The following is a 288,358-nucleotide window of genomic DNA, read 5'->3' as shown; positions in this document are numbered from 1 at the left end:
GGGGCTTGGGAGCTGGTGGAGGAGCCCCAGCAGAGCTGTGTCAGGGAACAGCTCAACATCTGCCCTGGTGTGGAATGTGTTATTTATGTTCCCCTTGTCAAAAAAAAAGAAAAAAAAAATCTGCAATCAGGGGTGGTAAGAAAAGGTGTTCCCTAACAAAAACAGCCATGGAGTTTGGTAGGGCTGCCTGCAGTCTTTACAACCAAATTCCTTTTTGTGCTTCCACCATCCTGCAGTGCCCTTGGCTGCTGTCACAGCAGGTGCTGGAGGGCAGGTTTTACCTGCAGACAGGCAGCTTCGCCATGAGGACCCTGGCACACCTCCGTGGTGAGGGCAGAGAGAGCTCAGACCTTGCAGCTGGTGTGGTCAAACCTCAGGCAGCTGCTCGGTCCAGAGGGAAGAGGGGGGCTGAGGACATGTTTGGTGGTCTCCCAAACCTTGTTCATCCATCTATACAAAACAATTCCAAAACAGAAGTTGCAGAACTGAACATTTTTCCTGTCTCACCAAGCAGGTAAATGCAACATCAAGAACAGTAATTTTGTTCACATAGAATCATAGTAATTTAGGTTGGAAAAGGCCCCTAAGTTCGAGTCCAACCATTAACCCAGCACTGCCACATTCACTGCTAACCCATGTCCCCAAGTGCCACATCTTCATGGCTTTTAAATATCTCCAAGCTATGGTGACTCCACCACTGCCCTGAGCAGCCTGTGTCAATGCTTGAAAACCTTTTTAGTGAAGAAATTTTCCTGTTCAGATTTTCAATCTAAACTTCCCCATACACAACTTCAGGCTATTCCCTCTTGTCCTGTCACTTGGGAGAAAAGACTGAGCCCCACTTGGCCACAGCCTCAGGAACCTGAGGAGACCTCCTCCATGAGTAGCTCCTTCTGAAAATGCTGGCTTACGTCCCCCATCAAGTCTTAATTTCGTTTTCCTCTCTCTTGTCAGAATGAATTGATTTCCTAACCAGAACAACACAGGTAGCTGAGGACCTCCTATCCTGATACTGCCCTCTCCTTGTCCAACATTTACAGAGAGAAAGAAGGGAGGAGCAGCAGAAACTGGGTCCATTTTATCCAGCCCCAAGTCCAAACTGTGAACTTCCAAACCAAAGTCTCTTCTACGCTGTTGCTCAGTTTCCAAGATATGCGGGTGATAGAAGGATTTGCAGCGTCTGCAGTCCACATTCATGACTGCAGAGCTCCCATCCAGAGAGCTTTATTAGCTGGTAACTGTAGAACAAGGGTCATAAATAAAAAGTTATTTCAACTTTTAACCTAGTAATATGTAGCTTCCAGAATTACAAAGATTTTATTGTACACAACAGAATCCATCAGTTTACTTGATCACTTGTTCCAGTATTTCATTTTCCTCATCCTTAAACATTTATGCCTTATTTCTCTTTTGAATAGTTCTAACTTTAATTAGAAGGCATTTGCTCTTGCTGGTAAATTAAACAGTCCTCTTGTCTTTGATGTGGTACATACTGCACCACATTTCCTCTGCTAAACTAAAGATTTTCAAACCTCTCAGAATGAAGTGTCTGAGGTTTCCTATGATTTCTGTATCCACTGTCAATACATAGGTCAATAGACCACCAATAGAAAGTGCAGCACATGGAGTTAACAGCTGGATCTGTAAATGGGGAGAGATGGATCCAAAAGCAGAAAGACAAAGGGACCAATAGATAAACAGATAAATTGCAACTCTCCAGGTTGCAATGAGTCCTTCACATTAGTGAACACCTTTTCTTATCTGAAAATTTTGAGCTGGTTCACATAATCCATCACTCCAGTGATGAAGACATTTGCTTCCTTAATTTCCCTTGGAAATCACCTCCCCTCACAGATCACACAGGAAGCTGCTTCCCTTTTCACTCCCCAGATCCCTGACACCGTTATTATTGTATTTAACGATCACTTCTTCCCATCCTTCACCAAAAGCACTCCATATCCAACACATCCAATTTCACATTACCAACTTGCCAACTGGCAGTTGGCAGGAGCAAAACCAACTTCTTTTCTTTTTCTTTCTGGTCTTTAGTTGCCTCTGGCCCCTGGCCAGTGGTGTCTTCATTTATTGTAATGAATTTGTGTCATTAATATGTTGGATTTGCACAGCAATTGCAAAGTAGTACATTAGTACAAAAGCTATTGCTCTGGATGCCAGCGTTTTATTGCCACAGCTGATTTACAGGCTGATAAGCAGCTTTGCAGTGTCCTTGATGGCGGGAGAAGGACAGGTATTGTGGCAGTGGTGAGGCAGGCACAGCACTGTGGCTGTTCGGGGACAGTGTGAGGTTTCCCAGGCCTCGCACAGCTGGGGGTGGTTTGACGAGTTCATCTTTTCTCTGTAAAATGTCTTTGCCTTGGTGTGAGTGCTCAGCGATCCCAGAGAAACGCCGAGTGCAAAGCCTGTGTGAAAATCTCGGGCACTTGGAAGGGAGATTAAATGCCATTACAATACTGTAGGTTTGGGAGCTTCTGTGTGAGTAGCTCATAATAGAGCCATGTCATCACTTTATTGCAAAGATACGATAAAGACAGGCATTATACGGTGTTAACATTTAACAGCCATAACTTAACATTCAAAAGACTTTGCAGGCCAAGTCACAGTGAATTGTTTCTTTCTGTGCATTTAATCCTTGGCTCACATGCTAGAGAGCAAGGGTGTTTACAGAAAAGATAGAGTGCTAAGCAGACAGACTGACAGACCTGTCTGCCTGTCAGCTCTGGTGGGTAATCCCTTGAAATGCCACCTTAACAATAGTATTTAAAAGGAAAGCATGAAACAGGACCAGCACAGGCAGCACATCTGACTGTCAAAAAGAAACACGAAGCATCCCCCTCCTGGGATTGATCCTGTGCCCAGAGAAGTCAGTCACGAGCCCCTGGACATGAGGCTCTGGGCAGTTTTAGTGAGGCAGAATCAGGCAGGAGGGTGAGAAACACAAGAGATTTGGGCAAGGGCAGGGCATCAGCTTAGATCCACCTTTGGCACCTGCAAACTCTGCCTGTGGACAGGAAGGGATCTGGCCAAGATGTTTCATACCCAGGTGTAACTCTCCAGAGCTCATCCCAGCACAGAGGGGATCAAGAGTCTGAATTTGAAGAGTGAACTGTTAGTCAAACAGTTTCCCAGGAAATATTTTCTCTGTGGTACTCTCTGCTACAAGGTACGACCAACGCACTGTGAAACAAATCGTATGGACCTTCAGAAGAGTAACTGGAGCAGCCAGAGTTAAAGAGGGATGATTCAACAACCCCTTTGGTGCTGGATGCTCTTGCTTTGGGCCATGAATCAAAGTTTCACCCATGGGGAGGAAGGAGGAAAATTCCCTGTAGATGGAGCAGGGGAAGGAGGATGTTATTGCTATAACCACCCAGGCCTGCCTCTCCTTCCTCTGCTTCATGGAGCAACTGCTGCAGGGCATGGCTGGGATGAACTATTGATCTGGGGTAGCCCTGTCCTCTCCCATCTGGCCACCTGGAAGGCAGGAGGGATGACATCTCCATATTTCACAAGCCCTGAGAAAATGGAGCGGGCAGTCCAGGGACCTCCAGACTGCCAGTCCCCATCTTAATTAGGATCTTTCAGCTTGCCTCACATTTTAGGGAATTAATTATGCTGCTGCATAGCTGCATTTCTGGTTAACACCAGCTCCTGCTGATGGGCTGGGGTGTGGGTTTCCCCAGCTCCCTGCCACCTCTGTTTGTTCGTACTTGGAGTCAAGACTCAGGAAGGGTCCAGTGAGTGCTCAGGAGAATAATCAACAGTGTTATCTGAGTGCCATATCAAATAGATTTGGGCCAGAAATAGACTCAGCTGCTGAAAACCTATTAGCAGCATCTCAGATTTCCTGTGTACCAGCAAGTTACGGGGCAAGCACTTTAACACTGCCCACAGCTTGTGGTTAATTACTGTTTGTAGAGTTACCGCCTGCAGTTCTGCTTGACAAAGTGCCCATAAAGACAAAAATGAAATGCTTGCCCATTTTGGATGGATGCCACCTGGTCCCCCTGCCCTTCCTCCCCCACTGGGTGACAAAAAACTTGCCAAGATAAAGCAGATTTGTTGCAGGGTAGAATTTGTGCTGAGTGGAAGCAGCCGTGCCGAGGGGGACTCCAATCCCGCTGTGACCCATAACTCCACATGGCACTGCCCGTGTCCCTGCCTGCACTCCAGGGTGGCTGATGGGATGGATCTGGATCTGCCTGCTGAGAGAAATTCAGAGTCAATGCAGCAGGAAACAGGTGTCTCCTAGCCCTGAATATTTTCCCCTCTTAAGGTCTGCGGTGCATCATCCAGCTGAGAATGTTGCCTGTGGTTGGGAAGCACACACCAATGCAGGAAACAAGCAGGGCGTGAGCTGGTGGGGGCTGGAGGTGTGAGATGGGCTGTGCAGGGAGCTGGGGGTTCTTCAGCCCATGGCTGGAGGGGGAATATGAGCAGTGCATAGCTGTTTGCTGAATGCTCTAATGACAAAATCTATGGGGAACACCAAATAACTTGCTCCAGGGCTGGATTCAGAGCAGAAGAATGGGAAAAAGCAACAGGGAAGAAGGAAAGTAGTAGGAGGAAGAAAGAGCCTGGTGGCAGGTATCTGTTGTCTCTCTGTGTTTATCTGAATTCCCATTTTTTCTGGGACATTGCAGGGTGGCCATGAGAGTGGGAGACATGATTTTGGTGAAGGTGGACAGACCAATTTCTCTGTACCCATCCCTCAGACTCTGCTCAGATCTGCAATGGCAGACTCCCAGGATCCCAGCCATGACAGGGAAAATCTAAAAAGCTCCAGCAGAGTAATGTGCAAGGAAAAGCTGGAAATGGGTGTAAAGGGGGCAGCCAGCCCCAGTACTTGCCCCCAGCCCACCTCTGCAGCCCCAGCTAAATGGGAGAGGTAATGGGTTGAGGGCCATGACCTGGGCTGGGTATTCACTGCTGACCTCTCCCAGGGGTTGTGACCTGAAGGCTGAGAGTGACTAATGCAGAGATTTATGTCTTGTTAATAACAGAATTGAGCAATCAATGTAATGAAATCCATGCTCCGCATTAATGAGGGGTTGAGGCAGCAGGGGCTCATCCCAGGATGAGCAAAAGGGGTGAAATCGAGATGAGTTTGTCATTCCCTCCAGAAAATGGGGCCATACCCAGGCCAGGTGCCCAGTGGCCACCTGAGGTTTGGGTTTGTTATACCCCATAAATTCCTGGTTTCTTTTCTTTAAACATCAGGGTGAAGCACGAAGGGTGTGGAGTTATGCCTACAGCTTCCCTGGTAGACATTAGTTGTGTGGAGACCTCAGAGCACCTTCCAGTATTTGAAGAGACCCACAAGGAAGCTGGAAAGGGACTGTAGTGACAGGACAAGGAGCAATGGGTTCACACTGAGAGAGTGGAAATTTAGGTTAGGTATACAGAAGAAATTGTTCCCTGTGAGGGTGGGCAGGCCCTGGCACAGGGTGCCCAGCAGCAGCTGTGGCTGCCCCTGGATCCCTGGCAGTGCCCAAGGCCGGGCTGGACACTGGGGCTTGGAGCAGCCTGGGACAGTGGGAGGTGTCCCTGCCATGGCAGGGGTGGGAATGGATGGGCTCTAAGGTCCCTTCCAACCCAAACCATCCTGGGAATCTGTAATTCTATGCTATTGAGAAAGGTCTTTGCATGAAAAAAGGCGCAGGAGAAAGATGCTAAAGTGACTCAAAGTTTTCCTAATCACAGCCTCTGTAACCAATTTTAAATTCTGGCATTGTGACACAGCTAAAATTAGACCATGGCTCTGCAAGTCACTTGATTTTTGCTTCAGGAGAATTCTGTGACTTAGGCAAAGCTCTCATGCTACAGCACAAGATGTATCTCCAATAGCTCTCAAGTACCAGCTTTGCAGCCCCATCTCTTGCTGGAATATGGCCTTACTATGATAATATCCCCTTCCTAAGGATGCCAGCTCCATTCCGTGTTACCCAGCAGGACTCTGGGCTTGGGGAGTGGAATTTAAAATGCAAGAACACATGCACATGTTTGAAAAAATCAAATTTAAAAATTATTTCTCGATTTCTTAAAAAAGAGGGTCTATTTTAGATTGTTGGGGAAAGTAACATTTAACTAGCAGAATAGGTTAAACTGCTAGGCACTGCTAAGAATCTGTCATCAATTATTTAGAAACACCTTCCAGAAGAAAAGTGGCTGTGATTTAATTTTTTGGGAAAAGAAATTTTGAGGAAACAGCTGAGATGCTCTGGGAGCTTTGTCAGCATCTGCCCTATCCCTTGGGGTTGTCACCCACCTGAACAGAGCACTTTGCCACTTCACCTCTGTCCAGTCTGCTGTCCAGAAGGGAAACTGGAGGAAGAACATGCTGTGAGCTTTGTGTCCAAAGTTCTGCAATGGAGCAACAAAGAACCCTGGGAGTGAATTTTTTTGCTGCGGGGTTTTCCCCGACAGCAGCAGGAGGTGGAGGATGAGCATCCGCAGGGTGACAGGCAGCTGCCAGACTGTCTGTCACAGGGAATGAAGATCTCCAGCAGCCTGCAGAAGCCTCCCTGTAACACATCCTTGGTGAACTCGTGCCAGGGCATTCAGCTGAGGTCCTTCTGTTGCCATCACAGATGAAGAAGTCAAAGCCCAGGGGAGGCCTTGGGAAGGGGAGTGAGCTCTGAAACCTGCACAGCCCTCACTGCTGAAACAGGAAGTATCCCATCAGCATTTCAGTATTTATTTCTCTTTAACCTCCCAGCCCTGCTCACCTCCCTGCACTGGAGGGGCAATTAAGCCAGGTTCCCATGGGAGCAGGGGGAGAGGGGAAGGAGAGGGGCACTGGAAGCAGAAAGCTTCCCTCCCTGTGTCATTAGTATAAATTGTGTTTGTGCAAGGTATATTTTACGGCAGGCGTGTCAATTAGTGTGTGAAATTTAATAACCCAATTGAGCTTCCCTCGCTCAAAGCTAAATTGAAATCTGTTGCCTGTTTGGGAGAGGAAAGGGGCTGCCATGGATGGGAGGCTGAGCTGGTGGGCCAAGCAAGGGCTTTTTTCTTGTAGGTTAAAAAAAGGGAATGGTTTTGTCATACTTTGCCAGGAGATAAATACCAGCTTTGCTTGGAGAGGGCAGCGGATTTGATTTTTTCATTTCTTTTTTAAAGGTGATGACTTTTTGGTAAGAAAATGCTTGGAAGGGATAAAGGGAATAATATTTATTTGATTACATTTGGTTCTGCTTCTAGTGGGGGGATTTTACCTCTAAGGACTGCAACACTGAGGGTAGCTTTGGAGCAATCCCAACTCCCAGCACTTGGATCCTTGCCATGAGGAGAAGGAGGATAAATCCACCTCACCAGCACCCTGTCCCATGGCAAGGCAAGGGGTGTGATGGGCGTCTGCCCAAATCCCACCAGAGCACAAGCACCAAATCTGAAACTTGCAGTGTTTAGAGCAGTAGGAGAGCACAAAGTGATCAGACTCTGCCTGTAAGAGGCTATAAAAACTCCTAAACAGGGAGCTTGAGCAAGTATGTAACTTATGGGCTGGTTTAACTTGCTTCAGGCTTAGGATGGCTTGTGGTAACAACTGGCTTTAGGATGGATGGTGGCATCAGCTGGCCCTGACGTGAACGTGCTCTTTGTCTCCCCCATTGTGATAAAAATACATTCAATACAACCATGAAAATCAGTGCTTTTACCTAAAGGCAAGACTCCAGGAGCTGAAGACTGGAGGAAAACAGCAGAATTCCTACACTTGCATGAGCTCATCTCAGACTTTTATCCTCACTCTAGTAATATTGGGTGTTTTTTTCAACAACCCCCTGTCCCAGAATCACAGTGTTAATCCCTCTCACCATCAAGGGATGGCCTGACAATCAAAGCTTCATTTTGAGGAGCTCCCTGCTCTCCCCTCTTCCCTCACCTCTGCATTACTCCTGCCCAACAGTAATGTAGGAGGTGCTGCACTTCCCCTGTCCATATCCCAAAGGACAACATCTGGCTCTGAAATGATCTGTTTCTGAGATCTTTTCCCCCCTCACTGGCAGACACTCTCCAGCCAGGCTGCACTTCCAGCCTCTCCTGGGCTGCTGGTCTCAAAGCTCTCCAAAGAGACATGTTATCCAAGAGACAGATGTCCAGGACTGCTTGGCTTTCCTGGAGGAAAGAAACACCAAGGTTCATTCCACCAAGGATCTTTCCACCAAGCCCTGCTGCAAATAGGCAGAAAGCTGGAATCAGCAAAGGAATATTTATAAAATTGCTTTCATGGACACTGCACATGTGGTGATATATTTGTAGATCAGGTCATGCCATTCCCTGAAATATATGGGCAGTGCTCAGGATATTTAATGAAATAAAGATGTAATTAGCTTCAGCTTTTTAATGCTTTGGGAAACAGCATTACCCTGGTTTGAAGGGGACTCTTAAATAAGATTGTGTTACTGCACTGAGTAACCCACTGCAAAGATACAATCTGAGGAGGGAACCTGACCCTGCCAGGATTTCCTCTGTAGTGTGTTTGCATTGTATCAGCATCTAATCTGGAGCACATATCTACATTTCCCTGTGTCCCCAGAAAAGCAACCTGAGTATTCATTGAATGCTAAAAGAGAAGAAATTTGCTCCAGGAAGGAAATTTTAAGGCTACACTCTGCAGGGTCCAGTGAGTGTTTTTTTAAAGCATCAGAAATATTAGAGGTCTCTCATGTCTTCCAAAAACCTTAAGAAGAAGGACAAAACACTGCACAGCAAAGGCCTTTAGGAAGGATTGCAACAGGAAAAGAGATTAAACATAAGATTTGGCATGTCAATGACCTGTACACATTTTTCAGTGAACAGCAAAATACCATGAAAGGCCTCAGTGGCCTCCATGCAGTCAGCAACCAGCGGATCCTGATATGCCAAATCCACCGGGATCTTTTAGCTACCCAGCTACTTATTCCAGTTCCTTATCTTCTGACCAACAAGGCTCAATTTCGAGGGGAAGGGGATTAAATATTCCAACAAGATACTGTGGAGGCTGGTTACAATTTAGTGGGAGATTCAGAAGAGACCCCACAGCCTGAGGTCATGTCCCCAGCTGGGTGCTGGCTATAAACTACACAAATTTGTTTTCAGACACCCAAAATCAGCAAACGTTATGCAGCATAGCAATTAGATACAATAACTCATCCCATTGTCCACTTTCCAAACCTTCCACCCTTCCACAAATAAAGCCTAAAATTAAAGAGCTGAAAAACATAAATTTGAAACATAATGAAAGACAGTTTGTGTTTTGTAGGCACAGGGAGGGCAGATTTTTGAGCCTTTCACTGGGCAACCCGAAGTTTGACTCTATTCCAAGATACTCTGAGATACTCATCATTACCTGGTGATCCAAACAGGCATGAGAACCCAGAGGACTTGTAGACCTCCTAGCCAGGTAGGACTCATCTCCATTTAGGAGTTCACAGTATTTTAGAGAACCTTCAGGCTCCTGGTTGCAGAAAGACAATCTAGCACTGTAGGACCAGAGCAGTCTACTATGCAGAGAAATGTATTGGCAAATAATACTGCTTTTGAAAGAATTGTTCCGTTCTTTTTCAGGAGAAAAGGAAACCTGAATTTTTTTCAGACAAAAATAAAAGCATCATAATTTTGCAGTATTTGAAAAGAACTCCCAGGAGTCAAGGAAAATGACAATAAAAATGAGAAATATTGACAACGGAAAGAAGCGGGGAAGGCTGCACGAGAGTCTCGGGGCCTGGGTCCAAGGGAGGGAGAGGCTGATGCACAGCCTTGGGAGAGGCTGCAGTTACTTGTTGGAAAATGAGAAATGAGGGCACTTGTGAATTTTTAGGCTGTTTCATTGAGAGTTCTCCAGTTTGGAGAAGCACTGAACTTCCCCTGAACCCCTGGCCCAAGGTGAACGCAGCTTCCTTAACCTGCAAAGCACAGGTGAAGCACAGGGGCTTCCCAAGAAGCACCATCTCCTTCTCCCCTTCTCCTCTCCATCCACTGAATATCTGTGTTCTCAGATTGCCTGACATGCCATTTACGGCAGAAATAACCTGCCTTGGCACTGACACCTGAAATTCACTTAAGGTTCATTGCATTACTAATGACCAGATCAATAAAACTGAAGCCGCAAGAAGAGCTCTCCCCATTCATCCTCCTCCCACCCCTCCCTTCCCCAGCCACGCTTTCCATACTCCATCTCTTTCCAAGGGTATTCCCCTCAGTCCTGGAAGGAGACTCGCCCGCTGCTGGGACAGTTCATTTCATCCCCGACAGCCCCTGATATATTTCTCCCAAGCCTTGAAAGCTGAGTGATAAAGCTCGGGAGAGGAATCACCCACAGCCTCCCTCTAATCAGCCGTGGCCTTGCTGAACTCTCCCACTACAACGAGGTGATCACACTGCCAGACAAGGCTGATTCACATCGTTTTCCCATCAGCAAATGAAATCCATCACCCCTATGACAGACCTGTTATTGCTGCACGCCACTTCAACCTACCCAGTTAAAAACCCCTTGTAAAAGCTAAAAAGGGACGTGGACATATTTTATGGCAAATTAACTTTTAACATATTCTTTCCCTCCTTGTATTAAGATCACATGCACAGCTGACACGTCCAATAACGTCCAAGCTCCTCACCAGCTGCAAGGACAGTACTGGGTGAGGGCTGGCAGCTCCCCCATGGCATTGGAAGGGATTTAGTGTAATATGGAGAGATTAATTGCCCTCTCTTTTTGCTCATCTGCCTTGATTGACTCCAGAGGAAGCCCAGGAAAGCTCATATTAGTTCCATGAGATGAACCCTACCCCAAGGAGAAGTCTCTGCCCCACAGAAGGCAAAGGCACCCAAACTCACATTGAATTTTTCTCTGGTCTGTTGACCACTGGATCACAGAATGGTTTGGGTTGGAGGGACTTAAAGTTCCACCCCCTGCCATGGGCAGGTACACCTTCCACTATCCCAGGTTACTCCAAGCTCCATCCAGCCTGGCCCTGGACAATTCCAGGGATCCAGGGCAGCCACAGCTTCTGGAGGCACCCTGTGCCAGGGCCTCCCCACCCTCAACTGATACTGAAATCCTTTAGCTCCTGCTAGACCCCTAAAACAAGTCACTGAAGACACTCATCAATTCAAACAAACTTTGGATCAGGCCTACAGGGCACCTTGGAAATAAACCCAGCCCTACCCAGTGCAGGCTCTCAGTCAGAGGTGAGGGATTCACCATGACCTCTAGACTGTAGCAAGTTCTCATCTGCTGCCATCCAACAGATCTTGAAGTTCCATCCTCTAATTCTGTTTTTATTTCTATTCTGGAAATGTTGTCTGGTCCTGCAGACATTTGGTCACTGATGGTTGAAAGGACACGGAGTTGGTTTAAAGTACATGGAGCATTTCAGTGGCTCCACAGACCTCAGCCCTGAGTCTCAACCAGGACTCCTTTGAAGGCGGACAAGGCTCCTCCTCAGCAAAGCACTTCAGTTGTTTTTTCCTGAAGGAATGTCTCACAAACACAAGGCAATGGGAAACTGTATCTTTACCATTCAGGGCCATGCATATTTTTATGAATTTTTTTTAAAAATGATTTTTAAAAAAAAAAAAACATTTCTTCTAGACCTGTACCTTAACAAAGCCAAAATCTGTGGCATCGAAGTGCAGCCAAGCCATTCCGGAAAAATACCTTGACTACAGAACATGAACATCCCATTACAGAGGCTGTGTGTGTGCACTGATTGATCCCCACACCGGCATTTCAATTTGTTTCCCACTGGAGGACTCATTCATTATGGAGAAATAAGATCATTAAATGCATGATAAAGCACAGGCATCAATAGATGAGGCTGGTGGTTACTTTACTGTACCTATCTAAACAATAACTGGTAAATAAATCTATTTGTGATCATGCAGGACTTTTTAAGAGGAATAAGGAAGCAGTAATTATTTAGCAGATATATACACAAAAGAATATTTTGCCAGCATTACCACCCTGTGCACACACACAACTTTTGCTCTTGCAGCTGTGATTGCAGGACAGAGGTGGGTCAGATGCTCAGATTGCAAACAAGCTGCCTCCAAACCTGCACAGAGCCCCTGTGGCCTCTCCCAGGTGTGTGCAGATATGTGTGTGCACATGGGAGCAAGGTCTTATCTCCAGCAGCAGGGAAAGGTGCCCAGAGGACACCATGCAAGATGATTTTTCTCTACTCTTTTTTCCTTTTAACTGATTTTCCACTCGACCAGCCTCTGGGATGAAGCAGGATGATCATGCTCTATTAAAGGTTTCCTTTCTTTAATATATATATTTTTGCCCCACCTGCAGTGCATGAAGAAAAAGAACAAAATGCCTGAGCATGTCCATAGTCGTGAAAGGATCCCTAAATCATGCCTTTCTCACCTGGTCAGTGACACTTTGGCCTCTCCTCACCTTCTCCAGCCAATTTCTCTTCACTGTGATGTCTTGCAGGATCTTCTTCCCAGCCTTTGGCCTCCCAGTCCCACTGGTTTTTATTGCTTCACCTTCTCACTTTCAAGTGGTGCTGGAGGCCACTTTCTCTGGCTTTGACCCACCCTCATGCCCCCATCATGTACCTGTGCGCAAACATCTGCCTTGCCTGGTTTTACCCTTCATCCACACTCACCCAAAGATGAAACAACTTGGAATAAAACCAGTAGCTGGGGTTGGGTTGGGTGCTGGGTGAGGAGGGATGAGGGCGGAGCAGCTGGATGGGAGCACAAGGAGTGTCCTCAGCCCCTGCTGGTGTGGATTGCCTGCTTTCCCATCTGTTTTGGTGAGTAAAGACTTGGCACCAAGGAAACATATCCCACATCTGATATAATGTTACTGCTCCCATTCATTCATTTGGATTTCCTCAAAGTTTAAGAAAATTAAACAAAAACCTGAACACAACCCCAGATTCTGGAGATAAAGAGCTTCCTGAGATTTTCATGAAAGTCCTGGATTTCAGATGAAACTTCTACCACTGAAATAGCTAAAATGTTGTTTTCCACAGGTGACCACACTTCCTTTTACTGATCAGATCTAATTTTACCTTGCTGGACAATCCAGCTATTAGTGCTCATCATTGCGTGACGCTGCAGAACTTGGGAAAACCCATCGTATTTGGGGTGCTTAGCAGTGCAGTTTCTGCTTCAACAGGGACAGAGGAAAGGCAGCAATGGCAGAGACAGGCAAGATGATGAGAAAGGAAGACGAAGTGAAAGAGGGAGAAATGAACATTTCAAAAACCAAGAATTACAAATAAAGGCTCTGAGGTGGAACATAAGAAACACCAGTGGCCAAAGCTTTCTTTGAAACTGTTTACAAATCAAACAAGTCTGGCCCTTTCTGTACCCATTTCCAAGAACATTGAATAATTCCACAATTGGTGGAATAATCCCATAAAAAAGTATGGTCAGAACTTTCGGTTTTTTCTTTTAAATAAAGAAGAGTGTTTAAACCCCCCCGCCAAAATCCCAACCAACAAACACCCAAACAAAATAAGTAGCTCAATTGCCCTTTGGTCATGTCCTTAGACCTCCAAGGAACCAATGTCGAAATAAATAGACGCAACACAACTCAGCTGATTATCCTGAGCTCTAATTGAATTATAAGCCGTGATTTTAGAGCTGCTTGTTCCAAATCCCACATACTCCCTGCCTGGCAGAGGGTGATTTACTGGTGCAGCAGGACACAGTGAGCTCATGGTGGTGTGGGTGGGCAGGGTGGGTTCCAGACCTTCCAGGGACTGTTCCGGGCTGTGGTGGCCAAGTGACATCTCAGATGTGCAAGCTGGTGCTGCTGGTGCCTGAGGACAAATTGCAGAGCCACAGCCAAGTGCCCTCAGGCGCTGAATTAAGCGAAACAGAGGGGGAACTCGTGATACACGAATGGCCACGTTTGCCTCCATCCTCAGACAAATCAGTTCTCTGCTTTTCCTCACTGCAGGCAGAGGCAGTTTGTGCAGCAGCTGCCTGAAAGGAAATTTACTGGACAATTAAAAGTGCTGACTTTCAAGCAGTGCTCTCGAGGTGGAGTTGAAAATTATTGGGTGTGAAATGCAAATAGATTTAACAGTTTTACTGCTATTTATATGACGTTCACCCATTCCCAGCTATATTCCTCCCTTTTTTTTGCTCTGATTTTTAACGGTCCCAACTCTCACAGGTTTTAACAATCTCAGCCACAGGCAGTATAACCTGGAGCACCCTGCAAGGCTCAACAGACCCAGATCAGTGGTGCGTGCTGTGAGGGAGGGTGGGGGAGAGTAAAGTCTATCCCACTCCCTAAAAAAATATTAATTTAAAATTAAGCTGGTAATTGCATTCAGCTTTGGGTCTGCCCCACAGTCCTCTGAGGCAGTTCTTACTCAATCAGCTTTTGGCCAGTACCCAACAAACCTCCTACTTCAATAATCACAAATTGACCAAACTGGTTGATCTCCAGCTCTAGGAAAACCTCCCCTGAGGAGGGATGTGGGAAACCCACAGCGTGGCAGTGGGTCAGGTTCCAGAGAAATTTTGTTCCCATGGGCATTCCCATGGAGCACCCATTTTCCCTGATGTTCCCCTGAGGTTCAGTGTGATCTATCAGAGCTAGGATGGAGTTTTTATGAGGTTTAATTCCCTGCCTGATACATTAAATTAATGACCAAAACAGTCCATGGCTTAATTAAAGATCAACTGTTAAGATCAGTAAAGCAAGATAGTCTCAGGTTGGCCAGGCAGGGCCCTGGAAGAAATGTAAAGGAATGGAAAACAGTAGGAGAAGCAAAGTGAAGCAACCCCTCAGGAGCCTCCAGCACTGAGAATCAGGAGTTTCATGACTTTTGGCTCACATGACTTCTTAATCAAGGGCAAGTATCTATTATTCCTGTCTAACTCCTCCTGGATCTCACTTAATAAAAGGTGCCACTGAAATATTTTCTACAGAGGGGGATTTTCTGTGCTACTTGTAATGAACCTCTTATATCCATAATATCTGGTGCTGTACAATTTACCACTGCTGGGGAGAGATATTTGCTTCTCAGACATTTCAGGTCATTGTGTGAGGTCTGCTGTACCAAAGCAACTCTATCTCGACCTCATTTGGAGCCAAATGTACACATTTGTTGTTTATACTACTGTTTCTGTGCTTGTGACCTTCTTTATCTTCTGCAAAGGGGACCAACCACCTCGCCTACCAGACCCTTCATCCCTATCTCATCTGGGAAATATTGTTACTGCTTGAAAATTCCCATGGCTGAATTCCACTCTCGTGTTTGTGGTGCAGTGTGTGTGATTAGCATGTTCAGGTAGACACCAATATCCATCTGTCCATCCAGCTGTCCACCTGTCATGTCACCACTGCAGCCTCAGTTCTGCACAATGAGCTCTAACAAATAGATTTACCTACATCAGAGTCTGTACAAAACTCACTCATTTGCCTCCCTCTCCATGGAGAACTGTACTCATTTCGCTGGATTTCTGTCTGATCTCTCTTTGAATGTAGCCCTGGTGAGAAAGATTTGGCAGACAAGTGTTTAAGCAGAACCATAAATTTGATTTGTCTTCATTTAGTCTCATCAAAGGCCTCCCATATCACCATACCTCCTGTGCCCTAAATGTCCCCCAGCTATGAGGACATGAAATACTTTCACAGGTATTACAACATACCTGAACCAAAAGCAAGGTGTAAGAAACACACTGTGTCTTTTTCTCTTTGCAATTATGCTGAGGTGCCTCTCTCCTCCTCCTCCCATCCTTCCCCCAGTGATCTGAACCAAAACTCTGTGTTTGCAGCTGCAATTTCAAAGATCTATTCAGGAGTTTCCTCTATTTGTCCTACAGAAATTAAATCTGATGTGGGCAAAACAGAGGAGTGCCTTGAGCGTAAACGCCTTTCCCTCCACCTCCCATTACAGAGCTAATACTCCTGTAACTCACCCATCAAGAAATCCCTCCCCCAAGATCCTTCCCTGCAATCCAATAAATAATAATAATAACCATTCTATCAACTCATATTTCTGCAAGCTGGCACTGATTTATTTTTTTGGCTCTTGCATTTGAAATAACTGAAAATATTCAAAGGGGTAATGAAAAAAAATCTCACTTTTAATTTTGAACTGAAGTTTGCCAACCTGGAAAGCCTTTAATAATGGTTTTCTGATGAACATATACTCACTGGGTCTCCCCTTGGCAGCTACATTTTGATTAAATCTCTTTATATCTGCATATCATATATGCAAATGTAATTATAATCACTTGGGAGGGTGAACAGTACAAATTTGGGGACTCACTCATATAGCTTTGACTTAAAAGAAAATGTGTTCCTGTTACAAACACACAGGACAGGTCAGTGAAAACTGTGCCCATGCCAAGGGGATTTTGCTCCTGGTGCAGAGAAGGGCTGCTCACATGCACTTTTATCATAATGTTATCTGGGATTCCCCAGCTGGAAATGTCTGTGCTTGCACCGTGCAGCTCACAGTCAATGAGTCCAACTGCTCCAAGCAGCAGCACAACCACTGCTCCACCTCCACGCGGATGGGGTGTGCATCCAGCTCTGGGGTTCAGCACAGCAGGGACGTGGAGATGTTGGAGCGAGCCCAGAGGAGGCACCAAGATGACCAGAGGGATGGAGCAGCTCAGCTGTGAGGAAGGGCTGGGAGAATTTTAGGATTGTTCAGCCTGGAAAAGAGAAATTTTGGGGTGACCTCATTGAGGCATTTCAGTACCGAAAGAAGCCTGCCAGAAACATGGAGAGAGACTATTTACAAGGGCCTGGAGTGACAGGAAAAGTGGGAAAGGCTGAGACAGAGAGTAGGTTTAGATGAGATACTGGGAAGAAATTTTTCCCTGTGAGGGTGGTGAGACCCTCACAGGGTTGCCCAGAGAAGCTGTGGCTGCCCCATCTCTGGAAGTGCTCAAGGCAAGCTTGGATGGGGCTTGGAGCAACCTGGGGTAGTGGAAGGTGTCCCTGCCCATGGCAGGGGCTGGAATGAAATGGGTTATAAGGTTCCATCCAACCCCAGCCATTCTGGGATTCTGGGATTCTCTGGGTGTTCATGCTGTGTGGCTCTGTTGCTCAGGAGCTGTCAATCTCAAAAGCCAATGCTCTGAAGGTCTGATGTTCCCAGACAGAGAGAAAAGGCCTGTTCAGGAAACACCGCTGAAGGCAGTGGCCTCTCCATCAAGAAATAAGCATTAAATTTAAGTGCTTTCTGCATGCAGTGGAATACTTGGGCGTACTATCTCCTGCCATGTGTCGGGTGCTATTGGGTGCAGTTCCCAAAGCTCGGGGCTCTCCGAGACTGGTGCAAGCCCTGTGTTCCCAGCCCGGCTTCAGAGATCCCTGAGCAGGATGGCCACAGCTCTGTGCAGACCCAGGAGCTCTGTGCCTGCCCCTCATACTCCATAGGAAAGACTACATCAGTCATTGAGTGCCAGACAGGATGCAATGGACAGTCCAGGGGTCAGTCCAGCTGAGTTGGGATTTGGTGGAAATAAAGTCAACAGGCACTAAGAGAGCAGTGGTGAGAGCAATGCCCTGGTTTGCAAGTGCTCTCTTAGCTGCTATTTGTGTAGGGACAATGGGGGCTCTTTGCTGTAACGTGGAAATGTGATAACCCCAAACCTAATGTGGTATGTCCCAAGCAGGGCTGCAGTTCCCAAATCCCTAAATAAGTGGAGGGAAACCTGAAGAATGGTTGAAATTACAGGATGGGCAGCATAAATAAATGCCAAGGGTTTCTCCTGTACACCATGGTACCTCTGGATTCTTTCCATGGACTCTTGTGGTAGAACAAAACCAGTGCCAAGGAAAAGAGAGTTGGGTTCTTCATAAATACACATAAACATATGTATATAAATATTTCAGGAACTGTATATTATTATTTTGCTGTGAAACAGTGGTCTTTAATTCCTTGCCTATGTTCCTTAGCCTCCTATCCAGCACGACTAGATTGTAACAGATCCCATATTGGCTTCTCAGTGGAAATAAAAAAATAAAGGTCTTTATCTTTTCCTGTTTTGCTTTTCCCAGAAAGAACCATTGGAAAATAACATCCTGTTTGGATTGTATGCAATTCTGTATTAACCAGAACAAATTAATACGAACTTTAGGTCATGGTCCAAATAGGATAGAAAGTAAAAGAAAGGAAAGACAGAGCAGAGCTAAAGGGTTGCCTGGGGTATGGGATTTCACAGCTGCTGAAATTCCAAAGTAGGAATCTGTACCATAGGGTGGGGGCAGACACTGGATGGGCTCATAGGGGATTTCTAGATGGGTTTTCATGGGGAGTGGAGGATATGACTGCACCAACAAACAAGAAGTATTTTAACCAAGAAAATACAAACAGAGTTTTTGAGAAGAAATTGAGGGCACAGGGTGAGGAAAGAAAGGAAATCACGCCCAAAGTTGTGTTTGACTTTTTTGGATCAGCATAGGAAGAAGTTCAGGAACCACCTGCTCTCCTACCTGGGGTATGAGCCAGCTGTGTTTCAATAGAGACAAGCCATGGAAAATCAGGTACCTTGGACCTATTTGTTTAGGAAGTTTAGATCATGGAATTCCAGAATGGTTGGGGTTGGAAGGGACCTTAAATTTCATCCCATTCCACATCCTGTCATGAGCAGGGACACCTTCCACTGTCCCAGGTTGCTCCAAGCCCCGTACAACCTGGCCTGGGACACTTCCAGGGATGGGGCAGCCACAGCTTTTCTGAGCACCCTGTGCCAGGGCCTCCCCACCCTCACAGGGAAGATCAAGTGAGATCAAATTCAAGCAAGAGCAACACAAAGAAAGGGACTTTAATGTGGTCAGCTGACTGTCTTATCAAATGTGGTCATTGGACAAAAAAAGCCTGGCCACCACATCTGGAAAGAAACAGCTGGCAGGAGTGGGAGGAGGAACAGGAGGTGTAAAACCTCTTCTATAAGAGGTTTTTTATTTATTTTTTCCATTTTATTTCAACAGATGGAATTTTCAAAGATTTTGTTTTAAGTGTCATGTTGATTAATTTCATTTTGACTTCTATATTAAAATACTAATTGTATTACATATAAATGTTGACATTCTATTAATATATTAATACATTAATATTGTGGGATAATGTAACAGTCAATGCAAAATGAATGGAAATAGTGCACATACCAGATGTGTGAGTCCAAAAGAAACTGAAACTTCTCGTGGCCTCAGACATTTTCACAATTTGTTTCTGCCTCTTATTTCATCTGCTCCTCCCACATTGAATCAGCTTAAACTACCTCAGAGAGAGCTGCAAGGAATGAAAATCTTGAAGGTTGTACTGGTTCCCACACATCCTCCCATATCATGATTTGTGACAGAATTTGGCTGTAGTGAAATACCCACTAACATTTTTTATGGATATCTAGAGCTGGTTTGAAAGATGGTCCCTTCCATCACATGGAAAACGTTCACATTTTTCCTAAATTTTTAAACAGAACTAAAAAGAAAAAATCTTTTGGCCTCTTGGTTTTTCAAAAACAAAACCCTTTTTTTCATTTGAATCCTTGAAATCTGTTGCCAAACCCCCAAAACTTTTGGATTTTTGTTCACAAAATAATACAATTGAGTTTTGAGGTATTCTTTCGGCACAAAAGCAACATTTTGAGGTCAGCAGATGCTTTCTATTGAAAAATGTCATCCTGTCAAAAGCACAATCTCCATTCTTAAAGGACATTCATGCCAGGAAATATTCCACCAGCTCTGTTAGCATTCCTCATCCCTCTCTGGGAGAGCGACACGGTGACTGCTTTTTAACAAGATGAGCTTACCAAGAATAATTATTGAGGATTCAGGAATTTCTGATCATATCAGAGCTTGGTACATAGGATTACAAAGCGAGCTAGTCTCATATTCCAAACCATGGGATCCACCTCTAATATGGCTCACTCTTAATAAAGTGATTCCACACTCCAGTGCAGTTCCTCTGTTGTATAAATATATATTTCCTTGGCGGGACATTGTGGTTGCTTTAAGAAGCTGGAGACATCAGAGCATCACATTCCAAGCTTGGCGTTGAGCAAGAAGCCACTAGAATTAAATCAAAGTACTTCTTTCTGGCAGGCAAAGCAAGTGTAATGAAAATTCTAGCCTTGATCCTCTGCCAGGGGTAGGCAGCAAATTGAGTGCATGCCTACCACTCCCAAAGCCCAGTCCCTCCGTCTTGCCCGGGATGCCAACTACCAGAAGTACAAAGATGAAAGCAGCCTGCCAGACACAGCAAACCAAAGGGCTCCCTCCATTAAGAGGAGTTTATTACTTTCTTCCAGCTCCACCCATGAGCAAATCCGTCCTCCTCCATCATGTTGGGACTAATGAAGGGAGGTTGACTACTCACGGTGAGCTTGACATTCCAGGAAAGCTTTGGAGATGTCTCCCCTACCCAGGACCTGGCTGGATTACTCCCCCAAAAGGTGCGCCTTCTTTGGAACTGCAAGGTGCAAAGTCTCCACAGTTCTAAAGCCAAAACCCAGTGGGGCTGGATGGAGAACCGAGAAGAGTCATCACCAGGAGGAGACCGAGTTTGGAGAGGAGGCAGGCTCACAAGGCTGCCTTACTTTCTCTCAGTCACAAAGGTCTGAGTAAAATCAGTTATCAAGAGGAAGTTTTTTTCAAGAGGAGTTTTTTTCTCCAAAGAAAAGCAGTTTCAGTGTGGCATTTCCAGCTAAGCTGGAGCTGTGGGGCTGTGTCAGACCATGTGCTGTGCCCACCCAGGAAGCTCCCACTGTGAGAGAGGCAGGGCCCAGCTATTTGGCCAATATGGGGCCTCAAATGTCACCCAACCCCCAAGACAGAGGCATCACACAGTCGCAAACATTAAGTGGGGAATTTGTGTCAGAGAGCAATATTCAGATCAGCTGCCTTTTGATGTTGGCACGCTGAGAATTCCCATCCCACTAGTGAGTCTCCTCCATTCTGTTATCTTCCATCTACATGAAAACCAAACCCTCACACACCTTCATAACAGTGCTTGTCCCACCACCCTCTCCCGCCCCGGCCATCTGAGCCTGACCCAGGCCAGCTGATGGGACAGGGGCGAAAAATCTTTATTTAGATGGAAAAATCACACTTTGCCCTCATACGCTTTGTGCCTCCAGAGCAACTCCTCTGAGGCTACAGAATTGCTCCAAATGAACAGAAATGAGGCTAAAAAGCCAGCCTTTCCTGCTTGCTTACCCCTGATGTAACTGCAGATAAAAGCTTGGGAATATTGCTACAGCGCTGGATTTGGTGGGGGAGAGGAGAGGGTTCTGAAATGGGTCAGCCCTATTTTCTTAGGGACTGTGGTGAGAACAAGGTTAGATCAGCGCTGAGTGCTTTTGAAGGTGTCATCTGGCAATGAACAAGAAAGTGAGGCTTTGAAAATGCTGAAAAAGAAAGGGACCTTTGAGATTTTTATTTGAAAGTTGGAGGAGCAGCATATCCTGATTAGTGAACACCCCCTTTAGAAAACACCAGCAGATGTCTTGATCTATACATTTAATATAAGAAATGTGGCCATTAAATAATTAATGTCTATAAGTGCCTAGCTATGAAAATGCAAAATGAAATATTAAATAGAGCTGGTACCAAATGGAAGGACTTCAGAAAGGGAACAAATGAGAGCCATGTCATTCACTATTCCCAGGAAACAGCCCCAAGGATCTGGAGCAGAATGAATCCAGGAGGACGAATATGAAGTGCTTGGGAGCAGAAGAGAAGGTGGGTCACCGATACAATTGTCAGCAGCCCTGACCCCTCACAAAGTGAGGAGATAGATCCCTCCCTGCAGTGACTGCCTTGCTCCCTGTGCCAAATTCAGCCCAAATTTCATCAAGGCACAGCAGAGCACCTTCTGAGCCGCAAGGTCTGCAGCTGCATATGAATAATAAAGGCTGCAACTCATGGAGATAACAGCACAGACTGAGAGGTGTGTTCAGTCTCCCATCCCTTCAGAAGATCCTGATCCACTTCTGATGGAGAGGATGCTTTGGAGTGACCTAAGAGTAACCAGCCTTTGGTCAGAACCATTTCTCTTATCACTCCTGGCAAGAGCTGGGGTTGTTAATTGTGTCAAGACTAAGGGAACCCAAGTGGGATGCTGATATGGCTATCAGGAGTATTTAGTAGAATAAACAGTTTGGAAGAGAAGTTAAACCTCACACTCCAGAGCTCAAAATAATCGCTATTAGAAACTAACTGTGGGTTACAGATAACCACGTTCTGTCTTCTTCAGGCGTTTCACATCTGTGTCTGGCAGAAGCAGCAGTTTGGGAAGATTAATTTTTTCAGGTTTTCCTGGACATTCCTCCTCTGAGATTTTTTTTGGGGGGGATACAATTGTGTTTGTGGTTTTCCAGGTTTCCTGATTGGAGCAGATGTGCTGTGTTCCCAGCCAGGCTGATGACTAGCAAGACACAAATGCTGTGTCATGTGGTAGATCCAGCAATTCTAGGAAATGCTGGTCTTACCACAAGTGCACATCAGCCTCCAGAAAGGCTGGACAGGAGCCCCAGAGCTCACATCTGTCTGGGAAACCCTCAACAAATGAGTAGCAGTGCTGGGTCCTGGCAGCCAGATGGAAAACACCAGGTTTGACACCTCTGTTCCCATGCCTAAACTCCCCTCTGTGGTCTCACAAAGTGCTGCTTCATGGTACAGCCTGTCTTACCACAGGGACTTTGGTTTCCACCTGTACATTGGGAGACTGCATGGAAAGACTGCCCTGCCATCCTCTGCCCCCAAGAATTGCCACCACCAGCAAATAACTCCGGAGAAAGGTGCTGTGTGTGAAGGGAGAGGAGCAAACGCAGAGATACAGGAGGAGAAGCTTGTAAAACATGGGGATTTTGGCTCTTATGTGGGATAGCTTTTTCTAGCAGGCAGCAAGAGCTGATCAACACATTGGATTTTTAGGGAAAAGTAAAGACATTATGTTGACCATGAGCAGAAGGGATCAGCTCTGGTCCAGGGCAGCTTTCCCTTATTTGAGTTTTATAGTCCAATTCCACACATCAAAAAGTGCTTCCTTGAAAATCAGAAGAGACTCTGATCTGACTCATTTCATAACATGGGACCACATTTATAGCTGGCTGAAATGTCCGCAAGCCCAACCCAGCAAACTCACAACCAGCTCAGATATGTACTGTGCAGCTTGAAAATGGAAATCTCCTTCACATGATGCCCTCCAAATCCTCACTACATACACACAACAAGGAAAGTTGGAATGATCTCAGTCATCCCCAGCCAACTGTATATTCAGTATTTTCTGTATTTATTTCCAGCTCCAGGATTAAGCAAACAACTCCAGTCCTATGACGTCCATACAATTAAATGTATCATTTTCCCATCAACTGCCTGGCGTTGCCAAGCTGAGCAGCTCGGATCCCTTTGCCATATGGAACAAATTTGCCTGCACAAGACTCGAACGTGACAATTAGAAATGGGATGGATTTCCCCCCAGCCCCCATAAGCAGCAAAGATGCCTGGAGGCCTTTAGTAGGGCTGGGAGGACTTTGCTGTATTAGCAGAACTAAAGGTAAACCGGAGCTCAACCAGGAGCTTTAACTGATTGTCCTCATGGGACCCACGTGGAGGCTCTTGCCCAAGTCTTCTTGTCCTAAGCAGGACCAATGGTCTTGTGAGCTCCAGGGTAGCTCCCGGGACCCTACCTAGGGAGCTCCCTCCAGCCACATCCTGGTAGAAAGACTCAAAATTTGAGAAATTACGGAGTGGTCAGTCCCCAAGGCCATTCGGCTGGTGCTTTCCTAGACACGTATTAGAGATGAGATGAATCCTGATCCTTTTAAAGCCATGACAGCTCCAGTTCAAAGGTATCTAATACACAATTCCCAACAGACAATCAAAGGTACCAACCTTTGCTCCCTGTCCCCTTTACTAAAGCAGGAAGTGCTCTCTAAAGCAGCACCATGAAGGTTTGGTTGCAAAGGAAGTGTTTGGCACTCTGCGAAGAGCACAAAGAGACTTCCCTTTTCACAGAGTTACTGCAGGCCCTGCTCATCTCACGCCCATCTTCCAGCTGATGATCTCTGGGGAAAACAGGACACTGATCTGCAGGACAGGCTGTGCTTCCACGGCTGAGCATGGCAGTTCCTTTCACAGCCATGGATGTTACAGAGGAATTGAATCTGAGCCCCTCTGCACTTGCTGAACCACATCTGACCTTCTCTTTCCAACCTCCTGAGATTACCTTGATCTTCTACATGTTCCCACTGCTCCCAAGGTTAGGTTACACCCTTAGTTCTGGACTCTGTTTTAAGTCTCCCATGAATACCGGTGTCAGATCTGCACACAGCTATCTCAGGAATGTGGCCAGGCTGATCTCCATGCTTACTCAAGGTGACATTGATTCATTCTCCCTCTCACTGCCCTGATTATATTTTGAGAATGTGCTTCATAACAACCTTGCTCATCCACCACCACCACCCAGTTCCCACCCCTGACCTCCACCTTTGTCAGCCCCCTGCTCTGGGATTTAGTATTTTCTTGTCAATAGAACACGCAGGCAGAGGCATTTGGGGTTTGGGAACAGGCAGAGAAGTTACATTTAGAGAATTATACAAAGTCAGGTTTTGAATTGAGGTTCTGTCCCTACACTCCAATAATTTCCTGTTCACACACCAAGCAGCTCACACACCGGGCATAGCTCCAGGGAAGGCAAAAGAGCTGGAATGGGAGGACCGTCCCCAGATTCAGAGCCCAAGAACCATCCAAAGGGGAACATATTCATCTGAAGTGATTTGCAAGAAATTGCTTCCTATGCCAGTCCCCTCATATGGGACTACAGGCTGCTCATGGACTGGACCCACATGACCTGGTGAGTGTCTGTGCTCAAGGCAATGCTGAAAAGAGACACCTCTGCTTAACCACTGAGGTGATCTATTTATACTGTGTGGCTGAAAGGTGAAAGATGAAGGTTTATGAAACTTCCAGGTCTCTGTTTTTGCCAAGTTTCTGCTTTGGAAAAACTAAAAACAGCAAGGGAAAAAAATAGACAGATAGACATCTGGAGGGCTGAACAAAGCCCTCTCCTCAGGCTGACCTAGTTACAGTGTTTGGGGAGAGATTTGCAATCCTGTTCAACAGGAGGAGCAAGCAGCTGAGGGCTGAATTCAGCCTCAGAGTAAACAGAGCTCTCATCACAGCAGCCCTGCACTTTTCCACCAGGTCTCCATCTGATCATGGTCACCAAGAGCTGCAAACCCTCAATCCGGCATGGAAATGGCTTGGAGCAAGTTCTCCTGCTCAGTGATGCCAGGAGATCCCAGATAAGGCATGGCTGATGCATACGGCATGTCCAGGGCTGACTGATGTGCTCAAGGCGCACAGAAGGCAGCTCTCCCAGCACAGCCCCGTGGCTCCTTCTGAGGCTCCTGCACACCAGCAATAGAGAGGACAAAGAGCTGGGCAGTGTCTCAGACAAGGGAATCAGCCACAGCAGCCCTGCTTCCTCCTGCTCCACATGTGACCCTGGAGACGCAAGCCCTGTGAAGGTGACACATCACTCCACAGCCGTGGTCAAGTCAAAGAAATTACTTTTTACATAGGCAGATAGTGATAGGACAAGGGAGGATAATTTTAAATGTAAAGAGAAGAGATTCAGATTTTCTCAGAGGGTGGGGAGGCCCTGGCCCAGGTTGCCCAGAGAAGCTGCGACTGCCCCATCCCTAGAAGTGTCTAAGACCAGGTTGGACAGGGCTTGGAGCAACCTGGTCTGGTGGAAGGTGTCCCTGTCCATGGCAGGGGGGTGGAATGAGATGATCTTTAAGGTCCCTCCAACCTAAACCATTCTGGGATTCTGTGATTCCATGAGATCAACTGAAACTCCAATTCACTGCCTGTATTCTCCCAAAGGCTGACAAAAGGAGCACCTTTCACACCTTTGAGAGAAGAAATTGTTGGAATGTTGGCAGGTTTTCTGCAAATCAAAACTATTTTTCAAGTTCAAAATATAGGAACTAAAAGTGATGCCCATGGGATTTTCTTTGCAGGTTGAAGTCCATCCACAGGCTGCCCTGGGAGAGCTGGGACAAAGTGCAGGTTTGATTAGACGCTGCCAAACACAGCTGCTGGGATTTTTTCACACTTAACTTAATCTCTTTCAACTTGCTACTAATAACGTTTTACCAAAACTGATTTCAATTTAAAATCATGTTATTCATAGTAAAAGATGCTATTTATTAATAACAATTATTACAAGGTGTTATTCATGCTGCTTTGAGTAAAACCCTAAATGTTTCCCGAGATCTGGCTTTTGTTCACTTAAGAAAGGCTTCTGAAAGGCAATATTTTGTAAAGCAAGTTGCTCAAGGTATTTTGGCACCAATTCTTCCAGTTGTGCACGGGAGGGCAACACAGGCAAACACAGCAGTGAGATAAACAGAAAGGGTGTTTTGGAAACGTGTGGTTCTAAATCAGTGTTTTGGCTGTCATGCTGATTCAGAGCTGAGCTGTGCAGTTTTTTCCCAATCTAGAACAACAGAGGAAAAATTATCTCTGATAAAACAGGGTCAGAGTTTCTGGATTTCTGAACTGAAAAAATGAAGTCAAAGAGAAGAATTCAGGGTGATGCTGCTGGACCGAGATGAAGGGTCAAAGAGGAGAAAGGCTGTTGGCCACAAACAAAACAAGCCCCAGCGTCCCTATCAGGGAGACCTTGGAGAGATGCCGGGTACTGTAAACGCCACCCTCCAGGTCAGTGTCCTTCAATTCATGACCAGGACAATTTGTGCTGTTAATTTTGCTGCAAGGGATGTGCACTCTGGACTGACAAGAAACCCAGTGTTTGCTGCAACAGCCTCCCCTTCATGATAAGGGCTGTCCTTGGGAGAGTCCCATCGGTCTCCTAAAGAGCCAGACCTCCTGTGAGTCCTCAGCAGCACTCCAAAACCAATTTATTTCCTATTAGGTCTTAAGACAGCTCACAATATGCCAGTAGACTCCAGCATCTTGTGCCAGACCAAACCCATATTTCTGCTAATATCTTCAGTCCCTCCCTCCCCCCCCGCCCAAATCTGCTCAATTTTTCTTCATTATAAGCACAGAAGAGACTGACTTGATAAAGTAAAGGCTGAGGAGGAAAGGCAGGAATTGTCTTCAGATCTGAACACTGAAATATTTAATGGTCTTTCAGGGATCTTGGAGCTCTCCAAACCTTCTCAAGATCTGGTGCTATTTGGGTCTTGCTTTGCAGCAGGTCCCCAGAATATTTCAATTTTAAGCAAACAAAGAAAGAAAACCCCCAAAATCCCAGTTCCTCATCTCCCCAAACCAAAACTGTATTCTTTCTCTTTTAACAAAACCTCATCACTGTAGATGAAAAATGTAAGTTTGGGAAGAAAATGTGTGGCCTGCTGATAAGAAGATTTGTTTGGTTTTTCTGCAATAAAACAAACAACAAGGCTGGATTGAAACTTTCCAGCCTACTTTGTATTTTCCTCTGTTGCTAAATTTCAGATTGCATCCACGCAGTTAGGAACCCTCCATTTGAAAAGCCACAGATTGTTTGCTAAGGGTGGCCTAGAGCTGTGCCCAAGTCGCTCCCCCCATTTTCCCCATCCCATGTACCCTACAGACCTTAAAGATGTCTATTTACAGTCCGTGTCTAAATATGTACATTTATTTTTTAAAAAATTATAATAATTGATATCTAAATACACAATAGACCTGAGGATGAGGCTGACTTTTTCTGCATCCATGGGGTCTGAGGTAGAGGTGCTCTCATCTGTCTCAAGCCCAAGCACATGGAGACAAGAACAAGAAAAGGGACTAGCAGATGTCAAACTTTGCAACAATTTCTGTTGATATTCCAGCCCTTTCTTCTACTGCTTGTGAGCGTGATGTCCACCACCCAAACCTGGAGACCTCACAGCACTTTCCAGCTTCTGAAGGGATTACAAGGAAGATGGAGCTGGACTCCTCATCAGGAACTGGAGTCTCAGGACAAGGGGGAATGGCTCCAAACTGACAGAGAGTAGGTTTAAATTAGATGTGAGGAAGAAATTCTTCTCTGTGAGGGTGGTGAGGTCCTGGCACAGGTTGCTCAGAGAAACTGTGGCTGCCCCATCCCTGGAAGTGTCCAAGGCCAGGTTGGACAGGGCTTGGAGCACCCTGGGATAGTGGAAGGTGTCCCTGCTGGACTTAGATGGACTTTAAAGTCCCTTCCAACCCAAACCATTCAATGGTTCTATTTTTCTATGAACCCAGGGCAGCCCCAGGAAACGCCACCCATGAGGCAGCTGTCCCAGGGTGGAACCGTGTCCCAGCCATGCTTGGCTCTGAGAGTCACTGAGAAAGGAAGATCCTTTTTGTGCTGGTGATGAACAGGCAGCTTGTCCTTGCTCAGCACAGGCCGTGCCTCCTGCTGCCCCAGCAAAGGTGGCCCAGTGTGCCCAGAGCTGATAAAGACACACTGTGCAGTCCAAACAAAGGTAGCTCTGGGGGCAGCAGGTCACAAAAAGCTGGTTTTTTTCCTTTGGGGTGAGCCTGTGTAAAAGAAACGAGCCAGGCTTGGTTCAGGCCAAGTGGGAACTTGTATAAAGATCCTTTCTCCATGCCCACTGGGATGCTAAAAGCTTATAGCAACTTTCCCAAACAAAGAGCAGCAGTGAGAATGGAGTGTTCCGGGCAGTGGAGCACCCACTGCTAGGAAGTGAATCAGCACTGATCAAAGGGAAAGGGTCAGCCTTTAAGGCTGTAGAAGCCAGCCCCAGTTCCTCTCCAGCAGCCAGGACAGGTTACACCAGGAGTCAGCAGGGAATTTTCTACTGGAACTTTTTTTTCTGATAGAAAATTACATTTTTACAAAGTAAAACTATGTAATGAGAAACACTTATTTTTTTACTTTTTTCCCAAAAAAAATTGAATATTTCATTGGGCAAATCAAAATTAAACATTTCCTTTTGGACAAGTTTAAGCCAAGAAGGAATATTTCATTTTGTTGGAGTTACGTGAAATATTCTATTTTAAAATGGCACTCTAAAAATCTCCAGCTCAATTTCCTATTACTTAATGGAAAGTTCTTTCTCCCACATGCTCCTATTTTCAACCCAGGACTGATCCCTTTGAATAACTACTCCCATCAAAAACCTTTCCCAGCACCACCAGTACCATGAACTTGGGGAGCCATTTCACCCCACAATGCTTGAACAAACATCTCCCAAACTCAGCACAGCAAAGCAGTGACCCACACTTGCAATATCTGCCACCCCCTGAAGCAATCTCTTCAGCTATATCTAATGTTGCTTTAAAAAGCCTTTCAGCTCCATTAATAATCTAAACAGATACTGGGGGTCTAATTAGCAGGCTAATTGGAGAGCATGGTTAGGCATGTACTCAGGCAAGACTATTTTATCAGTAGAATGAGAAAAGAAGATTTGTTGTCTGCACCAGTTTTATTGCTGAATTCTACGCAAGATCTCAGCCCCATGCACAGAGCCTTGGCCTAAAGCAGTGTTTGGCCACCGCAAGAAATAGCCAGGCTGAGGAAAACCAAACCCTTCACCTTCACCAACAAGGATTTTCTACACACATGCATTAATTTCAGATCCCACACACTATTTCAACTTTCCAAACAGCTTTCCAGTTTATATGATGTCGAGACTCGGGGTTAATTTTCTAAGAGTTTCCAGAAGTTTCAATTATGTCATATATATGTCACACAAATGTATAGCACAGGAAATAGCTGAATTTCAACACCTAAAATTAAAAATTTTCCAGGGTAACATTTCCCTTAGCAGCCTGAAGGAAAACATCCTCTTGTTTCAGTCCTGGAGGTTGGCATTAGATGAGAAATCCTACCAGAGACATGAGGTCCTTACAGTGAGGATCTCTCACTATAAACTCATGCTCATGCCCATCCCCCCATCTCTGCCTGCATATAATTCCATTTAAACCCAGTTTCTCTCACTGGGAGGTTGAAATTATGACTACTCTGTAAATGTGTTTGTGGCTTTACCAATACCCAAGTCTGCTCAAAAATAAGAATTTCTGTTTCACTGCCTGTTTTGGCCAGTTCAGCCCCAAATTGCACCCAGACAGATAATGATGCCTCCTGCTTGTGTCGTCTTGGAACCAGGTGTCCTGCCCAGGCCATGGGCCAGCTGCTCTCACAGCAGCAAAGCCCAGGCATGTCCTCAGGGACATATTTCAGGTCAGGAGGTGGCTCGCAGGCAGTAAACATGAATTACTCTTGAACTGAAATTTTTCCATTCCATTTGAGAAATGAAACATTTCAGCAAATGCTGAGTGGAAGACACTGGCATGTTTTTCCTGATAGGAATTTGTTTTTTAATCAAAATTCTGGTTTTGTGGGAAGCATGTTTTTTCTACTGAAACCCCTTCGGCAGTAAATCCTTGGCAAGCTTCACTGCTGTTATATCAAGGCCACATTTGACTGATTTTAAAAGATGCCACAGCCTTGGGAACATCACATGGTATTCACAGAACCACCCATTCTCCGGCACTGTGGAAAGGCTGACAAGAGCCTGTGAGCCTGGTGTGAAAATCCATCTTCTTATTAAATGTGTCTGCCAGCCCAAGTCCACTCCTGCTCAGGGATGGCTCTGACTGGCAGTGGACATGGTCAGGGGCTCAAAGGATAAGAGACAGAAGGAGCACAATGCATCTTCATTGTGCGGTCAAGCATATGCCAGCAAATATATCTATTTTACATCAAAGACATGATTTTTTTGCACAAAAAGACTGTTGCAGGCAGTCAAAGTGGTCAAAGGTTCACAACTACCCTGGATGGGCTTTGGCTTTGTGGCTGGGCAGCGTCAGTCTTCACTGAGGTGCAGAAATTCCTACGTGTTTTGACAACCCTTCCACTGGCTCTGTCCCAGCCACAGAGGTTTGGTGGATGTTCCTGTGGGCAGCACAGGCACAGTTGGTCACTAACTCACCCTAGCTCATCATCAGTGCCAGGCACTGACCTCTCCAACCAAGCAAAGACTTTGTGTCACATCAGGCAGTAGATTTGAATTAAAAACCTCCAATTCCTGGAATCACAGAATATCCTGAGGTGGAAGGCCCCCAAAAGGATCATTGAGTCCAGCTCCTGGCACTGCATGTGACACCCCCAAGAATCTCACTATGATGCATGAGAGTTAAGGAACACTGTAACCTGTGATTTTTAATTAGCTCTGTAGCTAATGAACAGTCTCTGAATTTCTCTTTGTGTCACTTTGAGATGAGTTTAATCTGTGTGCATGGTTTACACTACAGCTTCTATCAAGACCAAGCTTGGTGTAATGATTACTTGTCCTCTGCTACCCCTGAGGGTTTCACAAGCCAGGAGGTGGGTTTGGAGTGAATCCCCTGTGCAAAGAAGGCCCCAGTTTTGTCTGTAACTCCTGGAACTGCCTCTAGTTCTTCTGATTTCCAGTAAATATTAAATATGTAGCAGCTCCTGGGATCCTGTAAATATGGTACAAGAAGGAGAACTGTGCAATGACACAAACACATTTCTCATCCACCTGTCAGCTGTTCAATGGCTTTTTGAAACCATTAACTACTACACAGCCCTTCATTTCCCCCAAAGATATTCATCATTTGGAGCTGGGAGCAATGAGGTGAACCAGGAGGCAGCAATTCTGCACCAGCTGGAGGTTCACAGAGACGGCAGAGGAAGCCCATGTGGCTGGCTGGGCAGCAAAACCTCCCAGGACCAAGTTCTTTAAAGGGGTTGGAGTAATGGCCTTGTGCTCAAGTGTGATTTCTGTCTCGGGTTTACACCAGCTCTAATTTACTCTGAGCTGGAGGTTGCATTGGGCCATCAAGTTGCCACCAAGTGGAGGCTGCCAGTCCCCAGCAGAGAATTACAATTTGGAGATGCAAAGAGGGTTTTAAAAACACCAAAGCTGCTGAGGTCTCAGCTGCCTTCCTCGTGCAGGCACTGCTGAAAATCCCACGTAATGTTTAATTAGTGTGTGAGCTGCATGCCAGTGCTCAGCAGGCAGGAAACCTTCATCTGGTATCTCCTGAGATCCTCAGGTAAAACCTCAGCCATCACAATGCCACTGGGAAGTGGTTTATCTTTCTAATTTCAGATTTCAAACTGCCAGTTTACCACTGGCAGCACAGACTATCCTTTACCTGAAACATAAGCTCTGAATTTTGGCTTAAATCAGGGATGGGGAAATGAAGACAGCCTTGTACTCTGCCTGTGGCTATAGATGCCCCCATAGTTCTTTATCCTGGGTGGAAAAGCTGAAGAACAGTAAATCAACACAATTACATGCTGTCTGTATTTAGGGTTGTATTGTAGTATTCAAGCTGTCAACTCTGACTGCATAGAGAGGAAACCAGGAGCATCCAGGCAGAGTGTGGTGCCTCTGGGCTCTCCTCAATCCAGCACCACAGCTCCAGGATGGATTCACAAAACGGGCACCAATTTGGGTCAGTTCAGCCCCAAACCTCCCCCATTTAGCAGCTCCAGTGTCCAGCAGGACACCTGATGTCCCGGCTGGACCACAATGAACCCTGAAGGCACAGACACCAAACACCATCACATCAGACACATGTAACTCCCAGCACCCAGGTTACATTTGCAAACAGCTGATTTGCAGTGGAAAAGGGAGAAATGAAGCCACCAAACTGCTGCTTCCTCTTGCAGCAGCAGATCCCATGGCTGGTGGATGACAGGGTCCGGCCGCGGCGATCCCTCACAGCGAGGGGGGAAACACACGCACTGTTATTCTCAGTAATAAGACGCCTGTCAACATATAAACCAATTAGGTGCAGCTTTTGTGTTCATAATAAGGCTGGGCAAGATGCTTTCTATGAGCGAGTGCTTTCAAGTGAAAAATAGCTTCTGAAAGGATCTGACAGTTTGCACATGAGGTTTCGGTTTGCTCAGGGTTTGGTTGGGGTTTTTTTTCAAATGCAAGTAATGAAAATTCTCACATTGTTTCAAACCAAGAAACTGTGTCTCAGTTTTCAACAATCTTTCTCTCTCACACACTCACACACTGCTGCTTCTAGGTTTCTTCCTCTCTCTTTATTTTTTTAATCACAGTAGAAAGATGAAAAAGAGGGAAGAAATGAAAATCCATGTTTGAGAGAAACACAGTGAAAACAATTATTTTCTTCATTTTAGTCATATGAACTTACTTCAAACCAATGTTTTTGTGTGCTTTCATGTATTACCAAGAAAGATCCACATTTTCGGATGGGAAGTATTTGTCATTAAAGTTTCATTTTTCAAATTGCTGGTTAATGTCTGGCAGCACAGATTAGCCTTTACCTTAAAGACAAACCCTGTATTCTGAGTTAAATCGGGGATTGGGTAATGCAGGCACCCTTGTACTTTGCCTGCAGCTACAGATGTCCCCAAACACTTTTTATCCTAGGTAAAAAAGCTGAAGAACAGCAAATTAGTCCCATATATTACTTCTCAGAGAACATGAGTAACTCCCAGTTAGGGTAAATGGAAGCATCAACCAAGTTTTGGGTTCGGAATCCAAGCACAAAGTGAGGCTGTGTGATTTATATTAAGAAAAAACCCAAAGACATTTCCCAAAATCAGGACCCAGCAGCCCTGGCTGAACTCCTCCTTCCAGGTATAGAAGGTCCTGGAGAGTGGCTGGAGCCTTGTTCCAGCCGTGAGCCGTTTTCTCGTTAGAGAAAACATAGGAATTACAGATCTTGAGAGTCATTCCCATCTCCCTCTAGCGGTTCCCCAGCTCCCCGGGGCCCGGCACGGGATCTGTGCTGCAAACAGACAGCTGTGCCTGTGGAGCAGAATCGTCGTGGAAAGAAGGAGCCAGAGGGGAAGCAGAGTTTGCACCAAGCTGCTTGTCCAGAGCCCCGTTTGCACAGCTTGGAGATTAAAAAAAGCGTTTCTATTTGGCTGGTGAAGCACCGAGACTCTCCTCCTCCCTGGGATGCTGCAGGTGGCCCTAAACCATCACAGAGCATCTCAAAATGACTCCAGAGCATAAATCACTGAGTACATCTGAGCCATCTGCTGCTACAGAGGAGTCAGCAGCATTGCTGGGGTGTAACCACAGCAGCAGCTCTGCCCTGGGCTTTTCCAGGCTGCCCAGATCCCTATGGCTGTTTGTGCGGTGCAGAACCAGCAGGAAAAGAAGACAAGGACGAGGTAGAAAATCACCTTCAGAAAAACGGGTGCTTTTTCCACAGGGATCACAAAGGAGCTATTTTGTAACCAAAGGCAAATCACACCTCTGGCACCTGCAATCCCCTTCCAATAGGTGTGTGAGTTGCAGAGACAGATTTGCTACAGAAATCTGGTTTGGTTTAGAGCCGAATCAGTTTAAGGAGGGAACTGGCAGGAATGCCTTGCACAACCTCACGAGTTCCCTGCAGAGCGACGCCGGCACCCGGCGGAGTCTGTATGTTCCCTCTTGGGCCCACCTGTCACAGCTGAAGAGGTTTCGTTCCACCTTCCAGAACAAAAAACTCGGGGGAGGGAGATATGAAACCTACTCCAGGGTTTAAAGGAAAGGAAAATCCTCCCATCACAAGACATAGCAAAGCTCACCATGTGAAAAAGTGATTTCCAGAAACAAGTGGAATCCAGTTCCCTCTTCATAAAACAACAGTGAGGAAAGAGATGGAATAGTAACAGCACGGGAAAGCAAGAGGAGACAGAGCACCTGGGATCATGCCTGATGTTTGGAGACCAATATGTCTTCAGGCAGAAAGTACTCATAGTCCTGCAGCTCATAGGATTATGAATAATTTTGCAAAGCAGCCCCAGCAGTACCTGTAGCCTTTGCCTCCCATCACAGGAGGAGCCTAACCAGCACCATTCAGGCTGGAAATTCAGAGTATCCCTCTATGCAAGACCAGCAAAGCACAACCAGACACAGCAATTCTTGGTCGGGCTCATCTCAGCAAGATTTTTTCTGTTTTGTGTGAAGAAAGAGGAGGTGGAGGAGGGGGGCAAGGGGCTGAGAACAATATGTACTTATGCATGTGAACAAATAGATTCCAGTTTTTTAAAAAGGATCAGTAAAGGTCTGTACAGTGTGAATGATCTGGGGAATTCCCAAGGGCTACTTTGAAATCCAAAGTGTTGTATTTTGAAATGGACACAGATCTTGGCGGGAAGTGGAGGAGCAGACACTAATGGTTTAATAGACTGTGGAATGGCTATAAAAAAAGAAAGGGGGGGAAGAAAAAGCAGATGGCAGCCCCTTTGCAGGAGCCATAAAATTTCATGGTGTATTTTCTATCCATGGCTTCACTGTAATTCAAGCCTTAGGGGCCAACTTTCTCTGGCAGTGGTTACTGAGGGGCCTTGGAGGGCACAAGTAACAAAGAGTGGACACTGCTTGGGTGCACTGACCAAATGCTCCCTCTTGGGCTAGATCAGGCAATAGAAAACAAATCATTTCAGAGAAACACCTAGGAGACTTCCCAAATGCTGCCTCAAAGTTCCAGGTCAGGGATGTAGAGAGGAAAACCCAAAAAGTTCCAGAAAACAGAAGTGGAAAAGGGGCCCTTTACATCTACAGATAGAAAATAAAGATCAAAGGAGATCTACTATCCCTCGACACAGCCCTCATCTTGCGTGGAAAAATATTTTGATTTCTACAGCTGTGTCCTGCATCTGGGCATTTGGGAAGGGCACACGGTCAGGCCAGGACTGTGTCTGTCTTACAGACAAGCCTCTCAAACCTCCACTCTTCACTAGAACCACGTTTAAGCACTGCGCCCTCAGAGGACGGGTTGGGTTTGAAGGGATCTTAGAGCTTATCTCGTTCCAAACCCCTGCCCTGGGCAGGGACACCTTCTACTAGACCAGGTTGCCCATCCAGACACTTGTCTCTAAATTTAGTCTAACCAAGGCTCAGCTCAAGACCACATTTAGATTTGGCTTTGGTTTATTACCATAAAATCTGAACCAAGATCCCAGACATGAATGCAAATAAAATAGGCTGCAGAGGTTAACACATATCAGTTTTGGTTCCATCCCTCAGTACAAGAGATTATCTTGATCTCAGGAGACCCCATCTGCAGAGCTGCCCCAGCCCTGGGGCCCAGCACAGGAGGCACCTGGAGCTGCTGGAGGGAGCCCAAAGGAGGCACCAGGGTGATCAGAGTGGTGGAGCAGCTCTGCTGGGAGGAAAGGATGAGAGGATTGGGATTGTTCAGCCTGGAGAAGAGAAGCTTTGGGGTGACCTCATTGTGGCCTTCAGTGCCTGAAGGGAACCAAGAGGAAAGATGAAGAGATGAGAGATGAAGTCTCCATTACAAGGGCCTGGAGTGTCAGGACAAGGGGGAATGGCTTCACACTGACGGAGAGTAGGTTTAGATGGGATATTGGGAAGACATTTTTCTCTGTGAGGGTGGTGAGGCCCTGGCACAGGTTGCCCAGAGAAGCTGTGACTGCCCCATCTCTGGAAGTGTTCAAGGCCAGGTTGGACGGGGCTTGGAGCACCCTGGGATAGTGGAAGGCGTCCCTGCCCATGGCAGGGGGCTGGAAGGAGATGATCTTTGAGGTTCCTTCCAACCCAAACCATTCTGTAATTCTGATACCTCGTCAGAGGTAACCTAGCCCGGTGTCACTCAGTCACCATCGCAGGTACAGGGGAGCATCCCCAACCCCAGAGCTGTAACACACCTGCTGCCATTTCATCCTCTCCTAGCCAGGGCACAGTCATTTGGGATACGAATGCAACAAGAGTGATTGTTAATCTGTCCATGATATATAAATAAAACAGAGCAATTACTATGCTGGAAGAAATAAGGAGAGGGATTATTTTAATTTGATCTATCTAGCAAATATGTTTTGATACTTTAGTTCAAAGATTAAGCATTCCACACACATTAGAGATAAAAAGCAATAATTAGAAATGAATGCAATGAAAACTCAATTTTCCTTCCACCTGTTTCCCACTGGAACAATTGCTGTGTGGAGCATAAGGAGAGAAAGGAAGGGAAAAACATCAGCCTTGAGAAACTGCGTTTCAGTTGCATTGATTCCAATTATTCCAAGATCTGTCTCTAACAGCTTTGCTAAAGTATTTGTTTCCAAATTATATCAACACAAGTTGGAAGATGAGAAATATTTTCTCAAGGATTAATGATTTTTTTTAAAAAGAAGCTTCATTTAAAAAATTCACTATTATGAACAGTTCTCTGTCAGAAGTATTTCAGTAACTTCACACAGGTGCTTGGACTCCGTGGTGACTTATGCATATGTGGGGTTTAATTCTTTTTTTGGGGGAGCGGGTAGAGAGCAGGAGTCCTCTGCCTGCATGAGAAACCAGAGCAGCTGGAGATGAAGTGAGTAAAGGAAACTTGTGCTCTCCGTTAGGAGTCCAGCATTTCAAAGCACTCAAGAGTCTAAAATTAGGCAGAAAAAAAAAGAAAAAAAAGCTTTTCTTACCATTTCACTTTTGGAACAGAACAAAATGACCCATTTTCTCACTGAGGTGCAAAGGAAGAAGAACAGGGAGAAGAAAAATAGTTTTTCCCCTCCCTGTGCATCAGTGGGATCCCTTTATGACTAAAGACCTGAACCCAGAGATGCCATCATTCTGCAAATCACTCATTTCAGCTGTTTCTTTTGGAAGATCTCACAGGTGCACTTTATTGGCAGGGCACCAAAGGTCTATTTTTGCCATTTCTAAGCTATCAGCATCCGTAAGAATGGGACAACTGGGATTCCTGCTGCTGGGAGCTGGTGCCATCCCACCTGGATATGGGTTTGGAGAATTCTCTGCCCGTGTTTACAAACCAGCAGCAGCATTTCCCACTAATGAGCAATTCCTCAGGAAGGTTAAAGAAAAGTCAAGGTTTTCATTAAGGGCTCTGGCCACTTAATTGGTCTATTCTGACAAATGCAATAATATTTGCGGGAAGGCCAGGCAGATAAAGAAAGAAGTAAACAAGGTCAGGAGTGTCTGTATGAAGTAAATCCATGGATATATGCCTGGAAAAGCACTGCTGTTGCTGCCAGGAAGGAGTTGTTCACCTCGTCCCACTGGCTGTAGTCTGCACTTGGAGGTAAGTTGACGCTTGATGCTGTTCAGGAATTTGCCTTGGGGATGAGCAGACTTTGTGGAATTAATGACACCTCTCCAGACACTCGGGGGCACAGAATGGACAGGCACTGCTAGACCACACACTGCAGATGGTGCCCCAGAGGTCCTTGACTGGTCCTTGGACAGGAGTAGAAATTACCCAAGAAAATTTGCTTTTCCTCTAAACTTGGATTTGATAAAATAAAAAGATCATAGAATCACAGAACAGTTAGAGGAAAGGATTTTAAAGCTCATCCAGTTCCACCTCCTGCTGTGGGCAGGGACACCTTCCACTAGGCCAGACTGCTCCAAGCCCCATCCAACCTGGCCTTGGACACTTCCAGGGATGGAGCATCCTGATAAAAGGCACTGAAAGTATGTCCAGAAAAAGAAAGAAAACAAAGCCCCCCAAATTAATTTTTCTGCAGTTTTGTGCCCTCCTGCCCCATTTCATTTCCCAGTTCACCTTCTTTAACAAAGTAAATTTTCCCCATAAAGGTGTGAAAAGCTGTGTCTATTATTAGACATTATCAGTAAAATACAAGCTAATACAAAATCTGGCAACAGACCAGATGGCATCATCTTGTCTCCACCTTCCCTGATCCTTACCCCGTTGTCACCAGCATTTTAGGTCTCTCTGAGCTCTTTCCAGGAGGCCTCTCCACGGTAGCACCCCAAAAGAACCCTGCAGCCCCTGGGACCCTTCTCTGACACAGGGCACCCGGGAAGATGAAACGTGAAATGTTCAAAACAGACCAAAGGAAGCATTTCTAATGCGAGTAATTATCCTGTGGCGCTTCCTGCCATGCGATACAGGCGAAGCAAATAATGCAGAATGATTCCTCAAAGACTCAGTTACTGAGTTGAATAACAGCATCAGCTGCAATTTTGCTGCCTGGGTCTCATATTATGAAGGCTCCTGGTCCCTGTGCTTCGAACTAATCCCCTGCTGGGATTAGAAAAGCAAACAATATCTCTGTTTCAGTGACAGTCACAACTTCAGGTAATAAGGAGGGCTCAGGCATAGGCTGGGGAAGGAGATAAAGCATTAGTTTTGTACTCACTTCTCCAATGGACCACTTTAGTTTTCCCAGACTACTTTCCCATGTAGTGGAGGAAGCCTGTCTCTAATGGGGGTGCCTCACCTTTCCTTAAAGCCTTAAACTACTTAAAAATCTAAAGCACCTTACAAGTGTAAGGAACTCGGATTTTTCTGAACAAGCCACCACCCCTGGCTGCAGGGAGGGGCCAGTTCCCACTTAGCATCTGCAGGCAACTCCCAGGCATGGTCAGGTGGCTTCATACCACAGTTTTTTGGATGCTGAGCTCCTCTGTCCCAGCCCGTGCACAGAGCAGGTTTTTGAGAGCCAGACAGCCCCGCTGATGAGGAGCATGCCACGACTGTGCCCTGCCTGAGCTCAGAGGAGCTGCTGTTTGCATGCCCAAGTTGGCACATCCCTCCTCCTGAAGTAGGTGCCGGGGCTACTGCTCTGCAGTGTCATTAAGGAGCAGCTATTTCATGCCCTTACAGAGTAACCTCGATGCTGCTACATGAGTAAATGGGGAAGTTACACAATAGGTCGTAACATTTCAGGCCCTATTAGGAACAAAAATGCCTTTGTGAACATGCGGGTTACTGAATAACCTCCTCCATCCCCATAAAAAACTGTGAGTGGGATTGAGCTTTTTTTTCTTTAAAAAAAAAAAAAAAATCTGGTTTATATGCAAATCAGGATCTTGAGGCTCCTTTTTGTGTCTCCACAGCTTGCTTGCCTTGCTCTCAGCCTATCAGCTATCCTCAGAGCAGGGTTTTGGTAGGACTGAGATCCAAAACAGCTTTTGGGTCCCAAGACAAAGAGGGCTGAGATTGTGCTTTATAGAGCAGGAGCAAAAGTGCCCCTGAAACACCCAAGCCCATCCATCTTTGAGCATGTTAAACCTGCCCCATGCTGCCTGAAAAATGGGAAGACAAGTCAGGGTTGGTTTTGGGTTTTCTCCGAAAAAAAGCAGAACCACCCTGCAGAGAGGGAAGAGGAGAGAGAAGAAGAAAATAACAACCCATGTATACATGTAGTCACGCTGCCACTCATCTGCTGGCACAAGGTATCCCAGTTAACAACCCTGAGGTCAGAGCTTGACCTTCTCCCACCCCACAGTGATTGGATGGATTCAACGATCCAGGTGATAATGGGGCACTCTGCGGTTGCTGACTGGGAGAGCAGCAGGGTGGGAAGGTGTACATAACCTCTCAGCCCATCCCTGCCCTCTGCCATCCCCCAAGTGCATCCCTGTTTAGGGACTGATGTGCCTGTTTATCACAGGAACATTTCTCAATCATTGTGAACCCTCTGGAGATGACCCTGAGCTGCTCTAAGTACCAGACTCTGGACCCTGTCCAGCAGCCCCTCACTGGGCACATCTGAACACTTGCAGACTGCTCCTTCTCCTGCTGCTTTCCCATCTGCTGTCTCCTCCGGGCCACCTCCAGTTTTCTTCCTCTCTGTAATAACCACGGTTTTTATGGATTAGCTGCAGCAGAGACACTGAGGTGCAGCAGGTGCTGGTGCCCTCCACCCCTTTATTGACTGCTGCTTGTTCCCTGCAGCACTTCCTCACACAGATCCAGCCTTAAAACTGACTGAGATGGGGCACCCTGGCACGGCCAGAAGTGACCTGAGCTTGAAGTTGGTCGGGGGGACTGAAATGACACAGCTCCTGCTCTTGTGCTGAACTGTTATCAGGTTCTCCAAACAAGCCCTTGTTTTCACACAGAGCCAGATGGGTCCTCTCTCCCTTCTGCCAAGCTCCTCACTTTCCTCCTGGAAACCTCCCCTGCACAGAGTCCTGGGAACTCCAGAGCAACAGCTCTGTGCTTTTTGACCCTCATTTCCTCTTCTGAGCCAAAGAGAGTGATTCTCTCATAATCAGATTTCTCAGACCTTTTCCTTGAAGGAACACTGACGTTTCTGTAACTCTAATTATGTTACTGGCATTTCCCACTGTCTGCACTGGGGACTGCACTGTGCTGGGTAAGGCTAAGGTGCTCAGGCTGTGAGACCCCAGAAAGACCCACAGGAACATCTGTCATCAAACAGTCACCCAAAATCACAGCAGAGGCAGGAGCAAAGTCAGCCCAAGAGCTCCCATCTCACGATTCCCAAAGTAGCACTCTCACCACTGGATAATGCACTTGAAAGCACATTTATAAATAAACTTGGGCCTTGTGTAAACCAAATTAGAATACACTGGCAAGTTATTCGAGGAGGCTGGCAGACACATTCTTTACCTCAGGTGTCAGCCACAGCAGAGTCTTAGGGGGCTTGCATTACAGGGAACAATTTGTGACTTTGAGTTATATTGCACTTAACCTGTAAGTGAAACAATAACAGCTTGGTCTATGGAGATAACACCCCAGATCAACTCCCTCCAATAAATTAGGGAAACATTCCACTCCCCAGCCCTGCAGTCTCACACCTCTAAATATCAACACAAAATTCAAGGGTTGGATGGAAAAAAGGGTGTTAAGTCTCATGGTGTTTGAGGAATTTCCCAATATGAACTAAATTAACTTTCTGGCTGCACTAACCATAGTGGTTGAAACCAGCCCCATCTGAGACAGATGCAGGGCAAGAGATGCAAGCAGCTGTTTTGCACATGAAATCAGATTGAGATTAACACTTACCCTTGGAGTTCTCACTCTGGGGGTAAAATACAGCTTCAGGGACCTCTCTGTCTAAAAATACCTCTAGTTTCTTCAGTGGACTAGAATGGACAGGCTGTGAGAAGTAAAAAATAAAAATCTCCCTCCAAAAGGAAACCATTGACATACATTCATCCTCTTTGATTCCTCTGGCTTGACATTTTAAGGATATACCTAAACCATGGAAACCAAGTTCATCAAATTCAACTGGAGAAAACCACTCACTGCTGCACTCCACTGCTGCAGGAGGACAAAGGCAGCACAAAACGTGACAGAAGGATAAGGATAATACAAGGATAAAAGCGGAATTTTGTACAGGGAAATCTCTTAGTGAGGAAAAGAAATGGGAGAAAGGGAATGTTTTCATGGATGCAAGCTGATGTAGACTTGTGCACTGGGGACATCAACCATGCTTTTTTCCCATTTATTGGTATTTACATAAATCTAAAATTCTGGAGAAGAGAAGGAATAGTTCAGGTGCTGACCAGACTGGATAAAATGGATCAGAATTCCCTGGACGCTGGTCTCTTTTACCCCTTCCCTGGTTAAAGGCGAGCCTGAGCACTCCAGTAGCCAGCCGGTGCATCCCCCGTGGCCTGGCAACACATCCCAGAGGAATCAGCTCATTTAGGCCACTCAGCAGATAACACGAGTTTGTTTTTGGAAAGGCAAAGCAATCTGTCCATAAGGATTTCTCACGCTTCATGTGCCAGCCCTGGCCAGGGAAATACAACATTAACTACATCAAAAGATATTGTTGAATGAATAAATTATAAAAGCATCCAGGGTACCTATCTGGGGTATTATTTTACACGCTGGTGCCGAGTAGGTTAAAGGAGCATGTTTTGCTGTTATTGCATTCCCGGCTCTCTTTGCAAGGGCTCAGCATCGCTGTGAAAGTGAGACTATGGACATGAGCTCCCTGCCGGCACAGCAGGACCAGGCACAGAATTTGCCAATGTCACCTCTCCTCTAAGCATTACCCTCCAGAGACAGACAGCACACACTGCTCCCGGGCAGGACAAGAGGAAGAAGAGCCCTCCAGACAAAGCTAAACACGAGTCCATTGAAACAAGTCCTCAAATTGCAATTTCACAGCCCCATGCTGCCAGTGAAGCCCTGGCCTCCTCCTGCTCCTCCCTGCAGTCAGCTCAGTATAAACATCCTGCTTAGCCAGCATCCACCTCTCAGAGACACAGCTCTGGTACAGGTACACTGGTACTGGAGCACCCATGGACCAGTCCACATCTGAGGATTTCCAGAAGCTTTGTCAACATTATACAGTTAAGCCTCACAACCCTTGTGTGGATGGGCTGAGCATTATCCATCATGGTTTCTTAGCTGTGGAAAGAGAGGGAGAGAGCCCTCGAGTGCATTATCTAGTATTGCACAGAAATCCTACAAAAGAATTAGGATTATCACCCAGATCTCTGGATTACCAGCCTTTTTATATGCAATATATTCCTGATCGAAACCATACAGTCCACCTCAGGGTTTTGCTCACAGGAAGATTTTTAACCAAGCAGAGTTTAAACAGTTGCATTTTTTATAAGAAGAAAGAAAAAGGAAAAGGAAAAAAAAGAAAAAAGAAAGAATAAAGGAGCCAACTACCATTTCAACTAGCAATAAAGCACAAAGCTTGTGTTTGTGCTAAGAGCAGTTGTTGGGAAACTTTCAAATCAAAGTTTCCTAAATAGTACAAGGAGGAGCACCCAAAAGTCTTACTGCTAATCCCAGAATTACCTCCTTTGCTGAGCCCAAGTTCCATTCATGGAGCAGGAGGGTGAACACCTGACCCCATAAAGCTACAGGATCACAGCCATTCCCATCAGTGGGACGAGGGTCTCACTTGAGGTTGCTTAGTGGGTGAATGCTATTGCCTTTGGCATGATGGACCTCCCTGGGCCACCGTAAACTATTACAAAACTCTATTAATTTTGGCCTTTTACCCAGAGAAATAAAAACCTGTTTGGGACTAAAGCCTACCCACACATAGAAAGGCTACAAAATTCAGTGGTGGTGGGGGGGAAAAGCAGCTCAGAGCCAGAGGCAAAAATGGGGATCTGCTGCTGCCTGGCAGCAAATTCAGACTCCTCATCACAAAAGATTTTAATTTGGCCCCTGCTGTACAAGCACAGCCCCTGATAGGCCTATCTCCCCAGGCAAGGCAGTAAATTACATGTGCCCACATCTGGCCCCACTGGTCCCCTGTCCATATGTCAACCCGCAGTGCTGGTTACCAGGGCTGGGGAGCCCCAGCGCTGAACGTCCCCAGCTCCCCCTAGCCAGCTCTGGGGTTGATTTCAAGGTATATCATCCCAGCCACCTCCCAGAGGTGTTATTTGCCATCTGGAGCTGGGCAAGCATTCCCAATGAATGTATTATCCATCAAAAGCACACTTTTCTGCAAGCTCAAATTGTTTATACTTGAAATATATCTTGCTCGGGAAAGAAAAATCCATAAAATAAAATTGTTGGTGTTCACAAAGCAAAATACTTCCGTTTTCTTCTGAAATGGTGTCCTTGTTTTTGAGGTGAGAACAATCTTTATTTACAGAAAGAAATTAAAAGAATTGAAAACTGCAATACAACAAAATATTTTCTGGATTACTCAAAATCAGATGGTTAAATTAAAAAAAAACAACAAATCAAACTCATTGCAATGATTTCCCTCTTTCCATGCCCAAAAAAGTTCAGATCAATCCAATTCAGCTTTAGCAAGTCTCGCTAAAACCAAAACCCAGATTGGGGGCACAGACAGTGGTGCAATAAAAGAGATATAATTGTCCTTATTCCATTCCCCCCGGAACGATGCGGTCCACAACATATTTGACCCTAAGGTTTTGGGGAACCCAGGATTTCACTCTGAGCTAATTTACACAAAGACTGCACAAACAGGTGACATTCATTCTACAAGCCTTTCTGGCCCATAAATGCTGATGTTGATCCCCCTCTCCCTGCTTTTCCACCTCCCAAAACCAACACTGCAAGGACCTGAACAGATGCCAGCAGCTGGGCTTCCCTAAAAGCCACTGTGGGTACTGCTAAAGCCCAGCCTGTTGAACCAGCACCCTGGGCCAACCTTTACCAGTGCTCAGGGATCACTGCACAGAGGGTGCTCAAGGATGGGGAGTGAAAGTATCACAGCACAGTCTAAGGCTTTTTTCTTCTTTAAATATGTCTACAGAATGAAATCATTTTGACTCCAGGCTGTTTACAGCTGTCACATCTGAAACAGATTTTGCCACTTCGGTGTCAGAAGGCTGGGTCTGCAAAAAGAGACATAACATGAAAACCTTCATGATAAGGAGCCAAATCATTTGTAAATTGAGCCATAGGGTCTCTGGTGGTGTGACATTAATTTAATTCTCTTACTGCCATGCTTAGGCAGAAACACTCCCTACCTAGCTTGTGATCACAGGAAAAAGAGTAATAACCACATAACAAGGATCCCCAGGAAAAAAAGCCAGGCTTTTGAAGGGACTGTGCTTCTGAGTATTTACATTTCAATGGGATGGAAAGCATAGTTTCTCAAGTATGCCTTGCCAAACTCTCTGAAACACCCTTTTCTTTCTGTTTGATTAATCATTTCGGGCTTAGAGTCTTTTAAAATACTGCTACTTCTAGAGAGCAGACAAATGTGTGTCCCCTCAGATAAATGACAAACCTTAAGGCTCTGCTTTGCTCTTTTCCTCTTTTAGCTACTTCAGCTCCTAAATCAGTAAATACACAGCATAGATTTTCTGACTGTGTAAGAAGAGCTGGTGGATTTGAAAGACTAAAGCAATGTTGCAGGTTTCCCTGCTTCAAGTAGGGCTGAGAAATTACAAAATCTAATCTAATAAAAAGGTGTTTCTTTCCAAGTGCTCAGCATGATTAAAAACCAGCCAATTAAAGTTGTGATTCAATATAAAACCTGAATGTTTCCAAATGTATAAAACACTTGACACAAGCCTGACATCTGCCCTTTCCCTCCAGCTTTCCATATGGAAAAGAGATCTACCTGCCATCTCTGGGCTGCTCTGCAGCAAAGGAGTTTGGACTGAGCTAAACTAGATTTGCCAGTGAAATCTTTGCCTTCAGCACACGTCCTAAACACAGATTTGTTTCACTCCTTCACAATTCCTAAAGCTGCTTTATATCACATAAAAATACTCTACTGGCTCAAACTCCCTTGCCCTGGACAGTCATTGGTCTGACAGTGGCAGCAGGAGATGCTGTTTAGAGAATACCTGCGAGCCTGACCGCTCCTGCAGCTCCTTCCCTTTGTACAACAGGCATCCCCAGCTGCTGGATGTGGGATTGTAACACCATATCCCTGCCCAGCCATTTTAGTGTCCATTTATTAAGCTTCTGTGCATGACTTCTCAAAACTCCCCTTTGAATCTGCTGATTTGCCACCTTCACCATCTTGCAAACCTCTCCTATACTGCATTTCAGCATTCTCATCTCCAAACTGAAGTCACAGCCACAGGAAGCAGCTTTTCCATTCCTATTTTACTACAGCACCTTCTCCAGGTACACCTTGGCCTTCACAGGACTAATTTTATTTCATTGCAGAACTAGTTTTAAAAGATGAGTGATCAAAGTATGATTTGGCCACATGTGCTGTCAAGGGGACCACAAGGACTGTGCTGGCACAACCTCAGTGCTGAGTGAGGAGCTCAAGGGGACAAGTTCAGGTCTCAGATGCTGCAAAGTTTCCTAATCCCAATGTCACTTTTTTCTGAGCTGCTTTTCTCAGCACCATGAAGTCCTCCAGACACAGGATGATCCTCTTGCTACCAAGGTATTTCCAATCCCAGAGGCAGTCTGATCCTGCTTATCAATCCCAGCTCCATGCTGGGTTGTACAATGTGGACATGTCCACCCACAAGTGCTGGAGCATCCAGTTCTACTCCCTTCAAAGAGAGTAAAAATGCTGTGTCACAAACAGCTGGCAGCTTTAGAGCTGGTTGACATGTTTTTGAACCCTAAGAGAAGTTGAAACAGTTCAAATTTCATTTCAAGTGATCACTACTCCTCCTGAGGGCTCACATACATCAATCTCATAGGCAGTGGTAATATATCTGTATTCCATGAGTATCTACACACTCAAGAAATATGAAATACTAATTTGTGTTCCACTTACCTATATACAAAACTAATAATCAGCAAAAGGGAAGGTTTCACAGAAAAAAAAATCTAAAGCTTTATTAAATGTGGTGTGCAGAAGTAGTCTTGAAAACAAAGAAAAGAGAATTCAGGTTAAGAGGAGAAAGTGAATAAATACACCAAACTGCAAACCAAAACAAATGTTTTGGCCTGGGAGAAAGGGTGGAACCCAAGCTGCATTTCTGGAGAGCTGAACCCTTCATTCCTGCTGGGTGCTGTTCCAATAACCGCCACACTTTGTGGAAAAGACTCTTCTCCCTTTGCTGTTAACCAGATTAACTCATGATTCTGCACAAATATTCCTTTGTAAAGCCCACAGGAACTGCTGAGGTTTCTCGGGAATCCCTCTGGGATTTCAGACTCTCAGCAGTGTGGACAGCAGCCCGTGAGCAGTGCCACCTCTGCCCGCAAGATACCAGGGAGACATGCTGAGGAAAAATTTCTGTAGGAAGAAGAGGTCTTTTGAGCGAAACACCAGGAAGGAAAGTCCTGTTCCCTCCCATTTCCTCCTCCAGCAAGCACCCTGCAGGTCTCCACCAGGCTGGGAAGGTGAGACGAGGAGAAAATGGATCATTCTCTCATGTAACTCTACTCTGACATTGTTTTAGCATTGACATTGTTTACTCTGACACTGGCCAGGATCCTCTTATCCTTATATTAAGGGATTCTAGATCTATCCTGGCTGAGAAGAACTTCCTGGAGCTCTTGTACCTCCAAGCATAAGGGGCAATTCTTTGACTTTTCTTAGTACAATTGCAAATAGCAATAGCTTCAAAGTCTCAAAGCCTCACAGTAGGAGGAGAACGAGAGAACACACTTGGCAGGCGTTCATCCTACGGCCTAAATCCTGCCCAGAAGGTGCTCAGTCATGGCGATAACTTGGCACTGAGAGCCTCCCCAGGATGGGACCTTGCTGCCTTGCTGAGATGTGAATGTATTCCTCCACCCTGTCCCTGTCCCGTAGCTCATCCTGTGGGAACACATTTATCTCTGACTTCCTCCTCCTTGGAGAATGGAACAGAAGAAGAATCCAGTTTGATGCATTTTGTCTTGGATACCCAAGGATTTGGGACACAAAAGGCATCACACACCTTCCTTGTTTTTAACGAGACCTTTAACTCAACTCCCAAAATAAAAGTGAAGATTTTCTTTTATTTTAAAAAGCATAACTCAAGCCAGAACCATTTCTCCCTTCAACTTTGCTGCTTTGATCTCCGCTGAAATTCTTACGAGAACAATGTCTGATGGAAATGTTAAATCCTGACCCAAAGGGAAGCAGAATGGCTTTCCAAGGCATTGACCACCCCATCTCAAAGCCATCATATTCCTTGTGGGATGGCTGCTGGATCAGTCCTCACTGGCACTTGAGCTGTCAGCTGCAAGGGAGGGAGATAACTGGAGCTGAAACTCTGAATAAAGCAGACCAGACTCCCAGACCAGGCAGACCTGTTATGGCTAAAGAACTGCTGCAATATGTTGTAATCACAACTCAATTGCAGCCCAGTATTATTTTCATCATAAGCCTGTTTTATTGTATTTTTCATCCAGGTAAGCACTGAAGGACTTTCTCACAGAGCAGCTCTATCCCGCTCTCAGGGAAATCTCCTCTGTTTAACATCCACACTGCGGGTTAATAAATACCACGGTGTCATTTCCTCCACTTTCTGGTTTTAGCAATGTCAAAGGGCAACAACACTGCAGCAGAAGCCAAGTGCTGAAAAAGGAAACAGTGGGGACCAATAATATCTGAAATGGTTTTACACCCTCATTCAAATTCTTCTAAGTTTACTTCATATTCATGGCTATTTTGAGGAAAAGCTCTGATTTGGTATCACTGTCCAATCCCGTGAAGTACTGAATACCAGCAAGTGGCAGGTGGAAACATCTACATAGAGATTTTTTTGACATCCCAAACTATCTGACAGCTTCCCCTTTTTCTTGATTTATATGAAAAAAAGAGCACAGAAGAGGATTTGATTTAAAGTTTGTTAGAGAGATTCACAAGTCCTTCTGGTATTTCCTTTAAAAAATTAAAACAAGTAAAAAAAACCCTACTAACAATGACAAAATCCCCCTAAACTAATACTTTAGCTGCATTTAAAAAAGAAAGACTGAAACTCTTCGTTAACTATAATTCTCAGGTTACCATGAGATTTATATTGGAAATACTTGAAAAATCCTTCCTCCTCTGTCCTGCACCTCAGTCAAAATATTATTATTAATTATTATTATTAATTATAATAAATAACAGGCTTTAATGTGTCCAAGTAGTTCACTGTGTTTACCAAAAACCATGAATTCTACCAAATAAGTGCACAATGTGATAATCTTTTGGCAGTGAAAATGAGCAGAGATGTCATTAAAATTATATTTTTCCCTGATGTGTTTTAGGATTAATATATTTGAAAATCACAGCCCCAAACCAGGCCAGTCCTCACACTGCAGGAGTGAGCAGGCACATCCTCAGAACCCAGCTCTCCCCGTAGCCGACCCCACGCAAGCCTCCACCTTTTGTAGGAGGATTCCACATTTATGGAAGTGCTGTTACTTAAGAAAGGCTCTTTTATTCACAGTTTCGAAGCAAAACTGCAAACGGGCAATTTGAGTCACTCAGCTCCACTCCCAAGATGAAGCCCTGGACTGGAGCCACCCCTGTCAAGGACCAAAACCCACCAGCATCAGCTAGAGCTTTTAATGAGGATTTCAGCAGGAGACAAGCAGTGGGTGAATGGCAACTGATTAATCATCAGAGAAGGAAGGCTCCACAGTGACCTGCTGGCCCTGCAGCAGAAGGAATCATCGAATGGCCTGGGTTGGAAGGGACCTTAAACAGCATCCTGTTCTATCCCCTGCTGTGGGCAGGGACACCTTCCACTAGACCAGCTTGCCCCAAGCCCCATCCAACCTGGCCTTGGACACTGCCAGGGATGGGGCAGCCACAGCTTCTCTGGGCAACCTGTTCCAGCACTTCACCACAATTACAGGGAAGAACTTTTTGTAATATCCAATCTAAACCTACTCTCTGTTGGTGTGAATACATTCCCCCTCGTCCTGTCACCACATGAGCCTGTAAAAGCCAGGATAGCCCACGAGTTTGGTCCATCCAATCTATGGGAAAGCAAAGACAATTGGGTGGAACATGATGTTCCACAAGGAATAGTTTTCCACCCATTTGCCATCTCATGACTGCTGTCACAGGCTGTGGATGGACCACGTTCTGAGGAGAGCCCAAGGATGAATGCTGCCCTGACCTAACAGGAGCTAGGCCTCCAGGCAGGTTCCAATTAGCCAAAATTAGTCAGCTGTGGCCAGGGTTTGTCTTCCTTTAAACACAAAAGAGTGTGAAAGCAATAGCCCTTTTCTCCACATTGCCCACTCAACCCTTTGTGGCCTTACCCCCTTCCCCAGGGAGCCTCCTCCAGTTTTGTTTCTCCCCTTCCTGAGCCGTGCCAATCATTAAAGACTCTGAGCAGCCCCATTATCATCCTGGGCAATTCTTAACTCATTAGGCTTTAAAGTTGTTGAAAAAAAACCCCAAACCAAGTAAATGCTTAAGCACGATAAAAGGATGTTAATGTTTTACCCCACCGACAATGACTGAGCCTGTAGGACAATTATTACGGATATTTCCATGGGTTTAGTGTTACTCTTTTCCTGACGTGAGGTCCTTTGCGTGGCATCTAATTAAAAATAGAGGAGTTTAATCTGCAGCCAACCTCAGAGGTTGATTTGAATTCTCCCACTGTGAACTTTCAAACATGGAAGCACGCCTGTTTGCACCGATGGGATCCAATATCCTGCCTTTGCAATGGACTTTTTACATTTTGGCAGGCTGCACGCCCAGGACTGTGCCAGACTGCAGCATTAATAATTCACTACCTGATCTGATCTTTCAGCAGGAAACACAAGTAAAGATGACGTTAAGTGCTGCTTCGCTTCCCCTCCTCTGCCATTCTCCTGTTGTGTCTTCAGATTGTGCTTAATCTGATGGGAATTTAGTATTAAATTAACACAAAAAGTCACATTTTAGGAGGTCAAAACCACATCTACAGCTGAAGAGAGAAACGGGATTTCCTGCTGAGTTTACTTTTAAAACCAGCATTTTAATTTTTGTTCAGATCTCTGTACAAGAAAGAGATTAAATGTGTTTAGAGTAGGATGCAGGATGCAGGATAGCAGAAATTTTAGATTCCTAATGAGCAGCATATTAGCACTTTTCTCCTGGTTGTGTGAAAAAATAAGTTACCTGTGGAGATGAGAGGACATTTTCCTTCTCGAGGGGAAGAACTCCATTTTCCAGCAAGATTTGCAAGTTTTTTCTCTGCATTGCAGCAGAAGAAAAACCTCCTCTAGGAGTAAACTCCAAAACATGTTTATATGGTTGAAAATGGTCTGAGCCATTTCTCCAGTGCCAGGTAACAGCCAGCTGCACACACACCTGCACCTGCTCAGCTAGGGGGTTGTGGACCATGTACTCCCTAAAGCTTTCTTCAGTGACAAAGCTGCTGTCTCAGAGTCCTCAATAGCCAAAGTGACCTAAAGGTTTTAGCAAGTTACAAGTGTTCCCCTTCTCAGAGACCAGATTTTGCTTTAAACAAAAAAACCCAAAACACCAAAAACATGCAAACAAACAAACAAACAAGCAAACCCCCTAGAAATCTGAAGAAGATAACCTCAATTTTGACAAAACAGTTTCAGAGTGTTTTGTAGAAGGTGCAGTTTTTCACGTAGCCCTATGTACTTTCTATTTGATGCCTTAATTATTGCATCTCAAAAGCTATTAGAAGGAAGGGAAAATACTTTGCTTTCTTTTCCAAAATAGACTGTGCTACTATTTAGCACTCATCCACTGCTCTGGTACTGTTATCACATTAACACTTAGAGATCCCAAGCAAGGTCAATGCCTTTGTCTGTCAGCCTTTGTACTGACAAGAGACGGTCCTTGCCCCAAAGACCTTAAAATATAAATAGATAAGACAGACAAAGGGAGAAAGAAAGGGAACATTTCTATCATCGTCACAGATAGGAAACAGGAAGATAAAATGGTTTGCTGGAGGTCAGTGACACAGAGCTGGGGAAAGAACACTCTTAAGTCTCTGTCAAGTGTCTTTAACCATGAAGCTGCCCAAAGAAAGCCTGTATTTCCTCCAGCGTTTCATTTAGGTACCTGCAGAGATGCCCAGAAAAGGAGGCTGTAAGAAATCAGTGCAGACATTCAGAGAGGTTTAGTTTCCAAGAGGAACTTCTGAAAGGGAAATGGCAGAAACAGCAGAAGTTTCACCAAAGCTAAGTCCAAAAGCAGAGACCAAAACTGGCAAGTCTGGACTCTACTGCTAAGAACACACAAGTTGAGAAAAGCAGCCCCAGAGCCACTCCTCAGTGTCCATATTAACAGAAAAAAATGGGATGTGGTGGTCAAGAAGTCACTCTCCAAGAAATAAGAGCAAGAATTTAGGGCAGGATGAGATGATGCAAGAGCTTAAATTGATCTGCCTTTGATGTGCCAATGACAGCAGAACGATATGCCTGGTTTAGTTCCACATTTCTGATAAAGACTGATACATTAAAAAGACAGTGGGACCTATTTTGGGCAGAGTCAAAAGAATTGAAGGACTAAGTTCGTGGCTACCTTTTACACTGCTATACAAAGTCAGGAAAGAAAAAATAAAGGGGGGAAAAGAACCCCACCAGACTTTATGGCATAAGACATTCTGTAGAAGAATTTGCACTTCAGCTCCATTTAGTGACTGGTGTCTGCCTTTGTCACATGAGATTTCCCACCCTTTATTCATTTTTCTTCTTGTGTCATGAAGAACGTCAGAGAAAGAGCTCCCCCTTTCTCCCTCACAAGCTTTACACCCCTGTGCATCTGGGGGCAGCTGGCTCTGTGATTAACTGTGCACAGGGTGGTGGCTCTTATCCCTGGCTGTGACATGCCAAGCAGGTAATGTTAGAAGTCTTATGTTGAAACAGAGTTTAAGAGTCTGTTTAGTTAACCTAGGTTAAGTTCTGCAGTTTCTCTCTGCTTTCTCTGCCTTCCTCCAAACATAACTGGTCAAGGGAATTTGCATTTTTGGGGGTTTTTTGAAGGCTTTGTCTTCCCAGCATTGTTGGTGTTAGACCACAGCAGGGACATCTATAGTGACACATAAACTATACAGCAGTGCAGGAAAAAACAAGTCACATCTATTTCACCAAAATCTTTCAGTATGGGGTTTGTGCTCAGCCTTGTTGCAAGACTCTGCACTGACACAGGTAAAGGAGATTAATTTTGGCACTAGAGTGTAAGAGAGCATCCTGGTCCACGCAACTGCAAGAAGAGCTTGTCCCAGCTCAGCTCTGGATTTTTCCCTGGCCCACAGCAAGCAGTTCTGGGTTTTGTCTCAGCCTGGATGAGTGAAGGAGTAAAGCCACATCTACATCAGGCTGTACCTCTTAGACCACGATTGTCTTGGTTGCTCCATGGCTGTAACTCTGCCAGTTTATGCAGCCCCAGTGGGTTTGTGCTTGGCTTTCTAGGGACACTGCAGAGCCACGGGTATCCTCTGCTTTCTAGACCCTTCCCAACAAGCACAGGACTGCACACAACCAAGTCTGAGAAATAAGAGAGTTTAGAGCAACAAGCACACCACCAAAATGAGAAACACTGCCTGCCTCACACTGCACACTATCGGTTTATCCATTCTTAATGCAACCCTTGGAATATTTTCTTGCCTTTTTTCCCCCTTCCTCACATCTATTGCTCTCCCATCCATACTTCCCCCAAACAGTAATGTCTTCCAACCTCCTCCAATTTTCCTCCCCAAACAAGAGGAGCCTGCTGAGCAGGACGGGGAGCAGAGGCCCTTCCTAATTGGACTGGTCATGGAGATTGTTCATCTCACAAGAGCAGCACCCACAGGGACCTCCCAGTGCCCAAACCTGCCTTCAGACCCACACCTGTCCTTTGTCACAGCTGGGCTGGCCGGATCTGGAACCTAATCCCAGGAGGAGTGGGGAGGGAGGTTATTTTATCTATTTTCTCTTCAGAGAAAGGCAAACAGGATGGGCATTAATGGATCTTGAGAAAGAAACATTACCCAAGTAAAACACACAGCAGGCTCTGAAGAAACCGATGTCCATGATGTTATGCCTGGATTCACCTTGGTATCTCCTTTTATAATAAGGACAGACTTGGGGAGGAAAGGAAGACATGTAAGCACAGGACGAAGAAAATTTTTAAGAAGCATTGACCAAGTCCGTTCTAATTCAATGCAGGCTCCCCACAAGAGAAAGGGAGCTCAGACCTACTGCTGCCAACCATCACCATTAGCCCCAGGAACTTACCACCACCCACCCTGGCGTCCACTCAGCCTTAGTCCCACCTTCACAAGTAATGCCTGGACCAACTCATCCATTCACCAGAACACCCTTGCAGAGAGGTTCTCTTGCCAGAGAACTGTGAAGAACAGAAACATAATTTAAAAACATTGGGGAGGACTTAATGGAAATGGATGATGCCTCCATTTGAGCTGAAAGTCAAAGTTTTGTTTGATCTCATTTACCTGTTAGTAAATAACTAGTTCAGAGAACGACTACTGGCATGGACCTCAAAAGTTTATTTCCTTGGCAGTTTCTGGGGCTTGTATTACCTTCTGTAACAATAACACTGTAAAATTAGACCTGCATTAATGCTGAACTGCAGAGATTTCACAAAAGAGAGCAAACAGACCTGATCTGACCATCCAGGCACTGATTATAATGATCAGTGTAATAAAGATTTGACACTTGCAGGCTTGCCATGAGACACCTGCATTTGTGTACCAATTTTCCTCATTAAGCCCCACACCACGGACCTGCCACCTCCAGTCAGACCCTTCCTGACACTCCAGCAAGTGGGAAGCAACACACATCCCATGGGAGTTTCCCTTGATCCAATCCAATTTCTGGTTAAGATCTTTTAGCAACTACTTTTAATGCCAAAACACAATGTCCTTCAGCTGACAGGAGATGTGCACATTTCCAGTGGGAAATGAGAATATGTTTTAGAGTGCTTCTGCTGGAAGAACACATTCAGTAAGTGGGGGGTCTTCCCATTTCCCACTTCTTCTGAAGAAGCAGTTCATATTTCCTTTGGAAGTTTTCATTCTTCCAGTAAAATACAGTTTGTTTTTAAGCTGGAAACTTCAGTTGTTTTGGCTGAAGTGGCATGTTGTTACCTTTTGGGTTCTAACAGTTTAATTTTACTGTTTTGAAAAAACATTAGAGAGAAACTTACCTAAATGGGAGCTTTTATCACACAAGGCCATTAAAAAAACTTTTTGGAAAACTTTTGCCCAAGTAAAAATTGTTCTTAAATAACACTATAGTCCTGCTCAGATTTAACTTCTCCCTGTTTATTTTATTTAGCTTATGCACCGTGGTCACTGGCAGGAAATTAGAGGCAACCCCAACCTCAGATTTATTAACACACCTTTCTTGAACATGCTACTAGAGATTTATGATTGTCAGCTTTGACTTAGAAAACATTTGAATGACAAACCTTTCAAATGGAAGAGTTTTCAAAAATCTCTGTCCAGGATCAGCACCTTGTAAATTTGCCTGTCACAACTGTTTCTGTTTGAAATGTTCAAGTTTATTCTGATATTCACGTTTGTACTGAAAATGGAAAGTGTATCTAAGCAGTTATTGAGAAATATTATTTTAAAATAATGGAAAAAAAATAAAGCAGGTTAATGGGGGCATTTCTGATTTTTAAATTTAAATAAAACAAGCCAAATTTGGAGGTTTATGGAAGATAAAAAATTTACACAAAAGATTCTCACCACAGATTACCTCATAGTGATTTTCCATTCCAACCCCCTTTCTTTTCCCACTGGCCCTCTGCCCTGTCCTGCAGATGAGTGATCTGTTTTCACCCTCCATTTTCCTCATTTGCCTCTAAAAAGGGGAGATGGGAAGGGAAAATCAGAAAAAAAAAATTTTTTTGAGAGAATATTTGGGCCAGTTTCTTTTTCTTGGTATTATTCTTACCAAAAATATTCAAAGCTTGGGTCTTATCATTATTTTTTCTCTTTCCAAATTAATCTTCAGCTTGCCTGACTTGTCATAGATGTAAGGAAAGAACTAAGGCCATGATTGGTCCAAAAAACAAAAACATTTTTCAAATTTTTAAAAACCTCCATAGGATATTCATTTTCAAAACCAAATATCACCCTCCTCACAAATAAAGACTGCTTTGCAATCTCTTCCCTCTGTTTATTAATTGCATTTCTTTTTCTGTTCGTCTGTCTAAGGATTGTCTTTATTTGGGCTCTGGCAGGGGCAGAGTGGATGTCAAACACACAAACTCCAGCCCACAGCCATCCTGCTGACCACAGCTGGGATCCTATGGATAAGGAGAAACTTGGTCTTCAGGAGAGCTGCAAATATTTCCCTGAGCAGCTCAACTCACCCGCTCCAAGCAAGAGGAGCTGTCGGATTTGTCTTGTTTTATTCTTCTAGAAGAAATACTGTAAAAGGTGGGGCAGGGGAGGATGCAGGAATGGGTGTTTTCATCCCAGGATGCTGCAAAAGAAGCTGGAGAGCTTCTGGGATGCCCATGGAGCACCGGCCCTCAAGTGCTGCCAGTGCTCTAATCCAGGGGTATTTGAAATTTCAATTATTTATGTGTTCATGCTGTGGGTTAATGCTGACTGACACTAAAACACTGCCTAGATTTAGCTTCATAAAATTTTTATCCCCACTACGAACTGCTAGTCTTTCTCCAATTTCATTTAAAGGAAACATAGTATTGAAAAGCCTGTTGAGGAATTCATGAGCAACTAGCTACAACCTCACTTTTCCTCCTAGCCAAATCCTGGGACTTCATTACCATGGCAACATATCATAATTTTAATTCCCTTCCTGATTGCCACTGCAGAGAAACCAATACATCTGCTTGCTTTCCTTGCAGCCTGCCATGCCCTTTGTAGTGGGTGTAAAGGTTCACAGCATTTGCTTCCCAGGGCTCACAATCCAGAAGAGGATGCTGTGTCCTTTTTTTGGGTTAAACACCCAGAAAAGATCAATAAAATTCAGCAAACCTGACTCAGGCAACTCAGGCAATACCTGTGGTGTTCTGACTTCTGGGCATCTCAAACACTCAAGCACAGCCCCGGGCGGTGGAAGCCCCCGGAAAGATCAAGCTTCCTATACATTGTGGGGTTTTCAGTATTATACAAGAAGGAAGAGCAGCTTCCACCACGGAGAGAACCGAAAAAGGGATGAGAGGTCTTTATGAGGACACAGGGTATCCAGCAACCATCATCCCTGGTTTGAGGTTTCACTTACTTTGGAAATTATCACACTCCAAAGCATTTACAGGATTATAATCTCTCTGCTGGAATCTGAAAAGAGGCCTCAAACACCAACAGATGAATGATTATATCAATTATTTATCTAGTTCACATAAAATCACTTGTTTGAGGCTGAAAATCCTCATTCAGACCCAGAGCCTAACAGGCAGCCCTGGCAGGGGGTCACAGACATTTGGTGCTGCCTCACGTACAGAACATCAGTCAGTGAGCCCTGCAAGAAATCAGACAAGATGAGCCAGGGGTGGAGACAGTTGCTCCATTGCTTGAGCATGATCCATTAATGCTCCATTAGCCGACAGAGGTGATTTGCTGCAGCGCCCCATCCCCTTCTCAATCCCACTTCTCCTGGGCTGAGCTCCGGTGTTCCCCTCTCAGTGCACCCCAGCGAGGATGGACACAGTGGGTGTCCCCGTAACAGGCATTCCTGTGGGAATTAGACCTCCCATTGGCAGAAAATTCTGGGGTTTATTCCCCTCAAAACCCCCACAGCAGCAGTCCTGTGCACCAGTAACTTGCCTGTGGTGGAGCAGCCAGAAGCACAGACTCCCCATGGGTAAGCTTTTTCTAGTGCCCATCACACAGAGGTAAAGGCAGAAAGGACCTTCTGGAGTTCGGACCTGCCCTCTAAACCCACTTGAACTGCGTTATGCATGTATATTTATCATGCGTGTGCATATATCTAATATTTATTATATATGTGTATTTATAATGCCCAATTTTGTTGCAGCCATCTGGAGAGTCATAACTCATTTAAGCACAGAAAAGGCATGGGCGATTCACCCTTCTTTAATGGCAGGAATGAAGAAAAGAGCAGATTGAAACAGTGGAATCTATTTAGCTACAAACCAGCCTTTTCCCTCACCTCTGAAAACCCAGCCTTTCTTCTTGCTGAAGGGTTAAAATTTCTGAACAGAAACCACAGTGTTTTCCTTCTTTTTTCCTGAGCTTTTTTTTTAGTTACTCTTTCAATATTGTTTTTCTTCTTCTAAAAAATAATCTAAGTAATTATAATAATAAAATGGATGTGAGCAAAATGGGTACTGAGGGGTTTATAAAACACAAATTTCCCTTTCCTTGGAAATTTGGTCTCTCCTACACTTAAGCCTTTCAAACTCTGCCCAGACTCCTAAGGTGGCATGAACCCCACAAGGCCTGTAAGGCCTGAAGAGGAAATCACTCCAATATCCAGCTCTCCTCAGCAGATGCAGGATTGCTAACACAGCATTGAGCACTTCCAGGGGATGCTGCCCTCACTGCAGTGGGGAAGGATCCTCATTGAGCATAAATTAATAAACATCTAATAAATGAGTTTGGTAATTCTGGACATGCACAGAAACATCTTTGGTGGGGGAGAATCCTGCAGCTGAGCTGGACTTGCTCAAACCTCACCAATTACCATCAGGTTGAGTATCCAACCATACATACACCCAGCAGGAATCAGCTCCTCAGCCAGCAAAGGACCACATTTGGTTTAGGCTTTTTAAATTTTTTTTAAACTGTTTTCTGAAAATAACCCAAGAAAAACCTTCCTTGATGTTCACTAAGCTGTTATTGGCAAAATATCACTGATGTGAAAACAAGGAATCTTTCTTAAAGGTTGAATGTATCCAAATTGCTCTAGCCCTTTCTTTTTTGCTATTCCTTTATTTATTTTTAAACTGATAACTACTCTCTGCAGTTTAATTAATGCAGAAAGGGGGAATTCCACTGTGATTTAGGAACAGAAAACACCAGCTCTCAGCCTGAGAGATCATGTAACCTCCATTAAAAACTAACTTTTATGTCCAAATTACTACAAAATCCTCAGAGTGTGTCAGGTCTGAATGCTGTGTCCCCTGGCTCCAGAGAAGCTTCTTGCCCCCCTGTGCAGTGGCAGGTAAGAATCTGGCTTTATGCTCAAGCCTGGCTTTATGTCAAAATATGACATTACTTCTTCCACAGTATGTTTGTTGCCTCAGCACTGTGGTACAGACTTCATGGGAGATGGCGGCGTGGGCAAATTAGGTATCCCAGGTCCTCTAGTGTCTGAAATGAGCTGCAGTACATCCCAAATAATTCACTTTATGGTTATTCAGGGGTATGGATCAAAATCTTCTCTACAAATCCTTCCAGAGCTGTTATTCTGCCCAGTTAACCAATGAGGATTTTTTTTTGAGAAGACTTTGCTTCATAGCTGCTTCCTGTTCACCAGAGGGTTGGAGCAGCTGTGCTGTGAGGAAAGGCTGAGAGAATTGGGATTGTTCAGCCTGGAGAAGAGAAGACTTTGGAGTAACCTCCTTGTGGTCTTCCAGTGCCTGAAGAACCAACAGGAAAGATGGAGAGAGACTGTTCACAAGGGCCTGGAATGCCAGGACAAGGGGCAATGGCTTCACACTGACAGGGAGTAGGTTTAGATGGGATATTGGGAAGACATTTTTCCCTGTGAGGGTGGTGAGGCCCTGGCACAGGTTGCCCAGAGAAGCTGTGGCTGCCCCATTCCTGGAAGTGCTCAAGGCAAGCTTGGATGGGGCCTGGAGCACCCTGGGGTAGTGGGAGGTGTCCCTGCCCATGGCAGGGGGTAGAACTGGATGAGCTTTAAGGTACCTTTCAACCCAAACCATTCTGGGAATCTGTGAGTCTCTGATCCTCACTGATGCTCAGGACACGAAGATACAACCCTCAGCTGTCACACAGTCTCCCTGCAGTCAGACCAGAGAAACAGCCAGTACCAGAGGATGGTACAGTTCACACTAAAGTAGGTGGCCAATGTAGAGAAATTTTCCTCCTCCAAATATACAGAAAGCAGTGATTTAGAATGTATATTTACACAAAACTTCCACCTACAGCAGCAGGTGAGACAAGTCCCACCTTGACCTCATTCTATCTGAGTCCGTCTGCTGGGAAAACCCTGCAGGGTCTCCAGCATGAGTTGCCTCTGTCCTGGACCAACGGGTGAGGATCAGCATAGTTGGATGCAGGGCAAACAACCCCATCACAGGTGACAGCAGGACCCTCTCAGGAAAATGTGGAGCTCTGTGGAGTACTAGGAAGAACACAAGCCACAGAGAAGTGCTTGAGCTGACTGCAGCATGCCTGACTTCCACCGCAGGTTGATTGATCTTTGCTTAAGGCATCAATGATCTGATTTTCTCCTCAGGTTTTCTTCCCAAATCCATAGCCAAGTGCAGAAGATACAGTCATTTAGACCTCAGTGAAACTCTGGGAAGGCAGAGGTACTATCAATGGCCCTGTGAAACAACGTGCATTTTTACACTAAGTACAGTTTTTTGATGTGCTGATTTTTTGGCAACATGTTAAGCAGCAAAGTCAGTCAGACCTTTCATTTCTCTAACCAGCTTTAAGGGATTTGTAATATTATACTCAGTTATTGGAGAGAAGAAGGAAATTGTTTGTCTGATTACAAATCTGTTATTTATTGTGCATTTAGAGCACAATCACCTAATGCAAGATATCGTATCCCAGTTTTAGGGAGGTGGGAGTGGAAATCAACAGTCCTGTCCTACCAAATGACATAAACCCACTCTGATCTCAGAAGTCACCTCCTGAATACTAAAGAGCTGGAACATAAAGGCTTTTAAAGAATATAGTTTCCAATTAGGTCATTGGTTTCAAACAGAGGGTGTACTAAATTAGTAACATTTGGTGGCAAATTTCTTTGAAGTTCTCATTAATCTTGGTCTTGGATTTGAACTTTTCTTGGCAATGTTCCTTATAGAATTTGGATCCCAGTTATGTCAAAACAACTGATTAGCCCCACAGTTTGAAGGCAGGGGGGATTAGGTAGGGCGGGTGTTAGATTTCATGAAAAGCCTATTTACCTACTCGTTTAGCATGACCAAATGGGAGGGCAGCCAGCAGGGGAGACGTGTTGGAAAGATTCCAGTGCTCCTGTCTAATTAGGGATCTCCACAGCAAAGGGTAGCAATGGATTTGTGAGAGGAGCCACTGTTCACATGCAGCTGCCCTCTGGGTCTGGGCAAGGGCTGAGGGCTTCCCTTGACCTGTGGTGGCTCTTCTGCATAATCAGACTGCCCACTTCCTCAGCTCTTGGGAAATTAGTGGGAAGGAAGAAATACTTTCAGGGAACATCTTTAAGTAGTGTCCTTCCTTCTTCATGAGTGGCCTAAAGCAAACTTCTCCCCAAAATCAATTGAACTCTTTCCATCTGTTCCAACACATTCAACACCAGGCTTCTGAATAGCTCAGAACCACCAAAACCAAGAACTCTTAAGAAACTCAATGGGAAGTTCTCATGTAGCCTCTGTCTAAGGAGCAATAAGTTTACTTAATCACTTAATGAACCATAACCCAGAGGAGAAAACACATGGTGAGTCACAGCAGTGGTGAAGCTTGACAAGTTCTCAATAGGACCTGCTACGGCAAATCAAACCTGGGGCACACTCATGTCTACCATGCACATCTCCTTCCTGAGGGTCCAATTAGCCAAAGAACAAAGACAGACACCGGGAGGCCTTTCCTGGAAATCACAACCCAGCAGCAGAGACCTGATAAGGAGAAAGCTCAAAAGTTGCATGAGAAAAAAGTGCTCTGTCTTACTGAAGCATGAAACGAGTGAGAGACAGGCTACTGTCATCGCCGGGGACATCTGATCCCAGGCCAAGACAGAGATCCAGCCCTGCAGGGTGCAAGGCCAGCGTTACTTACAGGTCAGCTGGATGCACCCAGGCTTGACACAGCTTCAAGCCTCTTGTCACCTCCCGCAGCTACTGCTAACTTTAGGGGTACCAGGATGGGCACGAACAAAATTTCTGGGTGGTAAAGCTGCATGAGGCACGAGCCAGCCTTCCCAGTGCTGCTCCTGCATGTGCTGGGAAACTGCCCCGAAGAAGAAGACGGTCATGAGGAAACTGCAGCTGGTGCAGCAGCAGCAATGCTTGGTAGGGAGGAATGAAGACACCAGTATAGTGCTCAGACACAATAACATGGTATAAAAATGTTAAATTCATCTTTTCCTTGACAGGAAAAAAAATGAACCCTCGGGATTCTGCTTTAACTTGAGGAAATTATTGGTTCAGGTCTTATTTTATGTAAAACTCTTGCTTCCATCTCTAGACAACCAATCTTAAACACTTCAGCAGTGATCAGAAAGTCTTCTCTTACAACAAAATGCAGTGAATATCTGGCCACAGCTTTTGTTCTCACCATCCCTGACAACCTGACAAACACACCCAGTTTTCAGCATGGATACAGCCTCACTGGCTTTAGCAGGAACTCTTAACATCAATAACGACTGTACATATGCAGAGGTGTTTGCAGGATTGTGGCCACAACATTAGCATAGAACTAACTTTAATAAGCCTAATTAGGGTCATTCTGCAATAGTGTGAAAAGTAGCACTGATACTTATTGGCTGGGGAGGGAGAAATCACAAGTACTTTCCCACAAGTTGGTGACCTCAGGGTAGGACTTCAGAAATCTCTCCTATAAAACTGGAGCCACAGAAAACCAAGTTGGCTGCACTTAGAGGAGCCATGGAAATACTTCTTTTTTTTTTTTCCAGCGGAACATTTTGGCTGTGAACCATTTCTTCCACACTTTGGAGCTCAGTAGTGTTCCTCACTTAATAATGTCAAAGCATGGAAAAAAATAACCAAGTGGAGGAGAAAAAGTGTATAAGAGCCATTTTTGTAGGATTAAATTCTAAAGAAGGGAAGATTTTTAGGGTGTCCAATAAAAATCGCACAGGTAAAAAGAGAAGTGTCCTGTGGCACTTTTGTCTTGTCTTCTTCAGAAATATAAGCTGCAGCTGGAGGAAAAATCCAGTTCATTCACCTTCTGGCTTTGAGGCCTTGTTTTGCCACCATTAATGAAGGTTTTCTCAACAGAGCAGAGGCATTTCCTCTATTTTTCCTCATCCCTCTGGCACAGTGAGCCTGCCACACAATCCCAGAAAAGTTTGAGTTTGAAGGGACCTGCAAGAGCACCTTGTTCCAACTCCCTGCCGTGGGTGGGGACACCTCCCACTAGACCAGGTTGCTCAATGCCCCTTCCAGGCTGTCCACAAAACATAACAAGCAACCCAAACCCACAAGGTGCTGTGGCTTTCCAGGACTGCCCTCCTGACCCCATCACATGTCCAAATCTTCAGCAGGTCCAAAGACCATGAGCTGTCCCTGAGCACTCCAAGGAGACACCAGCAGCAATTTGAAAGCTGGATGGTATCTCTGTGTCCTTTCCTGGGGGTGGACCAGAACCTTCCCTGACCCAGGGGATGCTGGCAGTGCTTCCATCAGGTTGAGAGAAAAGCAGGCAGCACGCATGTGCTCTGCAGGAGAGAGAAGGTGGGAGTTTTCCAGGGTAAAGCATTTCCTCTGGTTCATGTTCAATTAAAAATCATTCTGTGGCCGACAACAGCTTCTCATCTGGCATATCGTGAAAACACTATTTCAGCACAATTTACAGCCTTTTGGGGGAAGGAGAACTCGATTATTTAGTAACTTCCCTGCTCGCCCTCAGGAAGGTCAGATCCTTTTGTTCCCTGCCAGAACAGTGAGAGCTATAAACTACAGGAGGAGAGAGTGTTGGGAGCTTGTACTTTCGGCGGTGCACCTGGATAACCCTGCAAACAGCCCTACAGTGCAGGGAGGTCACGCATGCAGGAGTGGAATATTATGGGATTGATTCATCAGAGCAGGGAACATCCAGCAGTGCTGGAGGGCAGCTCAGGAGCTGAGTGCTACAACACAAAGCACAGGGGTTGGATGCACCTTGAAAGATTTAGGTAAATTCTGCAGCTTAAAACCAACAGGTCAGGGGGCACCAGGAGGAGCTGATCCCCATTAATTTCCCCTTGGTTGCATTTTTTTCTGATAGGAGATGGAAAATAGCACAGGAAGGTTCAGGTTTTCTCCGCCACAGGTGCTGGCACCTCTGGAGAATGGTGTGGGACCAGCTTTGCTCCCAGGCTGCTGTCAGCAGCTGCCTCAGCTTGCAGGGCACTGCAAAGCTTGTATGGGCTCATAGCATGGCAGAAAACCCAGTGCTAAGCCAGGAATGAGATTAACTTGTCAAGGAGCTTCCTCCTCCAAGAGAATATTTATTAATAAATTTTGAAATAATAAGAAAAAAAAAGTTAACAACATTATTATTATGCTGCCTCACATCCAAAGTTTTGTGGATATTTAATTGTTGTTATTTTCGACACGTCAGGCAGGTTCGTGTGACACAGACACTACAAGGAGGGAGAAGCCAGCTGAACACACCACTAATTGCTACACCGAGTTTTCCCATGAACTTCATTCAATTTCCAACCAGGAGCTTAGGGAATAAAGGTCAAAAAATCCTCCAGGCTCAGAAAAGTCACAAGAAAGAGAAGGAAACAACTTCCATTCTTGCTACACATTTGTTAACATTTCATTTTACAAGAAATCAATACAGCTCAAACATTTCTGCCAAAAACACAAAAGAACAATGGTTCAAGGGCTGCAGAACATGGAGATTTTTTTCATCACTTCACAAAGGTATAAAACAAACACTTTCCCTCTGCCTCCCTGTTTATTCTGAAAAATATTTGTCCAAGAGCAGAAACTTATCTCCAGGAAGTTTGCAGAGGAAAGATAGTGGATGAACAGAGAATCAAGAAAAGCATTTTGAACAGTGTAGGAGGAGATGTCAAGGCAGCAGTTCTTCCCAACATCATTTTCATCTCAGTTTGCTTGCTCAGCCTGACAATCAGCATCTTATTATGCAGCCCCAGCATTTCTCTGCAATTTAAACAAGGCGTCGGTAATGGTGTGCGATCTTCAAGGTCGCTTTTGGAGAGCTGTCTTTAGCCCAGTGGTCACCAGCTATTTAGGAATAAAAATGACAATTTCACTAAAGCAAATTACATCCTGGATGTATAATACACTGCAGCAAGTGCACTGGAAATGATCAGATGGGAGATCCAGCTTGGAATATCTTAACTTTCACGTGCGTAAAGGAGGTTTCCGGGATCAGGAAGCATTCCAGTGTAGCCCTCAGAGAAAGAGCGGCCCCCTTTCATTTATCTCCAGGTACATAGATTCATAATTATAGCATTCTCTTCCTATTGTATCTGGATACATAAGCCTATTTAGAAGGTATTTCCTTGGAGATTCTTTACCTTGCAAAAAAAGAATTTGTCTCTGATACACACAGGGAAATATTACATTCTGCACATTAAAAGATCCATTAACCTATCCTAAATTTCCATTCTTTCTTTTCCCATGCTCTTATCTGAAGAGAATCTTTTTCTTCCTCCATTCAGTAAATGGCTCATGACTTCTTTAGCCAGTAATTTCCTGGGGCATCACAGCAATTCCTGTGATGATTAATGATGTCACCAAGGCCAGGCTTTGACATCACAGAACAAACAGGTTCTTTTGGGGAATAGAAGGATTTATTTATTTAGATTTAACCAATGTTGGTAAATGCCACATAGTGTGTATTTAGGAAACCATCAGGAAGGATTTTCTTCCTCATAGTGAGACAGGGAAAAGGAAAAATATTTGGCAATGCATATTTGCGTCAACTTGAAGAGAATGTTTGCAGGAATTGGTGGTCTTACTGATGGTGAAAGAAGGTGACGTAGATCCATGGGCTCACTGGAATACGGCAGCAAGATGGTGACAAGATTGTGGATGGAAGAGGAACATATTTAAATTTAGCTGCCAGTGATTTCCAATGGGCAGCTTTAGATGTCTTTCCCCACTTCATAAGGACTTCATACAGAATGACTTGAAAAATTATCATATTCTTAATTCCTACCAAAGTTCATATACTATCGGCTCTGCTTTGCAGATAAATCTAACACATCCTAAGCCAGGACTGTGTCCCTGACTTGACTGGAGGTGGCAGAACCAGCTCCAGAGCAGGGCATGCTCTTGGGCTGGGTGAGCAGCATTCAGGCTCCCAGGGAGCCTCACACTGCTGCAGAGAAATCCGTTCACAGTGTCTGAGCAGCATTCAGATTCTTGGGGCTTGCATTTATTAACATGCCAATTTCTTGGTTAAGATGAAAGGGGGAGGAAACCTTTCAAACAAGCTTGTAAATGGGATTTTTTTTTTCCTCAGTAGAATGACAGCTTTTGTATGTTAAGTGTATTCCTTCTGGCTACAGTGCACACACAAGGAAATTTTGAGCAGCATAATGCCACATGTGCAGGTTGTTGACTTAGAAAATACGCCCCCCCCAAAAAAAAACCAAAATCTAACATCAAGGACACAACTCAAAACCTGAGCTAGCTGTGGTGAGCAGACTCCTCAGTGTTGCACGGCCTTGCACTTCACCCAGATCCTCTTAGAGTCCAGGAGAATGGAACAGCTTGTCCTGTGAGTGTCCGTCATGGACACATGGACTAGTGAACTTCAAAGTTACAAAAGGATTTTGTGCTCTTTTGGAGATGGTGGTCAGGACCACAGTGTCTACTGGACAGTGTTTTTTCAGATGTTTCTCTTCACAGTGAGTACTGGAAGAGTGTAACAGCCTCACAAGACCTCCCTGGCTTCCAGCAGTAGAAAAGCTCCAAGGTTTCCCAGTCATTTCCAAAAAAAGTATCTGTCACTTTTCCAAAAGAGATATCATAACAGTTGGAAACATCACAGCTGCTCCCTCCAAAAACCTGTGTTGGCGCATCAACCAGCCTCATGAGAACTTTACCTGTTCCGCCTAAAACAACCCCAGTACTGAAAAAAGTGCTATGAAAGGAAGAAGCTGGGCCAGAAAGGTGGCTGTGACTGGGATAGGATAGAGCAGGACATCATCACCACCCGGCTGCTGGCAGAGCTGTTCCGCTGAGAACTCCATGAGCAGCTGCTCACACCCACAGGATGCCCTGGTGCTAATTTGGGGCCAAGCCTTTCACATCACAATATCACATATCACGAGTGTCTCAGCAGGGCCACGTCCCCTTCTGCTGACACCATTTATTCACACCGTTTCGTGTCACTGACCTCCTTTTACAGATGAAGCAATATCTGTATTGTGAGGCGATGGTAACTTGGCTTTGGCCTCCAAGGAGTGAGGGTTGAAGGTGATCCAGAGGCTGCCTGAGCTCAGGTTGCAGGTTGCAGTGCTACACCTCAAACAGGATCACCTGCCCAGTGAAGCCCTGTACCTTGCACTGAATGGAGGAGGCAGTCACAGCAGCTTTGTACATTAAATTCCATGATACCTTCACTAGAAAAATCTTGAAACTTTCTTGAAACTCCAAGCACAGAAAAATAATTGTGATGACAATGTGTGGTAACCCTGCAATGTTTCTCAGGGCGGCTACAAGGCTCAAACTTGGCAGTCTTCAAGTCTGCCAACATGTTTTGATCAGACACACTATGTCAGAGCATTCAATGCCACCTTTACATTAATTTTGAGATTAGGTCATTTTACTTATCATGATGTGACGTCTCCATAGAGAATGGAGGAGCTGCTGCCATGGCACACCAGCACTGCTGGAGGCTGAACAGACGGAGAAGAGGCATCCTGGTTCAGGCAGACCTCAGGAGGAGCCAAGGAGAAATTGTCTGTCTTGTAAACCATGGCGAGAGCCCAGGACTGTGTCTGCAAGGGAGAGTTGGATGGTGTTCCAGTGCCCATCCAGCCCTGGCCACTCCTGGGATCATGCCTGACCCTGCACTAACCTCACTGTTAATTTCCTTTGCACCACAGCCTCAGCTTCCCTTCTCCTGAAGCAGCTCCAGACCTGTGGGGTTGTTTGTTCCCACATTCAGCAAGCAGAAATGTGATACTTCACACCAGAACATCTCATTTTCACCTAAGATTTCTCCAGAGCTATCAGGAGAGGCCTGGATAAGCTGTTCTCCCTGCCACAGTGGGACCACCATATTTTCTTAGCTGGGCAGAAGAGCATGCCTCAGGGACACCTGGAGAAGTACAGCAGACACCAGTGGTGACAACCACTGTGACCAAGAGACACTCATAGGGTATGCTGTGGTGACCACACACCTCTGGCCTTACTCTGCCAGGACAAAAGCCACTGGAATCTACTGTCTCATGTTTCCTATTGATAGGCCTTAAACCTTGAGAGTGAGCTGAGCAGTAGGAAACACATGGTTCAGGCATGTCACAGTGATTCAGACTATCTTAAAATGTCCCTCAATCTTCATGTGTTGCTCAATTTTACGGTGTCCACTGCCCCAGCACTTTGAAAGATTCCAACTCCCCAAGGCTGGGAAATGGACCAATTTGCCGAGAGCTCACAGACATGAGATTAAAACCTAAAACATTAAGACCCTTCTGGGGTTTGAGTTTTCCCCCACTTCCTCTCTCACTGGAACCAGGAAGTGCAAAGAAGCCACTGTGAAAATAAAACTTAGTTTCTTTTCAGAAAGTTACTTGAACTTTTGGAACCCTGTGTTCGTTCTCATTGAGGGCAAAAATCCAAGATAGTTATTCCTGTACTTAAACCAGGTTCAGTCATCCTTAGTAATTAAGGGCACTAGATCAAAAATTAAATTTATTGTACCAGTAGCACAACCACAATGGATCTTCATAAAATTTAACTGCACCGAGAAGTGGGTTGCCTGAGATCTGCCATTCAAGCAGGCTTTATTGCATTTAAATATAGAATCATAAAAAATAAATTAGGAATGGGGATGACCCTTTGTCTACCTAGAGGCCCAGGAAAGATGTTTGCCTCTGATACAGTTTGAAAATTAGCATTTTATAGGGCCTGGGATGCTGCCTGACACACAAAATACTTTAAAATTCTGTAAATAATGTAAGTAAATTAACAAGAGATAGTGACTGCAATGAATAAAACATAAGTTAAGTACCTTTCCATTTCCTCTGAAGCCTAGAGGAAAAAAGTGACTAGATTCAGCTCTTTGGGGGAAAAAAATGCAAGTACTTGTAATGTACAGGAGAACACACAGATAATTCAGAGAAACACTGAAAAGTCAGTCTGAAGCATCTTCTATTTAACTATGGAAAAGCCAGGGGTTTGTGGCAAAGACAAGCCCCTTGGGTTGAGTTTTAGCCTTGTTGGGGCAGTCCAATCTCCATCAAGTGCTTGGGAAAATCATCAGAGGGGAGGCTTTCCTCTTTCTTGCTTCTTCTCCTCCTCCCTCACTAACCAGGTTCCTCAGAGAAGGCTGGTCACGGGCACAGCTCAGGGGCTTTTTCCTTCCAGCAGGGGCTACTGAGCCCTGCCAAAAACTACATTGCTCTTTGCAAAGCAAGTCAGAGCCCAGAGAGTCAAGGAAGAACAAGGAAGTCCAAGTCTAGAGCTGTGAATTGTGAATGTAGTCTGAAGAGTATGACCATCATCAGCCCCAAACCCATTCCCATTTTAGCATGGGCCTCTCCTTGCTTCCTTAAGACCATCTGGAATCCTAGGCACAGTCAAGATGTCCTAGCATGGTTTTGTCAACAAGGGAGTATGTGGCTGTCAGGTAGATTTGTCTGGGGACAGAAGTGAGCTTGGACCTCCCTTAGATCAACCAGCATTGCCCAGTTCCTTGCACACCCTTTAAAATAGAGAGAAGTGACATGAGGGTTGATAGGGCTCTGAACAAGAAAATAAGTTGCCCATCCATGGAAAAAGCACATATCCCAAAAGGGAACTCTGAGGTTGAGTTACATACAGCTGGTGAGGCATTTAGTTGACAAAACCTCTATTTTTCTATTTACAGTTTAGATCTGGCCTTGAAGCCCTAAGCTGACATCCCTGGCTAGGGCAGAGTGGGAATCTTGCAGCAGCATGCCGGCTCGGAGGCAAGAGCCTTATCAGATGGGCTGAAAATATGACAGCAAGAGCGTCTCCCAGGATGTTTTGGCTTGTGATCCAGGATGAACACCTGGAAGCCAAGAGGAGCCTGAAATAGATTAAGTGAGTTGGCCAGACTTTCTCATCTTGTTAACATGCTGCAGGCTTCATTTGTGCTTTGGGCAGGGATTCAGAGTGATTCTTTATTTGATTCAAACCAGATATCCCATCACAAATCCCAAACTCCTGCTCGTATCAGCATCACCCAGACACTGTCCCTGCAGAAAACAGTCTTTGTGACAAGAGCATCTGATAAAACACAGCTTGGGGTTTGGTTGAAGACAAAACCTAGCACAATATTCCACTTTGTCTCTCCTTTTCCACCTTTCACCCCTTTTTCTCACTCCTCTACATTTACTTTCACTGCCCCAGATCACAGGAAGATTCAAACCATGAAAGCTTCCAAACAGTGCATCAGGAAGTTCAGCTGCGGGCTCTACAAGGACAGATACCACCAGCATGTCCTTGGAGAGCCTGACCCAGGGCCACAACACGTGCCGTGGCCAGGATGTGGCTGGGACATTGTGTCCCACCGCCCCAGACAGCAGCTTCTACTACTTTTCCTCCTGAACAGCAATGTTTTTCTCTCAAATGCATGGGATTGACTCCAAGGTCTCAAAGAGGTCATGTTTCTGTAGCCATCTCACGCCTTCAGGAGATGTGAGGCCAGGACAAGTTGGCCCAGGTGACACCAGTGAGGACACACACGCAGACACACTAACACACAGCACTGTCCTTGGACCCACATCCCTGTTTCACCCAGCACTCACTAAGACTTTCCGTCAGAGAATACAATGTCCTGTAAGATAGAAATTAATTTAAATTTTGCTGAGTGGCAATATTCAACCAAGAGAAGCATAACGTGGTGGGGACACAAGACAGCAGCACCACAGGCATGAAAAAAGGTTTCTCTCTATGCTGCACCTAAACCAAGTGGTTCTTGGCCAGAGAAGCCCCAATATGACTGTTTGCAGTTACAGGTAGCTAATAAAAGCCAAATACTTCAAGAGAAAGGCAGCTCTTGCCCCTTCTCCTGACATGGACCCAACATCTCATCAGTCATTTCCACATGGTTCATGCTGATGCTCTATGCAGGCATAAAACTGCTGACATCAATTACAAACCAAGAAAATTGAAGGATTTTATCAAGTACTGTTACTTCCAGGTCTGCCTGTGTGTAAGGCCTTCCAGTGAAGATATAAATCAGTAGTTAAATGGTACAAAGTGGGGTCTATGGCCCTGCTGCTAGGAGAGAGCTCGGCTCACAGGTGAGGGAAATAGTCCTGACCTGCTTCCAGGGAAGCCCTCTTGAGTCTCTGCACAGCCAGCTTGAACCAGGAAAAACTTGGGTTCTACCCCAAATGTTGTCATTTATCCATTTTACGATCTTGGGCAAGGTACAGCCCCATATTTGCCTCAGCTTATCTAATTCAAAGTGAAAGTGAACCCAGCCAGCTTCTGAGAACTGCTTTAATATTCATGGGGAAATAAAAATAGAAGAAAAACCCAACAACATTAAACCCTCCCCCCAAAAAAACAGAACTAACCAAAAAAATCCAAGCAAAGGTTTTACAGACTCATCAGTATGAGGAACCAACAACTCTTTTCTTCCTTTACAACAGCAGAAATCTATAAAGACACTCATAGGCTCTTGCAACTGGTAATGGGAACATACAAGAAGTGTAGGTTTCCCTGTTTAATGATTTTGGTCAAAGTTGTCCCTGCCCAGGGGCTTTTCACTTAGAGGGCACAAGGATTTAAAGTTCATTGTTTTACAAGCAGACAGAATGGGTTTGTTGTTGTTAAAATCATTTTCCATTGAGAACTGCCCAAATAATTTCCCTTCTCTATCCCCCCTCCCTGTTCCCCAGCCCTTGCATACCAGCACTATCAATTCAGCTCTAGCTTTGCTTAAATGCTGTTGAAAGCCAGCAGGAAAACTCTGTCAGAATCCTGACAGTATTTTTGGAAAGTCCGGTTTTCCTGCTTTCTTTTGGATCAGGACAGCAGCTCACAGTTCACTGAACCAGGAAACCTGGGTCTGCTCCTGAGTTTGCAGTTTCATTTTAGCATCTTGATGTTTGGGAGAGGATTTGTACCCAGAGAAGCTCCTGCCATGCTCATGGTGCTTTTCTGAAAGACAGAGTCCCAGTGAGCCTTAGACACAGAATCCCAGAATGGTTTGGGTTGGAAGGGACCTTAACGACCATCTCATTCCAAATCCCTGCCATGGGCAGGGACAATTTCCTCTAGACCAGGTTGCTCAAATTTATGTGTGAGTTGCTGGGCCACTGCTTTGAGGGAAATTGCCATTAAATCCAAACCAAACGTGGCTATTTCAGGCTCAGGGACACTTGGACGCTGGCTGTGCAGCCCAGGGTTAGCTGCTGACAGGCATATTGCTGCTCCAAGGGAGGCAGAACTCAAGGGGGCTGCTCAGCAAAGTCTTCCATAATCTGCTATTCTTGCAGCACAATCAGCCCAGTTTACAGCCGGAGCTGCTCCTGGAGGAGATCTCGACTTCAGACACATCTGAGAAGTGCCCGATGCTGCAGAAGGAGCTGCAGGAGCTGTGCTGCAAGCCCCAAGTACAAGATGGTGCATAGGACAGAATCAGTCTGCTCTAAAGAAGAAATTCTCCTCAATAGGGAAGGAAACAGGTTTGCCTGATGAAAAATTAAAGAGCCCCTGGCCTGGTGGTTTCCTCCTGGGGTGAGTTAAAGCAGCAGCCTGAAGAGAGAGGCAAACCCTTCCCCTTACGTATTAACTGCAGATATGCTGCCCACCTCAGAGAGTTTCTTAACAAATTGCCCTCCTTTTTCTCCTTCCAGGGGGATGTTCATCCCTTCTCCTCTCCAGAAGAGAAACAACTAAAAGAGGAAGAAATCTCACTTTTCACTAAGTATTTTGCTGAGACTGAATTCTCAGAGCTGCACCACCCCAAACTGAGACAACCCATCATCTCCTTCATGCAGCACGAACATTTGCCACTCTGATTTTGGAGGGAAGAGGTTAATGTGGGCATATACTGCTGACTTACCGAGGTTACTATGTAGTTACTGAGAAGAGAAGCAGCTCCTCTGGGATTTTACCCCTTCCCCAAGTCCAAGGGGATGGGAGCATCACCCTCCTCACAACTCAGTTCTCCCAGGAGTAAAGCAGGGATGATGGAGACATTGCCCAGCTGTGGGCACTCATGGCTGGCACCCCACGAGCAGAGCAGTGGCTGTGCTCTCCTAGCCCTCTGTCCCTTCCCAGCGGGAGACCCAGCTGCTCTCTCTGCAGTCCCAGAACTTGGCATGAGGGTCCAACTGTTCCTGCTCCATTAACCACCACTAAGACCCTGAGTAAACCCAATGGGGCTCCAGCAATTGGGCAGCAGCAGCACCCAAAGAACAAGGGGGGCTTTATTCAAACAGCTGCACCTCTGCTCCCAAACAAAACCAAAGGCACGAGCTTTCAATTTTCTTCTTTTATTACCCACCTTAAAAAAATAAAACACAACACTGGTCAGCCACAGGATTCCTGCTTTTATGGAGCCCATCCTGCCATGCTATTGCTCCACAAGGACATTATTAATGCCATTTACAGGTCAGGTAAAAAGCGAACCCCAGCCACTCCGTAGGCAAGGGCTGTGGAGGAGTCATTCCAAAGGTGATCCCAGCAAAACCTAATTCTGCCTGGCCACATGCTGGCAAGGCCAAGGCAGCAATCACTCTGCATCCGGGCTGTAAAATCAAATTAAATAAAAGATCCCATTTCACCAAGGGCCTAATACTAATTTGTGTAACATTTCCATTATACAGTGCTGCCTACAGAAAACATACACTAAAGCACTTTGACGATTTAACAGGGAACATTCCAATAGGACACGTTATTAGATTTTCCTATTAAGCTGCTCGTGGCACACGCTCACTAATAGATGTTAATTACATTAGCAAGGCTGCAAATTCAGTCCTTGTGGAATCCAAGTGACTTTTATAAAATTGAGTCAGTCCTGGAATTCCTGTAGGGACAAAAGGCAAAACAAAAAACCCAACACAGATAGAAAATTGGAACAAAGCCACCATGTCACCACTTTCTCAGCAGTGGCTTTAAACCACTTTAACATACTAACGTGTTTTGCTTTCACATTTCCAGAGTGGAATTTTCACAAATTTCCCAGCTTGGCAAAATAATTGGAGACAGCTCATGATATTAGAATAATGGATTTTTTTTTCCTTGACAGTGGAAAGAATGGTTGAAACAGCAAAAAAGGCTATTTCAGTTCAGTCTTTTTGTGAAAATATTTCATATTTCCTCAGCATGTGCTTGTGTCCTATTACGTTCAATGGAGGTTTAAATACACACTTCGAGTTAACAAGACATACCCTGATTAGCCTAAATCAAGATCTAATTACAGAAGATTGTTGACAAATCATTTCAGACAACATGTAAATGCAAGCGAAACGGTATTTGGCTTACACCCAACAGAATTACTCTTTTTGAGATAATTAACTTTGGCCTGAATGTATCAGGGCCAACATTTAGGGCTCTGCTTTCACAGACAGCTCTCCTCAGCCATAGTTTGGGAGTATCCCCAGTTTTCTGCTGACTGCTGAGGGAGCATGGATTTGGGATTCCACAGCTATAGAAATTTATTTCTGGCTCTGTCATTGTTATTTCAAAGGTACAATTCCTCTTCAGTTTTGCTGCCCACCCTTACATGCAACCCTATTTCCTAGGAAGATGCAAGAATTTTTAACAGCTGGGTGACAGCCTGAAAAATTACCCCCACTTGCAGGCAGGGAATGATGAACCATTTGCCAAGGACAGTGGCAGAACTGGGGCTCCAGTGTGCCCCTGGGGACGCCAGCCCTTCCATGGGAGGTGCAGGATAACTCCCCTGGTGGCGGGTGCCTGGTCCCAGCTCAGGGGATGGTACAGACCCAGCAGCACACAGGCTGGGCAGGTGAGACCCCTCTCTGATGCTGGGTCCCTTCCTACACGCAAGCCCAGGAAGAGCACTAATACATACAATGCAAGCTCCTAAATCTTAATTAGTCACACTGTGCATTAAATTCAGTAATGAGCTGATGACTTTGGGCTCTGGACAAACTTTTCTGTCCATTTAAAGATTTCAGTATTAGAAATGCTAAGTACAGACACTTGAAGCATATCCCAAAGCTTACCTTAATCCCTTCCCTTATTCTGAGCTGACATGACTTCTAACAGATGTGTTGCATTAATAATTAAGATAAATTTAAAGGAAGATTAGGCCTAGATGCAAGTTTCTGGAGAAGTGGAAGGTTACAGAGCTCATCACAGCAGCACAGGAAGGTTGGACTCGACGATCTTGGTGGTCTTTTCCAATCTTAGTGATTCTATGATTCCAAGGTAAAGAACCCACCTGAGCCCATTTGTTACTGTCAGGCTGGGGGAAGACCAGCTTTATCCCTCTGAGGTTTCAGCGCTGTCATTCCTGGCTGCTGGGTTATGACCTTGGTGGAGTTTTATCAGCCTCAAGAGGGGGAAATCAGCGCCAAGGCTCCCATTCATTCTCACTTTTGCAGTGCTTGGTGACTGAAACAGGATTCTCTGGTGCTGGGTCCTGCTGGGTTACTGTTTCCCATCAAGGTGACAGAGTGTGTGACATCTTTCCTCCAAAACCAGTGACTACTCTCTGGGTGAGCATCCTGAAGAAATGTTCAGATTCCCTCATAGACTGGTGAACCTCCACAGCTCGTTATTTTGAATTAAACACATCAGGGATACACATCTTGGCCTGACTTACCTCCATACACAGTGTAGATGGAGCACCTGAAGCTGCTCTGATGCTCGTCCCATCAGTCTGGCAATACCAAGATCAGTGTTTTCCCCAGATGTCCATCCCTAAGACTTGGAGCTTCCAGAGCTGCCCATCTCAGCAGCCAGGAGAGACCTACTCTCCCAGGACCTTCCCAGTTCTGCTCCACTCATGGGCTGTAACCCAGGTCTTCCAAGGTGTGAAGTTATCTCATTTTGACCTCTTCCAGTGAGAAACCAGCAAGGATAAACACCTGAGGAGGAACTTGATACCTGTGTGCCCTGATGCTTTGCTGTGGTATGTCCCCATGCCCAGTGAGGTTGTCTCCTGCTGTTGTCCACCACCTGGGCTGCGGGGGGCTGGGTGAAGGTAGGAAACAATGGAGAGGGCAGGTATTTCATCCTGATGTTACTGAGTAGACCCTGAATATGAATGAGCTTTGTAACACTGCTCAGCCCCTTGGATCTTTCCCTGACCCTTCACCAGCTGCAGGCAGAAGGCTCTGGCTGCATTTCCATCCCTGGGGCAGGGATGTGCCTGCACCTCCCGGGACACTCCAGAGAGGAACAGCCGTTTCCCATCACCCCAAGAAGGCAAAACCAAGAAACTGCTTGTCTCAACACCAGGTTCCTGACAGTGTTTAAACAGACAGGCTCGAACTGAAAGGCACCATTAGCTACCCAGATCCTGGGCGATCGCTCAAGTTCTGTCGCTTGGGCTGAAGTGTCATTTAAACTAATTGGCCTTTTCCAGAGGCCAAATACCACTTGTGAACCCTCCCTTAAAACTACATGAAGCCAGTGACATCCCCAGTGTAAAGTGTTTTGGGTTCAAAACATCTCATTAAGTACATGATAACATCAACGCAACTTCTGCTCTGCTCCAGGAGTTGTCATCACACAGAACCATTGTTTCCTGCAATTTTTATCATGAAATCCATTATATTTGGCATTTTCCATCAGTCCCTACCACAAGGGCACACACTATTACAATGCAACTCTCAGCTTTCTAATTTTACTTCATTTCTACCATTAATACTCCATTAATGGAGCTCTGGCAGCAGGTGCACAGAACAGGGACATTTGACCGACAGCTGCGGGCCTCCTCCAGTGGGCAATTCCACAGTTCTAATGGCACTGGAGGCACAGCTCAGTCTACTTCTAGGAGGAAGGGGGCAAAGCTGAAAAAAAAAATGCTTTTCCACCTCAAGAAATACCTTTGCATCTATTCATATCTATGCTCTAGACAGGAGAATTTAGTTCTCAGAACCAAAACCTCTCCTGCTACAGAGATTAAGTGGAATCAGAGCCACATCTGGTCATCTCAGGGACTGCTCTCCTCTCACTCTGCCAAAGCCCCACTGACATCAGTCAGCACCATCTGAAACTGCTTCATCACTGTGAAACCATGATTTTTCTTTCTTTTTTATTAAAACTCTTCTGAAATCTTCTATATCTTTTGTTCCTTCCTGTGAATAGCACCAATCCACATTTGTTTGGGTGTTCATGCTCTTTGCTTGCCAAGAAGCTAGTCTTGTGCCTTTCTGTCATTCAGCATCACATAAAAACATTAATATATCACAATATTCAGGAAAAATCTCTAACCAGAAGCTTTTCCTAATCCATGGGCAGCCACACCTGCACACTGATTTTGTCAGTGAGTACAGCATTTGAAGATGATCATCCTAGGGAGGTTGATGACCTGCCTGACATTACCTCTGCTCTCAGGAAGGGCAGATGCCAGTGAAGAAGCCTACAGGTACCAGCACACAGCTCCCATAGCACTGCATCCACAAGCTGATCCTCATCCAAGAGCTGAACTTGGCTGACCTCGCTTGGCTGGTGCGATCACAGCCCAGGAAAGGATGGCTGCAGGCCAGTGAGAAAACAGATGTCTGCCATAGACACCACTCATTGATACTTCATTCCCATTTATTATTTATTTAATACACACTGTGTGTCGATTAGGGTTCTGTTCTTGTGAACTCTGTATTAACATTTTAATAAGAAAGGTCTAAGAATAACTGGAGACACAAAACCTCTGCAGATCATTGAAGAGGAATATTGTCTCAGTGACACTTTTTATTTTCTCTCTCCTGTTTTGTGCTGAGTTTGTTCATGCTGGAGAGGAAGAGGCTGAGGGGAGACCTCAGAGAAGCCACAACTCCCTCCCGAGGGACAGCAGAGGGACAGCTCTGATCTCTGCTCTCTGTGATCAGGGACAGGATCCCAGGGAATGGCAGGAGCTGTGTCATGGAAGGTTTAGGTTGGATATTAGAAAAAGGTTCTCCCCTCAGAGGGTGGCCTCCCTCAGAGGCACTGCCCAGGCTCCCCAGGGAATGGGCACAGCCCCAAGGCTGTCAGAGCTCCAGGAGCATTTGGACACCACTGCCAGGGATGCACAGGATGGGATTGTTGGGATTTCTGTGCAGAGTCAGAGGTTGGACCTGTTGATACTTGTGAGTCCCTTCCAGCTTGGGATATTCTGTGATGCTGTGATGGAGAATTTTTTATCCTCTGGTAGGAAACACTTCAAAAGTTTATTGGATGAGCAGCTCAGGGTCTTCTCCAGCCCAATGACACCCTCCTCTCCAAGGCAGTGTTCCGTGTGAGCCCAGTCTCCAGGATCAAGAGAAGTTTACAAACAGATTAGCTGCTTTCAGTTTTCCTGTCACTGCACAAGGCTACTCCAAGCAGAGACAGCCACAAGACAAATCAGATGTTTTGCAGCAGAAACCCACTGTTTCTAACCCAGCCTTGCCACCCTTATGCTGAAGATTTCACAAACAAGATTTCTTCAATTACAATTTCAAAAGGCATCATTTGGGTGCTGTAAACCTCCAGAGACCCTTCCTCACCTTAGACCCCTCCAGGTGGGGAGACACTGGTGAAGGACAGCAGGGGCCATCCCCTCAAGCTCCATAGGGACTGTGCCAGTTGGTTGCTCTGACACATAGGGACAGTTTCCACTCTCTAATCCCTCCGGAGAGCAGAAGTCCAATCCTCAGATGGGATTTGTATCTGCTGAAATGCTTTAAAGAACTGCAGGCTGAGAGCCAGGAATCCACCTTTGATTGCAAGCAGTGCCACAGGCTCCCTGCACATCTTTGGGTAAATCCCTTTGCACTTGTGGTGCAGGGATGAAATTTCTCCTGTCTGAATGGCAATGCTTTTGGAGACAAGGACTGACCATTCCACAGGGATGATGCCCTTCCATCCCAATGGGATTCAAAGTGACCAAAGACCTATTGGAAATTCCTGCAACAGCCACAAGGACCTCACACTCCAGGCTTCATCTCTTTCCATCCCTGTGAGAAGCTCAGCAGCTTCCCAGGTGACTTGGGCACTGCTTGATGTCAGTACATTAATAAACAGAGACCTGCTCTCTGACAGAGACACAGCCCTGCACTCTGCCAGAAGTGTTGTCAAGCAACTACAACTGCCTGTAATTGAGCTCTCAGAAGTATCTGCCCTGAGGTGAGCCAAGGAGAAATTTTACAAATGAAAATAAGAGATGTTTATGTCACACACACACACACGCAGAGCAAGCTACGATCACTCACTTGATAAATCCATCCTCAGCAGTGATTGCAACAGCTTTGTCCTCCACAACTGAATTAGGGTCTCTCTGGCAGCATTTATGCCTCAGCAAGCAGAGCAGGGCTGCTTCTTGCCCTGCACTGAGCCATGCCTGGAGAGGTCACAGTAATCCATGTAACAACATCTTTATCCCACAAATATTCATAAATTTCTGCAGATTTCCAGACAGGATTCATTATCTGCAGGCATTCACCAGAACATCTGGAGAAACAGGGCCAGCCACATTGTTAACATCAATCAATTCTGCTCCCTTGAAGTCAACACAGCTATGCCAACTTGCCCTTGCCAAGAATTAGTCAATCTTTTCTAAATTATAAGCTGTTCCTGAATTTACTGTTTATTCCCAGGTTACATCATTATTTAAACTTTAAAATGGGAGAGTGAAGGCAGTGGACTGCAAAAAAGATACGCATGGATCCATCTGTAGTATCTAAGTGCTGCTTCAGAACTAACGATTCTGTCAGGATATGGTAAGGCTGATTTGGGACCTCTGCTCTCCGGATGGAAACAACACAAAGGTGGTCTGGCAGGGTAAGCACCTTGCCAAAAACACTCCATCAAAACAATCCAGGAGCATAAATGAAGCCTCCCAAAACACAGAATTTTGTTTTAACTTTCTAGATAACCTCCTAAATGGGTTGTGAACCTCTGAAGAGCCAGCAAAACCACCCGAACACCTTGGGCTGAAGTGTTTTGAGGTAACATTTTCAGAAATGGTTGGTCCTGAGGCCCAGAACATAAATAGGCTTCTAACCAACAGTGTAAGCAAATTTCTTCTGTATTTTGAAGCTAGAGGCCATAGAAAACTAGTCCCCATCAGTATTCCATAGGAAAGTGAGTGCCAAGGGACCAAGTTGCCATTGAAAATAGGATTTACAGAATAAGAAAAGTGCCTCATTACAAATCTTTTGGAGTGTCTGCAAAATGCCAAGAAACACCCAGAAGATCAAAGTTTCCCACTATTATCCTTCCTTGAGAGGGTGGAAAGTGGAGTCCCTGAGACAGCCAGGACTCCTGGAGGTGACCTTCTGCAATTGCAACGACCCCATGGTTTGGTCTGTGCGGACCCAAACACAGCCCTTCAGCGTCATCTTTAAAGAGCTACACACAAGCACAAGGGTTGATCCCTTTCACGGGCAGTGTGGGCTCTGCCACAAATGGCAATGCAGACACTCAACAAATGTTTCATAGACTCCCGTTTTACAGGTATTCCAGTCTTTGTGCCCCTAATCCCAGCATCCTGACCTGCTTACTCCAAGATGTCCTGCACAGGACTCCTCACCCCCACATCCCTCACAATGTTGTCCCGTTGGAATTGCACCCCTGACCGTCTGCACACAGTTTTTCACTGCTGATACATAAACACTATTTTCCTGCACAATACTTGAGCAACTGAGTTGCCAAACATGCTCTCAAACAAAGAGGCATAAAACAAGTATACACAGAGTAATGTAATGAGATCCCAGCACTGTTTCCCCTCCAGGGATGAATAATGCCAGCCTGACACATGGCATATGAATTCCTCGAGGACTGACAGCAAGCTGGATTTCTTGTATAACTCTATCACTTCATACATCTGTGGCCTTGTCAAGGTAGCCAGTCTCCATCAGTACCACAGGGCTACTCAGGATGGAGCTGAGGACTGGCTGTGCAGGCGTTTGCTGCTGTGTTTTGAGCTTAGAAGCTCCATAAAAGCGGATCCCACCAGATGCTGTAAGCCCCGCAAGAACCACTGAAATTACTTGGACAACGTCAGCTGCAGCATGTGAAATGGGGCTGATTTATACCAAAATGAGGATTTCGCTCTCCACATTGGAATTTGATACAAAGACTTGAGAAAAACTTAATACAGTAATGTTCTATGCCCATGTCTGAGGATCATCTGAGCAGACCACAGCCCATGCTGCAGATGGAGATGCAACATGTAGAATCATGGAATGGTTTGGATTGGAAGGGACCTCAAGGATCAACTAGTTCCAAACTCCCTGCCATGGGCAGAGACACCTTCCACCAGACCAGGTTGTGCTCCAAGCCCCGTCCAACCTGACCTTGGACACTTCCAGGGACGGGGCAGCCACAGCTGGCCTCACCACTCTCACAGGGAAGAATCTCTTCCTAATGCTTAGTGTATACCTGCCCCCCTTCACTTTGAAGCCATTCCACCTTGCCCACAGGACTGTGACCCCAGGTTTTGGGTAGGTGTCTGCTAAATTCCACACTGCACTTCAGCAGGGGTGCCATCTCTGTGCTTTCTTGGTGCTGATGGTCCCCAGGAGATTTGTGCTTTGGAGCTTCACCCTGGAAGAGCTGTATTAGTACTTGGCCTGAAGTTTACTCTTTCCATGATTCTCATCATCAAAGAAAGCCAAGGCCTGTCTGACAGTTCTGCAGTCAATCCTGTTTTAGCCCATGACTGAACAGCATTTCAGGTGGATTTGGATACCAGTACAGCCCAGTGGCTCCAGCACATCTCCCTATCTGCCTGATAGAATTCAGCTGCAGGTTTGCTCAGGTATCAGCTGAGACATGGGGCTTTCACCTCCCTCCTGCTGCAGACACATCCAGCAGTCAAGGTCCTCACCTCCCAGTTCCCACTGCCCCATCTGGCTGCCTTCTGCTGTGCCAGAATTAGCACAAGTGTTAGTGATATTCCATTTTCCAAAAAGATGTTTTCTTAGTTTTTAACTACATGGAAGTTTCTGCAGAGCAGGTTTTTGTGGGTGAAATAGATTTTCCATAGGAAATAATGAAAATCTGGGGAGGAGAAATGAATCAGAAACTCCTTTGGATTTTAGAGGCATTTTCCTTGTTCGGCTTTTTGATTTTCAAGTTTTGTTTTGGCTTAGGAGGAGGGGAGAGTGGGACATAGAGTAGAGCAGCTCTGCATCTCCTGCAGCAGGGTGTAGACAGCATGGTCTGTCCTTTGCCCACTGAGATGTGGGATCCTGGACTGAGGGCAGGTTTGCCAGAGCCTCTCCCTGTTCTCAGCAGTGACAGATCATGGTGCAACCAGAGTCCTCCAGCCATGTGGGCTGCAACCACATGAATTTGATTTACCCGCTCACTTTCCCCTTGTTCCTCCCTGAGCTCAGCTTTAGAAATTCAGCACTGGAGCCTGTCTGGTCATCCAGGAGGGCACAGGTGAAAAAGTGTGCTGGTTTGGGCGGGGATAGAGTTAATTTTCTTTATAGTAGCTGGTACAGGGCTGTGATTTGGATTTGTGCTGGAAACAGTGTTGATAACCCAGGGATGTTTCCCCTACTGCTGAGCAGGGCTGGAATAAAGTCAGGGGCTTTTCTGCTGTCCGCCCCATCCCACCACTTAGGAGGCTGAGGGGGCACAAAGAGCTGGGAGGAGACACAGCCAGGACAGTTGATTCAAGGGATATTCCGGACGATATTGCATCATGCTCAGCATATAGAGCTGGGGAACAAGTAAAAACGAAGGACATTTGGAGGAATGGTGTTTGTTTTCTCAAGTCACCATTACATCTGATGGAGCCCTGCTGTCCTGGGGATGGCTGAGCACCTGACTGCCTTGGGAAGCGGGGAATGCGTGACTGGTTTTGATCTGCTTCCTAACATGGCTTTTGCTTTACATATTGAACTGTCTTTTTCTCAAGCCACAAGTTTTCTCAGACTTGCTCTCTCGATTCTGTCCCTCATCCCACCAGGGGACAGTAAGTGAGTGGGGATGAGATCCTGGCTGGGGTTAAATCATGTCAGAGAAGAAGACAATGGTAAATCCAAGCCAGCTGTAATCACATAGCCCTTGAAAGATGTTGGTGAAGCACCAGGGAAATGCTGAACTGTAGGTGACTCCTCCTATCCAAAGTTCACTCCTGGTGTGAGTTCCACAAGCTGTGGCCAGTCAGCCATATCCAACTTAAATTACACATTTATTGTTAAGGTGGACATGACCTGCTGAGTTACAGAAGTACCCTTACATATAAGGTACCTCTAACCAGCCCCAGCCCACGCAAAGGACACAGAAGATCAATATTTGTCCCTGTGCAGTGCTCCCTTTCCCACTCTCCACACCACCCTCCAGCCATCTGTTCACTGCCTGCAGCCTCCTCCCAGCTCGCCCTTTGAAAGCACTGGATCTCTGCCAGCTGAGACTCTGCCTGCCTGGCATTCCTGGCTGTGCTCTCTCCTGCTTTCCCCAGGGAGGTGCTGGAGCAACTCTTGCTGTCTGCCCGGGTCACCTGCTAACCAGGTTACCTTGCACCAGCCGAGGCTGGCTGGAAGTGGCAGCTCCTCCCACGGGATGCAGAGCTCTTGCTGCCTGAGGGTAGCAGGCTCTGCTTCTGAAGCGCTTAGAAACAAAGAGATTTTTTTGGAGGTCAGGCCAATACATGTAAAGCATCCAACACTTTCTTGCCTTTCTAAATCACCTGAGTTACTTTGCTCTGTAGCCGGGACTGGCCCTTTCACACTAAGGGTATTTGCTGGTGTCTTTGGGTTATGCTCAAGGGGTACACTGCTAGAGAAACCCAGCAGAGCACAGACCTCCGCATTACAGATTCACCCATGAGCAGCAGAAAACAAAGGTTCATCTCCAGTTCCTTGCCCTTGGAGCTATCTGGGATCAGATAAAAACAACACATCTGATCCAGTCCTGTTTGGGAGCATCCTCGGGACTTGCTCGGGGGACTTGGAAACAAGCTCAACTTGAGATAAAAAAACAACACACAAACCAAAGCAGGAAAGCAGAAACATGAACACTTCCAATAACCAGGACACACATGCCTGGGACAGAACCATGGATGACCCAAGTGAAGGAACCGAATTTTAAACCTCAGAAACAGCCTGTATCTATGAGAAGAGCCAGGGATCCTGGGAGAAACAAAAAAGCCAGTGATGCTCTGCGAAAAGCACTTGAAAAAGCTTCCATGAAAACTGCAGGGAAAAGCCTCTTTTTTGATAGAATAAAAGCCTAAACCAGAGCCTGAATATGCAGTGTGGTACTGGAAGGAATTTCTCAGGGAGCAAGGCTAAGCTGAAGTCCTGGGTAAGACCTGGGGTAGAGCCTACCAGAGTTTCTGGGAAGGGAGGCTGGGCTTGTGCCATGAAACCTAAGCTACACTCCCTGCTCCCTCTCAAGGGTGATGCAGAATTATCTAGGGATTCTCTCCTTATTAAAAAGAAAAAAATTCTTTGCTTCAATGCCAGAAAGTTTATAAAAATAATTCATGACCAGATTAATGAGAGAGAATAAGTCATTAGAAATCAAAAATGAGATAATTCTGTTGTAGACATGAGTGATAGTGAGAAATAAATTATATTTGGCTGACATTATTTAATTAGCTGGAATCATGGCACTTTCTTTAATTTTCTTTGGTGAAGCTTTTAAGGTTTTGACACATGAATTCCCAGCTAAATAACCTCAGTGTCAAAGCAGCCAGCTGTACGTTCTCTGCCAAGCCATTTCTGGAGCATATTATTTTAAAACTTCATCCCTTTTCTTCAGGGTTTTGGTGGCTACCAGCACATGGGCTGTAATTTCTGGCAAAAGCCCAATATCCGGATTGTTCCTGAGCACAGCTGGTACCAATGTTCTCCCTATTCAGTCCCTGGTGGGATGGGGAAAAGATCAAGGCAAGAAAAATGGTGATGCCTTCACTGCTGTGAGCAGCTCAAATAGCCAGGAACCCTTAGCACTGCTCCAGTGCTGCTCATCAAGCATCTCAGAGGACTTAATGAGCATGAATTAAACCTCACAATTAGAGCTGACTTTATAAATAGTTGTAAATAATATTCCTGGAGGACGATGCTCTCCAGTTCTTAAGTAAATTGTTCTGGTGAGAGTGGCTGATTCTTGCAATCCTATTTGTAAGCCCCTTCTCAGGGGGAAAGAGTAAATTGCAGAGGCAGAAGTTGAGATCTAAAAGTCCTGCAGGATGGAATCATGGTCTCTGGAAGATAAGGGAAAGCAGCAGGAGGAAAAGAGAATAAACAGCTTGGTGAGAAGAGCTCAGAGACAGTGAGACCAGCCAACTTACTGCGTGTTTGGGACCACCTGCTCTCCCAGTGAATTAGGCTGTAGGAACCTGCAACAATCAGGTGTTTTAATGAAATCAATTTTAATCTGTAAAGGGAGGAAATCCTGATTTAGAGGAAAGTCAGAGGACTTGCAATGGCCATAAGGTTTTATCCTAGCTGAAGGTACCAGCACTAACATTTAACACAGGAATTCCTCTCTCTAATAAAGAAGCTATTTAACAAGGTGCTGAACAATTGCCTTGAATAGAAATGTTTGAATGATTTATAACAAATTACCTTTCTAAATATATGCATTAGGGAAGTTTTAACACCATGATTCTTAACCACAGAGAGAAACTGGAGGATAACAGTTTAGCTTCAAATAAAGCAATTTACAGGCAGATCTAGTGGCTAGGTAACATTTTTGAAGGGGAGAAAAAAATAACAAAAACTGCAATACAATGGTAGTTGGGGATCTGGGACTGCCAGCAGCACAAACTCACAGCCATCTGAACACCAGGCACAAGGAAAATACACATATATAATAAAGACTTTCCTGAAAACAGGCCCCAGTGAAAACCTTCTCAAGCTTCAAGGTGCTTTTAAATGAATCATTTTGGCCTGAAGCTCAATAAATGTGGTTCTACCTATGAAATCTACCAACTTTTTCACTGCCTTTGTTAGCATGGACTCAACTCCAAGCTTTACCAGCACTTCTTGCCTTCACAGATCTTCCCCAGACCTTTCCCTAGTGCTTACAGACTCTCCAGATTATCGTTTCTTGTTTCAACCTTTTCTCACCTTCCTCAGGGAGGTCTCCACAGCCTTTGAGTGCCAGACAGAGATGTTCCTGGCAGCAGCCTGTACCCTTTCAGGTGAATTCCGACCTGCTCTGTGTATTCTCATCCCTGCAAGGTGATGCTTCTTCTCTGGGATGCTGCCATCAGCCTAAGCATCTCCCCTAGAAATGCCACGGTCACTTGCACAACCTGGAGATCTGTTTGATTTCTATGTTAAAGAAATTATTTCTCACCTTTCTTGTATCAACCAAGAGAAAAAGTAAACCCACCTTGGCTATCACCATCTTTAGCAGCAACCTTTCAACAGCCTCACCTACCTCTTTATCAATCCGTTTGCCTTCTTCAGGAGCTTCCTCCTTCAGCTGATGTTCCCAGATCTATAAGGAGACCCTTTAGCCCATCTTCTTCCAAGTAATCCCTTCTCTGTATTCAGAGCCCCATGAACCACAGACATTCTTATCCTTGTCTTCTAGGTGCTCTTGCCAAAACAGCACCTGAGAATGGCCCCCAAACCAAACCGGGGAATGAATTCCCAATATCCACAAGCCCAGATACAACTGGGAATAGTTTTCAGGGAGATACAGAGGACAGGGCAGATGCTGAACCCCACAAGGACTCACCTTCCCTTTCCTCTGCAGCACCAACCCCTCTGAGAAGGAAAAGCACCCACACTCTTTCCAACCCAGAACTGAGCAGCTCATATAAAATACAGAAATGAGGGACAGGGGTCCACGAGCTGCTGCAAAATCAGGGTGAGCTCAGATCCAGGCTGCCTCCAGGACTGACATCTGCTGGGGCATTCACACCTGGTTTGGAACGAAATCAAGGGGATGTGAGAATGAGGTAAGGAGCAGCTCAACTCCATCAAGCTGAGGTCATCCAGCTGTGCTGCTTGAAAGTTACATGGGAATGTTAAAGCAAAATCTACATACTTTAAAAATGAGACACCTATGGAATTTAAGCTTTGCCAGAGTTTGGGAGCAGCTAATTACAGTCCTGACCAGCTGGAGGTTTCCTGGTTGAATTCTTCCTAAATTGCTAAATTAAATCTTGTGCTCTGTTTTGACTCCTTCTCTAGAAGGTCTCTGAAAAATGGACAATCTGAAAGAGTCCCATCAATTACTCTGCACCAGATGCAAGGCTTGCAAAGAAAAATGAAATTATTTAAATTGATTTTTAACAGCATTTGGTACATAACATAAATCTGTATCATTCTTCAGGTGCTGCTTTGTATAGCACTGGCCTGGGACTCTTCTGAATTTAATGATAATGAAGTTTTATGTAAAAAAATGCAAGTGTGTAGGGAGCAACAGCAACCACTGCCCCCAGAGGCTGGATCAGCATCACTACAGTAAGAGCAAAGCTTTGGAAAAGTAACTTGGCACTGGAAAGGTTCCCCACTGCAGCTGTAAAGGACTGAGTTTGTCCTGCAGCATCCCTGAGCCCATCCAGTTTTTGCAGCAGGGCCAAGGGTAATCTCTCAGATCTCTTCCCTGACATGGCACTGGATGAAGGTGTGTCCAGCACGACAGATCAGCCCCCACACAACTGCCTGAGCAAAACTTGGACACATCCACCCCCAGCAAAGCCTCTGGCTCCAGAACAGCTGAGTGCTGGATGGGAGCCCATGTTCAGGATCATGTCCCGCTGGCCTCAGCACAGGCTCCTGGGCTTTGCCACCAGGCCAGCACAGCTGCACGGACAGCCCTGGGATGGACGTGCCAGTACAGGGGACAGCACCTCCAACCCCCCCAAATGAACACAGCTGTGCCTGTCACTTAGTAAAATAGAGTTTTATTTGTTCATACAAATAGTATGAATTTTCAGAATTTCATTTTCTTAGAAACATCTTTCTCTGTGTAAAATTAATTTGTGTTGTACATACCACAAAATACTCCATATACATTTTTTTTAGATTTTCCTTTTTGTGGCTTTTTTTGTTTGTTTGTTTTGCTTTCCATTTTGTTCTTTTTTTTTACAAATTGGCTACTACACTATAGAACCATGTTACAGACAACACATCACTAATACCTGTACTACACTTCTGGATACAGGACTGAATGAAACTCAGCCATAAATTAATGTTACAATGTGGAAAAAAAATCAACCAACCAAACTTCTAATCACACTTCCAAGCTTAACTTTTTTTTTTTTTAAGGGGTATTTAAAAAAAAAATGCACTGATTCCAATATTAGCAACCAGATGAACACCATAGATGATTCACCTTCATTGTCATATTTGTTAGGTAAGGCTTTTTTACATTAAAAGTCTAATGCAGATTTCATCCTGAAGGATATCGAGTCAGGACTAACAATTTGCTTATGGTTAGAAGAGTTATTATTCACTCTCTGTATTTCCACTCTCCAACAAGTTTGCTCCACAAGAGCTTTTTGCAGCAGGACTTGATTATACAAATTAAGCCCACACTCTGCTGTACAGCCGAGGAAGGCATTGGGATATTAACAACTTGTTTCCAAGAAAGCAAGAAGGAAGACGTAAGGGATGCAAAACTCTTGCAGCACTGAGCAGCCGGCACTTGCTCCAGAGGGAAGCGCCTGGAAAGGAGCCCAAGCCGACACACAGGGCCTGGAGGCTCCACCAGTGAAACGCCCTGGGAAGTGGCATGGCCACGGCTGGGGGCTCACCCAAAGGCCAAGTGGAGGGGTCAAGCTTCTTTCTATGCATTGCATAAGCTGCTAGAAGGAAGACCAAGGTTTTGAGAACCATAAATCACTTGTTTTTCCATGGAAGTATTTTCTTCTCAGTGCCTGCAGCTCCTTTCCCTCAGCCACCCAAGACTGGCAGGGTCTGGGATAAAGCAGACACACTCCTGCATTCATCACCTGTCCTGGCAGCAGGGAACAGAGCCAGGGACCTGGATGGAGTTGAAGCCAAACCCCTCGAAAGTGCATAGATTCACCCAGCCGCTCAGGCCTGCAGCTGGATTTTACAGGACTGGGGAAAAGCAGGGGTTATCAGCCTGCACAGCCCAGCAGGTCCAGCATCCCACCTGTGCCCCCTGAAGTCAGACTGTATTGGCCCAAATTGTCATTTCTTCACTAGAAATGGCTCAGGGCAAGAAGGAGAACTTCTCTGTTTGTGGGAAGATGTGTTTGGAGGCAAACCCCAAGGAGGGATTTGCATCCTGCTCACAGCAGTTTTGTAGGCAGCTCAGCCTGATGATGTTAAGCTTAAAATCTCCCTTTCCTTGAGGTCACCCACATGCACTGCACCCCAAATGTGAACCCACATATGGCAGTGCAAGTCCCTAAATCCCTTTGGAGACGTGACACTGCTGAGCCAAGACAAAAGAGCTCAGGTTTAAACAGCTCTTAAGGGCAGCTCCCTGGCACCTGCAGATCCCTGCAACAGACCCAGAGCCGAGTCTGCTCTTTGCTCTGTCTGCCGGAGCAGGACTAGATCGAGACCCAGACAGAGAAGCCCAGGCTCTGAGGAACATTTTCATCACCCAACAGCCACAGCAGAGAGACGGAAGAGGCAAGCAAGAGCGAGGAGGCTGCAAAAGTAAAACAAACATTTGGGAAACACCACTGAATGGGGCCCACCACAGCTGGACACAGCTCAGCAGTGGGCAGCTCCAAGGAGGAGCTACGGGTAACTGTGGAGAGGTGCAGGGCACAGATTTCTATAGGCAATGCATACGAAATTAGATGTTCTGCCCATTGGTGCTTTTGTTGTTTCCAGTTTCACTCACACTGCTTATGGAAGTGCAACACCAGGAGATGCTCAGTGCAGTGCATCATTTCAGTGCTGCAGGTGAGGTGTGACGAGTTTTGCTGCCCAAAGACATCATAGCTCTGTTTCTGTTAAAAATTCAATGAGAAAATCACTTCTGCTGCTACCTTGCTCCAAAAGTGTTCCAGTCAAGCTGGCAGAACCTCTGACAGTAACGATAAGGCATCGGACACACATGGTGTTTATCAGGACCTCCTCAGCTCACAAAACACTGGCAGAGCTCTCAGGACAGCCCACCCAACCTGTCCTGGAGTCCCACAGCCACTGGTTCCACCCAAGGAGAAGGATTTCATTCAGGTTAATGGTTACATGCTTGGAGCCTCCTGTCCTGCCTGGCTGCCACCCCTGTGCTCAGCCAGGGCACCCCTAGACTGCCACAAATACCCCAACCCCAGCGTGCCCAGATTCCCCCCTGCCTTCCTACATATTCACCCTTGTTGGTAAAGCAGCACCTCTTCTTGGCTCTAAGCAAATGATGCTCCTTGGGAGAGACCACAGATAGGGTGTTGGACCAAAGAGTGATGGGAATTAACAGGGCTAAGGGTGATGTTCCCCAGTCTCAGTACCTCCAGTACTGGGAGGTGCTGCGGTAGCCCTGGGGCTGGAGGTAACACTGCCTGTGCCATGTCCTGGGACATGCTCCTGGGCATGATGCCAGGGAGACACCTGAGGTTTTCTGCTGGTGTCTTTGGTACATGAAGGGTGCTCCACGTGCTGCAGGCACTGCCATCTCCCAGCAGTGCCTGGCGTGCGTGAGTATTCCTGGAGCGACACTTCCTGCAGGTCACTCTGACCAGCACCACACGTGTCACACACAGACACAGCATTTCACATTTGTCCTGCAGTAAAGATTTTAAATGCATAGAGGGATCATGGGAAAGAACCTCCTGGACAAAAAGCAGGAAGGAAAACTGTACTGACGAGAGCTCTGCCCATGCAACAGGCTCTGCAGCTTCTCTGCTGGAAAAAGAGCACGTTGCCCTCCCGGCAGTCCTGAGCAGGAGACCTATGGCTTGGGGTTCCCACGCTTACAGCCACTGGGAAAACATGCTGCTGCTCAGCAGAGGTATGTGGGGTACAGGGATGCCCAGCCTTCCTCCCACCCACCACAGAGAAACCCCCCCTGGGCCATGGAACTAACCAGAAAACTGTGGGTTGAGGGAGCACAACACTGCAGCAGAGACTGGGACACTGGAATAGGGAAAGCAAGTGTTTATAAAGGCCAGATACCCGTAACAAAAATAAACTTGTGCTTTCCCTCCCTCCCTTGCTTCGTTTGATTCTTAAATACAAATTTTGTTTAGGAAAAGTGGAAGCACTGTCTGTTACAAACCAAAACAAAGAGAAAGCAGAAGGGAAAAAAAACAAGGAAAGGAGAGACATATTAGAATTAAAATACCGTGGAATGTTAAACGTTACAGGCTACCGTTCTAGCCAGTGTGGTTAGGCAGCTTAGTGAATTAATTGCTTAGGAATTAAAAATAAATTATTATAAAATAGATTTCTGTACATTTTACATACATATATCTCTCTTTATATAAGCAAACCGTGCTGGGCAAGTAATTACAGGGGACTTTCCCGTGCCAGGCTCAGTCCCAGCCAAAGTCCTGCCCTGTCATCTGGTAGAACTTCATGTTGAAGGGTCGGTAGAAGTCCCGCAGCCTCTGCACCACCTCCTGGTCGATGTCAGGGTGGGTCCTGCCTTTCGTCTTCCCCAGGCAGTGGGGTTTGCTGCTGCCTTCCGCCTTCTTCAGGCACGGGAACCCCTTGGTTTTGTTGAAGTAGAAGTGTTTGTCAGTGATGATCCTCTTGAGGCCCAGAAAGTCCTGGACCCTGCCCAGCTCCCCCGCGGGGTCACTGATCAGCCTCTCCCCACTGACAAAGAGGATCTGCCCGATGGGGAAGTAGAGGAGCCAGTTCTCCAGGTGCTTGGCATAGATGCCAATCTGGATGGCGCTCCACGAGGTGTCGATCAGGCCCGTAGTCCTGTTTTTGAAGGTCAGGCTCTCAAAGGTGGGGATGTCGGGTTTCTTGGAGAGCGTCTGGGTGTAGTCCGAGATGGCTCTGGTCACGGGGTCCCGCACCACCACGATGAGCTTTGTGCCCTTGGACATGGAGGAGATGCGGGCTGGGGCCTCCTTGGTGACGAAGTAGCTGGGGGTCTTCTCCATGGTGATCTGCCCCTCCAGTGTCTTGGGCATCAGGTCCCTGCCAGCAAAACACACAGACATGGGTCAGAAGAGCAAGGAAGAGGAACAAAAATATCCATATGCATTTACATGTATGTTCACACATAGATACACAAGAATTCTTCTCCCTAAAATGCCTTCACAGGCCATTTGGTTCATACAGAGAAATCCATTTCCCACTGATTTAGGGATTAGGGGGGGGATTATTATTAAAGGCAACTATATTCGAAATCCATCTGAGTAATCTCCCAGTTATCCACGAATGGATTAGCTGGGCTACACTGTGTGCTTGGACCGTGTCTACATGTACCACACCAGCTCCAGACTGGTCAGGATGGATCCTGAGCTGCACCAGGTGGTTGTCCTGGCTCATGTCAACACCACTGAGACCTCAGCCCCAATCTAGAGCTCATTTCCCCATGGGAATGAGAGGATGGTATAGCAGAAAAGCAGCAGCTCACTGGAGCACATCTACCTCACTTCCCCTCAGCATCCCAAATGCAAATCTTTTCCCAGTTCAGGCAAGAGGGTGCAATTTTTCCCTGGCTTGCCAACAGCAGGACTTCACTCACAGGTGTCCTCTTGCACCCAGTTTCAGCCCCTGCTTTACTATTCCCTATCACTTTGTTCCCTCACATGAACTAGACAGAGCATCAAGAGCTGCCAGTGGCATCTTCAGCACATCCCAGTCCAGGAGACAATGAGGATCCCAGCACCGCCCCACAGGTTACAGCAGGTCAGGATGTGGAATACAACCATGGAGAACACAACCATGGGCAGGACATACTTTCACAAAGTACTTTTAAAACTTAAAGCTTTCAGCAACACCACCTTATTCCCTGGCTATTTCTAATTAATCACATAGGAAAGCATGAGGGAGCTTGCAGAAATGATGGAAGTGGCACGAAGCAGGAAGAGTCATTTTCTCCTGTCATTCACTAGGCAAGCTAAAATATTTTAGACTGTTTGCCAGTTCTTTCCCTTTATAGCCCAAATGGACTCATTTGCTCTGGGTTGTGAGACAGTTGAAAAGAAAAGGCAAAAGGGGAGTCAGGCACGAAATTAAAGCTATAAAACTTGATTAAGTTTTCAAAGCATCCACCCAGCACAGAGAAGTAAGCAGCCAGTGTGTGACCTGCAAGCCTGAAGCTGTGCTTCCCTCAGCCATACAACACTGCAGGGAGGCTGTTCCCAACAGCCATCTCCTCCCTCACTACTTTTATGCTTCCACAGCAAAGATCACCAGGGCTCTTGCAACTGAAACAGCCACTGATAATTTGTGCTAAAGCCAATGGTTGCCCTGATTAAGAACTCAAGGGAAGAAAACTGACCAATGTGTTCTGAGGGCAAGTAACCGGGGACCCAGGAATGAGAGGTCTGTTTGCATCAAAAATCATCCCATGTCTATGAAATTTGGTCAGTAGCTATTTATGCAAATACTGGTGAGCTCACACTGTACCTGGTATTTTACTTCATCAGCTTCCAGCATTACCTTTGTGCAATGCGTTTACAGGCAAGGGGCACGCAGGGGCTGCTCCTCCATCCCACAGGTGAGCTCTGCCTGGAGGCTGCCCATAAAGCCCCTTCTCCATAGTCCCAAGATGGGAGACAGTCCCTGTCCCTGCATGGGACTCTGGGAGAAGTGGTGATGGACAAGCTGGACTGTGGAGGAAGAGGACATCAGCTTATGAAAACCTCCAGTCATGCCCAGGCATGATGGCAACCCTGAAGGCTGGGATTTCAAGTCCACACAAGTGGAGTTTCACATGCAGATAAAAATCACGCTGGTCTACCAGATACCTGGGATGTGAGAGCTTCTGGAAGGCAGGAGCCAGTGTGTGCCAAGAACAGCAACCAGAATAAAACTCTGACTAATCCTTCACCTTTCTGGCCAACTCTGAAACCCCATAATGCTGTCACAGAATAGGGCCAGTCAATAACACTCAGAGCAACTCTTAAATTTATCGTGGGCTGATGTGGATTTTGACATTTGCTCATTAAGTGGTGTCTCCTTTTATGGCTGCATTAAACCCAAGTTCTACATCCTGCACTGGCCACCAACTGCTTTTCAGCTTGATTTAAGAGGTCGTTTTCCACCCATGAAGTCCTTAATGGCTTGGGACCTGCCTAAAGAGGCGAAAGCTTCCCAAAACACTCTCAGGTTGCCCGCACTGCACTGAAGTCCTTCAGCTTTAGGTCATGTTCATTGGATTGCTGGTTATATGGGGCCCTGCATTTTGGGACTGGTTTGTCCTTCAGGACTACTACAGTCAGTATTTATCAGTCTCCTGGGAATGATGCAAGGTTTATTTTTCCCCTCCTTGCACAAGAAAGGCATTGGGTAGGGCTGGGCTGTGAAACAGGAGGAAATTGCTGGGGATGGAGTGCCAAGTCAGTTGATCCAGTTGGGAAACACAGGTTCCTAATTAGCATTTCAGCAAATACAGAGGAGCACACTATAAGTGGAAGAAAGCAGGGAGCAACTCTTTACCCAAGAGGCAGCCACTGGCCTGGTGTCAGTCCCTTTTCAGAGCAGTTTATCTCCTGAACTGCATTTGTGGCTGAAAGCACTCAGTTCTGGGCGGGTCTAAACCTCCCAGATTGTTATTTTTGGAGAGGGCCTGAATTCTTGGCAATTTAAGAACATTTTGCTGGTGACCCATCACAGCAAGCAAAGCAGAACAAGGCACATTGACACACCTACTGCCCTCAGGTTGGCCAACACAGGCTGAGGTGAGCAGAGGTAGAAACAGAACCTTCAACCCATGTACAAGACCTGGATCCAACAAAAACAGCCCTCAGGCCCTTGCTCCTGTTCTCCCTTCATTGTACCCCCATAGGTGCCAGGCATAGCCCAAAACTAAGACCCTCAAGATTATCTCAGACTCTGCTTTGTTTGTGAAGTGGCTGCATGAAAGGAAGACAGCTGCAAGTGAAGCAAAATATTGTGGCCCATGGATGTGGTTTGAGCCTCTGACAACACCACATCCAGGAAAGCAAAATTTTATTGCATCAGCATGTCAGTTGTGAGGAGCTTTCTCATGGTTTCCATAATCTCCCACAGAGGCACCATCCATCATGCTGGCAGCCAGAGACAGCAGAGCCTCAGGGACAGAAGGAACGGGTACACTGGCTAGTCTGAACTCACAGTGGTGGAAAAGTCAGCAAGAAGAATTTATTCCCATTCAAGCCACAGCGGGAGAAGGGCAATTTGGCCCACCAGAGTACTGCAGCTCCAATACAACACACTGGACATACGTTTTGGTGGAAGGAGGACCAGATCCAGAGCCAAATATATCTGCTCCCGGGGCTCCAAGACAGCAAGGGCTATGCTAAACTACAGCTGCTGCTTTGGGAGGGGAAAGAGGAGCTGTGATGGTGAGAGACCATGATGCCCTGGCAGGATGCAGCCCCCTGGGAGAAAGGAGTGGGGTCCAGCAGAAACCCGTTTTCAGCTCAGGGGTGGATACAGATCACCCCAGAACAGCTTGTGGCCACTGGGGAGCCTCTGTTTCCATGGAGGATTCACAGGCACCGTGGAGACATGGGCAGCTCCTGCCAGCACTGTCTGGCACAAGGTGAGAAAGGCAGAGGTGCAGCTACCACTGCTGTCCATAGGGGAGAGCAAAGGGAGATGACAGAGGGAATCAGGCTGTGGGAAACAGGGAGCTCAGCTGAGCCCCAGGGCTGGATGGAGACACCACTGACGGCCATAGCGGAAACTGTAGTAGAAAATATAGCATGAAAAGCTTGGCAAGCCATCCCTCCTGCCTTGTTATCCTCCTGCCTTCTGGCAACCTGGAGTTCAAAGACCTCTGGAGACAGCATCTGCATCCAAATCATCCCACTTCATAGCGACTATGAACTGTCTAATCCTTTCAAACCCACAAATACTTCTGGCCTTGAGAACATCCCACAGCAGAGAGTCCCAGCACCAAAGCACTGCCTCTACCTGCCATCTGAACTTCCTCGCCACTTCCCTGCTTGGGAAGGGATGAGGCACCTGCTTCTTGAGCATGGAAGAAGGAAGTGAGGATGAGGAACACCAGCAGACTCCCAGCATCCTTTATTCCCCACCCAGCCCAGCCAGCAAAGCACTGGAGGGGCTCAGCGCTGCTGACTAGGGCAGAGCTGCCAGCAACGGGGTCCCAGCAAGGGGAGGGAGCTGCTGTGTGAGCACAGCTATGAATTTTGCACAGGCGAAGAGCAAGCCCCTAACCCTGAGCTATTAACATGTCAAGAGGGACAGAGGAAAAGCTTTTCCTTTAATGAACATTTCCTTGGTGAAGTCTGCACCCTTCATAGGTGAAGTGATAGGCTTAGTCTAAAGATGGATTGGCCTACTTTACCTATTAACCACTTAAACTAATGTAATAAAGGCTCTCTTCATTCAAACAGCCCTAATCCCCAGCCCCACACAGCTCTGAAGCCTGGAATAAGAAGGGATACTAAAATGAACTCAGCCAGGCTGCTGCTTGGAGAGGCACTGGGCAGGGCATTTTATGGGGGTTTTTTAAGTGCAAACTTCTCCAATGTGAAAACCGGACCCAGAGTGAGATAAATTTACAAAGTGGGGATGACAGGTGGCCACATGGTAATCCAATCCTGAAGCCTAATGCCCTTTGTGGCAGCTTTTGTCTGCACAGAGGGGCTCCAGGCTAATCTGCTGCTACTTCTCAAGGAGGAACAGGCGAGCAGTCAGGGGGGCAAGGGGACCCCCACAACCTGTTGCTGCATTATTTGCCACAGGTAGGACAGACCAGTGCAGGGCAGAGCACAGCAGTGGTGGCTGGTTTTATCCCCGGGGACGTCTGTTGGTCCCCCCACGCACCTCCTGCCATGGCAAACACCTGCTGGGATAAACTCTCCCACTCTGCCGGAGCCCATGGCAGGGCTAAGCCTGAGGGGCTTCAGACACAACCGTCTGCCCGTGGCGGGGGTCACTGTCAGCCTGCCCAGCCAAGACCCAGCACACTCAGGTATCCGGCTGCCCCAGAGCTGGGCAAGTGAGCTTTCCTTTCCGAGGAAGGTTTTGTGCTGGATATATTCCGATCCAGCACCTGGAGCCACCCAGCATCAATCTGGGAGATGGTCCCCCTGCTCCAACAAATTCAAGTAATGAGTCCCTCAAGTAAATCTTAAAATCGGGTTGTCCTGTGATGCAGCTGCAGCAATGGCACCTTCCAGTCTCAAACCGCTCTGTTCCACACCAACCCACTTCTTCCTCAATCCTCTGTGATTCCTCAGTTTACCTCAGCAAAGGTGACAAAACTCTCCCGGAGGAGATGGACAGCTGTGTACAGGGTGTTGAAAAAGCAAGAGAAGTGCTGTTATGGTCAGGTTAAAACACCACAGCACCTGGATGCAGCTATGAGATGGAGGCTGGGGAGCACTCACAGCAGTCCCCACAGCAGCTCTGCCAGCAAATACAGCAAGAACCACCTTCAGTGCAGAATTTCTAGACTTCCCCCCCCCCCCCCCCCAGCCATTCCCTAGAAGCAAGGAAAATATGGGAAATGGGAGAAAAAACAAGTCAAACTATTCTGGACATCAGCCACATCCATGCCAAATTCAGGTCTGTAATCCAGAACAATTTGCTTTGCAGCCCCGCACTGCGCACACTGAGCAACTAACCTATTTCTGGCCAGTTTCTACCCTATTCCTCACTGATGTTTAAAGAAGACAAAAAGTGACTCCTTTTCAGAAAACCAAATTTTGACAATCTGATTTTTTTCTGGGGAAATGGCCCCCAAATCCTCCCAAAAGGCTGTCCAAGAAACTGCATAAATTAGACTGAAAAGTTATGGTGAGAAGGTGAATAGAAATACAAAAGGTAAACACCAAAGTTCTTCTCCCATTCTAGGTGAAAACAGATTTTTTAGCCTCCGGAGTAATGACAGGGGGTTTGAAAACCCAAGATGACACCAAGCTAAAGTAGAGCCAGAACAACTCAGAACATGGTACAATTCAATGCACGTGATGAATTTATGATTTTTGTTGCATTTTTAATTTACAGGTTGGAAAACAAACAGGCCCAGTGGTGCCCACTTGGAACAGCTCTGAGGAACCAAGTGCAGAAGATGAGGCAGATTAAAGCTGCATCCCCTCAGAAGTCAATGCTTTCCAGCCTGCTGCATCTCCCTCTCTCTTGTCCCGATCCCAGGGGCAGTTTGGTATCCTGTTCCCATCCCAGCTTTGCTTCAGTCAGGATCCCACCAAAGCCAAAGGGTTCATTTCACACCACAGTCTATCTGTCCATCTGTCACTTTAAGTCAAACATTTTTAAGGAGGGCTTGCTTTACTGCAACAGCCAATTCTCACTCTAATTCCTGCTGCTTCTCTGCCTTTTCTCTCCTCCCCATCTCAATAAATAAATTTAGGCCAAGTGAGCTAATTCTAATATCTTGAAAAAGAGACACCCAGGGAATGATGTGGGTGGTGCCTCCATTGGTGGCAACTTTGCCTTACAGCTCACCCCGTCTGCCAGGACGATACCCAGTTGTTCCCAGTTTCTGAGGCAGCAGGTTGCTGTCAGAAAGCAGGAGAAATGTACAGGTCAGAGGTGGATTAAGACCACAGGTAAGGGCTGGATTAAAACCACACAGCTGTAGCCCCATAGTGGCACCTGACCATGAGCAAGAGCTCAGAGATGCTCTGGTAATCAAAACCCCAAAGCATCACCAGCTCAGCTCCTGAGGCCACCACACTGGTCCCATCCCAACCCTACCAGGCCCTTTTCCCTACATGGCTGATCACAAAACCATCGAATCCCAGCAATACTCCTTAAAAGCAAGAACCTGACCAGCTCCGGGAAAGACTGTTAAAGTAATAAAGCGTTTTAATTGCATCACTAACCTTGCCACCTGCATGCAGGTCAACTGGCTTCAAAATTACCTTCTTGGCTTTGACTCTGCTTTCTGGTGGCAGCAATGGGATGGGGGAATGAGGGAAATGGAGGAAGAGGAAGAAACAGAGAGAAAAGAAACAATCGCAAATTCCTCTTTGGGGCTGTGAGTGCTTGCTGCTTTTATTATTTGATACATCATCTTACCAAAATTTTCCTTGACTTCAGCTGCTGTTGCACCACAGACCTGCACAGTAGCAGGCAGTCTCTCCTCTTTTTATGACCAGTGGTAAGAGCAACACGTGTGCCTTTCTCTCGAGCAGGCGTCTGTTGTTTGGGTTGGCAAATTATACAACAATAAAAGGGAATGGCTGGGAACCAGCCTCGGCCTTTTTGAAATGGATGTAACCCAATCCAGCTCCGTCAAACACTCGCCACGACGATTACACAAACCAGATGATGGGAATTAATGAACTTTGGGGGTGAGGAAGGAGTAGATGAAGGAGGAGGGAAAGGAGGAAAAAAAAATGTCTGCCCAAAATTAATGTTTTTCTCACTCTCCTTGCTCCCTGCCCCCTAATCTGTTAGGTGCCCTTCACTTCTTGGGGAGTTTTGGGGATTAAAGGAGGGAGAGGATGGTAATGGTGTGTGAAAAGTCCCCATCATGAAGGTGCTCTGGGACTTCAATGGGACCAAAGAGCCGGTGGCCACAGGCGGCATCACCATGTACCCCACAGGAACAGGCTCTGGTCTGGCTGTGGAGTCTGTTCTAAGCTCCTTTGATGCGGATAAAAACCCCCATCAAAGGTTCGGGGAGATGCAGGGCATGGGCAGATGGCCCTTTCGTCCCCACTCCATGTGGCACAGCTGGGATGCACCAAACATCCCTGGCAAATCAAAGCAAGCAGTGCCTCAAGGAGGGGGCAATATGCTGCTGCAAATACCAGGGTTTAGGATTTTTTTTTTTTTTAATAAAAGACTTTATCCACCTCTTCAAAAGTCACTGCATTGAAATCAGACCTAGGAGCCACCACAGAGGTTTGACCCTCTCTACGCTGGGAAATGGGGAGCTAACCCAGCCACAGAGCTGAGCAGACAGGTTGCAGAAGCATCCAAGCATCAACCTGGATAAATCAGGGCCTGATCCATGCACAAAACCTGGAGGGTTTGTGCCTCCGAGAACAGCAATGGGTGTAATGAGCTCCACCAACCTCTGCTGCAAAGGCAGCCTCCCACCCCGTGCCAGCCAAAACCCATCTCTCACCCAAATGCCTCCCCTACCACATGAGATTAAATGGGTTAATTAGAAGCAGTCTCATAACAAATATATTATGTGCTATCCCTCACAGGGCTTCTGCCTTCTGTATTGAAGTGCCATATATGGTGTACCACATAGCTGCAACCTACAGGGGAGCAGTAACTTTGATCAGCAGAAACACTTGGTGGGAGTCTTGTCTGCACAGGACAGGCTTATGCTTTCACCAGGAAGCACAATAAAGAAGCCCGGTTCCACAAAGACTCCTGGGAGGCTGATGGGTGATGTCACCATCACTCCTGGCACACGCCCATTCCTTAGCAAAGGATGCAAAGGCATAAAAGTTGTCTTGGAGGTGGCTGATTGGAGCGATCCCCCTTCCCACCTGAGCTGATGCTCCATGCAGGGCAGCCTCTGGGAGGAAGGGTTCAAGGAGCTGAGACCACCTTGGAAACTTGGGAGAAGTGCATTCTCCTTGCAGATGCTCACATGGATGTGCCCACAGGGTGCAGTCCTCTCCTTGTGGCCCTCTCCTTTCCAGGGGATCTCCAGCCCTGGCCAGAGAAGGGAAAGGGCAGAGAAAGAATGGGGCAAGCAGCACACTGTTCCCCTACTGCTTTCCCAGCCTCCATCCAAATTCAGCTCCAAAGGCTCTCTTTTGCCTGATGCACTCCATACACCTAATAATCCTCAGTTGATCTCTCTTCCAACCCTGTGTCTAGGTGGCTGCTCCATTCCTGTAAGTGTTCAAGGCCAGGTTGGATGGGGCCCTGAGAAATCTGGTCTAGTGGATGGTATCCCTGCAGGGGGATGACATCAGAGGATATTCAAGGTCTCTTCCAACCCAGGCCGTTCTATGATTCCTCCTGAACCTCGGCATGCACAGCCCATCCAGGCTCCTTGCTTTGCCCATTTTCACCAGTCCCTGCCCCTACACCATAGCCCCAGTCCTTGCACCATCACACCAGTCCATCCCTCCCTCCATTTCCAGCCTAGCTCCAAGTCTGGCAAGTCTACCATACCTTCCCCTAGGAAAGCTCTTTGCCAGGCTGAGGACTCCCAGGCTACTTGGTCATTCCTCAAATAGAAATTCCTCCAGCCATACAGAACAAACCTAAAATGTTGCTACTGTCACTGGGTAGATCATGCACCAACTGAACACAAGCTGCAGGGATGTGGAGCTTTCTTTGGGTTATGAAGGGCCAAATTTCCAATTATTTTTTCACCTCTTCCCCAAATAACAGCGCAAGATGTTACAACTGCTAAGCAAGAACTTTCCCTCCTCCTTTGCTGGAGCCAGGCAAGATATTAATCAATGTCCCCAGTTCATTACACAGGCCCTCCTCTTTATGTAAACATGGAAGCCTCTTTCTACTCCCCTTACTCATACTTAAAAGCTCTGAACTTCCACTAAATAATTATCTTCACTGGGGGCAGAGGAGCAGCACTTTACATATCAAAGGGCTGCTTTGGAGGGATTTACAATAATTTAAGATGAAGTGGTAAATATTCTATTCACTCCAGTTCATCTCCAGTAATAATTATAATCCTATTAGCAAGGTCCCAAGAAAGTGATTGCATTATCATCTAGCGAGTATCTATGTGGATTTCTTGGAGGGGTGGGATGGGGGAGGCCATCGGCAAGGAAAATAAGGAAAAGCAACAAAAGATGCAATTGCCAGCATCTCCCTTCCCCCAGCAGGATTTGGGCTCCATTGTCCCGACGCTTCAATAGTGCTTTGCTCTGAAAGTAAGAGCTTTTGAGCGCAGTAAGGGGGTGGGGCTGAAATGAGCATCTTATTCCTCTCAGTCACCCTCGCTCCCCTTTCATGGCCGAGAGTCCCCCCGGGTGCCGCTCCAGCGACAAAGAGCACCCGGTGCTGTTCCTGCAGCCTCGGGCCGGCGGCACTGCCACAATTAAAAGCTAATTGCTGTTTATGGGTGAGTTCTTTAGAATATTGCCCAGCATCACTGGGCTGTGCTGCCCACTGGTCAAGTCATGTGAGATTACTCTAATCTGTCTCCGTTTCGCCCAAAAAGGACAAGAAGACTGGTTTTGTTTAAACGCAGAGCAGGGAGAGGGAAGTTCTGTGAAACTCATGATTTAAAGGGGGGAAAAAACCCTGAACTCAGCAGGAAACATGACTGAGCTAACTGGCAAACTGGGACTAAAGACCCTTTATCAGCAGATCGCAACGCCAACTGTCTACACCAAACTGTGTGTTTTATTCCTGCTCCATGTCACCTCTTTGTACACCCCGTTAGAGTGTTTAACTGGAATTTATCCCTGCAGGAGTGCCTCAGTTGCACCAGTGTAATCCTCTTCCCTCTCTTCTGGCACCTGGAGGCCACCAGTGTGAGTCCTCAGCCCTTCCACCAAAAGCAGGCAGCTCAACTCTGCTCACTCTGGGAAATCAGCAACTACTCCAGAGATGCACCATTTGCAGGCTTGGAACAAGCCACGATTACCGTCACAATGTGCAACAGTTTATCGCAAAGAAGTAGAAACATTTTTCTCAATAAATTAAATAGACAACGGCCTGAAAGGGAGGAAAGAGGAAGAATTTTAGGCATCGGGAGAGATTTCCGTGCTTACAACTCATTCCTGGTAAAAAATAAATTCTCTGGACTGCCTCTGCGTCTTACTCTTTTGCAACCAGAAAGACCAGCAACTTCTCCTTCCTCAAGAATTTATAGCCTAGAGTTAACATTATGTGTACTAGTCTCCTACTATACAAAGATTTGATAGATCCACTTATGGATTCATTGCAAGACAAAGCTCTTGAAGAGTGCTGGTTCAACACATCCTTGTACCAGAGATGTGAATTCTTGAACTCCGCTTTACTTAGGTAGCGCCAATCCTGCCCTCATGGGAAGCTGAAACCAGTATCTGGACTGGGTCAGCACCTGCAAGCACAGAATGTCCTTGTCCAGAAAAAAAACAGCAAAGAGAGTCAGGGTCTGGAGTTACTGGCTTAATTGTGGAGAGAAATAAAAAAGACAAAACCTCCACAGCACTTTCAAGGCTTTTGCTAGCTCAGAGTAGGCCTGAGCAAGGGAAGCCTGGCTTGGAAGAGGCTTAAAAGCAGATGAAGAAATCATAATGGTGGGACATCCAAAACACATCCCTGGTACCTAGATGACAGGAGGGTCTCCTGTGGCAGAGGATGTGGGACTAACACAGTCCACACTAATTCAGAGACCCTGATCTCAGGGGTTTGGCTTCAACTCCATCAGGAGAACAACTGGGCTGTTCCCACAAGTTCCAAACAAAGCCCACACCTTGCTATAAGCTTTCTTGCCTTGCAGCAACCACCCAGGCACCTCCAAGAGGCACCAATGCCCACTGCTCACACCACAGCCTCTTCCCTCTCACCCCTCCCCTGTCACCAAGGCTCAGGCACAAATCACTAATGCGGCAGGAGCACCAGCCAGTATTGGTGGTATGTTCAACTGTCGAGTCCTTAGCCCCAAACAGCGCCCACACCCAAGAATTTGCTCTCTTAATTGTAGCAACAGCGCTAATGCTCTCAAAGGTGTTAAACCACCCCAGGCACTGCTCCTCACAGGTCTTTGAGACATCTCTCTTCCTCCTATGTCTTGGGAAAATGCTTCCTTGCAGCAAAGGGAGCAATATCATCAGGTTAAGCCCCAGAGATATGAGGCTCTGGGATTTGGGGGAGGCAGAAGTGGGTATTGAGACACACAGAGCTGGCACTGCAGAAAGAGTACAGCCAGTTGGCTTTCTGCTGCTCTCCCAGAAGCACCAGGTGTTTCAGGAAATAGATGGCCAAACCAAGTAGCACCACAACTCATCCAAGGGCCAAACTACCCGCCACTGCACATGGAGCAGAACATCTTCCTGGCTTATCCCACCTGTGACACCAGAACACCCTGGGGCTCCTGCCCCTGGCTAGGACACTAGGAACCATTCCTAATCCAGGTAGCCCACAGGAGGTTATCCCCCCAACCTCATCCCTACAGTACCTCCTCTTCCAGGCCCTGCTCCAGTGACTTGCTTTGCTGTATGTTGGAGGTGGTGAGCCCAGCAAGCAGGGCACACCTCGACTTGGACCCAAAGGGCACATCTGGTGTAATCAATGCAGGAGAGATGGTCACATCTCACACCCTCCAGTCATCTCTATGGCAGCAACACACTGCCACACTGTTTCTGTAGCCATGCTGCAATAGGGAACTTTCGCCAGTCTCCCAGAAAAGGAGTCAGTTCAAGAAAAAAAAAAAACAACCAGCTGGTTTGGGCCATTCTAGGGTGGGGGTCCATACCAGCTATATGGGTATATATTTTTATGGCATGCAGTCACAAATTAACTTTCTGGTTAAGTAACCACACAGTGACCATGGCAGCAGCCTCTCTCGAGCCACCAAAAAGCAGCTGAATGTGAGTGGCCAACCCTGGTCCACCTCAGCTGACACTCAGAAACACCTGACAAATTTCTACCCAGGAAGGCACTACAAGGAGATGAACTTCCCAGGCTTTGCTTCTCCTCTGGGGCACTGCCAAGCCACCACATTTCACCTGCTCCAACTCTGCCAGAAGGTGGGGAAAAAAACCCCAACCCACATAGCAAAGAACCAACCCCTAAAGGGTTACATACAAGTCAACAGTCACTCCAGCAAGATATGGGTAGGACCATGTTCCACTAATGCAACCTTCATAAATCACAGCCCTGCTGAGAGGCCTTTTGCATTTTCCCCAACGCAGAAACAAATGCCCTAATCTGTGTGCCTGCACAGGCAGGTAATGAGTTACACTGATAATGTTGCCCTTTGTTAAACACCTCCATGAGTGGCCCAGCATTTGCACAGGGAGGACTTAGTTTGCCACCTTGACACACATTTCTCCTAATTAAGCCCAGCCTTCCTGCTCTGGGGCTTTACAGCCATGATTAGAGAAAAAAGCCCCCTGATAAACTTTGGAGACCTGAGCGATACCCCAGCTCTCACCCTTCAGATCATAACCAATGCTGGGGGAGTATTCCCAGTGATTTGTCTACCCTTGGGGCAAGACATGCTAAAGTCAGGCTTAAACCACTGTGCTGAGTTAGAACCCCAAAATGGGACTGGTGGCAGCTTTGCTCCTGCTCCTCTTCCTCACCATGGACATAACAAAGAAGGGAGGGGAGCAGGGACACTTCTTTATTCACCCAAGCAGCACTTTCCTTTGTGCACTGACAGCCCCTGGAACATCTTCCACGTCACATCTGAACCAGGGACCACTAGCTCTTCCATAGCATGTGGGAAGGTATCTCACAGGGTGGCCAGGGTCAGGCCAGGCTTGAAACAAACCTTGAGACACATTTACATCTACAGTTTTTCAAAAAAGCCATGTAGGATCTCCAGGAATTCACTTTCTGCACTTAAAGGGATCCAATGGGCATCCAGCACCACCTGAACAGCACCGACCTTTGAAACAACAGCTCAGAAAACAGCCAGCCTTCCATTTTCATGATGAAAAAAGAAAGTTATGGTTTTTTCTGCCCTTTCTGATCATGTACACATGATCCACAGGCCAAGCAGTGCCGACAAGGTGCTGCCAAACCTCAGCTGCGCGACTCCACCTGCCTCTTCAGCAACACCCAAACCAGCCTGGAAACTATACAGCACTGAGGCTGCTCCTCAGCTGTGGTAAAGGGAAGGGGATGCCCCTCTGACCATCAGAGGGCCTTACCAGTGGCCAGTAACAGCAGCGAAGAACAAACCCATCGAGGAAAACCAGGAAGGTGCTCAACCAACCAAGCATGTCCGGTACTCACTAGCCGCTCGTTACCCTCAGCGTCTCATTGAGTGGCTCAAGAATTTAAAATTGATTCAGACTTTATTCCCAGTTGAGCCACCTAATTAACTTCTGAAAGTCTCCTGGTTCCTTCTCAGAAGGGAGGGGTGGCACCAACCACAACCTGAACCGTCAGTAATCTGGGCACTGGCCAGGTCAATGTGACCCTCATTGGGATGAGCTAATTTTGCCACCAACTGGAACAAAAGGCCTGGCAAATTAATACACCGGTGATCCTCTCAGTACTGATCCCCAAATGCATTTTAACACAAATGGGATTGTCACCTCAACTCATTTGTTGATGGATTTGTGATTTGCACTCATAGAGGAGTGGCACTGGAAATTAAGATCTCTCCATGGTAAACAGACCAGGGCAGTGAGTCCATTTGTCCAGAATGAGATTTTTTCTGCCAACATCTCTAGTCAGGCCAGGATGAAGCTCCTGACTTTCCCCTCCCTTTGAAACCTCACATCAAACATCAAAGGCAGAAAATACAATTAATTTCCAGGACAAAAACCCAGCACGCCCATTGAGGCAATCAGGCTGCAGGTTTGTGGTGCCATCACATCCCTGGGTCCCCAGTGACACTGCAGGACTTGGAGTAGAGCAGAAGGAACCAAACCAGCCTTGGGAAGGGGAGAAATTCCCAGTGAAGAAGGCAGATAGGTGCCAATTAGGGAAACATGAAGGAGCAGGTCTGTCTGCAGACTGCCTTTCTGCCCAGTCATTACCTGGGATCATGGTGTGGTCATAAACAGTCAATGAAATCCAGCCAAGAGCTCTTTAAAGAGCAGGCTCAGCTGGTGGAGATGCTCTGCTGCAAGTGCAACAGATGCAAGGCACTGCTTCTCATTAAAAAGGTATTCACATAATTAGAGACTTCACATGGCCATACCAATGATTTGATCTAGTCCAGAGCACTCAGGCAGTATTTAAGAGGGCTCTTGCCTGCTTCCCACTTCTGACAGCTTGGGTTGTCTTTGTGTGTAACCCTGCCATCTCCTCACACCCCACACACTGCAATGGCAGGTCCATGGCTATGATGGCAACCAGGAAGGACCTTATGAGCAAAACTACACGTGCCAAAGCCCATCAGCAACCTCCAGCATCCCACCCTGCTTTCGTTCATTCAGAGCCAATTTCCTTCCAGAGCCAGCCATGGGGCTGAATTATCCCCAAGTCCTTCAAGCCCTTCTACATAAAGAGCACCATGGGCCAGTCTGCCAAGGCCTTAGATCACAACCCAAGTGAAATGACTTTTCCCTGAACACTGAAGACTCTGAATGACAGCTATTGTTATTCAGATTAAACCAAGTGTCAGATTAACAAATCAATGGGCATAAGAGATATAAAATGGATGACCATTGAAGCTTTTCAAATACCCAAACATATGGATGAACCAAATGTGAATTGTAATTGACTCACCCACACCTTTGATCTCTACACCCTTGGGTTCTCAAAGAGACAGCCCAACCCCTTCTGACCCAGGCTGAACCGATCTGGGACTCCATTGTGAGCCTCACAAAGTCTTTTCTCTCTGCCTCTATCCCCTGGATGTAGATGCAGCCTGGTGCTTGAAAAGTGAGAAAAGCCAGCTCTGCCTTGGAGAGCCAGGGAGCTGGAGATGGACAACCTGCACTACCAAAATGCAACCTCTCACATGGAGCCCATCACCTTGGGCATCTCCTCCACCAGTCCTCACTCCTGGTGGTGGCCCTCAATCAACTGGATGTGCATGAGGAGATGGCCTAGGCAGCAGCAGAAGAGGGTCCGGAGTGAACATGGGCAGTGACGATGCTCATTCCCCCACTGCCCCTGGAGCCGGACACGGGGTCTCTTTGGTTTTCAAAGATTTCCCTGTGCAAAACCAAGGATCAGACTTTGCTGATGGGTTCAGGGCATGCACATGGGCATGTGGGCTGATCTGGAAGAGCTGGAAGCTGCTCTGCTCTTCTCCAACTGCTTCGACAGCACACAATCATTTATGCTTGATTAAGAAACCTGATTTTTAATTTTCCCTAAGATGTTTCTGCAGCTACATTGAAAATAACACAGAGCTTAAATAAACATTATCCCTAAATTTTTACATTTGGAATTTGGAGAGAGTTTTGACCAGCTTTAGATAGATACATGAGAAAATAAATAAAAAGAGCATTATCGATTTTGAGACCATACAAACCTCAGCTCCCCAGGAGTCACAAGTCAAGCAATTGTTTGGGTTTAGTTCCAAGCTTCATTACAAACTTAAATTTCTGTAGCTCTTCCAGGAAACACAGCCCAGCTTATTTCCCCCCTGCCCCCCATTCTGCAAACACCACACAAACGTACCTTCGGGGAAGTTTTGAACCCCACACTGTAGCTTCTCCATGTTCCCCATGATGGGGAACAGGCTGTCCAGCTTAGCTCTTGCTATACTGAGCCTTAAAGCAATAGGAACTTTGGAATCGCTGTTACTGAAGGCAAATGCCAGCAGCTATTCCCAGCACAGGGCTATTCCCAGCATCAGGCACCACCACTGAGTAAAGTGATTCACTCTGGGAGGGCAGAGATTTGGCATGTGCCCTGTCCTCCAGCACCAGGAGGAGAGGGTTTGATGGGGGAGCTGGGTTAGGCAGAGCAGGCATTGCTCTGCCCCTATCATTTTTGGGCTCCAACCCAGCTGTGCAGCTGCTTAGCCCAACTGGTGAGCCCTGCTGGAATAGCCAAGCCTGCAACAACTGCAGGGCTCACCCACAGAGGAAGCCCAGAAGAGGAAGACTGTGGGGAGGAAGGCGGAGAAGAGGAAACTCACGGGCTCTTAATCTGATTTAGGACCACATGAGCTTTCTGTTTATATATAGCCTAATTAATTATTATACTGCATTGAGCAGTTTGACCTTGAAATCATCTCTAGGGGGAGGCAGCAGTGGCAGTGCAGCCAGGGCAGCCGGCCAAGGCTCCGGTGTGTGCCTGGACACCCGCGTGGGGCTGGTGGCTCCTCCTGCGCGTCCGGCTGTTCGGGCAGCGCCAGCCTGTAATTACCAGGCTTCGGAGCAGACAGCAGCTCCCGGCCCCTCTCGGCTTGCAGCAAACCCAGGTTGAAACCCTAACCGGCTATTCCACTTCTGCTGATATCTTCTCCCAAGGCTTCCTTCCCGGCTCAACACCCTGCCTTAGCTATTCCCTCTGCTTTTTCACATGCTGTGCAGACAGCCCAAGGCTCATTAGTTACCCGACCAGCTCAAGAGGGAAATTAAAAGGGGGGAAAAAAAAAGTTACAAGCTTTGTGTTAAGTTGCAACAAGTTCAGTGCATTGTACTGGGAAAAAGGAAGGAGATGGGCTTTGCTAAGCATGTCCTCAAGAAGGGGCAATGCCCAGGCTGCCTGGCTTTTTGCAGCTCACTTTTGTTGGTCCGGCCATAGTGAAGTCAGAGCAGGAGCCCAGGGATGCTCAGAGACACCCAGACATCTACCACTGCCCCACTGGTCCCAGGTGAGACCTTCATGAGCTTGTCCTATTCTAACCCACTTGAGGAAGATGGGAACCCCCCAGCACTCTGGAGACTGGCTCCGATTTGGCACAATTCACTAAATGTGGCAGAGGCGTGTGCAGGGGGTTCAGAGCAGAGGCACAGCACCTCAGTGTAAGGCATCACATTTGTTCCAACACACAGCGACACAGGGCACAGCACAGTCACGGGGTCTCTCTGCAATTCACATTTAGCAACAGCATTCCCAGCCCTGTGTACAAACCAGCTGAGGACTGTGTACAGTCACTCCAGGACCAAAGGGCTGGGCCACACCTCCTGTTTACTCCAACACCTCCTGATTTCCTTCCAAGTCTTATACACCTTTAGAAAAACAAACTGAAGGCATGCCAAAGCTGCAGGCCTTGCCAGTTTTTAAACAAATATTTAATAGCTCGGTGAAGCAGCAAAGCACTTTATGAGGAAGACGCTGGGGTTTCGTCCTCCCCCTAGTGACAGGAGGATCCATGCTCTGAGCCTGCTCAGCCACCGCAATCCCTGGACCCCATTCTGAATCAAAAGTACTACTGCAGCTTAACTCCTGTGCAGTGTGTTGCTCATAGTCAATTGCCCTTTCACTAAATGAGCACTTTTCCAAAGATTGCCTATGCCTCCCTGTGCCACTCACCTACACTTGAAGTTTTAAGTTTTCAAGTTTCAAGACTTTCAAGCTTTAACACAAGTTCACGTTTGATAATTGAAAGAGGCTGAGAGCTCAGGGCTTTAATATAAAGCTTGTCAAGCTGCGTTATTGAAGTTAATAATTGCAATGGATTTTGGTTTCTGTGGGGACACTTTCTGCACAGTCACACGGATACACACTGAGGGTCTGATCCTGGAGCCCTTCCCTAAGAAGGGTTTTGGACCGCATTAAACACAGTCACGTTTGGGGACCTGGTTCAGTCTCTGTCACCACATGCTGCTGAAGGCCCGTCTCCTAATCAGAGCTAACTTCCCACGTGGAAAAGTGTATTTTTTAAAGGGAAATGGTGTAGCAGAATACAGTCATGCTCAGTACTGTTGTGGCAACACAGGATTTGGCCTTGCAATCATTTTTAGGAAGGATCTATCAAATGTACCCATCTGCCTATAACGTTATACATTGGCATATAAGATGAAAGACCGCATACAATAATTCTCCCTTTCTTCTGGAAGAGCTGCCTGCTGCACTGCCAGGAATGCAAAGTCTGTGCCAGTTTCAGGGAAAGGTTACAACTGCTCACTGGTAGATTCGCAGAAATCCCCAGCAGTACCAGCAGAAAAGACTGGCCAAATTACAGCTCTGACCTATGGAATTTTAGCAGCACAACACTCACAACAAGACCAGAACAAGGAAGGATGACCCCCACCAGCACAGGGATAGCAAAGCCAGGCTCCATGGGTGACACTGTACAAGCCACATCGAGGGCAGGGTCAGCCACACGACTGCATCCCAGACAGGCTGCAAGTTAAGCTCTGGGTCAGACCTGCTGCCAAATAGAGCCATGACTCCCTTGATGCCAGGGCTAGGTCATGCCATCCCCCTGTAGAGATGTTCTTCCTCCCTCCATTTTCTGTATGGAGAGGAGAAAACAAAACTGCTGTAGAAGCAGGCTAGTTCCAGGGCGTTTCCAAGGAGGTTAACACAGATGTAAGGCATTTAGCAGAACCTGGAATTATTTTTCTCTAAATAAAGTTCCCCTAGCCACCATGTAGCAGGGCACTGCCATGCTCACATATCTTGACAGAAAAATTTTTAAAATGGAATTCCTCATTTACTAGAAATCAGTGTGAGATCTGCCAGCAGCACCTGTACACCTATTTTCCTCTAACATTCCCACCAACATCATCTAAAGTCCCAAACACCCAAGTTTTTGGTCCTCTCTGAATGATTCCCGTGGCCACAGAGACAGGAAGAAAGGTCAGGCAGCCAAGCAAGCCAGCTCACAGCTCCCACAAGTCCCTCCTCACCTCTGGACCTTCCCAGTACAAGGGCACCACATGCTAAATCACCATCACTGAGTTCATTTTCCTCCTCATTCGGTGCTATTCCAAAGAGGAAAACCACCATGGGGAAAGCTCAAAGCCAGCGTGGCACCAGGAGAGGTTGTTTCACTTGGATCACTACTATGAATGGACTAAGGTACGCTGCACATGCCAGTCAAGCAGACCCTGCTCTCCCTAGGTGGAGACAGAGGGACTGTGCTCCTGACCTCCATTTCTTCCCCTCATCTGACCCATGGCACAACGTGATGCCCTTCTCCGTTTGTCTCTGCGCACCTTCCAGCCACCTCCAGACTGGGAGCAACTCCCTGATGGCAAAGTTAGACCACCAGTAAATGCCTGTCCTGAATTCACCCCACCTTTCCTCTGAGCCTGCTGATAATCAGTGTTTCGTCACAGGATCCCTTGTTTCTATTAAGAAAGTTAAGATAAGGTCCATTTACTCCATTGCCTTCTGGATGCTGCTGGGCTGAGCACCTTTAAAAAGCACATGGTGTTTCTCGCAAGCTAATTAAATACACAGCGAGCTGCTGAAAGACCTGGAATTGCAAGGGTGAGGGCAAGCCCCAGTACAGTCATCAGCAGCAAGTCAGGACCCAGCACAGCACTCAGTCAACTATTTCACACAAACCAAGGAAGAAGCCTCTCCAGCCCGTCTTCACACACCACATGGTGATAAGTAGTAGCCGATAGCCTCTGACGCACTAATTCCACCACTGAGATATGTCCCACTATTTGTTGTTCTTTGAACCCATATGTTACCTGTCCCACGTAGCCCTAGCTCATTCATTATCCCCTGAACCCATTGGTCACCCATGGTCACAGCACCAGGAGACATGAATCCCACGCTGAATGATCATTAAATTAAGACTTCTTCCCTGCTGGGATGGATAAATAGCCCCAAACTCAGGCTCAAGTGAACAGAGAAGCTCAGCAAGAGAGGCCTGAATACAGGACAGTCCTACCATCAGGCAGATTGGAAATACAGCTCCAAAGAACAGTGGTTCGGGTACAGTTCCTATAGCCACTGTACCCAGGGCTTGCTGGATGCTTTTAAAAATAAAGCCTTGCCTGGAAGGGCCTTGAGATATCCAACGTTCAGTGTGTGTTACAGACACCTGCCATGGCCCACTTGAAAAGAAAAAAATAATAAATGCCAAACCCGGAGCTGAGCCTGTGGGTTTTCATTCCCATCATTTTCATGCCAAGGAGCACAGTGCTCCCCAGCAAGCTGCGCGGTCCTGCGTTAACGCGATTAGCCAGGCAGATCCACCATCCGCATCCGTCACCCCCAACGCTTGGTCAACTTTGAAAAGTTCAGCAGCTCAACAGGTGAGGCCATGAAACCTGATCACAACAGACAATGTCATCCCCCCCTAGCGTCGTGCTGGGAAGAACTTGTCACGTGCGTCATACCGGGCAACATGCTTGAAACAGAGCAGTGCACTGAAACCCCAGCAACACGAATAATCTTTGCCATCTGTTTGAACAACTCAACCCTCCTCAGATCTAAAGGAATGATCCCATGCAAACATAAGGGCCTTGCTGACTGATTATAGCAGCCCAGCCCTTCTTTTTGGGGGCCATTTTCCTCCCAGCGTTACTCAGCAGCTCAGGACATGTCATAGGGAGTTGCTGCAGTGGCCAAGGGGGCACTGAACTCCATGCACATTCTGAGGGGACTGTTAAAAGTCCCCACTTGCTTAAGCACAATGCAATGCAAGGTCAACAGTTGAGTTTTAAAATTTTTTTCACATCAAGAAAAGAAAATCTCAATACCAAAATTGTTTGGCAAAACCTTTCCAGAGAACACAACTGTGCTTTAGGAGATGCTAGTTCTGACCCAGCACAACTCACGGGAATGTGCTGTAGGAGCCGGTCTTTGCTCAGATGCAGTCATTTGCACCCAAAGTCCAGTCGGGAGCATCAGGCCTGTTCCCAAACTTCCTGGGGCCAACAAACCATGTGACACTCAGCGGAAAACAACACATTTCAGGCACCTGGTTCTGTCCGTGCTGCCCGGTCCATCCCATGCTGGGGAGGCAATTAAGCAAGCAGGTATTAAACATTCACTAAAGTTGAGATTATAGAGAATGGCCAAACACAGGGGCAAAATTCTGCCTTGCTCAAGATTTGGTTCATCATGGCTTTCACCCTGAACTTTTACCCATCATTTCCTTATTCTTCCCTTGCTCCCAGCCTGGCCAATTGCAAGCACCAGCTTGTACCCCCATGCATTCCTTGGGGAAAAAAAAGGAGGCTCATGGGGAAATATAAAAAAAATAAGAACGTTTCTCCCAATTCAGGAATTGCTGTCAAGAAGCACTTTGCACACTAAGGTCCAAGCAATTTGGGAGTCTGAGAAAGGCATATTTGAAACAGTTTATCACACACCACCAGACCACAGGGCCTGATCCTGCTGATCCAAATTACCCAGTCTCAGCAAGGAGAATGAATTAAGGCAACTTAGCAGCAGTGGGAAGACAAAGCACCAGCATTTTAAGAATTTTCTATAAGAAAAAAGAAGAAAAAAAGGACAAGAGGTCTCCCTGATGCACTGCTAGAGTCAGAGGAGCTCAGCCTAGCCCTGCTGTCACAGTTACAGTCGGCACCACGGCACAGGGGGTCCTAGCAGAGAGCTACAGACTCAAAATATAAATCAGTGATGTTGAGTAGGGCTGGCAACGCCCAGCCCAAGGCAGGAGGGACTGGGCATTACAGCCCACTGGGCTGTAAAATAATAATAAAAAAAGAAAAAACCCAAAACACATAACGCTAATGACAATCTTTTTTTCTTACATTATTTATAGGGCAACAGGCTTTCAAGTCCCTAGGGTATTTCAAAATGCATCATTGTTGAATCAAATGAAGGAAATAATAAAATAAATTCAACAACTGATTTTCTAGGTTTGCGAGAAACACTTCTTTCCTCCCCACCAAGCCCTACAGTAAACCCCAAAGAGAAGAACGACATCCCTGCAGGCTGCTCAGCCAGACACATGCACACAGGCTGCGGAGCTGAACTCCCTACTGCCTCAAAGAGGGAACTTCTCTACTACCCAAAAATTCAAGGCACTTCATAAAATCAGTTTGCAATAGTGGCTGGATCCCATTTCTCTTCTGTCATGGTACAGATGGATACATGGAAAATACATGGTATTTTCACCGGAAGCAGTTAACATGCTGTAGTCATTACAGGGGGGAAACCATGCAATGTGCGTACAGAAGTTATTTCCACCAAAGTTTAGTTATCTCACTATTGAAGAAAAGCATTTAATTTTTCCTGTTTTCAGGAATGGTACTCAGCCCGCTTGATGCTGTTCTGCATCCCACACAAAGGAAACAAACCAACAGATTTCATTTCACTTGACAGAACATGGAGCAAGGAACAAGTTTGTGTTCCCTCCTTCTGAAGTTATTTTTGATAGATGAAAACTTCAGGCAGAAATAAGTAGTTAAACAGGATTAATCACAAACACTCCCAAAAATAAGAATTCATCAAGCTAAACAAGTAAATCTGTGATGACTCTGCATCTTGAAAATCTGAAAATGAAGATTTTGGATGGCAGGAACAACTTAAACAAACAAAAACTCCTAACAAATACAAACAAATTTAGCCTGTTAGCTAAAATACACTTTAAATGAGACATGGGTCAAAAATTCTATCTTCATCTTGTCAAAGCCAGGCAATTTGATTTACACTGCACTCCGGGTGCTGAGGACACAGTAACTCCCCTAGTTCAAAAATTCAGTTGATTTGAGCATAAGCATCTGAAAAGCAGAGATGAGGCTTGCCCAGCTCACTGCATGATGCTGACACCACGCACCTTTTATGGCATCTTAAATCCAACTGTATTGAACCACTAACAAGAAAATATAAACACATCTCCTCATTGATACTAAGATAATAAATAGAAGCTTCATTAGGTCTGGGAGAAATAAGCATGTTCTTGAGGAGTGCTGAGAAGCCAAGATTCACTGAAGTCAGCAAGAGCTTGGAGTTACTACTATATAGGAACTGACTTCTAATGACAAAATGTTTAGGAACAAACTTCTGCATCTAATTTTAATTAAGTTAGAAATAATGCACAATATATAACAACTTGTCTGCTGGTTTTTATCCTCCCCCAAGTATTTTGCATTATTTAGTCCTCCTTAATTGACCCAGGTCCCAGTCCCACAGAGAGCCAGACAAACTCCCATCTTCGGGGTGAATCACACACAACTGATTTCAAGACTTCCAGCATCACTTACTCTTGCTGCTTCAGAGCATCTACATTCAGACCTCAAGATTTGTCAGATTTCAGCTAAAACAGCCCTTTTGCAAAGATACTAGTGAAAAACTATAGTGTGTTTGCAGGGATAGGGCCCGCACTGCTCAAAATTCAGCAGCTGATAAGGCGAAACTTTAGGAAGTTAAACACAACTTTGATACCTGTTCTCCAAATTTAAAAATAATGTGTATCCTTTAAATATTGGCTTTCACCCACTATATCTGGGATAACAGATGAACTCAATCAATAGCATTATTCTCTCCTTCTCCCCTTCCACCTCTTACTTGTAAAAGATTAATCAACCATTTTATGGTCTAATTTAGGTTCCTAATTAAAAACAGAGTTCAACACATACAACACCATTTTGCTAATAAATCCTGACAGGTTTTCTGCTCTGTTATATGCAAGTTCCCCTTCAAAATGCGAGATTAATACTTTTTTAAACTCAGCTGAATTTACAAAGTTTTCGTTCGGGCTGCTGTGGGACAACATGCTACATCCTCCACCGAGATGACAGAATTTCCTAAAACGAAACAGCTTTCAAAAATTACTTCCTCCTCATCAGATCTTATCCTGCACTCATTTCACTAGCTGCTGAGGGATGGCCACATTAAAAAAAGAGACATAAACATAATCGGACTTGCTGGGTGGGAGTTTCAAGACTACAAAGAGGTTACAATTCGTAAATTCACAGCTCCCATCTAGCTTCAAAGTTTCCGTCCCTGCTACTTTAGTATTCCTGTAAACACTCAGTAGAAAGACATATTCAAAATACTCCCGATAAAGGAACTTCAATCGGAAAAGGGTGAGAAAGGTACCGAAATGGGGGCCGCCCTCGCTCGGCGTCCGATCGCGCTTCTCCTCCGCGCCCACCGCCGCCCGCTCCGCCGAGCCCACCCGCATCCAGACATCCCGCACCGCGCTGCTCCTCGCAAAATCACTTAGAATTACATCCATCCTTACAGGATGCAAGCCAAAAATTTATAATTTTCTCCCAGTCCAAGGGTTCATCCCATTCCCGACGCGCCCGTTACCCACTACACTACACACCGCTCCCGCAATCCAGCGCCGGGCTGGCGATCGCGACCTCGGGCAATCGATCAGCTCCAGAGACGATTACGGGGTAGGAGAAAGTTAACGGAGACGGAACGCAGGGAGCGAGTGAGAAAGTTTTATCTGGAAAGTGGAGCTGCCGCCTGCCAGTCCCAGCTGCCGCCGCGCTCCCGAAACGGGTCAAACCCCCTCCAAACGCATCCAAAAATTCCCAAACTGGTCAAAAAATTCCCAAACGGGTAAACCCTCCCCACCTCGCCCCCCCAAAAAAGGGGGGGAAAAAAACCCCAAAACACGGGTTAAATCCCACCCCAATGGGTTAAAAAAACCCAAAACCAAACGGGTCAAAAACCCCGCAAGTATACGGTCGCTGAGCGCACCGCCCGCCAGCCCATGCAGACCCGGGAGACACACCGGTCATCCCTCAGCAACACCCTGAGCTGGAGGAAAAATAAACGCTCCAGCAAAAGATATGGAAGTACAGCGGAATAAGAGTGTTTAAAAATATTAAATTAATGTTTAACCTTTATATAAAGATTAAATATGATTTGGTTCGTGTAAAACCTGCAGACGCCCCGCCGCCGCCTGGGCTAACGGGGAGCGCAAGTTGCGCGCTGGGTTTATTATATTTTTAGAGGTTGTGTTTTCGGGGGAAAGCATTTAGCGGAACATTTATTCTTCGCCCTAGGCGCTCCACAACCTGCTCCGGAGCCCGGGGCGACCGCACTCCCACACCGGGGCGGGCAGGACGGCGGGGACCCCTCTCAGTCCCGTCCCGCCGCGGGGCCGCTGCCCGCCCCAGCCCGGCCCGTACCTGTACCAGGCGAGTCCCCGCTCGTAGTTGCGGTCGAAGAAGTGGGGCTCGGCGCCGACGGCGCGCACGTCGGGGTGCACCCGCAGGAACTCCAGCAGCGCCCGCGTTCCCCCCTTCTTCACGCCGATGATGATGGCCTGCGGCAGCCGCTTGGTACCGGAGCCGTTGAAGAAGCTGGAGATGGGGCTGCCGGCGTCGGGCGCTGCCCGCTGCTCCTCCAGGCTGCTCTCCTCGCCCGGCTCCCCCGGCAGCAGCGGGGGCAGCGGCGGAGCGGCGCGGGGCGGCGCGGGTGACCCGCGGGCCGCCAGCCCGGCGCAGGAGCCGGCGCACGAGTAGAACATATAGAGCCAGAGGAAGAGCATGATGAAGAGCAGCAGCAGCCTCCGCCTCAGCGGCGGCAACGCGACGGGGACATCGAGGCAGCGATTCAAGCGCTGCCCCATGTGCCCGCGGGCGCACCGGGATACATGACTGGAGCCCGCCCGGCTCGGCTCGGCTCTGCCCGGCGCCTCATGGGTACCCGCGGAGCCTCAGCACGGCCCCATCGCCGCCGAGTGCCCGGCGCTGCCACCCGCCCGGCGCCGTCTCCCGCCGCCGGCAGCGCAGGCAAAGGCAGCAGCGGGGCGGGGCGCGAGCCCGGGGGACGGGCAGCGCCCTCAGCCTATCACAGCCGCGCGCTCGCGCATAATGAGGGAGGCGGGGCCAAGGGGGCAGCGGGCGCGCTTATTGGCTGATGGCGCGGGGGGGCGGGGCCGCTCCGTCGGGCAGCGGCTCCGCCGCCCGCCGTGGTCGGGAGGTCGCTGCGGCTCCCGGAGGGGTTCGTGTGCTGGACATCCACTTCCAGGCTTGGGTTTCCCATGCCTTGTCCCCCTACGACTGCAGGGAATCGCCAGCTGGGGGCCAGGCACTGGGGGCATCATGGTGTTGGGGGCATCTCAGTCATTTTTCTTCTCCTCTTTATCCCCCAAATACTTGGACGGCAAACTCCCCAGGAAGACTTTATTGTGGTCTTTCAGTACCTAAAGGGGGATTATAAAAAGGGTGGGGACAAATCTTTTAGCACAGTCAAGGGATAATGGTGTTAAACTGACAGACGGCAGGGTTAGATTAGATATTAGGGAGAATTTTTTTACAATGAGGGTGATAGAACACTGGCTTGGGTTGCCCAGACAAGGTGTGGATGGCCTATCCTTGGAAACATTCAAGGCCAGGGTGGATGGGGCTTGGAGCAACCTGGTCTAGTGAAAGGTGTCCCTGCCCATGGCAGGGGGCTGGACTATATGACCTTGTTAAAGGTTGGTCCATTCCAACCTAAACTATTCTGTGACACTACGCTTTGCCTGTTCTTTTGATGAGTCGGCTTTTCAATCAGCTGCACCTTCTGTCACGCTGTATCTTCTGAAATCGCTGCCTGTAAAAATTCCTGGTGAGATTTGCCATGGTCCACATTATGGGAGTAACGCACAGAAACCGAACCCAACACAACAGGTCCTGAAAGGTAAATTAAGAGCATCTGTCTGAGGAGATCCTTCCCGCAACACCATTAGCTGTGGGACCCTCCTTTCCAGGACGAGATCACTCCAGCGTTCTCCAGGGAGGCAGATTTTGCACATTCCATGGAAGTGCTTTAGCTGCTATTCTCCCAGCAATCATGTAACTTACCACTCCAATGCATTTGGGCTACTTTTCTACCATGTTTTTATTAAAAGATGTATAGATTTTTGTACAGAATTTTCTGCTTTCAGAGCACTTTTGCTTTGAGGGGAGAGTGAGGTTTTGCTGAAACCCCTTTATTTTTAAATTTTCCCCCAAACAAGAGGAGAATCTTTTCAGCATGAAGAGCCTTAATTTTGTGTGTCAGAAGCAACAGCACTATCCTGACTTATTCATACATGAACTTTACATCAATTCCTGCCCTGTTATGCAAAAGTGAACTGCTTCCATCACACTGGCTGTGGTGTGAGAATCTTGTAAAATAATCTGAAACTACAAACTGGAGTTTACAAACTAATTAAACCAAGCAGATTGAAGAGGGGAAATAAGACCGTGAGAGGTGTATGACTTCTGTAAAAGATACTCAGTGGGTTAACACAGAGCTTGGGCCACCCAGATCTCCATCAGTACCGGTGTCACTCGTCCCCATTCTCCCCAGGACCAGGTATTTGCAAAGTAGATTTTGGGATGACACAAGGAGAACTTTTGTACTTCTGCTACAGAGTCAACAGCCAACAATTCCACCATTTCTCTGCTGTGAGATAAAATAGGTGGCACTGCTGGGCTCTGTGGTGTGAAGGGTGATCCCAAATCAAGCAGAGATGGAGGCGCCAAGCTGTGGCAGAAGGAAGGAGGAATTGCTTTCCAGTTTCCCTCTGTGTGCTGGCAAAGCTCTGCCAGCTTCCCCAGATGGGAAACTGTGAAGAGAATTAAAGAGGACAATTCCAGGCATTGCATGAATCACAGCTGTAGGCACCAATCATTCCACGGGTGCCTCTCCTGCACCCAGGCTTACTCACCTCTGCACTTGGTGTTTTGTACAATTCCAAATAGAAAATCTGCTGCTTCCACACACTGATTGCTGCACTGCACGTTCCTACACCCATGAGCTAACAGGGAAACCCTTCAGATGAAATAATTCTCCTTGTTCCTTACATCCACCAGCACCAGCCAGGATAACATCAACAAAATGTCACAGAAAGTTTGGTTTAAGCTTTTAATATATGTCAGCTGTAGCTTGTAAAAACTGGATTGGCTTTTTAAGAAAAATAGCCCCAAGACAGGTTTTACTGTAATTGTATCTTCAACAGTTGGATGGCAGGAGTTTTCTCCCAAGGAATGGCAAATGGGTAAGTGATCAGAAAAAGCATCCATGCTAAGGTAGGTCAGGAGGAGGGCTGGGCTCTCCCTGGAACGAGGAGTGTGGGTGAGAGAGGTTTCGACCAGTGGGTTGGGAACCAACTGTGGCTCCATCCTCCAGACTGACCCACTGCCTCCAGCAGGAGCCCACACCACTGCTTGGCAGGACATAGGTCTCCTCCATTCCTGCTGCCATCTCAAGAGCAGGGCTCCAGCTCGGCTCAACACTTGCTCTTGGCTCCTGAAATTTGCTTAACGTGCCCCATGCAGCAGTTGCGGGAGGAGCATGTGTGCTGTGGCCACGGAGCGGGGCACAGGGCAAGAAATATTTTGAAGAAACAGAGTTGGAAAGGAATGGGTACAACCAGAAATGCACAGCTGGGTTTGCTCTGTGCCCTGGGATCAGAGCAGTGGCTGTCTTGCTGGCTGGTTAATCAGTAACTAATTGAGCTGCATCAGTACAGTCTCCATATCCTCTTTCTTGATGATTTTTGATTACACAGATGGCACTGGGAAGGTGCAGCTCCTGACAAGAGGTCACAGTAGCACTTAGTGGAGCACTGCTGAGAAGCTGTGGATTTCCCAGTCCTGGAAGTGTTCAAGGCCAGGTTGGATGGGGCTTGGAGCAACCTGGTCTAGCAGAAGATGTCCCTGCCCATAGCAGGGGGTTGGAACAAGATGATCTTTAATGGCCTTTCCAATCCAAACTGTTCTGTGATCCTGTGATCAAATCCACAGTGAGGAGAGAGGAAGAGTGAGGTCTGTTGGCTCACCTCACCAACATCCACTCTGGGTGACTCTTCCCAGGCCATGTGTCCTACAGATGCAGCCATGTGCTTTCCAGTATTTTCTTGGAGTTGGACACAAGGCAGCAGTTTCCACTGCTTCTCCAGTCCTGTTGGGATGCTGAGTTTCACTTTGTTGCTTTCTCTATTTCCAATCAGAAAATCTGTTATGTCCTTTCAGCAAACGTTATTTTTCTGACACTGAAGAGGCCATTTCTGAAACGCTCCTTCTCCTGAAAGATGAAGGCTTCACACCCAGCTCTTCAGAGATCTGCAGGAACAAGCCTGATGGGGTGATAAATAGGAGCAAGTACCCAAAATCAAGTTAATGTGCTCTTGGTCCCAATCCAGACAGGATGCAGTTTGCCTGACATGGTTAAAGTTCTGTTTTGAGAAAAGTAATTCACCATTTCATGATGTTAATCATGATCATGGGAAAATGAGGCATTCTAGAGCGTGTAACCCTGGAGTGCTCTGCTGTACAGTGACCTGGCCGGAGAGGAGGTGACCAGCCACCACCACCCCCTTTTTGGGAACATACAGCACCCAGAACCCTGAGAGGCAGGGCTTTGGTGTGAGACTTCTGCGTTCCTCATCCATCCATATGTATCTATAATGGGATTTTGTCCTTATTGCAATACTCTGAGATGTTCCTCAGTCACGGAACTGTCTCAGCCCTCTCCCCCTTGCAGGGCCCCAGGAAGAGAAGTCCTGCACTTCCTTATTCCACTTTTTCCCACCCTAGGAAATCCTTATTGCTGTCTCCTCCCCTCACCTCTGCCACACGTCCTGTGCAGCGTATCCTGTGCTGTTCCAGAGCACACAGAAGATGAGGATCACCGACAGATAAATCTTGTGTGTCTGTCAACAGCCTTCTCTCCACCACTGCACACATCTGCTGGACTTGTCTTAATGTCACAATAGTGAGGTAAGAGCTGGGAGAAAGGCATGAGGACATTTGGGGTTTTGTCCTGAGAAACACATGTGCTTTAACCCATAGATATGCAGCTTGCAGTGAGTGTTCTTGGACCAGGATTGCTGCACTAGTAGAGGCAGTGGCCATCCCAGCTGCGAACAGCCAAATGGTGGGACTGGGCCACCCCGGGGGAGACAGGCCACGGGGTGACTGCAGGTACCATCACTGGGACTCAAAACAGCTCAGCCACTGGCAAGGCAAGTGCCCGGGGCTTTATGCAACCCCTCTGCACCCAAGTCCAAGTGCCACATAATGCCTTAGAGCCCTCAGCTGTGGCTTCGTAACCCCACCACCAACCAGGGACATCCCAGGGACATCCTAGGGACATCCAAGGGACATCGTTGCCTCTCACAGTGTCCCTCTGCGTTGTCCTGGGCATGCTCCCACCAGGGCCACGGGCAGCACCACTATACAGATGTAAGAGGAGATCTTGTTTCTCTTAACTTGAAACCATTTCCTTTCCCCCACTGCCCTCCCTCCCCTTGCTCCCTAATTCATCCCTGGGGTTTTAATATCTATTTCTCCAAGTGCCACATACCAAATTTACTGCTCGCTTAACTGCACTGACTTCAATGGAGAAGAGCATTTAGGGTGCTCCAAGGAGGTGTAAGTAGGAGTGATGTGATGGAATTGAGTAAAGGAAAATATAGTCTGACTGTCAAGAAGAGTTTCCTACCAGCGAAATCTATAGACTGTGGAAGTTTCCCATGGGAATGAGCAGAAACCAAGTTGCTGAAGTCATTTTAAACCAGCACAAGAGAATAGGAAATCAGCCCAGCGACTGGCCAGAAGGAAAGGAGAGATGACATAATGCTAGTTCTCCATCTCTAATTTCTGTGGCTGCATTGCTTTGTCCATGAAATTATTTTAACACAACTGGATTTCTCCTTGTTGTGTGATGCAATGGCCCTTGCTGCTTTGGAGAAGTTTCAATTCTTCTGCTAAATTCTGCCCTGGATTAAAGCAATACCCACTGCAGCCCCCATTAGTCCTCCTCTTACTTCTGCTGCTTGCAAAACCCTTCTAGGGTCTTCTCAGGCTTCTTCCCTGACTTTCCTGAGCCTCTGGCTCCAGTCCTGTACTTACTGAGCTGTATAGAATGGACCAGCCATTGGGAATAGTGGGAGGGTTCATCCAGGCCAACAATGCCATGTGGGGCTATGGAAGGTACCAGACATGGAGCTCACTGGCAAGCAGCAGAGAGCCCCCAGATGGAAATCTTCCTGCCTTCAGGGATCCTTCAGGTAGATTCCTCATAGATAATTTTCTGGAAAATCATCAAGGAATGATTTTCATCACTATATATTTCCATCATTTTATATTTCCATCATTATATATTTTCATCATAAAGGAATGATTTTCATCAAGGCACGTAGGGAAACGCTGCTTTCCCTGGTGACCTCTGGCTCTGGTAACCCCTGCCTGCCTAATCTGGGCTCTGTGGATAAAACCAGGGCTGCAGATGCAGTGGCCCTGCCCTGCTACCACCCAGTGGCTTTGGCAACCCCTTGCCCACGGAACTTCCTAATGTATTTATGAATGACTTAACATTTGCTCACCGTCTCAGCATTAGCAAAGCTCTAGTGTGAGTAACCTCCTACCTCGCACAGTTCCCAGATAATTACAGATTAGAACAGGCTAATTTTTATTTTTGTAAAGCTGTCAGAGATCTATGTTTGTTATTATTGTCTCCTAGGTTGCCAGTTGCATAAATACATATGTAAAACCCCCTTTGATCTCTAAGTATAATGACACAGATTTATCAAATGTTTGCCTTTTTCTGTCTCTTTGAAAAGGCTGATTTATGGAGTGCAGTCCCTACCTCCCTTCCTCTCTTGAAATATGAAGTGTTTGTGATCAGCCAAGGTAATATTTAATATCCTGCCAAGAATCCTTTGCACTTCCTAACAAATGAACTACAACCTAACCAAATGGTTCACATCTGTTTAGCCTCTTCTTTTTAACTAAACAAATTAGCATTAGAATACCTGGACGGAACACAAAGTCCCTTTCTAGATGACAGAACACAGACAATTATTAGCAAGGGGAGTAACTGTACTGAAAGGAGCAGGCATGGATGTAGCAGATGTTTTCACATCTCCTGTAGTGTCCATGAATGACCCGCACCACAGTGGACACACTGCCACAGCCTTTTGAAGTGGGTGAGAAGTCCATTCAGCGTCGCCTTCTGAATGAAATTAAAGGCACAAGCCCCAGTGAGTTAAGTGCTCCATTTAAACCACTTCCAGCAAAGACAGGTTTTGCTGGGGAGTTGTTTCCCCCATAAATGGCTAAAATAAAGAACATCACCCCACTCCTCCCCACTCACAGGCTCAGGATTCTCAGGAGGCAACAGCCTGCTCTGGTTTTATTTCTGTTCTCACTAGTGCTTTCTCATCTCAAGAGCATCAAACCACCCAGCCTCATCATCATTCCTTTCTGGGAAATACAGTGTGATGGGTTATTTGGGGTTTAGGAGAATCACAAGGCATAAATGAACATCTGCAAAGTATAGGTGGGATTATTACAGCCTCCTACAGTCTGCACATGGGCAATTACAAGTTCACACCCCTCCAATTCCCACTGGGGTCCTAAACACCTTTTAATCAGAAATTCAGGAGAGGCTCTAGGGTGGAGGTGGGACAGGACAGGGTGAGACGGGCTCTCCACTAAGCACTCAGTTAATTGGATTCATTGCTGGAGGAGGTAGCCAAAGGAAACAGGTTTTATTAGGGCTAACACTTAGCTTTTATTGTAAATGTTTTGAAAAAGAAAACACTCTAAAGCTTCACAGAGATACTGCTATTAATACATCATCCAAATAACAAGTGATTAAAAGCAACAGCAGCTACTATGAAAATGTGGCTTTGCAGCACCGGACCGCATGGGATGCAGCTGGGAAAATCATTATGAACACACCAGCGGGGTGCAATTATAAATAAAAACAGCTCTGCAAAGGCTACAAAAGCAGCAATAATCAGTCCGGTCTGTGGTTTAGTAAGGGCTACAGACATTACGGAAGGTGCTACTTACTACCAAAGCCAGGGACACCACTGGATGAAGGGATGCAACTTCGGGAGAAGTCAACAGAGGGAGTTCCCGCCACCGCGGCCAAGCGAGACTCGGCCCGCACATCCCGGCAGCCGCGCGGAGCAATCCCTGTCCCTCTGGCCATCTGTCCAGTACGGCCTTCCTGCAGTCCCCACTGAAAGAAAGGCATACAAGCGGCGGGCGGCGCTGGACAGTCTCCAGAGCTCTGAGCTGTGGAGTCCGACAGCGTCTCTGGCACAGTCACGGCTCCAGAGACAGACGTCACCAAGGCTCAGGTCTGCAGGTACCTCGTTCAGCTGCACTTCTTCCAGCCTGGGGGCTCATCTCACCCACGGGCACCTCCCAAACACCCCCACGGAGCAAGCCCTGCAGGAAGCCCAGCGATGCTGCTCCCAGCAGGAGCGTGGGATGCAGTGCTGGGTGACTCCTGGGGACCAGACCTGCCGGGCAGCAATTACACCACAGAGGACAGACCCCCTCCCACCCCAAACCAGAAGCGTTTGTCATCTATTGGCAGCCGCGGAGGCACTGCCTGGCCTGGCCAAGGTCCATGGGGTCCAGGGTGGGGACAGACCTGCACTCTGTGCAGAGCTCTGAGTAGCACAGTGAAGAGACAGCATGGGAACATCTGCCTGCAGATGGTTGCACTACACTCTTCCCAATGCTCATTTTCGAAGTGAGGAGGGTTAATCAGCCTCACTCCCAACATATTGACAGCTCCTGCCAGTCCTTGCTCCCGTTGAAAGCCAAGTGCAATGTAACAACCAGGTCAGAGCAATCAGATGAGACAGAAGAGATCTAAATAATATTCCTCTCTGCTGCTGGGTGACAATGTGGCCCCAGCCACCCTGCTTCCCCCTGGCATGCCTGAGTTTCCCTTTGGTGCTGCTGGGAGTGGTTCAGTGCAGGGATGGCCTTGGCAGCTCTGCAGCACAAATATCCATCCAAACCTTGGAATTAACCTGATAAACTCAGGCTGTTCCTTTCCCAGGTCTGGATGCCATCCAGCAGCTCCCCTGGAAGCACTGCAGAAATGCCTTAATTACCTTGTTTGCATCTCTGTTTAAACTTTGATACAGTGTCTCCTCTCCATGGCCAAAAAAAATTTAAAAAATAAACAAAACCCCAAACATCTCCCAGCTTTTCTCAGCAGCAGAAATCTTGATCTTTCTCCTTGGTTAAAAAAAACAAAAGATGGGTCTCTGGGCCAGACACTTCTTTGCAAATGAGCTTTGAGTGCTGTGTATCCAATTCTGTGCCAGAAGGCGGTCAGTGTTGGAGCCCATCCTGCCAGGCTGGGAGATCCCCCGGCACCATGGTCTGGTCTCTGCGCATCCTACCTGCAGGTATGACTCTTTCCCTCTTCCCTCTACTTGCTTTTTGGGTGAGGAAGATGGGCAAGATGTCCCCAGTGGTCCCAGTTAGGGACAGTTTGGTCAGTGTGGGAGATCAGATCCCTGCTGTTTCCAATCACCCAGGGCAATTCCCCAAAGTCTGTATTTCCCTTGAAGAACAGAGTCCAGCTACAGCCGCAGTTTTGAGGGGCACAGGCAGTGCGTGTTACAGCACGTATTCAATGAAAAAAATGTATGAAAGGGAATCTCTAATTAGAATAGAAAGTGTTACAAAGGGGAGCAGGGGGCAGAAAGGACCATGGGATGCATCTGGAACAGCAAAAGCAAGGGAAAAACCTCAACCACAAAACAGCCCCAGTCCTGGGGGCTGCCCACACTTCGGAGACACAAGGAAACCTCCCTTTAGGTACCTCACTCCCTCAGTGGGCAAGACAGAGTCAAGTGTCCTAGAAAAATGGGAATACAAGCATGAATTTAGAGCTGTTCCAGCACTAGTGGTGAGGGCCAGGCACCCTCCTTTCTAGCACCCTTTTTTAAGTCTTTGTGCTCTCCCAAAGCTCATGGGCCATGGCAGCAGCTCCTTACCACCTCCCCAGGACTGTCTATGCCCACCACATGCAAAGCATCTCTTAGGAAGGGTCAGCAATGCTCAAACAAGCATCTGAGAGCCACGACCCTTCAGGCACTGGGAGAAACACCCAGCACCTTCCCAGAATGGTTTAATGCGCCAGCCTGAGCCCGCTGCCAAATTGTCAGTTCTCGCTCCAAGGCCTGGGGGTGCCAGAGCTGGTTAGGAACGGCAGGAAAACATCTCCACATTGTGGGAAAACAGCTCGTTTTGCCAACCCTGTTCTGTGAAACAGATGAACTGTACTTTTTTGAAATACTGGAAAGTAGCCCAAGGTGCTGACCCAGGCTGGAAAATCTTCAGTGCAAACAGGTAAAGTCTGGAAGCAGAAAAGCAGAGGTGATGGAGGATGGAGCCAGTGGAGCCCAGTGACAGCACAAGGAGCAGTGGCCATTAACTAAAACACAAGAAGTTCCACTTCAACATGAAAAAGAACTTACTTCCACAGAGGGTGGCAGAACACTGGAACAGCTTCCCAGACAAGGTGTGGAGTCTCCCTGTCTGGAGACATTCCAAACCCACCTGGACACATTTCTGTCACCTGCTCTGGGTGACCCTGCCTTGGCAGGGCACTGGATGAGATGATCCCCAGAGGTCCCTCCCAACCCCAGCTACTCTGGGATTCTGTGAACAGAAGGGTTCGAAGGCAGCTCTGAAGCTCACTAGACCTCCTGTTGGAGCCACAGAAGCCTGTAGCACTTTTATTTCAGAGGGGACTAAAAACCATTGCAGGAATCACCCAGAAGGGCACAGTCTGAGGGATCTCATGGAGGAGGGTCATCACCGATGACACTTCTGAACTTGCAACACAGGTGTGACCTTTGACTCCAAACTAACCCCAAGCTGTTTGGGAGATGATGAACATTAGAATCAGACTCTGACTTACCTTGGGCGAGGCCAAGTGCTGGACAGGTACCCCTGGGGGTCAAGCCCTGCCCTGCAGCACTGACCTTGCCACAACAGGAAGAAGAAATTGCAGCACCAAGAGGCAAGTAACTGACTCAAGGTCCCATGGGCAGCACAAGTGGCATCCTGCATCCCATGTGCCCTCACCGGGACTGGCTCTTTGCCTGGTTAAGAAATTCCATGACTCAAAATGCCTTTGGGGACAGCCTGCAATGGAGCACCTAGAATTACCACCTCCAGCAGAGCTGCTTGTAGGAAATAGTGCTGATATCTCTATAATAGGAAAGTGTTCTGTAGATACCCTGAACTTCCAAGGAAGAGGGAATATCTAATCACCTCTGGAGAGCAACTGGGACAACATGCTTTCTATCTGTAATGACAATGATTTCTAACAGTATCACTGTTTCCATTCCTACTCTCCTGGGACCGTCAGAACTGAAAAGGACGTGTGTTTTGTGTAAGCCCTGAAATGCCGTGGCCTGGCTGAGTGGGAAATGCTGCTGGAGCCAGGAGAGTGTGAATGTGTGACTCTGCTGGGGCAGATTATATCAGAGATTGATCCAGGAAATGTGAAAAAAAAAGCCCATTGGGGGAAATGAGAAGGAAAACGCTGTGAGCCCAGGGATTGGGTTTCCTCACTCATGCTGGAACAAAGAGCAGAGCACTTTGTTCCACCAACTGCCTGCTGTGCTGGCATGCCTCCCTGGCAGGGGTACCAGGATGCTTGCCCTGCTCGGGTACCACACGCAGTTCATACAAGACCTGGGGCTCCTTGTGAACCTGAGAGCTCAGGGCACTCCCAGTCATGTAGCCCAGTTCCCCACACCACCCTGCGAGTGGTGTGCTCCGTGATCTGCTGAATGTCAGGGCAAAGGAGAGAGGAGGGGAGACCCCAGTCCCCCTGCAACTCTTCAAAGCCTTACCCAGCACTCACCCTGCCAGGCTGTTCAGAACAATGGGCATGGGCTGACAGAGACATGAGCTGTTCCCTCCTCCAACAAGAAGTATTTCCATCCCTATTTAACAGCTGGTGCATTTCTTCTACAGAGATCTGGAAAGAATGAAGGTTCCCTGAGCCTTAGGGCTACTGTTTCATCCACAAAACCACACAAAAGGTTTCAAGTCCAAATAGACAAAACCTGGCTTCATCATCTTGAGTCGCTGGTTCAGATTTCTCCATGAGCTTCAGTCCAGGCTTCTGGTGGTGCAGAGCTGCCTCCTGTGACAGCAACACCGAGATGGGACCCTCTCAGCTACCAGCAGACCTAGGGCTAGGAGGGACACAGCACAACACTGCTATTTTTTTCACTACCACATAAAGAGCAGGTATTCCATGGCCGGGGGTTGGAACAATGTGGTCTTTAAGGCTCCTTTCAACCCAAACCATTCTGTGATTCTGCAGGGCCAGTTCATGGGGAGTTCCTGAGTAACCAGGATAAAGAGTGATGAACAACCATATTCAAGTTATCCAAATGGGATAAGGAAAAAACAACATTGCAATTCCATGCAGGAACTGCTGTTCCAGGTTCAAGGAGCCCTCAAAGCCTGATGTTTGCACAGCCCAGCACAGAGATGCAGAAAGCCCGGGTTTATCTCCTGTGCAAATCCATCCCAACAAGGCACCTCATGCACCTCACCTGCCTCTTTCCCTGCAGCAGTAACAGCAGTGCTGGAGGGGGGGGATGGCTGGCATTAGTACCCCCTGGAGGGTCACAGGGACCACAAACATCCTTGGGTGACGGCAGACAGTTCAGGATTTTTAATTTTCCATAGTGGCACCAGCAATATTGAAAAACAGACCTGAGAGCACCTACTCCAATATCCGTCTGCCACCAAGTCTTCAGTTTGGGAAGATGTCTATTTTCAAAGCACATGCAACAGCAAAATCTCCTAAAGGCAGTAAAATGGCAGCAGATGGTTTCATCCACACCTGACACATGGCCAACGTGCAGCAGAGCAGAGAACACTTTCTAGGTAAAGAAAGCATTTCTTTTTAAATAAGAAATTTAAATAAGGTATAATCTTACATTTAAATCCCAGATCCACTGATTCTAAAGCCATGCTTTCCCTCAAGGGCAGACCCACTGGGTGTGGAAATAATGGTGCAACCCAGTGACCTGCATTTTGCAGACATTCAGTGATGATTACAAAGCTCCCATCCAGCCCTAAACCCCGTGAATGCTACACATTTTGGCCCAAGAAATGAAGCTGACTCTCTTCAGGACACAACCACAGGCATGTCCTTGAGACCTTTAATCAGAATGGAATTCCTCAGCAGCACCCAGGAATTGCAGGCCATCTGAAGCCTGGCTCCATAATGACTTAGGAGAAACCCACAACCCTCCTGCGTCAGCACCACTTTCTCCCTCTGGGAGGAAAATCTGTGGTTTTTTATGAGCCATCTGCTCTTTTCAGGTTCGTCTCCCACCTAAAGGTTGACCAAATTCTTTGGTTTCGCACAAGCCCTTTCCACTCACACGCAATTTATTTTCAGTGTGCTGCTTGCACAATAAATCAGCATTTCACAAGCTGTCCTTGCTCTTGCAGTGGTCAAAAACATTGTTGCTGTGAGAAGTGCCCCAAAACTATCAAATACTTTTGCAATTAACTGAACCCGACCAGAGTTTCAACAAGAAGTGAATAGTTTAAAACAGATTTGGAGCACTCATCTCTTTTTGGACAGTATGCACTTTATTGCAGAGAAGACTGGATGCATTTTTAAAACAAATTCAGGAGTTGCACAGTTTCTATACAGTTCCACAAAGTGTCGCCCACAGTAACTTGAGCACAGTGGAGTCTGTCAGTGAGGGAGCTCCATCTTGTCACCTGCAATCACTCATGTCACCAAATCTTGCAGCCAATCATTTAAGAGCCATGGAAACAGGTGGCCCTGCTCCTGCGAGCACCTCTGCCAGAAAACAGAGGTTAAACCGTCTCACTCCTGATTTACACCAGCATAACTGAGACCAGGAGCCAGGCTTGGATCATGAGAGCAGCCAGGAAAGGTTTTATGTCAGTGTGATACACCTCTGGTGGCAGATTTGTGACGTTTCCTGAAGGGCTTTATTTGAGATCAAGCTCAAGACAGTGTCTTCCTTTTCAGGTATTGCTGTATCTTTGGATCAGTGCTCATCCTGCTGCCCAGTTCCTCTCCACATGGGAAAGAAATTTTGACTTGATATGTTTTCTTGGCATGAAAACACATCAAGTCATAACAGGCACTACCACAATAAACTATCGCTGTCTCTGCCCCCGATGCTGCTGTGTTTGGGAGCACCCCAGCAGGTCACAGCCAGCTCCAGGCAGGATGAGGGCGAGCCACAGCTGAGCAGCAGGATCACAAGCATGTTAGACTGTGACCAGAAATGTTCTTCAGCATATCAGTTAACAGGGATAATGCACTTTCCTCAGGAGACCATCCACAATAATTGCTTTGGAGAGACACTGGCTGCATCAGCAAGTGAACATTATGTTAGATTAAAATCCCCAGCTCTTTTTCTGTAAAATGTGTTTCCTTACCTATTAATCACCCCCAAGGTGAAGCCTTTCTGAGCCACCACTCACACTGTGACATTAAACATAGCTCAAGCTTTTGATGTCAGTCCAGAGCTTGTCTAAGGATGCTGAGACTGAATGGGCTGGCACAAGACACATTAACATGGAAAAGCCTTACAACCACCTGACTCTGGCATATGCTTCTCACCTCCTCCACAATTCACAGCCTCTCTGCCATAAACAATAATGGTGATTTTTACCAGCTGAAGATCTGACACACAGGGCTCAAACACTAATGACGTAAAATCACTTGGGAGTCAGAAGTTCCCTGTGACAGAAATACAGTAGAATGGCTCAGTGTGTCCAAGGGATACACTACAGGAGAGCTGTTTAAATGCTTGTGTGTGTTGTGCTGAAAGAGAGTTTTCTTCGCTCCTTTAGCACTGTGCCAGGTGTATGAGAGCTAAAAATCTACTGAGGTGAATGGGAACCTTGGGAAGAGCAGCTGATTGAAAAAAGCCCCTAAAACAGAAGGCTTTGGTGTAATACCAGTACAGGTACAGCACAGATTGAGAGAAGAAGAGTTCACCCTTTCATGTGCCCAAAGTTTAAATTAAAGGAAGGCGTGCTTGGGGAGAAGGGTGAGAAAGCATTCATTGGTCACTTCCTCATGGCTTCACCAAGGCTGCCAGTGCTGACAGCAGCACGTGTGCGCATGCGACTTCCTAATTTAACTACCTCAACTACTCGTGAGAAAAGAGGCTGTGACTCATGGGGACTTTGGAATGCCATCCCAAAATGATGTGCTCCTGGCATAGGCTAAATCATAATCTGTGATGAGTTAAGGGGCCTAAGGCCCTGAATGTTTTAAGGTCTCCTGACTATTCCCTGTCAAAAGAAAATTATCACATGAAGTGGTCGCTAAGCACAAATGATTCCTCTTAAAACAGATTCCCAAAGGATCCCCCCTTGCAATTACTAAAATATACTACCTGATGTGTCACAAGGATGACAGGTATTGACATTTAAGGCAATCTAATTTCCATAGCCCTCTCACGACTTCTCCCCTGTAGGTCACCTTTGTCTTCCTTCTCCAGGAGCGATTTCTTGCAGGTGAACATGACAAGCAGCAGCATTGGCAAGTGCCACAGACTGCAGAAGAAGAGCTTCCTGGAGCTGCTGCGGTCGGCGTCCCTGTAGAACCGAAAGCCGAGGTAGGAGATGTAGAGGTTGATAGGGAGCGAAACGATGGGGAAAGTCCACGTGGTGATGTCGAGGACAGGAGCCACCGTTGAGAGTCCAATTAAGGCCAAGCAGTGACGCAGAGCCACCCGCCTGCACAGCCCCGGGTGAGTGACAGACATCATACAGTATCCTCCTCGGGAGTAATCTTCCCGCAGACCCCAGCTCAGGGCATTGAAGTGAGGGAACTGCCAGGAATAGAGGATCCCTCCTAACAGTAATGCACCTGCAGGGGGAGAGAGAGTGTTAGAGGGTCCCTGCAGGAAGTGGCACACACAGACCTCAGCTGTCACGCCCTGTTTGCAGGAGGGCAGTGCTACCCACCTGTGACACCAGTGACACCGCACACTGGTGACACTGCTCTGTACAGGGATAGGGCAGCCCTGTAAGATAAGGAACCTCTGGTTTTCATAGCATTCACATGGGGTTGGAGCACGGTGGTTTGCCTGGTTTTGGAGCACTTAATTTGAAAAGCGTTTCGGCAAGTCGCTTCCTTCTAATGAGCTACTGCTAATTGGTTCCTGCACCAACTGTCTCTATCTGAGGGAAGATTGGTGGAAATGAAGCAAAATTGGACAAGAGACTGTTTTCCTGGGAGCCTCTAGATTCTACTCTCAGGTTCCTGATTTGGTGTGTCCAGAGAAGAAAAAAAGCCAGTGGGCAGAGCAGTGTCACATCAACCAGACACAGGGAGCCTGGCTCAGTGACAGAGGAAAAGGAGGACAAGCTGCTGCTCCTGAGACCTGGGGAAACACCACACCCTGGTAGGCTGAAGCAAGGCCAAGCCCTCTGTCTGCCCATTGCATGAGAGAGGGAGGGAACTGCTCCCAGTATGGGACAAGCTCCATCATGGACCTGGGCAGGGGACAGAACCAGCAGAAGCTGTTAATGTACTAACAGGAGATGGAGAACTTACTCCTTCAAACCAAAGAAACTTCTAATCAGTTTGATCAAGTAACTCTATTCACACCAATTAACTCCTTTTACACTCAAAAAGGAGCTAGGGAAGCACCACATTTCTACAGCTCTTCCTGGGACACATTACAGCGTTTACTGAAGCAGAAGCAGCTCATGTGCTAATTTCAGTGAACCTCCAGGAGGCCCTCAGACCAAACTCCCTAAACTAATTTTATCTGAAGACACAAAAAAATCCCCCAAGGCTGTTGCAATGTTATGAGCATTCCTGGGTTTTCCTTTTGTTTCCCCAGTTCCCAAACCCTCTGCTCTCACATTAACGCTTTCTTTGTATCTCCCTGCCTCCATGAGCTCATTCTCTATGGAAACTTCTTCTCCAACTGGAGCCACGCATCCAGCATTTTCTTAATGACCTGAGAGAAACAGCAACACTCATCTGCAAACAGGTTAAGGTATTTAAATTCTTCCCCAAACACTCAATTCTTCCCCAGCAACTCTGAAAAAGCCCAAATCACTGTGTCCTCTGAACAGCTTCATGGTTCAGATCTCCTCTCCATCTATTCCTTGAAGCTGTGCATGCCTAGTTGTTGTCTCTAACAGCACAACTCCCACTGGTGCTGTCATGCAACTAATAATAATCTCAGTTTGCCAAATTACCTTTTTTCCTGTATCTTATCACCAGTGAAGGAACTCTCCATTAGACTTCACGCAGGTTTCCAGTGGCTTATAAATCCAGTAGTGGTGTAAAAGACCCATCTCATTGCTTTTTTGGATGAGTAACAAATACTCCTTGAGGTGAGTGTCCACCTCTCGAACTTGATTACCTGAAGTACAGAGATAGACACACTTACCTTAGGTGTGCAGCTTTCAGAACAACATTGTCTGCCATGGATTCCAGGTGATTTCATGGAATCACAGAATGTAGATCATCTCATTTCATTCCCTGCCATGAGCAGGGGCACCTTCTATTAGACCGCGTTGCTTCAAGCTCTGTCCAACCTGGCCTTGGACACTTCCAGGGATGGGGCAGCCACAGCTGCTCTGGGCACCCTGTGCCAGGGCCTCACCACCCTCACAGGGAAGGATTTCTTCCTCACATCTAATCTAAACCTGCTCTCTGTCAGTGTGAAGCCATTCCCCCTTGTGACTCCAGACCCTTGTAAATAGTCTCTCTCCATGTTTCTTTTAGGCCCCTCCTGGTACTGGAAGGCCACAAATTAGGTCACTCAATTTCCTGGTCTATGGCCCAAAATGCTTCAAATCCAGCTATTCAGTCCTTCTAAAGTTGATCTTTTGGATGCGGGTATTAGCACCTTTTCTCAATTGGAACCTTTTAAGACAGTTGAAAATGATGTACCCCAAAATTACCAATCATTTCAGAATATCATGGCCAGAAAAGTCCTTTTGGTCCTAACAGAACAGTATTTGTTTCAGTTCTGCTGAAACCTGAGGGAGCAGCTCTGCTGAAATAAACCAGAATTAAACATACTGAAGGAGCAGTTCTCCCCACACCAGGAGAAACAATGGGGAAATGTTCTTGTCGTAAGTCACTCTTTAGCTTTTTCCTATTCTTGTAAAACACATTAACGGAGGCAAGATCCTAAATGTGCTGCACCTAAGAGAGCAGTATTTTTCAAGTATCACATCTGAAGCGCTTTAGAGACACTAGCTTGTCATTGTCAGAATTCAGGTAAAGGTAAGCTACAATTATCCATCAGCTGAGGACACCTAAGCAGATGAAGCCAGGGCCTAAGACGTGGAGCAGAGCCTGTCCCTGCTTCCCACAGCTCCAGACCTGTGTCCGCATCCCTGTGTTTCGGCTCTAACACAGGTTTTGCTTATTCAGTTGTTCAAATGTTGTGTGCAGCCAAGCTCAAAACACACCCTAAACCTCAAACACACAAAGCCCCTTAACAGTTCCCTTACTATGACACCATTAAAAAAAAGTCATCTGGAGAAACTTTTAAACACAAACAGACCAACTAAAATACTTGAGGCTGGATTCCCATTTACAAAGCTCTGGTTTTTACATGCAAGCCTTTGGAATTTAATTACTTTGATTACATTACAACCATTGAGATAATTGAAATTTTACAGAGAAGCTGAACAGTGAAACTATTTAATAGCCCATTATGAGGACTTTAACTGACCCAATCTTTTTGTCAGGTTCCCATGTGCTGGGACATCCTGTAATTTCCTTGGCCCAGGCGGAGATTGTCGGGTTGTCAGAGAATTTTAAGTGTCACATAAGACTGATGACTTGCAAAGCACGGCACATAGTATAGTACAGTTCAGCATCAAATGAGCTCACAGTAGGAATCCTGTCAAGCCCAGAGGAGACATTGTAATACTCATTAATTACTAGATGAATGTTAACTATGTCATAATTAAGTCAGCAGTGTTTTTAAGCAATATTACAGCGAGATGAACTCTGGAGACAAATCTGTTTCCAAACAGAGCTGAGTCTACTCTATGGCCTCTGTGCCGTTCCCAACAGTTTGGGAACTCAGCTAAATCACTGCAAATCTCCCTTTTCTCTACAGAGTTTATAATTAAGTGAACATCAGACGAGGTTGTTCCCAACTGGAACATGTGGACCTGGTGCAGGGTTCACAAAAGCAAAGCTGGTTGTCGGAACAGAGTCATTGCTTGGGCAGCGTGAGACAGCCAGCACCCAAGGGACACCCAGGGACACCGAGGGACATCCAGCACCTTGGGGTCTCTTGGCTCCTCCACAGCTTGTGGAAATCTGAGAACAGGCAGATTGACAGGAACTCACATCTCTCTGCTTTTTGCAATAGTTCATAAATTGCAGGACCACAAGTACCTGGCTGGCTCATGGGTATCCCAAACTCCTAGGCCTTTTTGGCCAAATTTTTAATTGCTGCAATTGAGCCCATTTATGACCAATTCTTCTCTCCAAGTGTGAGAGCCTGGGACAGATCCAGCAGACACTTAGAAATCCCAGTAACTTGTCAGATCAGTCCTGTTTGATTTTGGAGAAAATGAAGTCAACTAAGGAAAACAGGGCCCAGGTCTCCAGAACTCTTTCACTCATGTATGCAAAATAGGAATAAAATATTTTCTTCCTGAGTTCCTATTCTTTCATCTCTTTTCACTGTCTTAAATAATCTCAAAAGTTACAGGACTGCAGAGAACCAGGTAGGTCCTAAAGCACCCACGGAGCTCAAGATAACAGGTTTTATCATTCCTCACGAATTTTAAGGTTAAGCTATTATTTCTTTTCTTAAATTCTTCTTCGTGATTTATTTAAATAGAAATAGACCTCCTTTTTAATAAACAAGAACAAGCTGAGATTTTTATTTTATTTTAATATCTAAGATAAAGCAAAAATGTCAACTGGCATTGAAGAAGGTAGAAAATGGTTCCTTTTTTCTGTAAATATATTTTTATCTAGTGAAATACTGAAGCTTTATAAATTGCATTTTTCCTAAAACAAATAGGACACTAAATTCCACAGTCATTCAGCAACTGCTTGGATGTCTGACAGTTCAATAAATTTGGGTAAGACTTGGAAATAATTGTGAGATGAGACTTCCAAAAGCAGCTAGTGACTTTGTGTTTGCAAACTACAGCAGCTGACAGTCTAATTTTCAGAATTACAAGAGCAAGAAGCACACCCCTCTGAAGTTCTGCTCTTTAAAGTGTCAAGAAGGCCATGTGGCTTTTTAGAAATCTTGATTAAAATTTCATGGTTTGTTCCTTCTAGAGCAATTTATGAAGATCTCATTTGCTGAATGGTCTAAATCTCAGGTGAGAGAGCAATGTCAGTGCAAGAGCCAGACGAAATCCTTGGGTAGGAAGAGCCCCCAAGAGCAGGAGGCTGGAAAATGGTTTTTAGGGTGTAAGTCCTTGCAGACCATGAGCTCTGACCACTGGTTAACATCTGGAGAGGAGAGGAGAGCAGAGCATTCAGGCAGCAACAGCTCCTTGTCCTGCCCACCCTGGGCTCACACTAACATCAGTGCCACAGCAATGAAAAGCTCCAGATGCAGATGTCAATTCCTCAAACTTCTCACGTCCCACAAAGGATAGTGTTCAAGTCCATACAACATCTATTCAAGAAAGAGTAAGTACATGCAGCTGCTGAGTTATCAGTGCCAGCATAACTCTTTCTGAGCAAACCAAGCAACCTGAGGACTGCAAACCTACCTTCTTAACCACTAAAGGGCAGAAATAATGTTTGAATTCTGCCTGACTGTCTCATGCTGAGGATGCCACTCTCTTAAGTAATGATCTGAAATATGCCTCTTTCATGCTGGCAATACCTTTCATCATCAAAGAGCTTTATACCTGTTCAGTTGGCACATGGAGCCACTGTGATGGTTTCACCCACAGATAATTATTTCAGCTGTCTGCCTTAAGTGAGACACAACAGTTTGGGATGGTCCAATTGAAACTCTCAAAAAAATTTCTGAAGACAAATTTCTCCAGGGAAGAAAAGGACTTGAGCTACAGGAGGGCACAGGCTGGAGCACAGTGTGTGTTGGTGGAAGCTCCTGCCTCAGGAGCAGGGTCAGCTAGAGTCCGACTAGCCTGGGCAGGCAGGTGAACATGGGCCTGTCCACACAAGTCAGGACAAACATGTCCCAGCTTTTCTACAGGGACTGCTGTATCAACACCGTGTTCCTGAAAACACACTGCAGAGGAACAATGTGTGCTCCCCTCTTGCCCTTCTCATTGTTCTGTAAAGAACACACAGTGCTTTCCCACTGCACAGAGTTCTGCAAACCTCTCAGATCATGTTCAGGTTCCGGGCAGGACAAACACCTATTCACCTAATCAATAAAACAAAAACAATAAGGAATGGGAGCTAACCTGTAGCATCAGTTCAAGAACAGACTCGTTCCTTCTGTCTTTGCTTGTGCTGCATGTATAACTGGGAAGTGGCCAACCAGCCATTAAAATAAACATGGAATAGTTAAATATCAGCTCCAAAACAGATGCTGAAATCTTAACTGCATTTCCCAAAGCTGGTGTTTACTGCCTTGGCAACCTAAGAATGTTGTTTTGCTTAAAGCACAATTTTAGTAAGTCTTCTGCCTTGAATAATATGAAAGAATTTTAAAATTATTTCCAGACGTTGGTAGCTCTGACTTATGAGAGAAAAGCACTGGCCTTTTGTCTCTAGGAAACGGGTACGAGTTTGGCTGCTGTAAGGAGGGGAAGGCTTTGGCAGTGTAAGCTCAGCCTCTTAATGGATCGTAGTCAGGAAACAGCCACACACCGTTTTACTTGATAGCGCACAACTGGCTCTCTTCCCTTAAAAGATGTTGAACAAATTACTCCTCTTTAATCCAGACAAGGTAGATTAGAGATCAGAGATTTGACTTGGTCCAGCTGTATCCACCTGCTTGTGAACAATCGTGCTGTCTCAGGCTGCCTTTTCCACAAGAAATTTTAACATAACCAGTCCCAAACTTTTCACCACAGTCCTGTATGAGTTTTACAGGATTTACATACTCGCAAAAAATGCAGAGGATACCTGTCCAAAACTTTTATTTTCTGTCTTTTATTTTGTGTTCATTCACAAGTTTAACACAGTAGTCTTCCCTGGAGATTTCTGTGAGCAATTATGGGGGTAAAGAAAGAAAGATTTTAAAATTTTGTCAAAGCCTAGTTCAGGTTCAATGTAATCTTTAAGGATTATTTGGGGGTATTGGTACAAAGATTCACAGTGGTGTCCTGATCCATAAGGACTGGTTTGTTCAGCTCTTGGTTGCATTTTCTGTTTGTGAAGGAGAGCTGGAAGGTACAATCATTACTGCCTGTGCTTCAGTTTGTTTCAGTGATGGAAACTGATTGTTAAATCAACTGACCTCCGGTTACAATTGTTCAAGATACTGTCCTGATACCATCCCTCCTGAGGAGAAATGTTACCAGCTACTTAATTCTTCCCACTGTCTTTAGGATTAAGAACAGGATTAGCTTGTCAAAATTTACATCCTAATTTGCAATTATGAAGCCTTCTCAAACACAAAGACATTTGGGAATTACCTAGACACTAACCTAAACCAAACTGATGCAATTCCCCTCTACTTTGCCCGCATCAGCACCACAGCAAGACAACAACCAGCACTTCTGCTTCCACTGGCAAACAAAAGCAGATGCTACTGCTTCTGCTGCATGCCGCAGGAGCAGCAAAGCAGCCTTGAGGGGAAAAAGGGAAAGTATCACTTCTAAAGCTCTCTGCACAAGGTCCCTGGGCTGGGACAATGGTCCCGGCTGTCAGCGTGAGATGCACAGGCCAGCCCGCACTGTGCCCCTCCAAGGTTACACCGTCATGGAAACCAAGGGCGAGGAGGAAAACACTGGAAAACTCAAAAGCTTCATGGTCAGGGGTTTCAATAGCTGCTTCTTTTGAAGGGTGGCACAGAAGGCCTGTGGAACAGGAGCGTCTAAGGGCTGCAATAGACTCCTCTGCAACAGCACTGAAAGGGAAGGGGATGTTGGCCATGTGTTTGGCTTGTCTGCAAAACAAAAGGATCCTCAGTGTCCACCAGGAATAGGAAATGAAGTTGGCTGTGGAGTTTTTCACCTCGAGAGAGTGTTCCTGGTTCTGCCTTTAACAGAAGGAAGCCAGATGTCCTCAGGTACGCTCGCCACATGGAGAAAAGCTGTGGGTGTATGGATACACACAGGCATGCGCACTTCTTGTGTGACACACAACAGATTATTGCAGCCAAAAGCCTCACAGGGAAACACCTTTCATTACACAGGCAAGGCTGAGAAAACAACAACGCCATACATAACTCACCTTAGCTAACCCCAGCAACAGATGCCATAAAAGAAGAGCCTGTTGAGTAAGATGAAAATACACTCTTCTGCAAATATGTTTAGGAAGTATTTACCAAAGGACCAGACTCAGCAGAGGATTGCAAACCTGCAGAGCCATGCAGGGGCTCCTCGTCAGCCACCTCATCCAGGCTCTGGCAGGGCTCCCACTAGCCCAAGGGTGGGAGCCCCTCCTGCAGACCCCCCGTCCTGATTTCTCTGTGGGTGTTGTGTTTCACACCCAGGGGCATGGGGCTGCCCCATCAGCCACACACAGGGTAGAAAACCAGGCAAAGGGCACGCTGCCTGTGAACCCCAGGTGCCCCAGCAGTCGAACTGCCATTTCTTTTGTCTCTTATGAAGATGGAAAGGAAGAAAAAAATAGCCCACTGGCTTTTGTCCTAAATTCAGACCAGCTGCTCACTAGTATTGTCCCTCTACCTCATTTTTTACAGTTTTTACCCCCACAAAGCATACTCCTGGGCCCCCAGCTTCAAGTCTCATATGTCAGTGACATGAATATCTCCGTTTCCTCTGGAACAGACCACAAATTCTGCCCTTTCATCTGGGAAGTGAAACCCTGAAAAGCTGAGTTTACCAGTGGGAGTTTATAGCAGGAGCGTCCTCTGCTCCGGCAGCAGGACGCTGGAGTTGCCCTGCTCTGGCGGCTGGCTCCCAGACCTGCTCCCACATCAAGGGGCTTTGAAAGCTCCAAGTGCTTAACTGGAAGAGACACAAAGACCTCCAAGCTTATTTTGCATACAATTAAGTTGTTGTTTTGCTCTCCCTCCTACTGGCAGACAAGTGCTACACCAGGGAAGGTATGAGAGACTCCAGCCATGACAGGTTGGGCACAGGCCCCCCCTCTATCCTATTCTCCTTTTTTTTGTTACTGAAACCATCCATCTGCCAAATGTCACTAGCTGATAAGAACTGCCCGTTTTTAAATCCCCTTTTGTAAATAGATGCTGGCTGACATAATTAATGTCTACCATACAACACAATTTGAATTACAAAGTAAAGGCAATTTAAAAATCAGCCTCCACATGATTACAATTGATACCGAGTCTATAAATTCCATAGCCCCAGGAATTATTTAAATTTCTGAAAATGAATGAAAATCAGTACAAGATGTCTTTCAGGGAAATGAGACCAGGAGTGGAGCATCTGAGATAAAGTAAACAGTCTCTTGAGATAAACATTCTTTGGTGCAGTAATACCTATGGCTCCTGGGCCACCACGGCTCTGCAATGTCTGCTGCACTGTCAGGGCCCTTATCTGCTCTGCCACCACCACCTATTCAGAATAAATCCCTTTAGCTGATAAGCACATTAGGTTGAGGAGCCCTGCTTGTCACTTCCATCTCACTGGGTGGTTTGTATGAACTCCGTGGCACCAAATTGCTCTGCCCCGCGACACTGATCCTGCTTGCCGGCAGGATCCAGCCTTCAGCACCTGAGCAGAGCATGGTCAGTGGAAGAAGTACAAAAGTTCTTGGGCCCCCAACATAAGAAGGAAATGGGACTGTTGGAGCAAGTCCAAAGGAGTCCTCAAAGTTGATAAAGAGACTGAAGCATCTTCCCAATGGGACAGGCTGAGAGAATTGGGGCTGTTCACCCTGGAGAAGAGAAGGTTGTGTGGAGACCTCACAGCACCTTCCGGGACCTGAAGGGGCTACAAAGACGTCTGAGAATGACTCTGTATCAGGAACTGTAGCGACAGGACAAGAGGGAATGGGTTCAAACTGTAAGAGGGGAAATTTAGATTTGGTATTAGGAACAAATTCTTCCCTGTGAGGGTGGTGAGGCCCTGGCACAGGTTGCCCAGAGAAGCTGTGGCTGCCCCATCCCTGAAAGTGTCCAAGGCCAGGTTGGATGGGGCTTGGAGCAACCTGGTCTAATGGAAGGTGCCCCTGCCCACGGCAGGGGGTTGGAACAAGATAATCTATAAGGTCCCTAACCATTCTAGGATTCTATGAAAATGTGTAAGGCAAAAAAAAGAGGCTGTGGCATTTGAAGACATTTACTCCAGACTCAGTTTTCCTGTTAACTAGAAATAACAAGTTTAAATGGATATTAGTCTGGGGAGAGAGAACAGCAGTGTGAGGGTAATTTAAAGCATATATACACTGTGCCTCTTACACACCAAAATAAACAGCTCTGTTTCTTCCTAAGGATCCCTGTGCACAAGCTCAGCAGCATCGTGGCAGAGCCAGGAGCTCTCCTGCGTGTGGATCCCATACAGGAGGAAGATCTGGCACAGAGGAGTTTGACCTCTCTTCCTGTCTCTCTGCTATCACTTAAGGTTTTAAGTGAATGCCATTATTTTCCTGCTAGTCCTTCCTTTGTAAAACAATTTGAAGGTGTCTTGATTTACTAGATAAACAAATCTCTTCAGAAACAAGTAGTCCCACAAAGGAGCAATGAAATCTGCTTTCAAGGAAGCAAACATGTTACTGCAAATCACAGGCTGGCAGTTAAGTTCTGCATAAATACCCCAGATACGTGGCAGTGATAGCCATGTGATAAATGACATTTATCATACACTTCTGACGGTCTCACCTGCACTCACTCCCCCAGCAAGGAAATGTTAACATCCTCCATCTTTCATAAGTTTCAAACAGCTGCCATTAAAAAAACACAACCCCCTCCCCAAACCCACAACAAAGAATTCCACATCTTCCCAGAGATAACCTTATCTTTCACTTTTGAAATGGGAGGTGTTCCCTAAATTACGCTGGCACAAAATCCAGGGTTGGGGGGCAGGATGTTCAATCAGGCTTAGGAGCACAGAAGTTACCTATTGGGGCAGAAATGGAAGCAAGCATTCCTGGGAAGTACCACAAGATCTGCAAAGATGTGTAGTGTAGGAAACTGCTCAGAGGGCAGTGAGGCCCTGGCACAGGGTGCCCAGAACACCTGCGGCTGCCCCTGGATCCCTGGAAGTGTCCAAGGCCAGGCTGGATGAGGCTTGCAGCCACCTGGTCTAGTCGAAGGTGTCCCTGCCCAAGGCAGGGGGTGGGACAAGATGGTCCTTAAGGTTCCTTATGAACCCAAGTCATTCTATGATTCTATGATTGTTCTATAAATTACAGCAAGTGTTTGCATCACTGGAAATACAAAGGTCCCAGATTTCTATCTGCAACTACACAGTATTTGGTTCTTGTGCAAGAAACTGCCAAGGTATTCATCTTTGAGATAAGAAAGTCATAAACAAAATGAGGACAAATTAAAACTAGGCTGCTCCACTCTGAGATACTTCGTTATTAGCTTCAGAATTGGAAACGAGGAACCATCTTCAGCTGTCTAAGGAACCATCTCCAACTCTCCCAAAGCACAAGATATCTCATAGCATCCATGTCATGGAACTCCTGAATAGAGTGGACATGACTGTCCAAACTGTTAAACACAACAGTTTAACACTTGGCTCCCCCCACAAACAGTAATGAAAGGGCTACAAAATATTGTTTTCCCTACAACCAGAAACATGTACAACAATGTGGCTGCTGTGAGAAGATTACAAGGAGAGAAAATCCACAGGAAAATGTAAACTCAAAAGGCCACCACTTTAGCGGTGAGAACTTCCCTTCTCATTAGTTTCCTGCCTCCCTTCCTTCACATTCCTCTTTGTTATTGAGTAGAATGATTTTTTTAAAATGAGGTGCAAAGGCATTTTCACACCTCTACCTAAAACTAGGTTAAGTCTCCGCACTAATTACACGTGATTAATGAGTTCAACAACTGAGACCAGGCTGGTTAGGGAAGGGACGCAGGTCTGCAGGTTGTGTATGGATGCGCACCCGTATTCCACATGGATACGATGCTGCCAGGGGCTGAACTCTCTTATTTGCAAAAGTAGAATGTTTAACACTGAAAATCATAGTCTACAATGCCATTCTTTTGTTCTAGTTATTTCTTTTCTCTGTAAAAGTGTTTGTAGGGTTTGTGTTGGGGTTTTTTTTGTTGTTTTCATTTAATACTGAAATGCACTAAAGTTATTACATTCCAGTCCCTGTTTTCAGGACTCTCCCCAGGTATGCTTCATTACAAACACCAGTATCAGCTCAATAACATTTCTTTCTCTATTAAATAAGTTGCCTGGCCTCCCTGACACAGACTGGGAGGTGATCATAAAACGTTTTAGCTGCCCAAAACACACTGGTTATGCACCAGATTATCGTGTTCTGACAAAGTCTGCTTGGGTGGTTTAAAGTTATCATCTTCCACTGGTGGCATCATTGCCAGGGATCATCCCCTCCACAACAGAGCTGGCACAGGGACGAATACCAACATTTTAGCTGCAAATTAGAGAAGAAGAGCTTACTTGGGCCAGTGGGGCTCCCTGCTGCCCTCTCTGCTGCTGTACAGGGACAGTTTTGCTCTTTGCGAAATAGGTCTCAAAGAGCAAGTTGACAAATTAAAGATAATGACAATCAGTGCCAGCTTAACATGCTGGGCTTTCACTGGCCTCTACAGCAAGGGCTTTTGGACACATGCAGCTCTGCGCTCCAGCTCCTCCAGGCTGAACTGTGCAGGTGAAGCACAGGCCCATGAGAGTCATCCTCAGACACCAACTCTGCAATAAAGTGGCAAAACCAACACAAAAATCTCTAAACAATGTTACATCCAAGGTCTAAGCATCTGCAGCCAGAATGATAAGGGTCTTAAAAATACACATTTTGTTTTTATTTAATTCTATAGAATTACAGAATCGTTAAGATTGGAAATGTCCTTTCAGATCAAGTCCATCCATCACCCCACCACCACCACCATGTTCACCACTAAAGCATGTCCTCAAGTATCACATCCACACGTTTTTTGAACAGTTCCAGGAATGGTGACTCCACTACTGCCCTGGACAGTCTGTTCCAATCCCTGACCACCCTTTCAGTGAAGAAATTTTTTTCCCTAATATCCAGTCCAAACTTCTCCTGGCACAACTTGAGGCTGTTTCCTCTCATCCTGTCACTTGTTCCCTGGGAGCAGAGCCGAACCCCCACCTGGCTGTCCCCTCCTGTCAGGGAGTTGTGCAGAGCCAGAAGGTCCCCCCAAGCCTCCTCTTCTCCAGGCTGAGTCCCCCCAGCTCCCTCAGCTGCTCCTGGTGCTCTAGACCCTTTCCCAGCTCCATTCCCTTCCCTGGACACGCTCCAGCCCCTCAATGCCTTTTTTGTCATGTTCCCTCTTCTCTTCTAAAGTACAGAGCTGCTAACAATGTTTGTTATGCGCTCCCTAACTAAGACACTATACATACGCTTACATTAATTTCTAGGTCTAAGTAACTTTTAGAGAAGCAAATATTTGTACAGAAGCAGCACACACTGAAACACCCCCTCCTCCCCCCCCCCCCCCCCCCCCAATGCCATCCATCCTTGCTCTGGTTTAGATCTGTGTGGGAACATGTGGACACAAAGCCAACTCAGGCTGACTTTTATTAGGAAGCGCATAAAGAACAGATTTTGCACAAATTCTGGTAATTTCTGGTTAAAAGCCTTGTTGTTGAAAGTATTATTCAAGCCCCCCTGTGGGATGAGTGTGCACTAAAACAATTCTTAACAGACCTATTAATTGCATTTCATTAGTTGCTTCAGACTATAAGTTTGTGGAGCCACTTTGATTCTTAAGTTTCTAGCTGGCAGGAAAAACAAGCCCCGATTGTGTCAGAGTTGAGCAGCTGAAGAGATCAGTGCTTTACAAGGGATGTAAAAATGGTTTACAGTTACTAAAATAGAAGTCTTCGTTTGCTTTTCAAGGAGGGCGGGAAAGGAGCATTTATAGCTTAGAATTTAGCAATGGGTAATTAAGAAATACACCAATAAATTAATCTTCCCAGGATATTTTCTGGCTTGTGGAAAGACAGTAAAACACATCTGGGAATTTTCCAGCTGAAAGTTTCTTTCAAGTTGGATCTTACTGGATAGGATTTTAATCCTGAACATGGTTTGAATCCTGAAATTATGTAACATTTTCTCCTATGTGAACACCAAAGATGCTATTTTCCTTCTGGATTTTTTTTTTAGGATGGTCAAAACACATATTCAACAGGACCTGCTGCTTTATCAGCTCGTTTGCCCTGAAATACCCCTGTGTAAAGAGAATGTTAGCAGAATTAGATGCTTTTGAAGCCCTACCACAGGATTACAGAACGGTTTGGGTTGGAAGGGACCTTAAAGATCATCTCTTTCCACCCTCTGCCATGGGCAGGGACACCTGCAACTAAACCAGGCTGCTGCAAGCCATGTCCAACGTGGCCTGGTCAGGTCAACAAGCGTAACAAACTAAGTTTACTGCCTTTTGAGTAGGTTTTTTTTTAGTTACCCTGACAATCACTTGTCCTGATGAAAGGGTTTTATACTCACCAGCATCCAGACTCCCAGTAGCTGCAGTCCAGCCCATGATGGGGGGAATGGCCCCGACAACAGCTCCCACCCACGTGTTGGCAATGCTCATTCTCTTCAGGGGTGTGTAACAGCACGTGTAGAGGAAGATGTTGAAGGCTCCCAAGGCCCCGGTGAGAGGGTTCACTCCCAGCGTAAGCAGGGCAATTCCTGGGACTCCACAGGAGGCAGCAAAGCAGACAGCGAGCAGGGGGCTGTGGGGAGACATGTGGCACATGCTGAGCAGGAGCTGGTCTTAAGAGAATGGCTGTCGTCCCTTTCCTTTGGTCTCTGCCGCAAAGTTACGATTGAATTTTTGTTATTGTTTTACTCAGCCATCCCAAATTTTCCTGTTTGAGTCCCCACCCTAACAAAAGCCTTTCCAAAATGTTAAGACAACCTTGCTACAGCTCTGCATCGGAGGTGATTCTTAAACTTGTGATCACAGTGTTCACCAAAGAAATCCAAACTCTGTAGGTAATGGAGAACTCTTCTCCCTTATGGAGAACTGGTGCTTTCGGCAGATCTTCCTCCTTCATTTTAATTTTAGTAAATATAAACCTCTGGAGAAAGCACTCAGAGTTTAGAGTAAATTAAAATGGTTGCAGTTTGTCAGATTTTTCACTGATTGCAGTTATCCAAGGGATCCTTTGAAACACAACAGGGTTAGACACAAAATTAGGAAGCATTTATGAGAAAGAGTACATTCAGTCATTTTAAAATTACATCAGTAGGAATAAAGTATTCTTTGACTTTACTGAAAAAAAGTCTGAATGTTCTACACCCCCATTTATCTGATGCACTGTACTGAGTAGGGAGAGCACACCAAAACAATGCTGGCAGCAGAACCAAAACTGATTATCTTGTAAGCACGACTGAAATTAACTGAAGGTATTTTAGGTTTGGTCGAAAGCAGCAAACAAGAGATACGCAAATTATCTCTGTGGCTTTCTACTGCGCATCAGCTGAGAGCTCTGGGAAGGTTGGAAACTCATATTAAAATCTGTCAGAAAGTGGCTGGAGCTATGTAAACTTCTTCTAATAAATTCCACAACAAACATCCAAATAGGATGAACAAGGATTTTTTGTCTGGCTACCAGAACCACACTTGACAGGCTGCATGATAATGCAACGCTAAGGAAGCTTTAGTTGTGATTCCTTGTGCCAGATCAACAAGTTTGCTGCTGGTGGGGATCTCCTCTCGTGTGCTTGTTTGAGGCGTTTGGTGTAACACAAAGAGAGAACTAAAAGCCTCTAAGAAATAATGTGGTGTGGGCAACCTCTGGAAGGGAAGAAAATGCCATTAAATGAGTTGTATTTAATAACCCATGTGGCTAAATACACACTTGTAGTCATCCATGTAAGACCAGAAAATACGTGTGCTTGCAACGAAGGTCTCTGTGTGGAGTTTAGCTTTACCCCTTTTGTCTAATTGAAAACCATGCAGCCTTTGTGTTCTACAATCCACTCTGCCCTCTGGCCAAATCCTTAACCCTAAAATACGTCTTGCAAGCACTGCTCCAATCCTCATAAGAAAAACTTGCTGGTGGGGATGAATTTTATGGGAGTTTTATCAGCAAAAAATCCTGCTACTCAAATTTTGATATTTAAGATGTTTGTTAGGCCAGTATAGTACAGAGATCCTAAATACCTGGAAGAACTAAAATGAGCAAATCTTACACTAAAGATCTGCCTTCAATTTAAATTAAATTGACTAAGTCATTTTATCCAGCTTTTCCAAACCATCAACAGATTTTAGGTAATGCAGTGTGCACAGAGCACCTTTCTGCTCAGCGTTACCAGCCCTGGTGTAACCAATACAGCAGGAGTAGAGGGAGGGTACGTCCCTTTCATTGCCTTTCACTGACAAAGAGATGTATAAAATTTAAGGCTGTTTTCAGGAAAGGAGCCATACGGAACTGTGCCCCGTGGTTCTGCAGCCTCTGGTGCTCCTTTGCAGAAAGGCACCAAAACACAGTGTGTACTGCAAATGGTCCCAATGCCGACCACAAATGCTGGAGTACTTTGTAGATGTTGCCCCTCTGTAGTGAAAGCCTGACTGGGCTTGGTTAAACAAATCTATCTTGACTGATTCTTGAATAAAACACAGTCAGACAGTAAACACCAGATTCACACAATACTCACTCTTGAGGTGACAAAAGACCAGTGTGACCCTATGAGGCCGGGCTGCCCACATCCGCCCTGCAGGGCTCACAGACATAAATGAAGGCACAGTTTGATCTAATGCAACGAGCACTTTTCTCACTAATCAGGAGTGAAGACTTATCTACATGTCTCCAATCCAAATGAACACTACCCACCATGAGCAGGCACCAGCCCTTCATGTCTCTTCTCAGACAGGAAGGCAAAGGGTGGGAGCGTAAAGCCTTCCTCCATGTATGAACCCTGTTTTGCCTCTCTCCCACGCTGCTTCCCTGCAGCACCGACAGCCCTCAATGCCAGCCCTGATCTCCAGTGTCTGCTGCCTTCATTTCCAACCAATGGACCAGAAAAATACTTTTAAGAAATAAGGCTTTATCAAAAGGGAAGGGTGAAATTATGTGGCTGAGACTTTCAGAAGAGTTGATGCGATCCTGGTGGATGAGAACACATTTTTGTTTTAGTTTCTTCCTTTTTGCCTCTCCTCTTTAAGGGAAGTTCCTGGAGGCACAGTACGTAATCACAGAATCACAGAATGGTTTGTGCTGAGAGGACATTAAAGCCCATCTTGTTTCAACCTCTATCCGAAAGGCAGGGACATGTTCCACTAAACCAGGTTGCTCCAAGACCCATCCAACCTGGCCTTGAACACTTCCAGGGGTAGGGCAGCCACAACTTCTCTGGGCAATCTGAGGCAGTTTGATCAGCATCTGTAATCATCCTAATGCTCTCAGGGGAGGGCATAAAGTCAATGGGGTGGTTCCTCTTAAGCAGCCGAACTACTTCACTTTTTCTACTTCTCTCTAGTGTTTCCTCAACAAAGAAGAGTAATTGTCTGACTTACAAAGGCCTGCTCCTAAAACTCCAACTGAGATTAGAAAGTCAAACTGTGATCTGATGACTCAGCTTTGTTATTTCTGCCTCTTAAAATACTATTTGGCATCACAAAGACACTGCAATCAGAAATCAGAACTTTTGTTTCATGGTGAGACATGAGGTAGAGGAGAATTCAACTCACTCTCATGTCAACTTGTCATGTTTATAAGGTTTAGGAGAAGGATAAGCAACTCCTCACTGGGAAGAAGAAAATACTTGATGAACATGTAGAGAGATTTCAGTCACTGGTGATGCTCTTTCTGCTTCAGTGACACTGTAGATTTTAAGACAAGACTGAGCCTAGGCTTAAAGCACAGCAGTTCAAGGGGTATTCTGATTTCTACTAGTTTATGTATTCTAGGGACCAGTGTGCATGTCCATGCTCATGTTGTCTGTCAGTACTCAGGTACATGGGGTGATGCTTGCTCACCTGATGCACTCTCCATTGCCAGGCTGCCCACATCTCACCAAGGAACCATAGGAGACCAGCATCTCGTCCTGGAGCAGGAGAAAGGCTGTGACACTGATTTACCCCACCACCTAATGCTCACACAGCTCCTTCCACTACAGCCTCACGCTACCATGCAGCCCATATCAGCCCTGGGTAACCCAACGCCAGGGAATTTTCACATGGTGCTCAAAAGTGGCTGAGGGGTCTCTGATGGTTTCCTTCATCCTTAAACCATCCCATGCAGTAAGCCCAGGCTGGTGACAGATGCTGGTACATACGCCTCATTTCACTTGGGCATTCATGTTTGCTGACGGAATCGCTCCCATGGGAAAAAAAAGGCAATCTTCCATTGGAAAACTGTGCTATCTCAGAAAGCAAACATCTCGAGTAAGAAACTAGGTTTTATGATGGATTCTTGGGAGGAGTTGGTTTCAGTTATTTGGCTGATTAAAATCAGGCTTTGGAAAAATACTAGAAGTGCCAAATGAGTTCTCTTCAAATTTCAACTCTAAAATACCCAGTATGTCACCACAAAGGGCACCTCCGAAAGGCAAACCAAAACCTGGTAGTTATGCCTCGTCCCTCTTCTCTCCTCTACTGACAGCAAATATGCCAAAATCTGCCTAATAAAAGTGCTAAAAGACATCCATCTTCAACTAAAAGCTTTTGAGAATTTCAGCTTGACTAGTGAATAATCAAACTTTTCCTGATCCAAAGGAACTGTGTTGTCATTTCTTTCCCAGAGAGTTCACCCAAGACAGCCCCCACCCCAGTCGCACTTCACTGAGAACATCCAAGGGGAGAACAAGAAGCAGGAGGAAGATGAGGACCACGTTCTCTTCATTCAGCTCTGGAGAGATGCTGCTGGTTAGGCTGGTGAGGCTTGCTCAAGGACAGCCCAGAGCTGCTGGAGGCAATGGGAACAGGCAGGAGAAATTCCACATGGGTGCTATTCAGGTATCTCCTACACACATGACCATGAGACATCCATGTGGACCCTCATCCTGAGGAGCGAGGAGACTTTGGACAATGCAGCAGCATATTTTAATTCATGTGCAATAACATAACCCCTAAACTAGTTGCCACTTACAGATGTTCTGGTTATACATAAATAATGAGCTTACACACACGTGCAGGAAATAAATATATTTAACAGGCTCTGGAACCATGGATAATAGTACTTACTGACTCTCAGCCTTACTCGGAAAAATTAAGAGGCGAAAACAAATTAAAGCATTTGCCCATCTATAAAATTAATGTAGTATCTTACCTATCTCACAGCAGCATTAGCAAGCTTCATATCTGTAATGATCAACAGTGGGACTACTTACACAGGCTTTTCTGTGCTGTCTTTGCCAAAACATTTTGTGAAGACGACTGTCAAAGTAGAGTTTGAACTACAATCTAAAAAATGGTGTTAAAAATGGGCAAAAGTTTAACAAATTAAAAAAAAAAACAAAAACAAAAAAACAACAAAGAGCAAGACATAATTCCCTCTTAAAACCTATCAATACTTAAAAATATGGAAAATTCCTGTATCAGCATCTCATGCTTCAACCTATTCCTGTGAATAGATTGACACTCCCATACAAATGATGACACAAAGTCCATATGAAACCTGAAAACATGCATTCATACAATCAGCAGTTGTATGCAATTCATGTTCAGATGTTATGTAAATACATCAGAAACTTAACTTGTGACCATGTGTTAACGGGAAACTGGGCACACCAAACATATTTACATAAAAGCAGGTGAAGTATAAGTGTGTATATTTGAAAATTAGATTCAAAGCCTAATACAAAAGGCAATAAATCCTGTCTTCTCCCTGTCCGTCAAAAACCTTTCATAGACACATCACTCACTTCTAAAAGGATAAACTAAAAAAACTCCAAACAACAATGCTCTTTTGTTTAGCTGCAGCATGCCTGGAGTACCTTAATGGATTGGAACATTTAAATTCCCAGCTGATTATTCTGTATTAGATCTCATTATTATTGACAACTGTCCCTCACGCCACAAGACCATGGATCTGTTATGCCAAATGCAGGGTAATGCTCTAAAATAAGCAGAGCAGGGATGGTGAAGGAAGAATCCAGGCATGGGCTTGTGGGACAAGGAAGGAGGGTGGGAAGAGAAGAAACTTTATTTAGATCAATTTCCATATCCAAATGAAGTCAAATTCATATCCTTGTGTTCCTCTGTGTGGGATTTGAGTAACAGCAAATACTCTGCACAGACTCTGCCCTTTAAACTGCAATTTACCTACTTTTCTACAAGACAAAAACTGGGTATGGGTTTTGGTGAGTTTTCTGTGTCATCCAAGACACAGGTTCAGCAAGACCACTGTGCTTCCTCCCCTCACTCACCCACAGAAATAGTACTAAATTATCCCTGACTTCAGCATCTTCCACAGTGGCAAGTAAACAATGCTGAGACAATAGAGGTGAGACAGATGGCTCAGAATAATTTCAGTATTGCTACTGTGGGCCCAAATTCCATCTGCATATAGTGTCAAAACAATTTGTTGTAATAAGAAGAGGGACAGCCTGAACTAGGTTCCTGCACAGATGGGCTGAAAATAGCAGGAGCTCAAGATAAGGTATTTTGGCAGACAAAGAAAACAAGTGTGATCCTCATCTGCAACTACATTTCACCATCACAGGCTGAGTCCAGTGCTGTTCCAAAACCATAATTAAAATCAGATTTCAGGAGGAAGCATCATAAGTTGCTTATTATTTCTGGAATCTCTAGGTACTAAAAATGTCCCCAGACTACTTGTCAGTAGAAAGTTGCTGGAGGAACCCCCTTCCTCTTTTTCCTAATTTTTTCCATGTCAGTAATAAATTCCTAAGGCTTCTGATGCCACTTACAAACTCAGACAAAAGCGTCAGTCTGAAGGTTTCACCTTTTTCCAACAGCGATGAGAGGCTACACAAACAGAAGTTAAAGTACCACCCTTTTGACTGTTTCCGTGGCTGCTGAAGCCCACAGTCATGAAGGCGGGAAGACATCCATGGAGATTTCCACCTATACCCATGCAGAAAACCATACTTCTCCCTAGCTGCTGATTTACTTTTGCTCGTCTCCTGGCATCTTCTCAATTCCTGCAGCCAGGCAATATTAAGAGTTGCCAAAAACAAGTCCCAGGACAGGAGCTGCGCCTGTGGTCACCATGACTGTCCTACAGAACTGAGCTATGGCTTGATCACCTCCCTCAGAGGGAGGAGCATCAGCCAAAAGTATTTTTTTAAACTTACATTTATTTTCTTTAAGATCAGTACCCAAGAACTGCTGAACTCTGCTCAGCAGCTTTTAGAGATCCACCAGAAAAATCAGGGAGGGCCATGAACCTCAGGAGTTAGAGCAGGCAATCCCATCCCATCTGGAAGAGACAAAAGGAGCCAAGGATGTTACGAAGACTGTAAGAAGCCTTCCTGCTCCCACAGCTGAGGTAACGGAGATGCAGGCCCATCTCCTTCAAGCACACATCTGGACTGCATTTGTGTAATTTCCAAGCCTGCTCCCCCTGATGGACAGATGCCTGGAACTGGCAAGGGGGTCGTCTGCTGGCGCAAGTGCCGCCAACTCAGCTGACTGTGAGAAAGGAGCCAGAAGGCTGGAAAAGGCACATTTTGCCCCAGATAGCAATGGTAGCATCCCTGAAATCACTTCTGACGGAAGATTAAAAAATCCCCTCATACAGTTTCTATGTTTGAGGTAAGGCCCAGAGCATTCAAAAGAAATCAGTAATCATGGCAGAATGCTGAATGATGGCAAGCTACCAAGTCTGAAATGAAATTTTAACTTTCCACACAAACCCTTTCAGGCTGTGTATTTATATATTTAGTAATAAAAACCATCTTCATGACCACTGTCAGCTGTAAAAGTTCTATCGTAATAACAACACTACTAATGGGAGCTAGAACTGTAACAACACTGCGCGGATCAGTAGCTTCATTGCTGATGACTTTACTAAAATTATTCAATTTTTTTTTTACAAAAAACATTAGATAAAACTCCCAAAGAGCTCTACAGCTAGACTGAGGGTATACCTGATAAAAAAAACATCCACATTCAGATGTAAGATTCTGAATTAAAGTGGTTACATGATGACCTGATCTAGTGGGTGGCATCCCTGTCCATGGCAGAGGGGTTGGAATTAGATGGTCTTTAAGGTCCCTGCCAACACAAACCATTCTGGGACTCTGTAATACATCATGACCCCTAATTAGCACAGTTTTGAGGCTGCAGCTTTTAAGGACTCAAAGCAAAATGGTTTTACATTCAACTACAACTTTCAATTACAGATTGGATTAGTCTCAAGGAAAGATATTTTTTCCAATTAAAAGGAAAAAAAAATAGCTGTAACACTGGCAGAATGGAAATACTGCCAGACCTCTATTTCTTTCACATATTTCTGATTCAGCATCATCAGAAGCTTTACTTAACACAAGCAATTCATACTCTCACTTTTGATATTCTCTTCTACAGGTACATTGTGGCTGAATATTATGAAAAGCCCAAGAACGTGCTGACTGAAGCTTAAACTTCCAAAGTACCAGAATTATATTAAACTGAACAATATGTATCAATGAGCTAAAATGGTACTATTATAAGGGAGAAAATGTTGAGAAAGATCTTAATAGATATCCATTTATTCTCTTTCAGTCATGCAAGAAAGTCCATGAGTCATGAGAAGGGATGAAGGATGACACACTTTAGAACTAAAACGTGAAACTAAATTACACTTTTAATTGGGAATTCAATTTTTCTCCATCAACTGCAAGTATCAGAATACAGCTTGTCTATCATTTAGCACTGAAGACAGACAAGCAAATGGGGAGCTTTGTCAAGTCTTTTTTTTCTTAATGAATTATTTAATTTTGTCTTCACAGTTTAAGAAGAAGTATCTACATTCTGTCAGTGTCTGGTATTTCATTCCCAAAAACATGTTGCTGTGGCAGATCAGACTCTACATGTACTACAAATATTGAATTTTATATCAAATCCCCTTTAACTGGGTGTACCACAATTTTTAAGACTGCCAGAATACACTTGTTGCAATTCTGTTCACTTGTGGTTTTGTGCCTTTTTTGTGATTTGATTTCTGGTAATGACTATGATAAAGATGTTGCTAATCTCAGACTGGACAGTACTTTTCCCTAAATGTGCCAAAAAAAAAAAAAAGGAAAATAATGGAAAAACTCCAAACCTCACGTGTAACATAAAATCTGAGCTGAGGAAGAATTCAGTATTAAGAGGAAGTATGAGACTGGTAAGTGCTCCCAAAACATCTAAGGAGCTGGGTTAACGGGTAGAATTTAAGTACACTTAAACACCACAGCAATTGTGTCTGCAGAAAAAGAGTTTATAGACTTGATCCTCAAATAAACCTCTTTAAAATTCCAACCTCTCTGAAAGGAATCACCCCTAATACCTTTCCTTTGTCCACAAGGCCCAGCCAGGCCCATCAGCATCAACCTGGACGTGACTTTGAATGACAGCTGGACCATCCACAGGGAAACAGGGAAGGATGCAATGAGTGATGTCTAAATCTCCCAAGGAATGTCATACAGTGAGAAACTGGCATAAAGGGAGTTCAGTGATGGATAAACACGTATCGCTGGCTAAGTCTCATCATGGAGTTAGTTGCCTTTTTGAGCTTTGCCTCTCAATTGCCACCAGCTCTGGCTTTGCCATCAAATATACTTGCTCAGAAGTGTATTTAGCGTAAATAAACACAGACTAGGATAAAACAATGCCTGTCTGTGTCAATTCATTTCTCTCCCAAAAAAGAAACAGACCAAGCATGGAGCCCAGGCCGCCCTGCCACGGCTGTGTATCATTGTATAAAAGTATAATCAACACTGTATTTTATCCAAAGTGGGGGCAATTTGTTTCTCTCACTCCTCAAGAACCCAAGCTGCAGATGTTCTGTCTCCCCTCCCAGATCGAGGTGCTTTAAAACTATCATAAACAACACGGCTGATTTAAAACAATCATTTGATCCTGAAAGGGACATATCTCTCTTTTTTATGCTTGAGTAAATCAAAATTGGCTTGATTGATTTTGCTGAAGGTTTCCACAAAGGCGCCATGTGGATGCTAAGGTGATGCAAGAATTTCAACTCAGCCAAGGAAGGAGAGCTCAAGAGTCCCACCCTTAGCATCGAGCTTTCTCTTCCACATGTCCTGCTCTCATTTTTACCAGTTTAACTCCCTGCAAATGATATCAGGATCTGTTTTTTCATGGTTTCATGAGCCTGACCTGAGGTCTGAGCCCAGGTGGGATGAGACAGCTCAGTGCACCAAGGGGAGACTTGCAGTTCAGACAAAACGAAAACTTTTATGCTGCCCTTTGTTATGAAGCAGACACTCCAATTGGGCTTCATCACTTCACTTGGAAGCAAAGAATTACAAATGAAAAGGACCTATACTTACAAAATGTTTATGCTCTTATACACTTGACATCCACACCAGAATGTTAATCATAACAACCCTCAGCAACCCTGTGGAGCGTCAACATGCTTGTGGTATATGGCTTTGTTAGGTAGGAGTGAAAGGGTGAATAATAACATTCACAGCTTCCCTGCAGTCATGAAAATGTAAATATTTTTTTAAAGTGCTTACAAGACAAACCTACAGTAAATCTGAAAAATGTCCCCCATAATATTTAAACTAAATCCTCCTCTTTAACCTAACCTTAGAGCACGGCAGTTAAGTGATCCATTCATTCTACTTCAAAATCTCAGTTTTCTCTTTAAGAGCCAGATACCACCTGACTAACAGGATGGATAATTTGGTTTCTCCAGAAACATTTTTCTGTGATTTAGAACGATTAAATCTAACATGTGCTTCTGCTGAGCCCTCCCATTTGGAAAGTAGTGGGTAAAGAAGTCTCAGGCCAGATCTCAATTCCATTCAGACAGAGAAAACTGACATTCTAGAGTATTTATCAACCTGCTCCTCAAAAACTGAAAGAGAGAAGATAGTCAAGTCATCTCAGCACAGGAACACTGCTTCTAAATACCTTTCCAGGAGCAATGAAAATTAAGGAATTAAGTTATTCCTTACAGCCAAAGAGAGCAGGATAAGAAGCAAAGATCTGCCATGGGAAGAGGACCAGTCTCTGGACACCAGCCAGTGGAAGAGCAATGGAGCAGATTGAGCCTGACAAATTCCAAGTTCAGCCAGATTCTTTCTGCCCATCTGCAGATTCCCCTGCACCATTGCAAACATGCCTTTGACAGCCACAGCATGGGAACACTCTATAGCGAACTCTTAGCTGCCAAGTCTCATCTCAGAGGTGAAGAGGATGAGGATGCCTGTATTTTGGGATTCCTGTATTATTATTGAGGTAGATTATCTACAGTTACCATCTGGAGTTACGGGTTTTTTTAGTGGAAAAACAAAAAGAAAAACCCTTCATACACCATCAAAGTGCATGAATACAACATAGTTATTGTCACACAGGCAGCAACAGGAGTCACCGTGTCTCCTTTCCAGCACGATTTATAATTTTGTATTCCTGGTGATTTTATGTTCCTAGCAAAAAGAACTAAATAAAACACATCAAAGCAGTTTTCCACGTATCTCAGCCTCAGGAATGCAGCTTTTCTAGTCATAGAGACCAGAGAACAAGCATCTGTGTTCACACAGCTAATTAAAGCACAAGAAAAACCTCTTTTATATCTGACTTGCGAAGCTGATAACATGTAAGTTATAACTTGTATGAGACATGACAAACTCTGTCCTTCACAGAGAGAAATGCACTTCTAACATGACTCACTGTAAACAGATCTCAAGGTATAGCAGCTTCTAATCAGAGGCAGCTCCATAATGGACTTGTTGAGCAGTGACATTTCCTACACCACTTGGCACAGGGTGAATGATGATGCTGTTGTGGTTAAACCAGATATGGTTCAATACTAATACAGGGAACTAAGTGTTGGGCTTTTGACTGCATTAAGCTAGAATTTACAAACATGAACCTGAAATGTTTGACAGAAATGGGAGGGAGAGCCATCAGGAGAACACTGCCTCTAAGCCGGGGAAAGGATCTTGGGCTTCAATCTTAAATATTGTTTGTTTGTAAAAACTCACTTTAACATCACCTTTGGAGAAAATAACTCGTCACTAGTCAATTAAAGAAGGAAAGAGGCAATGGCTGCAATCAGTGTCCAAGAGGCCCATTCATATTAGACGCAAAGATGGCAGGATTAGTGTACAAAGGCTTGGTTCCCTCCAGCTCCCGCAGCTCTACCCCCCGGCGAGGAGCTGACATGAGAGGATAAGACAACTCCATTAGGAGCCCGTATCACTTCTCTGCAGCGTTCTCCCCAAGCAGATGGAGCAGCTATTTAGCAAAATGCACCGTGACTCCTGCTTTATATGTGAGCATCTGGGATGTTTCCTAATGGGAGGCAAGGCACAATGGACTCCGATTTATCAACTGCCCCGCAAGCAATTAAATATTTGGATAAATAATTTGGGGGTAAAGACCCATAGGTTGAGCTGAAAAGCCGCAAGGCATGAGGGGTCAAGTGTTTCTGCAGGATTTATATTTACCAAACAGAGCTGCCTGCAAAGGAATGTCTGTGTTGAGCTGTGGCAGAATGAGGCCCGGGCAGGAGTGAGCTGAGAACCAGAGACTGCTTCATTTCAACTGAAACAAATTCAAATGTGGAGTTAATAAAACAACCCTCTTTATTGCCCTAAGAAACAAAATATATACGTAGTTAGAGCTATGTAATTTCCTCCTAACACACATTTTGATCTGAGGATAATGTGCAGTATCACCATTTTTCTGTGCATTCTACAAAAGGCCTCTAATACCTTAGAACCATTTAATCAACATCCCATGCAGGCAGTGAATAGATAATTGAAATATAAGTACTGTCATCCATATCCCCTTTGGGAAAGAGACACAGTAAGCATTATATCATTCCATTAGACCATCCTTTGATGTGGGTTTTATTCTCATTAAACTATGTTTTAGCCCCAAGGTTTCTCCCCCCCAACCTCTCTGTGACATGGCCATGCCAGAAAAAAAAATTTAAAATACCCCCCTGTTCAAAAGGCAAGAACTACATTTTTACAAGCAATTGTACATGTCAAAAATCTAAAGCTGCCTTTTAAATTTCTTGTTTACCAAACACAGTCAATGACAGCTCCTGGAAAACACAGGGTGGGGAAAAAAAAAAAATGAAGGCAGGAGGGTGGTGGTGGGGAAGGAATGCATTTACTTGTTTTCAAATAATAAAGCCTGAATACAAGCAGGATAAGAAATTCTTGAAAAGGCTGCCATGATGGTGTCTGCTTTGAATTGTGCCCTGTTTAAACAAGAGGAAAGCCTCCCACTGAAAAAAGAAACATTTTTATCATTCAAAAGATCTCAGGGCAGTCCCTGTAAAATGAGGTATTTTCTAAACAAAGTATCAGAATGTTCCCCTGGAGGGAATGAGCATCTGATCTCTTAAAAATGATTATTCTTAAAGAACTGTAGATTTATGGAGTTTTTGTTTTATTTGTTTTAACTTAAGTAGAATGTAACCTGTCTGAAATGGCCACCCAAAGGAGCAGAGCCACCAGCCAAGCAGGGGCTAAGCTCTAAATGGGACCCAAAGTTGTAGCAAGACCCGGGGGGAGGTTCTAAACCTCTGGCTTAACCAGGGCTAGCAAAACACTTAATGCAGGTCTCAGTGAAAGCCCAGGACATGGATTTTCCCTCACTTATATCCGTGCAGCTCCACTAACATTACCAGGAATGTTCCTGATTTACATTAGTGTTAAGAAGCTAAGAAGGAAGCTAATTACCCTGAGTTATCCACAGTGATCACAGGAGGAATTTTGTTTTAAAATGCACACATTTTTTCAGCATGGACTGGTTTTGTTACACTTGTAATAGTAGGTCTGCTACAGGCAACAGAGTGGAAAAACTCAAGTTTTGCATAGAACTAGTCTTGAGTCACAATGTGTTTTTGAATAAATAAAGTTTCACATGTTGCAGTTTTCTATTAGTTCATGAACATCCAAACTTGCATATCTGCAACTATAACTACAACTCACAAATATAAGCCATTGGTGAGAAACAATACTAGCAAAGGAGCCCTTTTTGGTCTGATGCTTCAATAGTTTGGCTTGCAGTTTAAACTGAGTCAACACTCCTCTCAGAAATACCAGTAAGCAGAAGTGTTACTGCCTCCATTAACTGCAGTAACCATCATCTGTGAACATGAGAAGTGGAAAGCTCACAGAACACAGCTCCTTGGGCATTGCTAAGGGAAGAGGTTAATGGGCTTCTTGGAAAAAATATTCTCTAAAAGACACAAAGATTTATTTCTGTTGAAGCATTCAAGGCATTAGCTGTGTTGTGCCGCTTCTGCCATTTCAATAGACTTAAACTTCTTAAATGTGTACAGAAAAGTAGCTTGAGTGCAAATAATCTGCATAAGGAGAGTATCAATAAATTTCACAGCATGTTAGTCTTATCCTAGAATCCCAGAATGGTTTGGATTGGAAAGGACCATAAAGCTCAACTCTTCCCACCCGCCTGCCATGGGCAGGGACACCTTCCACTAACCCAGGTTGCTCCAAGCCCTATCCAACATGGTCTTAGACACTTCCAGGGATGGGGCAGTCACAGCTTCTCTGGGCAACCTGGGCCTGGGCCTCCCCACCCTCACAGGGAAGAATTTCTTCCTAAAATCTAATCTAAATCTACTCTTTCACAGTTTGAAGCCATTATACTGAAGGGTTTTGAGACAAGACCTGGAGCAACCACGTCTGACCTCAGAGCTGACTCTGCTGTGAGCAGGAGATGGGTCTTAACTCTCCCAAGGCCCCTTTCAGCCTGGACCATCCTCCAAAACTGCCTGTACAATGCTTCGTGGTCCAGGTAAGCGAAGGAGAAGCCCCAACCCCACTTCCAGGCAGCCACTGCTGAGGCCAAAGCCAAAGGACTGGGTACAGAAAACAGCTCTAAGTTGCAAATTACTGCAGGAGCAGAATTGAACAATGTCTACACGGCTGTGAATTGGTTATTCAGAACATACTGTTCAAGGTCTTTTTTTCTTTTAAGATGAAAAACTATTCTTGTACAACTATGAAGACTTTTATGACTGATTAGCACAGCAGATCCAGCAGTACCCTAAGTTCATAAAACAGCCACTTTTTAGAAGGAGTGTGTGCAGTTCTGGGTAAAGGGTGATAAAACCTGTCACTTTGCACAACATAACAGAGCAGGACACTTGTCACCCTTGAGTTTGATCTCCCTCAGCTACTGCAGCTCATACCAGAGATTTATTTAAATTAATCTGCAGGAAAATTAAATCCATTACCTTAAAAAGCAAGGGAATAAATCATACCCAACAGGAAATCAGGAAAAGCTGCTGCCACTTTAGATGAATCTAAGATTGTGTGACCACATTAAATTTTTCCTCGTCAATGACACAAAACCAATTCATAGAAGTAAAACCAGCATCAGCTGTTATAATGCAGAACACAAATATGCTCAATGAGTTTAACACTGCAGCCCAAGTATAAAGAACTTCTCAAGCTGTTTGTATTTCCAAACAAGACTTCAGGGGTCAGAGGAGGGAGGAGGACATATGGGCAGGCAGGATGATGGATGGCGCTCAGTGGCATGCTGTGTTTGGGTCTACTCGGGTTGTTTTTGCAACAGGATGTCTCTGATTACTCTCTGAATAGAGAATAAGGATGGTTACGTCTCATTGCTCAAAGAGAACATTTTTTCAGAGCTTTACAAATTAAATAGAACATTGTAAAGCAAGAAGTCAATGAACTATCAGGTGGTGTTTGTCACAAATCTCCCAAATCTCAGCGTCAGAAGATTCTCTGGGGGCACCAGAGGTGGGTTTGGGGGCTGGCAAATAAGGTAAATGTGCTCTTGGCCCTATGTTCGGCAGCCCCAGCTCTGCAGAATCCTTCTGTGTTGTTGCCTTTATGGATTGTCCAGCCCAGATATACAAAATATAAAGCAGGGGCACACTGCATCCCTAAGTAATTGTCCCAGTCATCAAGATGATGCAATACAGAGACTTCACAAAGGATGGAGGAAAATTACTTTTCCAAATCACATCCTTCCAGAGATCTTTGCAGAACTGGCTCCTGGCTCACAGAGAGCGATGGACAGGCCAAAGCTGCCCAACTGAGACAGTTCTTGAATGCCACCAGTAAAAGAACAATACTGTCTCCAGCCAGACCTCCACGCCCCATAGCACAGCCCTGGCCAAAGAGCCTTTCTTTGAAAGCTACTGAGATTCCTCATCAATGCCAAAGGAAACTGGAAGTCCTCAGCAACTCATAGAAAAGGGTGACATGTGAGGGTTTGGGAACCACATGAATGTGTACGCAGGGAAATGAACCCCTGAGATGAACTTGCGGCGTTTTCTCAAAGTTTCAGGCAGAAAGAAAGGGGAGAAATGTTGAAGCAAGATCACTTAGAACGGACAGCTGGTCTTAACCCTAAACAAACTGGGGGCTGAAGCTGCAAATGGAGGCCACAAAGCAAAACACATGGGAATAGTTTCTCTACAAAAGCTTAACATTTCCTAATGAGCCAGCTCTGTGAATTCTCTTACTTAAAATGGAGACACCAGCTCATCCAGGGACTGCATGACTCAGTAACTCCAAGAACCTCTCACTGGGGTTACCAGTTTGATTCTGGTCTACATTCAAAGTTTGTAAGATTTCTGTTTGTGATGGCACAGCCTCTAGAAAAACTCTCACTGGCCTCAGTGCAGTTTTCAGTGGGCAGGAGTCACATCAAAACCACCACCAAAAGCCCTTCCAAGAGGTGCAGAGCCAACCAGATGGAGAGTTAACAGCCTTCTCAAAAGGAATCTCAAGCTCAGGACAAAAACTGCTACCCATATTGTCCAGTTCTGTAACAATGACTATGCCAAATAAATAAAAAGCAAGGAAAGCAAGAAAAAGAAGAGAATATATTTACAAACTGCAAATGAAGATGGATTAGAAAATGATGCCTCATTTGCACTGGATAGCACAGATGTTGTAACACAGCAGAATTAAAAAAGCAGCAAATGTTTCATTAAATGAAGCAGTTGAAGAGAAGAAAATGTCACAACTCAAATGTCAGACAAATTTTGGGCAAGAACTCCCCAAACACTCTGGATTCTTTCCAAGACACCAGTCTCTTATGTACTATTTATCCATCCCTGTCTCATCCGGTTTTGACTTGTTTTAGCATAATCATTTACAGTTTTATTTAACCAGCCAGGACGGAAAGAGTTCAAGGAACACCAGGAAATATGTGGCAAAATACAACGAGGTTAGATCACTTGCACTGGATTATTCTCCCCTGGCACACTGCAGAAGAAATAACCCCAGTCAAGGTCTACGTGTTCCATGGTCTGCAGAGAGCGAGAGCAGCATTATTCAAGGGAAGTGACACTTTAAAGAACTTTAAATTAGCTGTTGACAGGCAGGTAGATAGATTGGTGAGTGATTGCTCAATGTCCCCAACATTCCCATTTTGTGGTGAAAGCAAATATGAAAGGGGGGGAAGTAAGAAAATCCATTAAATACGGTTTTTGCCAATCTGTGGTGCATTCAGATGACAGTGAAGCTCATTTAAGGACACAGGAAACATACAATAAATTGCTTTCTCTGAATCAAAAGTTGACAGAAAGCTTCCTAGTTATATCTTTGACTCCAGAAGCACTGCAAGCCATGCTAGCAGGCGATGACAAAACGGTATATAATAATAAAATAAAATAAAAATAAAAAATAATTTTTAAAAATCCCCCCCATCATTTTTCTTCCTAATAAGCGTTCCTTCTCCCAGGGCCTAAGGACCACATGCAAGGGAGGCAGAAGTGCAGGTCCCCTAAATCACACAATTAAGCCTGACTTACTGTATATCCAACAGATGCCCTCACTGCAGTGGTCCCTAAAATATGTTTTTAAATAAAATTAACTCAACTTGGGAATCTGCAATTAGCACCACCTTTGAGAACAAATCAGAACAAGTTTATTGAAGTGCTCTAACTATTTACCACACGAGTGAATTTACCCCCAAGGTTCACTTGACTATTTTGTCTCAATTTTCTTGTAATTTCATCTATCATGTTTTTTTCAGTCCTCCAAAGGTGAATGGATAAAACACAGAAATGAATAGGACCAACTGTTCGCAGAAGCCTAAGGGAAAACATAATTTTATTATAAATACTCTTTGGCACAAATCATGGAAATGCAATACTAAAATTGTTTGTTGAATCATTTATGAATTGGGCCTTCAGTTTCAGTTTGCAAATAAGTTAGAGGGTTTTTGTTGATGTTCTTTTTCACTTTGCTGTTTTAGCTGCCGAACAGCCTTTAAGAAACTGAACTGATACATAATCAAGAAAACAGAGGGAATGGAGGACTTTTTTTTTAAGGAATTTCCTATGCTAATACAGGACTTTTTTTATGGTGGGGGGAGGAATTTAGTTATGGATGATGACAAATTTTTCAGTTAATTTCCTAAGATGCCACAGTTGTGAGTTCTCACCCAGCTAAACATGTAGAAGCAAAAGAAGCAACACACATTTTTGTATTTGTTCTTAAATGGGAAACTTTTAAGATTTATTATTACAAAACAAAAGTTCAGTGGAACATAACTGCATGCTGCCACACCATGCACGTAGTCATCACACATGAAGAAATGTGTAAGGTGAGGGGAAATTCTATTGTATTGAAAAATTCAGTATTTTACAGCTGACTACCCAAACTCCTCACACGAAAATTATAAACATGAAGAAATAGCAAGGAACAGAGAGGTGCATTTCTTTCTCAAGCGTTTTGTCTCAAAAGTGCTATTTTTTGTCATCTGAAGAGGGAGAGAAACTTGGAAATAGATAAAAGGTCTATTCCTCCTTAGCCAGAGCAGGTGTGCATTGCCTTACCTGATCTGTCCTCGCACCAGTGGTCTGTTTTTAGTCCTGTTCATATTTGAATCAAACGGAACCTCAAAGAACTGCAATTTAAAAAAAGAAAGGAAGAATGAGAATTAAAGGATACCGGAAAACATGCCATGCGTGGAATGTCCTGTCTGCCTTTGCAGGTGCTTTAATCTCTGTTTTTGAAGGTTCAGGGATACAACAAAAATGGTAAATGGGTTTTATGGAGCTTTGATAGTCTGCATTGATGCTTTTGGCAGGCCCTTAGAAAGAAAACCACCCAGAGGACAAAAATAGTTTCTACAAGACTCCAAAAGTTCATCATTTGAAGTACAGTTTGATTCCAAGTTCTTTTCTCAACAGGTCTGACACAGCTTTTAGACATACACAATTAACATTTACATACACATACATGGAAATCATGGAATCATTACGATTGGAAAAGATCTTCAGGATCATCCAGTCCAACCGGCACCACCACTGTGCTCACCATTAAACTACATTCTCAAGTGCCACTTGAGAATGTCAGGTTTTCTGAACACTTCCAGGTATGGTGACCCCACCACCTTCCCTGGGTGGCCCCTTCCAATGCCCAACAAGCCTTTCAATGAAGAAATTTTCCCTAATGCCCAACCTAAACCTCCCCTGGCACAAGTTAAGGCGGTTTCGTCTCATCCTGTCCCTTGCTCCCTGGGAGCAGAGCCAGACCCCCACCTGGCTGCCCCCTCCTGTCAGGGAGTTGTGGAGAGCCAGAAGGTCCCTCCTGAGCCTCCTTTGCTCCAGGCTGAGCCCCCCCAGCTCCCTGACCCCAGTTTTATATTAATACAGACTGTCATTGCAAATGTTGCACTTCTAGTCTTTAAAAGACAAACACTACGGTTTTTTCGAAGATCATCTACCTTGCCAGAATCTATAACCCACCCCAAAATCAACCAACTCTTGTAAAACGCTACTGGAACAGCTCTAAGCCTCCAGCTGGAGCAGGAGGGAGTGAACACACCATATGGTGTTATTTAATGTCACAACCCAATTTGACTTCAGACATGGCCTATGGGAAAATTCAGGCAGTACTATCTGCCCACTCAGAATTCCTTCAGGCTTCTGCAGGATCTGTTTTATAAGAATATTACTGGAAAAGCTGAATGTACTTTGCCATCCACGCAAATCTAAAGCCAATCAGTTTTATGTGTGCAAAACAATAATACAAGTAATAAGCAGAGATTTGCTTACAGAAAGAGTAGGATGTATTTACAGAATGAGTATTTTCTAGTGATGTTATGTCTGAGGTTTTGGGGTAGGATCCCAATTTTAGTGGATATGCAGGAAAAGTACCATAACAAACCATAATTCCGAACAGTCACACTGACAGTAAGCTCAGTGCAGCCAAACTGCAGACAGATTTTAGGTGATCATACGATAAATGACTACATGATAAAATCTATTCAAGCAAGTTGATTTAACATTTTATGCTACAAAAGACTCAATTAACAAACATTTTCATTTTGACAGTGCCATGTTACTGGTCCTGCTATTTACTGAGCACTCCAATGGGAACGCCAGTGGACAGAGACCATGGGAGCAGTAGGAACCTGTCAGAGCGCTCCAGATGCACATCAAGGGAAAGCTGCTCCATTTCCAGGCACATGGAGTTTCAGGAACTACCTTTCCCATCTATTACCTTCACATAACGACTATGTAACAACTGGAAATCTCTGCCTTCCAACTTTATTATTGATATTCCTAAAGCAAACTCAGGCTGCTCAGCCAAGAGGTATGAGGGAGGGAGAGAGGGAGGAAGGCAGGCAGGAACAAAGGAAGAAAGGAAGGCAGGAAGGAAGGAAGGAAGGCTGTTCATACATCTTCTGCTTTGCCTGAACTCTGTGGCACAGCACTGGGCAGCTCCTACAGTGATTTTTAGGCAGCTGACAGGGAATTTGTCATCCACTATTTGCTACAGCTGATGTGCAGTGCTCAGGGTCACTCCCAACAACCATCGGAGCTGGTGAAGATGTTGGTTTGGAAGAAAAGCACTGAGGGGTCCTTGCCCCCCACGTCATGCTGGAAGGACAGGTCAGATCTTCTCAACTACACCACTAACATGGAAGTTTTGGATGTTTCACAAAGAACCTCTATAGGATACAGACACAAGTTTCTTTGGAGCAGGAAAAGCGCCCCATTTGGATCTGAAACCAGTGATTGCCTCTGACAGCTCGGTGTTTCGCTAATGGTTTGTTTCACTGCTATATTTCAGAGATGATTACAGCAAATGAAGAAAAAAATGCCATTTGACATCAGACTGGTAGAGCAATACAAGGGAAAAACTCTATATGGCTAAAGTCTGTTCTCCAGAAAATATTTGGGCTACAATTACTTTTTTTCGTAAGTCACAAGTCTTACTTCTACTCACAAAGGTTTGACTGCTTTGAGTTACTTCCAGTTTAAACTTGTGCATGTGAGGAGATTTTGGCTTATTTGACAGCATTTAAGCTTATGCATAAAGGTATCTGTGTGCAATGGATAAAATCAAAATAAGGTTTAAGTTTTAAACTCAATGTGTCTCAGACATAAAATGGCTAAAATGAAGAACAGTTGGATAGCCAACACCTGAAAGAATTTATACGTATGCAGTTGGGTTATCAATATAAGCTGATGATGCCATGCTTAGTGTATCAAATATTTCCATATATTTAATACAGTAATCAACCTCTGAACAGAATATAAATTTTGAACAAGAATCTCCTCTGCTGACTTAAGTAGTCAAAAAATGTCTGTGTCTATTGTATACAGACACGGCTGCTCCTGAAATTAAAATTACTGCATGACTTAAGACTGAATTTTTTCGCTTTTTTAAATCTGACAATTGGAATCATCTGTTACCGTCCAAGTGTATGTATACAGCATGGCGCTGTATTTCCAACTGAACTACAGTTTAAAAAAATCCTTTTACTTGCAATGCCCTAGATTCCTTCACTTGAGCTAGTTGCTATTACATGTCAGCAAGATGTCATTTATCAAACTTTTCCCATTTTGCTCCCAGATGTTCAGCAAAATTCTCCATTTGAAATTATTTTCCCCTGATATTCTAGAAAAAGTTTAAAAAGACATGCATCTCAAATATCATTCCACAGGAATGAAAGAGTGAAGTCAAACATATTATCTCATGCCAGGCCAACAAAGTCCTGCCTATTTCAGCAAACAGTAAATTCAGTAAGATGAATCCTAGATAAATAAATATTTTAGAAGCACTCAAGAGGCTTTTTCCTCAGGAAGTCTCAATGCATCGGTTCAGTTGGACATGACAAAATATTATGCACCCTCAGTATCTGGGAAACTGATTCTGGGCCACCAAAAGGGCAGACTGAGGGTTAAATCTACAGCATCTAAAAGGCCCTGAGTGACAAACTTGGCAACAGCTCTCAAGAGCTTAACCTAAATTTTAATCAGTATGCATGAACATTTAAAACATGATGATGGAAAAAAAAATAAATCAGGCCAGCCAGTACTCTGTGGTTTATTTCTCTGGCAGGCTCATCATGCTTTTTGTGCAGATCTCATCTCATTAATATACAGTAATTATATCTTAAATATGTCACAATTCCTAGCATAGCTGTCACATTACTGCTCAGAGCTGTTTACGCCCATGGGCTTTCTGTCCTTCAGCTTCTTCACATTGGTTTCCACTTCCTTTAGAAGTGAAATGTTAAAGAACATTTAATTTCAAGCTACCTCTTGGAACCAGCAGTGCCTGCAGAGGACAGCTGAGCACTCAGACCTTCCGGAGGGCTCACAGACTAATAATTTGATTAAGACTACACCAAGATTTCCGTAACAACACCTTGCAGATGCAGATTACACTATGCCAGCACTTTGAGGATTAATGGTAGGGAAAGACAAGAGCATGTCCAGTGCCTCTGCAGGCGACTTCCGCTCCTTCCATCAGTTCACAGAATCACTGAATCTCCTGAGTGGGACGGGACCCACAACGATTATCAAGTCCAACTCCTGCCTCTGCACAGACACCCCACCAATCCCTCTCTGTGCATGAGAGCATTGTCCTAACACTCCTTGAGCTACGGCAGCCTTGGGGCTGTGACCATTCCCTGGGGAGCCTGGTCAGTGCCGCAACCACCCTCTGGGTGTTGAACACCAAGACCACCTATTAAGTTTCCCAAGACAGTGGCCTGACGATTTTCAGTTAATTAGGCCAGCGGAGCCCTGAGCACATAGTACATTTGCCATCCATGGTCATGCAGGAGAGATTGCATCTACTGAATTACAAACAGTCCAACACCTTTACTCCTGTTCACATAAAAACACCGACAGAGTGCACTAAGAGGAACAACATGCCACAGAGTTTATCAAACAGATCTGCTACACTTCAGCTAATAAACATCTCTCATAGACCACTCTGGATTTCAAGTGTATCAAGCGCCAGCCTGGCCACTGGCCAGGCCCAGCTCTAATCAGTGACATGTGGTGGAAACAGCAGCAGCTGAAACAGGCAACCAGTGTGCCATGTATTGACAGAACATTTTACTCTAATGCTAAACACATATTTACAGCAGAACCGATAATCCCAGGAGCCTAAAGATGGAATGGAACCCTGCCATTAAAAGACAATTTAATTTAACATAACTCTGAGGTCCTCCCATTGCAAAACCACCCCTGAATCCAAGCAGGCTTCCATGTGCTCTCTTAAAAGCATCCTGTAAGGGCAGTTCAGGTAAATCTTCAGCACTAATGAGTGAAGCAGTCACCTCCTCCCTCTGGGGTCCAAAATCCTCCCTGCTTTATACCGCATAGGGAGGTGGAGATGAGCTACAAAAGCTACAAAAGATGAGCCAAAGCCCCATCTCAGCTAAAATCTCTTGCTACAGACCCAAGCAAGTATTATTATGATATAAATAAAAACCACTACAGCTGGATGCCTCACTACAGCACTTCACTGAATATCTACAGCCAGAGGTAAGCTGGGCTGTATAGGGCAAGTCTTGAAAATACCAATCTTGTTGAATTAGGTGTTTCTGGAGTTTTCCCAATTCCCCTAAGGTACAGAAAGCTCTGATTCTCTTTGGTTTTCTTTGGTATTGCCCAAGAGCAAACAGTTAACCAGAAACACCACTGAAACACATGCTGGAAACTGAAAAGGTGCATGAACCAAGGAGGAGCAGGTGGACCAAAACTGTGTGGAAAGCACAGTGGCAGAGCAGACTGTGCATACCTGGGCAATAACCTGCGGTTTCCTGGGAAGGTGACATCCAGAAAGCCATTCCTCGCAGCTGGCCATGCAGCCTCCAAATTCATCAGGTTTCAGCATTAGCCTTTCACATGAAGTCTCCTGGTCTTCCCCATGAAGCCAAAGGAAAGTTGCTTTAAGCAACACTGGAAACCCACCAGACCACGAAGTGTCAAGTACCTTCCTCTGAGACTGTTCTTCCCCCCTGTATTACCTAATTATTTCTACTCCTCATGTTTTCAGTGATTTATCTTACATTGTCATAAAGTAATATATAATCACATAAATGGAGAAGAAAAACAGAACATATAATACATGGTAAATAAGATCAAAGTCAAGATTACTATTATAGGTTTCCTTCTAGTTTCCTTTCAATCACTTTTATATGAAAACGACAAAGAATAATTAAAGCATATTACAAAGGTCTTTTTACTCAATTGTACACAGATGTGACTAAAAAAAAGTGGAGGGAAGGATTTTCAAAAACACTTGTGCTGATCTAACACGATTCTCACTGAAGTCAATGGCAGTTTGACTTCAATGAGAGCAGAGACAGACCAACACTGAGTGATTCCGAAAATCCCACACTAATTGTACAAACAAGGGAAGGCTTTGGAGACTGCTGGCTTGGAGATTGTATATTTGAGAATCATAAAGGGCACACAGCACCTGTTTGTCTTCAAGATATGAAAATAAAGCAAGGCAAATATTTTAGGGATTAGAAAAATAGCTTTTTCTCTTTTTTTTTTTTTTAAGGCAGTATCTGAAAACCCTCTGGCTCTGGAGTTCCCAGTCTTACTATAGATCTGCTTTAATATTTTCCATCTCAAAGAGGATTCTAATTAAAAACAAGACTGATGCAAGCCCAAACAACGTTACTTACAGATAGAGGAGGGCAGCTAAACCCCAGACTGTCATGTCCCACAAAACTGGAAAGGTCTGCCATGTAAAGGATCTGACACAGTTTATTATGTTTTTTTCCCCACAAAAGACACATTCCTCTTATTAGCCAGCATTTAAAAGCCCATTGCTCTGTATACGGAATAGAACAGGAGGGAATTTCTAGGAAATGTTGATATTTGTGACTTTAGAGATTTTCAGGATGGAGAAGGCAGACGCATTGGTTTGCACCCATTGGACCTGTTGGACTAACAACCTCTTGTGCCAGCTCTGCTTTTAAGTGCTCAAGAGGTGATGATGTTTTTCTCTTGACCACTCACAAGTATGGATTTCCACGGATTCCCAGAGACACTCACTGTCCCCAGAATGGGGCATTTTTTAGGCTTTACATGGCATTTAGTATTTCAGTATCCTGAACTGGCAGCAGCGGCTGGAGCTGCCAGCATGCCTGGCACAGTGCTCTGTGTTTGTTTTCAGCTCATCCAAAGCCTTTTAGTGGCTCTGAACAACAAAACAAGTGGTCACTGAGCTCTTGCAGCTTGGGCCCCTTTCTCAACACTTTGGCCGAACAAGATCCTTTGCTGATACCACAAGTGCCACTACAAGGAGCTTGAAAAGCTCACAGCTGTGATAACGTGGAGTGTCACAGCAACATGTTCCTAATGCTGCTGCTGCATCTGTGGGGCTTGTCACAGCAGTGAGGGGTTGGGATAGAGGAGAGGATGACGGACACATCCTGAAATACACTGCTGGTAATTAGGGAAGCCAGCTGGATAAACCACTGGCTCGGCAGGTGTGTATGTGCTTGTAGCACTCACCTGGGGAAGAGGAGCGAGGGTCGAAGGAAAGACCCTGGGACTGCATGTGTCCGAGCCTGCTGCAGGGAGCAAGGAATTAACAATAGTTAAGGAGTACATGTCATCTTCAGTGTATGAATAACTTCACAAGTTAAATAACATGGCATTTGCACCAAAATTCTTTATCTACTTTACTCCACATAAAAAATTTTTCTTGTCTTCATCTTTGAATCAAGTTTTCTAGTACCAGTGCAGGAAAAACAGCTCATTTAACCTCATTTTTTCAATGCACCTAATGTCCAAGGCTTGAAATGGGAGAAAAGACATGAATCTCCTGGTTTAGTAAATGAGAAACAGGTCAAGTGACCGCCAATGAGCCTGGATCTTCTCACTAAAATCATATTTTGCTAGAAGATAGTGTAACAAAAATGAAATAATAATAAAAATAAAACCAGGCCCTCACAAGCTGTTTAATCTTGAAAACTGCTGACTTAGTGAGCCACCTAAGTAGTGTATTCCCAAGGCCTCACAGAGGTCAGCCATGGCTTCAGGGGAAATGAAAACTGGATACCACAGACAGGCTCACCTCATGTAATCCACCTCAGAGAAGTAACTGCCATGGGAAGGAACACTGCTTTCTGGCCAGCTGCCAAAGACTTCTAATAATAATTTACCACCACCAAGCCCTATTTATTTAGCACACAATTAATGCATCCACAAACAAAGCTCCTTACTCCAAGCCTTCCTTTGGCCCCTCTTCCAGGAGGACACTTGCCCATCAATGCTTTTGGGCTCCTTGATCAAAGGAGGCAATTTCCAAGTGCAGGACATGCTGCACTGAATATCTTCCCATCCTTTTGGGTTTTGTTGCTGTCGGGATCTTCCTTTTCATCTTAAAATGAAAATGGCTAAAAAATGTGTTTTAGTTAGGTAAACACCTCATGCCCTTCCCCTGTGCTGACCCAACCAACTGCACCCACAGAATTACCTCATCTGGCCAAAAATCAGCTAATTTCCCTCTGGATCTTTCCATTTCTTGATCTGTGTCACTGGGTCAGGTCACCCTGGACACAAAAAGAGGAGAAGAAAAGGATGAAGCTGTTACTCAGCTTCCACCTCTGTGCTGGTGAATCATGGCACCCAGGAGAGAAACGGCAGCATAATGGTGCATCTCCCACCGAGGGGTTAAAGTGCTCTTTCTCTCCAGGGTCACAGAGACAAGGCAATGAAGCAACATTCATCCATGTTGTGCTGCCCCGGAATAAGAAAGGCAAACTTCACCTCCCCACACACACTTCAACAACTGAGCTCTGATCACCCCACATCTGTTCCCTACCCCTGCATGTTTTTAATGATGAATTATCATCATTAAATACATGTCAGAGGCATCTGACATCTGTAACATGGCTTCTTCAGGAACTATTTTATTACTAGGTATTTTAGGAACCATTATTAGGATTGAAGAAAAATACCACCTTTATGCCTTACCAAAATACCCCCTGAATCACTTTGCAAAGACGTTTTCTTCAAGAGATTCCTTTGCATTAAATCATATTTGTCATGAAGCCAGCATGCCATGAGTGCAATGTATAATTTAAAAAACAAACAAAACTTCAAGTAACAATCTCTTTGCTGAAGATAGGAGTTGCACAAGGTCAGTATCTGGTTTAAGTTACTGTATGTCCTAAAATACACCAGGCCAGGTCCTCTGGACACAGTGCAGCTGCTTTGAGCAATACTGGAGATAAAATCTGATACTGAAGATGGCTTAGACAAATTCCTGTGGAAGAATAAAGTTGTTACTCAGGAACTCTTGGAGAAGTATTTCTGCTGCTCAATGCAGTGCTTAAGTCAAGCAGGAGATCCAGAGTCAACCAGGAGACACAAATCTCCTCCAGAGGAGTGAGAAGAGAGGCAGGAGCTGTGAAGCCTTTATTTCTCCCTAGTAACTACAGCAGGATCCTGAGCTCCTGGCTTTAGCAGTTGCAGAAGGAGCAGGTCACTCAAGAGCCCTCCAGACCATCATTATCAGCTGCTTTTCAGTCCCCTGTGACTACTAGAGAGCTATAAAATCAAGCAGCCTCGCTGTGCTCTGCTTTTGACCAGGAGATGAGAGCAGGGAAGTAGGAAGGTGAGATTTAAATCATTTCCACACATCTCCTAGCTCCAACCCATGTGTCCCAGATCCAGGTTATTTTAATCACCTTTTTATAAATTGTCACTCAAACTGTAAGAATACTAATCCACCGCAGTGTGCTTCCTGCCAGGAACCTCAATATTAATCCATAAACTCTTCTCTTATATTACACGGAGGTGCGTTGGTTTTAACAGCTCATGGCTGACACACTCTATTAGTGAGGCTTTTCTTCTTACAAGACAGACAAAAGTAGCATCATACATACAGAAGCAGGCTTGCCTGCTTTTGGGGAGGCAGGGGCTATTTCTGTAGATGCAAGCATATAAACTGCTTGTTCAAAATATCTTTTAGTTTGGGAAATAAATTAATTTTCATACTTGAAGTTCCTGGCACCTGTGAAAGAGAATTTGCTTTGGTCTGGCCATATTTGGCAAAATCAAAATCTACAGCTCCTTCTGGCCAAAATATTAAAAACCTCAAACTCCCAAAGCCCACAATGGATGAAATGCAGGAATGCTGTAACAGAGTCAGTAAAAAAGTTTAAATGTGAACCAGGGTGTGAAGTGGCATAGGCCTTTACCAACGCGCCTGAGCAATACAGCATGCTAACATTGTCCAAATGTCACCGAGCTGACCTGCTCCACTGACCCATAGCTCAAACCTCCTAATAAAACCATCCCTCAGGAATTATTCCTTTTAAATATCAGATTATATGAGGGAGAGCTTCAAGTCACATTTTTATATACAGCACACTTAGGGAATCGATCAAGTCTATAGGAGAGAGTTTACAACAAAATTTAAACCCAACTTTCTCCTGTTGTTCCAATGTCTAAAAAGAGCAAGGGAACCCTGTGGGGCATTTCAGGATTTACACTGCACTGGCAGAATAGCCTCATTGCTCCCCTCCACTGTGTGCTCTCAGAGCCAAAAGGAGCCCAGTTTCTAATATACTAAAGAGTTATAATTGTTAGACCACAGGCACATTGATAAGTGCAATGTTGCAACTTCATTTGTATGACAATGGTTTTATTTAGTTTTAAATCTTGGCAATAAAGCAAATTAAAAGAAATCACTCTCTTCCACCTGTACAGAACTTACCAGAAAGCTATCAATATATTAATAACATCTTTTTTCTCTTACTAATTTCACAGATCTTTGATGTGGCAGACCACATGTGTGGTATTTTTAAGGCATTCTCTCCTCCTAAGGCTATCACAACTCTGCAGATCAAAAGACATGGGAGAGATGCTCATAAGTATCTACGTATAAAGATTCTGGTTAAGCCTAAAGATTTTGCCCACAGCAGGTTAGTTTTGGTAAGGGATTTTTCTTCATTAAAACATGAATTTATACAGAAAGTGTAGAACTGCCAAATAAAGTAACAAGGTACAATGTAACAACAAATATCCAAGGTGCAACTAACCACTTAGCACCAGCTTTGCAGTAAAATCCAGTAACCATCTTCTTTTCTAAAAGCAAAATGCACAAACTGGACCATGAAGTGGGGATGACCATCACTACGCTCTCCTGTTGAGGCCTGGATGACAAACCTGTAAACTGAGAAGTCACATTACAAAGACATCTCAAACTCATAATTAGGTCTCACCCTTCCTTCCCCTTCATTAAGAATGAAAGTGAAGCAAGAGTCTCACGATGACCCATTGGAAAGCACAAACACCCAAACCTGTTGCAGGGGCATCACACCATCCATCTTTCTAAAGCTGTCGAGAAATGTTTGTCATTCCAGTACTGCTCGCATCTCCCAAATGCTAAGATAACACACCCATCAATCTCAGCTAGAGTTAAAAGAGGAGTTGAAAAATAAATAGTTCTGAGTCATGTTACTAAGAGGGATTCCACACACTATTAATTTTAGCTTGGAAACCAATTAAGACACCAAATCAAATTACCTCCCCTCTTTTTAAGGTATAATGACCTATTCACTTGGTAAATTTATTTATTTTGTGCCAGTGATCCTTTCAAAAGCCTTAGAAGCTTAAACAACATTAATTTTAATCTGACTTCTGGCAACAGGAAGGTTTTTGCCAAAAGGCGGTCAAAGATATGGATGAAACAGGATGATTATCTTAGAAGGCTATTCTTAAAAGCATAATAAGAAACATAATGACATATAAGCAAGACTTGTTCTAAGCACTGCATGAACATCAATATGTTGGAATAAACTGGTGCTTTCCACATGAAACCTGGGGTAGCTTTTGTCCCCTTCAGCCCCACTGCAGCTTCTTGCTCACAAGTGCTGCTGCAGCAGCACTTCTCCACATCAAAGCAAGTGTCCAAAACTGCACACAAGAAAAAGGTTATTAAAGCAGGAACTCCCTGCCCAGCCAAAGGGCTCAAGCTCCTGCAGCTCATGCCATGGATATTACCAGAGCAGTGAACTCCCAGCAGTTTTTAATATTGACACGGAAATGCCACTCTTCTCACATTTGTCTTCCAGGTGCCTCAAATGTCACCTTTGTTTGCTAAGTGTTAGTCCAATATGAAGTTTTCTGAGTATCTATTGGGAAAAAAAATAACCAACCCTGCACCTCAGTGGCCTGATTTCCCCTGGGTGCCAGTATCCATCCATCCATCCATCCATCCATCCATCCATCCATCCATCCAAGAGCTTCTGGGGGTACTATTTCCAACTCCTTCCTGTTGGTGCACCATAGGGATGTGGAAGCTTTGACTACATGGGTCTTGCTACAGCTGGATGGCTGGGACTAGCGCTTTGTTCAACCACAAGAAAAAAAAGGAAAAAATCATCTGGATTCAACAGGACATTTGACTGAGGCACTTCATGCAAGGCATTAAAGCCAGACTGCACCATGGGAGTTTTGTATTCACCTTCCATGAAACTAAACCCAGAATCATGAAAAGTCTTTTTGTGGTAATGGAAGTGCATTATAGTATCTCATCCTGCAACAAAACCTTTATTTAGGCAAGTAAGAATACATACACAAAGAAAGACAGGGACTTCCTCCAAGGGCTTGGAGTGACAGGACAAGGGGAAATGGCTTCCCACTGCCACAAGGCAGGCTTACATGGGATATTAGGAAAAATTCTCCCCTGTGAGGGTGGGGAGGCTCTACAACAGATTGCCCAGAGAAGCTGCAGCTGCCCCATCCCTGAAAGTGTCCAAGGCCAGGTTGGACAGGGCTTGGAGCAACCTGGGATAGCAAAAAGTGTCCCTGCCCAGGGCAGGGGGTAGAACTGGATGAGCTTTATTGTCCGTTCCAACCCAAACCATTCTGGGACTCTGTGTAAGAAGAAGAAAACAAAGGACTGGAAGTCCAGCATCAAGGCTCCACTGATCATTGCTGACAAGTAGAGGATAAAATAAAGAATTTTATTTGCTTATCCCCAAGCCCAGATCCATGTCATGCCACCCAACACATATATGTACCTATGGAAAAGGAAAATCATACGAAAATCAAAACATAAAAAGCTATTAGGTGCTCTGAAAAAAGGACTGCAATATCAAATCACTTACTCTAATGGAAACTCTTGAAATTTAAAAAAGAAAAAAAATCATTACAATCTGAAACTCAAATAAATATTGCCATATTTCTATGACCAAAAATATATGGTGAAACATCTACTTTTGACCAGATTTCAAGTTCTTCAGTGAGGAAAGTGTGTGCAGATACCTGAGAAACACTAACTTTGCAATTCCAAAACAAGCTTGTAACAAGAAGTTCTTACTCCAAAATAAAAGTACCCATAAAAGACGTCCCAAGAAAAAAACAATAATGCTTAAAAAATTCACATCCTATTAAAATTCAAATTAATTTCCCTATGTAGGCAAGTCCTTAAACGTATCCCTCCATTTAAATACATTGTAGTTCCTGTGTAGACAAGTCCCAAGACGCTCTTACATGATAATCGTTAAATATTAAGTGGTGAAATGAACTGCAACATTCAGCATTCAGTAATGCTCCTTATGAACTAAGATTTATAGAGGAAGCACAAAATAAAACAATCAAAGCACATGGTTACCATATCTGCATGTTATACTGGGAAAAAAAAAGAAGGAATAAATAAATTTAAATAATCATTGAAAATTATAAATATCTAGGCACAGATATTTATATTACCAGAACTGCTGCAGAAGGCAATGTTCAGCCCACTCACTTCTTTAATTGAAGTATTAAAATTAGAAAGAAATCTAAGTGCATTTTACAAGTCATTTAAACACTGAACAAATCATGAAAATAACTGACAGAATTTTGTAATTTAGAAAATACAATCTTTTTATTAGCTCTACCCTTGGGCGCTTGTCTAAAAAGTTGAGGTAAAACTCTCAGTTTCACTATGTAAAAAAATTCCAGTTTTGAAAAAAAATCAGAAATTACACAAATAGCTCCAACTGTGGTCCCAGGACTAGCAAGTAGGAAAAAAAAAAAAAAAGTGCCATGAGGAAAAAGGAACTTTGCACCAAGTGCCTTGTCCCAGTGGAATGCTGGACACTCGTCCCTGTCACACTCCTTGGCACTGTCTCTCTAAACACATGCTCATACAAATAAAGGTTTAAAATATATTTTCTAAACTAAACCATACCCAAGGCAGGTTTGAAAGATTGTTCATAGGCTTTACAAGCACTTCATTTACACACCAGCATATGCATTTAGTATATAAATATTTATAGTTTGGCAGCTCCCTCTCCCAACCTGCACAGGTTTTCTCCATTGGGTTTCACCAGCGATATTTCTTTCAAATTTCCACACTTCCAGATGCTTTGCTCAGACAGCTTTGATGGAGAACAGTTGTGCCTATTAGCAGACAAGCTGCTGACAGCTAAGCTGAGCTTCTAAAAGCTGGCAGGGAGATAATCCAGCACTGAGATCTGGTAAGTTTAAAGAGAAGAGAAAGGCACAGTGGCCTGCAAATAGTGAGATGTCGCAGAAAGACCTAGTCAAGCCCCAAGCCTTTCCGTGAGGTGTTTCTCCTCTCATTCCAGAGTACTTCAGTCAAACCTCACCTTAGTTAACTATCCCATTAGACAGCACCACTTGGTTCTCAGCAAACACAGCCTTTGACTAAAGAAAGATAATGTTGCTCCAGGAAGTTATAGTCTCCAAAACAAACCATATTTACAGATACATAATTGTAGAATCATAGCATAGTTTGGAAGGAACCTTAAAGCCCATCTTGTTCCAACACCCTACCATGGGCAGGGACACCTACCTCTAGACAAGGTTGCTCCAAGACCCATCCAGCCTGGCCTTGGACACTTCCAGGGCTGGCAAGTCCACAACCTCTCTGGGAAATGTGCGCCAGGGCTCCACCATCTCTATATAGATATATTTCTGAAGGGCTGTTTCTCCTGCTTGACTCCATGACAAAACATGGCAAAGGCAAAAAAAGCACCATTATTTAATTTTGCTGTATCCTCTTGTCTTTCCTCCCCACAAATAAGTAGATTATGATCTGCATTTTACAGAAGATACTCTGTTGGGAGACCGGGAGCGCAGGAGATGTGTATCCGCACCTTCCCTGAAAATCTCTGAACACAGAACAACAAACACAGAATTCTCTGAACACAGAACACTGGTATTTCCACTGTCACCAAGCCATGGTACTACAGGAAAGCAGCACAAAATCAAACCAAGTCTGAACCAGCAAGGTTGGCAACACAGCTCTGTCTGAACCCTGCAAGGTTCCAACTCTTCCCTCGCCTGGATTTCCACACTGGGCACAGTCCATGGTGACAGATTTGCAGAAATGCCACAGCCAGGCTTTGCCTTCTTATCCAGAGGACAAAAAGTAATCCCACTGCGCATTCCCAGCTTGTATTTCCTTAATATTACAGTTATCTATTTCTAAGGTAACATCAGATTACAGGGGACTTGGGTTTTATCTCAATACAAACTGGCTGGGGCAGGTCAGCACAACCGGCACGGGCACACCAGGAGCTGCTCCTGCTCCTGCCCCAGCAAAGGCGAGTCCAGGCACATCGTCCTTCGCCCATCCCAGCACTCACGTCATCACCACTTCCCCAAGGATGAGCCACACCAGCGCTTCCCAGTGCTGTGCCAGACCAGACAGTGGTTTCATTCAGACAGCGATTTTTCTTTAGACAGCACTGGAATTCTTCCAGGCCAGATAAAATCTAAATTTTTCCATGCAAAGAACTAAAATACTCATCAAAAATACAAGACCTCATTTATGTTCTGATACTCCTCCTCAGGCACTCAGTTTTGGCCACTGTTGAGACAGAATTTCTTTGTTTCGACCCTGAATGACTTTCCCAATGCATCTTACAGGTGAAGGGGGTTCCGGCTGCTGCCCTCCCACCCACTCCTTAATTAAAGATGCAGAGGTCTGACATAAACTATGTTACAGATTAAAACTGGACTGTGATACATGAGAAGTAAGTATGTGGATAGGTTTTGGAAAACAGACTGTTGGCAATTATTTTGGTGTTTATTTAGACTCTTTAAATTGATTTAGAATAGGTAACAAGAAGAATAGTTGCTATTTAACAACAGAAAGATGAGAAAAGAGTAAGGAAACATATTTGTCACTTCCAAACAATTGCCAGGAATTGTGGATCTCTTTAACTTATTAAAAAAATATTTTCTAAGTAACATGGAAATGCTGTTTAATCAGAATTATCAGAGTTCAAAGAGCCATGAGAAGAAGGAGCAGCACCCTTGTCCTGACACCCAGGGGCTGCTGCTCTCCCAGACATCAAGGCACTAACACAGAGCCAAGCTGCCTCCATGGTCAGGTTCATCCAAATACCTTTTCCATGAACTAATCAAACAGGCATTTATCAGCTGAAAGAGGAATACGCAAACCTAAGGGGTTTTACGGAGGAGTTTTTCCCTTCATAAAGAGTCACGAAACTTTTAGTCCAGAAGGTCTTAGATTATCAGGCTACAGCCAGACTAGTACAAAGCATCCTTGATGTCTAGACCAAATGAAAAGATTAGCAGGTCTGCCCCAGTGCTGATTACACCAGGCTCATACTATTTTTCCAGTGGATGCTTTCATAATTAAATATCAAGTAACAGGAGGCACTTTAACATTTATGTTACCCTCACCTATGAAAATAACATCAAATTTTTTTGCACTGAGAACTATAAAGTATTAAAAAGCATTCTATGGCTGTAACAGCAACCTGTCAAGCTGTGAAGAGAAATGTAGATTTTAGAGAAGGGGATCCCTTGGGAATGCCACGTATCAGCAAAGCAGAGCAGCAATCACATTATGCCTGTAACTAATACGGACAAAGTGAAATGAGTAATAAAAGCCAACAAAAACCAACTTTCATTCTGATTAGTTGATTCTAATAGACTTCAATTGCAATTTAAAATTAGGTGGCACCATCAATCACGCAGGTCTCTGCAAGCAGCAGCTGCTGCACCTGCGAAGGAGGCACCAGGGACACCCTGGGCATGGACGAGACAGTAGCTTTGAGCTATGCCACGGAACAGGGTTTCTCAAACACAGCAGTTATGATGATCTGGAAGATGTGCAAACCCCAAAACCTCGAGCACAAGAAAGGGGCTCAAGAAAAGCTTCTCCAAGCTCCCAGGTTTTATCTAGTTAATTCTCTTGGTACAGGCAGGTGCATCAGCTCTTTGGACTGAAGAAACATGACAGGTTTTAGCTGTTTCGAATAGCTATTGCTCTGCATGATGCCAATATATCACATTTTAAATTCAGTTCAGGGCCACTCATAGGGAAAAAATTACCAAAAACTAGATTTCCAAATGGAATGAGTCTTTATTAGAGGAATAAACAGGCAAATAACAGACCTATTAAACAACACTCATACTTTTTTGGTAATTTCATCAAAAGACAAGACAACAGGCTAGGTTTTATGGGAGTTTTTTGTTTTAAACGGCTGGGTGTGAAACTTGAGCAGGTTACTCAACCATCTTGTGGAGGCTGAACAAATAGGGGGTGAACAAAGTGCTAAATAAGGGGATGGGGCTGCACTGCCCCTGGAGCACAGGGAACTATGTGATACACAACGGATCACTGGTTCATAAATCGCTAAGAAGTTTATGACAACTGGAAACCTTCGTCTCATTTCCAGCCTAAATTTAGCTAATTTCAGCCCACTAATTCTTTTGCCAACACTGCATTCCAGCCACAGCAAGGTCCTTTCCCTCCTAGTACGTACCCTTGGATATATTTACAGAGCAGTCAGATCCACACCAGCTTTTGTCCTACCAGGCCACACAAGCCAAGCTCTTTCAGTCACCTCTTGTAAGTCTGTCTCCTCGCTCCCTCCCACATCCCAGCAAGTCCTTTTCAGCACCTGTTCCCATTTGAATTAATTTTTCTTGCATATGGGAGACCAGAATAGTGCAGTTTTACAGATGACTATCTGCTAATGGCATTAATGGTTCCCAGCCTCCATGGAAATGCCTTGCTTGAGTCAAGATTGCATTTGCCTTTTTCACACTACTGCACAGTCATGCTCAAAGACAAGGAGATTTTTTTTCCTTTTCTGTTCCTTCTGCCTGAGAAACCTTCAGGCTTGATCCAAGAGTAGATAAAACTCTGAACTAAAAAGCAAAAACCTGGCTTTTAACCTAGGTCGGGTATTAATAGCCCACAGAGTGTTCCTGAAGAAGTCATTTCATGTTCTTATTTTTTCATTCCCACACTTACCTATTTAAATCCAGAACTCATTGAGGCCAAGCATCACCTCTTAATCTAAATTACCCCAGTGCCTCAAAACGATTCTGCCTGCGGCTGGAAAAAAATCCTCATGCCTCCCAAGCTCGAAAGTTTCATGAAACTATCTAACTCTCAATTATTTTCCTGGTTTGTCATTGTTTGGAAAGACATGTATTTTAATGCACAGCCACACAAGTATGTGTAAACGGGGTGGTATTAGTAAATAAAAAGCGAGCTGCTAATGGCACACTGAATTATGGCAAAACCCAAAGGCATTTCCAGGACCTTGCAAGTTTTCTGTTACTTTTGAGAATGTTCCCGTAAATGTCCATTACTGAGCAACCTTTGGGGGACTGCAGTGGCTGTGAGATTACTGAAAATCAGAAGGAAAGCTGGATTTTGGGAGACATAAATCCACTGAGAACTTTGCAATGTCTGCTGTATAACCAGAAGAGATGGGGAAAGCACTGGTCAGGATTACTCCAGGCTCCCAGCACACTGTCCCATCATAAAAATTAAATGATGAAGAGAGGATGATCTTCTTGGATATTCTTCAGAAGTTTTTACAAATTATACAAGTTGACAGTCAGTCAGTCAGTCATCACAAGGAAATATGTAAAAAGTGGAAAAAACCCTCAGCACTAGATAAAGCCCTCTTATCCAAAGGTATATCGAGGAGAGGAAACCAATCATTCTGGACTTGCCATAGGGCACAGGAGATCTAAGCATTATTAGTAATAAATGGCAGGAACATTGAGCTTAAGGAGGAGTTTCAATGCAAGGTTTTAGTGAAGGAAACAGCTGATCCTGCTCTGTCTTACTTATCACTCCTACAAACCCCACATTTCACACTCACGCTGTTACACTGCCCCAGCATGGCGCCTTTGTGAAAGGCCTATTTGATTTTAAAATACACTTTGGACTCCAGTGTTCTGCCTCAACAACACATTGCCCTGAAATACAGCTAAAAAAAAAGCCACCCAGCTCCCCACCACTTGTCTCTGTGGCTAAGCCCATCTTCAGTATTCACCCTCATTCACAGTTACTAATTTAAATGCCTGTAGGAAAGAAAAGTCTGGCAAAAATCCTAACCTCGAGTGTCTGCTGTGGGAGTAACTGCAGGAAGAGAAAGCAGACATCCCAGTAGGAATCACCAATGGGATAACCCCAGTATGGCAACCAAAAGCTCAGCCAACCTAATCATGGTGAAAGGTTAGGAATTAATTACACTTGGATGACAGCTCAGTGGTTTGGGCATCAGCTCCCAAATAACTGGACTTGTTGGGAAGTCAACAGTTGAATTCCAGCCAAGGGGAGCCAGATATTATTAGTGGTTTGAAAAATAGATATTTTAATGGCAAAACACAACTTGTTCTGTCTATTCTTTATAGAAATTGAAAAGAAAAGGATTTTTCTAACTGGGTCTTCCTGTCTGATACACGACTGACATTTTTGGTAGCTGCAGAATTTAATTCCTTTTCTCAAGGCATATAACAACAAGACAACCACTCCACTGTGAATATCAGGAATGATTTAAGAAAATAATTTTTATTTCTCATTATTGAAGATGAAGATTACCTAAGAAGTTGCTATTATTATTATTAGCAATTAGCACCAGACAGCAACTTAAAATTTCCAAACTCAGATGCAAACACTAATGATTTGCCAAGAGAAAGCCATGTGTTACTCTCATTGCGTGGGAAACAAATGATAGAATTCAAGTGATTTGTGCCTTTACAACTGAATTGGGAAGCTTACCCAAGAGTTATCATGCAAATAGGACATTGGGGATAGTTTCAGTAGACTACAAATTATTCTGAGCCTCTGATTCAAATAAAATGTTCTTAGTCTGAACTCTCTTACACACACGGACTTTGTTACAAAGGAAGAAAAGCTTAGGAAACCACTCAGAAGAAAACACTAATAAGATTTTATGAAGAAAAATCACTTGTAAAACCATCATTATTAAGAACTATACTTTGACTCCGGGCAGAGAACTCAGCTGATGTTAAGTCTATCCTAATGCCATTTAATTGAGTTATAGAGATGTAAACCTCAAAAGAATCCGCTCCCAAGCCTACCAGGAAAACAATCCCCGCTCACATTCTCTGCAAATGCTGGTCACTATAAATACAGAATAAATACATAAGGATGAGCCACCCATGCAGGGATTTGGATGGACTATTATGTGCTCATAAGCACAGATATAATGCTTAGAGCAATGAATGTATCTTCATATAAAGGGAAACCAACTTGCCCATGTGAGTTGCCTTTCTAGCCCCCCCCATATGGCCAAGAGAAGAGCAGGTAAGAGTCTGAGTTTGGGAATGCTTTAGAAGTGGAAATAAACACTGATTCCCCAAACCTCTGCAGAATCCAGGCTGGGGCTGAAGGTGCACCTGAAACACCACTAGCCTTGGCTGAGCAGACCCCTGTGGGCTCATCCTCCTTACTAGGAAGTTTGGGCTCTCCAGCACACCCAATGGCAGACACGCAGAGGAGCCACTCGTGGGCTTGGGATGCGACCCGTGCTCCTGGGCTGATGCAGCACCTACATCATCTCAGGCCTTCTCCTGGTGCTTCTCCTCTATCAGAGAGCAATAGCTTCTCAGGGAGGTGGGAAAAAGGGCTCTTTTAACAATAACTGACCATGGTACTTCCAGTAAATGACAGCTTAAACAATACTTTTCAGACAGAAGCAAAACATCTGCCATTTTGTCTCCTCGAATCACTAGCAAAAAGCTGAATTTTGGAGTACAGACAAGTTACAAACTGAACCACTGAAGAATAGTAAGGAAAAAGCCTGTACCAAGGGATTTCTCAGCAGAAGAATGATATACTAGACAAAAATAAAAGGATATACCATATGTTGAGTAATAAAATTGGCAAACCTAGTAAGGTTCAAATACTGCTATTATACACATCTGGGCAAAACGAGGAGAAAAAAAATCATTAAGCAATCTGAGAACCCCCAAACAAAGAAACTGTAAAATTCTGAACTGTAAAGCAAAGGAAACACACTTAATCCCTCAGGAGTTTAAGTATGTATTTCAACTGGTTTATACCATCCCTCACAAGGACATGGAAGCACACAAAAACCTAGGGACACAATATAGCCACTGTGTGCTGCCGGCACAAAGCCAACTGGCTCCAGTACCCACCAACCCTGGCACCTGTTGGGTTTATCATCAGCACATGCATTACCTCCTTGGGGCACCCAGGGAAGAAAAAGGCTCAACCAAGTGCCCGTTTTCCAGCAAAATGCAGGATTGTGTACTGACGCTATTTTAAATCAGGATTTCCAGCTGCAAAACAAGCCACCCTCAGTGCTGAAGTTGTTGCGACTTTTGTGCATTTCAAAGCAGTAAGCAGTAATACAGAACCAAGCAGTAAATAACATCATCCTGGCCTCGTGGAGCTGTTTCATCTATAACCGCAGATGTAACCTCTTCCCCATCCTCCCCTGAGGCTAATTTATTTATGAACATTCCTATTAAAAATAGGACTACTTGTGTAGTAGCTTAGTCTGCAGGGTGAGTAGGGGAGGCAGGATAAACACAGTTTAATGAATAAATGTCTTGGGACAAGATATCTCTTTTAATGGGTATGTGAGGTCTGGGTCCACCCTGCCGGGCTGTTATGGGGTGCCCCACTAACACTCCCAGCACACCATGTAGGCTGGGTATTTTGGGGGCCTTTCCTTGTTTTTTTTCCAACTCAAAAGTCCTGTGCCTTTATCATAAGCTTAAAAGGAAACTGCAGACTGGGAGCCAGCTACTACTGCCTTGGATTATGATGTAAATAATAATATATATTTCTAATGCTATATCAACACAAACTGCTTTTTTTAATTTCTATTTTTTGACAGAGTGGTTTATAAACTAATCCCGTGACTCTTGGCAACACGGAAAGGTTTGTAATTGTCAGCATTCTGTTTGTTATTAAAAAGGAGGAGGAGGGCTTTGCCCTAATAGGAAAAACAGGGTAAGCCAAAACGGGAGCAGAATATGGGGGAATGTTATGTCTCACTTCAAATTGTGCTTTGAGAAAAGGGAATCTGGGGAGATCAGGGGAGACGGGGGAAAAGAGAAAGAGTGTGGCTGTCCAATAGCACTGGGGAAGCTTTCCAGAACACAAGAGATGGCACGAAATAAACAATGGAAAAGCAAACTGTGGTAACACGATCTAAAGGGACACATAAAGGTGGCTTTGAACAATGCCAGGGTGTGTGGGGATGAGACAGGGCTAAGATGCCTTTGAATGCCAAAGGCACAGAAGGGAAAATCTCTGCCATTTTCATCCCTACAAACAGCAACTTCCATTCAGGGCTTCTGGAAAAGCACGTAGTGAATTTGGAAAAGTCTCCAGCTATGGAGAAGGATCATAATGGAAGATCTTCATTTAGGGGATGAGCTGGCAAGATCCTGACAGCTTTCGGCAGCTGTACTCAGAGTCCCACCGCCCGCCTGTGGCTGCCCTTGCTCCCCTGCCTGTCATTCTCAGCCCATATCAAATGATAGAGAGATGGGGCAACCTTGGCAGCCTGTGTGACAGACGGGCAGGACTGAGACCACAGGAGGAGCTGCTGAAAGGTCTGAAATTGCTGATGTGTCCCACAGCATGAAGGACACTTGCCATGCATAATGGATAGGACGGAGTATTTTCCCAGTATTCCGGCTGGCCTGTGTACTACACTTGATGCCTGTTTCTCAAAAAAAAAGGAGGAAAAGAAGAAAGAAAAAATCCCTGTGAAATTATGTGACGTGGTATCAGAACAGCTTCTGTGTTTTGAAAGAGTCGGTTGTGTGTTGTCATCTTCCAGAATGATGGGAAAAGAAGAGGGAGGGCAGGGGAAGGTTGTTCCACTTGCAGTGGGACCTGCCCAAGGAGGGGAGACACAAGTCCTGGTGCCACTAGCATGGATCAGATCTTGGGGTCACATGCTGAGCTTTTTAGTGCCTTAAAATAAGGCATAACCACTTTTTATTTAATACCATGTATAAGAATTAAAATACAAACACTGCCTAAAACAACCAACAGAATTAGCAGCAGCAGCAACAGTTTACTGCCTGAAATCCAATACACAAAACAACTTCAAGAATCCGTGAGTTTTCATAGACAGTTCAAGATCTGAGCTACACTAACAGAACAATATAAAACTTTTCAGATTCTCATAATGGATTGGAAAAGAAGTTAAATAAAACAACAAATCAGACAAACAAAACTGAATTCAGCTTTTCAAGGGGAGTACTGGCATTTGCACTTCCCAACCCAACAGCCCCACCCGAGCTGCAGCAGCCCTTTCCCTGCCATTCCCAAATAAAGCAAATCATGATCTGAAAAATTTGGGGACCTGTTTTCACATTCAAGATTCCAAATATTTGATTCAAACAATTCTGCTGGAACTGGAGAGGCTGCTTTCAGCCATGTGTGTCTCATGCTCTGGCTACATGCTGCTGGGTCTCTGTCCCTATCCTCTGCTATGATGAAGACAGTCAAAAGCACCAGGTTAAAGATTCAGTGAGATTTTCGGAAGTGTCCTTGTGCACCACGGTAGTTTGGACAAGGAGCAGAAACTGCAAAAAATTGATTATCCTCTGTTTCCACAAGTGAGGAAACCAGGGTTTTTTAAACCAAATTAAGCCGAAATGTAATTAAATCCATAAAAGCTATGAGGAAATTGAGTCTGTACCACATACTAACACTTAAATTTATAAGCTCTGGAAAAAAATACACAGGAAAAAATGCATTAAATCCTATATATTAGTGTAACGAAATAAGGAAGGGTATTGCTTAATAAGTTATGCTTTTTATGTCATCCAGTTACTCACAACAATATTTAGGACTCCAGTTTTTCAAATCCAAATCAAATTTAAAAAACCACAAGAGCGAGGTTTAGGTTGGATCAGTGTCACAACATGGAAGGAAGGAGAACAGAACAGATTTTGAGAGTGATAAAATACTAAAAATAAATGAAGTTTATGTGCACTACCACTCAAGTTTGAAAAGTGAACTAAAAAGAAGAGTAAACCAGCACGAGATTCAGGATTCTAACAATAATGTTTCTTGATGATGCAGAAGGGAAAACTGATTAAATTTTTGTGAAAACTCATTCCTTCAAGAAAACATGATATAGTTATGATATACAAAATACAATGTTGAATTGTTTTCCTTATTACAGACACACAGTTTCCCCCATCCTGAAGTACCACACACTCTTATAGCCACTCCTGTGTATTCAAAACAGTCTCAGCTTATGGATAACATTTTGGTGTTCAACCACTGAGATGAGTGTTAAAAGATATTTTAAAGGACATTTCATCACTTGTTCAGCTGAAACAAAGACTTCTTTGGCACTTATTTTCCTAAAGTGCTTCACCTAAGATGTTCAACTCTGCATAATTTCATTGATCTCATGAAGTTTTCCAAGGGATGATGCTTCACTCAGAGATAATCTCCAAGTTGAACATAATACTGTATATTACTTTTCTTCATATTTTCTCCATTTTATTTTTTTTCTTTCTCATTTTGAAAGACTTTAGAAAAATGCAAAGAGCATGTAATGTTAAGCAACAGGAATCTTCAGAGGATTGCTAAAATATTTGATGACTGTGTCCAGAAGCTACTGCAAATATTTTTAGTATATTATTTGCAGGCACTATAGTGAGAGAAAAGCACTATTATTTGATTCAAGTGCTGAAGATTACTTAATGCAAAGCTCTGTAGGTATTTCACTAAAGAAAATAATATAATACAGTTATAATTGTGCTCATCAGATTCCAAATTTTCAACTGCAGCGAAGAAAGACTCATAAAATTTCCAGTATCACATACAAGATACTAAAAAATCTCATATATAAGGACAATTTGCTAGTGATTTTTGTTTTACTCTATGACATTTTTCAAGGATACTCTGGACAGCTATTTCCTACACATCCTTTGCAATAGAGGAAGGCACAGGAAACAAAGATTTTAGGATAAAGAGGGAGCATGATCTCTAAACCCAATCCCTGCTGGCATTTCCCTCAAATGGAAGCACATGAAATCTAGTCAGTTGAGAAACTGGAGTTGTAGAGTGCCTTGCAAGAGCACATAAGAGCAAACAAACAGTTATCTGATGGCTTCAAGAACAGGAAAGTGTAGGAGGAGGAAATAATATTAGTTACCCTGCAAGTACCATTCGCAATCGGAGTAGGAGCAACTGTGAAAGGAAATATTGCAGCTCCAGAGGTCCCCGAAGGATTATAAATCTTCTGGCTCTTGGGAGCAGGTAAAAAAAGTATTTCAATCATTAAATAATAAAGAACAGTGCTGAAACCTTCCTGGTGATGGCATGTGCGATCAGGTGTTGGCCAGACGGATGGAAAGTGATTTACACCCAAGGCTTTGGTGGGGAAGGAGATTTCTCTTTGTAAATATGAGAAGATGGATCTAATTTAGGAGTATTAAAAATCAACATGTAGATTTGGATAAATTCACTAATCTTGCAATGAATTTTATCATTTCCAAGTTCCTGGCCAAGTCTTTGTGGTTTCTTAAAAAGTTTTATGAGGCGAGGGAAAAGGATGAATGCAATTTTTCAGTTGTAGGAACTGCAATAATTTTAAACCTTGGTTTCAAGCTAAAAAGGGAAACATGAAACACCCCAAAGAAAAAACTGGCCATTGCAAGAAATAATGTGGGAAAACCACAGCAGCTTACACAGGAAGCAATTCTTTCTTGTAGTCAACTGGAAACAGTTACAGGCTGCCAATGAAATTATGTAGAACAAAGAGTTATCAATATTTACGATCTTTTATAAAAGAATTCAAAGGTAACAGGAATCAATTAAAATATCAGTTCAAAAGTAAATTAAAATATCACTCTGGGCTCCACTTGGATTGGGATTTATGCCTTACAACACTATTACAAACCCTAGAAACCCAAACCCCCTCCACTTCTGCACCATATAGCACCTTCCCAGTATAATCCCCTGTATACAATCATTACAGTGAAATAAAAATATACAGATATAATGAATTATTTGTAACACAGCAGAACATGTGAAACATTAAGTGGCAGATGTTAACAGGAACAGTAGATTTTCACATCTTTTTGAGAAATGCTGCAAGTTGCTGACAGAGCAGATACAGAACAAAATTCTCCTGTTAGCTAATGGAATTCCCAGAGCTCTTGCTCCACAGAAAGGGTTTGGTTTACTTAAAAAAACTTTAGCTAAAAACATTTTTCATTCAAGCACATACACTAATGAGCTGGTAATGAATTATAATTTTGACCAAATTATTTACAATTCTAATTAAATTACACTGCAATATAGGATTTGGCTTTTGATTTAACTCATCTAAAGCTGCTTGACAGATGATTCAACTGCAGGCAACAAAAACTCTTGATTTCAAGCGCTTTGTACACTCTAAGAACCCAAGTCTTAATATTAAACTTCGCTCACAGTTTTCAATCACTGCTTAGAAAAGACAGCAGTAGTAATTTTCCCCTCAGTAAAATAATTTTGCTTGTAATCTGATAATATTTCTGGGTTGAATTGCATTGATTTTTCAAGATTATAAATTTTACAGATATCACTGACGTAGCAAACGTTTATGCCCCCTCACATCCATGCTTTCTTCCTCTAATTTCTTAAGCCATGCCTTGATAGAAAAGGGAGAAGTAGAAAAACAGCTGACAGGAAAGGCACTGCTGAAGTTACACCACTGGCTTTTTCACTGTGAGATACAGAAACTATAATTTTCAAGTCTTGTATTAGTGAAAACCAATAGAAATAATCTCATATTAGCCAGACTGGGAAGGTAGCTTAAGCCATTTTATTCATTATCTAGTTTGTTATGCAAACTTTTGGGAATCAAACATAAAAAGATATGTTTGGGTTTTCTAGGTGTTCGTAAAACAGCAGAATAAACAATGGATAGTAAAACCTAAAGGAAATCGCACATATAAGAGCATGGGTGAGTAACACGCATATTTAACTTCTTAATAAAAACCAATAAAACTTGATGGGATCTAACAGTGGCTCAAAGATACTACCTTCGTGGAGCTCTATCCTGCAAGCACTCACAGATGAGCAAGCAGAGCTGTTTTCTGCAGGCAGGGTTACCCTCGGCCGTGACCTGGCTGACAAGTCCTCAGCACTGAAAAGATACAGTCTTACAACACTATCATACAAAAAAAACCCCAAACAAAAAAACAAACAAACAAATTTGTATGTATAAAATTGCTGCGTTTCCATAAAATCTCCTGCTAGATTTACTCCCCTCTCAATACAGCTTACTTGCAAACCAGTAATATAGTCTCTCTCTGCAGCAATTAGCACTTTTACACTGGGGGGACCTCTCATCTTTGCAAACCATGATTAAGGGTCAGAAATTGTATTGATTTTTCTGTTACCTTGATTGCCTGCAGCCATCTCACTATCCGGAATGGTGCTCCTCACCCTGCTTACTACCCAAGGAACCTCAGCTTCTCCAGGAATAGTGTGTTTATACAACACAAAGCTGTGCTGCCATCGATTCCTTGCAGAAATCCAGAAGTTAAATTTATGCTGTTAATTTAGCAGGTGTTTATTGCTAGAAATGGGCACCAGCACTGCCAGCAGCACACATATGGGCAGGTCTAGACAATCTCGCCATCGAAAGCAGGACCTTCACTGCTCTCCCCAGTAAAATTACAGCCACATTTTGGAAATTATTTTGAAGCTGAGCGGTCAGTGTAAAAGCTTAGTGTTAAAACAGACACAAAAGGCAGGATTAAGTCATACTAACACAGAGCTCAAAACTCATTTAATACACAACAGCTTATACCCCATCCCGAATCGAGTCCGAACCCTGGATAACACTACTAAGAACTGATTGGTTTTTTACTAGTATCTCCCATTCCAAATGAGAGGAATTCTTTTACAAGTCACATAGTGGATTTAACTGAAAATATGGTGGTTTCACCTCTCCTCAGGCAATCACAGCTACAGATGAAAGAAAGACTTTCATGTCCATCACCTAGGTCCCAAAAATCTGAAGTCAAATCAGCAAAACCAGATAAAGAAATTTTAGAAGTAACCACTGCATTTTTGTCTAACAAGGTCACCAGAGTGAACAGCACTACAACCAATGTTATTTAACTCTCCTGAGCAACACGAACAGTTATCAATATTATACGTTTTCTTAACCATTCCTATTTTATCTTCCCCAAAGAAAAGCAAGAGAAAACAAAGAAAGCGAGAGAGAGAAAAATATGAAAGTTGTGTCAGACATATTAACAAAAGTTTTAAGCAGAATGGAGCAAACTGACAACAGAAGGAAAGCTCTGATTTCCACAACTCACATTTCTTTTAAAAAACTAATCCACATTTATTCTAAAAATAATTTAAAATTCTGTGCATTACAAAATGCTCTTACTGAACCCCCACCCACAGAAACATGTATCTCCTCTTCTGTCAAGCTTCGTTTTTCCTACTGAATCTAGATCCTCACCAAGTCAAATATTTTTTTTGAAACTTATCTCTACTTGCCTCCACAAATGCATGGTTCTCTGAAAAAGACCCCAATGTTCTTATGAGGGTAAAGATGCTGAATAAACACCAGCTTGGTTTTTATTTATATGAATGTTTAAAATAGCTCTTAAAACAATCTAGGAGAGATGATTTTTATTTATAGCTTAGATTCTTATTTATAGCTTAGATTTTTGTGTGTCACATTTTTAAACAAAGGGGAGAAGGGAGTGAAGCTCTGCTGTTCACGTTCAGTGTCAGGCAGGCATCAGAAAGGTGTGCTATTTCAGAATAGGAAAGACCAAATTATAATGTTGTATTTGCTGTGTTCCTGACTTCTCTCTCTACTATTACAGCTGAAATTCTGTGTTGTGGTGCAGTTTTTTTAGAGCAACACACATATGCCTGAGTAATCCTCCTGAAACCTTCGCGGCACCACGGCAGCTCTGAGAACAAGGAATTAGAAAATGTGACATTTGACAGGCAGCGGATAACAAGGTGCAAAAACTGCAAAGTTCCTGTAGGTAGAAAGAAAGCAAAGCAACGTAGTGGAAGAAAAAATTCCTGACAGCTCTGACACTTGGGACCTATTTTTCTCCTCAATGCACATGTAGTTCTCTTACAAGTATAATCAGAGTTATGCACATATGGTGAGGAGGAAAGGTTACTCCAGATAGCCAACTGCCCAGCCACCCTGCTTTAAAAATAGTATGGCAAAGAAAGTATAAAGATGTTTTTAGTAGCTTTTTGAGGCAACTAACCTGTTTGGGCAAGCCTTTAGGTCACTTCGAAGTAGAAGTAGGAAAAGGTAAATGTTACAACATCACAGCCAATATCTAATGCCTAAAATCAATCACTTGTCTACCTAAAAGATAACTCCTCCACTTCCAGTCCCCAAAGTAACAGCTACATCAATCCAACAGAAAGAAAGGATAAGAGGATTGATTGCAAAAATTGAGATTTCAGTGATTAAAAAATATTGTTGAATAGGTGAGTTACTCATATGCCCCCATTTAATGTCATCAATGTATTACTTCAGGAATGGAGATAAAAATTCCTTATTACCCCAGAGCAGTAACAGAAGCTTCCAAGGAGAGTAATTGAAGCACAACAGCATATTAGCTGTGATTAAAATACTTGTACCTAAAATTGCAGAGAGGTTCAGGCATGGCCATGCGTTATTTCAGGTGTGACAAACACATCTGGGCTGACAAACCAGGGCTGCCACAGCAGCTCTGTGACTCAAACTCTTCTCTTTTATCCAGGTCACAGTTATAACATTAAACTTTTAAATTATGAAATGCTAGTAGCTGACGAACATAATTATCTGGATTTTAGACAAACCTTTTCCTCCTGAATGATGAAAAAGCCACTCTTCTTTCCTCTGCAAAGCAGCGCAGTTCCCTCAGCACTGCACATTTTACACCCCAGGAATGCAAAATTACTTCAACCATCCAATTGCCCCTGAGAACATACCCTTCCATGCTTAAGCCGCAGGCGATTATATTTAGAGCTGGTTTTCAGAGCTTTAAGTTTGTTGAGTTTTTTAAACTCACCTCTAGGTACAGCACCAAGGGGTTCCACAAACTCGATGTCTTCCTGGGTGCAGCAGCATCCCTTTTCCAGGGCTGAACTCATCTGTGGCACACACAAAGCAAACCCAGCCTCCCTGCAGAGCCCCACTGTGCTTGGAAACCATGTCTGGGAGAGGAACTGGCTTTTCATCTCCATTGCTGGAGAGCCAAGAAATAATTCTTCAACACCACTCCCTCTCAGAAACCTTCAGCTCACACTTGCCTGCACACACATGACGGGGCATGACAAAGGAAATGCTTTCCAAGCTCCCTGAAGCCCAGAAGGATTTCCATCTCCAATTTTCAATGGACCACAGACCAAGTATGGAAAAGGCTCCTGTCTGGTGGAGGTGTGGAAGTTGGGCATCCAATGCTAGGTCAGAACTCTGAAAATTCAGTTGTTCTGCTTAACTGATCTTGACACTACTTAATCAATGGGAAATACAAGAGCTGTGGTTGCTCACCATAGGACTGCTCAAAGCAAGACCCGTCATGTTCAAATCTTATTTCTTATAAACCTTTAGCAGGAGACTGCAAAAACACCACCACCTCCCAGCCTATGGCTGCAGAAGAACAAAACCCATTTTCTAGATATACGTTTATACAGAATAGAGCTGAGGTTGATTAAATGTCATTTCTGTATATTTTACAGATGTCAGAACCTGAAGTCTCCATACAGCATTCTAAGTTATAGGATGCATCCTTCACATTAATTAAAAATGCTATAATGCCATCCTCTTCAAAAACCTAACTTACATTCACACGTTTTAATCTAATTCTTAGAAACATTTGTCAGCTTAAATGCAATTTCATCCTTAACAAATAATTCTTCCCAAATGAGGAAAAAAAAAACCAACAAGGGAAAAAACCCACTCTATGATGAGGAGCACAATCTAGATAATTGCCTCCTTGCCAAGAGGATGTGAGCTTAGTTTATGAAGTTCTTTAAAATCTGAAGCAAACTCATTCTTAAAGCAATTATTAAAATGCAAACTAAATAAACATTAACTTCACCATTCCCTACACATTATCTCTGCAGAGTTTTCCCATAAATAGATTAATTTTCTCACTAGAATTTACACAAAGCAGATGTAGAAGTTTCACTGTCCACAGCCCAGAGACATCAAGCCAGGGTGTGAAAAAGAGTGAAGGGAAAAAGCAAAAAAACCAGTAGAAGTTACTTAAAATGGCAAGGTTTTCTAAAGGATTTGTTTGAAATTTGTCACTAGCCATTCTGGACTTCAGTGTTGAACCATACCCATGAAACTTCAAGGTTGCTTTGAAAAGTTTTGCAATAAACCCCAAGATATTTAATATTCTCACTTTGTAAAATGGGTGGGTAAAGTTCATGCTGGCACAATACGTGAGAATTTGGGACAGGCTCCAGGGACCACATGCTGATGGACCCCAACTCCTGCCACCATCACTCTTCCAAGTCAGTCATGACTGACTCTGCCTGCACAGCCCTAAAGTCTAAAATATGTTCCAGATGGGATTCAGTTTCCCAGTCCAGACAATCCCTTAGAAGACTTGATATGAAGGAAAGAGGATGAACAGCCACCAGCATTCTGGTCCTTCAGTAGGCAGGTGAATGTGTCCTCACCTGAAACCAAATGGAAACCAGGTCCTGTATCCCACACGTATGGACCTCCAATGACACATACCCAAATATTTACACAGACACATCCTGCTCCCTTAAAATCCCCTTTAAACCATTTTCAGAATTTCTCCGTTCCTCCACTGCGATTAAATGACTGAATTCCTAAATATTTGTAAATTAAAACACAAGGATTGAATAAACTGAGCTGATGTAAGGATATAAACAAGGTGGTCTTTTTAATCCTACACCACGGCTGTTATAAAGAAATGTGTGTCAGTACCCAGCTCTCATCTAAAATTCAGTCTTTTTTCAGCAAGCACCCAGCAAAGCAAAACCACAGAAGCCTGAATGATAAATACTTTGGTGTGTCTTTTATGCATTAAAATACTATTGCTCACATAAGAAAACGAACTTTATAAAAGAAGTCTGAGCACAGACGAAGGGACTTTCTCTTCTGAAGCTGACAATTAACATGGTTAATTTGAAGCCGTGCACTTCATTCTGTGGGGAGCTACCCATGATTTAAGGGTTTGCTGTAATCTGTCCCTCCCAGCAGCCTCAAGAACACACACAAAGACTGTTCAAAATAACCATCCAAAATAGTCAGAATCAGTGCAGAAATTCTAAGTCTTATGAAAAGTACTGACTAATACATAATCCATAATATCCTGTATAATACAACAGTCAAAACTGCTATATTACTGGAAAATGAGAAAATGTTACCATATGTGAAGATGAGCACTTCTATAAATTAGAATAGAAAAATAAAGTCCTGTAAGCAATATATGCCAGTGTGGTCTAAATATAACTTCGCAACTGTCATGCAAGAACCCTGTTAACTTGAATTAAAAGCTGACACCACCCAACAGCAGGATAATTGCCCACAGAAGTGTGTCTTGCTCACGTTCCCCCTTGCCCGCAGCCTGGCGTTCCTCGGCACATATTTCCTGTGCCCCAGGCCCCCAGCCCTGCCACGACACTGGAGGTGTAGGACACAGGCATCATCACCCTGCAGGGCAACAACTTTGGTATTCTAACCCAGCCAGTTCATGATTTTGATCCTCCAGAGCTCACTCAGAGATTTAAATCAGTGACTGCTATCAGAGTGCACACAAGAAAGGCTGGTTTGCACAGATGTCAGTGCTGCCACGAAAGGAGAAGGGGCTGCTCAAGAAAAAAACACAAGAATGGATTCAACATTTCACATTGCTAGAGCAAAATATCTCTGAACCCATCCTGACACTGGTGTCTGCCTTGCCGCAAGCTCAGCAAGAGAGATCTGGGATGGGGGAGGACAAATTCTGAGGGCTGCATACCCTCAGTGTGGGCTCCACGGGGATCACAGCAGTGTCAGCATCAGGTACCATGCCAAGAGAAAACAAAGCTCATCTGCTAAGTACAGCTCTGTACTTAGCCACTGTATACATGAAAAAAAAGCACTTCTAAAATTAACTTATTAATAAAAATAAATTTAAGACTATAAAAATAAAATCTTCATAAGAGTTTTCTAACTGTGTTGTGTCCTACGTGCCAAGTTCTCCTGATCAGGTAACAACTTCTACTTCTCACTGCTGAATGCAAATCACTGCTGAAACCATAAAGTCATGCTACCTGTTGCAGCAATTGGAGGCTTTCCAGCAGCCCAGGATGAAGTTTAAGCAGTAAACTTTCCCTGAAGGAGCAACTGTTAATTTCAAAAAAGTAATCTTGAAATGTACCTTTAGTTTTAAAATGTACTGAGAAACCCCAGACATTAAATACTCAGCAGAGCGTTTCTGGCAGTGTGTGTAGAACGTGATTGGGTATTTTAACACAAACAGGGAAAACATTGCCAGAAGCCTTGACTTTTCTCATTCTGGATTTTGGAGCCAGGGCAGTTTTCTCAGTTTGAAACAAGCTCTAGCCCAGATCCAGCTTGTGCAAGCAAAATATGCACCCTCCCAGCTCCAGACAGCAATAGGAGTCTGGGCACCTCCACAAACCTCTGCACATCTACAGCGCAGGTAATAGTAGACAATACACCCCAGCGACTTACAACAGCTATTTAACCAAGTTTTCCAAACTATTCAGGAAATCACTTCTTCCACCACACTCCACAACCTAGATTGTGATCCTAAGTTATTTTGACAGAATCCTTTTAAACTCCTCCACTGTAGAAAATGAGGGAAGCCAGTCAGCTTTACATCCAGGAACTACAGGATCTGGGCTGGGAGCTTTTTGTCTTTGTGGTTTACTGCTGTAATTCCAAAACCACACACAGCGCCAGAGCTTTAGACCACTATTAGAAATGTGACTTTGGAATAAATTAAGAACACTCGTGGGAAGGAGAACTGAACTTTCATGTGGCTTCCTGAAGGCTGTTCTGGCACTGGAGAAAAATCAGACACTACACAGTAGTGGATTGGTAATAAACTAACCCAGAGCAGGACTTCCAGCCACTGTCAGGCACGTGATGCCATGGACAGAAAAAACACATAGGATGAAATCACAGCCCCACATCATTCCAGGGCACAAAGCAGATTTTTCCATGTGGGCATAAACACTCACAAACAGCTGTATTTGTCCACGTTACTGGGGACGAAAATTTTAAGAGCTTTAGAGCAGGTATTTGATTTGCATCTTTCTTCCTATTATTATTTACTGCATTGAAGAAAACTGTTCATTTTACAGGCCCCATATTCACTAGAATAAATGTATCGTTATTCCTATAAGAAATGCAGAGCATAAGCATAATGCAAATCGTAAATCTGTGAGACAAAGCAGATCCGTTCAAGTTTTCAAAACCAGGAAGCGCTTGGTGTTTACCAGGCATAAAAATACAGGCACCCCAAAATACTTTTTTATGACTAAAAGCTCTATTTCCAGCAATTAACACACAGTTTTCACAAGTTTTTCATCTTCTTGGAAAACCAGTGATTTAATTCACGTTTTAATTATGCTACAGAGAGATTATTATTCTGTAACAGATAAATAGCATTAAATCAATTAGAAGTTATTTCAGGCATTACAAAATCACTGACACTGCCTGCTAACATTTCCTTTCTTTTCCAACTTATCGCTGTTCCCTACTAATGTAAGAAAGGCCTACACAATCAAATGGAAAATGCAGTACATGCTTCTCAATAGGAAACCGAAATTGGCTACACACCAAGCACATCAGTATTCAGAGATCTAAAAAAAAAAAAATTAAAAAAATCAAATTAAGTTGACTGTCTCCGAGTACTTTTGATTACTCCAATTTTAAAATCAAAGCCATTCCCATGTTTGCAGTGATGCCAATGGGTGGATGAATTAAATACACTTTCATTAGGAGATGTCTCCTTTTGAGGTTCACTGTCCTCCTGCTTTCTAGTAGCACATAAAAATATTCGTATTTAGCTCTGCAGGATCAATCCTATGCCTGCTAAAGGCAGCATAAATCTACCACTGATTTCTGTCCAAACAGACTTCGGCTAAAGCAAATGTGAATACAATGAACTAACACACTAGTCTATGCAAGAGATAAAGCATAGCACTACACAAGGCATAAATAAACTTCAAATATCAAAAAAAAATCAATCCTTTTCTCAGACCTTTCACACGATACAATCAAACAGCTTACTTTTTTTATTAAAATCTCGTTTTGCTAATTCGAAGTAGTTTCTTTTATACTCCCCCTCTCCAAATCATTCCAAAGAGCATCTGAAAGCTCAGACACGTGCTATTCAAAGGATTTAAAAGTCAATGCTAGAATTTATCTAGTTTCTAAAATATTTTCCTGTTTGTTGGCAGAAAGCTGTTCCAGGCATGGAGGCAATTAGTTCAGATAGCACACTTCAGAAAGGCTGGAGAATCCCACGAGACTTCTAGGGAGAAACGGGAATGCTAAGGGCATGTTGTTTGATGCGATCGCCCCCAGCCAAACACAGATGTCTGATTAAAAGGCCAATTAAAGGAACATTAACCTTTAACCAAAAATATAACAGCAGTTTAAATTAGTCAAGAAAGCCAGAGCAGAATGTTATTTCAAACTCCTTTTCCTCTGCAGACTTTCTTTAAAGTGTTATCCATTCATTTTTGTTTTATGAGGGCAACACTGCCCATAAACTAACATTTTTGAGGTTAACACTTGGCTAACTTGGAGAAACAATGTTGTCACAGGAATGTAAAAAAAAAAAAAAAAAAAAAAAAAAAGAAAATCAAAAATGCCAGACTGCACCACGTATCTGCGACATACATTTTACACCTTTTGAAAGTTAAGTTGGGGATGAAAGTTTACACTAGGATTCACTTTGGAGTAAATTTATCAGTAAAGTACCCCCATGTTCATGTAGCACAGTCTGCCACAAATTTTTAACATTCAATTCTAGAATATTAAATTTTGATTTCAAAAAACAACCATAAACACTCGGATCCAAGGGTTATACTGACATTTAATGGTTGAACAGAGGGCATACAACAATTTATTGCATTAGGTGATTAAAGGACATACTGCTTAAAGTAAACTTGGGGTAACATCTAAAATGGAGATGAAATAGCAAAATGCACTGAAGTTGCTTAAAATTGAACAAGCAAAGTGGTGAGAGATGCACAAAATACAGGGAGTGGGAAAAAGCCCACCTAGCCAGGAATCAACAGCAGCACCTCTGATTAATGGCAGCACCTCATCACTGGCATTTTTCTAACTGACACCAAATTAGCATTTACTACCCCAGAGCCCGGCGTGGCAAACACTTGAATGGGGGCTCCTTGACGGCTTGGCTCCTGCTGGAGGTGTAACCAACAAGATTTAGGGAGCTCTAGACTGGGCCGGCGCTGGCAGGGAGCTGCACACCCTGCCCTGCGCCCCAGCCCCGGCACCCTAAAACAATGCATTAATTCGGCATTCCCCGGCCTTCAGAGACTGTGCTTAACATGATTAGTGCTGCTGTCTACCCAACTTAAGTGCTGACCGTGCTTTAAAAGCTGAAAGTAGAGCAGACGTCTTCTGCTACCGAGAACATTAGAGCTGAAGTCTTCTCAGAGGGCAGAGAATAAAGATGAAATCTTTTCACACGGGGCATAAAAGAAATGCCAATATTCTTGCACACACTCCCTGTAGTACAGTTCTGCCTTATTTTCTGCTGCACTGGCTTTTTTTTTCCTTCACTAAAACCAGCAACTAAAGCTATTTTCCTGTAATTTTTTAATCAAAATTATTTTATGGTTTTGTGTCTCTCTGACTCTGCCTAAGTGTGCCACCTAATATATTTTCTCTAGCTCCCCAAGTTAGTTTTCCTAAAAACAGTTTAATAATGGTAACCAACATTTGCTTTTTAGACTGCATTAGCAGAAAAAAGATTAAGTCATTAAATTAATGACTTGAAGATACTTACTGTAAGTAAAAGGATTTTAAAAAATATAAAAATGGCCTTCAAAATTATTTTGACAGTATTTTTGTATTTAATACTGTACTTAGTACCATGGCTATTTTATATATCTGTCAAAGGAACTTTTTATTTGTGTGCATTTGCTTGCAACTTATCGCTGAGGAGACTCTAAAGATGAAGCTAAATGTTAATTAAGGTTAGCTTTCCAGAAAACAAATTCTACAAATGTCTCAGGAGTAAATTTACCATCTGATTTTTTTGAATCTGAGATATGCAGAAATATAGGCCACTAGCACAGCCAATGCACTTAAAATTAAACTTCAAAGGGAAAACCTGATGGTCCCAATTGTTTTAATAAAATGAAAGAAAAAGGCCGCTTCAGAAGTTAGTTTTATTAATTGTATACAGGATCCTTGAACAGCTCCTTGGCCGCACACTCTGGCTGGTGCTCTCTTACATGATAAATCTGTGGCGCTGAGCCCCACGCTGACAAGATCCGCTGTGTGTACGAAGATTACAGCTTTGGAAGGACCACCCAGACGGACAACCCCATTGAACACCTCTCCTCCAGCAGCACCAGCTAACAGGGAATATACACGCCAAATACAGTGCCTGAAAAATTAAATCCTTGCAAACAATTTAAAGCAAAAGTCCACCTACTGCAGAAAGACAAACTAAACCCACTTACTGCTCAGTGCTGCCAGATGCTCACGGTACTCCAGAAACAGAAAATCTGTTTCTGTCCCAGTTCAAATGGTCTTTGGCAAAACTAATATTCCAGAGTGAGAAAGCAACTTGCCTTTTACATGCATAAAAACATATCCATGCCTTGGATAAGTAGTGAAGTTCTGGTTGCTACACATTTCCACTGCAGGAAAAGCCTGTATGGTGAGCAGTCCCATCTTCCATGATATTTATGCTTTGTTTTCACTGCATCTGTTTCAAAATATCCCAGAAACTTGGTGTTGAAAGCGACTGACCATACAAACACCCTGTTCTCTCCACATTCAAGTCTCAGCTATGTTTCTCACACAGGCTGATGCCGAAGCGTCTTTAACAGTCCCAGGAACACGCTGGTCTTTGTCTGTGCTGCTCAGGGCATCACTCACAACCCCTGCAGTTTCCCAAACCAATGCCTACATAAAAGCAGAAAAGTTGAAACAGATCACTGTGCACTTCCAGTACCTGCAGCTGTTACTTTGGAGCACAAAGATTAACATTTCAGCAACGGGGTCCTTCCTCCATCCCACTGCTGGATCCTGCACGACACTGAGCCACAAAAGCACCGATGGGAGAGCACGAGAAAAACAGCCTGGACACATATGGTTTGACTTAACATTAACTGATTAAAGGTATTTTGACTAGTTCCACAGCTAAATTACATGCACCTGTTACACACATTAGTAGCACCTACATCCTACTCCAAACACAAGGATGTGGGCCTGCGAATATAAGACTCAAGAAGATTACATTTCATATGTTTAGCACTGGAACAGAGTAGATTTATTTATCAATTTCACACCTTTCTTGAAATAAACCATTTACACTAAAATAATTCTACCTAATATGCCATAAAAATAACATTTTAATACTCTAATTAATACCTTTTAATATAAATTTACTGTTAATTTTATGATCTGTGCAAAAATAATTTATCAGCATCCAGTTTGTAGTATGGATTTTCAGGGCCAAACCAAATGAATCATGAGAGAAAAATGTTCCTGCCTTTCTAATACCTTTAATTTCAGTAATTAACCATAACAAATAGAGCCAATCTATCTAACATGTCTAAACTTTTTTGATGCCTTCATTATTTTGCTCTGTCAGCAGGGTCACCAATGTAATTTTTCACCTGGAACATGGCTGGTCCATTGGTTCACACATTATCCTGACACTGATTCAGCTTCAGTTTTGGGTCCATTTGGGGTAAATAAAGAGATAAAAGGGTATGGTGAACACAAACATGGTAAACCATGTATAGGAGGCACAACAGTACAAGGTAGCTAGGACACATTTCTAAAATTCTCTTTGCCTCCAGGCTACCACAGAATAGCAGACAGAAAAAAACCAAAAATGTTTTATTGAGACAAATTATATAGTTTGGGGAGAAGAAAAAAAGGGATGAGTTTCTGAGCACACCAGATCTGAAACAGATGCAACTGCTCAGCTGAGTTGGGCATAGGAGGAGAGAGACACTTTCTCTTTGAGCCTCATGAGAGAAGTCAACACAGGGGTGAGAAAGATGGGGTGAGAGCAGTAACACTCTGGAAGGCAGCTAAAATGGGCGTATTTCCTCCACCAAATAAAAAACATTCTGGAACGGGCGCTAAGGACCAAGAAAAAGTGAAGCCATTCTTTGAGCCAGTCACATGGAGCACATTTTGGATCCCTTAGATGATGGGTTGAAGTCACCACACTGAAACCTGCTGAACCTCCCTCCCTCCCTCCACACAGCAGCTGAACATCTGACTTCACAGCAGTGATTTAAAAAAAGAAATAAAATCACTATTCGCACATGTCAAAACCAACATTTCAGTCACTTCTGAGCAGCAAAAGCAAGGAACACCCTCATAAGGGTAAGGCTGCCTGAAGTTATCCGTATCTTCTGCAGCAGACTTGGGCTCACACCTCCCAGCTGGGTCTGCTTAAGCTCAGCACAAACTGCACATGCTCAGCCTGTGTAAATCAGATCTCTTACCGGCATGATCACATCGAGAACGTGAGCTATCTAGGTGTGTAACTCATGCCTAACTTTAAAATATATGGTTCCTAATGCATAAACTACAGGTTTGAACAATGGTCCTAAATGCTTCTGTGACACATAAGAAATTCCAGACCTTTAAAGGTGGAAGCTGATAGTGAAGAATTCCAGAAGTACCGTAGATACCAACTGAGAGGCAGAAACTGGTGTGTAGGTATAAATGTCAATGTTCTGTTACCCATGAAAAAGAAACCAATCAACTCCAACTTTTTTCCTGGAGGTCACCAGAAGGTAGGAGTAGATGGGTCTGTGGAAGAGTCAGACACTATTCAGAAATTATTTTTAAAAAGAAAAGAAAAACAAAAGCTAGAGGCACTGTACCAGAGACACTTGATTGCTGTGATTGACTGCTGTCCCAAGAGATCTGATTACATTTTAATTATCTTAAGGATTTGGTTAATCAAATTTGCTGTTAACAGTGTGTGTGTGTGCATGTGTGTGTACACATGGATGTGCCTGCTGAGGGAGAGATGCTGCCCTACACATACACAACCACTGTATAAATCGTCCTGTATCCGGGCCTTCATCCTCTGGGGATGCAGTTTGGGTCCCTCTTTCCCAAAGAGAAGCTCACAAACCAAGCAAAGATGAAGACAATCACAGGTACAGAACAGCTTCATATAGGAAAACCAAGATGGAGCAGCTTTCCTCAGCTTGGAAAAGGACAAGAGAGGAAGAATACAAGAGATGTCCATAAAATCATAAAAGGCATAGAGAACCAACAGGGAGGTGAGTGGCCATTGCCTCCCCCAGTGCTACAAAGGGGAATTGGACAAATCCATGGAGGGAAGTTTACGCAGATACAGACACCGTCATTGTCTCTGACACAAAACCTGCTGGAAAGTCTGCTGGAGACTTATCCCCTCATGTCTGTACACATCTTAAGGGTAAGTTTCCACTACCATGTAATTTTGTTAGGAAATTTCACCTTCTGAAGAAAAATACCCTTTTCCATCTCCACTCCAAACAAGTGTTCCAGGGTAAGCTCAAGGAACAATGAAAAGGAGAAGGAACTTCAACAGTGCAGAAGTGGGGAAGGGCTGGAGGCACCGACCAGCCTTTTCCAGGCTCTCACTCCCCAGGAATTCCCACCATCCCTGCAGGCACCCAGGGAGTGGGTGGGAGCTACCCAGTTATACTTCATGGAGGACAAGAAGAAAGTCTCAGCTCCTAGGAACTCCCAAGTCCAGCATCCTCCTCCCAGTGCTGCCAATAGGCAACAGGGCCAGGAAGAGATTAATGAGAAGACCAAATGGGTCTGAGACAGAGGGTCATCCATGAATACTGCTGAAGAGAGAATCCTTGCACGAGACAGCCCTTTGGCTTGACCATCTCTGGGATGGTCTTTCTTAAGTGAGAAACTAAGAAAACAAAGCTTGCTTATAATTTAAAACAAGTGGGGAAGGCTTTTTGCAGTTGCCTGTAGAAGTGCTGTTTATGCTCAGCGCTGAACAAGCACCAAAAGGTTAAGCTTTCCCAAATTTTCCTTAGGGAACATAAGGCAAATTAGCCCTACCACTCCCCATGTCCCAACTGTGACAACGACAGATCCCCAGCTTCAGAGATGCTCTGTGGACTCTGCAGTTAACACTAGTGGTACCTGAAGCCATTGAAAGAGACTTACAGACAGTCACTGGAGTACTCTGCATCCTGCCGTTCAGAACAACTCAGCAGCTGCCCTCAAATGTAAAAACCTGTTCATAAATAAGTTGAAACCCATTACAATTAGGCGACTTTCAGTATTGAAGATCATAATCAAAATCAAAGAGTTGATTTACCCTGAAGATTTCAAGTGACATCTGCTGAAATAAAAATATAGTTTGGAAAAAGATTGTAAAAAGATGACCACGTTATTACCAATAACTTTTACATCTGTCATTAATTTTCACTTGGTTGTATCTTCTCTCCTAGTCTGCATCCAATTTCACATTGACTTGTGTTTTATTACAATCTCAATGCGGATCCCATCAACTGAGAAGACTAATAACTGCCTATGAAATGCAGCAAATAGCACGGATATTGTTTCCCTTTCCTTAGCAAAGCACAGGGTCTTGAGGAGACTGTCACAAAGGAGGATTGACAGCCTTGAAGCGATCTCTTTCCAGAATGCAAAGCAGCTACAAATACATATGTGTAGACGAGAATGTTTCCCCCCAAACCTGGAAAGAGTTAATCAAGTTACACTGCTTGAATATGTTAGTGAATGACGTTGAAATGGCACAGGAACATTCTCTAGCCCAGCATATCCCAGACAAACTTCCCCCAGTGACCATAATTTAAGGCAACATTTTAAAAGAGCCCTTTAAATCTCAGCGCTACAGAGAACTGCTGAGGCCTGTAACAGAATCTCTCTTGCCTTCCTCCCCTGACAACACACCGAGCTCAAAAGTATACATTTAACGCCCAAGGGTCCTACCTGTCTTTAAGGAATTTTTATAAAGTAGATGGCTACCTTGGGCTATTTAAGTACTTTGTAGTAAGACATCAATGGCATGTATAGAGATATTCCTTTGATCATTACACCAGTGGAAAAAAATAAGAAAACAACCCCTAAATCTTCACCATATAAATTTATGCTTGGAACTCACCGATGTAAGAATCATACTACAAAACCACAAATAGTATTCAATTTAGTCTCTGTGTTCTTACTCATGTGATAGCCTTTGATATTCCCCATGATGAAAAATGAATACATTTTACTACAAAGATGATTTCTGAACAAAGCTCTTTTTATTTTGGTTTCCTATTGAAGAACAAGAAATCTAAAGTTAAAAGGGGAAAATCAATAGCTGGGCTTATTACTAGCCAAAACCAACAATAAATGAATGAAATGGAGATTTTCTCTTTTGTAATTTCTAGCAGCACATTTCAAAACTTTTTTTATTGTTCTGTTTCTCAGTTCAAAATTCAAATTATCATTAATATGAGGCAGAATTTAAACTGTTTTCATTTTCATTGCCTGCACTGAAGATACAGAACAGTCTTCCTTTCACTGTATAACTAAGCCTCACCAAATGAAATGTTACACAAGTTTTATTTTAAGGGCTGCTCTTGAAGAAAGAGAGGATGTGAACATCTTTGAAAAACAAGTGCAGAAAGAAGACTAAGATATGTAGATAAATCATTAGTTATATTAAGATATGAAACAGGCACCCAAAGAATGGCATAAAATGTAAATGAACTTCAGGATCTGGTCTCTTAATTTGACAGCTGTTTGACAACTGCAAAATGGAAAACTGACCTCAGACAACTGTGTATAAATGAGACTATTAAGCCGAAGAATTTCATATGGAGTGATACAATATACACTGCAGTAACTCCTCACATGGGAATAGATAAACGTAGACTGGAATTTTTATTGTCTTTGAAGGTGGTGATGTTAAAAAGACTTGAATTTCACAAAGAGGAGCTCTATGCTACATTATCACAATTAATGCCACTTTCTGAAATACAATGACTGTTGCCTGCAGAAAGAATGCTCACACAGAACTCACAGGCATTTAAAAAAACATATCCAAGGACATGTGTCTAGTATATCTCCAGTGTCTGGAGACAGAAGAAAACGGCTTCTGCACTTGTGTTGCAAATCCGAAGTCACCAGAACTATACAATGAATAGGTCATGGGATAACTTATTTAAAGGGGTTTCTTTGGAAGTGTTACAGGCAGTCACACTTACACATGGACTCTGTATCACCAAAGCAGCACCAGAACAGACACTGATCCATGGAGAGAGTGGCTTAAGGAAATACTCCGCAATTTTGGCCCCTATGGAGAGCTCTTCTTGGAAAGAGTGGCAAAGCAGCAAGGGGGAAGCTTCTATCACGACTGCCTGAAGCTACGTTAAATTTGATATCCTCAGCAGTAACAGAGAATTAAACACAAAGCAGGGAGAAAGCCTACTTTTAGACGTAACCAACCATTTCTACTCATCGTTCTGCTCTAGATCCCACTGAAAAGGGCAGATCTTCCAAAAGCATCCCCAAGCACCACTTCTTCACATTCTCCAGCAACATAAAGAGCCCTTTGTGATAAGTATGTTTCATTCCAAAGCAGTTAGGCACTTGCTCTTTATTCTATTTCTCTCTTTGGGACAAATACTTAAAACCAGCCTTTCCTACCTCTCTTTTTAACCACAAAAAACCCCACAGAAGTTGCACAACCTGTAACAGAAGAGACAGAAAAAACCCACCCAAGCACTTGCAGCAAAATCCAGACTTAAAAAGAAAGATTACAGCTTTCCAAGCTAACCTAACAAAAGGTTAGCAGTGACAGCAGCAGAAGCAAAGATTTTAAGAGTCAAGTGAATCCAACGGCTGGACTTTTGGACAGAAAAGCAATTTGCTGTCTACTACCTTTAATTTTCAGTAGCAGTGTGTTAGGGGTGGGATTTGTTGGGGGGTTCAGTTTTTGGTTGGTTGGGATTTTTTTGTAGATCCTGCGTTTGGATTTTATGTCTCAATGTCATTCAAGTGGTCAGTAATGAAACTGAAAAATAAACAAAGCCAATCCCAAAGACATCAAATGAGACATGAGAACCATCACCAAAACCTTGAACATCCAAATCTCTCAGACTGAGGAGTCGCACTGCAACTGCACACTGTCTGAAGAATCACAATCACAGAATACCCCGAGTCAGAAGGGACCCACAAGGATCATGGAGTCCTGGCTCTGCACAAACACCCCAACAATTCCACTCTGAACCTGAGAATGTTGTCCAAACACTCCTGGAGCTCTGGCGGCCGCGGAGCTGTGACCATTCCCTGGGGAGCCTGTTCAGTGCCCAACCACACTCTTTTGTTCATTTCTAACTTGCCTTTTGCTAAATGTTCTCATTCCTGTTTTCAAGAGACACTAAATAACCATCTCCTAAACATCTTCTCCCAGTCAGTTGTGTTTTTACAGACCTTCATGACATTCTGCTTCACTGTCACCTACTTAATGCTACCTGGAAACTAATTATGGTATTGTAATAATACCACTGATTTATTCTTACACAATTCTGGCATAAAACCAACTCTACTCCAACTCTACTCCAAGTTAATCCTAGATATGACCAGAGCTATGGAATCACATCTGCATGACAACTTGAAGGAAGTTTGTGCTTTATAGGTTATCCATTTTTTTCTGACTCCAGCAGTAATTCTAATAAAATACTTTAAATCTCCCTACAAAACTTGCTCTGCTCATAAGCCTCTGCATCACCTCTTGGCCTCACTTCAAAAGAAACTTTAGAAACATCCAGATCAGTAGGGAGTTGAAGTCAACTGTCATTTTACAGGGGAGGCACGAATGATTTCCACCAGGAGTGGTCCTTGCCCTGAAGACTTTAATCAGGGATGAAGAATGTGAACTCAACACACAGATCACAGTTCAACGTCTCCCTGTTACGGCTGGAACTCTGCCAGGTGATATTCTCCATTTGTCCCTTCCACACACGGCTCTGCTACTCACCCTTATGCCAACGGGAACTTTCCTCATTGAGGAAAACTCAGCTGAGCAGAAGGAGCCTGCCTGAAGCAGGGCTGGCTCTGCTGCACACTCCCACTGCCAGGAAGAGGCCAAGAACAATGGTAGAAAAACTTTGGTAATCGGGCTGTAACCAGCACAAGCAGCAAGGGAAACACAGCAGAGACCTCCCTTCACTGCAACTTTATTTTCTATTCCCAATTCTGCTCCCTTGCTGCCTAAGACCATTTCAGATAAGCACTTTTATAATGGATGCCCTTCAAAGATAGTATTTTGCTTTTAATGCCCTTTAACAAACACAAGGCATTCCAAGTCTTTAAGCAGCCTGTAAAAGGTTATTATTTTTAAAAGTATCTAATTTCAGAACATAAAAATGAGTTTGAGGCTGAACTATCCAGCCTGCTCTCAAATGCCAGCACCTTCATAGTACTCTCGGAAGTTACAATGGATTGTCATGTCTCTGTTGGGAGCACCAACATAAATCTCGACTGTAATAAGTAAGAAGTCTTAAAAGGAGAATTATAGGGACAGATTTTCATCTTCTAGAAGTCTGGTTTACTTCAAAAATTTACATAATCTATACAGATCCAGGCAGTTAGCCTTTAGTGACCTGAGAATACCAAACCTCCAAGATTTGCAGACACATCTGGTTTAAAGTCAAAGCTTATATTATTAAGCTGCTATAACTCTTATATCTCCATTCATGTGTCCCATTTTATTTCTTGTCCTACTTTAACGATACTTCCAACATGCCGTGTGCTTTTTAATCTGGATGATGTACCTAATGATTTTGGTATTGAAAACTAACCTCCTCCTTCAGTTTCCATACAGATCTCATAAAAGCCAGAAGAAATGGATTACTGCCCAGAGCTCTGGTTTACTTGTTCATTAAACAGCTTATGCTTAGAATCCTCTTAAAAAGTCACTTAATGGCAAATGGCTATTCAATACTACAAATAAAATTTTTCTAAAAAAATTTACTACATCTTTCTATTCATACCAGTGTTATAATCCCACTGGGGATGCTGCTGAATTTTTTGGTGCAATTTAGACGGCCATTTCCCACCAGAATCTAAGAAATTATGGAGTAACATACATACATACATACATATATATATATATATGTCTGTATACGTATCTATACATATAAAATCTATACCTTCCCAAAGAATGTGTCATGAATGATGAATTTTAAAACAAAAAATCCAACTGTTAGCAACTGTGGGTAAAGAGATCTTTTTAGGACAACTGACAAATGCCCCAGGAGTTGGCAACATGGATGTTGCACATGCCACGTGTGCTCATCCTACCATAAATTAGGCAGACCACATATTGGAAAGCCCCTGCACAGTGCAGGCATGAATCCAAGAATCAACATACCTTACTAGTGCCTCAAGCAACATCCAACCCAATCTGTGAGCAGCAATATGGGGAAAAATTAAAAAGCATTCTATGAGTAAGAATATTAATCAGCTTAAATCAACTCTCAGTGAGTTTCTTGTTTCTTGTAGGATGTGACGTGTGTTGATTTTCAACTCTCAGCTGCGCTAGTCAGTAGCTATACCAACACTCACAAGCTTTGACAAATCTTAATACTTCCTGCCACACTTCCAAGGTTCAGTTAAGTCATGTCCAGAAAGAAGATGGATGGTCCTTGAGTTTTTACATGCTTAAAGCAGCTTGTTTCCATTCAAGACTACATCTCTCACAACAATAACTACCTTCTTTGATTTTTACAGACTAATCAATTCAGTTTTCAATCTTCTCTCTATGCTCCCCTGAAAAACTGAAGTGTGTGACTCACAGAAGTGTTTTGGTTTTTAGAGGCAAACCCACATACTTTCACACTCTATAACTTCCCAGACTGCAAACTCTGCAGGACACACCTCATTACCTTCTTATGCTGGAAAACCACCAGACACTCAAGCCTGTATTGCAATACAGATAATAAATAAGAAAATTCAGTGCTACCACCACAGACATGAAGGGAAGGCTCCTCTGTTACCTGTATCTGCTGTGACTCACAGACTCTACCTCAAGGACCTGTTACAGTGCCTTCAAAAATGTTTAAATGAGCACTGGCACAGGAGCGGACAACTGGTATTGGATATGCCAGGGAGTTTTCCACACTGGAACCAAACCCACCCATCAGTGCATCCCTTCTGTCAGAGAGTACCTTATCACGCTCTCCATGACCCGCCACCCTGACAATCCTAGAAAGGCTTTTCCAACGAACTGTTTATGGCATTCGAAGGAAAAATCAAAATAATTATATCACTGTGATACCTGTGCCAAACTACTAGGACAGTGAAATTCTGTATGAAGATAAAAAAGGATCAATGTGTCAGAAGAAAGAAGAATTGGAATAATTAAGTACTTCATACTACAGTGTCATCACACTTTCTGAGTCAGGGGAGGTTTAGGTTGGATATTTGGAAAAAGTTTTTCTTCCAGAGGGTGGTCAAGCACTGAACAGGCTCCCCAGGGAATAGTCACAGCCTCAAGGCTGCCAGAGCTCAAGGAGCATTTGGACAAAGCTCTCAGGCACAGGATGGGACTGTTGGGGTGTCCTGTTGTCACAGTTTGACAGTGGCCAAACTCCGGCCACCCACGAGAGTCACTCACTCACCCTCCCCTGCCACAGCTGGGCAGAGGAGAGAGAAATTTCATGAAGGCTTCATGAGCTGAGATAAGGACCGGGAGAAAACACTCCCAGGGCAAAACAGGCTCAATTTAGAGGTACAAAGTGAATTTATTACTAACAAAATCAGAAGAGGATAATGACAAGTAAAATAAACCCTTAAAAAACACCTTTTCTTCCCTCAACCCCTTCCTCCTTCCCACCAACAGTGCAGGGAGACAGGGTGTGGGGGGTTTGGTCAGTTCGTCACCCGAGGTTTTCTTCCACTGCTCAGGGAGAGGAGTCCTTCCCCTGTGAGACCATGGGGTTCCTCCCATGGGAGACAGTTCTCCGTGAACTTCTCCAACACGGGTCCAATCTCATGAGCAGCAGTCCTCCCAGAACTCCTGTGACATGAGTCCCTCCCATGGGCAAACAGTCCTCCCAAACTGCTGTGGCATGGGTCACTCTTCCACAGGGTGCAGTCCTGCAAAGACAGGCTGCTCCAACCTGGAAGCAAGGGCCCTGCCAGTCCACCAGGTCTTCCACTGGATCACAGCCTCCTCCAGGCATCCACCCACTCCGGTGTGGGCACCTCCCCCACAGGCTGCAAGTGGACCTCTGCATCCCCCGTGGATCCCCATGGGCTGCAGGGGCACAGCTGCTTCACCATGGTCCTCACCACAGCCTGCAGAGGAATATCGGCTCCGGCGCCCAGAGCACCTCCTCCCCCTCCTTCTCCACTGACCTTGGTGTCTCCATGTTGTTTCCCCCACATGTTCTCACCTCCTCTCCTTCTCTGGCTAGAAAAAAAAAACTTGTGCCCCACTTGGTTTTGATTTCCTTCTTAAATATGTTATCACAGAGGAGTTACTATCATCTCTAATTAGCCCAGGCTTGGCCCATGGCATGTTCATCTTTACAACCACCAGGGATTGGCTGTGCTGGACACAGTGGAAGCTTCCAGCAGCTTCTTACAGAAGCCACCTCTGTGGCCCCCCCGCTACCAAAAACCAGGCTGTGCAAAACCAACACACCTGTACAGGACTCCATGATCCTGATGGGTCCCTTCCAACTCAGGATATTCTATGAATCTATGATTCTATGATTACTACATGAGCTACAGAGACATTTACCCACATATACACCAGACCCCTACAGAAAACTGAAATGGTCACTCGAGTTTCCTCACATGAAAGACCCTTAGAAAACAAAGAGTTTCGTTTCTTTAGTCTCACAGATCCAGCAGTCCCAGCAACTGCACAAGAAAGATCCCTTCCCCTACATTCATACCATTTGCTCTTTCACTCTTTCCTAGGAAAAGGTGTGCCAAGACCCTCCCTGTCCCTTTTCTCATAACCTAGAGGCACCTCTTCTTTCTTCTCTCCATTACAAGCTACAGCAGAGAAAGGGATGATTCCCTTGGGATACCTGCCTGTCCCGAGCTGTGGCAGATCAGGTCAGAAAAGCCAACATTGCACTACACTTTCCTGTAAAACCTTGCAGCTTTGGAAAAAACAAGTCAAAAGCCACACAAGATAACTGAACTTCTTGCAGCCCATACAAACAAGAGCATTCGAGTGCTTGCTCCAGCCAAGGCTTGCAGCAAAGCACGATGAGCTCTCTCCTAGGTAAGTCAACTCTTCGCAGGCAGTTGACAACCAGAGTGTGGAACAAAGTCAAAAGTCAAAGTGGAATGAAACTTTATCTTAACAGCGACAACAGTCATGGCAAATTAAAGCAAGCGGACTTTTACTCCATTTTACTGCACATAAATCTTTTCCAATGCTAAGACGACAAAGTAGAATCTGAACTGGTAGCATTTATGTAGTATTTTTTAACAATGGAAATTTGAGGAGAACTCTAAAATAATTCAAAAGGAAAAGGACTGCAAGAATGCTCTGTATTTGTGTTTCAATGAGCTATTCCCTAAAGAAATGGTATCGGTAAGCTGTTTCAGGGAACCAGGAAATAATTTTCCTAAACCCTTCGCCACATTGTTGCTATTTTTCATACAGCACAGTACACAAGGTCCTGTATTGCTGTTTCTGAAACTGTCAGGAGTCTAATTCAAGGCAATGAACAGGTTGAATATGGCACCATTTAAATTACAAAAAGAAAGTGACATTTCACTACTTATCTAATAAGGTTAGAACTTAATACTTGCACTGCTGAAGGAATTTGGAGCTATTTGGAAATGTCAAAACATGTATTTAAAGACTAACAAAAAATAATAGTTATTTTCACTTTTCCTTTTCTAAGCTTAGAAAGGCAATACCCACATGGATCAAAAGGCCAGATAAATCTTAAGTACTAAGTTTTCCCTTTTGTCTAGTCCTCTCTTCACATTCCACCATTTCAGCCCTTCAAAATTCCTTTGTTCTGCCTGTGATCAGGGTTTCTGGGGGAAATCTGGCATCAGATCTAAAGGCACCCCCACACCACTGAAGTATTCCTGACAATTCATCACTTGGTAAATTATTTCTTTCTTACCCCCTACCTTGCTTGCACCCAGTATTTCCACAGAACCTGTAAGTGGGGTGCTAATGAGACAAAACTTCCTGCTGCATCCAAGTGCATCATCTCGAGGATCTCTGTATGCACAGAAGTTAAGGGGCTTCTGTGGTTGCCACCTGAAAGCTGCTGTCCATCACATTGGTACTTCAGAAAAACAGGAATCTGTCTTCACTCCCAGCCCATGTCTACTACCAATGCCTGTGCAAATTAAAGGACAGTTTCAGCTAGAAAGAAAACAGAGGACCATGAGGCCGTCTCCCTTGGTCCCAGCAGGACAAAGGGGACTGCAGTCCCCACACTGACATACTGACATCTCCAAAATTCCCCTTTATCACCCTACCACCTTGCTGGCGTTCCTTTAGGAAATCAGCTGCTCATCAACAAATGCAGCAGGGAGAGAAAGCAAGTACCCAATACCAACTGCCCTGTTAACAACAGCACATGCTTACTTTGTGCATCCACAGAAAAAATGTCTTTATCAAATCAGGAAGCAGGATGATCCATAAAAAAGGGGCACAACATTAAATTCATTTTTTTATCCACTATTTATGTCTTTGTTGGATTTTAATATATATGAGATGCAACATAAGAGTAAGAATCAAATCAAAACATTTTGACTTAAACTCTCCTAGAATCTGAAGCTTTATGCTAATAGTGAGAGCCACAGAGGGTGGGAAAGTAGTAGCAAAGGTGTCATTACACTTGTTTTCATTGTCTTTGCTGAACATCACAGTGGTGACTTGGGTCTAAGTCCCTAAGGGTTACGTGAATCCCTCTACTTTAAGACTCTTTGCCTGCCATACTCACACAACATGCATGCGAGCAAAGAGAATTTCTTTCAATATCAACTATAAATTAATGCATATCAACAATGATATGCATTAATTTATAGTATTTTTCCAAGACCCTTTATCAGGCTTCACTTGTAGGTCAAATAATTCATGCTTTGCAAAGATAATCTTTGCATTTAAAATTTATCAGTCCCTTCAGAGGTTGGTTCTCATTAGTGCTCATCATTTTCACTGCTCATGAAATGCATCCTCACAAGCTGAGCCCATCCTGCTCCATATCAATGATTCCACCACACTAACTTGATCCAACTGTTGCAATTATGAATCATCTGTTGGAGCCGTAAGTTACGATCTTCAATGACCACTAATGAAGGCTGCCTAGCAGTTAAAATATCAACGCAGCATATATCAACACACTTTAGAGCACAAGATAGACTTCCAGTGTTGCACTTTTCTTATATTTATTATCCACTGTAAATTACATCCCAGGCTGCCTCTGCCACTGACAGTCCTGAAGTACAGAGTTCAACACCAGGTTTTAATAACCCCTCCTGCCAGTTGTTTGATCGCTGGTGGGAAGGCAGGGGGGGCAGATGAAAGGCCAAGCGGCTGCTGCAGGCGGATCTGTTCAGTCAAAACAAAGGGACTTCAGAGAGAGACAGAGATGCATCAGGTGTGAATCCCAAACGAGCAACCTGGAGTGTGGCCTGACTGATTGACACTCACCATTCTCAGGAAAAGGGTAAGCACCTGCCAGTGGGATCATTCCAGATGCAGGAGGGGAAAGGTGGTATCAGCTAGGCATGAATTATTTTGATCTGGAAAGCCAAAACCTTGGAAAGTCATTTTAGACTCTTTCTAAATCACTTCAATTATTCAACTATATCATTTTTAGATACATTGTAGGGAGCAAATCTTGTTGGCATTTAAAATGAGTTCTCTCATTCCAACATGACAGCACAGTTATCTGTGAGGGGAAGGAGCAAAATAAAAAAATTTTCAGAGATTTCGAAAGTGGGCAAGAAAGAACTTTGAGGAGTTTACTTGGCAAAACTCTCCTGCACTGAGTGGAGGTGGGTTGCATGATCTGACAGAGGTCAGCTCCTCCAACTTGAAGCAGAGCATATTAACAACATTAGCATCAGAATAACAAGTTCCCACTCCATGGACATTTGATAAAACACTTCTTTGGTAGGAAAAGTTTAGGCATGAACATAACACCAAAAACACAGCTGGTTTTGGGAACAGAACTATTGCTGTTCTCTTTTTTCTTTACTGGGATTAAAGAGAAAGGGGACAGAGGGACTACCTGGATTCTGCTAGTTTTATTTTCCACTTCATCAATAACCCAGGAATCTATCACTAGCCACCACTTCCTATGCATTACTTTAACCCTTGGGGTGGTGGGTTTTTTCCTATCCTTGTAACAGAGTTCTTTTTTTTTTTTTTTTTTTTTTTTTTTTTTTTTTTTTTGTGGGCAGCAGGTCAAGGGGAAGATTCTGTCCCTCTCCTCTGCTCAGGTGAGACACCACCTGCCAAGCTGCCTCCAGCTCTGGGGTCCCAGAACAGGAAAGATGTGGAGCTCCTGCTGGAGCAAGTCCAGAGAAGGCCATGGAAATGCTCCAAGGGAGCACCTCTGCTCTGGAGACAGGCTAGGAAAGGACAGGGTGTTCACCTGGAGAAGAGAAGGCTCTTTGCAGCCTTTCAATACTTAAAAAAGACTTGTAAGATGAGGACAGACTTTTTTAGCAAAGCCTGTTGTGACAGGACAAGGGGTGATGGTGTTAAAACTCCAAAGACAATAGATTTAGATCAAATAAAAGGAAGACAATTTTTTTCAATGAGGATAAGCCAGTAAGTGGACTGACAACTAGAGGAGAGGCTGCTCTGTTTTAACTTTATTCAGCCTGGTGCAGCACCCAAATGACCTTCACAGTTCGTCTTACACCAAAGATCATATACAGGTTCCATGGGCTGGTAACTGAACTCAAACCCCAAATTTCACGCCATTATTTTAACACCAACCCATCCCTCCCACTCCTTACAGCTACACTTCTAAGGAATCACCACCGTCAAGAGAGGATGAGACTTTAAGAGCAAAACACAGCCATCAGATCAGACCCTGAAGGGACAGGGATGTTAACTCATATTTGTTCTCTAATGCTGGTTAATATATTTACTGTATTCCTCATTTTCAGCTCTCTAACTTCAGCTAAGACATTCAGCCCAGTGTACTTCCTTGTCAAGGTACCATCAGTCAATCCCAAGCACATAATTTTATCTCTTGATTACTAAATTCAAACCACTTTAAACATCCTGCTTTCATCTTTATAATTCTCTCCCACTTTTTAACCTAGCTGCAGTTAGAGAAGAACGTACGTGACACATAAAATGTGCACATGATTCCTTTAACATTTTAATGCCGTGTATTGTGTTGTAAACATCTCTTCATGTTTTATCTCCCTCACCATAAATCAGAGGTGACTATCTCAGAAGTCTCAAAAATGACATGTTTTCTCTCTAATATAAATGTAAGCCTCCACTCCTTGAAACTTGAGTGAGCTTTCAAAAATCATCAAAAACCAGAGCTATGAAAAAGCAAAAGATTATCAACTAACTTAATATGATTTTCTCCCACTCCATTTCTATGACAGCCTGGAGTATGGGAAAAAAGAAGTTACAAAATTAGTCTTTACTAATCAGAAAACCAGAGGTTTATTTAATTCATTTGTAACCTGTAAGGAACAGCACTAAGGTAAAATACCTTCTTGTGTATCCATACCAATACACAACACTGAAAGAGTCAGGAAAGCAGACAGTATGAAAATTGTACACTAGGAGCATTTATTTGTTTGATTCAAGATTAACACACAGTGTTTACAAGGTGAAACCCAGAATATATTTCCATTTCCTTACCACAACTGCGACTAATATGACTGATCTCTTCCTATGAGATTTTCTGGAGGTTTTGGCTAGCTTAGTAATGTTACAGACACAATGTGTCTCAATCCAGTCCTTGGTAAATGCATTAAGAGATTTTTTAAAATTTTTTTTTATTAAAACCCACTGTAAAATAATGGTTATTTTCAAAAGACAGAATACCAATAAAGAACACTTGTCCAAAATAATTTTAAGTTACTACAATGATGGAAAAAATAAAGAATGCCATTAGAGAGAGAGGGAAAAAAAGACGAAAGGAGTTTTAGCAGGTGGGATTGAGAAGTGGTGACATGTTGTAGTACAATTCCGAAGGGCTGGAGGACATAACGTGGTGTTGGATGATGTGGCAGAGAACCAGGGAGCACTGGCTCTGGGAGCCACTGCAATGCTGGATTAGGTGTGAGGTACAACTCTGAAGTATTGTGATAGGAAGGAGTGAGGCAGAGGCAGAAATGCTGGTGGAGGACAAGAGAAATAAAACACTATCTGTTCCCTGGCACCTTCCCGCAGGAGTTTCCTCCCTCACAGCCCACAGACCCAACACACTCCATGAGAAAACCCAAGGACCCTCTGATATTTATCCAGATCCCCAGAATTCATAACATTTTCCACCAGCCTGAGTCTGTTTCTCTAAAACTTCTCTCTGACATAAATTATTCAAAGATACTTTTCTTGACACTTTCTAAACAAATGTTTCTTGAATGACCTTGCTGTACTGCAGGCACCTCATTTCCCTTTTGTATTTTTTTGTCTGTATTTTCCAACACAACTCTTTCACTCTCAAGTCACAAAACAGTAAGTCGTAAGCTCCTTAAAAATCATTACCCAATTTCACAGAATCGTCATCAAAGTATGTTCTACTTGCCTTGGAAAGCACTGCTAGAATTCAGACTTTGTGGATTGTGAAACCTTTTTCTAAACACACACCTGGATAAATATCCAGACTCTACTTCTATAAACAATGAAAAAATACAGAGTTGTCGATTTGCATCAGGTTTTTTTATTGCTTTCTTGTTAAAAACAATGAAAGTGGGGCAAGAATCTCCACTTAGGCACATTTTTGTAACTTTCTGGCTCTTGCAGCCAGGAAAAAGTAAGTTTAAAGTATGATACACAACCATCTGAAAACAAGGAGAAAGTGGTAATTAGAAGATTGTTTCAGACCAACTTTGTAAAGAAATAGAACACAATGTCTTGGTGTCTGTGTATTACTTAGCACAGGCCTGGCTCCTGCCCCAGTACTTAAGTCAACTTAAATACTTAATTCAGCTCAATTCACTGTGGGTAAAACCATCTCAGCTCCTACCAGATTGCTAAAATCAAGTAGTTGAGAGAAGGAAAAAAAAAAAGGAAAAAAACCCTCAAACCTCAGAACCTGACCAGTTACAAGTTTCTATCAATACTTCCATGAATTTTACAGATCACAGGACCAGACTCTTCACATCCTGTCCTAAATCACAGGGAAGAATCTTACACAATTCACACTTCACCTTCCCACAACATATGTAGGGATTGTAAATTGTGCACATAGATTTATCAGGGAAATGAGGAGTGGGAAAGATGAGTTGCCCTTAAAGATGTACAGATTTATAGCAATATGGGAAGCGGAAAGACAGTTATCATATAAAAAGGTCCTTAAGGGATAGCGAGGAGCAACAGGGGAAACATGAGTCATGAGCTGCCAGAGAAGTGGATGCGTATGGGGAGCAATGGACAGAGCAAAGTAGCAATAAAGGAAGTTCCAAGTCAAATGTGCTCCTTCCCAAAGGTCGAGACAGATACCCAAGCCTAAAGTATTTATGGAAAATTAAATTCCCAGCCAATTCAGACACAGTAACACTGGGAAAAGGACACTCAACGACTGAAAGGATCCACTGATAAGCAACAGATCCCTAAACACAGCTCTCTCCTTTTGCTTCATTACCAACTCTGCTCCTTTGGTTTTTTTCAGCAGGCGTAATCTACCTTCAAGGTCTTTCTACATCGGCAAGTGGCTCAACATGAGCAAGGGTGAAAATTTAAAGTGTTCAGCTAAAATCATGAAAGGCAGTTTGACACACTGTGAGGCTGGAGTAACTTGCAGTGAGTAAAGAGTGAATTACGACCCCCAGCACAAAGTTACTGCACTCCTCCTAACTCCCCTTTCCTATCCCAAGTGTCCAACTCCAAATTACAGCAGAGAATTCCTGTACTCCTGAGTAATTCAAGGGTTTAAAAAGTAGCTACTTTTGGGACAAAATACAACGAGCAACACATGGAAGCTGAAGACAGAGAAAACCAGTTATTCATGTGTGAATGTCAGCTCTTGGAAGATCTAGCAAAATCTCAAGACAAGTTGCACAGGAGTCTCTAAATAAGCAATCACTAATTCTCGTAGTCCGGTAGTATCCAAACCAAAAGTGAAGGTATGTATAACAGTAAATATTTCAAAGGATAACCCATAAATTTAATTTTTATTATTAAAAAGGTAGTAAAGGAAAAAAGGGAGGAAAAAAGGGTGCATCTAAAATTGTATCAAAATCCAACAAAACTTCACCTCAGTTATGACAGCCTTTCTACTCAGCCTTTGTGTGAAAAATATGTACATGATAACTAAATGTATTCTTCAGAAAAAACCAGGACTTACTCAAAATTATTTTTCAAGGCTATCCATCTGTTTCCAAGTTAGATAGGCTACCTAAACATTTCCAAGTAATTAAAAATCATGCATCATCCTTCCCATTTTGCAGAGAAAACAGAGTTAGCTGCCTGCCCCAGTTTTAAGCTCACTGAAAACAAACTCTAAACCCTGTACAAACAGTAAACAGGACTTACTTCATGCTGAGCAAAACGTGTACTGATGGGTGCAATCTCAAAAATGACATCACATGTCTACAACTGAGGTGTTACACGGTGTAGACATCAAAGGGCCCAACTCAACCAAGGTGACTCCAGGGTGCAGATCACAGGCAATCTCCACTAGTGGAGTCCCAGGACTAACAAGTGATTGCTGAAACCATGAAGCGCTGTCAAACGCGGACTGCTGCCGCTCCTTCTTTTTCCAGGCCACGCTTTCAACTGAAAGTGACCATGGCTACTACACTTTGCAACCCCGTTCAGCGCCACAAGTGTTATTACCTGTTCACTAGTTAGGCTTTCCTCTGGGATGTAGGGAGAGCCCAAGAGCCACTATGCTTCACAGTTGAGTGTAGGAGAGCCAAGATCATTATCAAGTTCCACAGGCTGTTGACACATGCAGGGAAGCTCAAGTGCAGGCACCTGGAACGTGTCTGGCATGGAACAACCTCCATACAATGGAGGTTCTCAGTACATTCTGCAGATGTGCAGGAGATACCATGATCCCAGCCTGGACAAAACCCCACTGAAGTCCCACTACAGATGTTTAGAGTGGCTCTGAGCCACTCTTAAGACAGATTCAACAAGGTCATACGACAACACAACCAAAGAATCCAGCCCATAAGACTGGAGCCCCACTGCCAGTTCTTCCTATGTCATTTCCAGAGACCCAGGCTTGGGTATTACAAAGATAAACATTATTATTGGGAAGCTTAAAACCTCATCAACTCCATTCTACATAAACACACTGTGCCTAGCAACTCCACTTGAATTCTCAGGCATGTATTGCTTTTGTGGTGTCAGTTTTAGCAGCTCAGAGCTCACACAGCAGCTGAAGGCAAGGCACTCCCGGTCATCCAGTCACACTCCTGGCAGTGCTCCAGAAGCCAGGACGACACACCAATTTGCTGTACGGATGAAGAGATGGACTGACCTGATTGATGGAGTTGGCAGCACAGGATGCCAGACCAGTTCCAAGGGACGCGAGCAGGAAACAGGTGAGCTCAAAAGGGACCGGGGCCATGGCAAAGCCAGCGGACGTAGTGCTGACGACCAGAGCTGCAACACAAGGGAGAACACAGTTCAAAGCATCAACAAGAAACCATCTTTGTACATAACACTAGAGTTACAGCTTTCAAACCCCGAAAGACTCTTGTGCAGGTTAACTTTATGCTATTTTTATGGTTCAAAGTAGCTCCAGGAACTGGGGACAGTTAAAACCAACACTACATAACGATATCAAAAATGAGAAGGAGAACTACCAGGGATGAAATAAGAAACCCAAAAGCAGCAGCACATTAGCAGAAGACATGAGGATACAATTGTATCTCTGTATTCCCTACTTTATGGATTTGCTACAGGACCAAACTGCCCCACACAACACACCCCCGACAAGTATTTGTTCCAGTAACTCACATGTTACTGCAAACGCAGAAGAAAACCAGTATGAAAAAATCCCAAACTGAGATACATGCTTTATATCAAATTATAGCAGGAATTTAAGCAGTGCAGAGTCAAAAAGAGACTTGGGGCATGCAGCTACAGTAATTTCACTGCACAATCTCTGTTCCCATCGCTCTTATCTGACACGCACACTTTGGGCTGAAAGTACAATCACATCATCACAGAGACCCCATGACACTTAATGGTTTCAAAATTTGAGTGGGTTCATAAAAATCCATTTCAGGTTTGTCACCCAAAATTGTAACTTTAGTACAGTACTGCAAACCACATCCTTAAAATAAGAATTACCCATGTTTCAATCCTAATATTGTAATTAGCCAAATAATAGGTCTCACAAACCTCACTTTCGTCAAGAAATAGTATGTGACAAATTTCTTCTACTATAAAAGTCAGCACACTTATGTAATATCTTGCTCATGACCTTGAGCCTTACAATCTGAAATTAATATTTATTAAACAGAAAGTATTTTAATTATATTCTGCATGTAGTTACACATTTCAGACCTCAGCTAGCTTAAATCAAAGCATCGAAATGTTCTTATCTTCCTGATTCATACAAAGTCTCCTTTTTGTCTGAAGTTAAATGACAAATAAGTAATCTTTGCTAACTGAAAATACCTGGATTATCTATTAAGCAGCATTTCTTGAGACAAAAAACTAAATGTCATGGCAGAGACCTGCCAGCAAGGATGCACATACAAAGTGCTCATTTCAAGAACTGCGCCTGCATAAGACCCTTAGGATTTACTCCTAAAAACACAGTGGAGAAAACTTGTTGCTCATCAAAACTCTTCTCTAAGTATTAAAATCCATTGATGACTGAATAGGATTATAATAACACGCACAATATTAAAATAAGCTTTAATTATTTAGGCTCATTACGGATTCACAGGCTAATTCTACAATACAGCAGATCTGTGACAGAGCTGTGACTGAGCAGCTCTGAAACAACCACAGATTCTGCTGCCTCCCCAGACAAATGAACATGAAGGTACTGATAATTCTGAAAGACTGGGTCTTATTTATTATATAAATACAACACCGTGTTAGTTTCCAAACTCTTGGATCCTCCTCAGTAATGCAAAAAAAAACACGAAATGCTTTGGTACAACCGTGAGAGTTAAAAAAATGCACTGAAAATGACAGTGAACAGTGGCATTTGTATTTCCAAGAGTGATTACATTCTTTTTTTTTTTGCATAATAAATCACATGCTCGCTTCTAGACAAGAATTTAATTAAAACTTACCTTAGAGAGCACTTTACACCAATTTATTATGAGAAAACACCAACTCATTTACTGGAGAAGAAAGGTGGAATGGATTGGCAAACAGTCAGTGTAACATTACCGCTACCCTGACCCCAAAGAAATTCTAACACTGTACAGCTACAGCACTAATTAAAGTCCCCATTGATTTCTCCAGATTAATTTTAGCCACTCATTTTAACGTGACTTACCAGGATCTCATTTAAAAAGGGTGCAGTACATCCTCTCCCATATCCCATTAAAGCAGGTATTTTTCCTTGTTTGGGCAGGGTTTGTACACCAGGCATCCCCTGCTTCCCTCATCACCCAGATATCCCAATACAACACATTAGCAGTAAACAGGAAAATGCTCCCTTTGGATTGGGAAGTTTATTTTCTTTAACTGTGGAAGCAATAATTTACTCTTCAACTTCCCTTATGGAGGAAAAGTATATTTAATTGAGATCACATCAAGGGAGTGAGGTCACTGACTCTGTTTGCTTTTTAATCCCTGTTAGCTTAGTGCTTTAGGGGCCAAGTTAACTTCACCTTATTGCATAGTAAATGGAATCGATCCTTTCAAGACTTGTTGATGAGAGCTAGCATTATACATGTTCTTCAAAAAGAAGCCAATATTTAAACTTATGATCTCAGCCTAAGCCTTATTTTCAGTCTTTTAAACGTTTTTAGCTTTAACAAAAATTAACAGGGGACATTTGTCTCCCATTTCAATGTAGATGAAAAAATGCTAATTTGGATTGGTGACAAAGAGTGAATTATAATGTTTCTGGCATAAAAACACAGTCCAAAAGTTTAGTGTGTTCTTTACATTCCTTTTCCACTTCATCACAACGTGATCTGCCTTTATAAATCCTTTGTATTCATAGCATGTGAATCACTATGCCATATTTTGTTTACCTACTATTAAAAAGTAGCCAAGCCAAAATAAAAGCACAGAAAGCCAAAGCAAATCAATCATGCTCTAGAATTCCCTTCCACTCCTGTACTGGTGATATATCAGTACATAAGGAAGGACAAAACCAAATATATTTGTACTTTTTTTTAAGAAACAATTTCACTGCTTTACCGCAAATATTTAGTATTTATTTCTTAAAGGAAAGGACTTTGCCAAAAGCTGAAGAAATATTCCTTCCCAAGTTTTCACACTTTGGTTTCTGGAAAGCCAACTGTAGCAGCAGTATTAGTGCTACACACCTGACCAACATGCCCTTTGTAAGCTCAGGTTTGTTTGGACACATCAAAGTTTTGATACAGATTATAACCTGCACACTAATAAAGGCCAAGCTCCCGAAGCAAACTTAAATTTGGGATTTGAAACAAGTCTGCATCAAATCATGCAAAATTCAAGTGCAATATTACAAAGAGAGCAGATAACCTCTTCTTACCGTCAAACAATTTAAAAATACTTTGCTAAAAACGAACTGTAATAATGGTTTATTTTTATTTCATTATTTTTCTTGTAGCATGGAAAACAAATTGCCAGAAAGCTACCACTATTCAGCTTTTGTTTCTCTGAAGGGGTAATAGTTACTGGTTTAATAAACACAAAAGAACCACCTTGACAAGTATATGAAATATATTTAGAACTGATAATAAATGTAGACTATTAATAATCAGAACAATAACTACCAATAAATCTTTGTCAAGGTTTCTGGCTATACTGAAGGTACAATTTAAAGAATAAATGCCATTATTCCAGAATCAAGTGGGAACATACTGGAACTCCATTAAAGCAAATGCATTTTTTTACTACAGCAGCTGTTACCAGACTTTTAGCCTACAAACGCAACACAGGCTCCTTATTTAGTCATTGCTGCAGTTTGGTAACACTCAACAGTCATTATGCCAAACTGGATCTTCATCATCTTCGTGTCACCAATACACAACAAACAAAGATGAAGCAGGATGTTCACAATCACATGTTCAATCAGTACCAAATATCTCAGGCTTCTGATTTTCAGTTCAGCACATTTGTGCTAGAGGATCACTATTGCACAGACACAAATCCATACAGAAGCAATACATCCAATAAATTCCAGCTGCTTCCTAGTACACACAACAGAATTATTTCCTTATAACAAGACATATGAAAAAAAATTCTAGTTTAGTCTTCAAAACTTAAAATGTTCAGAAATTATCATATTTGTCAACACATGTTGATCCAGTTCTCAGACAGGCGCTATGTAATCACAGATTAGGTTAATTAGGTTGGAAAAGACCTCCAAGATCATCAAGTCCAATCTTTGACTGATCACCACCTTGTCAATCAGACCAGAGCACTGAGTGCCATGTTTAGTGTTTTCTTAAATACACAGGGTGCTGTACATCACAGAATCATAGAATCACTGAATGGTTTGGGTTGGAAGGGACTTTGAAGATCATCTACTTCCAACCCCCTACCATGGGCAGACACCTTCCATTATCCCAGGTTGCTCCAAGCCCCATGAAACCTGGCCTCGAACACTTCCAGGGATGGGACAGCCTGTTCCAATTTAGCTGCTTGTCCTCACAGAAAGACCAACAAGCTACAGGAGCAACAAAGAGGAAACGTTCACAAACCCTAGAGAGATATCTAAGGGAATACTCGGCATTTTTCGTATCATGCTTTCATCAGTTTGCCCAAACTAAAAACTGAACTTTGATTTTCCTGTGGTTTTACATACAACTCATCTGAGTTTTCATCTGTAATCTGTAAACATTACTTAAATCTAAACTTGAAGTTAATTTTAAGAAGACGAGACAACGTGAAATTCTTAGTGTGTGTGCGTTATAAATCACTAGAATTTCTTCCTATTCCCATACCTTCCCTCGTCTCTCTCCTATTTTCAGTTACACATCAACTTCAGGATCAAGTTGAAAACAATGCATTTATAATTCTGAAAACCTGTCAGATGGATGCATTAGCTTTCCAAGTGCCTGGATGGTAGGATACAGCTGTTCAGAGAGCAGCCAACATAAAACACAACAGAGACAGGAATGGATGGAAATTGAACCCAAAAAGGTAGATGATGTGACATGTAATTAAAAGTTCCCTAATTGTTTTCTATGGCGAAAGAATATAAACAAAATCTATTCCTGTTTTTAAGGCAGAGCTTCTAATGGCAGAGTCACAAAAGCTGCAGTTTACATGAAGCAGGAGGGTATGGAAATAGCAAAACTCATTTCCTTTCCAAGGTGAAGTACAGTTCATACTACAAACAAAAAATCTCTTTCCATCAGCAGTGGGAAAAGAATAGAGCATAAGGAAGTCCCATTTTAGCATAACACAGAGTTTGCTTTCTTGTTATTTCATACTCTAAAAAGTATAAATAAAGAGTCTGCCAAAAGAAACATACAGGATATGAGATCTATCAGAACTTCATGGGCGAAAGGAACTAAGTTGTATGACATTTGCAACTTAAAAACTGACCTCGGAGAATTTATTCTTCTTTAAAAAAAATGAAATCAAAGAACTACAACACCATACTCTTTACAGAGTATAAAATTTGTATAAATGATTACACAAGTTGGAAAAAATTTTCCTTGCTCCTCATATTACACACAGTGTTATTCCTGCTCATCTCCTACACTATCCCATGACCAATAAAGACCAACAACAGAACTCCCCTCCTACAAAGTCCTCTTCATCCAACTTACTCTTTTACACTTTCCACTTCCAAAAAATCTGCACACCAAACACATGAAGATCACAACGAGAAAAGAGGTTAAGATTTTTTCTGTATCTCTCTATACCTTTTCAAGAGGTAAAGTTTACCACACTTACCTTGGATCAAGAACTCTTCCAAGAACAGCAGAGACAGAGATATGCTAAAATCACAGTCCCTTTCCCAACAGGCTTGCAAGCTGGATTAATAATTGTACAGCTGTTCAGAAATTAGCAGTTAAGCTTACATCTTAAAAGGCATTTTCATACAAAAAAATAGTCCTGAAGGGAATGAAATTCCCTAACCTTTGCCTTCTATACCCTATTTTAAATCCAGAGTGGTGCTTGCCTAGTTAAAAGAGCCTACCAGGAACTGTTGAAGAGTTTTGCAGCAACTCCGAGACCACACAAAAAAGTATCACATGAAATTGTTTTCTCTTGAAAATGACACTCTTGTGTCTTGCTGAAGTCGTTGAAACTCCGATTTCAAGGACTACCAGCAACACTGAGATGTGGTACGAGCACTGAGCATACCCATCAGGAAACATGAAAAACCATTTCAAGCGCTTTCAACAATAGTCAATTTTCTCTCTCTGGTCCCTTAATCATAGCATTGTACGTTTTCATTTCTGGATCTAGTGAAATTTTTAAATTTAGTTCTACTTCAACAGCTAGCACAGCATTCAATTTCACATAAAAGACATTTCAATAAAATCATCTCAATGAAAATGTGCCAGATCTAATTGTTCACACAGCATTTCCAAGTTACCCATGGTGAGCCCAACACAAACAAAGTATTATTAAAACTGAACAGCATGGGAGAGAAAAAGGCAAAACCTATATAATGCAGAAAGAAACACGAGGTAGTAATTGAGGCTGTATGTACCACAAAGTTGCTGCAAATAATCCTGATAATTGCTGACTGTGCTATACAACCTGAGTTTGAAATTTCCAAGGCTAATATGTTAAAGTGACATAGTAAAGTATCAAAAGACATGTTTTCATCTCACCAAACTCTTTACCAGCACAAAATAAATGCCCTCAGGCTTTCTAAAAACAACGAGGAAAAAAATTTGGATGCGCAAACAAGATCAGTTGTGCCAAATCCAAAACACAAGATGTATCGTCACACTGAGCTGAAAATGTAAATGACCATTATACACTCTATGTGGTCAGTTTTCCACAGAAAAACAATGAAAATTTACATATTGGAAGACAAAAAAGCTTTTAAAAGTAAACTGAATTCAGGACATTCATTACAACAAATTTTTATGGCAAAGAAGAGTCTTGTTATCAGGAGTTCATTTGACCCACTGGAGAGCACCCAGGCAGGGACTTGGGAAATTACATTTCCCTTCTCGGACTTTATCCCATAGACAAGATGGAAGGCTTTGGTCAGATCATTAGAGGCTCCTCAGAAATAAAAGTATATATAGCACTACCTATTGGCAAAGGAATAACTTGTAATTGTTGAGTATTACTACTAGAACAAGACAAAATGTAGTTAAGGCTGCAAGGCAATTGCTTAACAAATTGCTGATTTGAAGAGACAACTGACTGAAAAGTAAATTATATCTTCATTTATAAAACTCAATTGGTCAGACTCAGAACATTTTCCTTTCTAATATAGGAAACTATTTGGATTATTTATGTTAGGACTTCTAGTGCTAATTTCACAACCAGCAGTACTGCAGTGAAAGGTATATAAATAAGACAGAACACTGCTAAACTTAAGCAAGACAACTTCAAATACTGAACACATTATTTGTAAATTCACTTCCTTATCCAGTTTCACTGTAGCTTGTGTACTAATGCTTGCTTACTTCCCAAAAACTAGCTGACAACAGGATGCAAGCTCCTCTCATTGTTTTTAAACAAATTTAATGGGAAAACTATTAAATGCTTCCATAAAACAATTCTCCTAGCACATACTTGATGAAATTGATCCAACTTAGCACCAGTAAAGTGGGAATTATCACATGCAAACCTAAGCCGTACCAGTAAGATTACAAAGAATTCTGCCATCAAGCAGAATGCAGAGAAATGAGAAAAAATGACCAGTAATACCTGTAAGCTTGATTTTGGACAAGCGTGCCAAAATTCCGGGAAAATCATCCAGCCGTAGCTTCATTTCTTTCCATTGTCTATCTTCTTTGGATTTGGCTCCCACTGGTATGACTGAGTCTTCAGTTTCTGCAGCTGATTTAATTTCTCTCAACTCATTTCTGCTTGATGTCTCAGACCACGACTGATGGACAGGTGAAACTGGGCTAATTTTGCATACAACCTTTTTTTCCTGATCCAATTGCTGAAGCTCGTGAAAGGGAGACACAACTGAATCGGACATGGGTTTGGCTCGTTGGCTGAGGTCTTTGTTGTACTGTGTTACATACTACATACAATGAGAAATGTTAAAACAAATAGTTAAAGATATTTCTGTCCATTTCACTTTACTAGCACCAACAATATTATTGCTATTTTATTCTTGTTAGGAGAACTACTTCTATAACACAACTGAGTTAGTCTGAATTTCAGACACTTATTTCACACACAGAAAGGCATCTGAAGTTGGCCTAGATACTACAAAAGCAGCTTTACAACTCACAGCTGAATCAATAATGTTTACTTAAGCTTAGAGAATCCCATTTGAGTAAGTTTACTTCCTCCCCCATAGCTACAACAGCAAACTCTTTGTTCATATGCAAAACCACCAGGTAATACAACTTGGCTTACAACTAATCAAGTCGCAGAATAATAAAGGTTGGAACGACCTCCAAGATCATTGAGTCCAACCTTTGACCAAACAAAATTCATCTTTAAACAGAGAAATATACAAATGCCCACACAACTTCAGTTTCCAAATGTAAGTACTAAAGTTGTGCATCTTTAAGAAATGAAAAAATTAAAAACATGCCAGAAAATACAATCTATCACCTATGATATAATCATCTCCCACATTAGTCTACTATTATTTATGCCAAACTTTATGTTAATTAATTAGACAACAAATTTCAAAGGAACATATATTGAACAACAAATTAGGAGACAGTTGTTTGCTCTCGTTTAGAGCTCTCAGAATAAACACAGAATAAGAGCATTTAGATTCTCCTTCATATTTTCTTCCCCAAAATATTCTATATATTTCAAGTACCAGAGGCATAAAAAGACAGAACTTTCAACCAATCCTGATTTCAAGTAATCAGTAATAATTACAATAAGGACGAGTGGTCTGCAACTCTGAATGAGTGATGTGGATACAGATGAAATCAGCCATACAATTTTAAGAAAATTACTACCATCCACTTACGTGTGATACAACTGGTCAAAGAAGAAGATGCAATTTCAAGGGTTTGAATGATAATTACAGCTCTTTTAATACCTCAAACTAACAGTACACTGTAAATGTAACCCATTAACTTAACGAGCTCAGGAATTTTGACTCAAACTGATTAACTCAGAACACACCACCTCCAAGAGTGAGTTCCATCTACCACTTCTATGACAGCTTGCCAAGATGTGCCTTTATTAGCATTTTTATAAATCATGATTTTAAAATAATTTTATATCATGTTTTTCAACAGGAGATGAGTGCCCTATTTCAAGGCACTTGAAATAATTTTTAATGTCAAGCAGAGGAGACTTTGCAGCACAAGGTGCTGTCCTTGCTGCAAAAGGTTTCCTCCAGCCTCAGAGGTTTTAGAATACCAAGTGCTTTAACCCTGATTGCGTGAAAAATGGAGACGCTTAAAATTGCCTTGAGTTTGGCTGATAAGAAAAATCTTACTTTTATCAACTAATCTCCATTTTGATTTATCACATGGGATGAACAAGAAACATGGGATAAATACACTCCTTGACTTACCATTCGTTTGAGAAAGTTAAAGTACTGAAAGGTAATCAACCTGTCGTTGGCTATATGGTAAAGGTGCACAAACCGGTATGGAATCTGCCGTACGCCAGTGTTCCTCAGACGCCAAACAAATAATCCTGTTTAACGGAAAACAAGAAAAAAGATAACAGTAGATTCCAGTTTCTTCTCTGCCACTGACTTTGCTTCTAATTAAGACTACAGTGTCTGTTGTCAGCTGTGACACAGGACACCCCAACAAATGGGAACCAGGGTCAGGTGAGGGAAAATGTTTGCTGCTCCAGGTAAAAGACCTGACAGTGCAGAATCCTGGGATCATTAAAGATGGAAAATATCTTTAAGATCAAGTCTGAATATTAACCCAGCACTTCCAGGTCCACCACTGAACCATGTCCCTAAGTACCACATCCACATGTTTTTTGAGCCCTTCCAGGGATGGTGATTCCGTCACTGCCCTGGGCAGCTTGTACCAGTGCCTGACCACCCCTTCAGTGAAGAAAATTTCCCTAATATCCAATCTAAACCTCCCCTGACACAGCTTGCGGCCATTTCCTCTAGTCCTGCCCTTTGTTCCCTGCGAGCAGAGCCCGACCCCCACCTGGCTGCACCCTCCTGTCAGGGAAGTGTGGAGAGTGGGAAGTTCCCCTGAGCCCCCTTTTCTTCAGGCTGAGGCCCCTCAGCTCCCTCTGGTGTTCCAGACCCTTCTCCAGCTCCGTTCCCTTCCCTGGACACATTCCAACCCCTCCTTTTCTTTTTTATCCCGAGGGGCCCAAAAACTGAACCGTAGACATGTCCTAATAATTTTGGGTGTTTCTTTCAAATTCCTGAGCTCCATAAGATGCATTTTCACAGACTATCCTGAGCTGGAAGAGACCCACAAGGATCATCAAGTCCAATTCCTGGCCCTTCACAGGACACCCCAATAATCCCACCCTGAACTTGAGAGCTGCTTGAACTCCCGCAGCCGTGGTGATGAAGTATCGTAGAATAGTACTGTCCCACTCCTATACACACTGTCAACAAGACTATCTTGTCAAAACAGCATTGAGAGGAAGCAGCTGCCATAGGACACCACCAAAGTCAAACACGTGGAGGACACAGCGCAGTGTGGCACACGGGGACGCCCCGCACACGAGGACACGCACACACATGGCCGTGCAGGCTCCGGGGATCGCTCCACAGAGCAGCCCCGGGCCGCCCCGGCCCTGCCCGCACACCTGCCCTCCCGCCCCCGGCTCCGCGGTACCTGCGAGCGCCCGGGGCGGGCGGCAGCGGCGGGCGGCGCTCATGGCCGCGGCTGCTGCGCCGCTCTCCCCTCACCGCCTGGGCGCCGCCATCTTCCCGTCGCGACCTCCAAACGCTTTCCGGGTCGGCGCTACCGTGGAGGCGGAGCGGCCATTGCGGGGCTGTCCCGACGCGAGGGGCGGTCGTGTCGAGACCATACCGGAGGTCTGTCAGCGCTGCGCTCCAGTGAGGAGTGGCTGTGCCCCGAGCTAGTGAGTGTTTTATACGGAAGTTTGAAATTCCCCAGGCTAATATATAAAAGCGGCGTGGTAAGTGTCAAAAGGCATGTTTTTCACCTCTCTACCAGTACAAAATAAACGACCTAAAATAACAGAATTACAGAATCGTTTGTGTTGGAAGGGACCTCTGGACATCACCCGGTCCAACCCGCCCTGCCAAGGAAGGGATCACCCAGAGCTGGTGACACAGGAACACGTCCAGGTGGGTTTGGAATGTTTCCAGAGAGGAAGACTCCACGCCCTCCCTGGGCAGCTGTTCCAGTGCTCTGGCCACCCTCCATGGAAAGAAGTTGAGGTGGAATTTCATGTGTTGCAGCTGATGGCTATTCCTCCTTGTCCTGTCACTGGGCACCACTGAGAAGAGTCTGGCGCCGTCCTCTTGGCACCCTTGGAGATATTTATATGCATTAATGAGATCCCCTCTCAGTCTTCCCCAAACTAAACAGGCTCAGCTCCCCCAGTCTCTCCTCATATGGAGATGCTCCAGACCCCTCATCATCTCTGTGGCCTCCACTGGACCCTCTCCCGTAGCTTGTCTGTCTTCTACTGAGGAGTCCAGAACTGGACACAGCACTCCAGATAATGAGGAAGAAAATTTATACGTACAAACAAGATCAGTTGTGCAAGTTCAAAACATGAGATGACTCATCAACACTGAGATGAAAATATAAATGACCATTATACACTCTGTGTGGTCAGCACAGCTTTTCCACAGAGAAGCAAACAGTGAAACAAAAATTTTCTAAAACTAAACTGAATTAAGGACTTCTATTATAAAAAGTTGTTATGGCAAAGAACAGTTCTTGCAGGGAGATTGTTCCTGCAGAACAAGTGCCAGAGCAGTTTCCCACACAGCAAACCAATCAGTGACCCCGAGGGAAGAACCAGGGTGTCATTTTTGGGGTACAGGAACAGGGGACGGCATTCAGGTGAGAGCTGGGGCCAGATGGGGGACCTTGGTCACCTTTCCCATGAGGAAGTGCCCAGAGCCTGCCTGTAGCATCCTCATGGCCTCTGCCAGGCACTGGGGCTGTTCCCTCTGCTGCATCCCTGGGCTCAGGGAACAGCTGTGGCCAGGATGTGATACCTGACACAGCAAGAAGGTGACCAGGAGTGCTTGGGGACATCGCAAAATGCTTGTAAGACAGCCAAGGGAGGGCTAATAAAATATGAATCAATTTATAATGCTGTGGAGTCTCATTCCCAAAAGGACCTGAGCTTTAAAGTGCCAAATGCTTGTTTAAAAAAAAAAAAAAAATTTAAAAATCCGTATTTCGTTTCTAAAGTCATTTTTTAAACTGAAAGTTTGATTTCTATACTCCTTGGGTATAGAATTTAGTAAAAATATGCATTTCAGGGGGTCACATTGAAGAGCTGATGCAGCTGTCACCTCATCCCGCCCTCATACATATTCTGGGGGTGGCTGGGTTCCTTGTTAAGCTGATTTAACTTACTGACCTGAAAGGGAGAAATTGCTAGTTTTGCTGGTTATACTGTTTGAACTGGCCCTGCACAAGCACTGATAGGTTGAAAGCTCAAGCAGAGCACAGAGGAAGGGCCTTGGACCAGAGTCTGAACAAAAAGGGAAGGGAATGGTTAGGACTGCTCCAGCTGTAAGGCGTAATTGCACCCCCAGGCATCTTTAAAATGTTTTCTCTTAAGAGTTTAAGTTCAGGAGATGTAGGCTATAAGTCACTTAAATGCTTTTGAAAGTCATTCTCAATATTTTATCATGGAAATCTTCCTCAGAACCATCTTCCTCCCAGGCTTTCATTTCTTCATAGCGCTTAAATTCATGCAAAAGTCATCTTAAATCATTATTAGGAAGATAAAATGAAAACACTCACTCTAATTCACCAAGGATATCCTACTTCAAAGCATTTATTTCCACTCTCCTTCTATTTGGGGAGCTGGGGAGAAATTAGGACTTCACATTTCTTACAGTTAATACCCAGTTTTACTCTGAGTTTTCATCACTGAGCATATATCACTTTGCAGTTCCTGTTTGCATCTCTACTTTTTGCCCTTTTTTTTGCCCTCAAATTTACACCTGCAAAAATAAAACAAACATCACGCAGCAAACACACACAACGGTTGCATAGAGGGCCAGAATGGTTGGTTGGTTTTAAGGCAGTTTGGGTCAGAGAGGAAAAGGTTGAGGTAGTCAGGTGTTTAGTGTTAGGGCTGAGATTTAAGGTTTAATGATTTTCATTGCCTTTCTCTTGGTCAATAAATTGCACCCCTGGAGAGAGGCGATATAACACTAGTTTTCTAATTAAAGAGAATGCTATCCATGGACCTCGAGATGGAGCAATACCTCCTTGTGAAACAATAATCAGGATTTAGGGCACACAAAATGTCACATACCCATTTGGGTTGAACCACTAAAGCTACTCCTAGAGAGAAAGAAAATAATTTTAGGATTTTTAGTGGACACGGGTATCCAAATGTCAGAGTTGTATTTTAGCCCAAAAGGGCTCCACAGGCTTTGGATCTCATTACTGAAGGTTTGTCTCTGCACCGCACTGATTCCACAGGAGCTGGCCCCATGAAGTACTCTAGAAAACAGCAGGAATTAGAGAGTACAGAAGGAGAGCACAGCCCTTGCAGGGAGCTCCCAGCATCCTCCCCACTCAGCTCCCACCGTCTAGTTCACAAAAGCCCAGTACCTCTGTCCCAGAACCAGGGGTAGGGTTGCCAGAAACTCATTTCTTGTCACGGGGCTCCAAGGGCACCATTGTGGGTCAGAACAATTCCTGAAGCATCTCCAACATTTTGCTAGTTGCCAAGATGGGCAGTTGCTCAGCATCTACGGTGCTTCCCCTGGTTATAAACTTTGCACCGACAGGTTTGTTCTTAGGGCAATGCAAGGGGCATTTAACCATACAACTGTCATTAATGTTAATCATGGAGCGCATATTAACAGCTTTATAAGATCCTTTTTCCTATTAGCTCTATCATAAATCTGATTGGTGGGGCATAATTAGGTGTCAGCAGCAGAATGCAATCGTTTGATACACAGAAGGACAAATTTGTAGATGTGGCAAACTATTATTATACTTTAATCTCAAAATTTTACTCATAACAACAACAAGGCTTCTTGTAAGATTGATTTGTTGTCAGAAAATGATTTAAAGACCAACTGTAAAAATACTATGTTTTTCTTACTTCATAGAATGTGGCACTGATGTTAGAGCTCCACAGAGACTTGATGTACTTTCAGATAAGGAACTCTGAAAGCCAAGTGCAAAATAAGTAAGTTGGCATCCTGCTGTTATTGTGGTAGCCTTTGCAGATCATTTCAGAACTGGTGACCGGTGTTTAGTTTAGTAACCCACCATGGGTGAAGCTGGAGCTTAGAGCAATTGGTTGGTGAAGCTCAACTGTATTTAATTTTGGGGGCCCAGGATGTAAAATAAGAAATGGTGTCCAAAGTGAAGGGCACTAGGACATATCAGAAACACAGAAATAACAGATAGAAAAAGCTAAGGAAGTATTAAAGGCCAGGCCAAACTCTAATGATAGAAAGTTGATTGACTGCTTAAGGCATCTAGATTGAGCCAACGATCTCTGCTCAACACCTCAGTTACACCCCTGCTGAGATCTTGAGTCAGGGCTTGTCACAGCTTCTGTCACTGAGAGACTCCCAGTGATCCTGATGATCAGTTAAGTAGTTCTTTGAGTCACTCGTAATGCCACGGATTTGGGGTTTTCCGGGATTTTCTACAATTCAGCATTGTGATGCACTGATGCTTTTACATCAGTCCAATATTGAAGCATAGGAAGTATCCAAGGCCAGGTTGGATGGGGCTTGGCACAGTCTGGTGTACAAAAGAAATGGTCCTGGTGACTCAGACACTGGCACTTTTCCTCTGAGTCAGTGCTGAGCCTGTGCCCAAGCATGTTACGGGGTGACAGTGTGGTGGGAGGCTTTGGGGTCACATAATCACTCATCATCTTCCTCCACTTTCACCTTTCCATCTTTGCTGGTTAGTTGTTGCCTAATTGGGTTCTGGATTCCCTGGGAAGCAGCACTTCCTTGCAATAATTTCTTTACACCTACCTCACCAGTGAGCACAGCCTTCCCAAATGGGAGATGGGAGAGGAAGATTGTCTCGTTTCCCTCCTGCTCCTGGGTGTAAAACTAGACGAGTCCTCGTGGGAGAAGAGTGAGAAACTCCAGTGTTTCTCCTTGCTGTGAAGGGAGGAATGTTTTCTAGTTTCTGATTTGTGAGAGAATCAATTTAGGTTCTGAGGAAAAAAATGTCACATAAGAGAAACAGACCAGAGTTCATAACAGGAGGTGCAGCACAGACCCCTCAGCCCTACTGCTCTTAGCAGTAATCTGTGTCCTTCCCCAGCATCTTACAGCCTGAGATGCTACATGGGCAAAGTAAATGAATGCCTTGCTTGTGTTTCCATTCACAAAATACATTCAAGACACGGCAAGTTCCTTTTTTTAGAGAAATACCATATGTGCCCTACTGACTGCAAACTCTACAAGCTGTTTCTGGCCCGCAGGCTGCAGATCCAAGCCCCTAAGCAAGCTGATTCCAGTAGAAGGCTGTCAGGGTCAGGACAATTCATCTGCCTGCAGACAGTTCCCACCAGGTCCTCAGGAAAGTCTCCCTGTGGTTGGAATAACAGATGGGGGAGGCTGCAGGGGTGCCGGTTGAGCAGTCCTGCTCCAGGGAGCAGAGTTGTTGTAGAGCACCTTCGCCATTGACTTTGAGCCTCCATGGAACAGTGTCTCATGGAGATGTTGTCAGATTGTGCAGAAATCCCTCAGCAGGGGAGGGGGTTTATGTGGCAGGCAAGTTACATCATTCAGAGGCTGCCTGTTTGGACTTCTGGCTGCTGCAGTGGGTCCACGTCCTTCAAAAATATGTGCGGATACTACTGACTCCAACTGGAGCCCATGTGGTACATCATCCTGAGGGACAAACCAGGTCCAGCACACTCTCTTCAGCTTAAACAAAGGATTCCAAGGATTTCTTCATCATAGAAAAGCAGAATACACATTCTCCTTATTTATGGACATTTAGGGCAGAGTTGTTACAAATCATTCAGCCAAGCAATCATTTTTTGAAGCTCTCACATCCCAGTCCAACTAACCATGCTCATATTAGCCTCAGCAGCTGACAACCATAGCAAAGATCTTGGAGAAAGGATAACATTTATGAACATATCAAAATGATTTATAATGGGCTATTAAAAATAGCAAGAGATGAAAGAGACAGCCTACAGACAAGCCATTTTGAGATCCTCAGTAATTCAGAACAGTTTTTAAAAGTCAAGTTTTAGCTATCACAGGTCTGTCCCTTCTACTCTGCAGATAACAAGGTGGGCTGTTCTCATCAGGGTGAGAGCTCTCTTCCACCTAGGCCTCTTTATTTCACTCTGGAAGCTATCACATTGACATTGAAACAAGCTCGATGTAACTCACACCCACCCTCATCTCCTGAACACCCCCAAAGAGACAAGCCTTAGCACACATCAAATTCAGATTTATTTTCCCTGGGCTGGTTCCCTCAGTGCTGCCATATTCCAAGGGTTAATTTTGGCAAACAAGGGTAGTTGGTCAACAGCATCTGCAGCCCCTGGGAAGTTTTCATAGTCTGTCAGGCACTTCTTAACACACTACCCCGTTCAGGTTGTGATGAATTTGTGGCATGTTGGAGACTAGCCGGAGGCTGAGCTGGGAACAATATTTATTTATATCTATGCACAGTATTTCATGACTGCCCAAATCATGCACTTTCCCTAATCCACAGTATTTCAAAACATTTGCAGTTGTTTCAACTGATTAGCATCAGCTTTGCTTGGCCTGACCTAGCGGAAAGAAACGTAAGACAGTAAATGCAGCTGAATGCTTTAATTCACTGATCAAGGCTGACATTTCTTCCCTGCCTGGTCTATCAGTCCATAATTTAAAGATTCTTAAAAGGTGTAAAAAGCTGTGTTTTGTGCCATGACAAGCAATATGGAATGTCCAGGCCTTGTTCTGTGAAAAGGGTCTCACCAAATCCCCATCTGAACAAGGGGATGGTAGTTTTGTGGGCCACTGAAACAAAGCAAGAGCCTGCAAAATTGCTTCCTGAGAGCTATTTTCTCAAAGTGACTCACTATCCACATTCTGGAAGGAGGGACCTGATGGACCCTACCTCATCAGTGTGATGAATCACAAAGTTTTCATCATACTGGTGTCCAGCCTATGTGCTGAGCAGCACAAAACATAAAACACAGTATTTGGGCTGAAAAGTGCACAGCGGTATAGGAAGCTACTGAAGACATCAAAAGTGTCCTCCATTCCTTCTAAGTGTAAGAGGGAAGAAGAAGAAGATGGAAAATTTTAAAAAAAATAAATAAATAAAAAAAAAATTCAGAGGTTTGTTGGTTATTTGGAGAAAAATGGAGCCTGGATACAACCAGGTTTAGTGTCCATTAAAACTAGAAAGAGACAAGCTTGATGAAAACAACTGAATTTGTGTGTGAGCAGAACATGAAGTGGTACCTGTCGATGTGGAGTGACTGCTGATTGTGCAGTAAGAAAAACTGACATAGCACGTTTGCCTCAGAGCTCTGAGTTCATTGTAATCGGCCTGGTCACACAGAGAGGGAAATTAAGCTCAGACTCACCCAAAATACCATGAAAAACCCTCAGTGCTCTGCCCATTAGACCATTTCCCATATGTATCACGACCCTGGTTTTAAGAACTAATAATCACTGAGTTGCCCTATCTGAACCTCTGAGAAAGAGACAGGAAGGGGACAGCCACACTTCACAGTGGGCAATCACAGCAGTCAGAGGTGGAACAACAAAGACGAAGGTTTTTATAAAGGAAAAACTATTTTCCACTTATTTGTACCAAATACGGAGACTGAGTGAAACCAGTCTGGCCATCACCAGTATCAACCAGTCCTGCATCATGTTGTCGAGGTACTCTTTCTTTTCAAAACAGGCTAACAGCACTTATTTATATGTGATTGTGGCCCAGGTCTTTTTGGTTCACATATTCACCTTCAGGAGACATTTGTAATTTTCCATGCAGTCCAAACAGTTTGCCTTTGGTATTTACTGACCAATTCTTTTCTATTTGTGCAGAAATAAATGAATTTGTTACACAGAGAAACTTGAAGGAGTTGTATCATTAACATTAGCAACTTTAGCAATCTGACCTGAATTTGGCTACTGCATAACTTAAATCCCTTAAGGCACCTTCATTACTACAGCATTAAGGAAGCTTTCTGGGTTTTTAAAATCCTCATAAATGTTCTTTTAAAACTACTCTATAAATTCAGCTTTTTATCATAAACTTTCCCTTCCTAAATAATTAAAAAAACCCCCTCTAAACTTATTTCAGTCTATTTCATGACAGTGTTTTAAAGTACATTTCAGTACTCATGAAATGCACTGCAAATCCAAGTTTGGTGTCTGTGGGCTGTGTCGGGGAGGGAATGTTCTGACTTTGGCCAGGGTTTGTTTTATTCTCACTATATATTAGCTGAATTGAGCTCGCTAGCCAAGGTCAAGATCACATGGCATTAGGTGCTCTATAAATACAGTGTAAGATGCAGCCCAGGCCACAGATAAGTAAAATCAAGCAGATAAAACCAAGGGAAGAGGGAAGTGCTGTTATCGCCCCTTTACAGATGGGGAGCAAGGGCATGGAGAAGGGACTGTTCACATTAAATGACTTCAAGCACAAAACACAGGAGCCCAAGCACAGAAGACAGGTTTCCTCCACCCTTAGTGAGGTTTTTCCAGGGGCTGCTCACATCAGTCAGAGGTTGAAGGAGGGGATGTAAGAGAGGAGACCCCAGTGAGGGTCTGACTATGCTCCTTGCAGTGGTGGTGGGACGGAGCCCACTACCCTGACTGTGATGTTGTCACAGCACATCACTGAAACCTCCAAAGGTCCATCATTATCATCCTCATAAACATCATGCTGGGCTTCAACCTGTAAGAAATAATAATTTAGCTCATGAAGACTCTCCTGCCAACTATGTGTGTTAGTGTAGAGATGGATGCAGAGTACAAGGGTCAGTGTAAGACAGGCTTCAGTAACACAAACATGCCCATGAGACCTGAAGAGATGGGGATTGCGAAGATAAGGAGTTCTTAATTAGCCAGCTCAGGAGATAGTCTGGAATATCTGCATCTCCAGGGAAGTGAAACAATCCCTATTCCAATTAAAGGCAGTCCAGCCCATCACCTCCATAATCGCAGAATCATTTCATTTGGAAAAGATCTGAAGAGCATCAAGTCCAACCATTACTTCAGCACCACCATAAATGCCACTAAACCTTATGCTAAAGTGCCACATTCACATGACTTTTGAACACTTCCAGCGATGGTGATGGCACCATTTCCCCTGGGCAATGAGGAAATTGCTGTTTCAGGGAGAAGGAGGAGACCCAGGTGGGCTTCTGAAGGACTTCAAAGAGGAACAAAGTGTAAGAGCAAATGTGCCCTACCACAAAAGAGGGTCTTGGAGGCCCCCCCTGCAGGATATAAACACAGGATCACTGCACAAGCATGGGTGCAAAGCATACTCAGAAAATGACATCAGGACAGGACAACCAATCCCTACAGCTGGGTAGGGAAGAGAAACCCTTCTGATTTGTCCTATAAAGAATTTAATCAGAGCTTTTTTTTAACTTTTTAAGAGAGGGAGGATTGCTAGGTGCCACAGCTTACCAGGCTCCTAGAAAGGGAACTTCAAAGTCATTGTCTGTACAGCACTGCTTTCCCTTATTTTTCTTGTTAATGACTGATTTTTAAACAGACAGTTCAGTTGCTCCGCCATTTCAGTCACCATTAATTTAATCTTTCTCCTTATTTATTGACAGAGCTAAGGATGGGAATGGAATGGCTACTGGCAGTGTAGCCCCTTCCCCTTGCAGGGATTTGGGCTAGCAGACAGCAGCTCTGCATCTGTCCTACTTTCTCCTGGACCATCACGCACCTTTATTTAGAAAAGTTTATCCTTCCCAGCACACAGTGTTCACCAGAATCCCCAAATCGCCTGTCTGAAATCTAATTCTCCTACGCCTTTATCACAGAACTGTAACCACTGCAGTCATTTAGTATTAATTAGCCATCCTGTAATTTAGTTCAGTCCTCACGGACCTCACGGTGGCCCAGATCTGATGCGGGTGGCACTGACACAGCAGGACACAGTCCCTATCCCAAAGCATTTACAGCTACAGATGAGCCAGAAGGGAAATATCTTTGTCCCAGTATACCAGGGCAAAGTAAGAAGGGGTTTGTGGGGGGAGTTCAAAATCACCTCTAATGACTGATCGCTCACGCAGAGCTGAGTTCATGGCATTGCCTTTGTTAATCCTCCTTAGGTGAGTTGTCCCGGGTCACAGAGGGGCTGGCAGAGCCCTCCAGCCCATGTGCAGGTACCACAAGTCACGAGCCACCTCTGCTCCCCCCTGCCAGCCCTGCTGGCAGATCCAGCCTTTTGTTTTTGCTTTGTGTATTTCTGAAATGCCAGGAAGGTTTCAGTTTGCTAAAGTTTTGGATTCCTCTTCTGGATCCACTCCTCATCCTGCTGAATTATTTTGTCCCTTCCTAAACAAATGGCCTTTCAGCGTGATGACCTTCTATTAGGCCAAGGTGTCCTGTGGCTGCTCAGAAATCCTGGTAGCAAACTGATAGTTGCGGAATTTCTCTTTACTGTGCAAAGATAAGCTGCAAGCCAGAGCCAGAGAATATTAGTTCCTGCTCCAGAAGGAACAGAAAGCTGTTCCTTAGCTAAGTTAAAATGGGTTCAAGCATGCGAGTGTGTGACCAGAGGGGCTGGGTATGCTAGGAGCACACACTTGCTGTAGAAAATTACATGTTTTCTTTGAGGAGCAGCAACTACTCATTTAATGAAATAATGCTATGAGGTTTTTGAATATAAACAGGAACAAAGAATAGTAAATAAAAGTTCAGTACCTCCCAGCAATAGGTAAGTGCCTCTGCAGAGCTCACAGTCTCGCACGGCACATCCCCATGTGAATGCCCGTGGCCAGGAGCCAGCGCCGGGAGACAGTGTGTGTGTGTGACATTTGATTTCTTCCATGTCTTTGTGAGTGAGAATTTTTTATGGTGGTGCTTCTATGGGAGATAGATAAGTGGTCCCGTCTCCTGGCTGGAAAACTCTTTTGCTGCGCAGCAGAGAGGGACCACTCACTGCTTCTCAACTGTAGAGTGGGCTGGGATGAAGATGGCTCCCACTTCCATACAAGGTGTTAGGAAAGCTTCCATTGCATGCCAATATGAAAGAAATCCAAATTCAGAAGTCTCAGAAAGTGCTCCTTGCTGGCACCTCCAGGAACATGCAAACCCCTGACGTGGAGAGTATCCTCATGTACAAAGAGAATTCATGTCCCATTGGATGACCATGAGCAACTAATAGGGGCATAAAATGCCAGTGAATTTAGGCAGGGTCTGATCTCCATAGAGCAAATTAGAAGACACTTCTGCTGAGGTCAGTAGAGCTGCAGTGGGGAAAAGCCACCAGTGTAAAGCCCATCACAGTCATTTGCACAGGGATGAGAAGGTGTGTGAAAGATTTCCCCGCAAATACATCCTGTAGTTCCTTAGGGTTGATGGATCCATTTATCCCTGAATAAGGAAGATAAAGTAAGACAGCACCAACCCCAAGTGGTAACCTGATATACTGTCTCTGTAGTAGAGTCAGTGTCACAAAGAAAATTCAGAAGATCTGGCTGGAGCCATTTATCAATGGTTTATTGTATTGTCAAGGCTAAGCCGGAGTAATAAAAACAGGGAACTCCAGAGTTCATGGCAATGCACATCAAGAACTGGGTGATATTTGGACTTCTGAGCTCCTTTAATGTCCTTTTCTTGTTCAACTTGCAAATTAGGCTGTGAGTTTAGGAGCCTGACTTTAGATACTCATTTTTAAAAAGACTGATCTGAATTTCTAATAGAAAAAAAGAAATTGTCTCCCCTGGAAAATAGCCTTTACAAAACAATTTCCCCAAAAATTCTCACTAGAGGTGATGAAAATCCACAGCAAAGGGGGGAAAAAAAAAGAAAAAAGATTAATTAATGCTCTTTAAAAAAAACTTTTTACAACTGATTTCTAGTGAGGAATGGCCAATGTTGTTGGCATGCAATTGGATCATCTTCAAGTCCTGGGATGACTGATGAATGAACAAATTCCAGGGCTGGAGTTTGCTGCCTTCCTCTTCCACAACTCATCACTTCTTCCACAGACTACTTAAACCTCCACCAGAAATGACTCGATTCTACATCAGTAGTTTAATTAAAAGTTTCCATGTGCAGGTCACCTTTGATCTCACCAGCCTCTGAATGGAGAAATTAAAAGCATAGCAACAGGGAAAAGCTTTGAGCTGGTTTTATGAGGAGAGCTGCTAACCCACTGCCCTGGTGTTTACAACACACCAGTTGTGCCATAACTGGCCTGAAAGACTGAGGCTGTGCCTACATAAAGCAGCTCTCTATAAGCTCACGTATAAATAAATATATGTATTTTTATCCTAAGATGTTGCAAAAAACTATAGAAACAAGAGTGATGTTACTGGCAGGAGCTGCTCTTTTTAATAAAGCCATCTGTGTTTGCGGATCAGATGTCACTTGTGCTTTAGTGATAAGGCAAGGGGAAACAGTTTTAAACTAAAAGAGGAGAAATTTAAATGAGTATTAGGTAGAAATTCTTCCCTGGGAGGGTGGTGAGGCCCTGACACAGGTTGCCCAGAGAGGCTGTGGCTGCCCCATCCCTGAAAGTGTCCCAAGGCCAGGTTAGACAGGGCTTGAAGCAACCTGGTCTAGTGGAAGGTGTCCTTGTCCATGACAGAGGGTTTGGAACAAGATGATCTTTTTTTTTCCGCTTCCAGCCCAAACTGTTCTGTGATTCTATGCTTCTTTTGGGGGAAAAGACTGAAGGTTTGACCAATTTACGTGCAAGGGGGACCACACTTCTTTCTAGGACTGAAGCCCAGTGCTCCACAGGGCCCTATGACTGCAGGAAGGCACAGCTGCAGCTCCCAGCACTCAAAACCAAGCTTTTGGCTGGAGGTAACCAAAGCCTGATTTTATAGCTTTTTCTTCTCAGCCAATCCACAAAAAATGTGCGGCTGTGCAATGCTCCATTCAGCTTCCTCTAGGAAAGGAAAAAAAAGCTCATTTTAGGCACTGTAACAAAAGCTAGTGAAATGCAAATCTGGCTTCAAAGGAGCGGGGGAAACAGAGTATTGGTTTACCAGCATCTTGAGGGTTGGGACTGCTCACAAGGGCAGTGTGAGCAGCCCTAGCTCATCTGTCCTGTGTGTCAGGGGGAACGTGTGCTGTGTAACTCTCTCCTAGGGCAGTCCAAAACATGAGACCCACAGGGTCAGTCACGTCATTTTGGCCCTTGTCTCAGTGACCAGGTAAATGGTTTGCATGAAGTGGGACTGGTGGCACTGATGGGATGGATGGAGCTTGCCTGAACATGCATAAATGGTCTGCTTGTTGGAGTTGTTTTGCAGGAGAAAAGAGTTCAAATTGTAATCAGGCAGTTGTGGGAACTGAACTTAATCTCCCACGTTCCTGACCAGCTGCAGGGAAATGAGAAATTCCCGATCCTTCATGTAAGTTTTCGGGCACATTATGTTCCTTTTCTATAAAGAAGTGTTTGAATTCTGGGAACACAGCTGAAGCCACAGAGCTTTTACAGGGCTTTTTTTCAGAATTACCCATTAACTAAAAGATCAATTATTCACAGATGTCCACCTGGCCCAGTATTGCGTGGGCAGACGGGTGAGGAGGGTTGTGATTCGGGGCTCAGGACAGGCAGCCCCTGGTGATACACAGTGGAGCTGCAGAGTCAGTGTTTTGTCACTGAGGCCAGCCCATGGAGCTGAGCCCTGAGTGTCCATGCAGTACTATTCTGCACTGTGGGGACAACACAGCCCCCACCTCCTCGAGGGAGAAGTCACACCATCTCCTGGTTGAGGACCTCACTCTTACCTCTCCTCTCCTTAATCCCTGCTAGGGAAATGCCTTCCCCTCCTATTCCCTGCCCCGAAGCATGGGGCTTTCCACTTCTGCAGTTGAAAACTGTACCAGGACCCCAGCTGTGACAAGGACAACCCTTGAATTTAAAAGCCCTGACCCCCCTGCAGTGAGCTCAGAGAGCTCAGGTGAGCACCCTTCTCACCAACGCTCTCTCTGCTCTCCTGCCACAGCCTGGGGATGACGGAGACCTGTGGATAGGGAGGTGGTTGATATGGAGCTAATCATGCCTGTGGCAAGGAGGGCTTCTCTGTTGCCTTCAGCAGCCAGCTGCTCTCCGCAGCTTCTCTGTTCCAGACCCATCTTTGCTTATTGAGACATTTCAGAGCCATAATTTTCTATGTGAGTGGCTGAAATGTTTATATTCTGTTCAAGAATAGGTTGCCAGTGTTCCCCAAGGGGCAGGGATCCACCTTACTGGCACTGTAGCAGAATCAGTGGAAGCACAGTGCCACCAAAAGCATGTCTTGGCTTTAGGGTCAGCAGGGAGATGCTGGAAGGAACCTAGTGTTTGCCTTGCCTTGCATTCCCCCTTTGAACACTGGGTAGAAATGGATGGAGTGTGCAGAGTTTTCAATAACAGCAGCTTTGTCTTCATCCCTAATCAGGGAAACCAGTAGAGATACTAAGGCAAGGCCTCCAGACTCTCCTAGGGACCATTTTGGGTACTGATTCAGGCTGAGAGTGGTCACAGTGGTCAAGCACTGTCTGGTGGTGGCCAGTCTCTCTTCAAAGATGTCTGTGCCCACAGTGGCTGTGTCCTGGTACAAGGTGACGCCTGGCAGAGACGGGGCTTGGTGGGATCACTGATGCCAAGAGTAGAGGAAAAACAGGCTGCTTGTTTCAGCTCATAAGTGGAGATTTAAGATTCCCACAGGCAGCTCATTTCCAAACTCTTGGTGTGTCACGCTATCAACCATGTACCTTTTATGGGCATTCATTTCAAAAAGTCATCTGGGTGGAAAAAAATTATATCTATATAAACATGATATAAAGAGTGAGCACATTACAAATGGGAGCTGGGTCAAAGAAAACCCTACTGCAGTGCTTAGAGACCATTCTAAATAGATTCACTCAAAGCTTTGCTATTTCATAAAACACTGAAGGATTAAAATGACTTTAAATACATCTGTAGAAATAGAGGCCATATTTTATTAAAGGTGTCATGTATTAAAGGTGTATTAAAGGTCTATCTAATCTCTCCTGTGTAAGATATTCATTTTGCAGTAGCAAAGGCACAGAGATCATTAAGTCCATCTCCAGTGCTAGCACGGACAGCCTTTGCCAGATGCCAAACTCTTCCCTCATTAATATTTTAACATTTGGGATAATGTTGAGGAACTGTCCTTTGTCACAGACACCAGAGAGATTAGTAGTAAATCTTGTCAAAGAGAAGTACTGCATCCTTAGTATCCAAGGATTAGAATTTAAAATTGAACTAGAGCCAGTGCGAACTGCAGAGCAAAAATAGAAGTGCAGCGGGACAGAGCCCCTGCATGCGCTCTTAATTTCTGGCGAGACTGGGGGGATGGGGGTTGCTGGCCTATAAATGTTGATTTGGGGGTTTTTTGCAACTCCAAAGCCTTCAGTGACAGACAGGATGCTAGGGCTAGACAGATTCCAGTCTGATCCAACACTGTAACATTTGCACTTCTGGAAAACAGCAAGGTAAAGCCCTGAATACAGGCAGGGCACAAGGAGCCCTAAGGACAGATCAGGAACAGGCACCTTCTGTTAGAGATAAATCTGACCTGGTGCCCACAAAAAATTAACAGCAAAACCTACTGCCGTAAAGGTAGATGTAGAAGCAGAAGTGAATTGTAGAGAAGAGTGAGAGTGTCAAAATCTGGAGGGTATTTCAGAGGTGCAATGATAAAATTGGAACAGCAGGCCCAGGGAGCTGCATAGGAATGGACTCTGTTGGCACTGTAATGCCTCTTAAACACTCACAGGCTTGGAGCATTGACCACCTGTCTGGGAAGCCTGTTCCAGGATTTGACCACCCACCCAGTAAAGAAATATTTTGTGGTCCTATAAATTATTCTGGTCCTATTTCTGATGGCCACAGGCATGTCATGGCTGATACAGGGGAAGACCCTTCCAGCACCTCAAATTTTCTGATCTCTAACATGGAAATATCAATTCTTCTCCTAAATTCATGCCTTGAACACATGTAAGGTGTCTGTACAGAAGGTGATGAAGAAGAAAACAGTGTCGCTCATGTTGAAGTTGCCTCAATAGCCCTACATGGCACCTTTGGGCAAGGTACTGTACCAAGGCTTCAAAGGTCTGTCCATGTTAATGTTAGATGGACAATTTGGACAAAAGAAAATAATGCAAAGATTTTTTATTTGGAGTTTAGAGAGGAAGGGCTGAGTAGCAGGGGGCCTGACGATGAGCACCAGCAGAACCCAAGCTTACTTTCCTTTCAGTGACCCTTCAGGAACACATGCGATGTTCATGTGCTAACGAATTTATGTGAAGGGAAAGATTAAATGGTTCACCTGGGTCCTACAAGACTGTGGGTATCCGAGACAGGGCCCGTATGTATGTAGGTGTCCCAATTGAAATGTCAGTGGTTTTTTCAGCATACCATGCACCATCTTTAAGGTATCACATTATTGCACCGATGATGAATGAGTTAAACAAAGGTCTTGAAATAGGACAGATTGGTGCCAGTGATTGGTGCCAAACTCAAGGAACACTGAAGGATCACAGAGGTTACCAGAGACAACAATGTCTACATGATGCAGGATGCTCTTGAGAGATGCCAGAGCCATGGGAGGACAGTTGTTCTACCACAAGGACAATGGAGGGGAGAAAAATAGCAATTACATGCAAAGATAGCACTGCAGTGCTTGCATGTGTGGCTTTTTAAAGAAAAATCCAGATCTGAAATGTTTTGGCATATGATCTTATAATTACTTTCCTCCCCATGCATGTTTTATGACCTAGTTCATTTGCTGCTGGTGAGCTGCAGCTAATGGGCACATGCTGCTTCTGTGGGGCAGGGCACGGTGTGGGAGAGGAGGAAGCGAAAAACCCAAACCCAAAGCAGTCTGAAAAGCATATGAGTGAAGCAAAATATGTAAATGGGGGAAGTGAGCAAGGAAGCTTGCGGGCTGTAAATAAGGAGCTCTAGGAAGTATGCAGGAAAGAGGTGCGGAAATAAAACCCACCAACAACACTGAATAGCAGCAGCATTTTGGAAGTGTTGCTGAGGTCCTGCACGAGTGAATAGCCCATGGAGAGAGATGGCTGCCATTCAACAGGGCATAGAACTACTATTGCAAGACTTAGAGGATAGTTATATGGCTTTATTTTCCCGGCCTCGAGGGTCAGCCTGTCAGATGAATGATTTTATACTGCCCTAAAGTGAATGGTATTGGCATTTGGCCACCAATTCAGTAGCAGCCTTGAACTCTGCTTTCTCTTCCACTTCCGGTGAAGCAGATTTATTCTCAATTAGCCACAGATTTGCAATTCAGTATTTATTTGTAGGATGTCTGGTTCCTTGGGCAGCGATGCTGGGATCACCAGAGGTTTGTTTTGGATCCCACATTGATTCCAAAGGAAAGGTTGGTTGTGTCAGATTCCTTCTGGTCACATTTGCTACGTGGTATACACAATAACTGTCTGTTAGGACTCAATGAAAATACCACTGAGATTGCATTAACATAACTAATAGCTGTGGTAATAAATGCCAATAATAAAATAAGGAGGAACATTTTCAGCCAGGTCTGAAGCTATGTAAAAAATGCATTTGTTTAATGAAATCCATTTCTGACTGAATGGGACTTTCATAATCAACTGAAAATCCATCTGCGTCCTATTCCTGATGGGCTCAGCTTTTTATGATCTATCTGACAAGATCTGCTCTTTGGTTGGCCTTTTTCATAAGTGGCTTGATGGGAGATGCCGGAGGTCACCGGCAGCCTTTCATCCCCTTTGGAGATGGGAACAACATGGCAAGTCATCCAGCAGTTGATGCAAGGTGTGCACAGAGTTTGCTCCACCCATGCTAGAACATAATTCAAGCATCCGAAGAAATATACACTACACCAAAGCAGATGACATACCTCTTTCTTTTCATTGTGAGGGAACAGTATTTCCAGAACCATACACAGAGTGTATTTGGTGCTGCCATTTACCCCATCTGACACCTTTTGCTGGAAACACAGGGAACTCTGGGGTGACTCCCCTGTCTAGCAGCACTGGGGCCCTTGGATTTCTTTGATGAACCCATGGAAGTCCCACTGAAGGGGACAAGCACATTAACTGGAAACAGACTGACCATCCTACCACCAGGGTTTGTAGTCCTTCCTAACGAAAGAGCCTCAGAGAACACTAAGCATCATCTACATCCCCCTTTTTTTTTTTCTCCTGTTTCCATATGATAATGTCAGATGCATAACTGTCTCAAAGCTACCTGCCATCCACACAGGGACTACTTCCCTGCCTGTGCCTTTTAAATGATCAGGCTCATTATCATGTTGTAGCGTTTTTCCAATCTGACAGCAATGCTTTCATCCACCAGCCAGGAAGAGTACTGATTGCTTTAGTACCAAATTATACTTTCTGGAATTGCCAAGGTGGGATAGGGATACGTAACCAATAGCAAATGGACAGAAGGTCTTGGATTTAGAAACATCACAGAATGGTTTGGGTTGGCAGACACCTTAAAGACCATCCAGTTCCAACCCCTGCCATGGGCAGGGACACCTTCCACTATCCCACGTTGCTCCAAGTCCCATCCAACCTGGCTTTGAACACTTCCAGGGATGGGGCAGCCACAGCTTCTCTGGGCAACCTGTGCCAGGGCTCCCTCGCAGGGGAGAATTTCTTCCAAATATCTAATCTAAATCTAAATCCCCGACTTGCTAAATAAATTTGATTTGATGATCCTCTTGGGCTCCTTCCAACTCAGGATATTTTATATTCTCTGAATTCTGACAGGGGTAATGCATGGAAAGCAGGTTTGTGATATCAATACATAATTGGGATTCTGCAGTGATCTCTTTGCAGAAGGTTAAGTTGAATTGCATAACCTGTCCCGTGATATAAGAATCATCCGAACTGTGTTGTCCTGCAGGCAGCTGACAGTGAGAGAAGGAGGTTATTCGGTGCTTCTGTTAAATTTCCATATGTTGGCCAGATGCTTTTCTTGGAGCACCAGTGAATCAGTGCTGCTGTGATCTGCTAATTGTTTTGACACCATGGGAGTTGAAAAGCACTTGGCTCCACTGAATACTTGGCTCCACTGAAATGTGTGTTTTAGTTAAATGACCCCAGGGATGATCAGAGTCAATTTTCCTGTGTATGTCTGCTGCCCTGGCACTTGAGGTGGTTCTGGTCAGTGGTATAGAAAACAAGTGAGTATTTAGTTAGTTCTCTCTGCATTGCACACAAAGAATAGGAGAGCCTTTTCAAAGCTGGAGGCTCCAGCTCAGGGAGCCACTTAAACACCAGCCCTAATGAGGACAGCACTTCAGTCGATCCACGCTTATCTGTAAAGCACATGCTTGAGTTTCACTAGTCTGCATGGGATTGACACCCAGGTTTAAGCATCAGCACATACTGAATTGCTTTTCTAAAATGTTTTCCAGAACCATGACCTAAGTGAGAAAAATGAGTGTGTCATTTAACCACATTTGAATATACTGCTGCTGTCTTTGCAACTGTGAGGAAATCCTGATGAACTTTGTTTCCCTGCAGGTCAGATAATTTACTTTCCACTTATCCCTCTGCTCTCTTCTCAAATAACCAAGGAAGCAAAGGACTTTTTCTGTGGCAGACAACCTCTATTCCCTGCTCCTTCAGGTGTGGGTTGAAGGACAGAAGAATGTTGGCTCTTGGAAAGAATTTGTTTCAGACACATCCATTAAAATCAGTGTGTTGCTACTTCCACAGTTGACTTGTAATGACTCCCAGGAGTTTCTCTCCCAGAAGCAAGGTCAAATGTATTGACTTTTCTTTCTTTCCTCGCAGCTTTTCAACACTGGGCAAATGATTGTTTTGATAATTAAACTTTCACTAATGGAAGGCAGAGTGATCGTAAGGAAAGACTCTGTCTCTACCCCTACTTGATGAACCTGCAGCCTGTCAGGGAGAAGATATTCGTTGTGAGTGGGAAAGTGTTAATTAGGGATATTTTCAGTTTAAAGACAAAACTGGGGAATTAATGAATCTACCCCACGTAATGTGCTCCCCTCTTTTGAGTTTCGCTGGTCTACTTTTTGCAGTAGTCAGAATCAGCTGTTACACTGGATAAGGTTACATGGTGGCATTACTGCATGGGGAAGTCTTCCACAAGATCAAGGGAATGAACTGCCCAGGATTCAAATCAAAGGTGAGGTGAATCAACATCAGCCCGAGATGGTACAGTAAAGAGAGGGAAAACAAGGATTTAGAAGGGATATTGCTTCTTACAGTGGTAATGTACATGTCAACAAATTGCAGAAGTATTTAGAAAGAATTTCCCTTCTGGCACAGCTGTGAGACTCCTGGATGCAACCATTGCAGGCAGAATCCATGTGTATTATCATAGAACCCAAGGCTATTTTACACTGAAGTGCAAGAAGTTCCCTTTCTGCTCTTGCCTTTGTTACTCTGCCTTAGCAGAGTGAGGTTGGGGCCAGCCCAGCGTGGGCAAGTGTTCAGGTACTGTGAGCATGCACCAAGAGTCCACAGAAACCATATGCACTGGGAAACTGCTGCTCCCACCTGCCTTGTGAGATCAGTGCAGTTCTTTTCAGTCTTGTTTCCAGTCTACAAACCTTGGGAGTTTTCTACATCCGTGTGATCAACAGCCTGGACTCTTTCTGTGTCCTTGCATCCCTCTCTGAAGCACTCGGTGTCCCTGGGAGTGCTCTAGCTGGGATGGGGAGCGGAGCAGGCCCTTCAGCTGCTCTTGGCCATAAGTACCCTGCTTTCAAGTGTTGAGATAGAAACACCTTTACCCAGCAGCTGCAGGCAGGACTCACCATGAATTAGGAGCACAGGCAGCCCCATTTGCTGAATCTCAGCCCCATATCCTCCATTCCTCTCTCTCTCTCCTGACACACAGTACATTAGCACAAGCCCTCGCTGCGTCCCCTCACAAATATATCCAGTTCTGACCCCTTCTTTCATGATAACCACACCTCAGCCTCCCTCCATCCAAAGCCGTGTGCCAGAGTCCCTCAAGCCAGAAAATCCCTGCTTCCCTCTCCAGGAGGGCTACCTCTCCCTGCAGAGACTTAACCTTTTATAACCCCATCCATCATCTTAATTAGGCCTCTCAGTGGGAGGTCACCTGACCGGTATGACTCGTTTCGACCTCTCTTTTGACCTGGTAGTGGTAGAAAATCTTCTCAACCAGAGTTATCCTGAGACATTTACCAATACTCTCCTCAGATGGCCTGAAAGCTGAAATAAAAATATAGACTATAACCAAGATGATTTTTTAAAAAAATATCTAGCAGTGACTGTAATTAATTATTGGAAGAATTTTCAGAAGTTAAGGTGGATTTTCCCATCACTGGAATTTTTGAGGTCCAGATGGGATGCTTTTCCATGCTGTGGTTCTAACAGCAATGAGTCCACAGAAGTCCTGGATAATCCTCCTGACCCCTTAATGTTTATGAGACCACATCAGTACTGACCTTTAGGAGGATATACTGATCTGGATTTGACTCCAGAAGATGGGCTCTGAAGTTGTGAGATGCTGCTGCATGAGGCTCACAGAGACAGGGGCTCCAGGGGGAACGTGGCAGAAGAACAGGTCCTGTTCAACATTTGAACCTTCATAAGTCGTTGAGGGTATCTCCACATCCTTAGAATCAGATGGGCTCCTGGAAAACCCACATGCCAGCAGCAGCGATGCTAATTGGAGTTTTTAAATATGCCAACAAGCCTCTTATTCTTAGGCATATCTGTCATTTGTATTTACCGATTTACTTTGGCTCTTTCTTTTCAGGAGGTTAAAGAGGCAAAGCATTTTCCTCCTGGTCACAAGCAGACCTCCTGTCTCATTCTCTCTCACACATACCCACAGTGTTTGGGTTTCTAGTTGCTAATTTCATCAGGAACTAGTGAAAGCCTGATGTTATTGCCCAAAAGTAAGAAGAATTGAAACACAGAGCTGTGGGACAGGATGACTCAGGGGCTGATTTACCAGTAGTTTCAGTAAACATGTGTTTACAGACACCCCTTTCAACCTGCGGGTTTTCTTGGCATGACGGAAGGTGACATGAAGTGAAAGAGTCTCAGTTGCAAGATCTCTTCTGATGCAGGGACATATTAAAAGAAAAAACCCACATTGTCCGAGCAGGATATCATTTACGGGGAGAGCAAAGTGCTATAAATGAATGAGGACACCTTGTTCTGCATGAATCACATCTCTGTTTCCACTTTGCTGCCTCTCTGCTCCAGCCCCCTGGAAACATTTTTCCTTAAAGACCTCTTGACATTGTCACTAGCTCTGCAGATTGCTCATGTTTTGTACATGGGAAAAGTCACTTTTGGAGGAGCAGTTAGGTGAAAGTAGATAGACTTTTCTACACTGAGGAATAACTTCTCATAAATCTGCCAGAGCACATTCATTTGTCTTGCAAGCTCTCCTCAAGCCCCCTATATCTATGCTCATCAAGGTCACATCTGTTTAAATGTGCACAGGGAGGCTGAGCCAGTCACTGGGGAAACACTGATTTGTGATCCTGTACTGCAACAGCCTGAGCAATTAATATGATCAAAACATCCCATTCCATATCATTATTATAGACATTGTAATATTTATTTCATTACTAAGGACCTAAAAGATGCAAGGGGTAGCAGCAGCTCTGCATACAGCTGCAGGTGGGAGAATCCTCACTTGTCTCATCTGCCTCCATGCCTCAAAATGAAGAGCAGTTCTGACAGGAAGGGCTGATGGATATTTCAGTAAAGTCTCAGGTATCTATTGTTACTTTTCACCTGAAGCATAAATGATAAAGGCCAGGGCTCCAGGACAGCTGCTCTTGCATGGACCAAGAACATAGAAACACACTATCATGAAACCTAAGTATGGTTGGGATCCTGATCTCCTTCTCTCTGACTTTGTTTTTCCAATGTTTTCAACCTGGGGGAAGTGTTACCCCAGCAAAAGATCTGGCTTTGAAATGATAAAGTCTCCTCAGCTCCTTCATTCTTCTGCAGGGCTGTGAGGAGAACCATCCTCTGGGATACCTCCACAGACCAACATCTATCGTTTTTAGTGGTGCCCAGTGAAAAATTCTCTTGGCAAAGTAAGTCTAATAAATTTAACCCCTTTCTATCCCTGTTCTAAGTATCATCCTAATCCAGTGAATTATCCAGCACCTCCTTTCATCTTCAAGGCTTGTCTGGCCAGCTCTTTTTCTGAGCTAAGCAATACGAGTGAAAGCAGACAGAAAGGAAGTGTAGTTAGCATTCATTCATTGCTTATGTACAGTCTGTCAAAACTAATGAAATTTTATAACAGATGGGCAGCGATCAGCTTCTTGGTGTTATTTATTTCTCATTCCAGACTCTTCATCCTGGGTAATTCTTCATTCATCTTTAAAAATGCCTAGATGACTAGGCACAGAACCCATCTACCCAGAAAACTAACAACTTGTGTGAATGCGTGGAGATAATTAATAATCACCTGGCTCGAGTGATGAGTGACTGCCAGGCAAAATAGTCTCCCTCTCTCCATTGATTTCCCCCAACCTACTTCCTCTCTCCCACTGAGCTTCCCCAAACCTCAAAAACATCTATTATTGAGGGTTTTCCCCCTCCCCCTTCTGCCATGTCTCCTCAAACTACAACAGATGTTTGCAAAGACATTCCTCAGGCTGGAGGCACTCATGGATGGCACAGTGGGCACAGACTGCCTCACACAGCCCCCAATTTACATCATTTATCCTGAAAGGTGCCAGCAAGGCTTGACAGTTTCATTTGTAAGAGCTTTGTGGGAGAGGATGCAAATGGATGCAAAACATGTGAGTGATGCTGGCTTCATTTGCCACCTGTGGATGGCAGGAGACAGTGGTGGGGAAGGAGGGAACATAATTATGCACCTTCACTGAAACAGCCTCATCTGGTGAAATAGTGATGTTTGTCCATGCTTGGGGTTCCCAATAGAAAATTAACAGAAGGAGAATTGGAGGTACCTGAAAATAAACAGTTTTGCCTCCAAATGGAAGGATGTGCTTTTGTGATACAGGGACACTCTGCATGTGCAAGAGAATTAGCTTTGCACCAGGGCGGGCACGTGAAACTGGAATCTTCTAGAGCACTCAGCATTTTATCACACTTTCCTACACAGGCCAACAGTTGCTTACTTTCAGTTTGCAATGTGCCAAACTAACACTGACTGTCTATAAAATCCCTCCTTAAAGTACCATATTTAGGCTTCAGAGTGGAAATGAATGAGGCATTCAGCTTTCCGTGAGCTCTGGGTCCAGGCTATCTGCAGGCTTGGGTGAGCAGTTCTGCTTCATTATAGCTAGTTCATGTCTAGCCAGAAACATCAGGATTCTTTATTTTATTCTGAATGGAGATTTCAACCACTGGTTTTGGACCACATATTCAAAATCAGTCTGTCTTAGTCACAAACAGTGAAGATTGAGAAAGTTGTGATAAGACAGCAGAAATATACTTCTGTTTGTAGCTCCTGTATGTGTTTGCGATAGCTCTGGTTTTCCTGTAAAAGGGATTATGATGCTGTGAATGTTCACATGGGAGAAAGAAAATAACCCTGCCTCCACTTGACCACCAGACTTTTCAGAGGATTTTGGGAAGGGGACAAATCTGGGACTTTAGAAACCAAGACAGCCTGCTTTGAGGCAGCTATGAAAGAAAGAAAAAACCAAAACCGGAACACCCTGCTAAGGAAAGGTGCTAACTCTGAGTCTAGAAATCATACAAAGATAGGAAAAGCTATGAGAAAATATGCTCAGTATAATGAGATACTGAAAAAACAAATCTGCCTCTGCCTTTCGTGGGGCAATGCCTGAAAAGCAGTCTCTGTGCTCCTGATAGACCAGTTAAATGAGAGAGACTAGCATAACATTTTAAGTGATAGGGGTGAATCTCTATCTGCACATCTCATCTCCTCTGAACTGAGGTTGGCTGTGAATCAACCACACCAGCACCAGGTATGCTGTGGGACCTCCTCCTCACAGGACAGGACTGGAGGTTCCCGCTCTATTATTCTCTCCTTTTTCCAAACCTCCAGTGTCTGCTGGTTTTGTCCATTTTTCCTATGCTTTTTGGATCAGGGCAATAACCTGCTGACAGGCTGCACACCAAGAATCTTGAGTGAGCCTTATTTTAAAGCGCAAATTAACTTGGAAACAAAGTAGCAGACTCAATGGCGAATGTCAGCTCTGTTTGAGCTCTCCACCAATGACGTGCAGCTGACGGAATGCCCCGCCCCGTGCTCTCCATAACTAACCAAACAGTTTAATCCCCAAAATCAAACACTAAGTGGGCTACGGAGTCACGCTACGGCCTCTGCGATAGCGTAAATGAGATTTCTTCTGTGGCCTCTGCCTCTTTAGAGAGGCACATCTTTCTTCCTTCTCACTGTTTGTGCTGCCAAAAAGGGGGGACTCTAGGCACCCCAGATTGCCTCCCCAGGGTGCAACAATCAGGGCACCTTTTTCCTGGTTCTCCCATCCCATTATGCCCTGCCAAGTACTGGGCTGTGGCAGAAAGCCGTGTCTGAGCCTCCCTTTGGTTTGAAATTTTGTTTCATGGGAACTGCAGTGGAAGAGTTGGTTGACCTCCAGGGGGGGAGGGCCAGAGAAATGAAAATGCCCAGAAAACTAACACTTCTATCCCTGACTCCTTTTAGATCTATGCATGATGTATCCCATGGTTGGAGTCCCATGATTATTGTACTCTCTTAGAAACAAAACGGCTCTCCAAAGCAGGTCCTATTACAGTGAACTCGAGCCAGGAGAAAAGAGAGGCAAGAGCCTGACCTTTCCTCAGTGCTGGGTGATTTGGGGGAGACCCAGACAGCCAGGCAGTCTGGGAAGCAGCTGCATCAAGAATGGGGAGGGGGCAATAATTTCTTCTCAAGAGCCAAACACCATTGCTTGTTTGCTTGGTTGCTGGTGTGCTCCTGAAGTTTGTGCCTTTTCTATTCTAGCTCAGCCCAGACACAACTTCACGCTTGGTCACTTTGGGATTTGTAGCTGTCTGGAAGGCTCCAGTTGGCTTCCCTTCAGCTTCCCTTCAGCTTTCCCTCAGCTACAAGGGGTTGTTGCTGTGATACCTCCTAAGCTGAAGCAGCACCTCAGGTGGGGAAAATTTCAAAGCCCCTTTGGCAGGTTAAAGAAAGCAGAAGATCCCTTCAGAGCTGTCCTGCCTCGAGACCTCACTGCTTTCCCCCTCTGCTCAGTAAAAGAAAATGGAGAATCTGGAAAATCTCTTCAGAATGGGCGATATCTGCCTTCTCCTTCAGCCGATGGAATGACACAAACAGAGCTCACACTTCTTCCTTCCCTTGTAACTGAGTTACTGCCTCCTGTCCTAGCTTTACAGGGGAAGATGTGGTGGTGCTATGGCATTTCCCAGATCCCAGGGACACTGCAGAGGAGAAAGCCACACTAAGAGTAGCCAAAATCAGGATTGTGCTCCTCCATCACCAGCACTGGGGGCTTTTCTCAGGGCTTGGAGAAAGGATCCCCAAGCTCAGTGTGTCTCCCACTGCTCCAACCGAGCAGGTGTGATCTGTTCAGAGAGGGACAATGAACTCTGAGGAAACTAGTACCAGCCCCTAGCTGATAATCTAATTTAATGAGCAGCCATCCCAGACTGTAATGGGTCTGGACTCTGCTATCCATCCTTGGCAAAGCGAGTAATCTGCGTCTGGAGCTAATACAAGTGTCTTCAGCACATTTTATTATGAGTTATATTTCCAGAAGAGACCAGGGGATGTAGAAAGCTGGTTTGCCCTGTGTTTAAGAGCAGTTCTACTGTTTCTTTCCAGTGTGAACATTCAGCCAAGTCCCTTCATCCCCATGTAGTCCCAGCCCCATCACATCACATGGCCGTACATCAGCAGAGCCACATTCATCCCTAAAATCACAGGTCCCAATAACCCAAGACCCCGGGCACCCATCCGTCTGCCAGTATCCACTGTCCTTCCCTGGCTCCCCAGCACCTTCAGCACCCCGTTTCACTGCCAGCCCTCCTCTCGCACCACTGACACAAGACAGAGTTGATCTGAGAAGAGCTCAAAGGTGACGAGGACACCCAACCCAAAGGATGGGTTTGTGGAGGAAGGACTTCTGTGACTCATTCTAATTGGCCATGTGGACTGAACAGCAGATCCCAGTTGCTTGTGCTTACAAGGTTTAATTTTCTAATTGAAGTTTCATAGAAAAGCTGCACCTTTCTTATTAGTTGCCCCAGTATAAACACTTTGTCTATACATAGACATCTGCCCTCCGGACTGACCTTTCTAGAAGTTGCATCAACAAAATAATGCTAATAAAAATATCCATCTGTGCTTAAAGATAAACAAAGCATTAATACACAAAGCTGCATCTTAGATTATATTAGAGTCAGTTTTAGTGATATTACACATCTGTTAGAATGTATTTCCCACACAGGCCATCTCGCTCTTGCTTTTTAAAATATCTTAGTACGAAAAAATGTGAGAGCATTTCCCTGGGAGCCTTTTGCATGCGTCACACTTGCTCCGAAAGCCCTTTCCCCCGGAGACACCCTGCTGGGACAGGGCTCGGGGATTAGGGTCTGTAACCTAAACATTATTGTACTTTAAAGTAAATGTTCCCCCCCTCGCTCTACTTGAGTTTCAGAGCCTCTTCAAAGGGCTGTTTTCTTCCCTTCCTTGGCAGCAGGGGAAGAATATTTCAAACCCCAGGAACCAGACAGTTTGCTGAGCTCCTGCAGAGCTGTATGTGTGCCTGGATGGACCCAGGAAAAACATGGTGCCCAAATCTTCTCTGGCACTGCCAGGGCTGGGCTTCCCAGACTTTCCAGGCTGGAGACACTAGCTCTGGGGTTTTTTCCTATGTCACTCCAATGCATAGTAAGTGAGAAATAGAGCAAGGGGACACGCTTCAGTTTTGACCTCAATTTTTGTAATAGTCCCTCCCCTGCCCCCCCCCCCCCCAAAAGAAGGAAAGCTGATTTAACATGTTGGCAACCTTATCTTAAGAAAACCGATAAATCAGTTTCTCCCACCAGTTCTTCTAAAAGGGTGATCTTATCCTGTTATCCATGCTTGGCAAAGCTGTCTGGAAGTTGAAGCCTGGAATTCATGGGATCAGGATCTAATTCTGCCTCTCTCTTTTCCAGTGCACCCTGTCCACACGTGTAAAATGGGAAGAGGAGCCACTGCCTGTCCTCCAACCTAAAGGGAAACTTAGCTGATAAACAATGAATATTTTATCCTTGCCAAGATTTAGAGTTGGGGCTGAAAAAAAACCGCAGAAGTATCTCTGTCCTCACTGCTAGCCCTTTGGACAAAAAGCTGTTTATTCATCATCTGAAACTCGAGTGCTAATTACAGACAGATATCAGATAGAGCCAAACAAGGGGTGAGGACACCCTGAGCTGTAAGAGGTTGCTCTGTGCCTGCCTGAGCAGAGGACACATGTCTCTAGCAGGGACACAAACTTTGCCTCAGTGGGGTGTCCCAGCATCACCAAAGGCTCCAGGGCATTTGTTTGCTCCCAAGTAACAAGCGATAGGACAAGAGGAAAGGGTCTCAAGTTGTGCCAGGGTGGTTTAGATTGGATATTAGAAAGAACACCTTCACCGAAAGGGTTGTCAGGCATTGGAACAGGCTGCCCCGGGAAGAGGTGGAGTCTCCATCCCTGGATGTAGGTAAATCAAAACAACGAGGAATCGCAGCAAATCCAATGCACTGTGGACATACGCCAGGATCTCAAACATTTGCCGGGTTTACCTGCCAGCAAAGGAGTGGTTGCATGAGCTCATTTTGTGGTGTGGAGATTTTATTGTTACCTGTTTTCTTTTTATTGTTATCTGTTACTGCTCTGTACTAGACAAAGTGCAGCTGTCAAGGTACCTGAGGAGGTTAATAAGTGCACTGAAAGATGCCTGAAGAATCTATGAGCCCTCCAGAAGGCAAGAGAAAGTAGGTAGCAAAATCTTCTATTTCTGCATCATTCCTCTTAACACAATATCTGATGTTACTTTCCCATCTGCAGAGACACCACTCACGTATTTAATTTTTAGTGTGAAAGAGGGTGTCGTGCTGCTGTGGCTCAAAGGCTGCCTTTCAGAGGAATGCTCTGGAGGGGAGAAGGCGTCTCACAGGAAGCAGCAGATTGGAAAACCAGAGCATCCTAGCAAAAAAAAAAAAACGAGACCAGAACACCAGTTTCCATGACAGAAAATTATATTAGTCTTGCGGAGCGTTATTATTAGAGGAAATTGAGAGCCTTTTGCAACACGTGACTCACTGAAGTCTTTCAAAGAATATTTACAAAGTCACTAACAGTGATTTCTGACCAGCTGCCAAAGGGAGAAAGTGGCAGAACCATGAGAAGTCTGGTGGGACTGTGATGAGGAGGGGGTGGGGTGGGAGGGAGCCATCAAAATGCCTCACACCACCTCAGCTAGGCTCTACTCCCTAAGCCCTGTGGGTGCTGTAGCAGGAAAGGAGTTAAGATAGAGCTGGAAGGGAATACACAGCCTGTAAGTAGGTGCTGCATCATGGTTTGTAAGGCTCAGCCAGCAAACCCTGACACAGGAGGGCAGCCATACCTGGACCTGTGTCACCTGTAGGTCCTTGTGCTGCACAGAGACCAGTGCCTGGCTCCACAGCTCAGTCTCCTGATAGATTGTTTAACGCGGGAGATTTCTAAAAGCTACTTCTCTTCAAAGGATTAATTTGTCTTTTGATGCGGCGAACACTGACAAATGCTGCTTTCCCTATCGCCTTCAAACACACACCATTTTAGAAGTTAAAAAACCCATTTGCTGCCAAGTAACTGGGATTATTTCTTTTCAATTTCTCTCCATCAGGATGATAAGAGGTTTAACGTCTTCATGGCTTCTCCTTCGTCTTTCAGTAGCTAAATCAGGTGTAACTATCAATGCAGAGAGCAGCACTTTTCCCCTGTTATGCAGCTGTTAGTCCCATTTCCTCAACGTCATCTCCTCCCAAGCTCATGCTAACAGCAGCAACCTCATTGCTGTCACTGTGTGTGATCTGATGGGTGATATTTCCACCTGCCATGGCCTCCGGTGAGCTGAGAGGACAGTCCAAACCATGAGAGCTTGTTTATCATCTCACAGGATGCAGTGTCCTCATCAAGCAAGGACAATGTGGTATGGGGAGTGCTCTCCTGCTCCCTGAAATGTCATAGAGCTTTGAAGGAACGTTTTGGCACAAGGAACCTGCTGTCCTCACCCAGCACCAAAAACAGTAACGGGTCAGTATTTGTGCCCTGTGGAACGTTTCATCTTACACATAGAGCAGGAGAGGTTCTGTGAACATCCTGGATGCTTTTGCACCACTGGCAATGGTAGAGGACCAGCACCTGGAGGATTTCCACCTCCAGGAAAGAACCACGGAACCATTTAGGCTGGAAAAGATGTCTAAGATCATTGAATCCAACCATTGACCCAGCACTGCCAAGTCCACCACTGAACCATGTCCCCAAGTTACCACATTTAAATGGGTTTTGATCACTTCCAGGAATGGTGATTCCACCACTGCTCTGGGCAGCCTGTGCCAATATCTGACCGCTCTTTCAGTAAGAAAAAATTCCCTAATGTCCAATCTAACCCTCCCCTGGCACAACTCAAGGCTGTTTCCTCGTCCTGTTCCTTGTTCTGTGGGAGCAGAGCCCCAACCCCACCTGGCTGCACCCTCCTGTCAGGGAGTTGTGGAGTGTGAGAAGGTTCCCCCTGAGCCTCCTTGTTTTCTGGTTGAGGCCCCCCAGCCCTCCTTCAGCTGCTCCTCATGAGACTTGTGCTCCAGACCCTTCAACAGCTGTGTTGCCCTTGCTTAGGTGTTCCAGCACCTGGAGGAGTCCAAGGGAACCACATGGGCTGGTAGAAAACAGCTATGGAATTGCTGTGGGTGCTGTGGGTGCCTGTGCCACTGCTCTAAACTCTGTTGTATGAGAAGACTTGGCTCTGCAAGGCAGAATATGAGCGCTCTGGTTTGGAGTAAGATAATTTTTTTCTTTTCAGGCTTCAGAGGAGGGAGACAAAGAACAAACTTAAAATTCATATATTTATTTAGGGAAGGAGTTTCTCTCACATTTGTGCTGGCAAAAACATGCAAGCATCATCTCAGGCAAAGACTAAAAGCTTATTGGGGCCTAAACCACAGATCAGCTAAGTCAACAGAAAATTTTCCATTGATTTTCCTGGGCTTTGCATCAGGCTCTAAGAGTAAAAAAATGTGATTAATAAGATGAGTCTAAGGAGAAAAGGATATGGTTGGAGGCAGGAAAGGATTATGACCAAGGGCTGTAAAACTTGAGAGCCTTCACACCACAAATGCTCAGTAACTTTAAACCATAACTTGGCATCTGGATACAGCATCTTCCCAGACAGGAAAATCTCAGCTTCCCAAGTCTATGATTCCCAGTTTCCCCTTGTCAGTTTTGTTCCAGCATGCGCAGCATTCTTGGTTTTCATCTGATGCACGTGGTGATTCCAGAAGCAGTAAGCTCTTTTTGTATGGTCTGGGGTTTTTTTGGGTTTGGGTTTTTTTTTTTTTCCAAAGTCAGAGTTCTGAAGCCATTTCAGTTGTCTGCAGCAAGATCACAGCCAGGCACTCGGTGCAGCAAGGCAGAGTTGCATCGTAATCAAGATCTGTTCTCTTCATTTGAATGCATCAATGCTTACACCAGGAGATTTTGACTGTAAAATATATGCTCCTTTTTATCCTTGAACTAATTTTAATCTTTCTTTTTCACTTGTCGTTTTGTTGTTCACAAAGCTCACTTTTTTTGCTGAGGGTTTCAGCAGAATGCATTAAAGTGAAAAGAGATAACAAGACCTAATAACCCTCTTTACCGCAAAATAAATAAGTAAAAGAACAACCCTTCCATTTAGGTGTTGCAGATATAATTGAATGTTCCTTTGAAAACTCTTTGATCAATGTAACTTGTTAAACTTTTTGCTTTTGTCTCAAATGAAGCTTCTGGTCTTTTTATGTCAGATGAAAAGCTCAGTTACTCAATTCAGCTTTATCTCAAAGTGATTAGTGGGAGTTTTTTGGGGATGGTTTCTCTGTGCCTTGTGGAACTTCATAACATCAGGGAAACTTACCTGCCTGTGAGAGGAAGGCTGGCACTGAAATGGGTAAGAAGTGGCATTTTGGCTGCCACTTTCACCTCAGTAGTAGAATATAACCCGCATTTATTACACAAACTCTATTGCACATGCAAAAAGACATAAAAGCACACTTGCCCCCAGGTCTTGGCAGGTTTACCGGGAACTAAATATTTATCCTGGCAAAATCAAAGTCTGACAATAAAAAGAATTTCTGTAATATAAAATGAATACACACTTTGTTATCTGGAGGTCAAGGCATTACCAGGAAAGGACAAACCGTGGGTCCATCGTGCACCCTGCCCTTGGCCATAGTGACATTCTCCAGAGGAAAGGGGAAGAAACTTGCAGTAGAAAACTTACTCAATGATCTGTTTAAGCAGTTCATTAAATAAAAAGCCCATCAAATCGTCCTAAGATATTTCAAGATTGATTTTCAATTACTTCATTATTCAAGAGCTCTCCAATTTGTCCTAGATAAACTCAAAACCAGAGAAACACCACAAATAATGACTGAAGAGAAAAAATCTCCTGGCACTCAGGGTCTCAAGCAGTAAAGAAACCCAGCCTCTTTCAGCAAGCATTACTGGAGCCCCTAGGTGCTACTGGATGCATTTTGGAAATAACACCGTCACGGCTGAAGTTTTTGTAATGCTCCTTTCTGGATTCAGAAAAGATTCTGATTTCTATTATTAATAGCTTGATTTTTCTACTCTATCCCTACTTCCCCCTCTTTCTTTCCCCTTTTCCTTGTGTTCCTTAACATTCTCAATTAAAAATACATGCCTACTTATTTTAAACCTCTAAATAACAATCCAAAAAGTTATGCTCGATAAAAATCTCCAAAATTAGATTATTTGGAGTTTGGAATGAATGGATTTTGCATATAAATAGAAAACTTTAGCATCTTTCAAGAGTTCCATGCATAAATACCAGCATGGAGAGAAAAAACAACTTGCTTAAGTTTACATGCAAGGTGCAATTTGGGTGACGACTCAGCATTCTTACACATTTCACACTGCAATCTGAATCCAAGATCACAGGCCTCTCTGAAAAAAACACTGATTTCTGCTTCAGCTGTATTTTTAGAAAGTGATTTAGTGTTCAGGAAGGATCCCTTTTATCCTTGTTGCTAGGGGTGTGATGCTTGCATGGCTCAGTGCTGGCTTGCCCATATTAATCCTCCTTTTGATGAGTAGCTTTGCCCAGAGGATGACAGCTTACTGAAGAATAAAAATTCGCTTTTGTTCCTTTCTGGAGTAAAACCAGACCTTCATGAGAGGCCTTCAATGGCAGGCGGGTGGTGAAATCACTGCGTTCAAATCAGAATCAGAAACACTGAATGGTTTGGGTTGGAAGGAACCTTAAAGCTCACCCAGTTCCACCCCCTGCCACGGACCAGGTTTCTCCGAGCTCTATCCAGCCTGGCCTGGGACCATTCCAGGATGGGGCAGCCACAGTTCCTCTGGGCAGCTTGTGCCAGGGCCTCATCACCCTCACAGAGAAGGATTTTTTCCCTCTATTTGACCTAAATTTCCCTTCTTTCAGTTTGGATTCTCAGCTTGTATTCCCTCAGAACTCTAAATAAAAAATAGTTTCCTTAGATGTCCTGCTATCTCAGGACATGGTATTCTGGCTTTTTGCTTAAGCCTTTTGCCCACAAAAAAGAGGCCTAATGAGGTTTTCAAAACCCACATAATAAAAACTGTGATTCAATTAACTTACGGGGTTTCTCCCTTTTGTGTGTTCTCAAAAGGGGCAAATCAACAGGAATAATTTACAAAAGTGATTGAGTGACTCGTAAATTACAGTATATGGTCAGTCTGACAGATTATATTGTTTGGAATAAATTTTTCTAGAGCCAGATTTTGCTTCATGTGTGTGTCAGGCCAAGTTTGGGGATCCTTACTCTGGTTTTTCTCCTAGTTATGCAGGCAAAGAAGGTTTGAGTCAAAACTTGGCAAGGTCCAGGGAATCTGGCGGAGTCCCACTGCATTTCTGTGCTTGCTCAAAGCATCACAGAACTATTTTCAAGACAGAGAGTTTGAAAGCTGGCTGCCAATATTCAAATTTACAAATAGGACTTTTGTTCGCTGGATTGTGATTTACATGGGATGGATCATGTTTTCTAACACGGCCCCAGTCACATGTGGTACATCTGAAAACACAACTGGTTATTTGACAGTTTCCCTTCTGCATTTGTAATGAAGCCAATGCTGGCACTCAGTCTTCAATAGCTTTTCTTTCCAGAAATAATCACACACTTTCACACAGGGAATGGTATTCCCGAGGTGATCACAAAAATAAGGATGGGGAATTTCTGTATCTGGAACTGGCTGATGTGGGCTTCAGTTTGCTTTTACGGCTTCAATTTAGAGCAGGTACAGTGGTCTTTACCTCTTGAATTTTCTAATATTCAGTTTGTTAATGCGCACAGAGTGAGACACAAGCAGGTCATGGAAGTGAAGGCAGTAAACAGAGAGGGCATTTCTGAGCAGCCCACACTGGACACCCACACTCCCACCTCTCTTCTGCACATCACTTCTGAGGCATGACCCCACAGACGATTTCCAGCACAGACCTGTTCAGGTGAATGCCTTGGTCAGTGTAACATGTGCCTGCTCCGAGGATGTCACCCAGCAATGGTTTTAGCACTGTAACAGTTTTTGAAATAATCCGTTTTCTTCTCAATTGCCAGTTTAGCACTGCTACTGTTTCATCCTCTGTGGGTTTCGCACATTATGGCAGTGAGGGGAACAGAGACAGCAAAGCAATCCTACAGGAGCAGCTGCTATTGCTATGGAAGGAAAGACAGGTTGGGGCGGATGGAGAGGAGCATGCAAGACTATTAAATTGTGTTGTTCCTAGTTTGCCTCCTCTTTTCATGGCTGCACTTGTCTTTACAGTGACAGTCACTCTTGAGGTTTGTAAGGACCACACTGATGAAGCCAAGAGCTTGTCATGGTTTCTGCAGCGTCACTGGCACAAACACAGGACCAGACTCTGGAAAGCAGAAATGTGGCCGGTTCGTGCTGGTCTCAGTTGTTTCTTCTTAAAAGGAGAACACAGAAAATGTGATTAAGTGTGGCCTGCCAGAAAAGCAGATGCCTCCAGGCAGATGCCAGGCAAATCCTCAGATGTGCATTCTCATTAGAGCAATCTTCAAAATCCCCTCAGCCCCAACTCATGTTCCTTGAAGACAAACAACCACCATATGAGTTGAGGTCTCTTCCTAGAGAGGATGATCAGCCTCTAGGGCATCATCTTGGTCTGCCTAGCTTTTAAAACAACCACAAAAATGCTTCTGTCGCTGCAGAACACACAGAATAACTAAGGTGGCATTTGGGAATGGAACTAGGAGTGTGATTGAGGGCTGGCCTGACCATGACCAGCTCACCCTGCAAATATGTAATTTCTTTTCTGAAGGGAATGCATTACCAGAATTCTGCCTGAAAATATTTCAGTCCCGTTGCATCTTCTTCCTGCCTCTTGAAAAGCATGAAGAAGTGACCTGGCTTTGGGAAGAAACCGAGAGCGTTTCTGCCTTCAAAGAAGAATTTGTAGAGCAACTTTCCTGCAGGGAGGTGGCACATCTCAGAAAATTCTACTCAGTTGTTCCCTTGTGGCTGCACAAATACCACATGAATTCAGAGCAGGGGATTTAAAAACCAAAACAAATCATTCCAGACCTCATTTCAGCAGTCACTCCTTTGCATAAACAACTGCCACATATATTAGTTGTCTGAATGGCTCTGAAATCTCAGCTTTACACACCTGCCATGGCCTTGATTTAGTATGTAACAAAACTCCAGATGTGCCTTCCCAAACCGCTGTGCCATTCCACAGAGCGATGGGGGATTTCTGCCCGGGTGGCTGCAGAAAACACAGCACTGCCATGAGCAGCCCCTCTGCCACCGCTGCAGGGAGGAATTGGACTGGGATGACCAGTGCTCCCCACCTCCTACTCCATGCCATAATGAATACAGATACATAGTCCCGTGCCCTGACTCTTGGCAAAGGTCAAGTTAGCCTCTGCCTGGCCTCAGGGAGATGTCTTGAGATCTCAGACTGTCTCCAGAGGTTTGAATCCTGGTTTTTATGCCAAGACTAGTAAGACTATGTTCTGACTAGTGAGAAGGATGAGCGGTGCAGTTTTGGGGCTGGTAACTTCTTTACAGGCAGGAAGAATTACTGAGAAATGCACAGGTTAGTCAGAGACAGCAAGAACTTGCTGACTTGGTTAGTGCTGATGTGAATTACAGATGTTTAACTGGAAGATGGGTTATTATAGCCCATCTTGTGACACAAAAGAGAACTCTGTGACTCCTGTTTCAGTGTATTAAACAAATCCTTTCTCAAATAATGGTATTTGAGCTGCTCAGAAATGAAATACCAGAAAGAAGAATCAATTTAGGTCATTTTGCCCAACCTGAAATGATTTTGTTAAAAGAAACATAAATAGAAGTAAATTTAATTATTAAAAAAATTTGTCAAATGAAGATTTGGAATATTTAGTTTCCAAATGGAAGATTTTAGTTTGTTCTTTGTATTTGGCCAGAGGTAGTTTTGGCCAAATCTGGTGCAAATTGTCAGAGAGATGTTTTTGGCTTAAATCTGCCATAACCACCAAATTTCAGATTTAGAATATGACTTGACCAATGAGCAGTGATGCTTCTTGGATGTGAGCAGCTCTACACCCTGTGAGCATCACTGTGGCTCCAGGGTGTAGAGCTCTAGGGTACTCTCATTGCTTTCCATGTGAAATATGGACCACAGGAATCAGTTCAATGACCTCTTTGTCAAAACCCTTTCCAAATCAAACTTTCTTCTTCAAGGCTTGAGAACTTTCAGTAGTATTTGGTTTTACAGGCTGCTGAGTTTAAGTCCATGCATTTATTAACTGCCCAGTTCCATCAAGATCTGAAAACTAGAAATAACAGGAAGGTGCCTCAAGTAATTTTCTAGTTAATCCTAAGCACAGACTAATGATGCAGGAAAGAGAAAAAGGTATTTGCGAGAGTTGTAGGTCAGTGGGGTTTTAGCCAATGTGTAGGCAATGGGACGTGTCCTCTGCACGGAACCAACGAGGTCTCAGCTTAGAATCATAGAACAGAATCAGAGAATGGTGATCCCATCTCTCTCCAGTTTACATAGAAGGGTGTCATGGGGGACTATGTCAAAGGCCTTAGAGAAATCCAGAGGGGTGGCATCCTCTGTCCACTGATGGAGTTACTCCATCATAGGAGGCCAATGGTTTGGTCAGGCAGGACTTGCCCTTTCTGAAGCCATGCTAGCTGTCCCAAATCACCTCCCTGCCCTCCATGTGCCTCAGCAAAACTTGCAGGAGGGTCTGTTCCATGATCTTCCTGGGCACAGAGGTGAGGCTGACAGGGCAGTGGTTCCCACGGTCCTCCTTTCTACCTTTTTTAAGATGGGTGCAATGTTGCCCCTTTTCCAGTCACCTGGGACTTCCCCTGACTGACAGGACTTTTCCAATATCCCAGAGGGTGGCTGAGCAACTCCATCAGCCAATTCCCTCAGGACTCTGGGATGCATCTCATGGAGTCCCATAGACTTACGTATGTTCAGGTTTGTCTGGTGGTCATGAACCTGATCTTCACTTACAATGAGAAAGACTTTACTCCCCCAGTCCTCATCCTGCTGCCCATCCACTCCAGAGGTGTGGGGAGAGAGGTCACAAGTGAAGGCTGAGGCAAAATAATTGCTCAGCCTTCTCCGCATCCCTTGTTACTGGTTTTCCAGCCTTGCTTATTGGGGGGTACACCTTCTTTGACCTTCCTTTTCTGGCTGACATACCTGTAGAAGCCCTTCTTTTGTTGTTTGTATCCCTTGCAAAGTTCAGCTCCAGCTTCGCCTTGACCTTCCTCACCCCATCCCTACACAGCTGAATTTTATCCACCACCTTTGAGCATCCACCTGCTGAGATGGCAACGCATCCAGAAACAACCAGAGCACAAACAACTCAAAACCTAACACAAGGTATGCTTTGAATGGGACAAAGCCTTCACATCATCCTCTCGCTGGCTGAGCTGCCAAGGCCTTTCTTCTGAACTCAAATACAGTGAAAAATATTTAAGAAAATGAAAACCGAAAGCTCCAAGGAAAAAAAAACCACCTTTCTGACTACTGAAGTAAAAATTTTACATTAACCAAATACAAATGCACAGATAGATTAATATCAGGTAATGGTTAGTTCCAAAGGCTGCTGAAATCAAAGTCAGCCTCCTCTTTGATCTCACTACTTTCACTAGGTCAGGTTCCATACTTACAAATCATATACTGTAACAAAAGATGTTTCACAACATGCATCCACCCGTATGAAAAAAACTTATGTCGGGAAAGACTTTTTTTAAATTTTGACGCTGATGTTTTAAAGTTCTTCTGTAGACTTTATTGTGCAGGTCTGAGTTTGGGGAGTTTACCTGCAGAGGAAGAACATCGATGGCTCTTCCCTTCACCCAGCTGAAGAACCACACATAATACCTGCTCCCTGGAGCTGACCATTATATCCACTCCTTTTCTACTTCTTACCAATCAATAGTTCATAGCTAAACCCTCTTGGGCAGCGTTTGCAATTACAAACTCTTGCCAGGTTGCATTCACTTACTGAGAGAGTCAGATTAGAACCATCTGCATTTGCCATCTATTGCCAAAGTACCTGTTTCTCAGTTGTTGGTATATTTTGACCTTAATAAGAGAATTCAAAGTTTAGCAGTGGTTTGAAGAACACAACTCAAGCAGGCTGAACAGTTTGGTAAACACAGAATCACAGGATCATTTTGGTTGGAAAAGACCTCCATCATCATCAAGTCCAACCTGTGACCGATCCCCACTCCTGAAAACACAGCCGTTACGCAAACCCAACACGTTCTGTTGCAGTTTGCACAGTGTTTGAAGCACTTAATTCATGCTGTGCCCCTGCAGGCCTATGTCCCACTCTGAGTTAGGATGGTGAGATGGAGCTGTGGAGAAAGGGCCAGATCCACATCATCCCATAGGTCAGCAGAGTCCCAAAGCCTTGCTCAGCTGGTGCCTAACTCAGCCCATACCACACCTCCCTAAACTGAACATAACCAAGCCCCATTTCATGAAAAGATCCGTTTCTCAGACACTCTTTGCAACAAGCATGGAATAGTTCTTATCAACCCACATTCATTATTTGTGAAATCCTGGCTTTATATTTTGCATTACAATTCACCCCTTACACCCCTGGACAGGTAAGAGGTATTTAAGCAGTTTCCAGGATGAATGCAGACTAAAACGTGACAAATATTTTTAGTCTGTCAACTTTTTGACAATCTACCACTTTTCTTAATATTGTGAACAATAAAAAAAGCTGCAGCTGATCAGAAACCTCTATTTCCATTTCGTGAAACAGTTTGAGGTTTTGCAAGTTGTTTTCACCTGGATGCAGAAGTTAAACCAGGAGGTCCAGGAAGTTTTGGCTGACAGGCAGCTGAGTCTCTTTCACAAGCCTTTTTTAGAGCAGAACCCCCGTCCCCACTTTGCCTGTTTGTCATGCAGGCAGCGTCCTGACCCAGGGGTTCAGTCTCTATTACACTGCAACAACAGTTCCATTTTCCTCCAGAAGCAAAGCAATTTCAAAGCCTTGAAATGTTTCTAATTATGTCTGTTGTTCATGAGTGTTACATGATCACTAGAGTATATATAAAGAATACTTGCAGTTTACAGGAGGTTTTGAACTTCAGCCAGAATTTTATCCGTAAGTTGGCACTACATTTCCTTTTCTTATCCAGATACACAGTTTTTTTGAAACATCACCTGGACCCAAGTTTCATCCTCCTGAAGCTCTGAATTAAAAGGTTTTTGCATAGTACTTTGGTTACGATTGAGAAAAACCCCAAAAAACTACCCTCTGGTCAAAATATTTCAGCCAAATCTAATTTATTATCCACTGTAAATGCCCGTGGAGTGAACTCATCCTTCTTATTCGCCAGACTACTGACCCAATCACTTTTTGTATTGTTGGGTCAATTTTAGTTTAAATTGCTTTTGTCTGCAAACATGAGGCTCTCTGCCTCTATCTACACGGAGCTTGCAGCATTCAAAAAGTTGATCCATTATTTTCAAAAATCTCTGGGGAAATAAGGTATTTTAGAGATGCAATTTAAGGTCCCAAACACTTAAACATTATTGTATCTACTTCATTGGGTATTATTAGTCTCACTGAAATCAGTAGAAATATTTAATGAGCAAAGTTGGCAAGATATGATCGATGCCTGCAGGATCAGGGCACAGATGCATCTTGTCGTTGGGTGCAAAAGAAACTAGATGCTGCATTTGTGGTCAGCAAAGCTCAAAACATGGCTGCAAATGGAAAACAGGGAAGTTCATACAAGGGATCAAGCTATGGCCCTTTTGGCAAGTTGTCAAGGAAGAAGAAGCTCTGAGCTTTGAATCAGTCCAGAATTTCAGTGAAAATCAGTGACAATTAACTGTTTCCACAGCTGCCTCCCCAAGTCCAAAATTACGTTAAAATGCATCTTTGCTTGATTTAAATTTCAAGGGATAAATGACACATAGCAAGGGTGACACGTGAGACAGACATGGCGTCAGCTATCATAAGCTCATTAACAAATTAATCAAAGCCCAGAGAGATCACCATGCACTCTCAGCTAATCACCTCCCCACTCAGACCCCTGATGAAGGACCCAGTTTCACTCACAAACCCGACTTCGCACCCACTCCCCACAAATCTTCTCTGATCTCGGGTATTCCTGTAAAGCATTTGACATCAGAAATAATGAGACACTCTTTCAAGAGTCCTTCCTTTTCATACTCTGAATATTAATTTGAGCCCCATCACTCATTAAAAAGGACAGTGTCGTATCTTCCACCCTCGCTTGGGAGTCATTATACAGAGACTTAGATTAAAACCTTGATGAACAGAGGGCATGGGAGTATCCTGAAGGACCAAGACACAGACATGGCCAAAACCCCCAGGTCCCAACCACTCCATAACGTCCTCGAGTGTGTTAAATCTGGCTCCACAGCTGGGATGTGCAGCTGCTGTTTAGGTACTTCGCAGAAATGGTCTGGCAATCTTGTAAGCAACAGCCTTATTGCAGAGATATGGCTGTATATTTTCTTGCTGCAGTGGGAAATGCAGCAGAGAGAGTTCCTCATCCTCACTCCTGCTCCTGGTTTCGAGTAAAACTGGGGTGAAGATGTTTGTTGAACCAGCTGATCCAACAAACTACACTTTCACACTAATTAGATTTTCATTATCAGGATGTCAAGTAACAGAGCGCATTGCACAATATATTCCCTGTCTGTGGGACAGCTTTTGCTGGATAAACGACAGCAAGCCAGCTGTGAAGGAGGCCATCCTGCCTTCTGCTGGACAAGTTACTGCTCTTCTTGAGCCATTCCTGGGTGTTATGAAAAGCTGAGAGTGTTTTCATTTCTCAGGGATTTCAAACTTCAGCCTGTATTTATGAAATATGGAGGGATGATATTTCCCTGCAAGTGACAACTGAAAATTAAGGCTGACATTTATCCTGATACTTTAGGGCTGGTCAGTGGGGGAGGATTTTCCCTTAAACAGGAGATGATTTGTGGATTTGCTCAGGAATTGAGACAACAACAAGACAAAGGCTCAGAAATTTTCCTGAACGACATATTTATTGCTTCATCTTCTTGTTTGCATCCCCTAAAACTCAGGTGATCCCCAGATCCCCATGTTTTTAACTAATGTTCCATTTAACCTTATGCTGGGCGAAATTCACTCTACACAAACTTGGATGAAAAACCTCTGGAGGTAATGCTGCTTTTTCCTGATAGATTTGCCCTTGGGGTTTTTTGCCTTATGGCAAAAAGCATGTCCTCTCCTGGAGGAGCTGCTCTCCCATGGGTGTCTCCTGGAGCCATGCTGGAAGGCACACTGGTCTGCCCAGAAGTGTGAGCAGCCAGAGCCCCAGGCTATGGCTGAATCAAAGCCTCTTCCACCCATCAAGGCCTCACTCCTCCCTGGGCCAAGTTTTGCACCCTAAAGCAGGGGCTGTGGGGAACAGGTTCTTGGGAAGGCCTAGTTGCAAAGACAGTACTGCACCTAAAAATAGTTGTTTTGATCTGCATCACTTCCAGGCACATCCTGTGAAAGAGCTGCTGGTTTTCATGTCTTTCTTTCCCAAACTGCAAGGTAATGCCTGAAGCTCCCAAACACCATAGCTGCACATCAGCTCCTTTCAGTTCTACCTCATATGAGGGTTTCCAGCCTGTAGGGAATATTTCTAATGAGGTCTGTCCTGCTCAGAGCTGGGTCTAAATACAATTAAGCCACAAACCCAGCAGTGCGAGGATGAGCCTTTGCTTTGTGACTACATTAAACACTAAATTGAGCGTGGAAAGGAAAAACAGGCATTTGTGTACTGGACACAGACTCTGGAGGAGGTACTCAGCTGACAGACCACTGCCAGCTACACGGCAGCCTAGGTTAATTACCGGTTGTGGCTGTTGCTGGTGACGCTGGGGCTGATGCTGAGCTCCCGCTCCCAACAGTTCCCCTTTGTCTGGACACAAGTTCTGCTAAGGAGGAAGCACTGCCAGTCGGGAGCACTGAAGAGAGGTATTTTGAAATTCCTCAAGCCTAAGTATTTCTTAGTTTTAAGGAGGGCTCCAAGCTCTTCAGACGTGACTCTTGCTGCTGCCGACACTACCCGTCCCCAAAGGGTTACACTACCTTCAGTGTATTTTTAACTTAGGTAGAGGAGAAAAATGTTCCTTGGCAGCAATTTTCCCAGATTCATCCTTTGTGCTACATGTCTAGGGCCATTGCTGGTTCCAATTTAAGTCTCCACAGGTCCTGGGGAATCCAACCCCATTGTCCGACCATGGTGCTGGAAGCCATGGGATGCTGAGACATGAAAGGTAACCCGTCCTGCAATTAGCGAAAGGCAGTTTGGAATAAGCTGCAATTGAGGGCAGTGATGCCTGCCCGGACTCCTGCCCCGACAGGCACGGCCCCGGCTCTGCAGGCAGCGCCCGCGCTCCGTGGGACAACACATCTCAGTGTTATTTTTATGAGACCATAAAATAGTTGCATTTGATGTGTTATGATATTTTGCAACTACATTTTTATGAACCTAAAATAGCACCTGGCAGTTACTACTTGGGATAAATTGCTATCATATTTGCCAATCACTTTAATATGCACTGTCAAAACAGCTGCTGCTAAATACAAGTAAATTATATTTTACTCTCCTCTAAGGTTAGTTGGGAGGCCTAAGTCCAGCATTTCATCTAGTCTTTGCAAAGCGTGTCCGCTGAGTTGGAAAACGGGAGCTTATCTGATGCCAGGCTGGGGAGGGAAGCGATGTTCTGCAACTGATGTCAGCATTTAAACTGGTTTTATTAAAGCAACATAGTTATGCTAATCCCCAGTGCTCCAGTATCAAAACTACCTCAAAGTATGAAACCTGCCTTAAATATCGCAGCATTTTTACCTAAATTAAATTTGAGATTTCTTACTCAAATTCACCCCCCAAAAATTGAAGCTTTTTTCCTAGTCAGGATTTCAGCTGTTGATAACTACTGCTGCAGTAATAACAACATAGTGTGAAAGCTTTACATGTTCCCCTGAAGAGTAGATGATATTTGACTAAATAGCTGAAAAAATGTATGGACTGAATGTATGTATGTACACTTTGACAGTCTTTAATTTCTTTTCTAGTGAAACACTGATTTAGAAAACAGCAGTAATGACTTGCTAGAATGACTTTGAGTCAAGTCTCCTAACTGGACATTTCCAGTTCATGCATTACCATAGCATCTTCCATCTCAGTGTCACAGCGGGGGCCTCACAGTCCTGCTCTGTCTCATTGGCCTGGGCTGTTTCTTGTGTTTTCCTTCACATTTGCTGTTCTTTCCATGCTCCTGCACTGGCAAAAACTTCCCTTTGCACTGACACGGGTGCAGTGGGTGTCCCAAGGAACTCATTCTTTATTTTGGGAGCAGTGCCTGTTGTTCCAGCTTGTGTCCATCGGAGGAGAGCCATGGAGGCTGCCTGGCCGCCTCCAGGCACTCTTCCTGCTGGAGGGATTTTTTGCCAGGAAACAGTGTTATTAACCGGTGGCAGCAAATACCAAGAAGCAACTCTCAGCCCTCCTTGAGCCTCCAGCTTCCTTTGCTCCAAGCCAAACACGGGTTGGAGAGGGGACCTACATGCATGACCACTTGTTTGGCCCTTTTCTGTCAAAACTAAGCACCAGCATCAGTATTTCAAGCCTGTTGACTGCAGCCATAGGTGCCTACAAACACCTCACTACCGTGCCATTCCCTGATTTCCATCTGTCTTGCCCTGCTTATGCCCACACACACCTCAGCCCTGCTCTGCATGGCCAGAGACAGCCTTGTCCCTGGCACCCCTGGCACACGGCTTCAGCACAGAGCTCCTATCCACAACCAGCAAGAGTGGGAAACCTGACCATTTCCCATCGTGTCACCCTGCACTGAGCTAGGCCAAATCCTTATCACACTCCAAGAGCTCCAAGCCTGCACATTTGCAAGGAGCATCCAGAGCTCCAAGAATTAAACACCCCAAACACACCCGCTGGAAGGGAGACTGGACCCCGCTCCTCCTGAACTAAAAAGTTATCTACCAGGCAAGGTCAAGGGATCCTTTCTCAGGGTTCAGGGGATCTGTGATTGCTTGTGTGGAGTTTATTTTCCTGTGTCAGTTGTCAGCACACACAGCCCCGGCTGCTTTGTGGAGTTCTTAAATGAATGTAAGTAGTTTGTTAGAGAAAAAAAAAAACACATTTGGGCAGAAAAATCCCACCAACTCCTACAATAGCCCAAGCACTGGACTCGAGATTTGGTAATCTATTTAAGCAATAACCTTTAAGTGAGGTGCAGCTTCCCCTACTCCAAGTACACATTCCTGTCACTCCCTCCTCAGGAGGTGCTGTGGCCCCATCCCTTCCTGCACGGCGAGTGAGTTGGGATCTGTCTCAAATGAGGACAACCCTGGGAAAGGAGATTCATCCTTTGCCAGATCAGGTCACCTGGCAGATGGGCTTACCTGCCCCCAGATCTCATTTATAGGTCCCTTTAAAACTCAGGTAATTCTACCACTGTCACTGCTGTCCTGGATTGCCATCAGCATGACCAAAGTCTGAGCCATGCATCCATCACTGGCAGGGTTTGGAGAAGGTGACACACCCTGTCTCCAGGGTTTACAGAAATCACATGGATTGACAGTGCTTCTTGAGGAGTTGATGAGGGCTAACCCCAGGAGGACTCTGCCCCACCAGCTTCGTCATCCCTGACAAGGAAACCAGGACTGCCAGGAACATGAAATGGCCAGTTCTTCCGAAGGTCATGATTTGCTCTGCATCTGAATCTACAGGTAATGGGATTGGTTGAGCAGAAGAGTATTAGATTATTGTTCTTAGTAAATGTTGGCAGAAGCTTGCAAAAATGTGACCTCATTCCAGGCACTTTGTAAAGGGCAGAGAAACCCCACTACTGGTGTAATGAGGAGCTTAAAAAAAACCCAACATAAAAAAAGTATTTCGGTTCTCAAATCCCTCAAATTACAGGCCACACCTGATCTCAGCTGAACTGGTATAAATCCAATTCCACTGATGCAAATTGACTTATGGCTTATTTACTCCTAAATAACTGAGATGTCTATTTGACTGTATGTGAAATAGTTAAAACAAAGAAAGACATCTGAATGCAAAATATTTTGGTAAGCCACTACTACCTTTCCCTTAGTTTCTCGTAGGGACAGAACAGTATTTGGCCTAGAGGGGAACATGGAGCCACAGACGGGATGGGACCACAGAACATCCAGGTTCTGCCCCGGCTTTGGTCACTTCTCTGCTGTTCGAACAGTGATACATGTCCCATTTCACCTTCTCCATTTTATCTTACTGTTCACGCCACAACCTCCCTGCGACCCTGGCACATAAAGGCCTTTGTACCCCTCTTGGCGCAACACTGTTGTCATCCAGCAGAGCCAGGGACCCAGAAACAGGACACAGATGTGGATATGCCCACTGCATGCGGCCATGCTCTGAAACTGTTATTGTGACCACTCCCACGCACCCTCCCCTCGAGCAGCATATTTCATCCCCCAGCAGGACTTCAGAAGTAGGCACGGAGAAAGGTCACTTCAGTCACCAGAAGCAGAGGGACTAAGGGCCTGTTGGCAGGGTGTGGACTGAAGCTGCCTCTTCATAGAGGATCTCTCCAGAGGTGCTGTCTGCAGTGGACCTAGTGGAGATTCCCCATCTGTTTGCTATCATTTTTTTTAAAGGATTCAGAGGTCTGACAAGCCTTGTGCATCACACCCTCTTTGTTCACGCACTGCATCACATGTGCCATCATACAGAGCTGTATGGACCCACTGCTGCTTCAAACCCCTGCCCCTCTCGCACTGCATCCCACCCCAGAATTTCAACCCTTGGAGTAAAACCCTGGCTTGCCTGAAGCAGAGCTCTTGTCACAGCACCAGAGCCGAGGAATGACAAAGGAGTTCACCCAGAGTAATCTAACTCACAGGAACATCAGACCTCTCCTTTCTCACCACCACTTAAAGGAAAAGCAGCTGCCAGTGAACAGCCAGGGCTTTAGGGAACAGACTGCTTCTCAAGGACCTAAAAAGACATTTCCTTTCCACAAAACCCAATAGCTCCAGTTCTCCACTGGCTCATCACCAATTTCAGCAGACTCCTCCTTTGCCTTCTCGGAGAAAACCACGCACAGAGGACCAACCAGAGGATCCCACAACCTACTGTAGACACCTTCCCCCTGGAGCTATTTCTGTGCTTGCAAAGGGCTTTTTGGCTTGCCCCAAGCAGAATGCAAAGGTGACTTTCTTACGACAGTGAGGAACAGCCAGAATTCTTCTAGCTTGGTTTTCTCCTACCTTCCCGTCCTCCACAATGAGGGGTGCTTGGAGTCATCCCCGGGGAGATTGGTGTCTTTGAAGGGGAGTGACAAGTGAGTCCCCACACAGGACGCGGCCATGATTGGCATTTCCAAAGGCAGAGGAGTGTGCTGTGACTGCTCCCAGTGGCGTCTGGCAGAGCTGGTGACAAGCTGCTTGTCGTTTCACTCAGAGATGAGAGGCTGCGATGTCAAAAGGGACCCTCTGAACACCGATACCACAATACAAAAGCAGCAGTTCAAAGCCCCTCAACTTCCCTCTGAAGGAGACAGCCTGGCTGGTTGACACTAATTTATTGTCAGATATATTTCTATTTTTTTTTTTTTTTTTAATAACTGTCAAAAGGGTTTGTGTTTGTATGCCTTTGGCTGCATTACATCTTACCTGGGCAGTAATGAGGGATACAAAAAGAAAAACACAACCAACTTGTAACAGAAAGTTTGGACCTTACAACTTGTTAACTCTCCTGGCAATGGACCAGATTAATTCAGGGTGTAATTTCATGGACTTCTGAATTTCATCAAGCAGAGAGGTTGACAGTATAAAACACTTAACAGCTATCAGTGAAGGGGTGATCCTAGGTCAGCCCTAACCTTCAACACCTTGCAAGGCTCTTCCCAGCACTCTGCTCTACCCCAGCCCTGTGTGCCGAGGGATCTTTTATTGTCTTTGATGTTTTGCTCAGAATGATGGCACTGCAGGAACTTTGATGTATGTGCATTTACCTACAGGAGCAGGATGAGCTGAAAGACCAGTGAGGAATTACAGTGCTGGTCTTCAGGTGTCCCCTGAAATGGGGTTTGTCATGGAGGTTGGTGATCTCAATCCACTTTTCTACCAAATCACTATTTACATTGCACTTTTGGCACCATCTCTGGGGATCTCAGAGGAAAGTCACGTCGCATCTAAACTGCTGGTCTTAAATGCATTTCCAAAGTTAGGCCTGCAAAAATCAGGCAAAAGATGCATTGCTGGGGTGAAAAACTGCATTTGACAAGCAGCTGGCGCACCCCAAGCTTTGGTGACTCCTCTGCTGACAGCCCAAAGGAGACGAATGGTTGTTTGACTAGACTGTCTCTGCCTGTAATTTCTGAAGGGTTAATGGAGCTTCTTGGCTGAAAATTCAGTGTGATGTTACTGTTTATCCATACTACGGGTTTGTGTTTACACATAGTAAGGATCCCAGTAATATGTTTCCAGCTGCTGACCACCCTCCATAGCCAGTTATTAAAAATCAACTTTTCATAAACATGGCATTTCGTTTGCACAGCTCATCCATTTTTCTCTCACGCTCATGTTAAGAGGCCACCAAGCACTGTTTGTCACTTTCTTGTCCATTCCTATGAGAATGACTCCCCTACCATCAGCAGATGGTTGTGTCCTGAGGCTGTGGCCAGGTGGTAAAGAGGGTGACAGCACAGAAGGTGGTAGACTCAAAAGAATTCTTTGTGTATGTACATTCTTTCTGTATTGCCTAGAAAGACATTTTCTCCCCTGTACTGATCGCTGATCTCTGGTTTGGTGATGAGTTTCAACAGCTGAGCTGCTGCCTCCTAAACTTTGCTGTGAGTCCACTGGGTGAGTGCAGAATGGAGAAAGATTAATTAAAGTGATCTGAATGGTTAGTCTTTCCATCGGAAATGATTGTCTATGGAGCAGTGTAGCAACATATCATTCATCTGGAAAGGTCAGTTATGAAGAAATTGATTTCAGAAATTCAGTTTGATTACATCGCTGTAAAGTGTGACATTAAAATCCCAGCTGTTTGTGTCTCTGATCTGAGATCAATGGAAAATGTGAGCTTGGATTTGCTTCTCATATTCTGTTTCTTCAAAGAAAAAGACAAAGAAAAAGAAGAAAGCATTTCCAATGGCAGTAACTACCCAGAGTAAATTGTTACTTGACTCAGGTAGAAGGTTGGTTTCTATTAAAAGGATGCTGTCAAAAAGCTTAGGTCCAACATTTATAATCAAGCTGAAGGAATTTCCTGATGACTGTAAGGAAAATGTTTTGCACCAAGATCCTCCCCTGACATCCAGCAGAGACAGCTGGCCTGTGACCACCAGGACAAAGCTGCCTATGACATCTCTGGGATGGGAATAGTTAAGAGAGGTGGGTAGGGTTTCCAGCATATCACTTATAAATATTTTAGGGAAGCATTCACAGACATTTCTCATTCTTTATATCCAGTATCAGTGTTATGATATCTTCAAAGCCAAGTCCATTTCTAAACAAAGCCCCGGTGAAAGAGTATTATTCCTTAACTGTTCAAGAGCAGTCTTCTGCTGGAAGAAGGGCTGGACTCATCACAGTCTTCTCTTTCAAACCAGGTGCAAAGCCCACTTCAGCTCACATGGAGAGGAACATGAATTTCCAAACCCCCTCTCAGAAGGGCTCCTCCTCCTGGCATCACCCCAGGAGACTGAGTTGGCCCCACCATACTGGCACCTAAAGCACAGCGAGCAGGAGGAAAGCCCAGACAAGTGCTGGAGATTCCCACACGCAAAACACAACCACCCAACGCTGCTTGTTGGTGACCAGGAGATGCTCAGAGGAGCCACTCCTTTCCCCACCCTTCATTTTGGCTGGAGGGGGTTTGGGCTGCAAGAGACAGTTCCTGCCTTGCCTGTTGTCTCCTCATGTACGAACCGTGTATGTTTTCCATGGCACATGGTTTCACAACATCGGAGGCATGAGGGCTGCACAGAGTGAGAAATCCCTGCGTGCAGGTTTGTTATTAGTTCAGCTATTGCTGATGCTTGAATTTCACCTGCCAAGTCCAGAGCAAGACCTGAATCAGGAAGATCAAGGTGCTGAGCCCACCTCACACACCTCTTGTTTGATTCAGCAAAACCAGGGAGAGACCGTTTTACTGTGCTGCAACAGGGCAATATCCCATAGAGAAATCTCAGCTCTGGAGACTGTTTGCAGGAAAACAGTTATAAAGTGGACCAAGGTGAAGGGCAGGTTTTGACAGAACAAGTGGTAAGGGCTTTAAAATAAAAGGGAGTTGATTTAGATTAGATAAAAGAGAGAGTATTTTTACAATGAGGTTGGTAAGACAGTGGAGCAGGTTGCCCAGAGAAGCTGTGGCTGCCCCATTCAAGGGCAGGTTGCATGGGGCTTGGTGTAGTGGATGGTGCCCCTGCCCATGGCAGGGGGATGGATCAAGATGATTTTTAGGGTCCCCTCCAATCTACACCATTCTATGATTCTGAGAAGGTCAAGACAGAACCAGGGGGACATGACTAGGGATGAGAGCTGTACTCCTTGGAAAGCTGGGGATGGAAGCCTGAGCAGACAACCTGGAGTTGGTATCCCCAAGTTTCCGCTGAATGTTTAATCGTGGTCATTTCACAGGGTGAATGCATTCTCTTACTGTTTATTATTCTGCTTTTGCCATGTAACCTGCTTCACTAAAAGCTTTAAATGAAACAACTGCCATTAAAAAGCCATCAAACAGGATTTTATAGTTCTCCCTTTTGCTGCGAGGACCTAACAACTTATAAAAATTTATTTTGTGCTGTGCTCAGTTCCATTAAAAGGCTACGGGGGTTTATTTTTAGGTTTTATCTCAGCACTGAGCTACCTATCTTGTAACAGTCAAGGTTTTGTTTTGTCACCTCAAGGCCTAATCACAGTGGGATTTGCTGACATTAGGAGTCAGCAAATCTATCTACAGGCATTAGCTATGTAGAAATGCTTGCAACTGACACGGGGTACACAAAGGGAAAGCGGATTGCACGCTCTCTTCTGGTGCGAACGCTGGGAAAGGAGCACTTATCTCACATCAACATCCTAATTTCCAGCACTTTGATAAGAACACTTTGAATTGTAAATATTGCAAAAATGTGTCATCTCTCAGTTTTAATGAAAGGATCTTTGCCCACCGAATGCTGTGTGGTAAACTGGAGAGGTCTGAAGTCATCTCCCGACTGGCCCCGAGAGGCTTTGAATGCTCCTTCAAAGCGGAGGCTCTTGTCAACGGCAGCCCAGATCACAGGGGTGAGACATAGGGGCTGCCACTGCTGCCAGGGTGTGTGGCTGCAGCCCCAGCCCAACTTCTGCCAGCAAAGCACACACTCAGGCTTTAAAGACATCCACAAAACAAAGTGGAGGTGTCTGCAGCATGAGCAGACAGAACCCGTCTGACTTCAGACCAGCTGGAGGGGAACAGTAAAGCAGAGATGCTTCTGCAGGGCACAAAATGAGGGTGTGCATCTCCAGACCCCAAAGGCCTTGTACACAAGGGGGTTAAGGGGTAAAGAGGAAGGCAAAAACCCAAATCCCTGGTGCTTTTCAGCATTAATATGTATTTTATACAAGTCTTCATTTTTGTAGGGAGAGGACCAATACATGGTGTTCAGGTCCAGGGCTACCTGCCCTCCCCAGGGCTGCTGCCAGGGCACATTGCTGCAAAAATCTGCACAGTGATGACTGAAAAGTGGAGACAGCAGCAAAGCACCGAGTTTCTAGACTGGCTGGGTCAGCTTGAAAATGTACTGTTCATTAAATGTACTGCTCATGAAATGTACACACGTGGTTCAAGGACTCATCACTGACCTCAGGATGTCACAACACGCAGAGAAGAGACAGCCTTAATTAGTGCAGTGCCAGAGAAATGGCTGGGGCAGATGCAAGGGCAGCCTTGGGTTTGGGCAGGAAAGGCTTGTGAGAGAGTGTTTCTGAAGCAGCACCACACACATGCCCTCTCCCTTCTATTTTTCCTAAACATCCACTACCAATCACTGCAGATGATCCAGTCTGACCCAGGATGGCAGAATCATCTCTCCTGGATCATGACCACAGCTAGCAATGGTGCTCTTAGACACAAAACCTCATCCACAGCAAGAGCAGAATTCTGTCTTCAGTCTTGTTTGTCAAAACATGGTACTCTGCCAGTTTTTGTGTATTTTTCTAAATGCACACGTGGCCAGAATAATATACAACCCTGATACCATGGAAACCTTACTCAGATTTTAACTTGATGTAGGAATTACACAAACAGAAAGATCTGAAGTCATCTTCTGCTGCACATTCATCTGTCACTGAGGTATCCCCAGACCCCCATGGCTACGGCCTAACACGGGGCTCTGCAGTGATGCTCCATTGCTGTGAATGAGGAATATCCACGCTGCAGCAGTGGGAGCCACTCACCCTCCCCAGGAAAAAAAAGGCTTGTGTATTGAGTTCTGCCAGGTGTTTGTTGGTTTGTTTTGTTTGGTTTTTTTCTTCCTATGAAGGTGTGTAAATTAAAAAGATTAAAGCCACATGTTAAAACATCAGCTGACAGGTATAGCTCCCATCCCCCCCTGTTCCTTTGACAAGATCGTGAAATGTTAACACCAGACATCAGTCCTAGAAGACTGTAAAAATTATAATCTCAGAGCTATTAATACAGCACAGTGGTTGGGGGGCTCTTTAAACAGCACAGAGCATTAAACCTCTCACTAGGTATTAAGGGGATTTCTTAACCTCTAAAATTATAGTGATGTGCAAAAGAGAGGAGGAGGGAGGGGGCTTAATTAAAAATCCATACTTAGCTGGCGCAATGGTGTACTTAAGGGCTCTAAAAGAAGCCATTTAACCAGGTAAAATACTGCCCCAAATGCAGAGATGTCTCTTGGATAAAGAGGCCCTTTGTATCTTTGATGTCCTTTAAGTGCCATTCTCTTTAATTTTCTCTTTCCTAACAGCCATAAAGGATATTTTAAATGCATGAGGAACACTCAAGCCACAGGGCTATGGTAGTCCAGAGCAGTGAAACGTTCCTGGAATGGACCTTGCAGAGGGCAGTGGCCATGCAAAAGTCAGAAGAGCCTGTAGAGACTCTAGAAGGGATGAATTTCTAAAGGGCTTTTGGACACCGCCAGTGAGACCACAGATAAGGATCCTCTTTTCCTGCAAAGGATATGCAAAAGGATGGTCCGTGTGAAAAGGCAACTCCCATTCCGACTGTCTTGCGGTGTGAAGGCGTATGTGGCGTAGGGAAGCCCATCCCATATAGCTGTGGCTCTTCTGGGGCAGTGCAGAGTCTGCTGGCAGCGGAGCAACATCAGATGGGGAAAAGTGCTCAGTTTGGGCTGGTTTAGAAGTTAACTTTGTCAAGTGCAGTCCCCAGGTGTAGTAACATACTCCCTCTCCCCTGCCTCAGGAAAACAGGCAAAAGCAACAAACCTACCAAAGCCTGATTTAAGTGTTTAATTAAAGGCTTGAGCAAACGCAATTTTCTTGTTATTGCAGCAGACAAGGCGTGCACTAGTCAGAGTTCCCAGCACAGACCTGAGCTAGAATCCCTCCCCTGCACCAGGAGCCCTGCCAGCACAGCGCTCTTAGGTAGGACAGGCATTTCATGCTCTTTGCTGACATAACAGCACCAGCAATTTAGGCCAGGCTTATCTATAACGTTCAGTGGTATCTGAATACACTCATATACAAGAAAACACTGCAACACCACTACTTACCCGACTTGCACCGTCCCAACATATGACAGCATAAGCTGCAAGGTCAAATATAGCTTCTCAGCCAAACTTGAATACAGCAGTTTATATCAGGAGAAGGTTTCATGCCTCCTACTCTGATAGAGGTGCTAGTGTATGTATGACCCAGCTTACAAAGGAATTCCACTCATTCGTTTGTTCTTCGGAAGTGGGTATAACCAGTCCATAAATTATGCATAGCTTCTAAAAGAGTTTGATCTGAACAGAAGAGGTAACACATTCAAATGGAAGCTGATGACTTCACCAGCTTCAAAAAATGGGACTAATTACAAGAATCAACAAACAACATAGTTCACACGAGACTGCCCAGGCCAGTGCAGGATGGGAACCCCCAAATCCAGAAAAAGACTGCCTTCCTCCCCCTCAGATACTGGGCAAAGCTGGTAAACTTTAGTGTTGAGATTTCTTCTAGTCCAAAGGAAATCAGGTCAAGGCCTCATTTGCATGGTGATATTCATGTAGACAGATGTCTTCATTAACACTGCATGTCTGCTCAACCCTGGGCCCCAGAGGCCGGACAACAGCTGTACCGAGGAAGAAGCTGGCACCTAGTCTGACCTGTACCAGCACGATGTCAAGAGGTCTTTAGTAGTCCAGAAGAGAAGACATAGATGAAACCAGCAGTAACAGAGCAGCATGTACTCACACCAGTTTTCAAATGCACATCAGTGCAGGAAAGAGGAGGGTTAGGGTGGGCTCTCCACCACCCTCTGCCACCAGTCATTTATGTGGGTGCAGAAAAATCTGATCAAAAGACACCCACTTTCCCTTGCATGAGTGTGTTTTGAAGGGTTTTTGTTGATAACATTGAACATAGTTCCATAAACAGAGGAAAAATTCATGAGAAGTGCCTGATTTTAGAAACAAAAGGTAAGAGCAGGAATTAGGCGGGTACCTTCTCAAGGCACTCTTAAACCTTGCTGAAGCTGAGAGTTTTGCAATGTATAGCCCGGCCCCGGAAATAATAAGAAGAGCAGCAGGGGAAATGCCACCAGAAAAAATACGGTGTATGACAAGATATTAGAAATCCTAGCAGAAAAAAAGTCCTCATGGTTTAATAGAGAAGGTCAGACAGAAGTTATGTTTGTGTTTTTCAGCATGATTGGAATATAAATATAATCATCAGAGGCTCAGGACACAGGGAGCTCTAGATTGCGCTGGGATGTGTCACTTCTGACACAGTCAGGTGATGCCTTCGTAACCTGGCCCCGTTCTCACCAGCTGTGGCAGGAGAGTGGCAGGAGCAGGTGGAGGATAAAAGACAGGAGCTTGCAGGGGAGGCAAAGGGCACAAAGCAATTGCCGAAGCTATATATCTTTGGCCCTATTGTGCGTTTTACTCCAGTAGCTCAACAAACTTAGAATCTATCGTTAAGCTGCACCCATGCCAGAAAAAGGGGAAGAGCTGCCAGCTTCAGCAGTTTCATGAGGTCACGATGCAGCCAATACACCTCTGATGTGTGCAGAATACATCTGCTCCCTGCAGCCCACAAACCTGTTTTGTCCATTCAACAACTCTGTAAAAGATTTTCGAAAGTATTTAGAGGATTTATGGCCACCAGCTCCTTCGAAATGAGCTCTCTGCCCACAGATGTGGGGCAGGTTGTTGTGTTCTGCCGAAGGCGTTGGCACATTGTGGAGTTTGTGCTGATCGGTCAACAGGATTTATGCTCCTAAAAAGCTCTTGGGTGCATATAAATCTTCTGCAGGGTAAGCCCTGATCTCCTAGCGAGATCCACGTTGAGGAGTCGGAGTCTAAGACAGCAGAACTTTCCATCACGTGGATGGTCTTCCATTAGCTCAAAATTGGTGTTGAGAAGCA

The 288,358-nt window shown here is 44.4% G+C and overlaps 2 protein-coding genes across 2 annotated transcripts; both read right to left on the bottom strand.

Moving 5' to 3' along the window:
• Positions 1-87,868: 87,868 nt before the first annotated feature.
• On the bottom strand, positions 87,869-118,171 carry HS3ST3B1 (heparan sulfate-glucosamine 3-sulfotransferase 3B1). The gene is made up of 2 exons (XM_039562388.1): positions 117,565-118,171; positions 87,869-92,059 (listed from the first exon to the last, which is right to left on the bottom strand). The coding sequence occupies exons 1-2, from the start codon at positions 118,005-118,007 to the stop codon at positions 91,441-91,443; spliced, it is 1,062 nt and encodes a 353-aa protein (XP_039418322.1). The 5' UTR covers positions 118,008-118,171; the 3' UTR covers positions 87,869-91,440.
• A 12,602-nt stretch (positions 118,172-130,773) lies between these two features.
• Positions 130,774-233,607, bottom strand: LOC104695659 (protoheme IX farnesyltransferase, mitochondrial). Its single transcript, XM_039562387.1, has 7 exons — positions 233,496-233,607; positions 232,244-232,368; positions 230,449-230,773; positions 222,944-223,068; positions 165,355-165,425; positions 146,921-147,153; positions 130,774-133,081 (listed from the first exon to the last, which is right to left on the bottom strand). Exons 1-7 carry the CDS (start codon positions 233,536-233,538, stop codon positions 132,639-132,641), a joined length of 1,365 nt encoding a protein of 454 aa, XP_039418321.1. The 5' UTR covers positions 233,539-233,607; the 3' UTR covers positions 130,774-132,638.
• Between the last annotated feature and the right edge of the window lie 54,751 nt (positions 233,608-288,358).

This window comes from Corvus cornix, chromosome 18 (genome assembly GCF_000738735.6).
Source record: "Corvus cornix cornix isolate S_Up_H32 chromosome 18, ASM73873v5, whole genome shotgun sequence".
NCBI lineage: Eukaryota > Metazoa > Chordata > Aves > Passeriformes > Corvidae > Corvus > Corvus cornix.
Note: the sequence above shows the minus strand (reverse complement) of the source record. Positions and strands in the feature narration are given on the sequence as shown.

Excerpts from the sequence above, each read along its gene's own strand:
- LOC104695659 (XM_039562387.1), bottom strand. The coding sequence starts at position 233,538 with ATGAGCGCCGCCCGCCGCTGCCGCCCGCCCCGGGCGCTCGCAG. Across the intron at positions 223,069-230,448 it reads GTCCAAAATCAAGCTTACAG|CTCTGGTCGTCAGCACTACG; the intron begins GTATTACTGGTC and ends CTTGTGTTGCAG. Across the intron at positions 165,426-222,943 it reads CTGCCAACTCCATCAATCAG|TTCTTTGAGGTTCCGTTTGA; the intron begins GTCAGTCCATCT and ends TTTAAATTGCAG.
- HS3ST3B1 (XM_039562388.1), bottom strand. The coding sequence starts at position 118,007 with ATGGGGCAGCGCTTGAATCGCTGCCTCGATGTCCCCGTCGCGTTGCCG. Across the intron at positions 92,060-117,564 it reads CGGGGACTCGCCTGGTACAG|GGACCTGATGCCCAAGACAC; the intron begins GTACGGGCCGGG and ends TTTTGCTGGCAG.